At 40.1% G+C, this 288,358-nt stretch overlaps 2 protein-coding genes across 4 annotated transcripts; both read left to right on the top strand.

Moving 5' to 3' along the window:
- The first annotated feature begins 48,729 nt into the window (after positions 1 to 48,729).
- LOC149228209 (uncharacterized) lies at positions 48,730 to 49,221 on the top strand. The gene has a single exon (XM_089380704.1). The coding sequence runs from the start codon at positions 48,730 to 48,732 to the stop codon at positions 49,219 to 49,221; it is 492 nt and encodes a 163-aa protein (XP_089236830.1).
- Positions 49,222 to 89,103: 39,882 nt separating this feature from the next.
- On the top strand, positions 89,104 to 267,875 carry LOC149228208 (S-adenosyl-L-methionine-dependent methyltransferases superfamily protein). Of its 3 annotated transcripts, XR_016247847.1 has the most exons (10): positions 89,104 to 89,403; positions 89,554 to 89,698; positions 101,121 to 101,211; positions 128,066 to 128,356; positions 128,478 to 128,722; positions 213,671 to 213,802; positions 215,416 to 215,483; positions 215,615 to 215,676; positions 265,945 to 266,463; positions 266,560 to 267,507. XR_016247847.1 is itself a non-coding variant. In XM_089378101.1 (9 exons), the coding sequence occupies exons 1-9, from the start codon at positions 89,216 to 89,218 to the stop codon at positions 267,613 to 267,615; spliced, it is 1,356 nt and encodes a 451-aa protein (XP_089234227.1). In that variant the 5' UTR covers positions 89,104 to 89,215; the 3' UTR covers positions 267,616 to 267,875. The 3 variants fall into 3 exon arrangements, 2 of the variants coding, with proteins under 2 accessions (XP_089234227.1, XP_089234226.1); XM_089378101.1 differs by lacking the exon at positions 265,945 to 266,463 and having other exon boundaries at positions 128,066 to 128,361; positions 128,483 to 128,722; positions 267,482 to 267,875; XM_089378100.1 differs by lacking the exon at positions 265,945 to 266,463 and having other exon boundaries at positions 89,108 to 89,403; positions 267,482 to 267,875.
- The last annotated feature ends 20,483 nt before the right edge of the window (positions 267,876 to 288,358 follow it).

Here is a 288,358-nt window from a genome sequence, read left to right as displayed (position 1 = left end):
AATCTGCATCTGTGAAGCCACACAGCTTCACTCCCTTTATTCATATGTACCATAATCCATACTGGGTAGTGCCTCTTAGGTACCGTAAAACATGTGTAGCTTCCTTCCAATATAATTTCGTTGGCCTAAACATAGCTTAGCCCACCTAGTTTACTACATAGCACATATATGGTCATGTGTTCACAAGATACATCAATGAAGCCACTAATTGCAGGTAAATGGTAGCATCCACCTCTTCACCTGAAGTGGCAGTATCCTTCCTCTAGTTGGTCGCTAGAGGAGTCTCCATGGATTTACAACTCTCCATGCATAATATCTATAGTATAATTTTGGCATACTTGCGTTGAGGCACAAACAATTCCCCATTGCCTTGCCATGCTTCCAGTCAGATAAAGTAGTGCATGAGACCCATGTCCTTCATTTCAAATTCCCTTGCAAAAGTTAATCAAATGCTCATCACTTGTTAATATTAAATCATCAACATATAAAACAATGATAAGAAATTTACCTTCTACCAAAATATGATAGACTTTCACATATGCTTCACTTTTGGTGAAGCCCAAACCAGTGAGGTAACTATCAATCCTGGTGTACCAAGCACGGGGTGCCTGTTTGAGACTGTACAACACTAGCTTGAGTCTGCACACATGAGATTCCCGACCAAATGTCTCAAAACCTTCTGGTTGCTTGATGTACACCTCATCCTCAATAACACCATTGAGAAATGTTGTTTTTACATCCCTCTGGTAGAACTTCCACCCCATCTGTGCAGTCAGTGCAAGAATTGATCTAATGGATGAATACCTTGCTATAGGAGCGAAGGTTTCCTCATCGTAAATTCCCTTAGCTTGAGAGAATCCTTTGGCCACACATTTGGCCTTGTACTTCTCTATGTTTTTGTCTATTGCATGCTTAACCATGAAGATCCATCTCCAACCCACTATTGATTTATCCGGAGGTCTTGGGACCACTTCCCAAACATTTTTCTTCATGATGGATTCATATTCTTCCACCATTGCATCAACCCAAATAGGTTTCTCTACTAATTCCTTAAAAGAGGATGGCTCAGTCATTATATCCATGTAACTAGTGTACCTCTTAGGTAACCTCCTTTTCTTGCACAAATTTGAAGGAGCTCCCACATTCTCCCTCACATGCTGCACTAATCTATCAAATTCCATGGTTATTTTTCTCCCTTTTTTGGATGGCTTTGCTTGAGTGGATGTCTCCACTCTCTTCTCCTCTATTTGCGGTTTCTATGCAACTTCTTGAGGCTCCTCCTTTGGATATAAAATCTCCTCATCAAACTTTACATCCCTTCGCACAACTGTCATTATGAGGGAAGGTAAGTACACATGGTAATTGTGTGGAGTTTCGGTGCAACCAACAAAAACTCCCAACTATATTGTTAGCTCAAGCTTCTTCCTCGAATCTTTGGAGACATGGCAGTAAATAGAGGCTCCAAAAATCTTGAAGTGAGACACATCCGACTTTCTCCCCGAGAAAGCCTTCTCTGGTGTAATCATACCAAGAATTCTATGAGGAATCCAGTTCTGCAAGTAGATTGTTGTGTTACATGCCTCTGCCCACAAATGCAGTGGTAGGCCTTGGTCACATAGCATAACTCTCGCATCTCCAACAATGCTCTGGTTCTTTCTCTCAGCTACTCCATTCTACTATGGGTGGTGGGGTGTTGTAAGCTCTCTTTGAATGCCTTATTTCATACAATAATCCTTGGAGTCATTTGAAAGATACTCACCTCCATTATCGCTCCTTAGAGCCTTCACCTTCTTCTTGATCTCTTTCTCAACTATTGCCTTCAATTATACAAACTTTGAGAATGTCTCATCCTTCTTTCGCATGAAGAAGATATAACACTTCCTTGAGAAATCATATAATAATAACATATATATTTGTGTGTGTGTGTGTGGCAGTGGAGGTTGTCAATAAAGGCCCACAAACATAAGAGTGGACTATTTCCAAGATTTCATGTGCTTTTTTGTCTCGCTCATGGAATGTGGATTTCACATACTTCCCCAAGGTACAACCTTTGTATACATCATACTGCTCAAGTGCTCCTTTAGGGAGACTAGTGGTTATTTGTTGCATAATTTTTAGGGTGCCATGATGCAAATGGCCCAATATATTGTGCCAAAGTTCACCAACATCACGGCTCTACACTTTATTTGCCTTACTGCTTAATGCATCATAATCTTCGACATCCAACTTGTACAGTTTATTCACCCGATCCTCGATCTACTTCACCTGTCCAGTGGCTATGTGTCTCAGGAATGCTTTCCCTTTGTTGAATATCACATCATAACCACAGTCTTCCAAAACTGCTACGGAAATGAGATTCTTCTTTAGGCCTAGAATAAACATGACAACTTTGAGGCGAAGAGGAGATCCTGACTCCCTCTGAAAGGTTATTATACCAATCCCCTTTCGTCATCCCCGAGCTCAATATGTATCTGGAGATCTTTCTCCTCCAGGTTACTGATAAACTTTCTGCACCCTGTCATGTGGAACAAGGCACCAGAGTCCAAGTACCACACACTCCTCATCAATGTGTTGGTCATGCATGCGATAAGGGTGAAGTCTAGCTGAAACTGTGAAGCCAAAACTTCACCTGTTGCTCCTCCTAAGTTCTTCTTAACAGACTTTTTGTGTGGACACTTTGTAGCATAGTGCCTATATTCATGAAAATTGAAACATTTTATTTTGGACAAGTCTTTCTCCTTACCCCCTTGGCTGGATTCTGGTTTGGTTTAAGATTTCTTCCCTTTTCCCTTCTTTTCCTTTCCAACCAGTGAAAAATTTTCTTCATCCTCTCCCTCGGATGAAGTTTCTTCTCTAGTATTCCTCCCAATCTCTTCTTTTACCAAATCGAACCACAAGTGTTCCCAATTCAATAATTTCTCCCTCCCATTCACCTAACTCTAGTAGTTATGCCAACTTTTGGGAAGGCCTAGAAGAGCTAGGCTCGCCAGGTCATCTTCTGCAACCTTCACATCAAACTCTCAAATCTCATCATGAACTTGGGTAAATCTATTGAGATACTGCGGAATATTATCATTCTTTTGCATCTTGATATTTCAAAGTTTTTCCTTGAGGGCCAGTTTTCTATGGTCATTGATATTTTGGAATATATCTATCAACGCATGCGACATTGTGAAATGTGTTTCTTTCCCATGGATATTTGAGACAACATGGTCTCGCACTCCCTCCAAGATCATTCTCCTTGCCTAGTCTACATCTTTCTTCCATTGGGCTAGGTTCTGGGCATCCGTTGATGTTGGTTTTGCAATGTTTCTCTTGACATATTCTAGAAATTTGTTGTCATAAAGCATTGCCTCCATGTGATCCTTCCATGCAATGAAATTTGAGCTTCCTTCCAAGGCATAGTCTAATCTCAACTCGTTGAAGGTCATTTTCCCAACTCTAAAGAGATCCTGCTACACTGAAGCTCCAAATTCGAACCTCCTAAGGAACAACTTCAAAATTCTTGCTCTAATGTGAATCTCGCTCTGATACCATGTAGAATTTTAGTGATATAATTGCAATTTCTAGAGAATTTATAATCTAAATCAAGAGACACAATTCTATTCCACTGATCTGCAAAATTCAATTTACAATTTTGAACAACAATATTATACATGCAATAAGAAATAACACACATTCACAATAATTTTTCTAGATGAACCTAACTAAGAAAAACCCCTCAAGTCTTTTTGCATTAATCAGATGAATAAAGATGTATTACAATTGCTAGCTCAGCCTAAGCTCAACCTACAAGTGAATAACCTATCTCTTTGCTCAATGAGAAGATTTGACCCTGACTTAGTCAATTTTTGCCTCTACTTGAGCCCCTATTTCCTTGCATAATTCCTAGATAATTATCCCCAACTTTTTAGGATTTTTTATCCAATTGATTGCGCAATTTCCAAGGTTTGATCATCTGACTACATGTAACACATGTAAACTCAAACTAGTTTGCAACTGCTTGTTACACTACCTTGGAATCTCCACCACAGCTGGGAACTCAAATTCTCTGCATGCACTAGTTATTTTAGGTTGATTGATCAGCTAACTAGATGATCAATGAGTTAAACTATTGTCCCACTGCTCAACTGACCTTTCACTAGTTCCTCCAACTATTAGAACTAGTTTAACTAAACTCAACTAGATATAACTGAACTGGATTACTAAAATTTAGCAGTCATACATGTTTAACGGAACTGAAATCCCTCTAACTAGAATTTATTAAGTGAACTGAGTGATAAGAGCCATGTCACACAAGTTAATTGCATCCAAGTTGTCTATTGATGTGGAAATTTGAATTTTCTCAATTTGACCAAGGCAAAGTCAAATTGATACTTTCTTGCGCACTTTTCAACACCGAATTGCAAACACAAAGATAGAAACAGTTAAAATAAATATACAACATTGTGTGAAAGAAAATATAACAACTTGAGAAACTTGCGCAATGAACTGAAGGTCTTGTTTTTTTTAAATAGGATGTGCCATACCAACTAGTTTTAACCAGTTTTGAGTTTTACCTTGTTTATTAATATGTCGATCATACAAACCTAGGGGGTTTCTTGCAAATGTACCTCCATCTGTATTTTCTGTTTTTGCAAACATTAAGAAAGATCGAAACTTATTAGTTTCAACAGAGCTTGCCAGGTAAGATAGATCTAACCATTCAACGATTGGATCTCAATATTCAAAACAACTAAATTGATAACCCTTAAAATCATAGTCAAATGATTTTTCCATAAAAGTATTTGATTCACAAAGAGAATATTCTAAGGGTAATTCAACTTGATATTGCTCAGAAATTTTGTCAAGATAGTGAGGACCTGACATGACCATCAACTTTCACTGAAGTGCCTCAACTACTCAACAAACATTTGAACAATGACATGATGAATCATAGAAATCAATAGATTTAACAAAATCAACTGTTGTAAAACAATATCCTAATCGGTTCCCTTTATATCAAATTACATGCAAAATCAACAAAATCAAAGCTTAAGGGATTGGAATCCAGGAAACCAATTAGGATATTGAGTTGTACAAAGATTAGAAACATGTGTCAAATCAAACCCAGTATTCGTACCAACACAAGAGTTTTGGTCCTCTAAATGACTAAAGCATTTACAAACACTCCAAAAGAGGAAACGTGTGAGGAATATGATTAGCTTCATGACATACACAAGAGATCTGAGAAGGTAATCGATCTTGGAATAGTTAAACAAAGAGAAAGTTTCCAACCCATAATGACATTTATCTTTACAAGATTTAAGGCTATAAGGATCCTCGAAAAATGTGCCCTCCAATCCTTGGTCTAATGTAAGGGATTCACGTAAAAAGGGACTAACCAAACAAGAATCCTTTATCTGATCAGAATGTATGTCTTGAGGATCAAGAAGATTGACTTGAAAATATTGAAAGTGATTTAAGAATGAACTTGCATCGAGTGGATGAATATGAAGGAAATAATTATACGTTAAAATCCAAATACATCTTACTTCAGATATCTCAACAAGGTTGCAAGAACCTAACATAACCATCAGCAAGGGCTAAAGTGCCTCGACTTAATGATAATTCTTTGAAGTTTCTTATGGTGGATCATCAAATCTGGGTGGCTTGGAAAAAACAATAGGTAGACACACACCATTATCATCAAATTTATTAAAGAAAACACTGTTAGTGCCACTATTTTCGTCAAATAAAATATAAGGCATATTGGACTCTTGATGGATAAAGCATTTAAATGCATTAATCGGAGAATTCCCTCAATGATATAGAGTTGGAACATCTCCCTCCAAGCTTATAAAAGATTTACAGCTAAAAGTATCATGAATAATGGGATCAAGCTTTTCATCCTTTGATTGTAGGATCACACCATCATGTACCTGATTACAACCATGATTAGCCTAATAAAGATCCAAAGAATCAAAAAGGGCTACCGGTGTGACCAACTTATCAAACATATTTGGGTACAATGATTAATGTGTCGAAGATGAGGAAAGATGAAAAGCATAAGAGAAGAGGGGCCAATTGTAACTGAATTCGGCTAAAGACTAATTAAATCCTCATAATCTTCATTAGCATAATGATCAAATAAAGGCATATCATTATCTTCTCCAGATTGACCTAGCTTTACCAAAGGTTCAAAAACCTGACAACTTACCTCTTCCAATTTAGCATCTAAATATGTATGAATTAGAGGAGATTTGGGATCGTTTCGAATTGAAAGAGCATCCCCGTTCACAAACGAAGATTGTAAACTATGAGAAATATATTATGAATCAGTGCCTTGCAAACCCAAGCCTTCAAAAGAAGAAAATATATCATCTGATATACTCGGAAATTCACCACCATATTTGTTAACGGAAACAAAGATGTTGTGATGACGGCTATCCAAAGTCTCCACTTGAATGCGGGTTTCAGATTCTTTTGACATGTTATCAAGATTGTCCAGTTCATGTTTAGCTGATAGTATAGGATCAACATTCCAAAAGAGGGAAGAAATATGGAACATGTATACAACACTTTGTTCCTCTGCATGTGAAGTACAACTACCTTTTTCTTGTTTACCACTTGGAAAAATAGGTTGAACATCATTAAGAGTTGAAGTGAAACAAGTGGATCATGAAGTAGGGAATTATGAGAGATAAGTGGTAAAGGTTCTAAGGTATCCTTAAAGGAAACCAAATTTACATTTGGATCATATTCAAGATTGGAATCATGTACATTAATATGATCTTGAAAACCCAAGGGATCAAGTTTCACTTTAGGCTCCATGCAATTACTAAACCATTCCAAATTTTCCTCAATATGAAGTGGATCATGAGAAGTGGATGGAGGTTGAATGTATAGATCAACAATTTTATTTTCACATTTTCCAAGTTGATCATTAATACGTGTAGGCACACTAATTGGTACTAGAAAAAGAGGAGGAAAAGGGACAAAAGGAATAATAGGTTCCTCCTTGAAAGATTGATATGTCTTGTGGTTTGCAAAATTTGGGGAGGGAGAATCATCAAGGGGTTTGGATTAAAAAGATCTCAAGGTGAGTAGACTTAAACTCTGAAATTTAGCCATGATGAAATCTGAGTCAACCACTCCTTCAGAAACTTCATAACAAAGGTGAAGAAACTTATTAATAAAGTCCTCTACAAATTCAATAGGTTCCATTTTAAGCAAATAAATTATAGCACATACATCTTGATAATCATACCTGTCAAACGCTTCACGAAGCCCTTAACAAGTTGCTTGAGTGAATGAATGGAAGTATTTGGTAATGTATGATACAATTTCTTAACTCAACCTTCAAATGTGAGGGTGAACAACCTACTTTGAACATCTTTACAATGAATTCCATTAGAGAGACAAAAATGAATCAATTGAAAGAAGTATCCAAGGACAGTTAGTTTGCCCTGGCCATCAAACTTAATTTGAGACAAGTTATGAATAATTTCTATGGGGATGGTAAGATCAATATATTTTGAAAACCATCTCGATATTATGATTTGGGAAAGAGACATTTAAGATGAGAGATTCAAAAACAAACTCAATGGGCACAGCTTGTCATTTGGCCCTCCTTCTAGCGCCAAAATGTTGACAGTGTTGGATACCACCAACATACAAGGGGTCTCCCCAATGTGAAGTCAAAATTAGACCTCACATTTTTTTTAGTAGAATCCACATCTAGAGTATCGGCCCAACCACCATAATTTAAGGGTCACCTTGGTTTCAATTAATAACACAAGAGATTATATACATAACCCTTGAAAAATCAAGTAAGTTGACATTGTGGAACACCAATTGCAATGTTTAAAAGGATATCTTCACGAGTGGGAGACAAGAGTGAGTCTCTAGAATGAAAGAAATATTACTATCCTAAGAGAGACACACGAGAGCAAGGAAATATTCGTTGATTAACCTACAACTTAGTTGACAAGGTAACAATGATTCATGAAAGAAAATACAACATACATTCAACAAGATAAGTACCAAAGCCAACAAAGTAGTTCAATTTCCATAGTAAATTTGAATATAACATATACTGCAAACATCCAAAGAATAGTCTCAAAACATCCGAAATACATGCATGAAAGTATGTTGGCTCAATGAGCTTCAATATTAGGTGAAAGATCCAAGTACACAATTACAATGGTGAGGCACTAGTTCCAATAGTGGAATATTAATTCACTTCTTGCTTCTCGAAAGAATACTTTTTCTCTCCTATGCCAATTTAGAGAATCTAAGACTGGCTCTCCAAAACTTAAGCCTCCAAAAGAATTTTGCTTGAGTTATGAGGTTGATTTTATAACAAGAGGAATGGCCTTTCATCTCCCCTTGATTCTTAAATTACCCTCATGACTCTTGCACTTCTAATATGCCCTTTGGACTTCTCTAAATGACTTTTGGACTTCTAATGAAGACTCTTTTGTCCATATATGACTATGTGACTTTTCATATTCCACATATGACTCTTAGACTTCTACATATTACACTTTGTCCTTTTCCTTTAGAATACATCATTTAATTCCACATAATAATGTGGACACATATTGACCATTATGATGACATTTGTACAGGTCACAACTTGACAAAGATGACATGGACTTCATGATGAGGTGGCAATGTCAAGTTGTTCGTCTTGTTTCTTTGACTTCAATCTTCATGAAAAATAAACTTTGTTTCTCATATTCACCATCCAAAGGGTCTTGGATTAGCATTGGAATCTTATGAGTCATCATGTAATGTCTTATTTCTGTCTTGGTCTGATCTGCTCCATGTCTTCATGATAGTTCACTTTTGTGCTTCTTCTTTGTAAGTGTGTATTCGTGTTTTCCCTTTGATATATCCTTTGATCCTCACCTTGTCATGCTGAGAAGGTACTCCTACCACTGAATATCACTCATGACAAGGCAAAATTAGTCTTAAATTATTGGATTCTATCACTACCTAGCTCATGGAATGAACAATTCATGATAGGCCTATAGAGGGATTGAAAGAAGGAGGCTTGATAAGGAAAGCAGAGTTGAACCCATCAGTGGCGTGGAAGGCTCCATTGTTCATTTTTACTGCGTTATGCACTATAAATAGGAGTTCTCCTTGGTCCAAAGCAGTGGGGAAAAACAAGGAACAAGGTGGGGAGCTTGAGGCTTGAGATTGCGCTATGCGCCGGAAGGAAGAGGAGGCCTTAAGGAAAAAACATTTTTTCTTGAAAAAGGCTCAATGTCTCTTGAGACCACACCATGTAGTGAGGGAGGCTTAATAGTTAAATTCTTGAGCCTAGAGAGGGATAACAATGATCAAGGGAAGCAAGATTGAGCATTGTTACTCTGCCGTGTTTTGAGCTTGAAGAGAGGCCTTTATGAAAATGGAGTTTTCTTCAACAAGGGCTTACTATTTATCTGGAATGTGCTCTTCCTTCTATGCTAGCACATTTTTGACCCAACACTGGTTTCTTGTTCATCTGGAATGTGTTTTTTACTAAGGGAAGCCATAGAAAGGAGGTCACTTTACCTAAGAGGGTTTTCACTGCATTGTGAAGATAGGAGGGCCTTTTGCATTGCATAGTTTTCCTCTGCAAGAGGATGGAATAGGTCCTTGTGGCTAGCTATGAGTACTCTATGTTTCATCCACGGAATAGGTACTCAAACTGAATGTAGTGATTCACTACGAACAACAAGGGTTAGGTGACTGCTACTCGAAGTGTCTTAAGGTGCGTTTATTTAAGATGGCCTTGAGAAGAACTTAATGCACAAGTCTTGGTGAGAAAGGTTGCATCATTGAGGCTCATAAATATGCCAATATCGTCACCTATTAAGAGGGTTAATTCCTTCACAACTTGCACTGAGCATGAGGACCAAGAAGAGCTCCCAAAATGGCTAAGTGTGTGATCAGTAAAGTAAGTGAGGGAAATGCATCCAAACATGACTCAAACATGGATCATACAAATAAATGACATTGATGCAAGCCAAGAATATACACAAGACTGATGAGCATCAGTCACACCTTGAAACGATAGTAAAGCGACACTTATTTCTAAGTGTGACAGTTGAAACAACACATTATGACACGTAGAACACAAGTTGCAAAAGATGTGTTAACTATGACCAAAAGGTGCGCTAAGTTGTGGGAATGTGCCTAGAGTGTATTCTAATGATATCTAAGACCATTTAATGTATATGGGAGCAATAGAACCAACTATGGGGATGTGCGAAAGTGAAACTCATACAGGAGTGAAAACAACAAAAGCGACATCTGCGACAGGAAGAAAACATGAAAACAACACTTGAAAATGCAAACAACATTAAAAGAAACACATGCCAGAGAAAATATAACATGAAAATGACACTCGTTAAAGTGAAAAAAAAGAAAAAGTAGTTGTAAACATGAAAGCGAAGGTGTGCAAAAGAGATAGTTGGGAAAACTCACCAAAATGGAAGTACAAATGCGACCAAAGTGAGGGAAACTGGAAATGAAAGAGCACGCTGACTATCCATATGGTTTGAACGTTACATCGACACAATATTGATGGACTATGCTATGCTTGTTCAAACTCGCATAAAATAAAGTGTGTTCTTAATTTCATCATAGACTGAGCATGTGTGATCAAGTGACCGTAAAAATTATAACTTGAGAAGAAGACTTAAACACTTTGAAAAATATCAATCAACCATGAAAAGATTATGAATGATAGATCATAATATCCTTAGTAGGCTCCAAAATTCAAGTGCAGGATAAATTTTTGAGGGTATTGATCGTAGCGTCAACAGATTGGAAATCCAAGATAAGAATAGTCTTGGAAGGACATAACTAGTGAACATTCGGATGGGGTATGTGCCTAGAGGGGATGAGGTTTCCATATGTATGCCTCGAAGCATTGTTCTCTAATCTTGTGGAGAATTAGATATTATTAGTAAAAATGATTTACTATGTTGCTATTTGACAATGTTGGTTATGATTTTGATGCTTAAAGATGGCTTATCAATATGACTCTTCTTATGAGAATATTTCAATTTGAGAAGTATCCTTGTATCAGCTATGGAATTATGAATAACTCCCTAGTTAAGTGGGAGTGCTAGAAAATGTAACTAGGTTCAGTCTTCATAATGGTCTTCGTACTCATATCATTGTATATTTTATGTAGAAGAAAAAGAAGAAAAATATTTTTTATTATTATTTTATTAGATAAGAATGTTCTTCATGCTTCTAGGATTTGTTGAGTCAAAGATGCAAATTCCTATTTGGACCTATTGTAAAGAAAAAGGAAAATTAATTTTTGAATATGTAATTTCGGTTAAAAACCTCTCTAGATGCCAAATCAACCTACCTGTCAAGTCGGCCTTGCCCCGAAAGACATGTCTATTCTCACCCCTCTCGACAATATAAATAGAGGATGATTTGAGCTCATTTAGACACACGCAATTCACTTTATTGGTTCTGAAATTTCACAGAAGGAGGGTTGAAGTCTGATATTGAAGAAGCTCTTGAAGCCTGATTTGTGGAAGTTCTACCTTATCACATCCCATGTTGAAGTTTTGTTGTTCGTATCTTGCTATTGATGGATTCGCTATGAAGAACGAGGGTTTGACTTGGCATCTAGGGGGTTAGAGTATGTTTATGGTCATGGGTCTTGGACATCTCACTTTGATCTAATTCTATAAGAAGGTAATTTTTCAGGGTTTTCCCCTTGGAGGGGTTTTTCCCTAGCTTGGAGCCTATATCTTGTGTTCGTTGTTTTATTGTGATCTTGATGTTTATATTTTGGTAATTGTTTGATTAAAGAAGCATAACAAATATTAATAAGAAGCAAACAAAATTTCACAAGCAATTATCAAAGAAAGAGAAATTTAATTCAATATGAAAGCCTCCCAATTTCTCAACAGGAACTTGGGTCGAAGTAGTTCAAAAAATAATTCCTAATCTAGCTATAAATTGAAATCTTCTATGAAATGGAAGTGATCTTAGATGATGGTTTAAAGATGACCACAAAATGTTTTCAAGCAGAAGTTGTAAATATTCTATTAATTGGTGGTTTAAAGAAGATCACAAACAAAATGATGGGTTTGGGATGACCACAAACCAAATCATGCTCATGGAACATGTCTCTATCTCTAGCTAAATCACTGACTTTGGCTCTAGGATATGGTTATTGTATCTAGTTTTGACCGTGGATTAGGCTTGCTTGTTTCTATTTGATTGGTAAGAATTTGAAACTTTGAAGCCTAATTATTGATCATTAATATTTCACCCTACCACATACATGGTAAGAAGTTGAAAATATCTCCACTGTAAGATGTGTCAATTCTAAAAAAATGAATTATATGGTATGACCTAAACATATGCACGATTCTTTATGATTGTAATGCCATAGCCTTTAATCCCCCACTAATATTTTTATTGTAATTAATTATGTTAATGATGCTTGTGGGGGAAAGTAAATGTAAATGGGTTAAAATACCCAAAACAATTGTAATTATATTTTTAATAACAAATGATGAAGAGGTGAAGTCATTATATGAACCATGAGAAGAAATGTGAGGGAGGCAAGCTAGCAAGAGGGATTTGGTAAAATTTCCTATCTGACCCTGAATTAATTGTTATGATTTCCGATCTAGTGGTTGAGCTACTTAACCATCCATAGTTATGAGAAGAATGGGGGAAGTGGTACCAAAACTGCACCAGTTAATGAGCTACGTACCTATTATGCAGAATTCGAAATTAACGGTGTGGAAAAAGTGAAAGGACCAAAATTATCATGAATATATGTGTGTGATTGAGGGAAGCATCATGGCGATGTTAACAAAGAGAGGTGAGAAGAGCAGATCGATAAAAAGTGGCAGAATGTGTGTACAAGGAACGAGCACTAGCGAAAATAGAGAAAAGAGATAGAGAGGAGGCTCTCGTGTGGACAAGAAAGCCCGTGTGTAATGCATCAACCTGTGCACGATTTTATTTTTCTTATTCTTATAATTAAAGTCGGTAGTAGAATATTTAACCTAAGCTAGTGGGCTAGATGGAATTATTAATGAATTTGTTTGAATTGTGAACAAAATCATAGGAGGGAATCATCAATAAACTATTGACTTCGAGAAGGGCTCCCTTAGCATTGTGGAATCTCAATGTGGCTAATTACTAAGAAATCTTGTGAATTATGCACAAAAAGTACAAAAAGGGAAGCACTTAGGGACCCTTGAATTAAATAAGGGCTCCCTTTGTGCTATGCAGGCCCATTGTGGTCACACTATCAATGAGAAACAAACCCTAGCTCAATGGGTTTTAAGGCCTCATAATGATTTATTTTGGATGAAGGATAATGACCTTCATCCTTACAACAATAATAGCTTATCACATAAGCCACTCAAATCATTTGGGTAGGCTCCGAGATTAGTGGGAGTTTAAGAATGATGATGATTTTGACTTGCTAAAGGAGAATGGCCTTCATGAATCCACCCTGTAGTGATGATTAAGAAGTTCCCTCATTACCTCTTGGTATGGCTTGGGGGTGGCTAGCTAAAGAATATTGCAGTGTAGTTGAGCATATGGTGGGGTTGGACATGGTTACCCTTCATTAGTTTGATATTGATCATATAAGTATCGTTGTGCACTTCAAATTTACAATGTAAATCATGTTCAATAAAATAGAAATGACGTTGATTTGTTATATATATTTATGTATATGTTTGTTGATTGAATATCTCGACTTATGTGATGCCTATTAATCATATGAAGTGGTAAATTTGACAGTGACAAATGTGAAATGTTTAAATGGCTTCCTATTGATATTAATGTGGTTTTATGATGTGTTTTCAAGAGGGTAGGACTAATGGATTTTAGTCTTGGTTAATGTTAATGTTAATGTCTAAGCCTGTGCAGACCTTTATCAAATAAGACGTTATGGTTGAGAAGACAAGGGATCTTATCCCCTCAACCTCTTGGATCACCTTGATGGTGGGTTGGTTGAGTATGGATTTAGTGAGTATTGACTCAAGGATCTTAATCTACTTTGAATGGATTGGGAAATCTCTAATTATATTGTGGAGATCATAAGATCTTTTGATGGTAGCGAATTAGATGAAATATTAAAATCCTTGTTTGTAGAGTAGAGATTGAAAGGAAGGAGTCTTCATAGAATGTATGAGGCAAAGTGATTATAGATTTCCCCAAATAAATCTTGACCTAGTTGGTAAGAAAAGGTTTTGAAGGTCTTCGATGGGGTTAAAAAACAACTGTGAACAATGGCCTTTTTGACTCCTTGAAGAAATGCTTGGTAGGTGGTAGCGAGAAGGAGTGTTTTGGTTGTCTTTATGGTGAGTGAAAACTTTTGTAACTTCAGAAGTCTTATGGTAAATCCCTTTCCCTATCAAAGTATCTTTTGAATTCCTTAGGACAAGCTAAGAAATCCCATCTATAAAACTTTATTTTCCTTGATTTAGGCTATTTGGAAGTTTAGGGAGGGATTCACCTTCATTTCGACAATTTTGGAAACTTTGGGTTTGCGGGCATTAGCCATAACCCCTATTCATATGGGTTGGTAAGGGGGCCAGGACTAATAGTTTAGTTGAAAGGGGCTTAAGCCGCTAAGGTTAGAATATAGGTTGTCAGCATATTGGGATATCAGTATTAGGTAACACTTCAAATCGTGACGAGTGTGAAATTTTAATACAAATAGACCTTGAAAAGAAATTTTGACTAATGGAGATATGCTTTTCAATCAACCACATTGTATCGACCCATTGGCTATTAGTACATTGGTTATCAACTTCTTGGTGATTAGGGATCAAAGGTTCGAATGTTGGCTATCGGATGTAGCAAGCATCAAGCATTGGGGAACATTTTGAAACAGTGGCCAATGCTAAATTGTCAACACTAATGGACCCCAATACATTTATCAGCTAATGGAGATGGAAAGTGTAGAATCTAAAAAGTGACAGGATATCAATAATCATGTTATTGGCCCCCATGCTATTATGTATCAACTTATTGGTATGTTGGACATCAGTTATTGGGTTTTCCTCATGATATTGATAGAACTTGATAGATTCAAATTTTACATGTTGGGTGGTAGGTCAATTTAGCACGATGACATGTTTTGGGTGATTTGGCATGAAGGCAAATCTTTGATGATGTGGTGTTGACATGGAATTGCAACATACCAAGATGACAAGGAAAAAAAAGTGTGTAGAAGTGTGACGTGGCAATTGAGGTAGAGGTGACGTGGACTTCATGATATGAGGATATCATACTATTAAACATTGAGGCTTCAAATGGCCAGATGTCAAGTGTTGGGTAATTCTTAGACTAATTCCCATCAAAATCCCCCAATACCGAGGGACCCTGATGTTTATTGTTTAGTAGCTTGGGAGGTACTTCAATCCCTAGGGTTCATGGATTGGAGGACAAAGCACCACAAGAGTTACTTGTGGCCTTGGAACCCAAGGTAGGGGTTTTACAGCCATAGATATTTGGGTCAAAAACATGATGAAATTGAGCATGAGAAAATTTGAGGTGATAGAGCTTGGCGTGCCGAGTCCAATGCTCTAAAGATCACTCAAATCAGAGCTCTAGAAATGAAGTTATGAATTTTTGAAATTATCATTAATATTTGGACAAGACAAGTCATGTAAGCTTGAGGAATTCATCCAATAGACATGACCTTTCATCAATCCGTGGAACACTTATATTGGAGTATAAATATGAGGTGAGTGGAGGTCATTTAGACCACCCAAGAACTGCAACACACAACAAGTGACAAGCTCGTTAAGAAGGAAAAGATCTTTGTTTTGGGCTGCAGCAAAGGAGAACAGGACAATGTGGGCATTGAGGCCTATTTCAGTGCCTAATTCAGGAGGTCAAAGTGTTGATAGGAGGGTTGAGTACCTATTCTTGAAGGATGAGGCAGAGGAGCACGAGATTGGACTATTTGAGGGCCATTTGGAGGGCAGGAAGACCCTAAACAAGGTTGTTGCAAGCCTCTGAAGCCTTGCTATAGCAGGAAATTTAAGGTAGTCTGAGTTTGTGGTAAGGGCTAGTGACTGCCTAGAATTACAGCAAAGAGGGACAACCTCCTAAAAAATGGAAGCCGCACTCCTAGGGAATAAATCTGGGTAGAATTGAAGGTTGGAAAAAGAACTGTAATGAAGCCCTAACCAAGCCTATGTTGCAGCATAGTAGTAGAACTCAAACAATGAGCTGAAGGTACGAATTTTTGTGCATCTTGTAGATGTTGGATACATGTTTTAAGGATTAGTTTGAATCATATTGTTGAGCAGCCTGTGGGAGACAATTTGGAGGCTTGATTAGGTGGTCGAGACCCTTCATAGGTGTAGATCTTACGATGAAGAATTGGGTTCCATTGATCTGGTGGAGGGGAGTGTGTTGGCTACCTAAAGTAGCCTTAGACAAGCTATCTTGAAGTGACGAAGAAGAGCTGAAGGTTGAGTGAATATTGGTGTCGAAAGTGCAGCACTTTGATGGACAAGGGTGACTACTATCCTGGCAGATTGAAGCTCGGGAAGTGGCCAGCCTAGAGAGCAGATTGGATCAGCCCGTGTACATGCAGAAGAAGTGACTTGCAGCCCTCCTAGAGTCTCTTTGTGTTTTCCTTTGAAGTACTAAGGGGCAACTAGAGAGCAGTACATAAGTGAAGGACTGGCAGGACAAGATACGACATAGAAGTCGCAATGAAGTTTGTCATTGTATCTTGTATACCATATATTGTTATATTATTCATATTTGGTTTAATATAACAAAGATTGGGTTGTACATTATTGTACAAATTTGTTAAAAATTGTGTGTACTTGTGCATATGTGAATTGTTGCTTTATATTTTCTGATGTGAAAAGTAGTTCTGGTTGAGATTCTTATTTTGGTAGCATCAATGATTTTAAGATTCTAACCTAGACCAAAGATCGTGGAAATTTAACATCGTATCAGATCGTGTCTTAGCTACTTTAGAAGTCAGTGAATCAGAGTTATGCACAGCAAAGTACAGTTTAAGAGGGAGTTGGTAACATTGTAGGTGACAATGTCAAAGTTGCAGGCTGGTATCCGATATGAGGACAGGTTGGAGGGGTTTTCCAACTATAGTCCATGGAAAGAAAGGATCAAGTTGGCCTTGCAGGTCAACGGGATATGGGAGTTTGCCAAGAAAGCCATCAAGAAGCCAATTAACCTGAAGTAGCTGGAAGTGTATGAGGATTTGGATACGAGGGAGAGATTGATCATCCTTGATGGTGTGAAGGATGCCTAATAACTCTTATGTCCAGGAAGAACACCACACATGAGATGTGGATGGCTCTATAGAATTTGTTCCAGAAGAAGAACAAGAGTCGGGTATTGGTATTGGAGTATAAGTTGAAGTCCACCAAGATGATAAAGGGTGAAGGTGTGACTTTGTATATGATGAGATTGTCTCATGTCAAAGATGAGCTTATTGTTGTCAGTGTGACTATTTTAGATGGAGATGTGGTAAGGATTGTCTTGAAAGGGTTCACCAAGGAATAGAAGCCCTTCATTAAAGAAATCATTTCCAGAGAGAAGTTGCCAAAATGGAATAGGTTGTGGGATGACTTCATTCAGAAAGAGTTGTGAGACGAGGATCTTCATCCAAAGAAGAAAATTTTCAATGATGGCGTGGAACTTGCAGTGCAAATGAGAGGTTAACAGAAGAAGGACTTGAGTAAGGCCAAGTGTTTCAACTATGCCAAGATGGGTCATTTTTCATCTAGATGTCTGATGAGGAAGAAGAGATATGATGAGAAGAAGAAAGGAAAGCAGGTCACTAGTGTTGCCACTTCTGCTGAGATAGATGATCTCACCAGGATATTGGAGGAGGACTTTCCCATGATCTCTCATTTCTCACAGGGTATTGTCGATGAGGATGGATGGTACATTGATAGTGTTACGACGAAACATATGACAAGGTCACAGGAGTTTTTTGAGACTCTAGTTGAATGGGACTCGAAGTTGCACATGGTGTTGGGCGAAAAGAGTCAGAAGGAGATCTGAGGATCAAGAGTTTCTCCATTTAGGATGGAGACAGGACGAGTGATGTCAGTCGAGGATGTATTATTTGTAACAAGACTCAGATATAGCATAATTTATGTCTCGATGATCGAGAATAAGGGGTTTGAGGTCTTGTTCCAAGATGGGAAGGCAAGACTCAAGACCAAAGGCACTAGCTCCATTGGTATCGTGATTGGTGTTAGAGAGCATGCTCTATATAGGTTGACGGGCAAGCCTATGGATCATGAGAAGCAAGTGGAGTAGGTGCAGGTTCTAGAGAAGCAAGTGTAGGTGCAGGCTTCGAAGGAGCGGGTACAGGTTCCCGAGAAGAAGATCCAGGTTCTAGAGACTTAGAGGGAGTTCATTTTTAGAGGGATCTTGCAGATTCAGAGGGAGACGTTCCAATCCAAGAAGAGTGGGTGGTCGGTGGGGAGAAAGGGTGCTCCTAAAACTACCAGGAAGGAATCATGGAAGGATTGGAAAGCAATATAGGAAAAGAATAAGAAGCACGGTGCTTCCAATAGTCACAGTGACACTTCCGAGAGAGGCATTGTTCACAGAACAGGGATTACTACAATTATGAGCGCCAAGAGTTGGGTAAGTGTTGCGAGTAGTGATTATGATGATGAGTTACTTCATATTTTTGGAAGTACTTCCCTCGCTAAGAGGGAGTGTTGATTTTTGAGTAGCTTGGGAAGTACTCCAAGTCCTAGGGTTCAAGGATTGGAGGACAAAGCGCAACAAATGTTACTCGTGGGCTTGAAACCAAAGGTAGGGGTTTTGCACCCGTTGGGATTTGGGTCAAAACCATGATGAACTTGAGCATGAGAAAATTTGAGGTGATAGAACTTGGCGTTTCGATTCCAATGCTCCAAAGATCATTCAAATCAAAGCTCTAGAAATTAAGTTTTGAAATTTTGAAGTTGTCATTAACTTTTAGACAAGAAAAGTCATGTAGGCTTGAGGAATTCGTCCAATAGATATGACCCTTCATCAATTCGTGGAGCCCTTATATTGGTGTATAAATAGGAGGTGAGTGGAGTTCATTTATACCATCCAAGAAGTGCAACACACAATAATTAACAAGCTCGTTAAAGAGGAAAATATATTTGTTTTGGGCTGCAAAAAAGGAGAACACGATAACGTGGGCATTGAGGGCTATTTCAGTGCCTAATTTAGGAGTCCGAAGTGTTGACAGGAGGGTCGAGTACATGTTCTTGAAGGCCGGGGTAGAGGAGCATAGGATTGGGTTGTTTAAGGGCCATTTGGAGGGCAGGCAGACCCTAAACAAGGTTGTCGTAGGCCTATGGAACCTTGCTATAGCAGGCCGCATGAAATTTAAGGTAGGTCGAGTTTGTGGTAAGGGTTAGTGACTACCCAGAATTAGAGCAAAGAGGGACAACCTCCTAAAAAAGGGCAGTTGCACTATTAGGGAACAAATCTGGGTAGAATTGAAGGTTGGAAAAGGGACTGCAATGAATCCCTAACCAGGCTTAGGTTGTAGCATAGGAGTAGACCTTAAATAGTGAGTTGAAGGTGTGCATTTTGGTGCATCTTATAGGAGTTGGATCCATGTTTTAAGGATCAATTTGGATCATATTATTGAGCAGCCAGTGGGAGCCAAGTTGGAGGCTTGATTGGGTGATTGAGAGCCTTTGTAGGTGTAGATATTGCAGTGAATAATTTGGTGCCATTGATCTGGTGGAGGGAAGTGTTTTGGCTAACCAAAGTAGCCCTAGACAAGCTACCTTGAAGTGACGAAGAAGAGATGAAGTTTGGGTGAAGATTGGTACCGAAAGTGTAGCACTTTGATGGACAAAGGTGACTGCTAGAATGGCAGATTAGAGTTCGAAAAGTGGCCAACCTAGAGAGCATATTGGATCAGCCTTTGTACATGCAACATAAGTGACTTTCAACAATGTTAGGTGGTAGCCCTCCTGGAGTCTCTATGTGTTGTCCTTTGAAGGACTAAGGGGCAGCTAGAGAGTAGTACGGAAGCAAAGGACCGACAGGACAAGATATGACATAGAAGTTGCAATGAAGTTTGTCATTGTATCTTGTATGCCATAAACTGTTGTATTATTCAGATTTGGACTAATATAATGAAGATTGGGTTGTACATTTTTGTACAATTTTGTTAAAAATTGTGTATACTTGTGCATATGTGATTTGTTACTTTATATTTTCTGTTGTACAAAGTAGTTCTGGTTGAGATTCTTGGTTTGGTGTGATTTTAAGATTCTAACCTAGACCCAACATTGTGGAAATTCATGGTATCAGATCGTGTCTAAGCTACTTTGGAAGTCAATGAATCATATTTGTGTAGGGAGAAGTAAAACTGAAGAGGGAGTTGGTCACATTGTAGGTGAAAATGTTGAAGTTGCAGGCTGGTATCCGATATGAGGACGGGTTGGAGGGGTTGTCCAACTATAGTCCATGGAAGGAAAGGATCAAGTTGGTCTTACAGGTTAACAAGATCTGGGAGTTCACTGAAAAAGCCATCAAGAAGCCAACTGACCTAAAGAATCTTGAAGTGTACGAGGATTTGGATACTACGGTCAGATTGATCATCCTTGATGGTGTGAAGGATGCCCTAATACCTCATTTGTCCAAGAAGAACACCGCACATTAGATTTGGATGGTTCTTTAGATTTTTTTCCAAAATAAGAACGAGAACTGGGTATTGGTATTGGAGGATAATTTGAATTCCACGAAGATGATAATGGGTGAAGGTGTGACTTCGTATCTGATGAGATTGTCTCAGGTCAAAGATGAGCTTCATGTCATCGATGTGACTATTCAAATGGAAATATGGTAAGGATTGCCTCGAAAGGGTTCACCGAGGAATGGAAGCCCTTCATCAAAGGAATTATTTCCAGAGAGAAGTTGCTAGACTGGAATAGGTTATGGGATGACTTCATTCAGGAAGAGTTGTGAGACGAGGATCTTCATCTAAAGAAGAATACTTTTGAAGATGACGTTACACTTGCAACACGAATGAAGGGTAAGAAAAAGAAGGACTTGAGTAAGTTCAAGTGTTTCAACTGTGGTGAGATGGGTCATTTTTCATTTAGATGTCCAATGAAGAAGAAGAGAGATGATGAGAAGAATAATGGAAAGCAGGTCATTGATGTTGCCACTTCTATGAGGAGGAGGACTTTGCCATGATCTCTCATTTCTCAAAAGGTATTGTTAATGAGGATGGATGGTACATGGACAGTGGTGTGAAGGAAACATATGACAGGGTCACAGGAGGTTTTTGAGACTCTCGCTGAATGGGACTCGAAGTTGCACATGGTGTTGGGCGACAAGAGTCAGAAGGAGATCTAAGGATCAGGAGTTGTGCCATTCAGGATGGAGACAGGATGAGTGATGCGGGTCTAAGACGTACTGTTTGTACCAGGACTCAAATATAACGTAATTTATGTCTCAATGATCGATAAGAAGGGGTTTGAGGTCTTGTTCGAGGACGGGAAGGCAAGACTCAAGCTGAAAGGTTTCTCTGTTGGTATCGTCCTTAGAGTTAGAGAGAATGGTCTATATAGGCTAACAGAAAGCCTATGGATCATTAGAATTAGGTGGAGCAGGTGTAGGTGCAGGCTCCATAGGATCAGGTACAAGTTCCTGAGAAGAAGTTCCAGGTTCCAGAGACTCAGAGGGAGTAAAGTTCTAGAGGTAGCTTGCAGATTCAGAGGGAGACTTTGCAGTCCAAGAAGAGCACATGGTGAGTGGGGAGAAAGGGTGCTCCCATAACTGCCAAGAAGGAATCATGGAAGGATTGGAAAGTGATACAAGAAAATAATAAGAAGCAGGGTGCTTCCAGCAGTGACAGCGACACTTCCGAGAGAGTCGTAGTTCACAAAACAGGGATTGCTACAATTGTGAGCACTAAGAGTTGGGCAGAGTTGCGATTAGTGATGATGATGATGAGTTACTTCCTAGTCTTGGTAGTACCTCCCTCGCCAAGAAGGAGTGTTTATTTTTTAGTAGCTTGGGATGTACTCCAAGCCCCGAGCTTCGGGGATTGGAGGACAAATCACCACAAAAGTTACTTGTGGTCTTGGAACCCAAGGTAGGGGTTTTTCACCCATTGGGATTTGGGTCAAAACCATGATTAATTTGAGAATGAGAAAATTTGAGGTGATAGTGTTTGGCATGCCGATTCCAATGATCACTCAAATGAGAGCTCTAGAAAGGAAGTTATGAATTTTTTAAGTTTTCATTATTGTTATGACAAGATAAGTCCTGTAGGCTTGAGGAATTCATCTAATAGACATGAGCCTTCATCAATTTTTGGATCCCTTCTATTTTTGTATAAATAAGAGGTGAGTGGAATTCATTTATACCATCCAAGAAGTGCAACACACAACAAGTGACAAGCTCGTTAAGAAGGAAAAGATCTTTGTTTTGGGTCGCAGCAAAGGAGAATAGGGCAATGGGGGAATTAAGGGTTATTTCAGTGCCTAATTCAGGAGGTTGAAGTGTTGATAGGAGGGTCTACTACATGTTCTTGAAGGTCGTGTTGAGAATGCAACAAGATGATGGAGCTTAGTGGAAAGGAGTCGCCTTCACTAAGTGGGCCCACAGGCAAATTATGGCGCAAAGTCTATCTTTAGACTATGTCTATTTTTAGACATATGGATCATGGTCTATGAGTTGCAAGATGTTGTTTATGGATGATTGGTCATGTTGGGAAAAATTGATGGACTTCTATTTCTGGTTCACAGCAGGAGTGATCAAAGTCTATTTTTAGACTGCCAGGTTAAAAATAGAAAAGTCAAATATTATTGTCTCATAATAATATTTAGACTATAAACTTTATCTTATCCTCTTGGAGCACTTCAGTTTGAGCTACAGATGTGGCACATGCAGCTGTCAGAAAGAAATACGCTTTTCTTGTGAGTCAGTTAAGCTATTGCGTGCATGACATCAGTTAGAACTCATGCATGTGAGTTCTATGGAGTTGGATGTGGAGTTGATGGAGTTGTGTTCAGTTTGACTTTGTTAAACTAGTTGTAATTAGTCTAACTGCAAATAGACTAGTGATGAGTTGTGTGAATTAATTCACTAATTATTAACTCATAATGCAACTGAAGAGTACATCAGTTAACTCAGTGCATGTACAGTTCAGTGGAGACAGGTGTTAGAGGTTGAGATTGCTATCAGTTGTGACTATAGTTGTGCATGAGATCTTGCACAATCAAAGGATTGAGTATGCCCATGAAAATTGCTCAGTATATGCCCAGTTAAATAGCCTGTGCTCACGTGATTTCCAGTGTGAGTGATTTTCACGTGGTATTGTGCAATAGAGGCAGGCAAAGTAGTGGAGAAGATTTGAACCTGTGACTTGTTCGGATCTGAGCTAGTTTTGTGTGTAACGGGTGGAGATAGTGTTGGATACTTGAGAGGAGTATTGTACTATGTATTGTTACATGTTCTCAATCATTAATATACAGATAGTGTGGGGTTTTCAGCTGTAATCTTTCCCCGGGTTACATATTGTGTTAATGTGTGCATGCGATTGATGTTTCATTGTTTTTGATGCTGCTAAATTGATGATCAACATAAAGGAGGTTATGTATTATGCATGTATTCTGCAATAGTGTATAATCGGGATAATATCTATGAATAAGTGTTTATTATTCAAAATTTCTACATGGTAGTGGATCTGTTGATCATCAGATCTACTATTCAGAAAGTGTTTACATTTTATTTCCTCAGGCAGAGTCTGTAATCGGGCCAGGTAGCCTCTGGATTCATCCTTCCTTTGGAAGGTGAGATATCCAGTAAAATCCCATACAGTCAATCTATGTACGAGAAATACTTTGTTCTCACGAATCTTAGATCAGAGGCGGTTGAGTTTGGAGCTGGTGGAATTCGAATTTGCAGCAGTGTTTTCTTGGTATCAACGTGGCAATGTCTTTCAACGGATTGCGATTGAAGTATGCTCTTGAGGGCAGCTCAAACTATATTGCATGGAAGGACAAGATGGAGGCAGTGTTGGATGATAACAAACTGAAAGAGTTCATAGAGGCTGATGTCCCAAAGCCTACTGATGTTGCGCAGGTTGACGTTTGGCAAAAGAAGACAGCAAAGTGTCGAAGGATTCTGTTGGAGGGCATGAAGGATCACATTGTGTCCAGCCTGCATGGAAAGGCTTCTCCATACTTGATGTGGAAAGCATTGACAGATATATTCCAAAGAAGAGCGACCAGAGGAAGTTGGCGCTCAAGGATAAACTCAGAAACATTAAGTGTGAGAATGGAGACAGTATGCCCAAGTATCTCACGAAGTTCACTCAGTGTCGGGATGAGCTGGGAAGTGTGGGGGTGACTGACGATGATGAGGACTTGGTGAGCTTGGCTCTCCTTGGTCTTCCGAAGAGTTGGAATTCCTATTGTTAGCACCTAAATCTGCCTTAGGCTGAAGGAAGGAAAAAATTAGGGTAACGACAAACCACGCTCAGTCTGGTAGCTAGCCCTACCAGAACAGGAGAGGGCTCTCTCCGAGTCACACTCAGTGAATAGATAAGCAAAAAACAGTTTGAGATGACTTACAATGAAATATTGATCTTAGGCTAGTAAGTGAATATGGATACAAGAAACAATTTTCACAAATGACCGAGCTTCTGGGATGGTATGGGACCAACAGTCAGCAAGGAACAGAGAATTTAATACAAAGGCACAGATTATTCCGTGAGGCAAGGCAGGCGGAAAATGTAGCAATTTAGTTTGGAATAACGTGGAACGGAGAGATTGCTGAGGAGTGTGAAAAGGGCATAGGAACATGAATCCTTTTCAACAAAAGAAGAACACTGAACATGAAATTTTCCCACAGGCAGAGCAATAAAATTGAATTCTACCTAATCTCACTCAGAAAATTTCACTGGAAATGAACATGAATTGAATTATGAAACATAACGAAATACATATGAAAACATAAGAGACACATTTGCTACACTCACAACCACAAGAATCTCATGAAACAGTGCCGCTGCCTTTCATTAATTCTCTGTCAAAAATACACAGTGAAGAAACAAAGTTTCTTTCCCACAGTCTCCTAGAAGTTACAAACTAACCCACCCTTTGCAAATAGCTTACATACAATATATAGAATGTGTAAGGAAGAGATAGAACGCCCAAGGGTTGGGGAGTTACTTGAATCATTACAAAATGGAGATGAAGATCCAACCATCAGCTATAGGTGCAGCGCTACAAACATGACATTTGGCTTGGGTGACCATTTGCCTTCCTTCGCCACTTGGATAGAAGCCCATCTGGAGAAAAAATACTTTAAATTCTGCCTTTGGTGCCAAAAAACTGAAGTGTAGATGAGCGGGCCCACTTGGAGAAGTCGTGAACCGAAATTTCGCGAAACAGAAGCAAATTTGGCAATTTTTCCTCTGTGCGCCGCGCTACTTTGGGGCCTATTTTGGGGCACTTGCAGGTGTCCAAAATGTGCCCAAGTGGGCTTGTTGGAAATCCTGTCCTGTCTACTTTCTAACCCAACTGGAATTTCTGAATTTGGTGCTCATTTGCCCCTCCAAATCTCCATTCTCCCAAGACTGCTTCCTATGTGTCAAAAAAGGGGCAGAGAGGCCATTTTTTGGTGTTTTTTTACCTTTTGGAGACTCATATCTTGCCAAAATTTCTTGTCCGGGCACCAGTAGTCGTGATTTTCCATGCTGAATCCAAAAATGTAAACCATTCCTCATTTGGAGCTCTAGATTTTTAGCGTCGCGCCACAGGGAGAAAAACCTATGTTTTGCCCAAAAATTTGTCATGTGACCAAAATTTCCCCAAATTTCTTGAAATTTGGGCTGGAGGTCCTCTATGAAGTGCTATGTTGTGCCAAGGAAGCTTCAGTTAAGATTCGAAGCCGATCTTGCTCTTTTGCCTCTTTTGCCTCTTTTGTTGCTTTGTTCAATTTTGCTTTCAAGCTCCTTATCTGAGCCCTTGCATTCATGTTTTGTGCCCTGTAATGATAAACCATCCTCCTCAGTATGGTTTTGTCTTTGTCAGCCTTCTCCAACAGTCTCTCTAGGTGGATGTTGACTCTCTCGAGATTGGCCTCCCTGTCCTCATTGATCTCTTGCTCCAATGGCGTGAGCTCAACTCCTCTCCTTTGTGCAGCTTGGCGATGCTCACGAATGTTTTGTAGCTCCATGATCATTCGATGATCCTCAAGCTACTTGTTTCTCTGCTCCAGGTACTTCATGTTCCACTTGGCCCTCTCCAAGTCGAGGGACAAGTCCTCAATCTCTAACTGCTGCTCCTGGATGATCTCTCTAAGCTCTTCATTTGTTGGCTCTATGTTTGTCTCATCATCATGAAGGAGAACGAAATCAGTCTCTCGTTCACCTGATGGCCCTTCCTCCTGCATTGGCTCCTTGCCTCTGCCCTACTCCTGTGATGCTGATGTCGGAAGCGAGGCCCCTTCCACGCCGGGTGGAGATAACACTCGCTTTGTTGTTGCAAATAAGGGTATACTTCCTTTCTGATAGGTGATGAATACTGGCATAGTAGCAGTCTCATGGCACTCATACTAATGTGATGGACCACCTATCTCATGCTCTACCTCTAATATTAGCTGTGGAGAGCTGAAGAAGTCACGGGAGATGAAGTCCTCCCAAGCAATACCCTGCAATCCCAACTGATGATCCACCAAAATCCGGATAAGAGCAAAGTGATAAACACTGTTGAGCTGCTACTGAGGGGTCTTATGCTGCATGAAACTTTTCATCCTCTCTATGTTCCCGCAAATGAAAAATGGGAGGTTCATCATCCGCACCCTGGTAAAGTGCATGAGCAACCTGATGTGATAGGTATAAAGGCGAGAAAACCTCCCCTCACAACTGAAGTACTTCATGATCAATTTCATGAGTGGAGCATACTCATCTCTCAAAAATCTGAATGGGAAAACTCTCGTGAGTTGACTCAAACAACTGGCCTTAATGTAAGGCTCATAATGATGCCTCTCCACCTTCTTCTTCTTATGCCACTATTCTCCAACATTTGGTATGTCTGTTGCCACTGATACGGTTTCGGGTGTCAATGTGAAAGTGACCCCAACCAAGATAGACAGACCTCCATGTAGGTGAAGTGCAAAAAGACGGGCCAACTCATGATGAACTCTAACATTTGCCACCCTTTGACAAAATTCTAGACATGCTAAATGTTGGAAACATGACATAGCAAGAGGGCATGCCTGCAACTCAGTGAGGGTGTTTGGCTCATCTCTAACATGTTTGCCACTCCGGTGATATCTCCTGGGGGCCTGTTCTTCTGAAGCTATATCACTGTGGGTTTCCTCCTCATACTCTGATGAAACCTCGGATGCCATGATTGCTGCTTTATAAACTGAATTTAGGTTGCCCCTTTGATGATGATGAAAGCTAGGTTGTTTTGATAATCTTGCAAATAGATGAGCTCCACAAAAGATTTGAGGTGATTTGGTAAAGTTCTGGGCGTTTTGTCCCTGTGCGCCGTGCGCAAAGCCCAGTGCGCCACGTGCTCTGTGTGCGCCGCGCTAGTTATGATTTAACACTGCGGGCGGGCTTTGTGTGCGCTGCGCTCCTGCCTGTGTGCGCCGCGCACCCTGAAACTCCCTCCAATTGCTCCAAATCGCTCAATTGCTCACCTCACTACCTTGCAACGTTCTCCCAATGCCTTGATTGCACAATGAGTTTGTTTTGTGATGGAAACTTGTGTATATAGGCTTGGAGGTCATGTTTTAAATTTACTTTTTAAAAAACCCACTTTTCTAATGTCCTGTTTAACACCTTTTCACTGACTTTAATATAACCCTGATTTTCACTTTTTCTCTGAATTTTGGGCTCAAACGATGAAATTTTCGACACTTTTTGCAGGGATTGCATGACAGAGCATTTGGCCGTGGAAACCATGACTGCACCTGAAGAAATCAACTGTAGACCCCTTTTGAAAATTTTGTCACCAATAGCATTGTTTGACTTTTCTTCAAAACAGAGTTTTGAAGAACCGTCGAATTTTATCAATAAGATGATGGAAATCTGCGGATCATTACTTTGCAAGAGCATCACTCTGGCCTGCATGGCTTTACTGGACATATTTAAAGACCAAATTGATCAATCCCTAGACCTAATGACCAAAAATGACTTCTGTCCATTAAAGGACCAGACCTTGACTGTTATGGACCTTTTGATTATTTAACACAAAGACATAAGCCAGCAGGAGCGAGACATGAGGGGAAATGACTAGCATGACTTTCTCCGTCAGATCATGGCATGCCCTTAGCGGAATGCAGCTTAATGAATGGAGCAGGACACCTAAAAATGAAATTCATAAAGAGTTTCGATCTCTGACGAAGGACTGACCAGACTGACTCTAACACATATCAGGACTCTGTCAATGGTCGGGAGAAATTGCCAGGATGGGAGAGACTTTGGTCAGATCTTGTGCAGGAGGAGATCAGGCGGAATACCAGGGATGGATCTTCCTCAAAGGGACCTGATGAAGAAAATTGCGCTTTTACTGCCAAAGCAAAGAAGGGGAAGAGCAAGAAAGCTTCTCAGTCTAGTGCGAAAGGTAAGAACTAGGAAATGTCCAAGGTGAAGTGTTTTCACTGTCACCAGCACGGACACTATGCCACTAATTATCCGCAGAAGAAGAAGAACAAGCAAGTTGTTGGATCTGCAGCAGGAGAGGCTCTAGCCTCGCAGTTTGAGCTTGATTTTTCATTGATCGTATGCTTGGTTTCAAGTGTGATGGGATCAGTATGGTTCTTGGACAGTGGTGCGTCTTTTCACATGACAGGAGATTGAGATTTGTTTTCTAATCTGGAGGACAAAGATCTTGGAGTGCACATCAAGATGGGCGATGATGGTAGATACAGTGCGACCAGTATCGTTACCATTTCCTTTGAGAGGGAGTCTGGTAAACCCTTCGTATTGAAGGAAGTGATGCATATTCCAGGATTGAAGAAGAATCTTATCTCTATGGCGATGTTAGAAGACAAGGGATATGATGTTGTTTTCAGCGAGGGAAAGGCTTTCCTGCGCAGCAAGACAACTGGAGAAACCAGAAGATAGGGGTTCGAGTGAGGAACCTTTATCAGTTGCATGTAGATGGATGCACAACAATGGCATGCAAGGCAGAAGGATTGGTGAGCCGGGATGATGGCGAGTTGTGGCACAGGAGATTGGGTCACCTTCACCATGGAGACTTGAAGATACTGCAACAGATCACTACAGGGCTTCCTAAAGGCACTCTTGCGCAGTCAGATCAGTGCAAGGGGTGTACTTTGGGAAAGTTTGTTAAAGCCACCTTTCACGAGAAGGATAGTTGCACCACGACGATCCTTGAGAGAATTCACACAGACGTGTGTGGACCTTTCTTAGTAGCTTCGACAGCAAAACACAGGTATTATGTGATCTTTGTTGATGATTTCTCTCGTAAGTGTTGGATCTTCTTCATGCAGAAGAAGAGTGCGACATACTCAAAGTTCTGTGAGTTCAAAGCACTGGTCGAGAAGGAGTCGGGGAAGAAGGTGAAGGCTCTTAGGAGCGATAATGGTGGTTAATACATCTCTGGAGATTTCAAGGACTTTTGCAGTGCAGAAGGGATTCGAAGAGAGCTCATAGCTCCCCATAACCCACAGCAGAACGGGGTTGCTGAGCGGAAGAATAGAACAATCGTGGGTGCTGCATGGGCGATGTTGCATGATCAGGGCCTACCCCTTCACTTGTGGGCGGAAGCATGCAATACAGTAGTTTATGTGCAGAACCGTTGTCCTCACATGATACTTGGCATGAGTACACACGAGGAGGCTTATTCTGGTAAGAAGCCCGATCTTTCTCATTTAAGGATTTTTGGTGCTAACATTTACATGCATGTGACGAAGGATGCCAGGAAGAAGTTGGAGCCGACCGCAGAGGTTGGGATATTTGTGGGGTACACTGATATGCCCCACAACTATCGTGTGTATTTGCCAGACAGTGGCAAGATTGTTGTGCGACAGGATATAAAATTTCAGGAGAAGAAAGCCATGAAGTGTTCGCTTGAGAGGGAGCTACACTTGCATGCAGATGAGGAGCTATTAGTTCCTAAGGATGAGCTTCAGGACGTGGATTAGCCACAGGACGAAGTTCATGGAGTGGAAGAAACAACTCATGCAGCGCCAACCATCAGAGGGTGAAAGCACTTGACAAAAGCTGAGCGACTGGCTCAAGATGCAGAGAAAGTTGTAGCACCACCTACAGCCCAACGCAGGTAGAGACAGTCACCTAATCGGTACACTGGATACATGGCTCTTATGAGAAAATGTGTTGTGACTGAGCCATCATCTTTCGAGGAACCTGTGGAGGATCCTGCATGGGTAGACGCCATGGTGGAAGAGTATGATTCGATTGTCAGAAACAGTGCATGGGAGATTGTTCCTAGACCGAAAGGGAAATCAGTGGTGGGTTCGAGATGGATCTACAAAGTTAAGCAGGCAGCTGACGAGAGTGTGGAGAAGTACAAGGCAAGATTTGTTGCCCGAGGCTCTTTACAGATAGAGGGGATCGATTATGAGGAGACCTTTGCACCTGTCGCAAGGTATTCTTCCATACGAACGATTCTTGCTCTCTCAGCGCAGATGGGATGGCACATTCATCAAATGGATGTGAAGACTATGTTTCTCAACGGAGTCATTGAGGAGGAGGTGTACATTGAGCAGCCCGAAGGTTTTGAGATCTTCAGCAACGAGTCGCATGTGTGCAGGCTCAAGAGCGCACTGTATGGGTTGAAACAAGCATCACGTGCTTGGTACACACGGATAGACAGTTATTTCACCGGACTTGGATTCTCCAAGAGTGAGGCAGATCCTAACCTATACCAGATTGTGGTGGAGGGTAAGTTGCTTATCATTGTACTTTATGTAGATGATTTGATTCTAATGGGTGATGAGTTGTTGATACTTTCATTAAAAAATGATCTTGCTAAGGAGTTTGAGATGAAGGACTTGGGCCTCCTTCATTATTTCCTGGGATTGGAAATTTGGCAGCACAGTGATGGACTATTTGTTTCTCAAGGTAAGTATGCTCGGGAGATACTGGAGAAGTTCAACATGCATGGCTGCAAGCCTGTTGATACTCCTCTTCCTGGAGGTTGGAGGAAGGAGGATGCCACTTCAGCAGAAGAAGTGGATGCCACTGTTTATCGACAGTTGGTGGGGTCGCTTATGTATCTGGTCAATACATGACCCGATATATGCTATGTTGTTAACCAGCTTTCACAAGCTATGGTTAAGCCTACCAAGCTCTTCTGGAAGGCGGGAAAGCATGTATTGCATTATTTGAGAGGCACATCGGGATATGGTTTGTGGTACAGACAGGAGGATGAGGTGAAGCTATGTGGCTTCACGGATGCAGATTGGGCAGGGAGCCCAATGGACAGAAAGAGCACATCAGGAGGGGTCTTCAATATCGGGTCGATAGTAGTTTCTTGGTACAGCAGGAAGCAGAGATCCATGGCACTCAATTCAGCAGAGGCCGAGTATATGGCAGCAAGTTTGGCTGCATGCGAGGCTATATGGATGAGGAAGATCCTGGTCGATTTGTTCGGTTCTTACTTGGAGCCTACTGTGATTTATTGTGATAACCAGAGTTGCATTAAACTCTTGGCTAATCCAGTATTTCATGATAGATCTAAGCACATTGACATCAGGTACCATCATATCAAAGATTGTGTGCAGCGGAGAATCATGTTACTTTCATACATTCCAACGGAGGATCAGGATGTTGATATCTTGACGAAGGCGCTCACCAGGAGCAAATTCGAATACCACCGAGGCAGGATAGCGGTTGCTAATAATCCATATCTTGTTGAGAGGGAGTGTTGAGAATGCAACAAGATGATGGAGCTTAGTGGAAAGGAGTCGCCTTCACTAAGTGGGCCCGAAGGAAAATTATGGCGCAAAGTCTATTTTTAGACTATGTCTATTTTTAGACATATGGATCATGGTCTATGAGTTGCAGGATGTTGTTTATGGATGATTGGTCATGTTGGGAAAAATAGATGGACTTCTATTTCTGGTTCACAGCAGGAGTGATCAAAGTCTATTTTTAGACTGCCAGGTTAAAAATAGAAAAGTCAAATATTATTGTCTCATAATAATATTTAGACTATAAACTTTATCTTATCCTCTTGGAGCACTTCAGTTTGAGCTACAGATGTGGCACATGCAGCTGTCAGAAAGAAATACACTTTTCTTGTGAGTCAGTTGAGCTATTGCATGCATGACATCAGTTAGAACTCATGCATGTGAGTTCTGTGGAGTTGGATGTGGAGTTGATGGAGTTGTGTTCAGTTTGACTTTGTTAAAATAGTTGTAATTAGTCTAACTGCAAATAGACTAGTGATGAGTTGTGTGAATTAATTGATTAAATTAATTCACTAATTATTAACTCATAATGCAACTGAAGAATACATCAATTAACTCAGTGCATGTACAGTTCAGTGGAGACAGGTGTTAGAGGTTGAGATTGCTATCAGTTTTGACTATAGTTGTGCATGAGATCTTGCACAATCAAAGGATTGAGTATGCCCATGAGAATTGCTCAGTATATGCCCAGTGAAATAGCCTATGCTCACGTGATTTCCAGTGTGAGTGATTTTCACATGGTATTGTGCAATAGAGGCAGGCAAAGCAGTGGAGAAGATTTGAACCTGTGACTTATTCGGATCTAAGCTAGTTTTGTGTGTAACAGGTGGAGATATTGCTGGATACTTGAGAGGAGTATTGTACTATGTATTGTTACATGTTCTCAATCATTAATATACAGATAGTGTGGGGTTTTCAGCTGTAAGCTTTCCCCAGGTTACATATTGTGTTGATGTGTGCATGCGATTGATGTTTCATTGTTTTTGATGCTGCTAAATTGATGATCAACGTAAAGGAGGTTATGTATTATGCATGTATTCCACAATAGTGTATAATCAGGATAATCTCTGTGTTATTATTCAAAATTTCTACAGGTTGAGGCAGAGGAGCACATGATTGGGTTGTTTGAGGGCCATTTGAAGGGCAGGGATACCCTAAACAAGGTTATCGCAAGCCTGTGGAGCCTTGTTGTAGCAGGCCACAGGAAATTTAAGGTAAGTCGAGTTTGTGGTAAGGGCCAATGACTGCCAAGAATTAGAGCAAAGAGGGACAACCTCCTAACAAATGGCACCAACACTGCTAGGGAACAAATCTAGGCAGAATTGAAGGTTGGAAAGGGAGCTATAATGAAGCCCTAACCAGGCCTAGGTTGTAGCATAACAGTAAACCTCAAACAGTGAGCTGAAGGTATGCATTTTGGTACATCTTGTAGGTGTTAGATCCATGTTTTAAGGAAAATTTTGGATCAGATTGTTGAGTAGCCTCTAGGAGCCAAGTTAGAGGCTTGATTGGGTGATCGAGAACCTTCATAGGTGCAGATCTTGTAGTGAAGAATTGGGTGTAATTGATCTGGTGGAGAGCAATGTGTTGGCTACCCAAAGTAGCCTAGACAATCTATCTTTAAGTGACGAAGAAGAGTTGAATGTTGTGTGAAGATTGGTTTTTAAAGTGCAACACTTTGATGGAAAAAGGTGACTGCTATCCTGTCATATTGGAGCTCGGGAAGTGGCCAACCTAGAGAGCAAATTGGATCAGCCTGTGTACATGTAACAGAAGTGACTTGTAGCAGTGTTCGGTGGCATCCTTCTTGGAGCCTTTATGTGTTGTCTTTTGAAGGATTAAGGGGCAACGAGAGAGCAGTACCGAAACAAAGGACCAGGAGGACAAGATACTACATAGAAGCTACAACGAAGTTTGTCATTGTAACTTGTATACCGTAGACAATTATATTATTCATATTTGGTTTAAAATAACGAATATGGGGTTGTAAATTATTGTACAATTTTGTTAAAAATTGTGTATACTTATGCATATGTGATTTGTTGCTTTATATTTTCCGTTATGCAAAGTAGTTCTGGTTGAGATTCTTGGTTTGGTAGCATTAATGATTTTAAGATTCTAACTTGGACCTAAGATCATGGAAATTTAACACCTCATAAATTTACAATGAATATTTCTTGCCTTATTTTTCCCTTCACTTTGATTTAGCATTTGACGGATCTTGCTATCAAGCTTATTTTCAATCTTTCTTTGTGGGGGCTTCGTGTCAGTGCCTTCGTTGCATGGAGCTTCACTTGCTTCTTTTGTTTTCATCTTCAAGCAAGTAGTTTCTTGATGATTCTTCCTTTCAACATCTTGCAATTGTTCATTTTACCATTCCTTGAGCCTGCTTATTTCATCTAGAGCTGGATCAAGTTCCTTTTTCTTTTGACTAAATTTTGCCTCCTATTTCTGAATAGGTTCCTCTAATTAACTTGTCAAGTTTTTATCTTTGTCTTTTGCTTCCTACACTTGAAGTCTTAAGAGATAAATTTCTTCTTCAAGTATACAATTTTCCTTCTTTATTTTTCTAAATCACGTAAGGCACTGATCAATTTTCTCTCTCTGTCCACTACTACTCCTTCTTCATCATTGTTAGATTCTTTGACCTGGAAATATACTTTACTTGAATCATGATCATGATCATCTTCTTCTTGAGTTGCATGCTTCTTTGAGTAGAGACTGTGAAGCTTCTTCCAAATCCCTTTGCATGATGAGCATTGATCTACTTTGGCTTTCATATAGTCTAGCAGAGCTCTTAGAATGACATTCATTGCTTTTGTATTATACCTTATAGATTCATCAGTAGATGTGTCTCTAGAAACAACATAGTGTTATACATCATATCCATGAGCTTTCAAATAGCCTTCCATTCTGGATTCCCATATATCATATTTGGTTTCATCGAACTTAGGAGTTGAACCAACTTTATTCTCTTCATTAGTTGTAACATATTTTGAGACTATTGTAATACATGAGACTTCCTTCGATTGTTTGGATGTGTACCTCTTTGACTTTCCCATATCTGCAATTCTGCTTTCCATCTATTAGGCTGCAAATGAAGGAAACCGCTCTAATTCCAATTGTTGGAAATATGAGAGGGTGGTGAATCAATATTTCACTTCAATTAGTTAATTTTAGCTTCATGGAACATTAATTATCACTAACATTAGATTAAAAATAAATCAACAACATCATTCACCAATGCACAACATCAAAGGCAATACACAACAGATTTTTAGGTGGAAACCCTTTCAAGATAAAAACCATTAAACACTTTTAATATAGGTCTTTAATGAGTACATCAATAGGAAGCTTCAACTTCCAAGATTTTTAGCACCAATTAAAGGAGGATCCAACCCACTAGTTTATAGGCTTTAACCCAAAGGAAGCTCCAACTTCCTCATTTACTAGCTCCAAATGGAAAGACACTCCAACACCCCAGTTTTATCAACACTAGCTGAAAGTATACTCCAACACCCTGCAAACTCCAACTTGCGCTAGCATCCCCTTGCCACCTTGAAGTGTTTTCAGGATCCAACCAGAAGGAGACTCCACTCTCCGCCTTGTACCACCCTATCACCTTGCTCAACAAGACACCACTTTCCCTGAAGGCTCTGACTTTCAATTTACCACAGTGGACAACGTTTCATAGATTTTTAGACTATATTTTCCTGTGCTCAATATCAATATAAATAAATCAAAACCATATATTAATTGATTTTCAATATCGGTACGAGGTCATTAACAACAACAACAATTTCCTTTGCTCAGAAGATCAAACCTCGGCTTCAATAATTAGATCCACTACTGCTTAACATGTATATTTGTTGAAAAAACATACCAGTAGAGAATCAAACTCATTGACACAATAACTTGCTCATCAAACCATTCTACCCTATCATCAAAGTGTCATTAATTGATATGAAAACCTTAGCTTATCAATTTCATCATATTCTCACTGGAAATCATCATAGACCTCAACAACGCTACAAGCAACAATGTATCTAGGGACAATGCATACTTGAAGTAGCACAACATTGATCAACCATACTCTCTCTCTTTTATCAATGACAGGACCCTGGAAACAATGTATCAAATTTTTTCAAGCTTATAACATGAAACCCTAGCTCGCCAGTTCAATATCAAGATCAATAGAACATACTCTTACTACTTGACGGTGCATCAAACTCTAGCTAAACAATTCCCACTTGGAAATATGTCAACATGCAGATTCGGCCATAAATAGTAGAACTGACACAATTATGCTTGTCACAATAAGAGTTGAAGTGGTGCTCTCCTCAATTACACTTGTTATTGATCAATTCCTTCTGAATAGGCTAGATCATAACATATTTTCTCAGAACTTCTTCCCCTCCAAATTTTGGTTTCAACAATAACATAACAAAACAACTTACCAATCTTGTTTCATACCTCAAGTATGTTTGTAGATGTGAAGTGTACACTTTTTTCTCTTGAATTTCAAAAGATAGTTGTCTCGGTCTTTCCTTCTGCAAAGGATGTGCATCATATTTAGACAGGATTGATCATATTGATCCTAGATTGATTGCCATAGTTATGCAATACTTCTTTGAAAATAGCCTCAAAGACCAAAAATCAATCTTCAACTCATATTTTAGTTTGACCTTGATTTTGATAATGAGAAAGACATGATTTGACACAATATAAACACCTTTTTATATGCTCAGATACAAGCCATTGAAGTTGACTTTAGACTGGCCAAATATGCCCAAGAAAATTTCGTAAAGAATCCCAAATCATATTTGAAGAACAATAATATCGTCAAAAGAACATAGGCCTTATACTTGAACAAGGATTGAATAAGGCTTAGATCAAATGAGACTTGGAATTAGGCCACAACCAAATCTGTAAATTACCTCAGAGAGCACAGCTTCATCACTTCTCAACCACCGTCCACAAAGAGCTTCAGACTAGTGTGAATGGTTCATAGATGGATAGCACTTATTCTACATGAATTAGGTCACAAATCTTCCCCAAAAGATGGATAAAAATTGTCTCAAAAGGATGCATGAACTTTCTTTACAATGTGCCCAACCAATAATAGTCCAGAACTTAGATAACCCTATTAACATTAGAAAATATAAGCCACATATATCTGCACCTAGGAAATGAATATAGGCCTGAGGCGTCTGCATAAAAACGTGCTCATAATTTCTGGGAATATACCTCAAAATTGCCACTAAAATTGCTCTTGTTCAAGGTTGAAAGAAGACTTCAGGACCTCCGCATCTGTTCTAGCATTATAGCCTTAGATATGTGGCTTTGGAGGGTTGAAAAGGCCTCACACAAGGGTTGGTCTATGTTTCAAACAAGCCCTAACCAGAGCTATGATAATGCTCCAGAAATCATGAGAAAAAGTTACTTCAAAACCATACTAGGATATGCCTTAGAACATTCTTGCAATTTTCCATATATTCGTCCACAAAGATGTCGCAAGAGACTCCCAAAAAGGTTCTAGATTAGGGCTCAGTCCATTCAAGTGACAAGAGGAAAAACTTAGCTCAAAAATGTGTGAATTGTTGCAACAAAATAGGTCACAAATAGTCTTAAAAATTATGCAAAATAACCCACAAATGTCTACTTTGGAGGTTGTGAGGGTTTCCCAAACAGGTTCAAGTAGATCTTGTAATATTTCCATAGGGATATCTAAGATTAGGCTTGAGATATGGCCTCAAAAGATACTCAGATACATAGCGAAGAACCAATAGAAAAGATAAAACTTTTAAATGCCTAAACTAACACAAAATCTTGTCCTATTGCTTCAATTAGGCATGACGAAACGAGGACTAGGGAAAATCATAGAGATGTGTTACTTAAAGTGCATTTGATATGGATGAAATGAATTGCAGGTGAGCCCTATTTATATAGGTTGAATGTACATCAAGGGGGGGAGGCCGACCTGATACAAGAGGTAGCCAACCCTCCAAAATTTAAATTTGAAATTCAAATTTTGGAGTCATAACACTCTACTTTGGAGGTTGACTCAAATTCCAAATATTAATAAAATTTCCCTTAACAAAATTCTCTTATGAAAGTGAATTTAACTATAATAGGCCCATAAAAGTTTAATTTATTTTCCTTGAGAATAAAACCCACTAATAAACCAATCAATAAGTTGTTTGTAGTAGGCTCCAACTTTAACGAGGCATATCTCCTCAACCATGAGGATTTATGGAGCGTTCCAAATATTGTTGGAATCAATGTGACAAAGGCTATCAATTGATAATGGTCTCACTTTCAATTTAACTAATATTCTTATCCAAAATATTCATCTAAAGTGGGGTATCATGACCACACCACAAGAGCTTATCATCCTTCCAGAGATTACTGACATGTGGAGCTTCCAATCAATTCAATCCATAGATGACTATTAAGAGCATTCAAATATGGTGTTGGCATCAATGACAACATCATTCAAAAATCTCAGGCCTTCGTCATTGATGGAAACACACATGATCCCCCTGTGATTACTGCTCCCCCTGTCTTCATGCTTCTAATATTATTTTCTAAGTTATCTCTCCCTTTGACATCAGTGGCAAAGGGTTACTCCCATTGACTAAATATCTCCTTTTATCTTCCTCTAATGTGTGTTTCTTGCTTTGACTACTTCTCCCACCCCACCCCCGACATTTTATGCCTCCCATGGCTTGCCATTGTTGATTCTACCAGTCAATATGCATTACTAAAAATATCTACCTTTATGAAAAAGGCAATGAGTCCTACAATTTATCAACCTTGAAAACTTTCCTTGCTTTCTAAATCTACTACTCCACTGAACACAAAACTGACTAATCTGCCACAAGTTGATTACTACTCTGACAACTTCTTCAAATCTGCCATTTGTCAAATTGTTGAAGGATAGAACTTCAAATTTGTAATCGTTGCTACTTATACTCCCCCTCTTCAACATTCACAGGAAAAGGAGTCATTAAGTTGGATTCTTTAGAATAATGTATGAATCAGTTATGTAGCCAAATCATCCTAAACCTTGACATCCTCCATTGTAGATTCATCATGACCTTTCGACTTTACAAAACTTGAGATCATAACCATTGTGAATTCTCCATTCACCTTATCTTCTTGCTTTTGGTTTCTTCTCCAAATGTTCTTGTACATAATATTAGAGTTCTCCTTCATGGAATATCCCATACTTTATCTGCAATCACGAGCTATATGTCCATATTTATGGCATTTGAAGAATACTACATGACACCTAGATGATGAAGCAAGTAACATATACTTTTTGTTGTCAAAGCCATTTGGATATCTATCTCATGTTTTGGAAACCTTTCTTCTAGGGTGTTGATAATGACTTTGATAATCATACTTGTCATAATCTTTACAATCATTGGCCTTATGCCCATATTTACTACATGACAAACAATAACCATTGAACATACTAGGATACCTGAATGGAATGGCTTGCCTTTATGATCTCCTAAAGACATTCTTTCTTAGAGGAACATCAATGCTTTGTTGTTCCTTGGCTTTTATTACCTCAACATGACTTCTGGGAGCAACACCACCTTCAGTCTTCTTTTTTCCTTCACTTTGATTTGGCCTTTAAGGGATCTTGCTATCATGTTTATTTTCAATCTTGCTTTGCGGGGGCTTGGTGCCAATGTCTTCATTGCATGGAGCTTCACTTGCTTCTTTTGATTTCACCTTCAAGTCAATAAATTTTTTATGATTATTCCTTTCAACATCTTGCAATGCTACTTTTTCCATTCCTTGAGCATGTTTATTTCATCTAGAGCTGCAACAAGTTCCTTTTGCTTTTGACTAACTTTTGCCTAGTATTTATGAAAAAATTCCTCTAATTGACTTCTCAAGTTTTTCTCTTTCTTTTATGCTTCCTAAACTTTAAGTCTTAAGAGAGAAATTTCTTCTTCAAGTATATGGTTTTCCTTCTTTATTTTTCTAAGGTCACTTAAGGCACTGCTCAATTGTCTCTATAAGTGCTCTACTTGTAGACACAAGAATTCATAGTGGCCCCATCTATATGAAAATGATCCAAATTTCACTCCTACATAATAGAAACTAGTTGCAAGTAAAAAAGTTTCAAAGTTTCTCCTTTAAGGTGGACTTATATTCCATTTAGGCCATCTCCATGTTCCATCAGGTGAACATGATAAGATGATTTTGGAGGAACTCTACAGTTTGGTCAAAATGTAATGACCCATCAAATTACAAGGAACATTGGAATATTAGCAAGCATACGAGGCATGCATATGATAGCTACATATGCATGAACCGCATGTATTGCACTAGTATACATACTGGCTAATATGGAAAATGTCTAAGTTTAGGTTGATGAATCGATTATCGAAATAAATTCCTAACTCACCAGAATATAATAAATATATCAAGTAGGACCTTGATATGTGTACCACTCTTATATATATATATATATATATATATATATATATATATATATATATATATATCCTTTAAATCAAAAACATATATATAACAAATATAATGAAATATAAATAAAAACTAAATTAAATTTATGTAATATATATATATATATATATATATATTAAAGTATAAAATTAGATAAAACTATGAAATAAGAATTAAATAAAAAAAAATTATAAATATGAATTAAAATCTCAGGATACATTACAAAAGTTTGTTTATAGTCAATATAATGAGAATGCCTCTTCAGAACCGTGGAGAAGACAAATGACTAAGTTACACCTCTACGTGTTGGAAGATAAAGGTGACAGAAGACCTGGTGGGAGATGGAGACAGTGGTGTGGGAAGGTCTAAGGAGAAGGGTAATGCACAGAGAATGGGAGAGCAGAGACAGGAGAGAAAATTCCAACATAGCCATAGAGAGAGAGAGATTGAGGCTAATTGTTCTTGGAGATTTTGGCACAGGGGCTAGAGTGCTTCAAATTTGAAGTACCTTGGAACTGGATACCAAGATTATGCCCATTTTGGCAAGGAATTTTGGTCATTTTGGTAACAAAACCAAATTGGTGCTACAACAACTTGGAATCGACTTCAAACATAGAAGCATGTATGTATCTATGAATTAAATTAATAAATTATGTTTAAATTGTGGCTGGTTAATTTTGTAGAATTTAGAAATTTAATTTGATATGCTCGTTAAATCATTCTAGTGGAATTTTGGAAATAAATCTTAGAATGATCGTTAAACAAAGGTATTTCAACTTTTAGCATGGAGAAGATAATAGCTGTGATACAGGAGTAACTTTTTTTATCTGTGCTCTGGTAAGATTTCAACAAATACATTATATGATTCACTATTTGTGTGTAGTAAACCTTGGTAGATAAAAGATAAAAGATAAGTTTTAACTTCAAAATAATGAATATTATTCAACATCATAAACAACATAAGGATATAAAGGGAACCCTTAAGGCAAGGTAACACTATTCAAGAGAAAACTCTTGCATGGGGGATCAAGAGGAAGGTTATAAGGAGCTTTAATGTTTTCGTAGCTAGGATTTGACAAACGTAAAGTTAGCATTATGGATTTAAACCTAGATTTAGTGGATGAGGGACCAATCACCTATTCCATATTCCATAATCACAAAGAACTAGTTGAGATATTGGAATGTAAGGAATCATATAATGAAAGCCTAATAGTAGAGGTTTTGGTACGTTGTGGTCAATTAGATTGAACCGTGGGAGGAATCCTTGTTCAAGTGGCGCCTTTGATAGAGTTGATAATTAAGGAGGGATCAAATGCATATCTTCAAGATTTATAAGTGAAAATTTTAGTTACAAATCCTAGTGAGGAAGGAGGCATGAGTAATTTACTTCCAAATCTTGAATCTACTATGAGTATTCATGAATTTTCTTAGATACCTCTCTCCACATGTCAGTCTCCTTGTAACAATGGATTGAAGGACCAAAGGGTTTTCACAAAAAAAAAAATTATCAGCTTTGAATTACAAAACCTTTGCCCATGATTCTCTAGCTTTTGAAGTCAATGAGAATAGAGACTTGTAAGCTTCAAAGGGTAATACTTGCTCACCTCAAACTTGCAAAAGGAAAAGCATTAGGATTTGCCTAGATAAGGCACATATGGTAGTTGGTATGCATGTCTTCTTGGAGGGAGTTATAGGTTGTACTACTACTACTATATTAGGTAATTTCATGGGTAAATTGGTTAAAGGGGAAATTTTGAAACACTTCTCACATGAACACTAGTTTCTATTACTTGGTTATTCCCTAAAATTTCACATTCTAGTAAGAGAATGGCTATGTTTTAGTTTAGCTAGGGAGGAACATTTGAAGAAAGTGACGGTAAAGGATTGGATGTGGGATCCATTAGGAGATTAAAACAATGTATTCTAGTATTTGACCCATAGAGGGAACGATATTTCATTAAGAAAATTTGGGTCCTCATCTTGAGGCTTCCTTTGGAACTTTGGCATGGGTTACTATTGGAAGAGGTAGGCAACTCCATTGGTCATTTCATCACTATCGTGGATGGGTAGGAGGAAAATTTGATAGGCAAATGGCAAAAATACTTGTGGATTTGAACCTTAATTAGGATTCTTGGAAAATATCATGATTAAATGGGGTAGTTATATTCATACCAAAAAATCGAATTATTGGTGACTTCCTTTTAGATGAGGGTTTTGTCACTATGTGGGTCACTTGGTTGCATATTTCTTGGTGATAAATGAGATCCACTTTGACAAAAGAAGTAATGTATAAACATGAGGCACTAGAGGTAGAGATAAGTTCAAAAGAAATAGTATTAAAAGTAAAAGAGGTCCTTAAGGAAAACTAACGTAATGTAACTGGTAACAATAGTGACTAGTGTCTAAATCTAGTGGCTCATTCATTAGTTGAAGAACTTGTAAAAAAAATTGTAATAGAGGCTTTACCATGAAATGATGGCTTTCTAGATGATGGGGGGATATGTCCTGTAGATAAATCTACTCTCATGACTCAAATGATGTTAGATCCTAAAAAAGTGATGAGGCGAGAGGCCACTAAGAAGATAACATCTCCAATTATAACAAATAGTCGATGGATCGTCTAGAACATACATCTAGACCTTGATCCACCTATTTCTAATGATGACATGGGTGAGGTTATAGTTGTGTTGATGACTAAGATAAAAGGAGCAGAGGATCCTAGGGCATTTCCCTTTAGTAACACACATGGTAGAACTAACAATACACTATATTAGATGAAATCTACTTACCAATTGAGATCCAAAACCAAACAAGAGATGACACATGGGTGGTGGAAGTTGGTTTGGTCACGAATAAAAATTTGAATGCTTCGATGGAAATGAAATCATACAAGTCACTAGCTAAATCCAAGGCCAATAACAAAGTGCAGGAAGGAAAGTTGTGAACTATTAATGAGGCATGTTGCCACAAAATATATCAAGCTTGGTGCAAATCCTCACTAGGGTAGGCTAGACACTATAGAAACAAGAGAAAGGGTTGTCACTATCACCTCAACAACCTCTCTTTGGCTCTTTAGTGGAATTAAACCACATGGGAGGCTTCCCTAAATCACCTCAAAAGATATTATAATACTATAGGTGAAGGTGATCAATAACTGGTCTATTATATTGGATAGAGTATCAAGTAGGGCTAAGCTAACGTGAGTGTTCTATACTAGGGTTCAAATACTCTATTCCTAGACCAAGAATAAGACTGTTATAAGTTAGGGTTTCAAATATATGCAATGATGAGGCATTTAATGTCATACAACAACCCAAAAAATTATCTTACAATGATATCAACAACAAAGGACCAAGATCTTCAAATAAATATTAGGTTTATATTAGGGAAATTAATACTAGGGTTTTTAGATATAAAAACAGTTAGAAAGAGAGTGACATTAGCCCTATTTGGGGGGTATATACCATGCAATATGTTATATTTTCCTATAAATAATTTATAGGTGTAAGTCCCAAATTGTGAGCCACAAATATTCACTCAAGCTTCACTTTATGCACAAATATGCCTTGGAAATTCTAACAATTGCCCCAATCGTCTAGGACACACACACTAAATATCAGTGCCTTGTCTCGCTAGGGTTTGATGGAGTCTTTAAGGCAAAATTTCAAGGGAAGGAAATTGATGGAGTAAAGGGGAATGCCTAGGGCAGCCACTTTTAAAACCATAGTTATTACTGTTGTGTGGGGAGAAATTAAATATAGGGTTTGTGCGTTAAGAGTTGACCTATTTGCCTTAGAGAGAACAATTTCACATGCAATTATGAAGAAAAATTTAAGCAATAACTAAGCATTTAGTCATGGCATAATAGAAACCCTTTTTTAGACATTCAACGTGCTGAATATCAATAATAAGACAATAAAATTCCAAATTCTCCACAAAAGACAGTTCTTTCAAACCCAAAATGATATCTCCATGCAAAAATCACATCCATAAGAAATTCACACCAAGAAAGCTCACATATTTCCTGAAGTAGCAAAAAAGACTAGCTCACAATCTCTTAGAGGGGAAAAGAATTCAGTGTGCTATCATGAACTGAAATGAGTTTAGGAGTCTTTATCTATATAAGATTTAACTCCCTCTTTTTCATAATAATACAAATAATGAAGCCCTATTGAAATTTTTTCTTTAAGTGTTCCACAAGATAGAGGTTACAAGCCAACCTCATAGCTCAAAAACATAACAAAAATGCAAAAAATGTCCACATGTGTGGGAGAAAATCCTGCTAAAGTATGAAATCATCCTCCAAATGAATTATAAATGCCACAAATAGGTATCATATAGGCTAATGAGTGATACATACTCCAACATGTAGCTCCTAGATCATGGTCATGCCTCCAAAGTGCATCTATGCCAAGACGTCATCTCTAAGGTGCCCAACGTCACCCTCCAAAGGGAAAGAGGGATGACGTAGTACTCTCTAGCTCAATTGCTGGGGCTCCAAAGTGATTTTTAAGCCCTCCCTTGTCATCACAAAGATGACCATCACGATTCTGGTTCTGAAACCAGTGATGCCCATCAAACAATGTCAAGGCCAACTCAGGGGCATCGTGGCTCCACTGGGCACACCATCAAAATATCTAATACCAAGCTTCATGGGCTCAATATTTCATCATCTAAGGGGTACCTCAGAGTGTCAACCATCATTTACAATCATCAAATATTCCAACTCTCTCCTTTGGATAGGTAACATTGCATTAACAAGGTCATACTCTCTCTCCATAATGGATAAAACAATCTCTACAATGTTATTGGAAATGTAGGGCAATCATCTCAAGAGGACTTACTACTGTTATGAAAAGCACCTGACAAAACCCTCTCAAGATCAATTGAAAATCAACAACCATTAGGTTCAATAACCATATATGCATCATAATGGTCCATACTTAATGCTAGGGGCACAATAATACTTCACATAAAGCTCACCTTTAAATATCTAACTAGATTGTGTCCCATAAACAAGTTAACTCCTTATGTTATGGATGGTTAATCTTATTAGGTGTTTTCGTCCCAAAGGTGAAGTGACAGGTCCCAAGTTAGCCCATCAATCCATAGGTGTATGTGAAATGGTGGCAATAGAATGGGAATGACTTCAAGGTAGGAAGCCATAGCCAAATGACCAGTTAATGGTGGTCCAAAAGCTTGAGTGTATAGATGTAAGGATAGAGCAATCATGGAAGCATGAATTTCCCCTTCCCTTAACCTATATTTTCCAACCCTTTGGTGCACCTTTTACTTTTTTATGATTTGCTTTGATTTGGGTGCATATCTTAGGAGCCCAATCTTGTTTCTTGAGATTTAACATTTAATACCCCTTAATGATGAGTCACTTTATCGCTCATCAGGGTTGGGACAATACATGGGTTCCTTTTCCATATGGAGCATGATGTGCTCGGGGAATCGATCGATGGTTAATAAGGCCGATAGAGCTCATGCTAGTATTTTAACCATGTGTTAATCAAATGTCCCAACCATCTTTTGAAATTTGTATTTTTCTTTCATTGTGGCTTTATTGTGCTTTTACTTTCTCTTAGAAGAATCAACCTCTAGGGAAAAGGTTTCTGGCCCACACTCAAGGATGAGGATGAGAGGGTGTCAATCCCCATGACCAATGACCACCATCCCAAAGAATGGATATGAAATTATGGGAAGGATGGAAAGTGGTAAGTATGGAATACCATGGACACATCACTTCAATCAAAGCCTCCCTAGTAGTGTCCTTCCTAAAACCCTGAGGCCTTAGAGGAGGTCACACTAGACTAGATTCAAAAACTAATCTCCCAAATGAAGTGAGGGAATAACAATACAATTAAGACCAGTAAATCATTTAGATCACCCCCTTGATTCATATTAGTATTCTCAAAACATTAAGCGAAAGCACGCGCTTACAAAATGGTTAAAGTACTTACGAATTAATGAATCACCTTCCTTCAAGAAGGAATGTCGGTTGAGAGAGAGAAATACGACCAGAGCGAGAAGTGGAGGATCTTAGCATCGTGTCATGTGATGATCATATAGGGTTGTTGGCTTGCTAGTTGTCCAAGGAGGAGAAAAGTTTTCTCATGTGGGTTACCAACTTTTTGGTGGGTAACAAGGCCCTTAGAGCGTGGAAATCCCAAATCAAAGTTTCTAAATGATTATTTTATCCTTTAATACTAAAGGGGTAGGGGGCACCCACAAATAGCTATTATAGGCTATATGTGATAATGATCCAAGAAATCATGTGTTTAGGTAAAAAATATTTATACTTCTTTTCTACTTGTTTATTACACTAGAATTTTAAATTGTTCTATTTATGTAGTGGGCCAGTTTAGGGGATTGATTATTGGGTGGAATAACATGTTTCAAACTACTTATTTGGAAGTGTTGGATTCAGGAATTGTAGTGGATTTTTTTGCTAAATAATTAAAAAGAATATTGAGATTCATTAACATTTATGGGCCATATGAGTAGCGAAAGTCACACTAGGATTTTTTAGCATAATTAGGGTTTTTAGCTAGAGGCAATGCTATTATAGCCGAGGACATGAATCTCACATTAAACTCAAGGAAATTTGGAGGTAACATGCCAAAAGGGATCTTCTAGGTGACTGCTTTTCCCAGCTGTTTGAAGACCATCACCTGGTATAAGTGGAAGTGGTGAAGATTATTCCAACTTCGAACAATGCTAGACGTGGTTATTATAGTATTTCTAAAGGGTTGGATTTCTTTCTCGTACTCGAGACTTTGTACAATGACATTATAAGGATTAAATCATGGGTCAAGATGGGGGACTCATAGAACCATTTATCCTTTCTTCTCAACATTGATATCGATAAAAGGAATCCTACTAACCCACGAAAGTTTAATCATACTTGGCTTGTCAAACAATGTTTAATGATCTACTCATAAAAAAATGAGTTCACTATGAAAATCAACCAACAACATTGGCAATGAAACATTTTGTAGACAATATTAAACGAATCAAATCATTAATAAAAGGATGGCTAGTAAATTACAAGGCCAAGTCATAGAAGGACATGTTGGAGGTGGAAGTAGGACTCATAATCTATTTGAGAATAATGAAGATGGAATTTTTTCCAAGGAAGAGAGATTACTACTCATGAATTTTGAATTAAAAAACAAACCTTGCTGGTATCATGGCCTTGCTAGGGCATGGTCAACTATAGAAAGAGAATGACACAACTAGGCCTATGGTGGGGTGGAAAAGAGCTTACACTTCTTTAGTTGCAGACAATTAATTTTACATAAGTATCTCCACCTATTTTGATTATGTTTATCATTCGTAATTTGCTTGATGCTTATTAACCAAATGAATGTTACCTATTGGGTATGACTTTATAACATGTCATGGTTGGGTATTCTAATTAAATGGGAGATGGTATTGATGATGTCAATGGGAATTGAGACACCTTTCCCTATTAACATGCTTCATAAGTGGCTAAACCAAATAACGATAAACCAAATACGACCAAGCAAATATTAGGTGAAGTAAGTGAGGATGGCTCTGATGTGGCCGCAGGTAGGCAGGTGGCGTGCGCGCATCACCGCACTTGCAAAAGGTTAGGGTAAAACATTTATTTGCAGCTAATCACGGCATTTGCTACATTTGATTCAACCTTCCCAACCTGTCGCCATCCGGCTCTACCACTCGCGGTTAACTATCTTTCCCGCGGTCTCGGTGGCGGTTTTCGATATCATGGATAGTATGAATTTCGAGGAGGAAGTAGACTACTCCCAAGACCCATATTATGGGCAGTCTATGTTCCGTAGCCCTAACCCTAACCGCACCAGCTTTGAACTGCTATCGCTCTCGGATCTGGTTTACCCTTCCTCTGTGTCAGTTGTCTCGATGCCTGTTTATTCCACATCCCCGCTTCAATTTGGATCGCTCTCCCTTGAATCTTCGAGTCATGATTGCCCTCCACTCTTCCCCGGGACCCTTAATCTGCTCCCAACTATTTCACCTCCATCGCCTGCTTTTGATCCGATACCTCTGATCTTCCCCCAGCCCCCATCTTGTTCGGATTCCCAAATTCCGCCAAACCCTAGCTCCCTCCCCTCGGGCTGCTTCGAAATGCCCGTGATTAGGGTCAAAGCATCGGCACCGCAGATGCAAGAAGGCTCAGATCCACTGCAATGACACCCATCGGCTTCGTGAACTGGGAAGAGAAAAGTCAAGTGTGTGAAATCTACCTCAAAAGACCTCACTATCATATTTGGAGAGGACATTCCGATGGGAGAGGTAATGGACAAGGGCAATACGGTACTGGTTGGGCATGTTAGAGGAAGGGCATACTCAGCGGCAAGATTAACAGTTTGGGTCAAGGAAATTTGGGGCAGCACTCTACAAGAGTTACTAGAGGTTTATAACTTAGCAAGGGGATGGTTTGCGCTGCATTTCTTCAAGGCGGACTACACAAAGCTAGTACTTGTGAAATATTGGCATATTGAGATGGTGCCAGTCCTTCTCAAAAACTGGAATCCACTATTTGATCCTGAACGGGAGCAAATAGGTGTCGGCCCCATTTGGGTTCGATTACCAGGTTTACCTCTTCAGTATTGGTCTGAAGCAGTCTTTGTAAGGATTGGGAACGCCCTTGGAACATATCTGGATTACGACAAGACCTATGTGCAGACCAAGAATAGATCGATGGCTAGAATTCTGATATATTTGCATACGAGGGAGGGATTGGAAGAGAAAATTACTCTTAAATGGAGGCATTATACCAGAGTCTAGATCCTAGACTATGAGGGGGTTCCTTTTCGATGTAGGAGGTGCCACAAGGTAGGACATATCTTCAAGGATTGTCCTCTACTCATGAAATCGACTGAACCCCATAACTCACCAACTCCATAAAAAAGAAAAGCAACAGCCAATCAGGTCAGCACCTCGATATCGGCTCACAAAGCTCATGATCAAGGCGAATCCTCCAAGCCCACAGATGAGCATTAGAGAATTCCATCGCCTCCACTGACACGGGCCAGAGCTGCTGCTACTACAGAGGTCACAAGAAATGTGGGTACATCTCTCTCTTCATCCCCTATCTCTAATTTTACTTCTGTCACATATGCTTGCTGTGCATCTTTAGATTCGTCATCAGCATTGTTTAAGTCACCTGCTATTTCATGTGAGATTTCCTTGCCTCCGCCCCTCATCTCCACCACCTCCCCATCCCTTCCCTCCCCCCCCCATCTCCCATGCCATCGGATTTGAACCATCCTGCTTTACCCCACACATACAACCTTCGCTCCCGTCTCATCCTAGACACTAGCCACCAGACTAGTCTAGGTCTCACCTTCCCTGGGCCGATCTCACAAGCGACCCGAGGCTGAAAATCTTATCTCTCAAAAGCTATTCTGAGGGTCGAGGAAGAAGTAGTCTCTGGTAAACAATCCACTATGGAAGGGGTTCTTAGAGCAATGAACACCCCTGGGAGGGTTCCACCATGAAATGCCTCTCCTTCAATTGCAGAGGCATGGCTAGTGCCTCCAAAAAACTAGCCCTGCAGAGGTTATTTGAGATTGAACTTATCGATATTATCATGCTGCAAGAAACCCTGGGAATCGCTGAGTCCATCAATCAAACCCTAGCAGCCATTAAACCAGGTTGGCATTTCCTCTCTCTGGATGTTGTGGGTAGATCAGGGGGAATCGCCATCGGATATGATCCTCGCTCCATAAATGTATCAGCCTCTTGGGGAGGAGTGGGATTCATTGGATTGGACTTATTCTCAGCCGACCTTGGTTTGACCATCAGAGTAATCAATGTATATGGTCCCTATCAGCGAAGAGATGAATTTTGGCAGCACTTCCTAAATATTGAAATCACATCGGAGGAGCAGGTGATTATAAGGAGTGATCTCAACTTCTCCTTAGGCTTTGGGGAATCCTAGGGATCACAAGCCCAAGTTGACCCTATGTCAGATTTTTTCAGGGACATTCTGGATCAGCACAACCTCACTAATGTCCCCATGATCAAGCCCCTGCCCACCTAGAGAAATCGAAGAGTTGGGGATGCAGCTCTGGCTAGAAGGCTTGATTGTTTCCTGATTAAAGTGTCTTTGCTCCAGCAGCTAAATAGATACAGACAATGGGTTGGGTTTGGAGGGATATCAGACCATTCACCTATCTATTTGAAATTCTAGGACTTGAAGCCAAGCCAAAGTCTCCTCTCAAATTTAATCATGTTTGGCTCCAAGCTCCGGGATATACCAAGTTGGTCTCGGGCTATTGGACATCGCATCCCATCTCTAGTCACAGATCTGCGGCCGAAGGATTCTGCCACAACCTATCTCAGCTAAAACATTTATCCATTACTTTGGCAAAGGAGAAAAAAATTAAAGGACGATCAGACCATATCAGCTATTGAAGCTGAGCTGAACGAGCTTTTGGATGACAACAACAAAGGTTTTGCTTCTGCAGATGAGAAATCTCATCTGATTGAGCTCGAAAAACAGAGAGATAAGATACTGAAGGAAAGAGAAGAAACATGGAGACTGAAGAGTAGAGAAATTTGGTTACAGGCTGGAGATGATAACACAAAGTTCTATCAGAATTTTGCAAAAGGAAGGAAGATAGCAAATACAATATGGAAAATGCCTCTCCCAGATGGAGGTGTGGCTGACACTTTCAAAAAGCTATCTCTTTTAGGCACCTCTCACTTTCAGAATCTTTTCAAATCTCCACAAGAAGCCAATCTTGCTGATATCATTCAAGTGGCAGGCTATTTCCCTAGATTTGTAGGGGAGGAGGAAGCGCAAGATCTCAATTCACCTGTAACGCTTGCGGAACTTGAGGGGACCTTAAAGTGGTTCAAAAAAGACAAAATCTCGGGACTAGATGGGTGGACGATTGAGTTCTACCTGGCTTTCTATGATCTTTTGGCACATGACCTTCTCCAGGTTGTGGAGGAATGCCGGACTACAGGAAAATTGTACAATGCCATCAATTCTACCTTCATCGCCCTCATCCCCAAATCTGATTCCCCCTCATCCTTCAATGACTTCCATCCCATCTCACTCTGCAACTGCCTCTATAAAATTATTTCCAAGATCATCGCAAATCGTATTAGACCTATCCTATCTCATCACATCTTACCTGAACAGTTTGCCTTCCTGGAAGACTGTCAAATCCATGAAGCCATAGGCACTGCTCAAGAAGCTATTCACTCAATTCGATCTAGGAGACTCAAAGGGATCATCCTCAAGATCGATCTGGCAAAATCTTTTGACTGGGTTAGTTGGCTTTACATCAAAATGCTTCTTATCCACCTGGGTTTCCCGCACCTATTCACCACCTAGATCATGGCCTGCATATCCACGCCAACCTTCAGTATCCTTATTAATGGCTCTGCCTCTCCTTTTTTCCATGCTGAAAGAGGACTCAGGCAAGGATGCCCTCTTTCCCCACTCCTCTTTCTGATTATCATGGAAAGTCTCAGTCGGCTAATCTATCATGAAAAGAAAAGTGGCAGATTATTTGGGCTGAAGATCAATGAACAGTGCTACCTCACTCATCTCCTTTTCGTGGATGATGTTCTGATATTTCTAGATGGAAGCATTCGTGACTCGATAGCTTTCGATAAGATCCTTGCCATCTTCTCTAGGGCCACTGGTATGTTGGCAAATCATGCAAAATCCACAATCACTCTGGCTCACACCTCCGCACAGGAATCCACCTTCGCATCACAACATTTCCCTTATAGCACTCGTCCTCTTGAACAGGGCTTCAAATACTTAGGTTTCTGGATCAAGCCCCTGAGCCAAAAGATTGCAGATTGGAACTGGTTGGTCATCAAATTAGAGAAAATAATTACAAACTGGTGCCACCGCTTCTTGTCCAGAGCTGGAAGACTTGTGCTTATCAAATCAGTCTTGGAAGCCACTCCGGTATTCTAGATGGCATTGGCATGGATCCCCATATGTATACTGGCTCGTCTCAAACAGATTTGTTGCAGATATCTGTGGAACGACTGTCAGGACAAAAGAGTATTTGCATGGGTAAGTTGGAACAAGATTGCTTTGCCCAAAAAATGGGGAGGATGGGGACTCAAAGATCTAACCCTATTTGCACAAGCTTTGGCTGCAAAAATGGGCTGGACCCTCCTAACCAAACATAATCTATGGACTTCCATCTCTTATCACAAATATATTTGGCCACACCAAATTATGGACTGGATAAGGATGCCACAATGGAAAAGGACAGGCATATCCTCGGTTTGGAAAGCACTTCTTCACTCTCTCCCTCTCATTCGCAATCACCTGGCATGGAGGATATATGCAGGCACTAGAGTGCGCATTGGCCAGGATCCCTGGACTGGGGGGGGAGGCAGATGCCAACTCCCAAGAGAGCTCATTCTACACTTAAATCAACAAGATATCAGGGTAATTGCTCAAATCGTAGATCAGGAAAATACTTCTATTTTCGCTCAAGCATGGAAATCTGCATCTCAGCTAAACCTTCCTCCTCAATGGCACCTTTCCTGGAACAATTATACTTCCGCATTGATTGAGTCACACATCCGTATTAAGGATGGACCAGATGAACTCATGTGGTGCATGGCAGAATCCAGAATCTACTCACCAAAGGAAGGTTATCTGTGTCTGCTACAAGATAAAAAACCTGATCACATGCAAAGCTGGTGGCAAAGCATATGGAAACTGAAAACTCCTCCCTGAACTAGACTTTTCTTCTGGTGCATTCTCCGTAACAAAGTACCCACCGGGGACTCTCTCACTCACAGATCCATTTATGGACCTCATTGGTGCATTCTATGTAAACAAAACTCAGAATCGACTGAGCACCTATTCCTAAATTGCGATACAACTAAACATATATGGAGAACTGTAGCTGCTGAGATTCGATTCACTAGCGAATGGAAAGGAGACAGTATATTAGCAGCGTGGGAAACCTGGAACAACTCGCATGCAGGAACAAATCTTCCATGTCTACCCCTGATTATCTGTTGGGCTATATGGCTGGCAAGAAATAAAATGACATTTGAGGACAGCATGATCAGGTGGCAGAGCATCACAGCAAAAATTGTATCCTCTTACCTTGAGCTACCAGAATATACTCCGCCTCGACCGCGCAGATCTATTGCTCCTGAACCAATAGACCACTCCACTCCATGGGCTTTTTTTGACGGAGCAGCCCAACAACATGGGTGTGGGGGGGGGGGGTTTCCTTCTTTACCTCACTGATCATCATTTCTTCAGAGTCAAGCTGGGCTTGGGTGAAGGAACGAATAATTTTGTTGAACTGATCACTCTTCGTCATCTATTACATTTTGCTCTTAGCCATGAATGCAGAGATATTCAGATTTTTGGAGACTCCAAAACTATTATAAATTGGTTCAACAATATCACAAGATGCCATGCACACACACTTATAAACATTTTGGATGAAGTGAAGCATTTCAAATCTCTTTTTAACTCCATTATTTGTCATCATATTTACAGGGAACATAACGACAGTGCTGACGGCCTTTCCAAGGAGGCCACGCACCTGCCAAGAGGATAGTGGATAATTCATGAATAGAGGGGTACTACACAGTACCAGTACTATCATAGACCATACATAGATCAGACATATCATCAGGTGGATGGCACCTAATTTTTTGATGACTTTCGGCTACATATGATGATGTATATATCTTAGTTTTATTTATGCACATCACCCTGCGAGGTGTATATATTATAGAACTCTAGTTTCACCCTGCGTGGTGAATTTTTGTTTTTTGTTACAGCAATTCTCAAGAATGGGATTGTGGATATTCTGGACATACTCCAAAATGACAAGTAATGCATATGTTGTCAAGCATTTACTATATGTAATTTTTCAATATTAATGAAAGATTATGATTTTCCCTTGGGAAAAAAACATGCTTCATAAGTGGAATCATGAATTTTTATAATAGACTAAGCCTTTTTCTTGAGAAAACATCTGAAGATGAGTTTTCAAATGTTCACCATTGTACCCATATTCCTTGTAAATTTGGCCCAAGGGTCAGCCTGGATTCTTGGGTATTATGAGAGTGTTACAATAATCATCGAATCCACCAAGTGCTGCCATTAATTAATCCTCCTCAATTCCCTTTAAGTAGTCAAGTTTTAGTCTAAGATTGAAGGGCAATGACCTTGCTTTGAGGTTGGTCAATAGAGAGAGAGTTATGGCTACAACCTCAATATTCATTCACTCCTTGGCATATCGGATTTTTGAGGGTTTTTGTTCTACCATGGATTCTGTATTATGGGCATAGCCTCTAGGATGCCAAATGTGATCACTTGTTTACACACACATACATATCCACTTTATACTCTTAAGTGACATGTTGTGGGAAAAAGTGGAACAAGGTGCCATCATAAATATAGATATTAGCACTAAGAGCTTCCCTCATGGTATGAATGTACATATTATTGTTGGTCACATAGCATGAGCAAGCATTAATGAGGAAAGGAGTAACACAATATGATTAGATATTCTTGTCCCAATTGACTAATTTGTAAGAATCCATGATATTTTGTAAGTACTTTTAATCGCCTTACTAGTGGCCAGTAGCTTATGTGTATCTACATAAGTAAATAAGTAGTCCTATTAGGGGTCTTTCTCACTCAAAAAGAACAAATATTATATTAGACCTTTTATTTTATCCAGGACAACTAATGGAGAATGGATGAAAATTGTGTGCAGGATTTTATTTTGATTAAAAATTGGGCCTCGACGGACTTTGACATTACAATGAAAAATGGAATGTGGGAGGCTTCTACCAAGAATTTTATGCCATGTACCTTGAGTATCATACCACTTGGACAGTAAGACAGTATTGGCTCTTTGTAGAAAGGCTCATAATATTTTGTGACTTTTGGATATCATACTTATGGTATAATTTATTTGTTGATGAGGTAAGGTGAGTTGTAAGCCTTTTGTTCTAGGAATCTACCTTTTTAACCAACTCAAAAACCCGTCTTGATTCTTCAAGGGAGATGTCACAAATTTAGTAAGTCATGACCCTTATGTGCTGGTACCTAATTCATGAATTTATCTCTCCATAGATGATGCTAGAATTATCTTTCACATGCTCCAATTCAGGATATCCCCAACTAAGTTATAATTATAGTTGCTTTTGTCAAGGAATCTTGATCATGTTGGATATTTATGCATAATATTTCACATATTAAGTTAAGTTTATCTTAAGGAGTGCTTGGTTTCCATTAAGGTTGAGCAAAACTGAGACGCTAAATTTAGCATCTATAAAAAATATGTTTATGTTAGCTTTGAGAAATTACATTTTTTTTTAAATGGCCTTCTCCTTGAGACCATATACAATTCTCCAATCTTTGGGGCCTTTGAAAGTCTCCATAATATACTTTGTACCAATTTTTTTCTCATATCCTAATGTCTTAACCATTTGATTAAAGGTTAAATCAAGAAGACTTGTAGAAGGTTTTAGATTAATGGAAAATATGTATGTCTACTATGCAATGGATTAGATAACAAGGGTTATCCTCACCCAATAGAATCATTAATTGTTTCTTGGCATAGTCCTAATGCCATCTTCCTTTGACTTCATTCTATGAGGATATTAGTTAAGGGCCTTGAATTTCAAGGAACAAATTCATAATTTATCATGTTCTACAAGCTTCCAAAAGTGAATCATCTCTATTGATAACAAAGTTATAGGCTTGTTGTGTGTTTACACTACCATCTATGAAATTTAAAGACCATTTTTTACAATGGAAAATCTAAGTTTAAAACAAAATTAATAGCTACAAAGCAGCATAGTCCCTGCCTATACCGTTAATTAATTGATTAAGGCAGTGTGAGGTTTTTGTTTTGTCAATATTTGAGAATGCTCCATTTCTACAACCATTTATGTAATATGTCTTTATTCCCACCTTCGCACCTCGACACTCTGCATAATAAAAACCACCTCTACACTCTACACAACAAAATCTTCCTCCACACCTCTGAAGAAACATGGTAGCACAACTAAGAAAATGCAGCATAACGATAAACTGGGACCTTTTACAGATGGCTTCAGTGGGTGGTGGAAAGCTTGCACATTAGGCTCTTAGAACAATTGTAGTCATGCGGTGAATTTATCAACTATGGACTTTAGCATCCCAGACTCCTTAGGAAATTTCATATCACTTTCATTTCTTCACCTATAGGAAAATGAATTAAGTGGAGTTCTTCCATCTTCTATTCTACAATGCATATTCTACAATGCATTTCGCTAAGCAATAACAATTCCAAGGGTCCCTTTCCGCCTTCGTGGTTTGAATTCTCGTAAGCTCTACCTAAACAATAACAAGCTATTAGATATTATTCCAAGGATGTATCACTATTGTAATAATTTGTTGGCTTTCATTGTGCGGAGGTCACTTTCATTGTGTCGAGTGTGAAACCACCTCTGCACTCCCCACAATGAAAGCTAGATATACTACCACGCTAAGAAGAAACAATATGGTTGAATCAATGCTTGCTATCAAGGCATTATGCCAAAAAAATCACTATTGTGATTTGTTACAACTCAAGTTGACTGCACTGAACTTGACTTCAAATCGAGATAACGATTGCAAACTATGGAAGGTGGGAATATGTTTAGTAGTTAAATTTAATGTCTATTAGATAGAAAATTGATTGTATCACTTATCAAAACATATTGTTAGATTATATATCGATTTCCAATGGATGTCAAGTGGTAGATTTACATTGCATACCTTATTCCATGTTACGAAAGTGTGTAAATAAAATAAATGTCTAAATTTTCGTCTAGTATACCTATATGCATTAGTGAGGAAATTTATAGTCCCATATTTGTCATGTATATAGGGTGTTGTGTTTTAAGAGAAGGTAACAAGATCAAACTTAAACAAAAATAGTAATAATTTAATTGGGTCCTCATTGTCTCGAAAGAGTGTATCATAAACTAAATTACAGTGGTTAATATCTCTCCATCTAACAATTCAATATCATTCATTCATTAACCATGTTCAATTGGAATTTCATTAAACTTGAGTACTTGATATAGATAAGCAATTAATGTAGTTCTTCTATAAGTCACTACAACAGGAATGCATACCCCTACTTTAATGCTTGAATCTGATATAGTAAAAATTTGTGTCCCTAATAAGTGTTAATGCTCGTATTAAGCCTTTATCGATATCGAGGTGCATAATACTACCATCCTTCCTGTTAGTAAATGTCATGTTACATCAATCTCATCGTGGTAGTTGATGTGATGTTACATTATCATAATAATATAACAGGACATGCAATGTGGAGGTGTGGAGGAAGCACAATGAAAGATTCCTCCACACTCTGCACATCGGAATGTATCCATGTCATTTGTTTGAAAACCATTGGTTCTTCATTGCAAACCTTTTCCCTCTGAGATCTTCTAATCTGTTCTTCCTCTTATTATTTTCTAATTTGATATGCATAGTTATAAACAAAGTAAATCTTTTATTCCACATTAAAGTAATTAAAGTGTAGCACATTAAGAAGGTTGTTGAAGTCAGAAAAATAACAATATTATTGGTTACTATGATATGAATATAATAACTCAATGAGATTCAATAACTACGTTTCCAGTGAATTTATAGTCACATTTTACCAACAGGTGCGTCTGCAGCCGCAAGATTCTTATGTGAAATGCCAAGAAATGTTGCCCTGAGGATCCAATTAGTTGAAAATTGAAATGAAAGTGGTTGGAAATTATTTAAATATGTTTGTGTTTTCATTAATGTCATATTGTGGAGGTTATAAAGTGAGGTTTTCAACTAAAACAAACTCATAATTAGCGTATGCATACTATAAAAACTAATTTTGACAATCTAGTTTGCAATTTCTATATCTTTTTGTGAAGATGCATGCTTTTCTATCTGCATCCAAAACGAAGTAAATATTTTCATGAAAAAAATGGTATGCTCCAACGTATGCTTATTTTCATGAAGTCCTTCGGAATTTGCATAGATGAAACATATTCATTTTCTTACTATAAATCCTTATAAAATCGGTTAGGTCATTCGCTCTAAGTAGAAGAAGTGTTGTATGTGGGTGCAAAATATGCGGGAGGGACACATTCCCCCTCTGTACACTTTTTCCACACACCTTCATAGAGTGATAAAGAATAATAAATAATAATGCAGTTAGTATCTTATACTTTTGAACAGAGAAACAAAATGATTTTGGACTATTATTCTTCAATAAAATTACACTAACTTTAGACTTGTATCAATATGAGCCTTGACAATTACCAGGTACACAAAGCTCTACTCCTTACTTTATTTGAATTTAAAATTGATTTTTTTAGAGTATTCACTGATGTATTTTAGGTTTGGTTCATGTTGTTGGGGAGCAAAAATGGTTTTTCTTGGTTCCAAGATATCATAAGAAATGCTCTCAGCCTAACCAAATGACTAGGTGTGGTTACTAGATAGCCACTGGCGCAGACAAAGCAATTTGCAATGAGTTGCTTCACTACATAGGTCTCAAGAAAATTTTAGTTTTTTTATGAAGGAAATTCCCCACATGGGTTGAAGATGGACTAGATCATGAACGAGCATATGATACCATATCAGAGCTCGTCCACCCCAGTGGCGTATAGTTCCTCTATGTTTGGTCATTATTTTTGTTTAATTTAACCATACTCTATTAAACACTAGAAAAATAGATATTGTAACAACATGTATCTTCACCTTCACATGAAATTTAATAAACATTGATAACTCAGTCTAGCACACCATTTACTATTTATAATGATTTATAAATGATCGTCAATACTCTTTATTAAATCTCCCTTAAATGTAGTTTAATATCGAATAGTACATAATAATATAACAAGACACACAATTCAAAGGTGTGGAGGAAGTACAATGAAAGCTTCCTTCGCACTTTGCACAATGTATCTGATGTGCGGAGCAAGGGACACAAACTATCCCGCACAAAATTTCTCTGTGTACCTTTTCTCCCACACTTCTCGCACATCCTTTCCCCACACAGAAAAATAGTTGCTATTTGATATTAAATTAATATACATATATAAGCTTCTTGTGCATATTTGTTCACCATCCCACCATCACCCTCTCGTTTATGTAAGGACCTGTAACCCCATCAGTTATGGCATCATTGGGCAAAGAAGCAACAATTTCGAGCATAACAACATTAGTGTCAGAGTCAGAGCACTCACCGACGGAACAACCACTCACAAAATTAGGCTTTTTTTAATTTTAAAATAGTTTGTGAGGCACTAACAAAAACCGAAAATAATTCATCCTCCACCAAAGGAATAATGTCACATCAAGGCTTGCTCAGCCAATGGAAAATTAGAAACAAGATTTTTAGAAATTAGAAAATTACTTTTTGAGTTTATGGAAAAATAGAAATATTCAGCATTTTCTCGAAACTTTGGTTAAAATTGCTAGAAAACCACAAACTAATCAAAAGTCAACAGAATTTGACCGTGAGGTGAGCGTTATAGTATCTGGTGAGGCATGGACTAAAAGGGGAGTGAAATATGGTGATTATTGGTTTAGGTGATAGAGCCATCGTGGGCTCTTTTCAGGTTGGGCATGGATCAATTTGAGGATTAAACTAATGAGAGACCCTTCGTTAAGGGAAAAATACTCAGTCATCACAATTTGCTTATGGAATGTTCTTATGCCTACAAGCATTCATAGGTTCTAGTTATCTAAATGTTAAATGATTACATGCATGAATTAGACATGGGAACAAGGTCCAACGTGGTGGTGCCATGTTTCACGGTTTTGGAGGTTAAGGCATGCTCAACTTAAGTGTTGGAGCAATAAATTCGACCAAGCAAGAGCCCTTGCGTTTTACTAGCCAAGCCTTGCCTTGGTAAACCTTGTGTGTTGCCTTAAGAACCTTTGGCCTTGTATTCGTTCAAAACCTTGAGCAATATGTCTTAGTGCTTACCATTGAGTAATCCTCACTCTTAGTGATAAATTTCAACTCATAACCACAATCTAAGTAATATATATATATATATTGACCTTTTTCTTTTTGAATGCATAGATGGGTTCATCACCCTAAAAAAACCACAAGGCACTTGAACTTTGCAAATTGAACAACTTAAACTTATAATTTTTAAAATCTCTACTGGACTTTGGGAAAATTGACCCAAAAAAATACCCTGGAAAAAGCTATTTTATCTATTATTTAAACCAAGCTCAACTCTTATTATTGAACAATTTACATTTTGAAGCAATGAAGTTAGGGCTCGATTTCTCTTTATTGCAGGCTAATAAATAATTTGGAGTGATAAAGCAACCGCTTAATTTCTTTATATCGCTAAAGAATAAAAAAATTGGCACAATAAAACAAGGGTTAATGGCCGATTTCTTATCACTAGAGTATAAACATTTTGGATCAATGAAGCAAGCTTGTTATTTCTTTCTATTGCACGAGGACATGAAAAATTTATTGTAATAATCTATCAAGCACCCATGAACATTTTTAGATGTAAGTTGACGATGTCAATGGAAATCTTATTATACATTCATAAACAAGGTTTAACTCGCAAGAAAGAACATTCAACTAAGTTTACAATTGATTTTATTTTTTTTAAACTCACCTTCTCGACAATATTTAGGAGATTGAGTTTATCACATATTAACCTTGGAACATGTACATAAGCATTATAACAAAAAAGTATTAGATGTTTAATAGAGGTTTTTTCACTAGTCCATGCTTAATGTAGAGTCTTGTCAACAAACAATGATGAGGGTGATTGCTCTATCACGTAACATGCACTATCCATTACCTCTACCCAAAATTCTTGTCTTAAACTCGCACCATTGAGCATGCTCCTTGCTTTTTCCATTAATATCATGTTCATCCTTTCTATAACCCCATTTGAGGTGTGTATGGAGTAGTATTATGCTTGGCTATACAACACTTCTTAGAGAAATTCTTGAACTCATTCCTATATAACTCTTCATCATTAGATGTCCTCAACACCCAAATTTTATTTTCTAACTAATTATTCGCATAAGCCTTAAACTCTTTACATTCACCAAAGACATCAAAATTATTTAGAAGAAAATAAATCCATTTTTCTCTAGAAATTATCTATGAATGAAACATAGTAGATATATTTACCTAATGATGGAACTAATATAGGTCAACACATCACTATGTACTAACTTTATGAATCTTACCTAATTTTGCTTACCATTTATGTAATGTTCATAGATATAAAAATATAATATGTGATCAAACATATCTTCCATTGTACCTTTACCATGCAATGCTTCAAGTCCCTTCTCTCCCACATGTCTTAGTATTTCATGCAACAACATTATATTTTATTGAGATACAATAGAGGTTCTTTCTCCTTCATTTCCACCCTCAAAACAATATAATTGTCACATCTATCAATGATGTTGCTTCCCAACAACCACCCAACAACTTGCATAGAGTTCTATAGTGAAATCCCCTAAACAACACCATTGCTCCTTGAACCATCTTGCCAGTTTATCTTTCAAACACAACATTTACATCTGAATCACTCATCTTGCTTATGGATATCAAGTTTATAGTCAGCTCAAGAATGTTAAACCCCCAATAAGTGTTCTAATACTTCCATCCTTGAGCGACAATTTGACTTTTCTTTATCTTATGATTCTAGTTGTCAAATCATCTCTTAGGAAAACCTCACCTCCATCTTAGTTTTAGTCTGCACAAAACCTTTCCTTGTGAGGGGTCATATAAAAGAAGCACCCAAGTTGATCAACCATACATCATGATCTACATGTGTGCTCGGAGAAGCCAAGAAGACATCCCCTCCTTCCTCTGAGGAGGCATTCCCTTTTGTAGAAGAAACATCATCAAATCCTTCCCTTTTTCAACACTTTTAGATATACAACACTTCATGTAATGCTCAATTTTACCACATTTTTATGGTTTCCTTAAAGATTCTCCCATAGACTTGGATATACTCTAGATTTAGATCTTCCACTTAACGATATATTTTTATCTATATCTAGGGTGTAACAACCCTAGTGAAAATTCCATGTAATAAAAGTTAATAAAGGCAAAAATAATAACCATGGTTGATGGGACACTTATTCCAAGCTAAATGTTGAGAAAGACATCCTAGTGGGTGTTCATTTGATCGTTTATGGCTAAGGAAATTGGCAAAGGCAATGGCTAAGGCTTCGGAAAGGAAAAATGGCATCTTTGGTACATTTATTTATGAAAATAACGGAAATTAGGAGAAAAAGGAGGTGAAAGGTCACAAGTTTCATGTGAGGAGGAAAATGAAGAAAATAGAGGCCTCATTCATAAAAATCTTATGAGGATAAGTTGGTAACCTTTTGTCAGTTGAGTTGTGGAGCTCTCTCATTATTCTCTCTCATTCTTGGACATTTAGAGTTTTCTTGGATCATTTTGGCATTGGAACAAGGAAGGCAAAGAAGGCAAGAGGAAGCAAAGATCAAGCAGGGAAAGGCAGGATCAAGCAACTACAACCGACTTCATTGCAGGTATAGACTTGCATGTGTATATTCCTTCCTAGATATGGCATGCATGTGGTTATTTTCTATCATGGCATGGTTTTTTCCTAGTGTAACAATGTTTTCAGCCTAGCCGTGCCATTTGCGGATAGCTATGGTGTGATGGGGTTCTCATGTTTTGGTTGAGTTGGATTTTCATATGGATTTGAAGCTAAGTGGGGTGGATCTCCGAATGATAGAGAACATGCCTTGGTGGTCCCTGAACCTAACTGTGGATCATAGTAAAGCCACTGGCCTAGTGACCCCTGAGCTAGACAATTACTTACAGTAAAGCCAAGATTGTGTTTCCTCGGTGGGCCTAGGAATCCTTGTCGGTGAATGGCAGGATATATGGTAAAGCGAATAGGTGGTTTGCTCCCTGTTGGGCCTAGTAATCCTGAGTTTGGGATATGTGGTAAAGACTGGAAAGTGGGTCTCGATTTAGGGCCTAGTGATCCGGGTTTTGATTGTGGTAAAACATGAGAGAATAGGAGAAAGAAAAATTCCTCACAGTGTAGGTGGAGAAATCTGGTGGCATCTGTTATCACTCAGGTTGTCCTTTAAACTCCTGAAAGGATACGGCCGAGGTAACCACAAACCAATCTTTGGACTGCAGGTTCTAGCCCACCTGCAATCAGAGAGGGCTCTCTCTTTTTGATTTAGCTTTGTTGAAGATGATTTTAGGCTAGTTATTGAGTTCAAGGGGTTTTGTTTTGATTTTGGTGGGAAGATTGATGCTTTCAAGTAGAGAGGCAGAGATAGCATGAAGGTTTTAGAACCATTGGGCGTGGAGTCATGGAGTAAGACTGCTGGTGCATTTTCTTGGTCACAAGAAGGAATATGGAGCAAGCTAGCTACATATGAAACAATCATTCAAGGAAAAAGAGATGGATTAAAGGCTAAGGAATGAGGGGCAATTAAGAATCTCTCATTCAGGTTAGCAGAAGGAAGATAAATGAGCCCTATCTAGGAGCAGCTAAGAATTCCTAGATAACAGTCATTCATATGTGAAATAGATCAAACATGAGCCATAACAGAATTCATATTTATGCCTAAATCAAGAGGAAAACATTAAGAAGCCACAGAAACTGAGCATAGAGTGCAGCTAAGCAAATTCTAAACCAATCCTTTGTTCTGTGACTTGAGCATATGTGAAATTGAAATAACAGAGGTAGGGAACACTTATTGATTCATATTGCAGCACAAGAATTCCACATTCAATTCTTCAAACCATTAGACACAGAGCAGACAGTCATTTCTCCAAAGCTTTTCAGCAATCTTTGATTAGGTAAAACATCTCAGATCTCCAGTGCGAGTCTCTAATGAATATTATCAACCAACCAACCCCTTAAACAGTGAATTAGGGTTGTTTATATAAGCAAAATATCTACCCTAATCAGATCTCAGACAGATCTGTTGTAATAAATGTTTTAAACCTAACACATGTCTGAATTAAATGCGGGAAAATATCCTCGAGCTGCGCTGGGTGCAGCTGTAACAAAAATGAATTAATGTGTTGTCTTTATGGCTATGTGCTAATCACTTAGCCATAACTATGATTTGGGTTTTGATCCACCGATCTCATGTGGCTTTAAATGCTTTAATCACTGGTCTGAGAGCTTTAAATGGCTTAGCGCCGTTTCGTTGACTTTGCTGGGGGGCTCTTTAATGTTTTCCTGCTTCGGGCCGCTGACATATCTTCACTGATACACTTTACCGCTTCCTGATACTCTTTGGCATTGAACCTAGCCTCTTTAATGTGTTCTAAGTGCTTTAGACTGTCTCATCGACCTTTCATGGCAGCTGTTCGGCCCTTTGTTTCTTTAAAAACTGTGTTTGCCCCTTTCTGAATGCTTCGCAAAGAAATTCTGGTCATTTTGCGCATTTCGGGCTTGCTGGAGGCCGAGTCGCGAAGGGGCTTTCCATTTTGGCCTATTTCCTGTAGCCATGCGCCGCTAATCGTGCATGAAAAATTGCCTCAAATTTTGATTCCGGGCTTCCTAGGCTGCAATTTGTGCCTTTCGCACTTTTTGACGGTGATGTCAGCGGTGGGTCCCAGTATGGCGGTGATGTGGCAGGATGACGTCAGCGGTACGGTGGATGACGTGGCAGTGACACGGTGGCAGGAGGCCGACGCAGTTTCATGACGTGGCAGGATGACATCACTCGGCGGAGGCGGTATCCGGTTTCATGGCACACCGCCTTTCCGCATAGGTGGTATTGGAGGAGGGGGCTCCGCCACAGCCGAGAGGGTGACGCGTGGCGGGAGTACGACGGGAAAACCGCCGATCTCCCGGGCGCTAACCCTCGGCATGTCGGGGCATGAAAACACCCGCCCACCGTAGATCTGCGGCGTGCCAGATCTGACGGTCGGCGGCACAGATGAGGCGGCGGAGGGATAATGGACGGGGCCCGCGGCGCATTTGAATAATTTATTAAATGGCAGGGGGGTTTAAACATTAGAAAAGTGGGTTTACGGGGTTATAAGCGGGCGGGGTAGATATTTACATGTAAAACTTTAGGATAAGGGCGGGATATGGGTGTTGTAGGGTTGGGGTTAAGGGGGAATGGTTGTTAGCATGACCAGGTGTCAGACTAACTCCAGTTAGGACACGGATGGGTTAGTAGGAGCCCCAGAATGACTACTGCCTTCCGGACTTAGAAAAATATGGCTATAGTGCCAAGGGGGGGATTATTTAATATTTTTGGGATTTTATATATTTTTGCATAGTAGGGGATAGGAAAATGATTTAGGGAGCTAAATAATAGAGTTAGTAGTTAATATGGAGATGACAAAAAGTGCTATGTATGTGGATCTTAGGCTATCAAGGGGGGAAAAGTGACTCATAGAGGAAGAATGGAAATCCTTGAGTGAAGCAGATCTTCACCCAGGCAAATGATATGGAAAATCATGAAACTAAGAGGAATCAAGCAGATCTTGACCTCTTTAGGAAATTAGTGAGTGATTTGGGGAATAAGAAGAAAGGGGAGTTAGCCATGCCTCGCTTGAGCTCTTCCAAATGAAAACCGCCTTGTACCTATGATCTGAAGTACAATATCACTTTGAAACGCAAAATTGACCACAATTCAACATTCTGCAACCTCGAAACTACCTACCCAGCCTACTTACCTAACATTTTTTCTTCTTTTTGGTTTCGGTGCACTTAGACTTGCAGACCCTGCTTTACAATTTTTCTTTTGAGTGCCCTCCTATCTAAATCTATCCTTATTTCTGCCAAGGGCCCGGATTAAGCAATTGGGCTCCTTTGTTTCTCTACCTATCTACAAATCTGCCAAGATTAAGCTGTTTGGACAGATATTCATTCTCTATATTCTAAAGCAAGAAATTGAAACCTAGGGAAGCCAAGATTAGGCTGTTTGGACTTCCCTTAACAGAACATTCTTCAAAAATGGTTAAGTCATCAAAATTGGAATACAGTAGTGGCATTTAGACTGGCACACTTTCATGGCCCCTTCTTTGGCCTCTTTAGGAAATATGGAGCATTGCAGTATGCAAAGTAAGACATTTTTGGCATGTAAAAATGTCAATCATGAAAGATGAACACCTGTTGCAACAGGGGGCTAACAGTATCCATGCTTTTTTGGCCTAGTGATCGGGTGGAGATCACGGTAAAGCCTGTTATGATGTGTTCGTTGTGTTTACCTAGTGATTCGGGATGGATTACGGTAAAGCCTAGTTTTTATTGATGAGGCTGAGGTGGTTTAGCCTTGATATACCCTGGTTGGTTCTTTTGGTTTGAGTCCCACATTCATGCTTGGAATATGGCACGGGGGTGAATGGCTGAAGAGATATTTGGCTTAGCCATTCTATGGTCAGGTGGAACGTGGTAGTCCCATCTCTGGTTGGTTTATTGCATTCATTAATGAGCAATTCATTCCCTTGATTGTCATGTGTAAATGTACTAATGTATATGTGGATTCCATCGATGATATGCTTATGATATTTTTGTCCCTATTATGTTGGTTATATGTATTTTTATGACAACAATTATGTATGGCTCTCATCATGTTTTTACATGTGAATGAATGGATAATTATCTATGGCCTAATAGATGATAATGCGACAAATGACATGAGGGAACAATGGTTCATAGTGATTCTCAGATAAGTATGGGATCCCTAAACTTAATTTTGTTGTTTACACCTATAGGTTACATGTTGATGACATGTTTGACAAAATGCCCGGCATGGCTAGTAGGGGTCTGATTAAGGTATTGTTCAACTTAATGATTTTGCATCATTTTTTCCCTATTCTTTTGTTGTTCTTGAGCTATAATTCCATTCTAAGCAGTGACCTGGGCTCTGGGCCTGAAAAAGTGGCTCAAATCCTGGAGTCGCTGGCAGAGCACTGACAAATTTAGTCTCTGGTCGCTAGCAGGCAAGCCTGTGAGAGCGAATTTGGGTTTTTAGACACCCTCTTGCATATAGAATGGGAGCAAGTGAGGCCTAAGATGTCCAGAGCATCAGTGGGACCCAGGGACATGACATCTGAGTGGCTGACATGTCTCCTAAGGGTTCTGTTGTTGATATGGATAGGTTGGTTGATAACTTATGTCAATTCCACTTCCTTAAGGTCACATAGGAGGTCGAATCCAATCATAGTAGCCTCTCATCGCATGTCTACCCGGTTGGCATGGTTACTTAGGTAGATGTGGGAGGAGGGTGTTATAGAGTGGTATTAGAGCATGGTTGCGCTTTCTTTGGCTCTGGTTTTGTTCTCTTTGTGCCATATATGATACCACAGAGTGGTAACAGAGCAAGGTTCAACCCTCAAACTGGATGTGTGGTGTGTGTTGGTCATGCATGCGTGTCAGTTGCATGTGTGTCTCTTACACTTGCATTTCATGTGCTTTCTGCATTTGCTTGATGATTGATTATGGTTGTAGTAATGTTGCCATGGAAAATTCAATATTGATTTTGTGGAACGCATTTGTCATGAGTATATGATTGGTTACATATTGTTACATGTCACTTACATGTTGATTTTATGTCACCTACTTACACCTTTGCATGTTAGGTTGAATTCTTGTAGGCTTGATTACATGTACCAGTCTTGTAGGTTGATTACAAGAATTGATCACTTATGTTCGACTACATGCGTTTATGCATAGGTGTTGTTGATTAGGCATTATTTATGCATGTTGTTGGTTGCATGTGGCAATGTGTACAATGCAGCAATGGTTATTGTCATGCATGGGGTCATAACATGCATTGTTGATATGGCCTTGCATTGATGACTGGAACCTAGCAAGAATGATGTTTATGCGTTGACGCACTTACTTGTTATATCTCTATATGTTGTTATGATTATTTTATACATGTATCACACTGATTGGTGATCTTACAGACAAGGTATCCTCCACAAGATATGCTAAGGTATATTGATTTATTGTGATTTGGTTTATCTAGCATATTATGCATTGTAGGAAAGAGATCAAATGGATAGCAAGGTGGTAGGCTAAATAGAATCTCCCTATGCATCAGATGAGCAGCATGGTGTGGGGCACTCTTCTGATTTGGCAGACACATTGAGAAGCTTGAAGGAAGATATAAGGAGTTGTAAGGCAGACAATGACCATATCATATAGGAACAAGAGAAACAAGCAAAGGTTAATGTTATACTTCTTTAGAGTTTGTCAGATTTGTTGCAATAAGGGTTACTTTGGATCAGCCATGGACATGAGGATAAACTAATGGGCCATATGGCAATAGGTCTCTTGGCAGACACAGGTCGGATAGATCTGATTCGGTGAGAGATGGCAGGTTGTTGGATACTCCAGATAAGAGAGGCAATGGATACAGGTACTATTGTAGTTCTGGTTCTGATAGACATCATGGTCGTCATCGCTATCATCCTTAAAGGAGGAATGATAGGGGATACTTGCCAGATGAGTTTAAGAAAGCAAAGCCACCTACGTTTGATGGAGATGTGAAGAAGACAAAAGATGCAGAGGCTTGGATACGTGGGATGAACAAATTCTTTGAGTTGCATGATTACACAGATAACATGAAGGCCAGAGTAGCGATCTTCAGCTTAAAAGGTAAAACAGACATTTGGTGGGAAGATGTTAAGTGGGTCAAAGACATCAGGATGGATTATTTGAGTTGGCGAGAGTTCAAGAGGCTTTCCAAGAAGAAGTGCTTGTCACAAAGGTACTACGACAGTAAGGCTAAAGAGTTCTATGAGCTAAAGATGGGATTGATGACAAACGAAGAGTACACGACCAAGCTTCTGGAGCTATTTAGGTATGCACCATATCTTATTGATGAGAAGGCTAAATTTCAACAGTATTTCAATGGTTTGCCATTAGCATTTAGAGATAGGGTTGAGTATGATGAGCCTCGGTCACTTGAGGAAGTTATTGGGAAATTGAAGCATTGTTATGAACAATCAAAGTGTAAGAATGAAAATCAGCAATGATGGAAGGGAAAAGACAAAGGTAAAGGTAAATGGCACTCTAAGAGGACAAGGCCTCAAAATGCAGATGAAAAGAGAATGTGGCACCACAAAAGAAGTTTAATGCAGCTAGACAGGGACATGAGTCGCAGCAATAGCATAGAGGTGTTGGTACTGGTCAGTTGGAGTGTTGGACATGTGGCAAGGAACGTCTTAAGAGATATTGTCCACAAAATCATGGTGGCGGGCCTCAGATATACAATGCACATGAGGGGTAGACTGTTGGGGATGTTGGGTAGAGCATTCCTTGTATCTATGCAACAGTGCACAATAGACAAGTAAAACACCAAGCATCTATCATTGAGATGGACAGTAAGCTTTATGATCAAGTTATTTCTATTTTGATTGACCCTGGATCTAATTATAGCTATGTTAGTCCCAAGTTGGTGGACAAGTGTGGTTTGAGTAAGGAATTGCATGTAGAGTCTTAGTTGGTGTAGTTGGTTATGAGTGCAAAGAAGTGAGTTCATCATTGGGTATGAGCTTGTGCATTTGATTTAAATGGTATGCCTATCGCAACCCATTTGAATATATTACCGTTGGGATCATACAATATGTTGTTGGGCATGGATTGGTTGTATCTTCATAGAACCAAGGTAGATTGTCATGACAAAGCTATTGAGTGTGTTGCTAACAATGGGGAACCAAGAGTATTGTAAGGTAAGAAGAAAGCCACATCATTTAGGATGGTGACAGCAATTCAAGCAAAGCATAGTCACAGGAAAGGGTGTATGTTATTTGCGTACACGTTTCTAGTGATAAGGGTATGGAGGTTGAGTATGCATATGTGTTGAGCAGGTACACAATTTTGTAGCAGTTTCAGGTTGTATTTCCTGAGGACATTACAGAGTTGCCACCTCATAGAGAGGTAGAATTTTCTATAGATTTAGTGTCAGGGGCAGCTCCAACATCAAAAGCACTTTACAGGATGAGCACACCTGTGTTGGTTGAGTAAAAGTTGTAGTTGAAGGAAATGTCTGACAAGGGATACATTAAGGCAAGTGTATCACCATGGGGCACACTGGTATTGTTTGTGAGGAAGAAAGATGGTAGTCTCAGATTATGCATCGACTACAGGCAGTTGAAAAAAGTGACTATCAAGAACAGGTACCCTTTGCTGAGGATTGATGACTTGTTAGATCAGTTGAAGGGAGCAACAATGTTATCGAAGATTGACTTGAGATCCGAATACTGTCACGTACGCATCAAAGAAGAGGACATTTACAAGACTGCATTCAGGACCAGGTATAGGCATTATGAGTTTTTTGTTGTTCCATTTGGATTAACTAATGCTCCAGCTACATTTATGTGCTTGATGAATAGTGTGTTGTGCCCATACTTGGATAAATTGTTATTGTGTTCATTGATAATATACTGGTATATTCTAAAAATGAGGAAGAGCATGCCGAGCATTTATTAGCAGTGTTGAGGTTGTTGAGAGAGCATTAGTTGTACACTAAACTCAACAAGTGTAGTTTCTTTCAAACTGAGGTACATTACTTGGGGCATGTTGTCTCCAAGGACAGCATTGCAGTAGATCTAGAAAAGATAAGGGCCATCATGGAGTGGGTAGCTCCTAAGAATGTAGATGAGGTGAGATCTTTCATGGATCTAGAAGGCTATTATGGGAGGCTCATCAGGAACTTCTCGCAGATTGCTTATCTAATCACATCATTGTAGACGAAAGGTAATAAGTTCAAATGGGCAGAGGAGTGTGAGACTAGTTTTGAGCAGCTTAAGCAGTTGTTGACACATGCACCAATGCTACAAATTGCAGATCCAGACAAAGAGTTTGTAGTATGCACAGATGCTTGCAAGAGAGGACTTGGTGGAGTCCTTATGCAGGATGGATAGGTGGTATGTTATGAGTTGCAGAAACTAAATGAGCATGAACAGAACTACCCCACACATGATCTTGAGTTAGCAACGATCATACATGCATTGAAGATGTGGAGACATTATCTTCTTGGCAGGAGGTTTGTACTGATAAGTGATCATATTAGGTTGAGATATTTGTTTGCTTAGTTGAATCTGAATGTCAGGCAGGTTAGATGGTTGGCCACGATCAGTGAGTTTGATTTCAAGATCATGTACATCAAAGGTAAAGAGAACAGGGTGCCAGATGCTCTCAGTAGATGGGTACAACTAAATCACTTGGCAGTTATGAGCTCCTATGGGACAGATCTACATAATAGGATCTTGCAGGTAGGTCAACAGGATATCAGATATATGGAGATTGTGCACAGGTTGTAGCAGGGTACTGGTATCGGTACAAGTGTAGGTACATGTACATGTGGTAATACAGGTACATGCACATGTACAGGTGCAGGTGAACAGGGTATGGATTAATGTCTTACAACGGATGGATTGGTTAGATCCAGAGACAGGATATATGTGTTGGATAACAGTGAGCTCAAGAAGGTGATATTGAGAGAGTTTCACGTGAAACCTTATTTAGGTCACCCATGCTACCAGAAAACACTGACAAAAGTGAAGAGATATCATTCTTGGCCGAATCTGAAGAGGGATGTAGCAGAGTTTGTGGCTAGATGTTTTGATTGTCAGTGTGTGAAGGCAGAGTATAAGCATCCAGGTGGACTGCTATAGCCAATCATGATTCCAGAGTGGAAATGGGAGGTTATTTCCGTGGATTTCATCACAGGGTTGCCTAATACAACGAAGCAGCATGATTCCATCTTGGTTGTTGTGGACAGGATAACAAAGGTTGCACATTTCATTCCGATGAATTCTACATTCTTAGTTAGCAATGTGGAACAGGTATTCATCAGAGATGTGGTTAGATTGCATCGTGTCCCAAAGAAGATTGTGTCAGACAGGGATGCGAAGTTTACTTCCAAGTTTTGGAAGGAGTTATTTGTTGTTTGGGCACAGAGTTGGCCTTAAGCACAACTTATCATCTGTAGACAGATGGACAAACAAAAAGGGTCAACAAGATACTTGAGGACATGTTGAGGATGTATGTGATTCATCAGCAGCATAAGTGGGAAGAGTATCTCCCGTTGGTAGAGTTTGCATACAAAAATGGTTACCAAGAGTCACTGAGGATGAGTCCTTTTGAGGCATTATCTAGGTGAAGTTGTACCACTCCCATCAACTAGAGTCATTCGGTTAATTGGGTGTTGATTGGACCAGAGATGTTAGCAGACATCGAACAGGAAATGCAGGTTATAAAGAAAAATCTAAAGGCAACACAAGATAGGAAGAAAATCTATGCCGATAGAAATGGGTTATTTAAGGAGTTTTAGGTTGGGGAATAGGTGTACTTGTGCATCAAACCGAAGAAAAGCTCATTACAGATTGGATCATATGCCAAGATGGCACCACGGTTTTGTGGACCTTTCAATATCATTGAGAGGATTGGGCCAGTAGCCTATTGACTTGCACTGCTTTTGACAATGAAAGTGCCTGATGTTTTCCATGTATCTTTGCTTAAGAAGTATGTTAAGGATGTTGATCATGTGATTAACTGGTTTGTATTGCAGGAGGAACAAGATGGAGAACTCGAGCCGGAGCCTTAGTGTATATTGCATAAAAGGTGCTCACACTCTAGAACTGAGCAATCGAACAAGTTAAAGTGCAATGGAGGAACTTTGGGCCCATTGAAACTACATGGGAGATGGCGGATTAGATGCGGGCTATGTATCCTTCCTTGTTTTCCAGTTGAGGCAAAGCAGTTTTGGCTTGATGTTTTGGTGTGATTTTGGTATATCCTTTGGTATATGTTTTGGTGATGTTGTTACATGTACATATGTATATTGGTGTAGACACTTATTCCAAGTTGAAAGTAAGGAAAAACATCGTAGTGGGTGTTCATTTGATTGTTTATGGCTAAGGAAATTGGCAAAGGAAATGACTAAGGCTTCAGAAAGGCAAAATGGCATTTTTGACACATTTATTTATGAAAATAATGGAAAGTAGGAGAAAAAGGAGGTGAAAGGTCACAAGTTGCATGTGAGCAGGAAAATGAAGGAAAATAATGGAAAATGAAGAAAATAGAGGCCTCATTCATAAAAAGGCTTATGAGGATCAGTTGGTAACCTTTTGTCAGTTGAGTTTTGGACCTCTCTCATTATTCTCTCTCTCACACACACTCTTAGACACTTAGAGATTCCTTGGAGTATTTTGGCATTAGAGCAAGAAAGGAAAAAAAGTCAAAAGGAAGAAAAGATCAAGCAGGGAAGGGCAGGATCAAGCAGCTACAACATGCTTCATTGCAGGTATCTACTTGCATGTGTATTTTCCTTGTTATATTTGGCATTCATGGCATTGCATGTGGTTATTTTTTGTCATGGCATGGGTTTTTCTAGGTGTAACATTGCTTTTAGCCTAGCCTTTCCATTTCCAAATAGCCATGGTGTGATGGGGTTCTATTATGAAACCTGATGGGGTTCTATTATGAAACCAGCTCACAAAAAGACAGAAAAGAAAGATCAACGCCTTAGAAATCAACCTCTTCGAGGGGGCAACCTCCTTTACATTACACAAATGAACAATTCTTGGATGATACAAATGACAAGACCTCCTGTCTATATATAGGAGACTAAGGGGTCATAATATAATCAGAACTGACATAACAATAATAATGTAAGGGCACAAAAATAACAATAGTGGGCTTCTATGGGGCACACTAATAACAATATTGGGACTACATGGGCACAACAATATAATAAGGGGGTTGCACTAATAACAATAAGGGGTTACACTAGTAATATAGGGACCTAACATGTCCCTCTCCTTCAAAAAGTGTTGTCCTCAACGCTTGAGTAGTTATGGATGCTTCTGTATAAAATTCTGGTCCTCCCATGTGGAATCTTCAACGGGTAAGTTCTTCCACTTGATGATATACTCTGAAATTGATTGATTTCGTAGTTGTCGGTTTCTTATTTCTGTGACTGCTTTAGTTTCCAATATGATTTTTCCTTCCTCGTCAAGTTCCAACAATATTGTTTGAACTGGGAACTTGTCACCTATAACCTTCCTTAAGCATGAAACATGGAAAATTGGGGGCACTCGGGAAGATGCAGGAAGCTCCAATCTGTATGCCATAGTACCAATATTTTGTAACACCTTGTATGGACCATAATAATTTGGTGATAATTTATTATCCTTCTTAACTTGCTCGAGGGACATTTGTTTGTATGGTTGTAGTTGTAGAAATACCCATTCAGCTACATCAAAACTTCTTTCACTGCGATGTTGATCTGCCTGTTGTTTCATTCTATTTTTCGCCAAAGTGGGGTTATCCTTTAAAAGTTGGAGAACTTGTTGTTGATGCTCGATGTGATCTTTCACTACTTGAACCTTTTTCTTCTTGATATGTCCTTCTATCTTGAGAGTTTGAGGAGTGGTAATTCCTGCCAATGCATTACAAGATATGGTCGGATTCATTTCTTGATGCTCGATGTGATCTTTCACTTCTTGAACCTTTTTCTTCTTAATATGTCCTTCTATGTTAAGAGTTTGAGGAGTGGTAATTCTTTCCAATGCTTTACAAGATATGATCAGATTCATTTCTTCTTTCTCTGGGGTTGGTTCCTCATGTATATCCTCTTCTTTTGACGTTTCTTGATCCTTTTCTTCCTCCTATTCACAATCTATGTAAAATAATTTATTCTTGGTACACTTTTGACCTTCAGTGTATTTGCTATCGCAACCGTAACAAAGCCCTTTTTCTCTTTTTTCTTCCAATTGTTGTGGTGTAAACTTTGTAGATTGTGGAAGGCTAGGAGCAAAAACACTTCCATATTTATAATTGTGAGTGGTAGGATTCCTTGTTTCCATAGTTCTGCTTTCAATTTTTCTTGCCAACCTGAATGCCTTCTCCAAAGAATCGGGTTCCCAAAGATGAACCTCATGTTGAATGTTATCCTTAAAAGTCCCTATGAAGACATCAATCCTTTGCTTCTCTGGAATATCATTTACCCTTTTATTCAATTTTTGGAAGTCCTCAATGTTCTCTGCCATTGAACCTTTTTGTTTGAGATTTACCAATTAAGGTGTTGTTCTTTCTATCCTCACAATGCGCTATCATTTCCTCCATGAAAATTGACCATGTGACGAGTGGTTTACGAGAACAAATCCCTTTATACCATCAAAATTGATTCGGTTCTAAATATAAAGATGCAATATGTACCTTTTGTAACAATTGTACACCATGTAGATCAAAATATTTCTCCATCTGTAGTATCCAATTTACCAGATCCTTGCCATCAAACTTCCTCATATCACTTTTTCTTGATTTTAGGAGCTCGATCTTGAATCTGTTATATCTATGAAATTTCAAATCTCCAAGGTCTGAAATTGTGTTCTGCAGTACCCCTCTGTGTTCTCTTTCCAATGCCACAAGTCTGATTGAAATTGGATTCTCCAAGAAAGAGTTATGCCCAATCTCCCAAGCTGACCTGATTATATACTTTTTCTATAGAGCAAACTTGTACGAAGTGACATGTATCACTGTTTTGACCTTTGGATCTGAAAACAATACACAAAAACTTGCAACCCATCCTCTTTCTGTAACTTCTTACGAAATTTCAATCTGATGCTTAGAGAGAAAGTTATGACAATTTTCCCAAGGTCACCTGTTTGAGATGTAATTAAGGAGCCTGCAAAAACCCTAAATGTATTGGACCATATCTACGAAAATATAGCGAAACAAGATCTGAAATTTGGGTGTGAGCTTCACCAAGATTTCTTCTCAAATGGGTTTTAATTTGGGACTCTGAACCTTTGTATAAAAACAATTATAGCGAAAATTCCATGATGACCTGTTTGAGATGGAATTATGGAGCTTGCAAAAACCCTAACTTCCTCAGATCATATCTCCGAAAATATAGTGATACAAGATCTGAAATTTGGACTCGAGGTTCAGAACGATTTTGGATCAAATGGGTTTTTTTATTAGCTTCTTAAACTTCGTAGTAAAAAAGTTATAGCGACAATGCCACGATGGCCTGTTTGGAGCAGCGAAACCCTAGAATCCAAAGCTCTGATACCAAATGTTATGAAACCAACTCACAGAAAGATAGAAAAAGAAAGATCAACGCCTTAGAAATCAGCCTCTTTGAGGGGGAAACCTCCTTTACATTACACAAATGAACAATTCTTGGATGATACAAATGACAAGACCTCCTTTCTATATATAGGAGTCTAAGGGGTCATAATATAATCAGAGTCGACATAACAATAATATTGTAAGGGCACAACAATTACAATAGTGGGCTTCTATGGGGCACAATAATAACAATATGGGGACTACATGGGCACAACAATATAATAAGGGGGTTGCACTAATAACAATAACGGGTTACACTAGTAGTATAGGGACCTAACATGTTCTCATGTTTTGGTTGAGCTGGATTGTCGATGGATTCAAAGCTGAGTGGGGTGGATCTCTGAATGATAGAGAACATGGCCTAGTGGTCCCTGAACCGAACTGTGGATCACGGTAAAACCACTGGCCTATTGACCCTTGAGCCAGACTGCGGGTTGTGGTAAAGCCAGGATTGTGTTGCCTCGGTGGAGCTAGGAATCCTTGTCGGTGAATGGTGTGATATACGGTAAAGCCAAGAGGTGGTTTTCTCTCTATTGGGCTTAATAATCCCGGGTTTGGGAGATGTGGTAAAGCCTGAAGAGTGGGTCTCGGTTTAGGGCCTAATGATCTACGTTTGGATTGCAGTAAATCCCAAGAGATTAGGAGATAGGAAAATTCCTCACGGTGTAGGTGGAGAAATCTGATGGCATCCATGCTTGTTTGTCCCAATGATTGGGTAGAGATCACGGTAAAGCCTGTTAGATGTGTTCATTGTGTTGGCCTAGTGATCCAGGATGGATTACGGTAAAACCTGGTTTCTATTGATGACAGTGAGGTGGTTTAGCCTTGGTACACCCCGGTTGGTTATTTTGGTTTGAGCCCCACCTTCATGTTTGGAATATGGCACGAGGGTGAATGGCTGAAGAGAGATTTGGCTCAGCCATTCTATGGTCGTATGGAAAGTGGTAGTCTCGTCTTCGGTTGTTTTTTTGCATTCATTAATGAGAAATTCATTCCCTTGATTTTCATGTGTAAATGTATCGATGTATATGTGGATTTCATGGCTGATATGCTTATGACATTTCTGTCCCTATTATGCTGGTTATATGTATGTTTTATGACAACAACTATGTATGGCTTTCAGCATGTTTTTACTTGTGAATGAATGGATAATGTATCTATGGCCTAATAGATGATAATGTAGCAAATGACATGAAGGAACAATGGTTCATAATGATTCTCATATAAGTATGAGATCCCTACACTTATTCTGTTATTTACACTTGTAGGTTACATGTTGATGATATATTTGACAAAATGCATGGCATGGCTAGTAGGGGTCTGATCAAGGTCTTGTTCAACTTATTTCTTTTGCATCATTGTTTCCCTATTCTTTTGTTGTTCTTGAGCTATCAATCCATTCTAAGCGATGACCTGGGCTCTGGGCCTGAAAAAGTGGCTCAAATCCTAGAGTCGCTGGTTGAGCACTAACAAATTTAGTCTCTTATCATTGGCAGGCAAGCATGTGAGAGTATCTTTGGGTTTTAGAACGCTCTCTTTCCTATATCATGGGAGCGAGTGAGGCCTAAGATGTCCATAACATCAGTGGGACGCGGGGACAAGACGTCTGAGTGGCTTACATGTCTCTTGAGGGTTCTTTTGAGATTGGTTAATGAGTTCCGTCAATTCCACTTCCTTACTGTCACATAGGAGGTAGAATCCAATCATAGTAGCCTCTCATCACATGTTTACCCGATTGGCATGGTTACTTAGGTAGATGTGGGAGGAGGGTGTTACAGAGTGGTATTAGGGCATGGTTGCGCTCTCTTTAGGTCTGGTTTTGTTCTCTTTGTGTCATATCTGAGACCACAGAGTGGTAACAGAGCATAGTTTAACCCTCAGACTGGATGGGCTGTGTGTGTTGGTCATGCATGCATGTCAGTTGCATGTGTGTCTCTTACACTTGCATTTCATGTGCTTGTTGCATTTGCTTGATGATTGATTATGGTTGTAGTAATGTTGCCATGGAAAATTTGATATTGATTTTGTGGAATGCATTTGTCATGAGTATATGACTAGTTACATATTGTTACATGTCGCTTACATGTTGATTTTATGTCGCCTACTTACACCTTGTATGTTAGGTTGCATTCTTGTAGGTTTGATTACATGTATCAATCTTGTAGGTTGATTACAAGAATTGATCGCTTATGTTCGACTACATGCATTTATGCGTAGGTGTAGTTGATTAGGCATTGCTTATGCATGTTGTTGGTTGCATGTGGCAGTGTGTACAATGGAGTAATGTTTGTTGTCATGCATGAGGTCATAACATGCATTGTTGATATGGCCTTGCATTAATGATTGGACCCTAGCTAAAATGATGTTTATGCGTTGATGCACTTACTTGTTATATGTCTATATGTTGTTATGATTATGTTATACATGTGTCATGTTGATTTGGTGATCTTGCAGACAAGGTATCCTCCCCAAGCTATACTGAGTTACATTGATTTATTGTGATTTGGTTTATTTGACATATTATGCATTGTAAGAAATAAATCAAATGGCTAGCAAGGTGGTAGACTACATAGAATCTCCCGATGCATTAGATGAGTAGCATGGTGTGGGGCACTCTTCTGATTTGGCAGACACACTGAGAAGCTTGAAGGAAGAGATAAGGAGTTGTAAGGCAGATAATGACCAGATCATACAGGAAAAAGAGAAACAAACAAAGGTTAATGTTATATTTCTTCAGAGTTTGTCATATTTGCAATGATAAGGGCCACTTTGGATCAACCATGGACATGAGGATAGAACTAATGGGGCATATCGAAGTAGGTATCCTAGTAGACACAGGTTGGATAGATCTGATTCAGTGAGATATGGTAGGTTGTTGGATACTCTGAATAGGAGAGGTGATGAATACAAGTACTATTCTAGTTCTAGTTTTGATAGACATCATGGTCGTCATCGCTATCATCCTTACATGAGGAATGATAGGGGATACTTGCTAAATGATTTTAAGAAAGCGAAGCCACCTACTTTTTGTGGAGATGTGAAGAAGCTGGAAGATGCAGAGGCTTGGATACTTGGGATGAATAAATTCTTTGAGTTCCATGATTACACAGATAACATGAAGGCCAAAGTAGTGATCTTCAACTTGAAAGGTAAAGCAGACATTTGGTGGGAAGATGTTAAGTAGGTCAGAGACATCGAGACAGATGATTTGAGCTAGCGAGAGTTCAAAAGGCTTTTCAGGAAGAAGTAATTGTCATAAAGGTACTATGACGTTAAGGCTAAAGAGTTGTATGAGCTAAAGATGGTATCAATGACAGACGAAGAGTACACGACCAAGTTTCTGGAGCTATTGAGGTATGCACCATATCTTACTCATGAGAGGGCTAAAGTTCAATGGTTTTCCATTAGCATTAGAGATCGGATTGAGTATGATGAGCCTCGCTCACTTGAGGAAGTTATTGGGAAATTGAAGAATTGTTATGAACAATCAAAGCATAAGAATGAATCTCAACAAGCATGGAAGTGAAAAGACAAAGGTAAAGGTAAATGGAAACCTCAGAGGACAAGGCCTCAAAATGTAGATGAAAAGAGAATGTGGCACCTCAAAATAAGTTTAATATAGCTAGACAGGGACATCAGTCACAGCAGAAACATAGAGGTATTGATACTGGTCGGTTGGAGTGTTGGACATGTGGTAAGGAACACCTTAAGAGAGATTTTCCACAAAAAACAAGGTGGTAGGCCTCAAATATATAGTGCACAAGAGGTGCAAATTGTTGGGGATGTTGGGCATAACATTCATCGTATCTATGCAGTAGTAGACAACAGACAGGCAGAACACCAGGCATCTATCATTGAGTTGGATGGTAAGCCTTGTAATCAAGTTATTTCTATTTTGATTGAACTTGGACCTAGTTATAGCTATGTTAGTCCTGACTTGGTGGACAATTGTGGTTTGAGTAAGGAATTGCCTTAAGAGTCTTGGTTAGTGTAGTTGGCTACAGGTACAAAGAAGTGAGTTCATCATTGGGTAAGAGCTTGTGCATTTGATTTAAATGGTATGTCTACCGCAACACATTTGAATGTATTACTATTGGGATCCAACAATACGTTGTTGGGCATGGATTGGTTGTATATTCATTGAACCAATGTAGATTGTTATGACAAATCTATTGATTGTGTTGATGACAATGGGGAACCAAGAGTCTTGAAAGGTAAGAAGAGAGCCACATCAGTTAGGATGGTGACAACTATGCAAGCAAAGTGTAGTCATGGGAAAGGGTGTATGTTAGTTGCAGTATACATTTCTAGTGATAATGGTAAGGAGGTTTAGGTTGCATATGTGTTGAGCAGGTACCCAGTTTTGCAGCAATTTCAGGATGTATTTGCTGAGGACATTACAAAGTTACGACCTCACAAGGAGGTAGACTTTTTTATCGAGTTAGTGCCAGGAGCAACTCTAGCATCAAAAGCATCTTATAGGGTGAGCACACCTGAGTTGGTTGAGTAAAAGTTGTAGTTGAAGGAAATGTTAGGCAAGGGATACATTAGGCCAAGTGTATCACCATGGTGTGCACTAGTATTGTTTGTGAGGAAGAAAGATGGTACTCTCATATTATGCATTGACTACAAATAGTTGAATAGAGTGACTATCAAGAATAGGTACCCTTTGTTGTGGATTGATGACTTGTTTGATCAGCTAAAGGGAACAACAATGTTCTCAAAGATTGACTTGAGATCTGGATACCATCAGGTACGCATCAAAGAAGAGGACATTTACAAGACTGCATTCAGGATCAGGCATGGGCGTTATGAGTTTGTTGACGTTCCATTTGGCTTAACTAATGCTCCAACTACATTTATGTGTTTGATGGATAGTGTGTTGCATCCATATTTGGATAAGTTTGTTATTGTGTTCATTGATGATGTACTGGTATATTCTAAAAATGAGGAAGCATGCTAAGCATTTAACAACAGTTTTGAGGCTCCTGAGAGAGCATCAGTGGTATGCTAAACTCGGTAAGTGTAGTTTCTTTCAGACTGAGGTACACTACTTGGGGCATGTTGTCTCAAGGGAAGGCATTGCAGTATATCCAGAAAAGATAAGGGCCATCATGGAGTGGGTAGCTCCTAAGAATGTAGATGAGGTGAGATCTTTCATGGGTCTGGTAGGTTATCATTGGAGGTTCATTAGGAACTTATCGCAGATTGCTTATCCTATCACATCATTGCAGAGGAAAGGTAAGAAGTTTGAATGGACAGAGGAGTGCGAGTCTAGTTTTGAGCAGCTTAAGCGGTTGTTGACACATGCACCAATGGTACAGATTGTAAATCTGGAGAAAGAGTTTGTAGTATGAACAGATGCTTGCAAGAGATCACTTGGTGGAGTCCTTATGCAGGATGGACGTGTGGTATGTTATGAGTGACGGAAACTAAATGAGCACGAACAAAACTACCCCACGCATGATGTTCAGTTAGCAACAATCATACATTCATTGAAGATGTGGAGACACTATCTTCTTCGCAGGAGGTTTGTATTGACGAGTGATCATATTAGGTTGAGGTATTTGTTTGATTAGCTGAATCTGAACGCCATGCTGGCTAGATGGTTGACGACAATCAATGAGTTTGATTTTGAGATTAGGTACATCAAAGGTAAAGAGAACAGGGTGGCATATGCTCTCAACAAACGGGTAAAAGTAAATCACTTGGGAACTATGAGCTCCCATGGGACGGATCTACATAATAGGATCATGCAGGCAGGTCAGCAAGATGTCGAGTATATGGAGATTGTGCATAGGTTGTAATAGGGTACTAGTACAGGACATGTGGTAGTACAGGTACAAGTTCAGGTACATGTATAGGTAGTGGTACAAGTACATGCACAGGCATAAGTGCAGGGGCAATATGGATTATTGTCTTACAATGGATGGATTGGTTAGATTCAGAGACAAGATATATGTGTTGGTTAACAATGCGCTCAAGAAGTGATCTTAAGAGAGTTTCATGCAAAACCTTATTTAGGTCACCCAGGCTACCATAAGACACTGACAACAGTGAAGAGATATTATTATTGGTTGAATATTAAGATGGATGTAGGAGAGTTTGTGGTTAGATGTTTTGATTGTCAGTGTGTGAAGGCAGAGTGTAAGCATCTAGGTGGACTGCTACAGCTGAACATGATTCTAGAGTGGAAATGGGAGTTTATTTCCATGGATTTCATCACAGGGTTGCCTGAGACAGTGAAGCAACATGATTCCATCATGGTTGTTGTGGACAGGTTGACAAAGGTTGCACATTTCATTCTGATGAAGTCTACATTCTCAACTAGCAATGTGGCACAGGTATTCATCAGAGACATGGTTAGATTGCATGGTGCCCCAAAGAAGACTGTGTCAAACATGGATGCAAAATTAACTTCCAAGTTTTGGAAGGAGTTATTTGTAGGTTTGGGCACAGAGTTGGCCTTCAACACAACTTATCATTCACAGATAGATGGACAAACAGAAGAGGTCAATAAGATATTGGAGGACATGTTGAGGATGTATATGACGCATCAACGATAGAAGTGGGAAGAGTATCTCTTCTTGGTAGAGTTCCCATACAACAACGGTTATCAGGAGTCATTGAGGATGAGTCCTTTTGAGGCACTGTATGGGCGGAGTTGTAACACTCCCATCAATTGGAGTGATCTGGTTAATAGGATGTTGATTGGACCAGAGATGTTGGCATACATGGAACAAGAAATGTAGGTTATAAAGAAAAATCTAAAGGCAAAACAACATAGGCAAAAAAACTATACCGATAGGAACAAGTTGTTCAAGGAGTTCCAGGTCGAGGAACAGTTGTACTTCCGCATCAAACTCAAGAAAAGCTCATCGCAGATTGGATCATGTGCCAAGCTGGCACCACCGTTTTTTGGAACCTTTAGTATCATTGAGATTTTTGGGCCAGTAGCCTATTGATTTGCACTGCCTCCGAAAGTGAATTTCCATGATGCTTTCCATATATATTTTCTTAATAAGTATGCTAAGGATGTTGATCATGTGATTGAATGGTTTGTATTGTAGGTGGAACCAGATGGAGAATTCCATTTGGAGCCTCAGTGTATGTTGCAGAAAAAGGTGCTCATGCTCCATAACTGAGCAATCGAGCAAGTTAAAGTGAAATGGAAGAACTTTGGGCCCGATGAAGCTACATGGGAGATGGCAGATCAGATGTGGGCTTTGTATCCTTCCTTGTTTACCGGTTTAGGCAAAGCAGTCTTGATGTTTTGGTGTGATTTTGTTATATGCTTTTGTATATGTTTTGGTGATGTTGTTATATGCACATATGTATATGGATGTAAATACCACCATGAGCTAAGTTATAAAGCTCTAATAAGTGGTATGGGTATCATGTTGTTATGATGTCATGTTAATATGTTGTCATGATGGTTTTCTTTGAGCAGGGTGATCATTGTAAATACTACATCGAGCTATGTTATAAAGCTCCATGGGAAGTATGTTTACTTTTATGTGGTTTTGTTGAGGTCTTCATGTGGTCTAACACTGAGGATGATGTTCCCCAAGAGGAGGTTTCTGTAACAGCCCTGGTGAAAATTCCATGTAATAAAAGTTAATAAGGGCAAAAATAATAACCACGGTAGATGGGACACTTATTCTAAGATGAATGTTGGGCAAGACTTCATAGTGGGTGTTCATTTGATTGTTTATGGCTAACCAAATTGGTAAAGGAAATGGTTAAGGCTTCGGAAAGGAAAAATGGCATTTTTTGACACATTTATTTATGAAAATAATAAAAATTAGGAGAAAAAGGAGGTGAAAGGTCACAGGTTGCATGTGAGGATGAAAATGAAGGAAAATAATGGAAAATGAAGAAAATAGAGGCCTCATCCATAAAAAGGCTTCTGAGGATCAGTTGGTAACCTTTTGTCAGTTGAGTTTTGCATCTCTCTCATTATTCTCTCTCTCTCTCTCTCACTCTTGGACACTTAGAGTTTTCTTGGAGCATTTTTGCATTGGAGCAAGAAAGGCAAAGAAGGCAAGAGGAAGCAAAGATCAAGTAAGCAACATGCTTCATTGTAGGTATTGACTTGCATGTGTATTTCCCTTGCTAGATTTGGCATGCATGTGGTTATTTTCTATCATGGCATGGGTTTTTCTAGGTGTAACAATGTTTTCATCCTAGCCTTGCCACCTCCAGATAACCATGGTGTGATGGGGTTCTCATGTTTTGGTTGAGCTGGATTGTCGGATTGATTAGAAACTGAGTGGGGTGGATCTCCGAATGATAGAGCACATGGCCTAGTGGCCCCTGAACTGGGTTGTGGATCACGATAAAGCCACTGGCCTAGTGACCCCTAAGCCAGACTATGGGTTGCAGTAAAGCCAGGATTTTGTTGCCTTGGTGGGCCTGGGAATCCTTGCTGGTGAATGGTAGGATATATGATAAAGCCAATAGGTGGTTTTCTCTCAGTTGGGCCTAGTAATCTTGGGTTTGGTATATGCAGTAAAGCCTTGAGAGTGGGTCTCAGTTTAGGGCCTAGTGATCTGAGTTTGGATTGCGGTAAAGCTTGAGAGATTAGGAGACATGAAAATTCCTCATGGTGTAGGTGGAGAAATCCGGTGGCATCCATACTTGTTTGGCCTAGTGATCGGGTGGAGATCACGATAAAGCTTTTTATGATGTGTTCATTGTGTTGGCCTGATGATCCAGGATGGATTACGGTAAAGCCTGGTTCCTATTGATGAGGGTGAGGTGGTTTAGCCTCGGTATACCCTGGTTGGTTCTTTTGGTTTGAGTCCCACATTCATGCTTGGAATATGGAATGAGGGTGAATGGTTGAAGAGAGATTTGGCTTAACCATTCTATGATCGGGTGGAACGTGGTAATCCCATCTCTGGTTGGTTTATTGCATTCATTAATGAGAAATTCATTCCCTTGATTTTCATGTGCAAATGTACTAATGTATATGTGGATTTCATGGCTGATATGCTTATGATATTTCTATCCCTATTATGCTGGTTATATGTATGTTTTATGGCAACAACTATGTATGGCTCTCAACATGTTTTTACTTGTGAATGAATGGATAATATATCTATGGCCTAATAGAGAGTAATTTAGCAAATGACATGAGGGAACAATGGTTCATAGTGATTCTCAGATAAGTATGAGATCCCTACACTTAATTTTGTTGTTTACACCTGTGGGTTACATGTTGATGATATGTTTGACAAAATGCTTGGCATGGCTAGTAGGGGTCTGATTAAGGTCTTATTCAGCTTATTCCTTTTGCTTCATTGTTTCCCTGTTTTTTTACTGTTCATAAGTTATCATTCCATTCGGCGTAGTGACCTGGGCTCTGGGTCTGAAAAAGTGGCTCAAACCCCTGAGTTGCTAGCATAACACTAACAAATTTAGTCTCTGGTCATTGGCAAGCAAGCCTGTGAGAGCGACTTTGGGTTTCTGAACTCTCTCTTGCCTATATCACGGGAGCAACTGATGCCTAAGATGTCCAAAACATCAATGGGACCCAGGGACAAGATGTCTGAGTGGTTGACATGTCTCCTGAGGGTTCTATTGTTGATGTGGATAGGTTGATTGATGAGTTCGTCGATTCCACTTCCTTAAGGTCACATAGGAGGTCGAATCCAATCATAGTAGCCCCTCGTCGCATGTTTACCTAGTTGGCATGGTTACTTGGATAGATGTGGGAGGAGGGTGTTACACAGGGAATTCCCTCTTACAAATAAGGCATGTTTGCTTTGAATATCCATGGTTTTGCTCCTCATTTCCTCCAATAACAAGGATGAAACTACATCATCAAATTTTAATGTTATCGCATTACTACCAATGGTGACAACCAAACTATCCAAGAATTTGGCAACTAAAGCAGTAGACTAATGCTCATATGTTCATCATAAATTTTAATATCAACAAACAATAACTAACTTACCATACCATTGAAAGCATTTAGATGCTCTGTCATTGAGTCTCCATTGTTCATCCTTAGGATGTATAACTTGTTTCAAAGGAAACGCTTATTTATTGAGGATTTAGATTGACACAAAGCCCCTAGCTTATCCCAAAATGTCTTTGTTGCAACTTTGTCCAAAACATTTAGCAAAACTTTATTTTAAAAGATACAACCATATTGTGTTCTTTTCCTTATTATCCAACTTTGTCTTCTATTAACATACCCATAGGTGCATTACATGGATCCACACTATCCACTATTTTGTGTCCAACAAAAGGTCTTCCATCTTGGAGTTTCCATAGCTAAAAAAATTTCACATTAAATTTTTTAATATCAATTGTGAATTTCTTGTCATTCACTTTCACTGCACAAATCATCATTGAAAAGCTCCAATCGAAATCATGTTTATCATAAACTCAAGTTAATGAAGCCCTTAGTAACAAAGGAAACCCCTTGAAGCCAATAATTACTCTGATATCAAATGGAAGTTTTAAACCTTTATAGTGAGCAATGCGAACATAGTGTCTTTCTAAAATAGAAAAATAAACAATGTCATTCACACATAATACTCAAAGATTTACCCTAGAAACTCTTAATTAGAAAACCAACAAAAAATTTAGATGTGCACCTCCAACCCTTATTACATTAACTCCACCATTTACAATACAATATATAGAATATCGTGGCATCTAAAACCCTAATCTATTGATTTATATGAGATTACAACCTTAATTCCTTAACCAGAATTAGAAAATCGCTTGCTTGAAACCATGAAAAATGTAGCAAAAAAATTCCTTAAAAAATATTGCAAGGGCTCTGCCCTTTAGGCCATGTGACCCCCTCAAATAAGGGGTCCTTTTGACCCCGTTGGCACATTGATACATCATGTGCAACTAGCCTGGTAAAGAATATAATACATAGCCAACATCTATGAGAGTTAATGTGCTTAACTTACAAATAACCCTAAGGGAATCAATGGGTTTTGATCATGATACCTCCTTCAACTTTTATAGAGAGCATCTACCAATCAAGCTAACCTTGAGTTTCTAGACTCTCTTTGTAAGAGGCATTTGTGGCCTTGAACAATCGGTTTAGTAGTTGCTACATCATATACTTGCATGCTATAACAATTTTCTAGCTTGTTTCCTTGTGTGAAAGAAGTAGGGATAACTCCCAATGTTATTCCAAACATGCACGAGTCCATGGATGGTTCAGACTAGAGCTTTTTGAATGTCTAGGAGACCAAGTATGCTTGACATAACCTTATGTTTTCATAGGTGGCTCCAACAGACCCAATGGGATTGGATCCCAAGACACCTTTGAAATTTTGTACAAGAGCATCTACTGATCGAGCTAACCCTTGGGGTTACATATATATAAACAATCACGTGAATGAAAGTGAAATAACAAGATACAACATCATTCAACCCCTCCAATAGGGATTAAGTCATTGGAAATGCAAAGCCCTTTCTGGAGTAGAAATTTGGAAGAAGTGGCTTCACTCAAAGGATCAAACCACCCTCGATGCGTGAGAGATTTGGGGTTAAGATGAGTCTAAAGTGGCTTAAGCAACATCCAACAATTATATGCGTCATTATTTAACATCATGAAGGTAACAAATAAATATGCATATTCACTAATTGCAAATAACTAAGAATGTTGCAACCACACTAATAAATTTGACTATCATGCCTTATCTTGTAACATTTTAACATTATTGTTACTTCCTCAAAATCACCAACACACCTTGCGTTCCTTGTAAGGAAGCAATAATCACAACAAAACAAGAACATTGTCCAAACACTATAATGCAACACTTCCAAAGGGTAACATAATTTATCTTGCGACATCTCCATAAGATGTAGAGGGGTCCACAATTCGAATGGTGAGGAGGTAAGTTTTACAGTCTCCCCACTCGGTTTCAAGTCCCAAATGAGACATTGACCTAATGTGATAAGGCTAGAAGGGAAAATGTCTCCTTGGATAGGGATCCCCATAAATGTGCTTCAACATGTCTTGACCCTTGCTAAGTCATGAACTATAAGTATATCTAACTTATAGGTTATTAGAAATACTTTTAAATTATAGAAGCATCCTTTAGATTTGATCTTGATCCTAACCTAAACCAATTACAAAGACTACTGGCTAGAAAGAAAACATCTCTAGAGTTGAGATAAGCCATGCACTCTCCCCACTCACGTATAAATCCCATTGAAATTCCAATCTATTGTAATACAACTAAAATGGTAGACACCATCACATAATAGTCCCCTAAAATGGTAGACACCATGAGATAATAGTCCCCTTATATGGGCTTAATAATACCTCAACACTTGCTAAATTACAAGTTACTGATATATTTAACTTTTACACTTTTAAATATATTCTTGGGTAATAATCGTAACTATTTAATTTGATTCCAAACCTACCCATATCAGTTTTATGAATTTCATTCCAATTATTTAAGGGTAAAAAAAACCCACGAAAATCATTCATATAGTAAAATTGCAAGTAAGCTGTGAAATTAAAGTCCGTGCGAAATGGCAAAACGACCATCTCAGCGCCATATGTCCGAAAACGAAACTCGCTTAAGCAGATTAACCGATGATTTTTAGTTGAACTGGTGCTGGTGGTCGTTGACATGGTTAGCATAAGAACCAACTTGGGAGGGTGGGTGTTATGGAAATAATGGGAGGCGATGAAAGTGAAGATGGTCCTCTACATTTAGAGGAAATAGATGAAGAGGCAGAATCTGCCAATACAGAGTTGCCTTTACCCGCTGCATTTTTAGATTTTCTGAAGACAAACGGGATTGATCCTTCCATTTATTCTGCTGCAACTGCCAAGAACATACCTCGCTACGTAAGGTATGCCTCAATACTGCATATATATTTATATCCCCTGCATATTTTTAGTAATCGGGGCATATCAAGTTCCCCTCTTTATTTTGATTGATCAGTCTGCGCAAAATCATCCTTGAACGAATTTGTTGTTTACATTTCATCAGTTGTTGTCAGGTTAAAACGTGGAGTCGAATCCGAGATATGTGAGATTGAGAATGAGATTGGGTTCAAACTCAAGCCTGTACCATGGTTGTCTGGGTTCTTTAGTATTCCTCAACAAGCAAAAATTGCCAGTTCCGAGGCCTATCGAGAGGGAAAGGTTTGAAATTTGAATTAAACTTAAAATTGGAGGGAGCTTACTGTAATAGATACTATCTAGAGAGCGAATAGGTCAATATACCTTTTCTACAATATATTGATCCTTTTACTTGAATGGTTTGTACTTCGATTCGATTAGTTTCAAATAGAACTTGTTCGAACAAAATTTAACATTATATTCTCTCTTGAATCTGATTTGGCTGCCTACCTCTTGCAACAAAACGTTAAAGTAGTAGGGCAGGTGATTTCTGTCTTGCTTTCCAATTGTTTTCCTCCAGCCTGTTTATGCTTTCCATCTATCAGTTCCTAGTGGATTTTATTTTGATCGATTAATAATGTAGTTAATGCAAACCCCCATCCCTAACGCCTTTTCTTCTTGCTTTCACTCATGGTCAAATTATTACATTTGCTTTCAGATTCATAACTTAACTATCTTCATAATGGTCAGTTAGCAGGACATGTGGAGGCCTTTAACTCAGATTGGACGGGTCTCTCGCAGAGTAGTCTGAAACTAAATGTTGATCGTGTTTCAAAAAAAAAGTCCTCGTTGGTTGGGGTAGGAGTGTTTCTAGGCCCATTTGGAACTGTGGTCCTCACTTTTAGTATTGGACTTTGCAAGCTTGCAAAAGGTCAAGTTCCCAGCTCTCATCATGGGACTGAAATTGGGCACAAGCATGGGACTTAAAAATATAATAGTAGAAGGAGATTCTCTCTTTGTAATGATCTCGTTTAAAAACAAAGAAATTCAAGGACTTTGCAGAGGAGACAGGTTTTCCTCAAACCAGTTTGTGGTTATTGGATTAAACCAATTTAGAAATAAGAGTAAAGTTTATTGATAAATTGGCAAATGATGAATTCTCATGGCTAGTGTAATGACACAAGAACAAGCTTGTGCACTTCCGCGAGGAGAAATGACTCATTATATCAAGGAAAGAAGGATGTCAAGGCACATATTGGACCACAAAATGGGGTTGCGTGGATCGTGCAAGGCTTTTCTTGGTGTAGAGCTTCCCTTGCCTAGGAGGCGCTTCGTGATTCATAACCTTCATGCAGTTCTAACTCCTCCTTGCCCTCTACTCTATTAAATAGTTGCTTCCTCCTTGCTCCCTTTGCTCTATTTCTTGGTCTTGTGGTTGTTATGACTCACCACCCCTTGGCCTCTTTCTCCTCTAGAATGCCCTCATCACCAGTGTTATTTTTCCAACTTCCATCTCATCTTGACATACAATGTAAGTTGTTCCCAATTTCCCATGATTAAGAGTTCAGTCACTTGTTTATCATCACCACTGTTGTTATTCTGACTTCCATCTCATCTTGACCTACAAGTGAGGTGTTCCCATTGGCTGTGATTAGAGTTCGATCACTTGTTTATTCTGGTAATGTGATCCACTCGATTGTTCTTGCCATTTAATTCTTAGCGACAATGGGGTCCATTGTCAGTGACAATCAAGGGATGCTCTCAAATATGTCATCAATAGAGTGTCACATCTCCACCAAGCTAGTGCCAAGTTCTATTGAGGAAACTACAGGGATTCCTATGCAAAAAGCTTGTGTAGTTGTAGTGAACTCCTTGAGATGCTTGATATATCACTCTTTATCAGTTGAGCGAAAGATCTCTCATGTATTAGTTGTTGCTAATGTTGAGATTTGTAGCTTGGTAGGTACTCCAAACCCTAGGCTAGAAGGTTTTGGAAGAATGGGCACACAATATGGTTTGTGGGCTTAAAACCCTAGCTGGGGGTTTTGTACCAAAAGATGTGGGGCCAAAACCATGAAGAGATTTTGGCACTTAGCACATGGAGAATGTAGGGTTTCCTTAAAGGAGTAAGGAGCCATTTTAAGCACCATGAGATGCCTTGTAAAAATGAAGATATTAATTTATTATATATTTGTATGGGAAAAGGAGCTCAAAAGAAGGGTTGGCTTAACTTAAGGAAGACCTTAGGTTGGGCTAGACGTTGCCATAAGGAAAGATATAAATATAGATGAGGAGGAGCCTCATTCTCACATCCAAGAGCTCAACATCATAGAAGGAGGTATGAGGCAGCCACAGCCTAAGATCCTCTCTAGATTTGAGGGCCGCAGAGGTCCGTTGTTGTGCAGGGAGCCGAGCTCTATGACAACACCTTGAAGAGGGGTGAAGATCCTTATTTTTGGAGGTCACGAGTTCAGGTTGCTAGTTCAGCGAGGGCTGCATGTAATGAAGGACCAACACGAATCTTTGGAGAGGCTTTAGCCCTGTTTTGAGGATTATCAGTCACCCTAATCAAAGAATTGTTGCTCAGTTCCAAGGCAGAGAAGAGGGTTGCAAGCATGTGAAGTTTGATAAGGGGGTTTGATAGGTTGGAGGGTTGTTTTAGAGGACCTAAAACAACAATTATAGTGGACAACAGTGGTACATTCTAAGGGCAAATTCATCATCAACAGTTGCACATATGCCAAAGTCAAGAGAAGCAACAAAAGGTTGCAGGACAAGGCATGTCATATTCTTGAGTTGATGTGATTTGCTAGTCGATGTTGTCCTAGTTTAGGACAACTGGTGGAGCAGCCAAAAGAACAGGTGTTAGGAGGGTTGTAGTGGCTTGCTCCAAGCCCTAAGTACAACTTCTTGAAGGACTAAGAAGATTGTTAGAAGAGACAGAATTGGGTGAGCTCAGGATTGATTTTTGAAGGGCAAAGAGAGGAGGTCAAGGGAGCAGATCACATCGAGCCAAGTTCATTGTTGGAGAAGGACATTTTGCAGTGATAGGTGGCAACCCTCCGTGCCGTAAGTGTGTCTTCATCGGGCAGTACAGGAAGGCACTAGTGGGAAGTTGTCCCTAAGAAGTTGTGTCAGTGGGCAACTGAGAGTTGTTCACAGACGAAGTTGTGAACAACTCAACAGGAGTCTCGAAACGGACTTTCAACCATACCCATTTGCTCTTTGAACTGAGTAAACTTAGCTCTTCCGAGAACCTTTGTGAGTATATACTATATAGGCCACCTGCTCTCTTGTGGGGACATAGTGTAGCTATACTGCCCCACACTGAACACAATCTCTGATAAAGTGACAACGAATACCTATATGTTTCGACCAATCATGAAATACTGGATTTTCAAAGAGTTTGATATAACTTTGATTATCGTAGTAAACCTTGGTCGCTTCCATCCTTTTTCTGAATAAGCTCACAAGCAATTTTCTGAGCCATATGGCTTCACACGTAGCTGTGTTGGCTACCATATATTCTGCTTCTGCTGAGCTCAGTGCTATTGATTTATGCTTCCTGCTGCACCAAGATATCATCATTGATCCAACACTAAAGCAATACCCTGAGGTACTTTTCCGGTCTATTGAATTACCGGCCCAATTTGCATCAGTGAACCCATTCAAACTGACATCCTCCCCTCGGGAGTACTTCAACCCATATCCGACTGTTCCGTGTACATACCTAAGAATGTGTCTTGCTGCTGCCCATTGCACCCTTTTTGGTTCCACCATGAACTGACTAAGAGTGTTAACAACAAAACAAATGTCTGGCCTACTGTTGATTAGATACATAAGCAACCCAATGAGCTGCCTGTACAAGGTGGGATCTACTTCCTTGGCTTCTGATGCATCTATTTTCTTCCAGTTGGTGATCATGGGAGTAGCCATGGGTCGGCAATCCTACATTCTGAATCTCTTCAGAATTTCTATAGCATACCTTCCTTGTCCAAGGAAGATCTCCCCATTCTTCTGCCAAACTTCCAACCTATGTCACAAGGTTCGTCGAACTTTAACCTTGAGGTTCAAATTTCGGCGAACCTTAAAAAATGTTGAAGTTCGGCGAACCTCATAGCCATTGACCAAGTCCATAGATCAAAACTCATAACTTCATGTTACAACTCAAGCTTCTAATTCATCCTTGCAGTTTCCATGTCTGTGATAGCATTTTTGATGTTTAATGTTGATTTCTTAATATTTTATCCTATATTTCATTTTAAATTAATATATGTAGACGAACCTAATGGCGAACCCCATCAAAAAATTCGAACTCAAACCGAACCTAATCATTGTGGAACTCGAACTCGAACCCGAACTATGTGACATTGCTTCCAACCCCAGAAAATAATGCATCAATCCCAAGTCCTTCATGTCGAATTCAGCTTCAAGATTCTTCTTGCAATCCTGGATGAGCCTGGATGACCCAGTTAGGAACAGGTCATCTACATACAATACCAAAATAAGTGGCTCATTCTCTACCAACAAATAGTAGAGATTGGGATCAACATCACTCTTGACAAATCCCAACTGCTGCAAGTAACTATCAATCCGACCATACCATGCTCTGGATGTCTGCTTGAGCCCGTACATGGCTTTCTTTAACCTGCAAACATGAGTCTTCTTCTCATGAGTTTCGAAGCCTTCAGGTTGTTTTATATACACCTCCTCTTCTATCACTCCGTTCAAGAATGTTGTCTTGACATCCATCTGGTGAATCTCCCATCCCATTTGAGCTGCTAGGGATATAACAGATCTGATAGAGGTGTATCGAGCAACTGGGGTGAAGGTTTCTTCATAGTCTATTGTTTCTTTCTGAGCATACCCCTTTGCCATGAACCTTGCCTTGTACTTCTCTATACCGCCGTCTGCAGCATACTTGATCTTGTAGATCCATCGTGATTCTACAACTAATCTATCTTCTGGTCTAGGTACTACTTCCCAAACATCATTCGTCATGATGGAGTTGTATTCTTCCACCATGGCATCCACCCATATTTGGTGTTGAACAACTTCCTGAAAGCTAGAGGGTTCTTCAACCTGAGCTACCAAAGCCTGGTATTCATCTGGTTGTCTATGCTGCCTCTTCTCGGCTCTGGGAGCTCCAACAAATGCCTCTACGTCCCTCAGTGTGTGCCGTACTTCTCTGCTGGTTCTACCACTGGTGGTGGGAGGCTCAACCAACTCTTCCTCCTGATCCCGAAGTTCCATCTGTTGAGAATCATCTCCTTCTGAGGAGATACTGGTGTTGGTCACTATACTCAATCCAGGTGTATGCCCTCCTGCCTGTTCTCCTTGCTGTCTCTACTGCTCTTGGACTAACGAAACATCTCCTGACCTAAGTCACATGACACGAGGACACGAGACACGGAGGACACGTAAATACGAGTATTCAATACGAAACGCAGCGACCTGGGAACAGGACACGGGGGACACGTTTTATATATATTTAATAATATATACACACACCAAAATATAGTTTTTTTATCCATATTAAATTGCAGGCTGCAGCTTATCTAATCAAATTAAAATATAATTACTTCTCAAAGTTCATAGTTCACTTTAAAAAAATAAATAGAATCAGAATTTACTATTTAGAAATTAGAATGTGATATGCTTGGTCTTGATTCTTGAATATTCAATGTTCATTGTTCATGTACAACTTACAAGCACATAAATAGTTTATTAGTACACCAATCATATATAATGATTAATCAAATAATATATAAAACGTGAAGTTTGAACACAATTTATGGGTTTACGGGTCGAATGGTTTTCTTGAATGCTGAATGCTGCACAACACAATCAACTCCACACTCTGCTCCAAACTCAGTTCAAACAACAGCTCCACACGACAGCACACGAAGAAAAGAACCCGGAAAAATCCATTCCGTGGGCTTTAAACTACACAATTTAGTGGGGTACGTATTCAACCGGAGGAAAAAGGTTAGGGCAACGTTTTCGATCAACAAAATACGCGTTTTCCAGATGAAGGACACGACGAAAACCTGAGAATACGTTTTACGTTTTACAGGACACAATGAAAAACGTTTTCGACGCATTTTAGGGCCGTTTTCGTGTCTGGCACATTAAATACGGGACGCAGGACCTTGGAGGACGTGTCCTGTGACTTAGCTCCTGACTGATCTTCTGCCGGCATCTCACGAGATTTCTTGAAATCTCTGTCCTCCATGAACTTTTCATCCCATCTTACTACACTCTTCTTGTTGTCATGAATGTAGATTCTATATGCCTTTGAGGTCTCGCTTTATCCTACGAGATACCCCTTTTCTGCAGTTTAATCTAGTTTACTGCGCTTCTCGTCTGCAACGTGACAATAAGCCACGCTTCCGAATATCCTGAGATGACTGACTTCTGACTTCTTCCCTTTGAAAACTCCTTCGGGCGTTCTCTTCCCTAATGCTCTATGAGGAGTTCTATTCTGGATATATACTACCGCGTTGCAAGCGTCTGCCCATAGATACCTAGGTAGATCCTGACCATACAACATAGCTTTGGCTGCCCCAACAAGGGTTCTGTTTTTTCATTCTGCTACTCCATTCTGCTCCGGATTTTATGGAGATCTCCACTCTCTTTTGATGCCCTCCTTTGTGCAGAAACCTGTGAAGTCTTGTCTGTATATTCTCCACCATTATCTGAACACAGTACCTTTATCTTTTTCCCTGTCATATTTTCAACAAGAGCTTCAAACTCTTGAAAACGATCAAAGACCTCATCCTTAGTCTTTAAGAAATGGATCCAGGTTTTTCTGGAGTGATCATCGATAAAGGCGGCAAAGTATTTGCCACCACTAAGAGCCCTTGTGGACATAGGACCGCAAATATCTGAATGTATTAATCCTAATACACATTATGCTCTATTGGTACTTCTGGAAAAAGCTGCTTTAGCGTACTTCCCTAGCACACATCCTCTACATAGGTCATCATGTTCACTACGAAGGGATGGTGCCCCTAAAATAGTCTCTCTAAGCACCTTCAATGCTCCATGGTGTAAGTGCCCCATTCGCCTGTGCCATAATTCATTTTGCTCCTTCTTACCATTACAGTTGCTGCCTATCAGTGCCATTGGTGATTCGAGCTGCAACACATACAACTTGTTGCTTCGAAACCCAATTTGCTTTTTCTTCTTCTAGCTTGGATGCTTGATGTATACTTTCTTTCCCATGAAGTATACATCATATCCCTTGTCCTGTAACTGGGACATTGAAATCAAGTTCATTCTTAATCTTGGCAGATGTAGAACATTGGTGGCTCGGATGTTGGTCCCTGCTTTTGTCTGAAATGCTATGGTGCCTCTCCCTATTGGATTACATTTCGTTTTGTTTCCTATAGTTATTTGGAAGTCCATTTGTTCTTCTTGATAACTCGAGAAATGTTCTCGTACTCCAGTCATATGAGCTGAAGCCCCGCTATCAATGTACCAAACATCCGCTAACGCTGAATTTGCTAGGCATGCGAATTCTTCATCTAATCTGGTAGATAAATCTAAGACACTTTGAGTATCCATGTTGTGCCAATTTCTAACGCTAACCTGTCCCAAGAATTGTTGTAGGAAAAACTGCGTCCCACTTGAGACAACCCTCCTTGCTGAATCTTCTGTTGCGCTGTTCCTTCTACCACTGAAAAATTTCAATTGGAAGGACTTACCTCTCTGTCGACTCACTCAGAGAAAGTTTTCCCACGAAATCCAATCTCCTTGGCTTGAACTGCACAATCCTTTGGGAGATTCGAATTTCTGCCCCTGCAGGAATTTCAAATTCCCTTCTCCTTTCAACGCTGGGTCCTCCGACTTCTTTCTTCTGCTTCCCTTTAGCTCCGATACCATGTGAAAATTTCTAAAGAGAAATCCTACTGCAGTGATTAATATTATTTCCTGTACTTACTATCTCAGAAATAAGTTATCCACAATATTCTTATGGCAAATATCGAAATATATTCTACTGCAGTCTTCACAATTAAAACATCACAGAAAGTAAATGTAAGGAAAAATACTGGCACAAATACAATCACAATGACACAATTAGTTTTGGACAATCGTCCTTGGAAAAAACCCAATGTGGGAAAACCGGTGTAGTAGATGAGGGTTTTATTATTCTTCAGAAAATTCTCATGTACAAATTACAACCAGCAAAATAGGAATGAGAAATGTTATAGACACTTCTTGACTAAGTTCTACCCCAGGTGAAGCACTTCTTCTTCCCCAGAATCCTTCTGATCCTCTTTGCGTCAAACTGCCCTCCTTGGCTCAGCGTCAAGTTGCCCATGCAAGCTTTGTGTCAAACTGCTTCTGTGCTGCCTCTTTCTGCATCACCCTGTTCCTGCTCTACATCTTGCTGCCTTGCACTCTCTGAATATGCTAATGCCCTCTCTCTCTTTCTCACCTGCAACTCTCCCTCTGATTCAATTTTCTCTTTCCGAACTTCGACCAGTGAGAAAATTGATCTTACTCGGGTAACTGAGTATCTGCCTCTAGTGAGTTCTCCGAGTGCCCATCAAGTCTCCTCTTATAATCCTCTCATTGATCAATCAACGGCCCAGATTAGATTCTAATCAATGGTTAGGATCATTTGACTTGATCTCTGCCTTCTTCTAGAAGTTCCACCCATAGTTTAGATTAATATCCATTAATTATTTTAATTTCCTAAGTTTAGACTTAGGGTCCCATTAAAAATAATTAATTCTTTTAATAAAACTATTTCCAGTTGGAATTTCCCAAAACGATTTTTGGGTATTGGAGAATGCACATTTCTAAGCCTTCCTGCAAATTTTGAGGCCTAGAGCACATCCGATGCTATCCCAAATCAACAGATGAGACCCCTTGTGAATAAAGGGATCAAAATCAAGAGAAAAAGAATTCCCTTGTGAATAAATGGACAAAAAATGATTGATGGAGTTACAAATGAAATCCCTTATAAATGTTGGGATTATTTTGGCTCTTTGAGAGGTTTCATTGGTCAAAATTGATGGTTTTGCAAGGTAGAAGATTATAGGTCTTCTTTGGGTGCTCCGAATCTTCAATGTTAACAAAAATTCGCCAACATTTCCCCTTGTAAGCATGGACCTGCTAAAAACCAGTAAGCTATTAACTTCAAATATGATGGAAATGAGTCTAAAATACTTTATAAATATTTGCATGTGTTAGCCAAAATAAACTCAGTAAAATTCTACAGCTAAACTACTAAATTCTTACACTAATTAGCTAAGAAAAGGTCAATAGAACTTGGTCTTTTCTCAGCTAATAGCCTAATACAACTGCTGTCAGGACAATTGTGATTTTAGAGGCTCTAAATTCCAGATATAACAATGTAGCTCCAAGAAATTTGAATAGGATTTTAGAATTTTATGAGGAAGGAAGAAATAAATTTTGGGGCCTTTGAAGTTCTCTTGAAATCCTTTTGATGTCCTTTGGAGTCACTTGATGTGAGTAAGATTAGTGCTTCTTAGTAGGCTTGAAGATGGGTGGTTCACCCAAAAGATTCCCCAACTAAAAGCTTGAGGCAACCTTGTAACACACTTACAAAATCTTGCAAGACAATATTAGTAGCATAGGTGGTGACTTACACAATGACAAGATTAAACATGCTATTCAACCGAGAAATGCATGTACTAATCAAATCTAGAATGTAAGCCAACAAAAAGGTAGTAAACACTTACTAGCCTTCTCCTTGGACAACCATGCCCCTACTAGGGCCTAGGTTACAAAATTGAAAGCAATTCAAAATATGAACATATACAAAGTTACCTCAAATAGCTCAAGCACACCACACAATTCTTGACGCCATTTGACCTCCAAAGTCTTTCTTTATTGATAGATATGAAACAATTGCAAAGTAATACCAACAACAATTCCCCAAGCTCAAGCTTCCAACATTAGCTTGCAATGAGAGAGGGGGTTATAATATAGAAGAATGAGAGCAAATCCCAATGAGGAAATGGTTTGCAAGTGTCCAAGTTGACGATGATCCCAAGGCTAGATCGAATTCTCCAAGTGGCCAAGTGACAATCCCAATGCCAAGTTGAGCTGACCAAGTGGCTGAGACATCTGTGCGTGTGGGCTGCTAAGTGGCAGTGCAAATTTTCAAAAGACTGCATGAATCTCCTTGAGGAAAACAGGTGTAATGGAGGGGGAGTCTTGTCCACCTAACTTGCAGATAAACTCCACATGGATCAGCCCTCAACCGTGTGCACAAACAACTGTCCAAAGAGGCCTACGTGGACTGTCAAATCTGGGCAGCGTATGATCTTGTAGAGGCTGTGTGTAAACAGGTGGAGAGAGGCGAGACAACCCCCAATAAACTCTGTGCTAACTCAGCTCTCCAATCAGTTGACTGATCATGTATTAAAGGCTGAACTCATCCGTCAAATCCGTGCCCACTAAAGGAAGATACCTCGGCCTCCACATGTGCAATTCGACCTTCTTAACTGGCTGGTAATGGGCAGCAAACTTGATCCCCTTAGGTGGTCTCCAAGTCACCATTCAACTCATTCTTATTCGACAAATCACTGCACTTGACTAGTGGTGACCTTTAGTCAACTCAAAACATGCTTCTGGGCTGTCCATAGTTATTTAATTTTGAATTTTCTTGTCTTTTTCCTCACTTTTCTAGTAAAAGTGAATTTTGGTGAGGAAAAATCAATTATTTGCACCCCAAAGTGGGTACTAGAATAATGTTGGTACTCTGAGTATGAATTTTGAGTACTCACATGCCATACAACATTTCCTAGTGCCACTTTTTAACTTATTACATACAAATTAATTAAAAATTCCCATTTTGCGGGAAATTTTTAATTATTAAAAAATCCTAAAAATACCTAATGCAATTCCATAAGACTCTAGATAATGCCTAGCATGGTAATATACATTGACCCTAGACTTAGAAACACACTCAAGGCCCAATTATTAAGATGCACTCCAACTTTGGAGGTTATGAGTGAAAAAAACTCAGTTATTTATCGCTCAAAAGCGAAAATAATTTATCAAGCGAAAAAAAACACTCTAGAGCAACTTCCTTAGTAATCAGGTCCCAAGGGTCTAAGCCTGTTACATAAGTTCATCATGCTAGTGTCATTTTATACAATTCCCCCTTCGGGGTATGAATTTGCATAGAAGAAGAGAGAGAAGATAGAGAGAAAGGGGCAAAATTGCCCTGATGCCATTTGAACTTCAAAAAAATTTATTGGTGCCCTATCCATTGGGCAATGAAGTCTAGTTCCTTGCTATGTACATCTGACCAGATAACACAGAGTAACCCCTACATCTAAGAATCACGAGATACATGAATAATTGTTCTATGAGAGGGATGTAAGCTGGTGGCGACCAAGATTATGTAACTAAAGAAAAAACACATGACTTAAATAATGACTGAAGATACTTTATTTAACTCCTAACACAAAATTACTATGGGATGTAAAAGACATTATGATATGGCCTTTAACTATGTATACACTTACATATTGTAGTTGCCTTACCTAACATGTTTGCCCTTCTTATAATTGTAAATTGTCTTTCTTCTATACTTAAATTTCAAACTTCCTAGGAATGTCGACATCATGAATCTCTATCTAAAGCTTTGCTCTTTTATATGTTATATTTCATTTTTTTTTTTTCTTATTTTTCAAATGTCAGTGGAAATAAATTTTCTCTGCTTTGACTGTTTTTTCAGATTTATGGAATGGATGCAGCATCTGGAGCTGCTGTTTTGGCTTTGGATGTCTCTCCTGGAGAACATGTCCTTGATCTGTGTGCTGCTCCGGGTAAAAATTTCACTATTATAAATAGACTTTCTAACGTTCTACCCTTCGATAGCGTTAGGGGGTTTCCACCTATGAACTTGGGATTTTGTTCCTTGGTTTCCTTCCGATTTTCTCTGCTTTTGTCTTGACATCGGAGAGGAGTTGTCCAAGTCCTATAGCTATATCTATGCAGGTTGAGTTGCATCTATTAAGCTCCAAGATCAAATGCAACATTTGCTTTCTTTAGGGACATCTTATATACAGGCTTTGATAACAGCTTTTATTGTTGTAATGATGAGCCTTTTCATGTCAGATCTTATTTTGGCTTTCCTTCCCTTTTTCTTTACTTCAAAAGTTCAAAACCCTTTGAAGAGGACTTAGCCGATGGTCCTGTTGTCTACTCCTTCCTGTAAGAATCATCTAGATTAAAATAGCCATGGGGCAGAATACCCCTTCATGCTCTTTAACCACAGTAAGATCAGGAATCCAATTATTGACTATCTAATGGCGTTCTCTGATGACCTTATCTTATAGATGGCCAATTCTAATGGTCAGAAGCTTTGTGGCGGTGTCACAATTTGGTTGTAGCTCCATTCTACCTTTGGCCCACTCACCAGTCGCTTTAAATGTGTTTTATTTTTCAATTTTTTTTTTTTCAAGGTTTAAAGCCTCAATATGTAATCAGCTGTGCTAAAAGTTAAAACTTTTGTCTGCCACTTGTTGTTTACAAGTATGCACATCGGTTGAGAGTGTCTTCTTATCTGGATGTATTTTTGCTTTTCCTCTGATGCCTAATGTACACCTCCGAGTACTGTTGCAAATTTGGCCACCTTACTCGAAAGATAGCTGGCTCCCTTTAAATGTATTACAAATACAAACTGTTCTTGGCTAAAGATCAGCATTCAGACCTTTTGTGCCTATCTTTATTGAATTTTTCATACTGTCTACGTTACAACTTTAGTTTTGATGCAATAACAGAAGGAAGAGCAATAAATTAATGGACATAATGCATGTACAGTATTTAGAATTATTACTGACAATATATCTGGGGAGGGAAAAAAATATTAAGGTGGCAAGTGCATACTTGTAATGGAAATTGGTCTTCATCTGGACTCAGGGCTGGTGGGGACCATGTTTGGGGACAAGATGAAGTCATTTGTGCCACAATTGGTGAAATCGCAAATAACAGTGTAGAAAATCCATGAAATTCTGATCTGCTAATATGAGCAATCTGAAATAATTTTTTTCTCACAAAAACACAGAATTTCTCTACTAGACACAGTGGAATAGGAACAGAAATAAAAGAACAGTCACCCAATTCAAAAACACAGAATTGTCTAGGGAATCTAACTGGGAAAACCCTCTGCTTGTTTAAGAAATTTATTGATAGAGAAACTGAGCAATTGATCCCTACAAAATACAACTGTTTCAATCTGAAAGACACACTTGTCTTTCCTGCTTGATCTAAGCTTGAAACCGTTGTAAGACTGCTGATCTCTGCTGCCCTTCATCAACCTGTGCACAAGCTTCTTTTGCACACTTTTCCTCTTACAAGATCCACGTACAAACTCGTGCTTTCTGTTGCTTGGTTTCACCAACTCATGCTCACCAAAAGAATGATTAAACTTGTGCCTTCGTTCCTCCTTTTAAAGGCAATTCAAATGGCTAAAATTAGTGAGTTTTTTTAATTAAGGAATGATTTTGTGATTGATTGAGTTAGCATGAGTTAATTGCTCATGCAACTCGTCCTATTTCAAGTCAACCACTTGAAACTCAATCACTTGTGTTTTTCCTCAATCAATTCACACTAGAAAATCAAGAACTTGACTTTCAATTTCAACACATCAGTTAACTGCATCCTAACTCGTCCTAATTTTTAGGGACTGATTCCTAAATTATAGGAACTCGAGTCATGCACAAGAAGGAACTCGTTCTGGTTCCTATGATTAAGGCACCAATCAAGGAACCCTTTGCTCCTTAATATTTTTAACAAACAGCATATAGGCTGACCTAGGCATATAGTAATGCTGAAATACTAGTATATAGATAGTAGATACCCTATAAATTCACCTTTTTTGTCATAATTTTCTAATTTTCATGTCAGTACTCTACAAATGCATGTAGTTATTATATGACTATCACAAGTAAAACAACATCTTACATAAGGAGTCTGATAGTGTGATTAATTTCCATAATTTTATTTCTTTTAAACATAGTCTGGATGAACTTTCGCTCCATAAAGGATTTGTCCTCCTTTTTGGCTGTAGCAAGTTAACAACCTCTTGTGTGGAGGAATTTGGACTCTGTAATTGGGAAACCTGCATATTTTTGGCTTTTTGGGCAGTGACTTAAGTCAAACGTGCAATGAATTACATCCTCATTTTGTTGGCAACACCTGCATAATTTTTGGACTTAGTGAAGTCTCATCTTTCTATTGGATTTTGGCAGATAGGTGGTGTTGTTTATGGCTACTTCTCCATAACCTTGTTGGTCCTTTTGCATGTAGCAGGCCCATTTCTGGTTCTCCTGCACACATTAGTCCCAAGATTTGCTCCTACAACAATTTCCCAGCGTTTACAGATATTGGGAATGTTCCTGCAAAGTCTAGTAGGCCTTGTGGAGGGGTACTCTATAGGGCAATCACTAGACCAAGTGACAACAATGAGGTAGTAGCCCACTATCACCACAACTACTACCCCCTGCTCTTTATAGATTTTCAACATTGGGAGGAGTCCCGGTAGGTAGGTCACCTAAGAAGTTTTCTATGCTTAAAGGTGTAAGGTGACTAAAAGGCTTCTAGAGGAAGGGCACAATTTAGGTACAAGGCTCCAACTATGAAGAGGAGGCAGTTCATTTTCCTTAGAGAGGCGAAATTGGGGCAACACAAGACATAGGGTTTGATTGATATGTTGTGAATCGGGATGGTCAAAGGTCGAGGTGCCAAGAAAGGGTTTACCACAATGAATTTCAACAACGTTATGGCACATGAAACCCTCAAGTTAAAGCTATAGCCAAATTACTAAATTAGTGTTTTATCCTATGGCAAGGGAAATTATGGATGAAAATGGAATGAATGCCCACGAAGGGGAACGATTTTGAGGAAACCACTACAACCCTCGATGTTTAGACCTTCCGAGACCAATAATTCTCCCTTCCTAGTCAATTCGCACTAAGCCCTAGTTGGCTGCTTGGCCTTAAGAGGGCTGAATATGTGAGAGAGAGAGAGTTAAAATTTATGGATAAAATTTGATTTGATCACCAACAATGGATGGCCAGTGCCTAGTCCTAGGGTTGATGGAGTCTATGGATTTTTTAGGTTGGCTAAAATTGTAAAGGAGTAAGGATTTTTTGATGACTTAGCATCAAAACCCGAACTATTACCTTTGTGAGGGATCAAAATTCACTTGGGAGAGCTACTGTAAGATCACCAATGGAATTGTAATTTACATATCATATAATGAGTAATGCATGCAATAATATGACCTAGCTTCCATAAAATTGATATTCAACAAAATTAGGTCACAATATTTAGCCTAGATCACCAATTTATTCCATACATTAGAGTCTAGAGATGAAATCAGAAATTTCCAATAAAAAGGCACTTACAAGACAATATGCATGTACAATCCAATCATTGATCCAAGGCAACTTCTCCAAAGACAAGAATATAGCTCCAAGACAAAATATGCTCCATAGATCACATCTCTCCAATAGGTACAAGAGGCCGAAATTCTCAAGTAGAGAGGCCGAATTCACAAGTGATGATGATGAAAATGAAACAATCCTCTCCTCTATTTATATGAGGACGATAAGTCTTTTATTAGCCTAAGAGCCCCTAATAACAAGTTAAAATCACAATAGAACCTTGGGTTACAGGCCAACCCAACTAGCTTAGACATAAATGCAAATGAAAGCCCACATGTGTGAGTCGCGAGGCTTCATAAGGCTGATGTCATCCATGAAAGGAGCACCAAGTGTCGGGCGTTGAGGCTTTTGAGTGACAATTGTGGTGTAGAATCCTCTAAAAATCATCATTTGAGGGTTGGCCCTCAAATCTCCATCAATATCCCTCTGTGGTCCCAAAATCCACTCAGGGTACAATAAGGTGGTCTCCTAGGTCTCCAACTACCCATAATGTCCATCTTTGCTCCAACATTGAGGGCTTTCCAAGTGCTACTAGCCCTCCCAAGTCTCTGAAGGCAAGACCATCCTCATCTGGGCCATGAATCAACTGCCACTCTTCAGAAGGTGCTAAGGCTAGCCTGGGGGCATGCTGGTCCAGGTGTATCATCCCGAAGAATCGTCAAATGTAGCGCAAAGTGGCAGAAAGTCCTCGGTGAAGGAGGTGCCCAATGGTAGGTATGATGTGCTGCTATTGCTCGGAAACCCAAGGTTCTCAATGGTTCACCTGTGGGTGCCAATATACATCTCTGGGGCCTGGGTACTTGTGGGTAAAGTGCCCAGATCATGGGCTGCTGAACCACCTGACAACTGGTTGACACGGTGAATTTTCGCTAGGCCAACAAAGGGAACCAACCCAATCGCAGACCCCAATTAGATCCGCTTTCGTTTGGAGTGGCTAGTTCCAACGGGTTTTAAAGGATCCCGTAAACTGTTATAGGTGTTGAAAGATTGCTTCTTGGAGGAAGACTTCAATTAAATCAACAAAATAAACAACTAACCTATATGTATTAAGTCCTATCTACACTGATTCTACCTACTTATGCTAGTTCTAACTATTCTAATCTATCCTGCAGGAGCGTAATAAAAGAGATTAAACATCATATATAGATTCCAAGTCCAAATGAATCAATTACTGAATTCACCGATGAACAAGACTGTATTTAAGCTTGATTGCAATCTAATTATTCATACAAGAATACACATTCCTGTTCCTACAAATAAAAATTGCAACTAATGTTTAATATAGCTTCGAATCGGAGGCCGCTCATGAGTTAACCATGATAACGAATTATATTCGAATAACGAAGACTAGTCATAAGCTGTTTGTTCTCACTGTGCACAAAAACAAAACATATATATCCTCATGCTAGTCACAACACCCTGATTCCAAACATAAAAAAGGAAGATGAATCTGAAAAAAGGCTTCTTCTTGACTGAAACAGTCTTCCTTATTAGCATAATAAAATCGACCCCTCTTCTGCCAAAAAAAAGTCCATTACCGATATCCAGAGGTAATACTTATGCAGCAAGACAATTGACCCATGGCCTTCCGTGACTTTCCACCTTCCTATTCTTTTCAATATACGAATTACAATATACAAACATAGAACGGTTAATGAAACCGCTGACACGTTGAGGCCACATTTGCTGGAGTGTTTTATTTCCTAGAGGAAATGAATGGATCCGACGGAAAGAAGAATGACTGCAAGCCATCTTTTCGCACTTGTATCGACTGAACGTTATTCCCTATTATTTCTTGAAGGAAAATGAAGACACTGCGCTCATCATCGAACATCTGGCATGATTTAAGGCGTATCTGGAGGTAACAACAGCTTGATGGATCTGCGCTCTCAGGAGTACCTCCACTTAACATAGAGTATGCCTCCATTATGCACTGTGGCGGTTTCATATCCCTTTCTTGCGGAGTATGTCTTTGCATCTCGAAGAATTCTTTAGAGTTTAGCTATATGTTGTCCATGTGTATTTACCTCTCTATGACTATGATTTCATTTTTCAAATCAACCGAGTATTCCGGCCAATGATCAACAATGACTTCGTACTCATTCAGAGTTTCTTCGATGTGTTCATACGTGTCTTCGACAGATTGCGAGGTAGAGTGCTGTGTGGTTTTTTCCGTCCATCGAGCCTTATCAAACTTGCACATATCCAATAGACGAAGGCATTTTTCTAGGATCCACAGAACACTGTACATATGAAACAAATCTCTGAGCCCGTTCCTCCTTTTCTTCTCTTGGTCCTCGCCTGTAGAAATAATTAACATTAGCTATGATTATGAGAGATATGATAGAAACGCCCAAAAACAAACCTTGCCTTCATTAAAACTTTCATAAAGAGACAGACTCTGTAACTGGGAACTCTGTGAGTCCTTCGGGCTCTAAATCTCAAGAGGGCGTGGTGATCTTTATTTGGTCACGGCACAATGATGGCTCTAAACTTGCTAGGCGATGGGGAATTGATGATTAAAGCAAAATGGATAGCCATGCGATGAAATGGTTAAAGTCTTTCAGCGCGGTGGTGATGCATCTCTTTCGAATTTTACTTTCACTTATTCACATTCGGTACTGTGAACTGAGAGCCCTCAAGGCATTTCCCCGAAATCTAGAGTTCAGGCATCAGGGGAGGCATTAGGGGAAGCGATCACACGACGATCTTGGACTCTTACTATCTTAGGCGAGTTTTCAACGCCGGACATGATTCAACCTTCAGGAACCTTTAGGTTGATTCCACGAATTATAGTATCAAGCATTTCATGACACTCTTCAGACATGCACAGTCACAGTTTCCATTTTAATCTCAAAATGTATTGCAACCATAATTATTAAACCATTGAATGATTCAGCTTTGAAGACATAATGCCATCTGACAACTCCAGTTATTATTCAGAGAAATGAAAGATCAAACTTCTTAGGGGACCCATTCAAAGTTGCCCCCAGAGCAGATTTTGAAAGGGTGGTGGTTGCGGTCATAACAAACTCTAAAAGTGGCTGTTCCTTGGAGGGAACAGCAAAAAACACTCCAAAAAGGTGCTGTTCCCTGGAGGGAACAACAAAAAACACTCGAAAAAATGTTCTTCTTAGGGAACAACAATAGTTACTTGTGGCCACAACACAACCACAACATAAAGTCTAGTGAAAGCAACCAGTCATCAGGGACAATAACCATTTCTGCATCTAAGTGAACCAAGTTTGAATGTAAAAGGCTATTTAATACTTCAAATAAGGCTTCCCTTCCAAAGTTGGGGCCTTGAACTCGCAACGGTGTTTCCTCCCTAGTTAGGAGTTGCTAAAGGACAACCCTATTCAGTGTTTCCAACCCCTAAAGGGAAGTAATATTTCCTCAGTCCACCCTTCAATCGATAAGTGTTAGTGAATAATGATGGTACGAAGGGGAGAAGACTTCATGGCCAAGTGCCATGGTTAAAGGGACCAACATGATGGGGATCCACATCCTGAGTGTATAGATGTGAAGAGGGAGAAATCGTGGATGCATGAGTTACTAACTCAGCCTTTGTTTTTCCACCCCTGTTGTGCACCTTTTACTTTTGCTTGATTTTTTCCTTGTATTATTGCTCGTAGCTCAAAGGGTTAGAGCTTGCTTTGAATGATGTATAGCAGTTGTATTATCCCTTAAGGATGAGTCATTTCATTGCTCATCAGGGTTGGGACATGCAAGGGTTCCTTTTATTATGTAATGGAGCAACATGTGCTTAGGAACCAGGGGATGGCCATTACGAGTGAGGTAGAGCTCATGCTAGACTTTTGGCCATGTGCTAATGTGTATGTCTTGACCATCTTTTGCATTTTGATATTCTTTTATTTTATTTTGTGGCCAGAATATGATTTTTCCTTTTATTTTAGCCACATCAACCTCGCAGGGCAAAGTTTTGGGCCCTACCCAAGTATGTGGATATACAGGTGCCAAATCCTAGAGAACCAATGGTCAGTTGAACCTAAAGAATGGAGGGAGAATATGGTCTTATAATGTAAGATGGAAAGTGGTATGGAAGAGGAATAGACGGAACTATGCTATCTCAATTGGGGCTTCCCAAGTAGTGCCCCTCCTTTACCCATTGGGTCATTAGCGAAGGTGCCACTAGACTAGGGTTGAAGTTTAACCCCCCATTTAAGGTGAGAACAAGATGACAATCAAAACCCCTCTTTCTTCCAGGTCACCCCATAATCCATATCAAATGCCCAAATACAAACAAATATAAGCACTTGATTGCAAAATGAACAAAGTAACTTTTGATCAAAATCCCACCTTTGTCCATGTGTTCTTGCTGAATCAGTGAGAAGCATTTGACTGATGCAGGTGGTGGAGATAAAATGACACTTCGTCAGCCAATGGTGGTTGTCAGTGGTTGCATGGCTAGCTGGCTAGATGGGAGAATTTTTTTCTCCTATAGGGTTACTCATTTTGACAAGTAACAGGGAAAATGACAACTTATTTTTATTTTTTTAATCATTCTAGGTTTATGCACCCTTTTTGGGGACTAGTATGATAAAATTGTGATACATGTTGGATAGATTCTCCTTTCATGATGTTGTGATACTAGCGTAGATCCATCTTAACCCCAAATCTATTAAGCAGTAGAAGGATAAAAAAGAAACCCAACTAACTGCTCGATGCTTACATTGGGTCCAAATGGATCTATGCTAGTTATTTTTTTCTTAAATAAGTACTGATGCTTTTATAGAGTATGGATGCTAGTTTTTTTCCAAGGAAAAAAACCGTAATTTTATTCAACTTGAAACAAGTAACAAAATTACATTTTGTATATGCCTTAAGGCATTTAGAAAGATAAGCCTCTCAACTTACGAGCAATAAGAAGGGAGGATAATAAAATTACATATAAAAATCGAAGTTAAGTGTGATGATAATCATTTAAACTCTCCTTTTTGCCTTTCTTTTTCTAGACCTTTTGCCAACCCCCAGGGTTGGGGTCAATTGGTACCAATGCCAATTCATTAGCAGATGTCAGTGGGGGAGTTTCTTTGTTTGAATTTGAACTTTCAGAGATATGTGCTCTCTTAGGACTCCAAGTGCATGAGGTAGAAAAGAAAAAGAAAAACTTGGCAATTCAATTAGAAGAATCTATTCAAAAGTACAAGGGTGAAGTCAGTGGAAAGCAAAATAAACTTGATGCAGCTCTAATTGGAATCAACAGGCTTAAGGAATGGCAAAAGGAACATTTGCAGGATGTTGAAAAGAAGGATCATATTATTGAAATTGACTTCAGTCATCTGGTAAGAAAACTAGAAGAAGAGAACATCTATCTGGAGACCAAGGTTGAAGAAGCCAAAAGCACTGAAGACGAATAGAAATGTCAAATTCAGAAGAAAGAAGAAGATTGCATGGAACAAGAAGAAAAAATTGTTTCATTAAAGGTTGAAATTTACAAGTTGAATAAAGGGTTCAAGAGTACACAGACTTTAGATGAGATTCTTAGTTGCCAAAGGTCTCCATGCATCAAAACAGGTATTGGTTATATGGGTAAAACTTCATGCAAGGGAGACACAATCTCCAAAACTTTGCAGAGCAAAAAGCTTGATTGCAAGATCCCTGAGAGGCCAAATCGAAATCCAAGAAGTAATGCTGAAGTAATCAAGGAAAAGGAACAACAAAACGCTGTACCTCCTCCAAGAAAGAATGTCTACAAAAGATCATCAAGACAAGACATCTCATCCAGGTACCCTAGCATGTTTAATGGTTATTGTTTTTCATGTTCTAACTTTGGGCATATGGCTAGGGATTGTAGAATGTATGATAGGGATGATTATCAAGGACATTATCAAAACCCTAGAAGTAGGGTTACAGGAACTCAAGGCAGATATTCCAATGGCTTTGTCAGCAAAAAGTATATGTCAGTAGCTCTATCATTCAAGCTCAACATTGAATGTTACAAATGCCATAACTATGGGCATATAGCTCACGATTGTAGGTACAATATGGAATCTTCCATGAAAGACAACCCTAATATCAGGTATAAGAAGGTTTGGAGAAGAAAGCAAAAGCAAGAAGATTAAGTGATTGAAAAAGTCTCTGTAGTCATGCTTTCGGGTTTTGTCAAGTCAAAAGGTCACGATGAATCTCCAATGGAAGATGTCAAGGTTCAGGATGATATGGTCGAAGAGCTAGCTCATACGTTATTCTGAACAATCCAGCTTGTTGATTCACTGTGAATGTTGAAGAGGGGGAGTCTATGTGGCAGTGGTTGCACTTTTGAAGATCTATTCTTTTGACAGGTTGACAATTGGTAGATGTGAAGAAGTCATTAGAGCAGTGATCAACATGGTGGATAGATTAGTCAACTTTTTGGAGAAACATGTTTGAAAAGCAAAGTCATGGACACAATTTCAGATGGACTCATGTGGACTCATTTGGAATCATCTGTGCCAACCCGTGTGAAGCATAGCATGTTAGGGGGAGTGAAGCAATTACAAGAAGACATGCATTTTGCAGGAACTTAGAGGAAGATTTTTCATTAGGGGAGTAACCCTTTGCCATTGATGTCAAAGGGGGAGAGGCATGGAGTTAGGAGGAGCAGTGATCGTAGAGGGAGCATGTGTTGCCATTAATGACTAAGGGGGAAATTGTTGAATGGTGTTGTTATTGACGCCAACGTTGGCTCTAGAACTCTCTTAATATTTGTCTATATTGCATTGATTGAAGCTCCAAATGACAAGAAGCCTTGGAAAACCCTAGAAGCCCCGCTTTTGTTGACAATATGACATGGTAAATTATGATATTTGGATTCAAGGTCACCTTCGTTGGATTCTCCTCGTCGTGCCGATTCCAATGATATATGGCTCGTCACAAGATTCCTCACAGTTTGAAAGATATGCCAAAATTAAAGTTAATGCCCCCATCTTGTGGTCAATGTTCCCAAAAGGAGGTGATGTGGCAGTGTATCATTAGCTAGCAAATCATGAAGTCATGTGGGATTTTCATTGAAAAATTTAATCAAGGCTAAATTATTTTATGGAGCGGTTTAAAAATTTAAATTCAAATCAAAATGTATTAAATATGGGGTTTTGCCTCCAACAAAATTTGAAATTTAAAAATCTTCCTCCAAAAGCAAGTAGGCATGCCTCCTAAAAGGCCTCCAAACTTCTTTATATAAAGTTCAATATAAACCTCCAAGTGTGAGTCTAAGAAGTAATTCACATTCTTGAAATCTCAAGTATTTGCGGCCTTGAAAAGTCTTGAAATCTGAATTGAAGGTCGACTTTTGAAGACATTTTTGGGATTATGGTTTATATCTTAGGCATGGTTTTCGCTGGTGTTTTTGAATGTTTTTTGCAAGTGTTTTTGAAGTAATTCACATGCTAAACAAGGGATCATGCTATGCTTTTTTGCCCCTTCTTGAAGATGATCTAGTGAGAGTCCATTGAAGGCCCTATTCGGCCTATACTTGTGATGCAAATTTGAAGCGGTGATTAAGGAAGACCTAGAGCAATGCCTGAGGGTTTCGTTTTGCCTGTGACTTTCGATCCTTTTGTTTATGAGCATTTTCTGAGGCTGAATTTTGTGAGCATTATTATGGTGTTATCTTCATTGGACAGGAATTGGTTTTAGTGGACTATTCTTACAAAAGTATGTGCTTGTCTTCAAGTTAAACTCACATTGATCTGGAGTGAAGTTGTCTTGCAGCTAGTGTAATCGCATATATCTAAATCCATGTGGATCTTTGTCGCTATCCTATAGCATGTGATGAACCGGGTTCATTGAATGAGAGCGATTGGGAATGCCACCTATAAAGTGTGTGGTAGCAGATATGGTGTATGCACGATTTGAATTGTGAAGTGTATAGTGCGCATTGTGTGAGTATATTAGAGCAATAAGCTAATGCATAGAACAAGCACTGAGGGATCTTAGAAACTAGCAGATGCTTTTGAGAGAACCTATGGATCTCCATGGACAGATAAGCGTAGAGTCAAAGAATGGAGGAAGCATCGAGGGTGGGCACTATCTAAACCCGATGGTGCCGAGCAGCGTAAAAGTCACAAGGACGCAGTGCGTAAGGACCCATCTATGAATGTTAAAACAAAAGACCAAATAATTCTCGATGTACAGGTGTAGTTTAATGACCCCGAGGGTTTGGCTGTCTTCACCTTCAATATGCAACGACAACTTGTGAATGTGGCTTTTAGAGCAGAAGGATTTGACCCCATGCTTTCCTCCTCGTGCGTGTCTTCTTCCTCAATTTTATTTTTGAGTATGCTCTCTTATATCATGTGGGGTTAAACAAAGTGAAGGTGCTGCAAATCTTTGTGCAAGAGTAAGGGTAGTAAAAAACCATAGATTTCAAGGTGATTGGTCGTTTTGCTATGGGCCAATTTTTCCTAGGTTTTTTTCTTCGAAGAGTCTGATCGTTTCTTCCTAGTAGTCAACAACATTATGGCATGAGAGTTTGTATGCCAGTATTTGATGAACGACTACTACACTCGACGCTGATGAAAATATTTATGGGTCAAATGTTCTAAGAAATGTCTATACAACATTAAGTGTGAGGGCATTATTGTAAGGGTATTTGTTTTGAGAATATTCTTGCGATTGATATTAAGTCAATAGAGGGTTGAGAGCAGAGATAACATATACAATTTGAGCAGAACTAATTATGCAGATTGCACATGATAGTATAGCAATGACATCAGTTTTATGATAATGTATATGACTTAAGCAAAGCTATTGTGAGCAGTAAGATAGAGTGAATCCAGTGGTTGACAATATTTGGAAAGTTAGGGTTTGACATGTTGTTTCTTTTGTGTGGCTGAAGTTGTGATTGAATATTGATGATGTTGCCAAGGGTTTATTGCAAAAGTAAATTTGGCCAGGTAACTAGATGTTATTGTTCCAGTGATGATGAGCAAAGAATTAATTACTTCATATATGCTACTAGGGTTTGATTGATAATGATATATGTTGCAACATGTTTTCTACCAAAATATGTTAGGGTTTGACCAAGACATATATGTCCTAAGCAGAGTTATTAAATATGTATGTTGTTAATCATTGACGGTAAGAGCATTGTTGAATTAGGGCTTGACTAAAATCGTTGTGTAGTATGAGCAAATGATGTGTGCTAGGGTCGACAATGGTTGTTGAACTAGGGTTATGTCAGAATTTATATGGTTGGAGGATTGATGACAGGTTGATGACTTGAGTAGAGGATTACTTAGTAATTGAACATCATTGGCATTGAAGCAGATTTGTTTGGGAATAGGTTGTATTGCAGATTGATTTTGTATTGTTATTGAGCACAGGTGGATCTGGTTTGAAAATTGTAAAATGTGGTCTGCCAATGTGAGTTGAAGGTTGGAGCCTTCAGGGCAAGTTGCAACTTGTTGAGCAGGGTGGCATGGTGGTGCAAGGGCAGGTTGGAACCTGCACAGGGTGTTGGAGCGTTCTTCCAGTAGGAGATGGTAAAGCCAGGGAGTTGGAGCGTCCTTACAATTGGGCCTGGTAAACCAGGGCATTGGAGCGTCCTTCCTGTTGGAGCTGGTAAATTTGGTGTTGGAGCATCCTTTTAGTTGGAGCTAATAAATTTGGAACTTGGAGCTTCATATTGATGTAAATCATTGAAGACAAATATTAAGAAGAATTGGGTGGTTTTTCTCCCGGAAGGGTTTCTGTAATATCCCAATTTTGATTTCCGCATTAGAGGCAATTTTGGAAAGAGGGGACATTTTTGATTTTGGAACTTAAGAGAAAAAGGGAAAACTACAGCTCTAGTGGAATGTGGGGGCCACAAGAAAGAGAAATTCGACCCAAGGAGGGAACTCACACTCTTGGAGGAGAGAGAAAAGAAAAGGAAGTGTGAGTTAGGAGAGAGAGAGAGGGTGGGGACCACAAGGGGAGAAGAGGCAAGAAAATTATAAATAGAGCTTGAGGGCCTCACTTTTGGCATCTTGGATCATTTTAACTTTAATCACTCGTTCTCTTGAGTTGCTAAGCCAGGACAACCCGTGTTGTTTAGGGATTTCCCAAGCGGGAATTCCATCCTCATTTCGGAAAACTTCGAGTGTCTCCCTAGTGAAGCAATTTGGGGAGCTCAATTCAGAATTTCCATTAGGCATATTTACAGTCATTTCCTTTAGTTGGAGTGAGTCTCACTTGGGCATAGGAGAGAAATTTATGGCTCTTGAAAGGGCCATCCAAAAAGGGAATTTGGGCCAGCCAATTAGTAAATAATTCTTCCACAAAGAAGGCTGAAGTTTCTTGTCAACTTGTAGGTCTGTTAGTGAGGCATTTGGGAGAGTTGAGCTGCTCCACTTCTTGGCCTTCGCAGGGGCTAATTGGGCATTGTTATGTAGTCACTTGGGCAAGGAGAATCTGTGGTGTGGCTACGAAGGAATAAGGGAACTTTGGGAGGAAGCAACCTGGTGGGAAGGAGATTTTATAGAGAGATTTGGAGCATTTTGTAGTAGATTTCATCTACAGTGAGTTTGCCAGCTAGTTTGAGGTCCACGCACAAATTGGGGTCACTGGGGCGCGTTGGATTCATCCCAAACCCTTTCTGGGTTTTTGTGGGTTTGGTTAGAGGAGGCTAGGATTAATTTTGCTGAATTTCCTGAGCACTTTTGAGGGCAGAATTCCTAGTTCCATCCAACAGCCATTAACAAAAAATATTGGGGGAGGGTGCAATTCACCCTCGAACCATTTTTGCCACTTGGGTTCACGAGATATTTATGGGTTTTGTTGAGCTGGTGGAGTAGTGCCCGTGGCTAATTTCTTAGAATTTTTGGAGCAATTTGGAAGGCTAAATCAACAGTTCCTTTCAAACGACAAGAACAAATTTTCTAGGTGGACGCAGATTTGGTAGTAGAGCCATTTCTAGCATTTGGGTACCGCCAAATTCACCTGGGATCTTGCCTTGCTTGCTGTAGCAAGCCCAAATTCCTCTGATCTCATTTATTGTACTCATATTTATCAGAATTAATACAATGAATAAAAAATTTTGCCCATATTTTTGTGTTCAAATGTGTGTGGTTGTGCATTTTTGAATTTAGTGGTTGTAGCTAATTCATTGCTTATGTTATCTACAGTATTTTTCCATTTGGAATATTACGGTGGCATTAGAGCATGATCTTGGCCAGCTGTGGGGTAGCTAGCAAGATCATGGAAGATTTGGGCATGTATGCACATTATGGGTGAAACCACAGAAAAACCCATGGCTCAAGGAAGATTCAGTATGCAGGAATTCTAGGGTGGAATACGCTAGAACGATGAGAGGTTTGCCCAATTGAGGAAGGTGATGAACTAGATCCATCCTCATCCTTACAACAGAGACACTAAAGGTGTGTAGGCCGTGGGGGTGCATCCATTTACACTATGTGGGGAAAGTCGACAAAATCAGGTCTCGAAATCTCCTCAAAAGGAGCAGACAGGACAAGGACAGTTAAAGGGTGAGACCAGGAGGCGCTTTTGCTGGTGGAGACTTGGTTTTAGATATTAGGAGCCTGAGTAGGAGGTTGAGCATGAGGCTGAGGGCGCACAAAGTTGTGAGGGGCACATAGATACACCCAACGTGGCACAAGAGTCACCTTTGTTGGAGATTCCTTTGATAGTTACGACTAACACCTCAGGGGAGAGAGTAGAGCATACACCCATAGAGCCATCCATTGACGAGGTGCTAGGAGACATAGAGGTGCCCATAGTTGAGGAGGTGCCATCCATTGTTAAGGTATGCATTGATGAGGTATTCGGGGTCGTGACCGAGTTTTCAGGTGATAACAGCGCACAACAGGTTGATGAGGTGTCAAGAGACATTTCCATTGTTGATGAGGAGTCGATAGGTATAGAGGCATCTGGATCTATGACAGAGTTGTCAGATGATAGTCACCTACAGTTGACCGATGAGGGTGTTTTATATGATGGGTCGTTGATGGAGGAGCAGTTGGAGGCTTAAGTTGAGGTTGTGATGGAGGAGTATGCGTAGTTGTCCCTTGGGCTAGACATTGACAAGGGGCAACAAGAAGAGCACACGTTGGGATTTCAGCATAGTTTGCTTCAGAGGCACACTGGCTGGGCCTACAACATTATTATCTCACCATTATGCATTCGACTGAGAGAGGAAAAGTTGTCTAGATAGATCATAGGGGATGATCAAATCAGTAGGGGCTAACGACTTGAGTTGAGTATGGCACAACGTCAACATGGAGGGCTTGTTTCATACACAGGAGATTGTACATTCAATCCATCCTTTGGGATTGGATGGTGAGAGGTACTGAGCTAGTACACGATGGAGCAGGTTAGGCGGTTGGGTACATCCATGGCCGCATTTTAGCAGAGTTCGTGGATTACCAGAGGGGATTGAGGACCAAACTGTTGTTGGGATCTAGGTGGGATTTCCTGTCACATATTATAACCGACAGGTGACAGTAGTAGTTGCGTGATGGATCCAATGATTAGGCACACACACTTCCAGATCTGCATCAACAATAGTGACAGGATGGGTTGACATGAGAGCAGACAAATTTGACAAGTTATATTGGCATATTGATCGTGCTTGGGATCACAGGGTGATTAGCCTACTCTGGCAAGAGTTGGTAGGAAGAGGTGGCATCGGCAGGCCACCAGAGAGGGCATCATATGGAGACAATGCTCTCTCATTGATGTATTGGGTACCGAAGCTACTGAGGTTCAACATAGTAGTGTTATTCCTGGTTGCATGTGAGTTGGGCCACTCAAGTGTACATGGGTAGATGAGGAGGTGTAGATCACATCGTGGGGGTGTACTAGCACAGTGGAAATTTCATCTATCACAGCAATTGGAAATTATTTTCGAATTGTTAATTTATTTTAACAATTTATCTGGTGTCTGCTGCTGCAAATATCAAATAATTCAGACTGTGATTTTCACAAATAAAGTGCGGAAGAAAATAGCGCTGGAAACTAACAAAATCTAGCACACACACATAAAATTTACATAGTTATTTTTGGACAAATGTCCCTGGAAAAACCCAACTTGGGAAAACCGGTGCAGCAACTGAGGGTTTTATTATTATGCAGCAGTGAGAAATTACGAGTACAATAATCTAGATCTTGAAATCTGGCTATCCTGTAGAGAAAATACTGGTAAAAATATCTAGAGGGAAATTACCCTCACTCCAGGCAATTCCGGCACTGGATTGCCTTTGAAAAGAAAGCTGTCTAACTAGGTTTGCGCAGGGTCGGCGTCAACCTGAAGCTACTTGCTGCAACTGCTGTTCGAATCGTTTGCTAATCAAGCTGTCCTACCTGCTATTGGCTGGGAAAATGCTTCTTCGACACTCTGGGACTCCTTGCCGACCTCTGGAATTGAAGACGTCTTCCCCTCTCAGCAAATCAAACTATCTTTTGAGGCTTTTGTGCTAGGACTGCACCACCTATTGGAGAAACTTCAGCCTCTCTGCAAATGCACTCACTGGATTTGGAAAACTTTCTCAAGCCTCATTGTCCCTGTTCCTCACTGTTTCTACTTTGATCTCTGGCTTTCCGGCAACTGTTGTTGCTCTTTGGAAATTGAACTTCCAAGGAAATTGAACTTCTCAAGTGTTCAAGTGTTTTCTCCAAGTGCCCATCTACTCTCTTATAATCCTCTATTGGGGCTCCAACGACCAAGATTAAAACTTAATCAAGGGTTAGCATCATATCGGAGTCGATCCGTGTGAGTTTCTAGATAACTCTCACCTTGACTTAATTAATTCTGATTGATTAACCAGTTTTCCTAAGTTTAGACTTAGGAAACATTAAAAAAATAGGTTAATAATTTAGTTAAGCCATCTCTAGGTGGAATTTATAGAAACGATTTATGGGTTATGGAGATCTCATGTATTCTAGCCTCTCCACCAAGTTTCCTGACTAGAACACATCCGATGCTACAAAATCTAACACTCCCTCTTAGCGAGCACTGTGTTCTAGTGCTGCACACCCTATCACAACGCTCTGTCTTTGTATCATCCTCTGTCACATTGCGGATGTTTGATTGCTACTGCCCACCAACCACTACGCAACGCTGATGCTGCATTCGTGCTGCTGCTGACACTGCCATACTGCTGCCAGCTCTGCATCTGCACTGCAACTCCCTCTAATCTATTGCTGTTGTAGCTGCAACAATTGGAACTGAGAGGCATCCAAAATACTGAATCAACTGTGTTCAGTATGATGCATCTGTCTTCTGAATCCCGACTGCTACTAGCCTCTGCAATGTCATTGAAGAATCTGCACTACTACTGACTCTACACTGTGCTACTCTGCACTACTGCCAACTTTACATTGCGCTCCCAGCACCTGACTGCTACTAGTCTGCAACTGTGACTCTGGAATCTGATTGTATCCTTAATACTGATCCATCCTGCTGTTGAAAACTGTGGGCCCCCGTAGCTAGGTAATGATCCTATAAGGTGGACTCCTCAATGGACCCTTCCCAAACTTTGCAATCTCTGGGACTACAACTCCAAGTTGGCCCACCTCTCTCCTGGAGGTATGGCCGCAAACATGGCAAACTCTTCTTCCAACCTGGAAGACAACTTGTCAATCTCTGCTGACGTTGCTGCTTGTTCCTGCTTCTCCTACTTGTCCTTCTTCCTGAGAGGACACTGCATGCTGTAGTGACCGAACTCACCACATCTGAAGCATTTGACCTTTGATAGGTTCTTCTTCTTCTTCTGCTCCCCCTGCCCCTGACTGGGACCCTTAGATGCTAGGGCCACATTCTCCTCCTCACTCTTCACGCCCTTGTTGCTCTTGCCGCTGATGGTACTATTTAACGAAGCCTGTTTCAATTCCTCCTGCCGCACATCGGCCACATCTAGTCCCACCTTGGCAAGGTATCTTTGCCCAAGATTCTCTGGACAAATACTCGCCAGTCCTCCGAGACACTATTTAGTGCCAATCGTACAAATTTTGTGGGTTGAGGCTCATATGGTATACCCAACAGCTGCACGCTAGTCTCAGACTTCCTAAATTTGAGTGAGAAAGGCATCTATGCTCTTGCCCTTCTGAATTCTGGTGTTCCTCAACTTCTCCTGGAGGTACATCTTCTACTGCTCGGAAGAACTCTGAAATAGATCAGACAAAGCATCCCACATCTCCTTGGCTGTCCCTTTTTCTGCCACATGTGAGACTAGATGATCTCGGACACCATCCAAAATCATCCTCTTGGCCTTTGCCATTTCCTTCTTGTACTCCTTCTGCTGATCAGGGTCTTGGGGAACTGCTACCACACTCTTTGCATAGGTCTTCAGACCATATTCATCTAGAAGGAATAACATCCTAGCCTTCCAGATGACATAGTTGGAGGCTCCCTCCAATCTATCTTGGTCTCTGAGCCTTGCTATGGCCATCTCTGATTCTGTTGAAAACTCCATCTTTCCCTCTGCTTGGTTGCTAGATTTGCTATACACACTCCCTTTTGGAGTGAGGAAATCTGCACTCAGCTATTGCCAATCTACTCGGAAAAATCAAACTTCTGAAAAATGAAGTCCCTAGAGAGATTTTCCGTGTGTGTGTGCAATTTCTCTTCCAGCTGACGCTGATTCTGCTACTGCAAAACCCTCTACGTCCAACCAGAAATCTCTTAACCAAAAAATTGAGTTGTTGCTGCTCGCTCTGACTATTGGAATCACTATCTCGGACAACTTTGAGTTTTCTTTAGGCCCGCAACTGAAAAATCGAACTCCTGCCTAGCAATTCGTACTACCTATCTGGGTATTGCACAACCACTGAGAATTTCGACCTGCTGATCCCACTGAACAACGAAATTCCCTTCTTCGCTTCCGAGCTTCTCGGTTGATCACTCATGCTGTGATACCATGTAAGAATTTCATCTATCACAGAAATTGGAAATTATTTTTCTAATTGTTAATTTGTTTTAACAATTTATCTGTTGTTTGCTACGACAAATATCAAATAATTCATACTATGATTTTCACAAATAAACTGCGGAAGGAAATAGTGCTTGAAATTGAGAAAATTTAGCTCACACACACACATAAAATTTACACAGTTATTTTTGGACAAATTTCCTTGAAAAAACCCAACTTGGGAAAACCAGTGCAACAACTGAGGGTTTTATTATTATGCAACAATGAGAAATTCCGAGTACAATAATATGGACACTGAAATTTGGCTATCCTATAGAGAAAATACTGGCAAAAATATCTAGAGGAAAATTACCCTGACTCCGGGCAATTTCTGCATTGGACTGCCTCTGAAAAGCAAGCCATCCAACTGGGTCTGCGTAGGGCCTATGTGAACTTGAAGCTGCCTGTTGCAACTGCTGCCCAAATTGTTTGTTAATCAAGCCGTCCCGCCTGCTGTTGGCTGGGAAAATGCTTCTTCGACACTCTGGGATTCCTTCCTGACCTCTAGAACTGAAGACGTCTTCCCCTCTCAACAAATCGAACTGCCTTTTGAGGCTTCTGTGCTAGGACTGCGCAGCCTCCTGGAGAAACATCGACCTCTCTGCAAATGCACTCATTGGATCTAGAAAACTTCCTCCAACCTCACTGTCCTTGCCCCTCATTGTCATTGCTTCGATCTCTGATGTTTCGGCAAATGCTGCTGCTCTCTGGAAATCGAATTGCCAAGGAAATCGAACTTGTCAAGTGTTCAAGTGTTTTCTCCAAGTGCCCATCAACTTCTTTTTATAATCCTCTGTTGGGGCTCCAACGACCAAGATAAAAACATAATCAAGGGCTAGGATCATATCAAAGTCCATCCATGTGAGTTTCTAGAGAATTCTCACCTTAAATTAATTAATTTTGATTAATTAACCAATTTTCCTAAGTTTAGACTTAGGAAACATTAAAAAATAGGTTAATAATCTAATTAAGCCATCTCTAGGTGGAATTTCCAGAAACGATTTCTGGGTTATGGAGATCTCATGTATTCTCTCCTCTCCACCAAGTTTCGTGACTAGAACACATCCGATGCTACAAAAAGTAACAGAGTAGAGGATGCATGGCACATATGGTATGCCCTATGGTACATGGTGGCATGGCATTGAGCGTTGGTATCCAGTGGTGCATGGAGTTGTGCCACAGAGTTTAGTGCTATGTGGAGTGTAGGGGTACATATTTGTGTGTAGGAGAGCATGATGATGCACAATAGATTGTTGGAGTGTTTCTGCCAGAGAGATCTCCTGATGAGGGCATTAGGCACACCATGGGGTTTGGCACACTCAGATTTGGAGAGTGAGTTGATCGCAAGGCTGACCGTGAACTTCCATTTATCTCTCTCCAGCATTGCACACTGACACGGGGGACTTGAATATCGTCTCTTGATGTTGTCATCACGAGCAACAAGACCTAGGAGGTTCATTGGAGACATTTGGGACACGGTGCATCAGGAGAGAGGATTTCTAGTTGTGGCATATGGTCAGGACGCGAGTTGGTGGATGTAGGATTGGGGGTAGTCCGATCTTCTATATAGGTAGCACTTGCACCACCCTTGAGCCCACACTCAGGGAGATGCATGACCCCCCTTTGGCTAGACATTTCGAGTTGTCTCAGGAACATCTACAACAGTTGGTGGACCTTACTTGCAGGCGGATGTTTAGACTCCAGGCAATATTGGGGAGCGCTTTCAGGAGGCAGGACGACAGATTCACTATGTGGTATGGCCGGCGCAAGGTTATTCCGCATGCACCAGATTGGTTTGTGATGTATGGACTCTGGAGTCAATATATTGATTGCACGCAGGGACTTGAGATGTGGTACAGGTTGGTGCCAGCAGCTGTCAGGACTATGTCGCCACTGTTCTGGCTGTGGGATCCAGGGATTTGGTTGGTTGATTAGACACTCTGTTTTGTGATGAGTGGGATCAGGATAGAGGATGACCCAGCTCACACTTGGTTTGACATGCGAGGGAGCATTGAGGTCTTTGTCGCATGACAAAGCTGGTTTTCCTCGTTGCTACTTCGGATTAGGGTGAGTGTTTGATGGGTAGGCTATGACATCGTGGATATACTTGGGCCAAATGCGTTGGGGCTCTATAAATATTTTGCCATCAAGTCTCAGGAGAGGAGGATACAACTTGCGCATGATGGGCAGACCGTCATGGTCAGAGTTGCGCAATGACAACATGGTGGCACCCTTTTTAGACTAGCATGGGATCCGAGCATCACAGGACTTGGCAGTACAACTACCCTTGGGGATGAGCTGATTTCTATAGGGGAAGATCATTCAGATCTTCCATTGGGCTTTTGTGACTCGCTGATGGCATGGGGGAACTTCATCAACATGGTAGGTTGGTCAGCAGGAGGATATCAGGGGAAGCCCATGCGGGAGAGACTTCATTCCCATGGGGATTGGGTTGTATCTTCAGGAATTTACCCTTGGAGTGTAGGAGGTGGACTACTCAGTAGGGCAACTTCATGGGGAGTTGGACAAAGTCCTACATTATGATGATGCTCTACTTATTGATAGTATGCAGAGGGTTTCTAGTACTTGTACCTGGTTGGATAGTGAGTAGAGGAAGGGGTTCTTCACAATGATTAGGGTGGCTTGGGATCCGAGTATCGAGGGATTCCTTCATGACCAGACAATGCAGACATTGAGGATGACTCAGTGGCACATTTGGGACCCCAGTATCACTGGTAGTGATAGTGGCAATTAACAGTCAGAGGGGGCACTTGTTCAGGCATTGCGTGAGGACAAGCAATTTTTGGCGGGGAGGACTGTAATATCCCCAATTTTGATTTTCCACATTAGAGGCAATTTTGGAAAGAGGGTATATTTCTGGTTTTGGAACTTGGGAGAAAAAGCGAAAATTGTAGCTCTAGTGGAATGTGGGGGCCACAAGAAAGAGAAATTCTACTTAAGGAGGGAACTCACACTCTTGGAGGAGAGAGAAAAGAAAAGGAAGTGCGAATTAGGGGAGAGAGAGAGAGAGAGTGGGGACCACAAGGGGAGAAGAGGCAAGTAGATTATAGATAGAGCTTGAGGGCCTCACTTTTGGCATCTTGGATCATTTTAACTTCAGCCACTCGTTCTCTTAAGCTGCTAAGCCAAGACAACTTGTGCTGTTTAGCATAAAGATTTCCCAAGTGGGAATTCCACCCTCATTTAGGAGAACTTTGAGTGTCTCCCTAGTGAGGCAATTTGGGGAGCTCAATTCAAAATTTTCATTGGGCATATTTACAGTCGTTTCCTTCAATTGGAGCGAGTCTCCCTCGGGTGCAGGAGAGAAATTCGTGGCTCTTGGAAGGGACAACAAAAAGAGGAATTTGGGCCAGCCAATTAGCAGAGAATTCTTCCACAAAGAGGGCTGGAGTTTCTTGTCAACTTGTAGGTCTGTTGGTGAGGCATTTGGGAGAGCTGAGTTGCTCCACTTCTTGGTGTGGGCATGGGCTCATCGGGCATTGTTGTGCAATCACTTGGGCAAGGAGACTATGTGGTGTGGCTATGGAGGAATAAGGGAAATTTTGGGAGGAAGTAACCTGGTTCGAAGGAGATTTTGTAGAGAGATTTGGAGCATTTTGTAGCAGATTTCGTCTACAACCAGTTTGCCAGCCAGTTAGAGGTCCATGTGCAAATTGGGGTCACCGGGGCACGTTGGATTTAGCCCAAACCCATTCTTGGTTTTTGTGGGTTTGATGAGAGGAGGCTAGGATTAATTTTGCTGAAATTTTTGAGCACTTCTGAGGGCAAAATTCCTAGTTCCAGTCAACAACATAAATTGTTGGAGGACGACGCAGTTCACCCTGGGACCATTTCTGCCACTTGGGTTTGCAAGATATTTTTGCGTTTTGTTGAGTTGGTGGAGTAGTGCTTGTGGCTAATTTCTCTGAATTTTGGAGCAGTTTGGAAGGCTAAATCAACAGTTCCTTTCCAGCGGCAGCGACATTTTTTTTTGTGTGGACGCAGAGTTGGTAGTAGAGCCATTTCCAGCATTTGGGTACCACCATATTCACCTGGGATCTTGCCTTGCTTGTTGTAGCAAGCCCAGGTTCCTCTAATCTCATTTATTGTACTCATATTTATCGGAATTAATACAATGAATCAGAGTTTTTGCCCATATTTTTATGTTCAAATGTGTTTGGTTGTGCATTTTTGAATTTAGTAGTTGTAGGCTGTAGCTAGTTCATTGCTTCTGTTGTCTACAATATTTTTCCATTAGGAATATTATAGTTTCCACCTAAAAATCTTGTGTCTACTTTGTCTGATATTGTGCATTGTTGAATGGTGTTGATTTATGTTTTTAATACGATGCTAATGTTAAGTAATGCTTTGTGAAGTTCAAAATTAACTAATTGAAAGGAAATATTGGTTCACTGCCCTCTTAATATTTCCAACAGCGGAAAGCTCCTGAAGCAATTCGACCTTCAAGGGGATTATCTCTGACAAACAAATATCAATCTCAACACTTGAAGAACTTCTCCCAAATCACTTGCAATGAAGTATAAATGAGAAATATGAATGATTACTCCGTAAGCCAACTAGGGTGGCACTCGAAGTCCATCGAAATTAGCTATACCAGCTAGGGTAGCACTCGAAGCCCATCGAAATTAGTTGTACCAACTAGGGTGGCAATAGATGTCCACCGAAACCAGTTAGAAAGCTTCACCTAAAACCCTTGAGCTAAACTCACTTGAGCACCAATCATCCAACAAAAAATAATCATAAACCAGAATGATTGAGAAATGGCCTTTTCCCCCATTTATAAGATTTTGTCGGATCTTCTCCAATCTTCTAGAAATCTCTTTTTATCATTTTATTAATAAATCACTTGGTGCATTTTCCTCCTTTTCTCCAAGTGACTTTTGCCCCTTTTTATTTACCCATTATATAAAAACATATTTTCTCCTTTTATTTAATAAGTGACTTTTTATTGCTAATCAAAGTCACTTTTATCTTCAAATAATGCTTAAATTGCCACCATGATCACACTGGCCTCCCAAAGCCTCTTCTCATCATCCTGTCTTGTAGATCTTTTCATCCCGATTCCAATGAGCTATTACACTAAGGTTTTTCTCCAAGTAATCAGCCCAAGGCAACACCTTAAGCATAATTAATTAAAATATGCCTGTTAATAGCTCCGTTTTACGGAAATCGTTTAAATGCCACAAAACCAAGATTGAATTGTAACAACCCATCTCGAATCACGAGTAGCATGGCAATATTAGCATGCATGTGAGGCTACTAGTATATTGCACTAGTATATATATTATTTACTCATGAAGAATGTCTAAGTATAGGATAAATAAATTAATTATCAAAGGTGCTAATTAAATACCTAACCCTCGTAAATAGAATGAATATATATTAAGTAAGAGATATAGTGAATATATTGAGTTTCTCCATAAGTTTACCACCCCATATATATAACTATACTCCAGTACACAAATACACTTATAACCCTAAATATATTTTAAATGATTTCATAAGCTAAATCCAAAATTTTATTATTAAATCTTATATGTTATAAAAATAAATATTATTTAAATCATTGTAATATTATATGACTATATACTATTTTACCAAATCAAAATAAACCAACCATCTAAATTAAAAGAAAGGTGATGTCACCCTATGTTATAGTGTCATCCAACTCAATTGAATGCAGAAACATGACAAGGCAGCCACCGTTTAACAAAAATAATATCCTTTTATAAGACGGTGAACGAATGTGTAGAGGGGAAGGAACCTCCGCTATTTAAGAGAGGAAAGGGGGGTTTTGTGAGGGGAGTCTACAACGGTGTTAATATTTTCTCTGGAGTTGAAGGAAGGAATTTCAAAGAGAGTTACTGATAGAAGGAAACTGAGCCTTGGTTGTTCTTGAAGCTTTTGGGCACGGGGGCCAGAGTGCTGAATTTTTGAAGTATTCTAGAGTTGGGTACTGAGGTTGTGCCTAGTTTGGCAGGGAGGATTTGGTCATTTTGGTAACGCGAGCAGATTTGGAATTGGAGCTACAACATCTCATGATCGAATTCATACACGGCAACCAAGTAGGTGGCATTGTATTAGATTGATAAATTCTTGCTTAAACTGTAGTTGGTAAATTTTGGATGAATTTAGTAATTTAAATACGAAATTATACTTTGGTTTGAACTCTGCATTTTGGTATCAGAATTCTGCATTTTAGTATCAGAGAAATTTCATTGGGTATCAGAGTACTACACGAACTGTGTGGAACTGGTCCTGATGATGAAAGATGGCAATCGGTCCCGTTTGACCCCATAAAACTTCTCAAAGCCCTCTGGGCCCACCAATAATGTGATCCTGCTCCAGTGACCTGGCTGACATAAGCTCTGGAAATCTCCCCTAATCACGTCACAATATAATCCAAAAATTGGGGACATTACAAGTGGTCTCAATATCCCTTATTTTTTATATTTTCATTCTCTTTTGAGGGGTTGTCTGGATTCAAGGAATTGACTTTCCATCAACCTGTAGATGTCCTGCACTCCTATATTCTTATACGTTTATTGCAGTATTATAGAAAGCATTGTTTTACTGTTACAGTTTTAAAGTAGATGTTGTGGTCCCTTTTTCATTTGCAGGGTGGTTATTTGTGCAGATTTGGTTTGATTGGCCAGCCAGCAATCTTTTTCCTGTGAATTCGATACTTGTTAACTTCGGCCTTTTGTCCTTATATGTCTTATGCACCCACAATGGAAACGGTCACTACTGAATTTTATAATTAAATATTGGGGCTACATTTATCATTTAATGGTTGAAGTGTCAAATAGATGTTCAAGGTTATATTGAAGTCTGAAGATGGTATTGTGACTTGTTGCTTTATTAAATTGTGAATGATATTTTTAAATTTTAAGCTTTCTATGTTTATGTTATTAAGTTTTATAATATATAATTTAAATTTATCAATTGCAAATTAACATTATGTTTATGTTATCAAGTATTATAATATTATAATTTAAATTTATTAATTAAAAATTAATATTTCAAATATATATATATATATATGCTTATTTATTTTTTTAAATTTTCATTAATATATAATATTGTCACTTTTAACTTCTTGTTTCCTGCAAATTTAAGAGAAGCTCCTAGCCGTATTGAATACTCGTACTCACGTTCCCAGCATACCCCTGTTCCCCAGCATATCCATGATACTGGAATAACTGGTGACTCATAATATTAAAATGCTACTTTGTTTTTCCATGGGACTTTTTAGCTCTATGCATGACCTTGATTTGAATTTATTCTGGGTTGTTCTGCAGGTGCCAAACTCTGTATGCTCGCTGAACTTTTGAGGTCTGGGACATTGACTGGCATTGATATTGCTAAGCATCGTCTAGCAGCATGTCGCACTATGTTACAGAAATATGGACTAGAAGACTGTTGCCGGCTTTTTGTTGCTGATGGGACTTCATTTTGTCTTTTACCTAAAAGAAAACCTATTGGGCTATTAGGCAACAATGAACAAGAGATTACTGGAAAATACCTTCATTCTACCCAATCAGCAGTAATTAATGGATCAAATCCAGCAAATCTTCAGGCTATCTCCTGTGGTGAAGTGTATACTGACTTTTCACAACTGTGAAGTTCTGCTGTCCGTTTGTTGCATTCATTCTAATCATGCTTTCTGTGTTTTCTGTCTAAGTGAATTTTTTCTTGCTGGGAAATACATAGGTGAGTTTGGTTCACCTCAAGACGAATCAATTGATATATATCATGAATGGACCTCCAAAAGGACATGGAGAGAGAGGCGTGATTCAAGAAAGGGAAAATCCTTAAACAATTCAAATAAAAGTTTGGAACACAAAGAGCCAGAGTTAATATTCTATGGTAAATGCTCTGGAATTGTTGGCCTTGGAAGATCAGTTGTATTTCAGACTGGAGATGGGATCAAGGCTTTAAAGGAAGGATATGATAAGGTAAATCTAGCCATAGACTAAGGAAAAGGGATGGTATTGCAATACCATGGACTTAGTATGCTAAATTTCTATGGTTTCCTCTTACAGGGATGTAGAATTAAACAATATCTGTTTGTAATAGAAACATTATATCACTAAATCACACTAAAATTTTATATTAATCATCTGAATAATATTGATGAACAAGAATAGAAGCTTGTACCTTTTCAGGAACATACCATTTAGCTTGTGCGTATGGGCCACAATTTATTTATATATTATCATATTTCATATAATTCTTTCCTTGTACATAAAAAATCACTATCTCCCATTTCTTCCTTATTCAGTATCAATGTACATTCTGGTGTATAATGAATAAATCCAGATACGGATGATGGCCATGATGAATCAACCTGATAGTGGTTATCGTGCCTTCCCATTGACAATGATTCTAACCCTATGTATCCTAGAAAATTCATTTAGCTAATAGTTCTCATATTTACGCAGCATCAAATTAACAAGCAACTGCAAGAATTACCTTTTCAACTCCAATTGTGGTTCATGTAAGCATCAGTTTTGATATATTTAACTAGACAAAAGTGAAAACATACATATAACTGCTAAATTTGTTTCGTCAATACTAATCACTGAAATATTACTCTCTCTCTTTCCTAGTATACTCCCCTTTTTGAAACCAAGGAGAAAAGACAACCTTCCATGCTTGATAGCACCATTATTTATAAATTCTAGAGGTATGCAAGATATGAGGACAGAAAAATATGAGAAACTACAGCCCAAATGTTTTCATATGAAAAATATACAAGGAGCGATACTAGCAAATGTTTCAAAATTTTAGAAACTTGTGAAGCAAAGCTGTTAGTTGTCATGATCAAACATTTTAGTGCCTATTGTCGCACAGAATGTCTAGGCACCATGACAACGGCTCAGATCGGGGGCTGTCACCTCGATCCCCAATCTGTCCGGTTAAGCTGTCTCCCTACAACAGGCTAAGGGGGGTAGACCCTACGAAAATGGAATGCAGGAGAACTAGTTGGAAACCAACCAATTCGGGAGACACAGTGAAGCGACCAAGTACTTGATTTAGATTTAACAAGGTTTATAGGATTTGATTAGATTTTAAGCAATTGATGCCAGCGCCTTATGGAGTCAACTATCCTGCTAGGAAATTTAGGACCAAGTAATTGATTTGCAACTGCTGCTTGGATGAATGTGTATCTTATATGAAGTGCAGATCCTAAAGCTAATATGAGATGTAAGAATCTTGGTTAATTTTAGATAAATACCTATCTAAGTTTTAACCCTTCGGTCCTTTCTATATTGAGCCTGATTTCGTAGTAATTGGAAGAAAGAAGATAAGGTGAAGCACACTAAGGTGTGATTAACGATACCTCTCCTGAAGGCGCTGCAAAGAGCTGTGGCTCTGACGATTGCAAGGTCACCGTTTTAAGTACTATTAAAAGTAGGCTTCTCAAGCAAAGATGGATGGATACCTATCTCTCTATCAACCAAGCTTATGCTTGGAAGTAAATTTATTTATGCAAAACTAACTTATATGCAAATGCACCAAATGATGAGAAGAAGTTAGACCCGAGGATTAGAAACACTTGTGTCGCAAAAGCCCTTAATCACCGAAATAAAATGCTTGCTTTATTGGATGGAGACTTAAAAATAAACCCCTGAAAATATTACAATTAAACCACACGCTTATTTCAAATCATTTTTGATACAATTATAGCTCAAAGACAAGAAAAACTTCTTTGTAATCAATGTCAACAGATGCTCAAAAAAAATACTCAGTTTATGAAACAAAAGATATGCATTTTATCACAATTCCATGACAGAGTACTTAATTTTCAGAAATTAGTTTTTAGGACAGTAGCAAGAAAAACTTTATCACTGCAGCAATATGACAATGAAAACAATAAGCTATCAATGATATTTTTATGCCAAAAATTTACCAAAAAGTTTCTAAACTTGCCCACATGAATTATAAAAAATTTTCAGCCTGTTATGATGTAATTTCCAGAATTATATCAGATTTGATATACTTATTACAACCAGCAATTAAAACATGAGATAAATCTAATGATGAATGCCCAACTCAAGAAATTAATTTCTTAATGTATTAGACAACTTAGGAACTGATTTTAGGCTAACCCACATGAAATTTTGCCACTGTTGCATTTCAGACTTAAGAAATAGAATTATTCAGAGATAACAATCACCCAAAATGTAGATCTAGGCCAAATTTTTGATACACATCAAACATGAATGACTTATTAATGTATTTAGCAATTCTTTTAGTTAATTTCAAACCACTTAGATGTATTTTTCACCACTATTAGCAAATAGTGAGGAAAAAGATAGTTTAAAGATCAAATCCTTAGGCCCTAGGCCTTGAAGATCACTTGTCCAAGTTGCCAAAAATTTTTTCAATATTTGAAACACAAATTTTTACCAAATTTTGTGCAAAAACCCACCAATGATTAGCTTTAGAAAATTAAATATTCAGATCAAAAATGGAGCAAGGGGAATCTAGGGCCAATGAGAGATAGCACTTGGGCTAGGAGAAGGCAGATCTGGGCTTAGGAGCCCTAAAACTTGAAACCCTTGCTCTAAAAAAATTATTTTGCTTCAAATCTTCAGATTTATTGCAAAATCTTTAATGTCTGGCCTTGCAAAAATATTTGGGACAAGATATTGCCCTGCAAAGCCTAGATTTGTTTCAAAACCCCAGATCTGTTTGAAAAAATCTCAGATCTGAAGATTTACTTGGCTGATTTCCCAAATCTATTCGTGCAAACAATCCTTGAGTCCAGATCTTGCCCTCCAGGGTCTAGATCTAGCTCAGATTTCAAAATTTTCTTGGCTGATTTCTCAGATCTATTCTTGCACACAATTTTTGAGCCAAAATCCTGCCCTCCAGGGTCTAGATCTAGCTTAGATCTGAAGATTTTCTTGACTGATTTCTCAGATCTATTCCTGCACAAGTGAAAAGAGAAAAACCCAATACCCGATATGTACAAAAATAGAGAAAATCCCAAAAACCCAAGTGTTAAAATTCAAAATTATGTTACAAAATTTCAGATCTACACAAATAAATAACAAATCTATACAAATAATTTACAGATCTATACAAATAATTTACAGATCTATCAGATTTGAATGGCATAAGTCCAACTCCGCTCCCAGATTTGATAATCTAAGGCTCTTAATAGTCAGATTTATCAAAATTTCCACAAAATATTTAAAAGATTTTGAAATTTTAGAGAGTTACTAGCCCAAAAATACCCTGTAGAAAAAACATTATCGTTAGATAAATCATGAGGCTTATATGAAATAGGCTCTTCAGAAAATATGTGTTGAGAGTTAGCTAGTCCAATCGAGGACTATCCCCAAATGCTCAATGAGAACTTGAGAGATCTTCTGCAAACACTAAATCAACCATCAAATAAAGTAGATAAATAGAACAACAATAAAATTCTGAAGAAATAGAGATATCTGCTACTTCAATCAAAATTAAAAATATTACCGTAGATCCAACAAACTAAATAAGATACCTGTATTCAGATTATTTTAAGAGAGCTATTGATTGATAGTTTTCACATAATATTAAACAGAAATTAAAGCAATGTTACCATAAATTCATGAAGAGGAACACTACAGCACATTGAAACCCCAAAGATTTTTGCATAAATTAATAAAGTATACAAGAGAGCTTTAGAGCTTAGTACACGATTCAGAGATTGGATGAATTGACTGACAAATGACTTCCTATTTAAAGATGAATCCTTCAACAGCTAGTTCGAGTGATCCTCGTCAAAGCAATTTCGACCGTTGATGAGGATTATAATTTCTTTTAATTTCATCGTCGAAATTTTAAATTCTTGAGGAAATTCGAATTTTTCAATTAAATGCATTTTAATTAATTCAAAAATTTAATTTTTGAATTAATTTCCTCAAAATTTTGACTTTGACTTAACCCTAGGGACCAAAGGCTTAAAATTTAGCAAAATAATTAATTTACCTTAGTCCCGGGACCTTTTAAAATTTGAATTTTAAGGATCGACAAATTTTTCCTTTGGAGAATTTAAATTTACTTAAGACCTAGAATTAATTAAATTTCTGGCTTAGGATTTTAATTAATTTTTTGGCCAGAAAATTTAATTAATTAACCTATGAGGGGATAAATTATTTTTTCCAACTCTCAAGACACTTTACATCATAATTTTCATATTTTTACATCATAAGGGGGAAAACCCATTTGAAAAAGACCCTCACGGACTACCCATTTCTGCGACACAAATCTAATGCAGTAGACCAAGCAATTTGTAATAAAATAACATAACTAAATAGTTAGGATTATTCCCAAAACACTTTTACATAGACTCGATCTAGAACACTAGGAATTGCCTAAGATCCCAGTGACGAAATCCATTCGGCTTTGGGGTAAGACTGAAGGAAAACTTTGCTGACCATCCGAGAATGAATCGGTGAGACAAAAAACCTCCCGGAATGTAGATCGTCACTAGAAAAAGTAGGTTTACCTAGGTAATTACATACACGACACGGATCTGCTGAGATTATTTACATCATATACATGCAAAACGGGTTTAAATTATAACATGATCCTCAGGCTGATGATGATAGCTGGACGGCCACAAACACATCGATCAGGCGCTATCCCTTTTGTGAAAAAAGGGCGTGTACTACTATGGGTTGTTGACACGTAGTGATCAACAATACCTATAGATCCAAGTTCCACTAGAATTTACAAGTCAAAGTAGAAGGGATGAAGCCTGTAGATTGCAGTACGAATTCAAGAAGGCCGAGAATCTCAGGTTTGCCTTAGAGAGATTGATCAAAAACTGTGATCCATTCTTAAGGCCGAAATATACTTGGAAAGGGTCGAAGTCTTAATCTATAGGCCGAAAGGCCTTTGTGCATTTCAGTAGACCGAAAAAGTCTCAGTGTCTGTTATAGAGATCTGAAAAGGCCTCAGGATCAGTTGCAGTAAGCCGAGAAATCTTAGAAGAGTCTCAGAAAGTGAATCTGAAATGACTCTGATTGATGAAAAACCAGCTAAGTTGTCTCTTGTGCATACTAAAGTTTGTTTAAATTCCTGGTTTGTGGAAGACACTGTAGATAGGAGAAAGGGTTGATGCTTTAACATCAATGGCAAGGTTGAAGTATTTTATGCAACTCATGATTAGTTCTTGTGAAACTAAGATGCACGAAACGCTGAAACATCTAGAAGTTTCCAAAATGGGTAAGGCCCGAAATGTGACCCTTGGAAAAAATAGAAACGCTGGCCGAAATGTCATATATATATATATAAGTATGAGTCAATAACACATTAACTTGCAAGAAAAGAAAACATGAGACATATAAATGACATTTTAGAAGAAAATCCAAATTTATATTAACTCCAATAGAGGATTACATGATGCAAATATCTGAAATTAGCCTTTATAGATGAGGCTTTACATTGAAGACTCCAAAATCATCCTTTATATGTGAGGCTATATGTGCTAAAACTGAAATAAAACATGAGCTAAAGACAATTATGACTAAATTAACATATCATTACTAATAAAAATCCTCATCCTAATCAACAAATATAGAACAAGATGCCTGTTCAGCAGTAGAGGCAACTCTACTAATACTTCCACTTGCACTTGCATCAACACTGACACTAATATCAAAAGTAGAAAGGGAGAGCTCTAAATTTGGACACTCTGCATCTACATCCCAATCTTTATGAGGTCCACTTGTATATTCTTTAGCCATACGAGACACAAGGCGTAGGTTTGACTGCACATATACAAGGTCCTCTGCCTTCTGTGATACCAACCTATTGCGCTTCACACTATGAATGAAACTGTAGGTACTCCAATTCCCTTTTGCTGATGAAGAGCTTGCCACTTGTGATAGAATACGAGTGGTAAGACTTTGCAAATAAACTCCACTTTCCCCATGACAAGTCCACCACTTAACCGGGTCCGTGGTCCTCCTCTCTTCCAAAGCTAATATGTCTGTAAAATCCTCCAATCCAACAACAACAAAATTGGCAAATTCCTGCCTTACATCAGTTTGTAAAGAAGTTGGAAACAATATCTGAAAGGCTTTCTTCACTCTATTGGCCACTTCCTTGCCCTTATGTGGATCCTTCCTCTTCCCATTGCTTTCAGCAATGAATTCTTCATCATAAAATTTTGGATTCAAAGCATGTGCCAAAGTATGCAATGGAGTGTTGAAGCCATTCCACCTCGTAACAATAATGGACCTCACTTGTTCCAAAAAATTAAAATCCTCAAAAGGAAGAGTGGGAGCCTCTTGTGTAATAATTTCCACTGTTTTTTCAACCATGGTATCCAAGCCATTTTAAACCTCTCCTAGGAAAGGTTTCTCTGTGTCTGCATCTCGGAGAAGATCAAATGCAGGAATGTGAACTTGAGCAAGAAATCAATCTTGCTCCGCCAATTTTCACAAATCAATACCCTCCTCACCATACTGCCCTTCTCTGAATCCGCTTGCCTTCACTTAGCCCAAGTTGGACCCACCATCATACTCATTAATGCATTTTTAACTTCAACAAGGCAATGCAACATGATGAAGTTTGAGCCTTTAGGCATACCTTGTTTCAACAACTTTCAACTACTCCAATTTGGAGTATTCTCGATATATTGCTTGAGATTGGTGGTGGTTGGTGATGAATTTTATAATCTCCCTAGCCTGCCCTATGACCTCCTTAATCCATTCTGTTTTTGTCTCAATCTCTTCTAAAATCAGATTCAAATTGTGGACAATGCAAGGAGTCCAAAATATGTGATTGTATCTACTCTCAACAATTAAGCCTGCAACTTTGCAAACAAGTGCATTTTCTATGATAACTTGCACCACATTTTGTGGCCCTACTTGTTCATCAACAGAAATTAAAATATCAACAATGAACTTACTATACTTTACCTCGCCCGAACAATCTTCTACTTTGATGAACATGGCTCCTTTTGGTGATGATGCAATGACATTAATCAAAGGCCTGTGTCTTGTATCAGTCCAACCATCTAAGATAATGGAAAGCCCTGTACTACCCCATGAGTTACGAATTGGTTTTAGAATATCATCAAGAAGTTGCCTCTCTTTCTTCAGCAAAATTGTTGTGATTTTTTCATAGTTTGGCCCCTTGTAACCTTGACGGGCTTTGTTATTCGCTCTCACCAAATGTTGCCAATATCGAACCACAATAAAAGGGATGCCACAAGCAAAGATGTCCCTTGCCACTCTTGAAGGGCCGAAGCCTGTAGATTGCAGTACAAATTCAAGAAGGCCGAGAATCTCAGGTTTGCCTTAGAGAGATTGATAAAAAACTGTGATCCATTCTTAAGGCCGAAATATACTTGGAAAGGGTCGAAGTCTTAATCTATAGGCTGAAAGGCCTTTATGCATTTCAGTAGACCGAAAAAGTCTCAGTGTCTGTTATAGAGATCCGAAAAGGCCTCAGGATCAATTGCAGTAAGCCGAGAAATCTTAGAAGAGTCTCAGAAAGTGAATCTAAAATGACTCTCATTGATGAAAAACCAGCTAAGTTGTCTCTTGTGCATACTAAAGTTTGTTTAAATTCCTGGTTTGTGGAAGACGCTGTAGATAGGAGAAAGGGTTGATGATTTAACATCAATGGCAAGGTTGAAGTATTTTATGCAACTCATGATTAGTTCTTGTGAAACTAAGTTGCAAGAAATGCCGAAACGTCTAGAAGTTTCCAAAATGGGTAAGGCTCGAAATGCGACCCTTGGAAAAAATAGAAACGTTGGCCAAAACGTCATATATATATAAATATGAGTCAATAACACATTAACTTGCAAGAAAAGAAAACTTGAGACATATAAATGACAATTTAGAAGGAAATCCAAATTTATATTAACTCCAACAGAGGATTACATGATGCAAATATCTGAAATTAGCCTTTATAGATGAGGCTTTACATTGAAGACTCCAAAATCATCCTTTATATGTGAGGCTATATGTGCTAAAACTGAAATAAAACATGAGCTAAAGACAATTATGACTAAATTAACATATCATTACTAATAAAAATCCTCATCCTAATCAACAAATATAGAACAAGATGCTTGTTCAGCAGCAGAGGCAACTCTACTGGTACTTCCACTTGCACTTGCATCAACACTGACACTAATATCAAAAGTAGAAAGGGAGAGCTCTAAATTTGGACACTTTGCATCTACATCCCAATCTTTATGAGGTCCACTTGTATATTCTTCACCCCTATTAGACACAAGGCGTAGGTTTGACTGCACATATACAAGGTCCTCTGCCTTCTGTGATACCAACCTATTGCGCTTCACACTATGAATGAAACTGTAGGTGCTCCAATTCCGTTTTGCTGATGAAGAACTTGCCACTTGTGATAGAATACGAGTGGTAAGACTTTGCAAATAAACTCTACTTTCCCCATGACAAGTCAACCACTTAATCGGGTCTGTGGTCCTCCTCTCTTCCAAAGCTGATATGTCTGTAAAATCCTCCAATCCAACAACAACAAAATTGGCAAATTCCTGCCTTACTTCAGTTTGTAAAGAAGTTGGAAACAATATCTGAAAGGCTTTCTTCACTCCATTGGCCACCTCCTTGCCCTTATGTGGATCCTTCCTCTTCCCATTGCTTTCAACAATGAATTCTTCATCATAAAATTTTGGATTCAAAGCATGTGCCAAAGTGTGCAATGGAGTGTTGAAGCCATTCCACCTCGTAACAATAATGGACCTCACTTGTTCAACAAAATCAAAATCCTCAAAAGGAAGAGTGGGAGCCTCTTGTGTAATAATTTCCACAGTTTTTTCAACCATGGTATCCAAGCCATTTTAAACCTCTCCTAGGAAAGGTTTCTCTGTGTCTGCATCTCGGAGAAGATCAAATGCAGGTAATGTGAACTCGAGCAAGAAATCAATCTTGCTCCGCCAATTTTCACAAATCAATACCCTCCTCACCATACTGCCCTTCTCTGAATCCGCTTGCCTTCACTAAGCCCAAGTTGGACCCACCACCATACTCATTAATGCATTTTTAACTTCAACAAGGCAACACAACATGATGAAGTTTGAGCCTTTAGGCATACCTTGTTTCAACAACTTTCAACTACTCCAATTTGGAGTATTCTCGATATATTGCTTGATATTGGTGGTGGTTGGCGATGAATTTTATAATTTCCCTTGCCTGCCCTATGACCTCCTTAATCCATTCTGTTTTTGTCGCAATCTCTTCTAAAATCAGATTCAAATTGTGGACAATGCAAGGAGTCCAAAATATGTGATTGTATCTACTCTCAACAATTAAGCCCGCAACTTTGCAAACAAGTGCATTTTCTATGATAACTTGCACCACATTTTCTGGCCCTACTTGTTCATCAGCAGAAATTAAAATATCAACAATGAACTTACTATACTTTACCTCGCCCGAACAATCTTCTACTTTGATGAACATGGCTCCTTTTGGTGATGATGCAATGACATTAATCAAAGGCCTGTGTCTTGTATCAGTCCAACCATCTGAGATAATGGAAAGCCCTGTACTACCCCATGAGTTACGAATTGGTTTTAGCATATCATCAAGAAGTTGCCTCTCTTTCTTCAGTAAAATTGTTGTGATTTTTTCATAGTTTGGCCCCTTGTAACCTTGAGGGGCTTTGTTAATCGCTCTCACCAAATGTTGCCAATAGCAAACCACAGTAAAAGGGATGCCACAAGCAAAGATGTCCCTTGCCACTCTTGCGTCAACTTCTTCTCTCCCTTGACTATCAACCATTTTCAACAATCTGCTGTCTTGAATTGGATTTGATGGCTTGGATAACTTTGCTTCTACTTCTAGCGCTTTCCTCTTTCTTGCTTCGTAAACAATCCTTGGTTCAATTTTATCAGTCATGGGAAGATTGGTAGTGTGCTGATTTTGCTTCTTTGATCCTTCAACCTTTGAGCATTGTCGCTTTATTTCTTGAATTTAGCCCTCACCTCTGGATTTCTGGTATGTGCACACACATTAATACCCTTTATCTCTTCATGCAAAATGTGAGCCTTCACTCTTGTGTAAGAGCCCTTGAAGGTCTTATCATTTTTGCATAAATTGCACTTCCATTCCCATGTACCACTGGAACCCATCTGCTTCACTTTGGTAACATACTTCATAGAGGATAACATTCTTGCTTCCTGGTTACTTGAGTGGATTTAGGGGTGCTAGAAACACAACTTTGAGAAGCCATGAATGCTGCAAAATTAGAAAATGAAAAACTCACCCAAATAGCTGCTGCCCATGCCCTTTCTCTTGCTTCCCATGCTCCAAAACACAAATAAACTCCTTGCTACTGCTATAGGAAACTCCTCTTGCAGAAGAATGTGTCAGGTATGAGTGAATGAATTGTCTTTTTAAACAAGAGAAGAGGCTCATAGGGTTTTTAGAGAGTTTTTATTTTTATTTTTAGAGAATTCTGTTCTTAATTTTTTATTATTTTAAATCTTGTTAACAACCACATAAAAAGTATTTAATTAGTGTCTTTGGGTGATAGAAGGGGTCCACGCCCTTCTTGACCTGTTGAGCTAGCCGAAAAATGCGAGAAAAATTGACTTTTTCGCCAAAAATGTGGCCTGTAGCGGCCGAAACCGACTTGAAACACTTTCGACCGTCTTAAACAACGTTTCAAAATCGCGAAACGCCGTCTAGGATGGTCGGAAGCGTTTCGGGTCGTTTTCGATACTGGGACAACTCCTCCTTAGGTGTTTCTTGCAACATAGCTATGAAGAGTTGTTCCAGGACTGACATCAGGGCATGTTATTTAATGCATAGTTTGAAAGACTTCGTTGCATAAGTACATTACAACAGTGTGATGTTCAAAGAAGTCTATAGATCTACAGAAAGGACCAACAAGCTAAGAAGAATTGAGAGAAAGGACAAAACTCTAGCGAAATAGTCCTTTTACGTGAAGTTTGATATAAGGAGGATTAAGTATACAAGTCACTCTTGATCATTATTCATTCATTTGAATGACATCTTTGATAAGGCATAGCACATTCGTATCCTCTTATGGTGTCCTATCCATATCGGTTTCAGAAAGGAGAAAGTTGTACAAAATTTGGTAATCTTATCTTGAGGTAAGACGAGGTAATATTGTGTTGAAGTCTGTGTACAAGCCTATGTAGAAGGATAATATCTTTTCTAATTGCAGAAAGTAATATGTTACCTTGGAAATATTTAAGACTAAGTATGAGACTATTTGAAACCAAATTAAGGCCTAGACAAGGACTTTCGTTTAGACTTGGTTGAACAACATCCAAGGACTATGTTGAATCTGGTTCAAGAAGCCATCTAGAGGCAAAACATTGAATGGTGTCAAGACATTTCCTAAAAGAAAGACTGATATGAAAATGTTGTTGTAAGCCAGAAGGAACTCTCATGGTTCACCTTGGGTTTAGAAGATCTGAAAGAGATGGACCAAGTACTTAGAATGCTTGAAGTATGATGTAGGATATTTCCCTTGGTTACAAGAGAGTACTGCTTCAAAGTTGAGTCTCCTGTGTGACTAAGGATTCTTGTTGATAATCCAAAGGATGATTATGATTGTTTTGGCTGAGATGAGTTGCTAGTATTAATGATTAACTCTGGCTGTTGCTAAGCATCTGAGATGTGATCAACTTGATTTTAAATAAGAAAGCTACTCTAAATCAAAGAAGGACATTGGAGTGCTTTCATAAACTATTTTTTACATGACAATTGAAGAGCACTCATAAGCTTACAATGAAGAAAAGGCTGGGTTCCCTTTTCAAGTTTGGAGTCCAAAATCCTCTCAAGAAAGATTAGTCATGTGCATAGCAAGATGTGAAGACTACTTTAGTGGAAAGGGTCAAAATCAAAGTTTCACTGAAAACACAATATCACTACTAGAGCAGTATCCAAGTACCTTATGGCTCTGTCATATTCTCTCTTAATGAAGACATCTCTGTAATATTCCTAATGGAAATTTTACAATGATAGCAAAGACATGCAAAGACAACAACGCAAAAATTTTCAGAAATGCATACACATAAACTAGAAATTTCTCCAAATCCACAAACTAGCCAAGATTTTATTAATAATAATTGTTGTGGTAGAAATGAGTTGGAGAAAATGCACATGGGCTTGCACAAGGCAATATACAAGCACCAGGTGATGAGTACAAGAAAGCCCAACAACTACACTAGCAATCTCCTCCAGAAAACTGCGCTGTTGCTCCGAAACTGCATTGTTGCCTGACTTTCCTCCTGATTTTCCCACTCTAGAGTGCCCAGAAAAGTCTTGGAAATTGGGAATGTGATCCTTGCCCAAAACCCAAAAAACCTAGAAAGGGTTTCCCTTGGTTCAAACTTTCAAAATTTGACCCTTCACAGCTTGGCCCTCCGATTTCGAATTCTGTTACTGTGACTGATCCTGTAAATCTCTGCTCTCCCAACTCCAAAAATCCTCCTCAAATGGCCCTCCAAATGATTTCCCAGCACCGAAACTCCAAACTCCCCAGGATGATGTTGCCCCAAAAGAGCCTCACTCTAATGACTACGCAGTCATGGAGGAGATGATGCAGTCCTGTGTATGAGGAAGTGAGAACTGCGTGTAGGTTGGTCCTCTTGGCTGTAGCTTCCCTCCACACTCCTGAAAATGATGAAAGAACACTCCTGTAGCTTCTTCGGTCAATTCCCTGACAACACTGCTCCACAAACAAGTGACTTCTCCCTCTGCGTAGTGGTGGCTCCCAGACTGCGTGCTCTACCTCCAGAAATGCGTGGGACCTATAGCTAATGCTTCTTCCAGACTCAGTGATGAAGGAAAGCCTTCCTTGGGTGGCACTCGAAGTCCACCGAAGAAAGGTTGAGCTTCTCTCCTTGGGAAGCTCTTGTGCTAAACAACACAATATTGGCTCAGCTGAACAACTAAGGCAAATTCGATTTTCAAATAGACAAAAGACCCCCATTTCTCCCTCATTCCTTCCTTTTATAATTGTTGGCCATGCATTCCTTGTGGGTCCCTCCACCAATTCGATTTGCCTCAAGGAATTTGAATTCCTTCTTCCCCAAGTGTGTACTTCATGTGGGCCCCATATTCCACTAGCATACAAATAAAGTATTTCTCCTATCTTTTCCACCAAAATTTGCCTTGAGCTAGTATTAATCAAAATTGTCAAAAATTTATTTTCCAAACATTAGGAAAGTTTAGGAAGGAACATTACAGTCCTCCCATCTCGGATGTTGCTTGACCCCAAGCAACTGTAAAACTGGAGGCTGTAAATTGTGCTCATTCTCTCATGTAGCGTCCTCCTGTGGTAAATCTTTCCACTTGAACAAAAGCTCCCTAACCACCCTGTTTCTCAACTTCCTCTCCCGGGTCTCTAGTATGAGTTCTGGTGTCAAAATAAAATGCCCCTCATCATTCGATGGAGGCAAATCGGTTGCTGCTACGACTTGCTATCGCAACGCCTTTTTCAGGCATGAGACATGGAACATGTTGTGAATCCGGCTCTCTGAAGGCATCTTCAACTCATAGGCCACCTCACCTACCCTCCTGACCACTCGGTAAGGCCCCATAGAAGCTTGGCCGCAGTTTTTGTGCACTCTTTTGCTTGAATGAAGACTGTCTGTATTGCTGTAAGCGTAGGTAGACCATGTCCCCTACTTCGAACTATCTCTCCACCCTGGGCTTATCAACATATATCTTTTGCTAATTTTGGGCCACCTGCAAATTGTTCTTGAGAGCCCGGGGAATCTCTTAGCTCTCTTGAATCCAGTCCTTGGCCCTCGGGGCCTTGCTATCTCCAAACACCATGTCAGAAAAAGTAAGAGCATCGTACCCATAAAGAGCTCGGAAAGGGGACATACCAATGGACATATGATAAGTTGTGTTGTAGCAGAACTCCCCGAGATGTAGCCACTTGACCCACACTCTCTGCTGCCCAGTCACGTAGTTGCGCAAGTACCCTTCCAACCATTTGTTCACAATCTTTGTCTGCCCATCAGTTTGGGGGTGATAGCTAGTGCTGGGTGTAAGCTCTGTCCCCACTAGTCGGAACAAATCCTACTAAAAAGCCCCCATAAATCTGCTGTCCCTGTCACTCACAATGGTCTTGGGAAGACCATGCAACTGGAAAACCCGAAAGAACAACTGCCACCTGAGAGGCTGAAGATCTTGATGAAATAGCAAAGAAGTGGGCAAACTTGTTCAATTTGTCGACCACCGCATAGATGCAGTGCTGCCCCTATGCAACTGGAAGCCCAGTGATGAAGTCCATGGATACGCTCTCCCACTTCCTCTTCAGAATGGGAAGCGGCTGTAGCAAACTGACCGGGTGGGTCAGCTCCACCTTGTTTCGCTGGCAATCCACGCACTCCCTCACGTGCTTTAAAACATCTCCCTTGAGCCCTCGCTAAGAGATTCTCTCCCAGACAGCATAATATGTCTTGAGGAAGCCTGGGTGCCCTTCTAGTGGAGAAGCACCCAGGCTAGTAGAGAATCATGGGCTGCCTGCATGATCCTCTCCTTTAGCTGAGATCTTAGTTGAGATCCTAGCACCAGATAGATCCGGTCCTTGTAGTAAATCACATCGTCCATCACCCGGAATCGGTCATCCCAGTGTGTGTCATCCAAAATATCACAAGCCTGCCTGTCCTTGGAGTACTCAACCAATAGTTGAGCCTTCCAAGCTTGCATGACATCCAGCAAAGACAGCGCTGCTGGTCTCCTAGAGAGGACATTTGTTACCACATTGTGTTTGCCCTGCCTGTCCTTGGAGTACTCATCCAATAGTTGAGCCTTCCAATCTTGCATGACATCCAGTAAAGACAACGCTGCTGGTCTCCTAGAGAGGGCATTTGCTACCACATTGTGTTTGCCCTTCACACACTCAATCTCAAAATCGTAAGCCTGGAGCTTGCTCACCCTTTTTTGCTGCCTCTCCTCTAATGACTGTTGCCCAAGGAGGAATCGAAGACTATTGTGATCAATCTTCACTTGGAACCGACTGCCCACTAGATACTGTCTGAATTTGGCCAGTGCATGCATCACTGCCAACATCTCCTTGTTGTACACGGAGTACAACCGCTCATGAGGCAGCGGTTTCCTGCTCTCAAACGTAATAAGATGGCCCCACTGTGTCAAAATGGCCCCAACCCCTTCATAGGAGGCATCAAATTCCAACACAAAGTGCCGTGTGAAATCCGGCAAGGCTAAGACTGGGCTCATGACCCTCTTGAGGCGCTCAAAAGCCTCCTCTGCCACCTGTGTCCACTCAAAGCTCCCCTCTTTGTCAAATTCGTAAGAGGTGCTGCAAGCTGTGAGAACCCTCTCACAGATCTCCTGTAATATGTACAAATGCCTAGGAACCCCCTCAACTCTGTCACGTTCCTGGGTGTGGGCCAATCTAGTATAGCCCGAATCTTCTCCTGATGCACCTTCACTCCATCTTCCCCAATCACATGCCCTCGGTACAACATCTCTATTAGTCCAAACTCACATTTGGACATCTTCGCATACAACTGCTGCTCCTCAAGTATGCAAAGCACTTCCTCCAGATGCTGAAGGTGCTCCTCCCATGTCCTGCTGTAAATGAGTATGTCATCAAAGAAAACCATGACAAAGCATCTCAACTGCCCACGGAATATGTGGTTCATACAAGACTGGAATGTAGCTAGAGCGTTGGTTAGCCCAAAGGGCATCACCAAGAACTCAGAATGTCCATAATGGCAGCGAAAAGTAGTCTTCGGGACATCCCGCTCGCTCATGCGGGTCTGGTGATACCCTGAATGCAAATCTATCTTAGAGAAGTATTTAGCTCCTCTAAGCTCGCCCATCAACTCATCTATGTGTGGAATGGGGTATCTGTTCTTCAAGGTCTTCTTATTGAGAGCTCGATAGTCGATACATATGCACAACGTCCCATCTTTCTTCTTCACCAACACCATGGAAGAAGCAAATGGGCTCGAGCTAGGCCTAATGTGTCCTAATATCAACAACTCCTCAATGTCCCGCTCTATCTCATCCTTATAGGCCTTTGGGTGCCTACAAGGGGTGGTGATGACTGCGTTCACCCCCTCCAACTCAATGCTGTGCTCAAATCCACGGTCTAGTGGTCTACCTGGTGGAACATCCACAAAAACACCTTGGTGCCTCTCCAATAAGGCTAGTATATCTAGGTGTGTAGCCTGCGCCCATGTCCCTGACTCAGAAATTTGCAACTCAACTGCCCACTCCACATCTCCATATCGTAAATCTGCCTCCATCCAGTGGGATGAAACTGTTTAAAGGGGATAAGAGTGCATTCCCCTCAGCAATACATTGTTCCCATCTGGCCCCTTGAACTCCATCTCTAGCTTCTGCCAATCAGTAGTGACCTTCCCCAATGTGTACAACTATTATACACCCAACACCACATTGGTGTTTGGGACATCAATCACAAAGAAATGATCAGTGAGTGAGTAGTTCCCCATCTTCAAGGTCAACCTGGTGACATACTTAGTACACTGCATGGTTCGGTCTCCAGGTACCAAAACTGAGAATCCCTCAAATGTAGCTGTCTGGATGCCCCTACGTTCCACCATCTGGGCATCAATGAAATTGTGGGTGGCCCCACTGTCAACCAGCACTGACACACACTGCCCCTGTATGGTCCCTCTGATCCTGAGTGTCAAATACTTTGGCACACCCCGAAGTGAAGCAAGGACTCTCGGTTGGGGCAAACAGTCCTCCTGTAGGTGGTGGTGGTGGTCCTCGTAATGATGGTCCTCCCTCATCTTCTGACTCCTCTACATTCTCGGCCTCCTCCTCCGTAGGTTCACTATCTGAGAACACCTCAATGAAATGGGCCTTCCCCTTGGTGCACTTGTGCCCCGTGCCTAAGGCTCCTGGCATGTGAAACGCAACCTCCTCCTCACGAGGTCCCTCTGTGTGTCATCATCCAATTGGCCACGTCCTCCATCTCTCTGTGGTGGCCTCGCATCTTTGTTCCCCTGTGGGGCTGTGGGTCTCGTGGGAACAAAGGCCCGGTTCTTGGGCACTGCATCAATCATGTCCCGGGTCCTGGAAATGGCATCCTGAAGTGATGTGGGCTTGTAAGCCCTCACCCAGCCACGCAGAGGCTCAACAAGCCCCTCCACAAACAACATGATCAGCTGTGCCTCCGAAATATCTGTCACCATCACTGCGAGTCTTTGGAACTCCGTAATGTAGACCTCTGCGCTGCCAGTCTGTCTCAAGTGGGCCAACTCTTTGAAATGCAGCTCTAGATCCTTCCTCTCAAATCTCTCCAACAACCTCCTAGTGAACTTCGTGTAAGTGGTGATGTGAATGTGCCCCAACGTGATCAGTCCGTGATACCACCACTCCTGTGCATCCCCTTCCAAGTGAAGGGTGGTGAAACGTATGGCATCAACTTCCCTCATGGGATTCAAGTGGAAGTATGTATCAAATTTTTGGATCCATGCCCTAGTTGAGCTCTTCGCTGACCCATCAAAGTTTGGAAGTGTGACCTTCCCTGCTATCTTTTGCACATCTTGGTTGGATGCTCCTCCCCTATAGTGGCCTCTAGCCCCAGTAGTGCACCTCTCCTTGAGGTGAATATACTCTCCAAACGACATCACCTACTTGATCCAGGCATCCAACCCCTCATACTCATCAATGCCTGAGGCAAAAGAATGTACCAAGTTCGCAACCGGGTACGACTCGCTCTCTGGCTCGGCCTCCTCCACGAAATGAGGCATAGTGGGATGACCAGCTTGCCCATGTTGTGGGGTGTGTGGAAGCTGATAGGTACGACTGCCTCCTCCAGCTTTGGAACCCCCATCACCTTGAGGTTCTCCCTCCGACCTTCCACACATTTGCAGGCCCATCACCTGCTGCATCATGTCCATCATCAGTTGCCCTTGCCTCATCATTTGTTGGTTTGTCCTTAGCAACTCTTCTAAGACTTGGTCCGTGTTCCTCTCCCTGGGCTGCTCATTTTCTTCTTGGTTGTCCATCCTGCCTTTGATATTCTCCACTTTAGTGTCTAAGAATGGGTTTGGGTTGTCTTCTCTAACTCTACCCCTGCCTCTGCCTCTACCACGACCTCTATGGAAAACTAGTCCTTGGTATCTCGATGGCATCACCTTCTCTTGTTCCCCAACCTGGCCAAGAACATGCTTTGATACCACTGTAATATTCCTAATGGAAATTTTACAATGATAACAAAGACATGCAAATATAGCAACATAGAAAATTTCAGAAATGCATACACATAAACTAGAAATTTCTCCAAATCCACAAACTGGCCGTGGTACAAATGAGTTGGAGAAAATGCACCTGGGCTTGCACAAGGCAAGCTACAAGCACCAGGTGATGAGTACAAGAAAGCCCAATAGCTACAATAGCAAGCTCCTCCAGAAAACTGCCTTGCTGCTCCAAAACTACATTGCTGCTTGACTTCCCCCCTGATTTGCCCACTCTAGAGTGCCTAGAAAATTCTCGGAAATTGGGAATGTGATCTTTGCCCAAAACCCAGAAAAACCCATAATGGGTTTCCCTGGTTTCCAACCTTCAAAATTTGACCTTTCATTGCTTGACCCTCCTCCAATTTCGAATTCTATTCCTGTGACTGATCCTGTCAATCTCTGCTCTGCCAACTCCAAAAATCCTCTGCAAATGGCCCTCCAAATGATTTCCCAACACCCCAGCTCCAAACTCCCCTAGATGATGCTGCCCCAAAGAGCCTCATTCCAATCACTGCACAGTCATGGAGGAGATGATGCAGTCCTGTGTATGAGGAAGTGAGAACTGCGTGTAGGATGTTTCTCTTGGCTGTAGTTGCCCTACACATTCCTGAAAATGATGAAAGAACACTCTTGTAGCTTCTCCGATCAATCCCTTGACAACACTGCTCCACAAACAAGTGACTTCTCCCTGTGAGCAGTGGTGGCTCCCACACTGTGTGCTCTACCTCTAGAATTGCGTGGGACCTGTAGCTAATGCTTCTTCCAAACTCAGTGATGAAGGAAAGCCTTCCTTGGGTGGCACTCAAAGTCCACCAAAGAAAGGTTGAGCTTCTCTCCTTGGGAATCTCTTGTGCTAAACAACACAGTATTGGCTCAACTGAACAACTAAGGGAAATTCGATTTTCAAATAGACAAAAGACCCCTTTTGCTCCCTCATTCCTTCCTTTTATAATCGCTAGCCAGGCATTCCTTGTGGGTCCCTCCACCAATTTGATTTGCCTCAAAGAATTCAAATTCCTTCTTCCCCAAGTGCGTACTTCATGTGGGCCCCATATTCCACTATCATACAAATAAAGTATTTCTCCTATGTTTTCCCACCAAAATTTGCCTTGAGCTAGTATTAATTAAAATTGTCAAAAAATTATGTTCCAAACATTATGAAAATTTTGGAAGGAACATTACAATCTCATTGGAAGATCCTTGATCTTGAGACATCTACTTAGTCTAATATCAAGATAAAATATATTTGATTGTTTGTCAAGGCATTGGGACTCTATGGTTTTTGGTCATTTGGATATGGAAACAAGAACTTGCACATTACAACGTCTACTGAATAAGTTTTGAAGAACTAGGGTTTGTATATACTAGAAGAGTGGAAGTTTTTGATGTGAAAATCCTAGGGTTTGTGGATAAAACCCTAGATTTGACCTAGATTAATGTTTCCACTTAAAGAAGAAACCTAACTCATGCAAGGAAGGAATGACATCATGTTGATGATGATGATGAGATTGATGATAAATTTGCAAGATGGATGCAAGAAGGCTAAGATCAAGAGGGAATTGACATTTCCTATAATTCTCAAAAGACAAGTACTTTATATCTCTCTCCTCCTTGATTATTATTGTTATTTTACTATTAGTTAGCTTCTTGTTTTTGTTTCTTTTGTAGAGTTGTAATCGTTCTAACTTGGCCTCTTAGTGAGGATTGCAGGTGCATAGTGTGTTGAAATTATGAAGTTCTATGCTGTAACAATTACTTATTTTAAAAAATTCTTTCTGCTACAATATTAGTTAAACAATTGTAGATAGAACATAAACCCAATGCACACTTGAAGACAACCAAGAACAAGATAAGACACTGAAAATTTAGGTCCAATGACTAGGGAAAAACCCACAAGGGGAAAACCCAACTAGATTCTTCTTCTATTAGATATCAATTGTTCAACAAAGATACAAAGTACAATGAAAGATCAAGAGAATGAGTGAGTTCACCCAAATTTGAACAAGCTATAGCATGAAGATCACTAGCAACAACAATTGATGCAAACATTGAATCAACCTTCAAGTTTTGCTCTTACTCTCCAAGTCTCCCTCTTTCACAATCTTCTTCAAGTCTCTCCAACCCTCTCAAGTTCAAATCATTCTTTCACAATTCACAAGTAGTGAGAATGAGATGATATGGGATACATATATTGGACGAGCAACAAATTGGTCATAAAGAAGGAGCAATACACATGCCTTGAGGAGGAGTTACATATGCCATTTAGGGAGGTACACATGCCTTTGTAACTTACGCCATTAAGGAGGTACACATGCCTTTGTAACTCATGCCATTAAGGAGGGAATGTAACATATGCATTAAAGAGTGCGTAAGAGGAATCTTTTATGACATGCTTTTATGAGTGTGTAAGAGGAATATGCCATGCTTTTAATGAGTGTGTAAGAGAGAGTGTAACATATCCATTAAGTGAGAGAGAGTAACATATGCATTAATTGAGGGAAGTTACATATAACATGATTGAGTGCCATAATTGAGAGACATGAATTTCCTCTTCATAATAATATAAGAGTATCATAAAGGATAAATGTAATAATAATAATAATAGTGATGATTAAGTTGAGAAGGAACTATTAGGATTGATTAATGATAATTTAAGTGATTTTCCATCAATTATACTTGACTACCAATTGATGCAAGGTGATTTACTATTTTTGGAAAGTCATACTTGAGATGCTAGACATGACTTTCTATTTTTAGAAAGTCACTCTAGAATTGTCAAAAATGAGATTTTAGTTAAGGAAATTCATCCTTGAGCTGCGAATTTTCAACATAGTGAAGGCTACCAAGGCTCTGGTAGTAGTTGGAAGTAGTGGAAGAACGAAGTAATGCTTGTGACAAGAGGATTGTCCCAGAATCGATGATTTGTGTTGAAAGATATTGTACAAGATGAGATCCGATCTTCGAGGGAGTAGGTAGATCAACAAGTTGAAGTATACGTTGATTGTGTCGAAGAAAAGTCAATGGTGACTTGCAAATGGCTCTACAAGATCTAGTGTGCAGTAGATGGCAACATAGACATGTACAAAGCAAGATTTGAGAATAGAAGGTGCTTCCAGAAAGAGGGAGAGGATCATGACAAGATGTTTGCACCAGTTGTGAGGTACACTTCTATTAGAACTATTATTATTGCTTTGGAAATTGCACTAGGTGGATGCGGAGATTGTCTTTCTCAATGGAGTAATTGAGGAGGTAGAAGTGTACATAGAGCTACCTCATGACTTTGGGGTACATGAGAAGAAGTCTCATAATTGAAGAAGGCTTTGTACGATCACAAGCAGACACATTGAACTTTGTATTTGTGGATTGATGGATCAAGGCTGATCCTATATGATTTGTCTCTGACGGAAGCAAAAGGACTCATGTGTCAGAGGAAGCAACTGTGGTAGAAATAATTACTTTTGTAAGAGAGGGAGTAGTTAGAGAGCTTTCTTTTAGCTTTAGAGGAAGTTGACCTTTGAGTTCGAGATGATGGACTGCCATTGACATTGTCAGGCTAGATAGGTGATATGCTAGAAAGCAATAGTGGCAGAGGGAGCAACCAAGATTGGCACAAGAAAGGTTGTTTCAGAAAGAGCACCCAGTTAGGGGAGCCAAAAAATAGCCGATCAACTTATGGTTGAGCCAAGGTATGAAGCTCAATATTTGTTGAAGTACCGGCATGGTACAATTGGTTATGGCACAACCAATTATGGTTTGAGATATGTCTAAAATAGTGAAGTACAATTGCAGAGATTTGCAAATTCTAATTGGGTAGAGAGTGTAGAAGTAAAAAAGAGTTAATCAAGATGTTGCTTCAGTTTAGACTCTTGGATGAGAGGGAAATAAACATCTGTCACACTTAATTTTGCAGAGGTCAAGTATATTGTGGCTTGGTAGCCAAGTTGAGAAGCAACATGGATTCATAGGCTACTTGCAATATTGTCTTGGTCAGGTGCACGTGACAACCATGATGATAGGTCGAAGCACAATGTGATCTATATCAAGACATGGTACAAAAGGAAGTAGTGTGGCTTTCTCAGTTAAGTAGATTATTGATAAAGCTTTTGTCCCAAGATGAAGTCTATATACTTCTAGGACAAGCTTGGATGATTGAGCATGTCTCTCTCAGCAAGAGGGATTGATGAAATTGTAGCATCAAGGACAGTCATTCCCCTTGGGTCAGGTTGACCAAGATCAGGGAAAATGGTCCAGAGTGTTAATGAGATAGCATCAGGGACAAACATTTTCCCTGTGTTAAGTATGTTGACCAAAATTAGGGAGAATGATCCAGCAGAGGACAATATTCTTCTTGTGTCAAGTTTGTTGACCAGAATTAGGAAGAATTGTCCTAGAGGCCCAGGATCACTCAGTTGAGTGGGTTCCTTTTAGCATCAAGCTCAGAACTCTCCAGATAGGTTTAGGGAGCTTACTTAGCATCAAGCCCAAAATTACTCAAGTATAGTGTGGCCTTTGGAGATTCACCATGTGTCAAAGATATTGACCAGAATGATGGTGAACCAAGACTACTCAGTATACCATGTGTTAGATGGACCGAAATTATGGTGACTAGTTGATGCTAATGATGTACCATGTGTCAGGAGTACCGACCAGGATTATGGTGAGGATATACCATAGGTCAGAGGTACCGACTGAAATTATGGTAACTTGTTGATATTATTGATTTACCATGTGTCAAAATTGTTGACCAAAATTATGGTAGTTGAATGATGTTGATGTTGATGATGAATTGTTATAACCTTTTCTTAGAGAAATTTGTCAACAAAAGAACATCTGGATAGTCATTATGAATACCTCCCTAGCTAAGAGGGAGCGTTGAATTTTGTAGCTATGGTCGGTTTTCATAATTAATATTTTAGCCCTTGAAATATATTATTATGAGTAAAATATATAATAATAATAATAATAATAATAATAGTTAATTAAATAATAATTAGTTATTGAAGAGGCATGTCTCTACGGACATGATATAAGCAGGCCCTCATTTGTAACAATCTCATCATATCTCATAACAATTCTCTCTCTCTCTCTCTCTCTCTCTCTCTATATATATATATATAACCTCAATGGATGTTTTTGTATTCCAAGTGTTGTGAAGATTATTGCAAACTACGAACTTTGTTCATTACATTGGTATTAAAGTTGTTCGAGCCTCTAGTCGCTCAACCGCTGCATAGAGTCAGTTTGATTTGGCTTTTGGCTATCAACTCTTTGTCAACTTTGTTGCCATTGTAATTGTTTCGCTACACATTTTTGGAGATTCTCCATTTTGCAGTCAGGACTTTGGCTATTAAGAAAACAAAAAAATATTATTGCTTTTTTTTTTTTTTGAAGAGAAAACATATATTATATATCCCCTAAAAAATGTATTAAAAAATAAAAGATATATCTATATATCTATATATATATATATATATAAAGGAAATAAATAAATAAATAAATTTATAAAAAATAAAATAAAAAAACAAAAAACAAAAAGTAAAATTAAAAAAAGACAATTGCAACCACAGTGACAATAGTCGCCTTGTAAGCAACCACAACCTCAGTGACCACATTGTCACCACTGCCAGGTTTCTCACCGCAACTTTTAGTTTTCTTGTCCAACCATTGTGGCTGCTATCTACCCTTGACACACCTGCGTGTATTTTGCTTTGCGGGCGACTACTCAAACTTTCACTGATTGCTATTTGTATTAAACCTCATCCATATAAGCACCGATGTCGACTAGTAGTTGCCACAATACAAAATTATAGTCAGTTGTAGCCATAAAAGTCAACTGCGATTTGAATAATCTTTCTGTGTCGTACAACATCATATGTGCATTGTCAAGCCATACAAAAAAAATTCGTGCTCCAAGTTAAAATTTCCAAACGACCATTTATACAATCATGTCTTCTCACCACAGTTTGAAAGGGTATCCTTCAAAGAGATTTTTAATTTAGGTAAAAGGTAAAAAAATTGGAAAAAAAGACTTAAAAATATTATAAAATCATACATTATAAAATTGAAGGTTTCTAAAATCAAATAAATTTCAAGGATAAAATAATATATAAATATTTTAGGGAGTATAGTAATACACAATTAAAACTAGCAAAATTCAATTAGCAAAGAAAAAACCTAAGTTCCACATCAAAGTTAAAAAAAGGCAAAGTCTTATGGTTCCATTACTAAGTCAAAAAAGGGGGTGGGGGGGGGGGTTTGCAAATTTGTTAATTTCATTTAAGGAAGGTTATATAGTTAAAAGTGTATTATAATTAAAAAAGGGGTATCGTTTTTATTGATGAACACAAATGGAGTCAATCAATGAAGAGAAACGAATGGAGTCTATAACAGAAGAGAAAAGAAGATTTTCAGAAACTTCATATAACTTTAGTGCTATTCAAAATTAAAGCGACTCTTTTAGGAAAAAATGTTACTATTTCTATCTCACTTGTCGAAGATAAAAATTATATAAACCCTAAAATCGCTAACCAATCGGTAATTCGAGTCAAATATAATTGAAAAAATACACCTTTAGAACACAAAGCAATATGACATAACCTATTTACAATTAAACATTGGGGACTATACATTTATATCGCAGTTCTCATTTCAATTCCTATGAAGCGATTGAGGTGACATAATTTTGGGTTCACCTTGGATGGAATCATTAGGGTCATTCATCTTAAATACAAAAACAAAAGTTTACGACATTCTCCTACAAGAAGAAAAAAATAATGCTACAAGACGTTACATTGAAACCACATTCAATAACACCAGGAGACATAAAAGATATCTCAAAAGTAATCTTTCAAGAAAGTCAAAAGTCAATGCAAAATATGCAAAAAGAAGTTGACAAGATTATCACAGACAAAAATGAAGAAGTTTCTCGCTTCAAGGACTGTTGGAAAATGTAACTATGTTCGATCTTTATTAATGTACTTGAGTCATCATGTAATGTACTTGTCAAAAGAATAAAGAAAATAATTTTTGTCATTGTAACAATGACTTATTAAAGCATGGGTTTCATGCTTGGGTCATCATTATATTAGTCAAAGTTCCCATTGTGGACTCCGAGGATTAATATTGAGTTTATAGAATCGTTGTACATTCAAAGAGACCCTTCTTGGGCTTTTGAATCATGTAAAAAGGTTTAGTATTGAGTCAAATATGATTTGTGTATCCTCCACATCAAGTCGGCAGGAGGACCCTAATTCGACCCTCAAGAAGCTTACAAATACAAGTTAGTTGAAGTCATTTGAAGCATCATCTCTCAAGCTAGTTTGATATCTCAAGAGTAGCTAGAGAAGTGCGAAGTCTGTTGCCAGGAATCTGAAAGAAGTGCTAGTTTGGGGAAGTCTAAGGAGAGGAAGAAAATCAAACTTTTGGTGCCTCTCTCTCTCTATTTCGTGTTCTGGATTGGGAGATCGAAGTCTCCTAAGTTTCGTTGTTGCCGGAAGCTGCTGCTTAGTCGAAGTTGCTGGAAGGGGTCGAAGATCTGGGAGGCTGACTTAGTGTGGAGGGAAAGTCTGGTCTTGGTTTAGGGTGAAGAGTCTCAAAGAATACTATTGAAAGGAAGAATTATCTTGACTGGGTTTTCCCCTCGAAGGGGGTTTTGCCCTGGCATAGTGCCTATATCTTATGTCTCTTGTTTTGTGATCTTCATACACACATAATATGGTAATTGCTTGATGAAAGATAAGATAATAAAGAAGTAGAAGAAGGCAACACTCACAAGTAATTATCAAGAAAGGAGAAGCAAACCCTAATATAACTACTTTGATTTTCCAACATGGTATCGAAGCTAAGGTCAAGAAGAGTCAAACATCACTTTGTTGGCATGGATTCTCCCTCGTTGATGAATTATATGAGAACGGGTTTCAACAGTGCTGGAAGATGGATCAAGAAGGTCATCTACTACTTATTCAACAAGGTCAATAGTCAAGGATTCTTGGTTACCCTTACAGGTTCTCTTTCTGATGACAATGCATGGATCATTGATAGTGGAGCATCGAGACACATGACAGGTGAAAGTAAGCAACTTCATACACTATCAAAGGAGCCATCTTCTCATGCAGTGGAATTGGGTGACAATAAAAACTATGTTGTTAGAGGCTTGGGATCAACATCATTGAAGCTGGATAATGGATTGAACCTGCATCTCAACGACATTCTATATGTTCCAGGTTTGAAAAAGAATTTGATTTCTATTTCTTGTTTAGAAGATAAAGGGGAAAGGGTTGCTTTTGTTGATGGAAAAGTACTGGTTTGGGGAAAAGACTCTAGCATTGATAAAGCTAGGGTTATTGGAGTTTGTGAAAGAAGTCTTTATAGGGTCATTACACCAACTCCTCAAGCTTTGGTTCATATGGAAACAAGTCCCATTGAGCTATGGCGTAGGAGGTATGGTCATCTACATTATAAGGTCATCCCTACTCTTAGTAAATTGGTTCATGGTATTCCAAATATGAAGTTAGATCATGAAGGTGTGTGCAAGGGATGCCCTTTGGGAAAACATACTAGAAAGCTATTTCACAATAGTGAAACTAGGTCTAAAGAGATATTAGACCTCATCCATTCCGATGTGTGTGGGCCCATGTATGATAAATCACTTGTAGGTCATCTTACTATGTGACATTCATTGATGACCACTCTAGAAAGACATGGCTCTACCTCCTTAAAACTAAATATGAAGTATTTGATAAGTTCAAGGAGTTTAGGGCTGAAGTGGAAACCCTAACTGAAAGAAAGATAAAAACTCTGAGGTCTGACAATGGTGGGGAATACACTTCTAAGGTATTGATTGCATATTGTAAGGAAGCGGGTATTAAGAGGGAGCTCATTGTTCCCTATTATCCTGAACAAAATAGATTGGTCGAAAGGAAGAATAGGTCAATTGAAGAAGGCATTCGAACTATGCTTCTTGATGAAGATCTACCGAAATTCTTATGGGGAGAAGCAGCGATGATTGCCGTATACATTCAAAATAGAAATCCGCATAAGAGTCTTGATAATACAACACCTGAAAAAGTATTCACAGGAAAGAAGCCGAGTGTGGATCACCTCCAAATCTTTGGAATTCCAACATATATCCATGTTCCGAAAGACAAGCGAAAGAAGTTGGACTCTACAAGTATCAAGGGAATATTAGTTGGTTATAGTCTTTCCACAAAAGCATATTGAATCTACACAGAGGAAGGAAGACACATTGAAGTAAGCAGGGATGTCATATTCGATGAAAATCAAGCATACAAGAAATCAAAGGATATTCCCATTGATTCTAATGACGAAGAAGTTCCCATATTTGAAGAAGAAGAAGTTCATCATGAAAACTCTACTACAAATCTCGAAGAAGGACCGAATGAGCATATTCAATTGGTGGTTATCCCAACCACAAGGAAGAGGCCAAATTGGTTGAAAGCTACATTAGAAGATGCTGAAGGACATGAAGCTGTGAAAGGTTCCTTCAGGGAAAGTAAGAAACCAAAGAGATATTCTAGCTATGCTGCATATATGACAAAGTTAATTGAAGCCAAACCATCTACATTCAAGGAAGCTGCGCATGAAGAGGTTTGGAAGAAAGCAATGCAGGAAGAATATCAATCCATCATGAAGAATGGGGTTTGGGAGATCGTTCCTAGACCTAGTGACAAATCGGTTGTCACATCTAAGTGGATCTATAAGATCAAACATGTTGTTGATGGAAGTGTAGAAAAGTACAAAGCAAGATTTGTTGTAAGGGGTTTCTCTCAAAAGGAATACATTGATTATTAAGAAACCTTTGCACTACAACACGGTACACTACCATTAGATCGTTGGTTTCATTGGCTACTACAATGGGGTGGAATATCCATCAAATGGATGTTAAGACCACGTTTTTGAATGGGACCATTGATGAGGAAGTGTACATCGAACAACTCGAGGGCTTTGAAGTGAATAGCAGGGACTCCCATGTTTGCAGACTTAAGAAGGCCCTATATGATTTGAAGCAAGCACCTAGGGCGTGGTATGCAAGGATGGATGCATATCTACTTACAATTGGGTTCGTGAAGAGTTCTATTGATCTGAATCTCTACAAGGTTGTGAATAATGAGCTCATCATTATTCTACTATATGTGGATAATCTATTCATCACAGGTGTAGAGCGAAGAATTCAAGAATGCAAGAAGATGTTGGCCGTTGAGGTTGAAATGAAGGATCTAGGACTGATGCACTATTACCTAGGTCTAGAAGTATGGCAGAGACCTGGAGATATATTTGGGGCAAGGAAAGTACATCATTAGGTTATTGCAGAAATTCAAGATGATGGATTCTAAGCTGATGACTACTCCTATGATCACCAACCTCAAGAAGTTGAGGGGCTCTGACTCTAGTCTCGTGGATCCTATCTCATACCGATAGTTGGTGGGTTCTCTGATGTATCTGGTAAATACTAGGCCAGATATATGTTTTGCAGTGAAAATTCTTAGTCAGTTTCAGTTGGAGCCTTGTCATGATCACTGGATAGCTACCAAACATATATTGAGGTATCTTCGTGGCACTATACGTCACTGCCTAAAGTATGATAGTAAGGAAATCAAGCTAATTGGCTTCATAGACTCTGATTGGCGTGGCAGTGAGACTGATGGAAGGAGGACCACTGGAGGATGCTTTAGTCTGGGAGTTGCTATGATCTCATGGATGAGTAGGAAGTAAGATTCTGTTGCATTGAGTAGTGCCGAGGCAGAATATGTGGCTGCATGTGAAGTAGGAAAAGAGGTTATTTGGTTAAGGAAGCTTTTGACAGATTTGTTTGAGAAGTCTCTGGGTCCTACTGTGATTAATTGTGACAATTAAAGTTGTATCAAGATGTCTGGAGATCCCGTGTTTCATTCGAGGACGAAACATATAAAAAATAAGTTCCACTTTATTAGAAACTTGGTGCAGAATGGGATCGTGAAGTTGGAGTATGTCTCAACAGATGAACAGGTTGCAGACATACTAACAAAGGCTCTTTGTAATAAGAAGTTTGAATATCTAAGGAACCTGCTTGGTTTGGTTATATTGCTGATTGTATTGATGATAAGAATATGGAAGAGATTTGTTTAGGCTTTGCGAGTGAAGCATTGCCTGGGAAGACATCTGGCCGACACTTTGTGTTGATGTCTGGGTCCCGAAGTTGGAAAGGTGGTGTTGATTATTAAGCTTTATTTTGGATACACACTTCGATATTTGGGTTGGTGGTTAGCAAATAAGCCTGATGGTACTTAGAGGGGCTGAAAGCTTGAGTCCACCTTATTCACACTTGGATAGATTGCCTTAGTAAAAAATCTAGTCCATGGCATTGCGATACCTAAATTGTTGAGAGACCAATGGATAGATTGTCCTGGTCAAGAATCTAGTCCATGGCATTGCAGTGCCTAAATTGTTGAGAGACCAATGGATAGATTGCCCTGGTTAGGAGTCTAGTTCGTGACATTGTGGTGCCTAAATTGTTGAGAGACCAATGGATAGATTGCCTTGGTCAGGAATCTAGTCCATGGCATTGCGGTGCTTAAAGTTCTTCATGGTTCATATAGTTTGAGATCTTCCATTGTATTTGTACATTATGAATACCTCCCTAGTTAAGAGGGAGTGTTGGAAAATGTAACTATGTTAGGTCTTCATTAATGTACTTGAGTCATCATGTAATGTATTTGTTGAAAGAATAAAGAAAAGAATTTTTATTATTGTACCAATGACTTATTAAAGCATGGATCATCATTATATTAGTCAAAGTTCCCATTGTGGACTCCTAGGATTAATATTGAGTTTATAGAGCCATTGTACATTCAAAGAGACCCTTCTTGGGCTTTTGAATCATGTAAAAAGGTTTAGTATTGAGTCAAATATGATTTATGTATCCTCCACATCAAGTCGGCCTAAGAGAGATCAAGTCGGCCTAAGGACCCTAATTTGACCCACAAGAAGCCTATAAATACAAGCTAGTCGAAGTCACTTGAAGCATCATCTCTCAAGCTAGTTCGATATCTCAAAAGTAGCTGGAGAAGTGTGAAATTTGTTGCCGAGAAAGCCGAAAGAAGTGCGAGTTTGGGGAAGTCTAAGGAGAGGAAGAAAATCGAACTTTTGGTGCCTCTCTCTCTCTGTTTTGTGTTCTGGATTGGGAGATCGAAGTCTCGTAAGTTTTGCTATTGCCGGAAGCTGCCTATTACTGGAAGTTGCTGCCTAGTCGAAGTTGCTGGAAGGGGTCGAAGATCTGGGAGGCTGACTTTGTGTGGAGGGAAAGTTTGGTCTTGGTCTAGGGTGAAGAGTCTCAAAGAATACTATTGAAAGGAAAAATTATTTTGACTGGGTTTTCCACTCGAAGGGTGTTTTGCGCTGGCATAGTGCCTATATCTTGCATCTCTGGTTTTGTGATCTCCATACACACATAATATGGTAATTGCTTGATGAAAGATAAGATAATAAAGAAGTAAAAGAAGGTAACACATTCACAAGTAATTATCAAGAAAGGAGAATCAAACCCTAATATAATTACTTTGATTTTCCAACAAGGACCACAACGAAAAGTTGCTAACGCAAATTAAAAAGCTTAAGAAGGATAAGAAGTCATTGGAAAACAAGGTACAACAATTTATTGAAAAGGAAGCATTGAAATCTTCAAATATGGAAATTCAAGTTGAAGAAAAGGGAACAATTATAGATCCCATTAACACCATAGTTCAGACAAGTCCAAATTTGATTGAAGCCAAAGCATACTCGGATGTTGTAGTTCAAACGACAGAAATTTCAAGTGAAGATTCAACAATTAGACAAGTAACTTCTGTACGTCGAGGAAATAAGATACTTCAAGTAAATGAAGCAATTGCCACAAGCATGATAAAGGAAAATTAGAACATAAGAACTCCTTATCGACACCCAAATCATAAAAGCAAACATCTCAAATAGTGTGCAAATACATATCACTCAAACCATAGACAAGTGACTTATATTCCAAAGAATATCAATGTCACCATAGTCCAGTCTTGTGATAAGTCATCTCAAGCTTCTAGTAACCGCAAGATTCCATAGAAGATTGATTTAGGATGGTCGGACCCTTTCTTAGTTCGATAATTTTGTTTATCACGTAGAGGATCCTATCATCTTTTATCATCAAAGATGACAACTCAGAGAATTTTGAAAAATGTGGATAGATTAGAAGACAAAGAACAAATGACATGCCTTGTCAACAATAAGCTTTGAGGACAAAGTTTTTTCGAAGAGGAAGGTAATGTTATGAATAAAATATACAAAAATAATATAAATAATATAAATAATATAAATAAATTATAATTATAATAATAGTTAATTAAATAATAATTAGTTACCGAAGAGGCATGTCTCTAGGGACATGATTGTTTATAAAGGGGCACCTACCTAGGTATATAAGCGGACCCTCATTTGTAACAATATCATCATATTTCATATCAATTCTTTTATACTCTATTCAATATATATATTTCTATCATCAATGGATGTTTTTGTATTCCAAGTGTTCTGAAGCTTATTGCAAAGTACAAACTTTGTTTGTTACATATATAATGAAAATGTAAGACGTGTTCTTCATGTCATTTTTATTGATTAGGCCATGAAATGATTAATATGAGACATGTTCTTCATGTCGGTTTCAAAAGAGAAATTTTGAATTTTCAAAATTGAATTTTTGGCACCAAATAAGGTCAAGTCGGTTCCAAGTAGAGAGACACCCATTCGGCCAACCAAAATCACTATATATATGCCATTCAACCTCTTTCTCTTGTGCAATTCTGGTCACACATATAACAAAGTATCCTCTTTGATAGGGACAAGGAATAGAAGGCCGAATTCGTCTTGAAGAAGAAGAAAATCGAGCTCTCTCTCTCCTTTAGACCTTACACATGTCGCATTCCTCACTGCAGCTGACTTCGCACATGTGACAAGAAAGATGATTTTCTTTCCATCTTTAAGCAGCAGGTTCGAGTTTCTCTAGTGTAGAAGTAGGCCGAAATTCGGCTCTAACAGATCAGACCAGGTCGAGTTTATTGGGCAAAAATTTGACTTGACTTAAGGGAAGTTTGACCTTAGTGATTTTGCTAGTTAGTTTGACCTTGTTCTTGGCTAGAAGAATTAGATGTATCTTTGTTGACTTGAATAATTTCTCTAAGGAAAAGGTTGTTGGGTTTTCCCATGCTAAACTCTTGCATCTTGTGTTTAGTTGTCTCTTTATGATCCTAATGGCATTTTATTTCTACTGTTGATATCTTCCTTGTAATTGCTTAATGATGAATTTGAATGCAAGAAAAGATTAACACAAGAAATCATAAGAAGTAATTATCAGTTAGAAGATCCTATGAAAATCAACACAATGTTGGGTAGAATGATAGATGCATTATGCTAAAAATGATCAGTAGAATGAGAGGAACAATAGCCAAGTGTTAGATTTCTCAAATTTTCAAGGTGTTATGGAACAATATGGGGGCATATAACATGGAAATGACATAATGATGTAGCAATGCTAGGAAAGATATGGAGATTCTGAGAGAAACCCAGTTTTGATCATGGTCAATTTAGTCATATCTAGGTGTCAGAATTGTTGAAAATAAGGGTGCCAAGGAGGTGTTTCCTAGTGCATTTATCCTTTTGGCTGAGGAAGACACATTAATGACCCTTTTGTCATGTGACATTATGAGTAGCAAAGTTACTTTTTATGGGTTATGTTCTATGTACTTTAATTTAATAATGTCACTAGTGTTATAAAGTGATTTTATCTAAAAAGTACAAAGTACACTTTTTAATGTTAAACAGTTAAAGTGACTTTCATGTTTTAAAAAGTGACGTTATGAGAGAAAAAATGCACATGGTACAAAAACATTAAAGGGTGTCTGGGAGGCTCATTAATTGAAGGGGACCACATGAGTGAAGGGGTCAAGAAAGGGAATGATCTCCACCCTTGATCTAATGAGCTGAGATTTAATCTCAGCCATTAGATATCAAGGGTTAGGGTTCTCTTCTAATGAGAAGACAAAAAGGGAAAATGGACTTTATTCTTCATTCATTCTCATGAGCATTTGGGAGGAGGTGAGAAGAAGAGCTTGAGAGGAGGTATTGTTTGCAGATCTGAGGGAGAAACAACGTACAACAAGGAGTTTAAGTCTGAGTTTCCAGATGAGGGAAATAGGCATGCATGCTGAGATTTTCAAACCAGGAAAGCAGGCCGAGATTTCAGGGGTTGTAGGCCGAGAATCAAGGAGAGGGTCTGCACTAATAGGTGGATGCTGAGAATGATTCTCAGCGTAATTCTCATGGAGAATCAGAGCAGTTCGAAGCCCTCATTTTTGGTCTTATAATAGTTTTCTGGGCTGCATTTCTAGGAGGATTGTCACATAATTTAACACGCAGTTCGAGGTAGATAGAAGGGACTGTTTGGCACTAGATTCAAGGCTATTGGCCAAGGAATATTCTTCAGAACCTAAGTCAAATTCTGAGCATTGATTTGTACAGTGGTTGTAATGTAAGAGAACTGAAATAGTGGCTCGAACTTTCAGATTTGTAGCTGAAGCCTAGACTCAAATTTCAAGGAAGTTGGAACTACATTTAAGGGGAGATAAGTACCTTAAACGTTATTTGCTATGTAATTTTCTCAGAAGATTAGAAGCAATATAATCCTCCTTTCTTTGGTTTTCCCCTTGTGGGTTATTCTAGGGTCATTAGACCAAAATCACTATGTAAAAAATTGTGTGTGTATATGTGCTTGTCTTATCTTTCATATCAGCTGAAAAGAAATGGTAGAGCCAGAGGTAGCTTGTAAATGTTTCAAATGAATTTATATTAAATGTTTCACACTAGCTAACCTTTTGGGGTGAGGGCATTAAACATATATGCAAAAAATTTGAAATTGGGAGGGATACCAGATTGCAAAATTTTCTACATGGTAACAGAACCTATGAACCTACAATGAACTTTTCATCAGCTGATTGAAGAGACCAACAAGCATATTTGCTGTATCAGTGAACATCAAGCCTAAAACCTTAGTTAGAAACCTAAAGAATTGTTGGTTGAGAGGGAGGAAGGTTGCTTAGTAATGGATCTCCTCATTTTGTGTTGGTTGTGAGGGTCATGGCGACTGGTTTGAGGATGGAGGATAGATTGAGTGGAGTTAATAATTTTGGCCCCTGGAAGGAGAGGATGATGCTTTTGCTAGAAGTAGTTGAAGTGTGGGACATTGTGGATAGTCCTGTGCAACTTACTACTGATGCAACTTAGTTGGTGGAATTCAACAAGAAGAATGCGAAGGCAAGGAGAATCGTTCTTGATGCCATCAAAAACCACCTATTCCCTCGTGTGACAGGAATGAAGTTTGCCTACAAGATGTGGGATTCCCTTGTCACACTACACCAAAGTTCTAATGAGAACAGGAAGATGGTGTTGAGGCAGAAGCTAAGAAACACCAGGATGATCAAGACTGACAATGTGACCTCATACCTCACCAAGATCACATAGGTGAGAGATGAGTTGGCTGTCGTGGGAGAGGTTATCCCTAAGGATCAGTTAGTCAGGATTGCACTAGATGGTTTCACCAAACAATGGGATGGATTCATATATGGCATTGTGGCCACAAAGCAATTTCCTCATTGGAGGAGGATGTGGGATGATTTCATCTAGGAGGAGACCAGGAGTTCCAAGAGTGGCAGTCAGCGTGGTGGGGGAAATGAAGAGGAGAATGTTTCCCTTGCAGCTAAGGGCAAGAAGAAGGCTAAGAAGGGGTCTTCTAATGGAAGTTAAACAAGGGGAAGCAAAAGGTGAAGGAGACGAATATGAGCAAAGTGAAATGCTTTGCTTGTGGGAAGATGGGTCAGTATGTTGTTCAATGTCCCAACAAGAAGGGTAAGAAGAAGGGAGTTGCGGTTTCGACAAAGGTGGATGAGTTCACTTCTAGATTTGACACAGATTTTGCCTTAATGGTGAGTCTAGCCACTCATGTCACATCTTTCAGTGTATGGTTTGTAGATAGTGGAGCATCTTGCGATATGAATAGAGTGAGAGAGCACTTCACAAATCTGACAAAGGAGGATATTGACTTGGAGGTTGTAGGTGCTCATATATCCCAAGGGATCTAGTGTCGAGTTGGCTAGAGTGATTGGAGTCCGTAGTGGGAGACTATACAAGTTTATGTTTCAGCCTACTAGAGCCTTGGTGGCACAAACCAACATTAGTGAGTTGTGTGAGATATGGCACAGGAGGATGGCCCACTTGCACCATGGAGCATTTAGGACACTGAGGGAGATGGTTACAAGTTTTCTTGAGTTCATCATTGAGCATCATGATGTGTGTAGGGGGTGTGCTTTGGGAAAGTACACCAAAACACCTTTCCTGAGCAGTGACAATATAACTGCAAGTATCTTAGATTTGGTATGCTCTGATGTCTATGGTCCTATGTTTCATGTATCATTGAGCGGATGCGAGTACTATGTGACCTTCATTGATGACTACTTTGAGGTAGCCTGTAAATGTTTCAAATGAATTTGTATTAAATGTTTCACATTAGCTAACCTTTTAGGGTGAGGGCATTAAACATATATGCAAAAACTTTGAAACTGGTGGTTCTACCAGATTGCAAAATTTTCTACAAGAATTGTCAAAAATTCAAGGGCGTTGGAGAATTTAATGAGCAGGTGGCCAAGTCGAGTTCTTAAAGGGAGAAAAGTAAAGTCAAGCTAGCTATTGGTGAAGTCAACTGGTCGTTGGGTGGTCAAGCTTTCCATTGGAGACTTCATGGATTGAGAAGTTATGCTATGGACTAGGAAAGTAACCATTACAAAGTAAATTATTCTTCCTAAGGACCAAGTAAAATTCCTCTAGGCTAGTCGAACCTTCCAGGGAGCAAGTCAAATTCTTCCCAGGACAAATGAGTGGGATGTTGAGCTACTAAAGTTTACTATTCTTCGTTGTTGACTATTTCTGGCCATTAACAAAGTAAATTGTGGACCAGATTGGGAATTGTGAGTTAATTTGACCCCCTAGTTGTCAAATTATTCCTTATAATGTAGTATCTTATCAAATTACTAAGTCTCCAACTTGTGGATGATTGGTTAAAAAAATATTTTTGGAGGAGTCCAACTAGTTGTTAAAAATGTCTTATAAAAGGGTAGCCTCCCCTCTTGTTATAGTTGTTGTTGTCATATGAAATTAGTGCCATCGAATAATAAAGCTTTATTTTGCAAACCCTTGTTAATATTTTATTGTTCATTGTGTGGGATGGCTTTTACTTCCAATTATTTTTTGATTAATTGTATTATCATGGATATAATATAATATTACTTTTTTAAAAGTAAAACAACACAAAGTCAATAGGTTGAGCCACCGAGGGACTACAAGTCACGTGCAGAAAGCAAACTAGGGGGCGACCCCATTTTGTTTTTTTGTTTTGCAAGTGGATCGCTTCGAACAATTGAACCATTCCAAATGGGAGCTTCAATTTGGGGAAAAGTCATATTCATCGCTTACTCAACTCGAAGATCAGAGAACACAACTAGAAGGGGTTACTGTTGATTTCTGGTAGCATTGAATGTGCTCTAAGTCTCAAATTTTGCAAGGAGGCTTGGGCACATGTATTCCAAAGAACCCTGAAAGCATTTTGAGAAATTCCACCCAGAGATAGTTTTATTAAAATAATTAATTATTTTAATGGGACCGTAAGTCTAAACTTAGGAAATTAAAATAATTAATGGGTATTAATCTAATTGTGGGTGTAACTTCTAGAAGAAGACAAGGATCAAGCAAAAATGATCTTAGCCATTGATTAGCTTCTAATCTAGGCCGTTGAATGTCAACGAGAAGATTATTTAAGGAGGCTTGAGGGTCATTTGGAAGAAACATAGAGAGTTGATTAGTCAGATCGAATTGCTGAAGCTAGAGGCAGCGCAATGATTTGTAGTGATCACGCAGAGAGGGGCAGAGGGAGTTTTGGCTGGAGGATCTTCTCCGGAGCCAAGAATACTCAGTAGAGAGGCAGAGAGACACACAGAAGAGGCAGTGCAGAGGCCAGAGAGGGTGACGCAGAGCCAGGAAGGGCTCACACAGGCCCCACATAGAGCAACGCAAAAGCCTTCACGCAGAAGTCCGAATTTGCTGAGGAGGCTGACGTTTCTGAGCCGGGAGGGCTGGAATCAGCTCCAGAAGGCAAATTGATTCCCAGCAGAGGTGATGCAGTGCCTTAGATGCTAACGTAGGCCTACGCAGAAGTAGTCGGGGACCTCGTTGGTTCAGCTGCTGGATCAGCCGGGACTTGCAGTGTAGAGTGAGGTAATCTCACTCATAGTTTTAAAATTCGGCTGATTCGAAACGAAAACGGCCGAGTTGATCCGTTTCATTGCCCAAAAATATGACTCGGTGGAGGAAACGGTTCGGGAGGCCGAGTCAGCCACCGTTTCCACATCTACTCGGCCGAGTCATTAAATCCGGCCAGTCACCCAAAAAAACAGGGAATTTTCTAATTTCTTTTTAACTTTTTAACATTTAGCTGATTGTTGGGGACTCCAAGGTGTTTTCTAAATTGGTTAAGTGCTATTTGGGGTCCATTCCCCTCTCCTAGTATTGATATGCTATTCAAATTTCATGGTAATGTTAAATTCTTAAAGTAAAAGTGACATTCTCCTTAATCTTCATTTTCATCCTTTTACTTAAATTTTTAACATTACCATGAAATGACTGAGGATGTTTGAGAGTGGTTCCGGCCTCATTGGATTTCATATGGAGAAAGTAGAATTTTAGATTTCATCCAAAATCTAGCAGACTTATAAGTTTTTCAGGATTTCAGGATTGGAGGATTGCAATGTTTCCATTGAATTTTGTCATGTATTAGGGTGTGGAACTCGTATTTAATCAAGAACACCAATCCCTCTATGTACCTTGATGTTAGTGACATTGGTTGTCGAACTCCTCCGGGATTCGCTCCCAAACTAGGAGCTTCTGAAAATGTCGCTCCCACTCCCGTTTTCGCTCTCGCTCCCCACTTTTGCTCCCCACTTTCGCTCCCGCTCCCAAGTAACACTGAGCCAGATGATGTTGGCAACTCTAGCAGTTGCCAGTAGTACTGGTCACAGACTTTTGTTGTAGAGGCCATTTATAGCCTCCTTGGTTATGTGTTTTTGTTTTGATCTCTATATCAACATCGTGTATGTATTGGACAGTGCACTGGGTGCCATTTTGATATAATGGATATATTCATGAGCCTACTTTGATCATATGTTGTCTTCTATCTATATTCTAATGCTGTGTGTTTGGAAACATGAATGAAAATCTTTAAAATTATGTGTTTTTATAAAAAATAAACATTTAATGTATTTTTTACAACGACCGAGTCATTGAAATTGAGCCGGCCGAGTCGATACCGAGTCGGAGTCGGAGTCGGAGTTTTAAAACATTGATCTCACTAATTTCTTCTGCCGAGTGATATTCTCTGTAATGGATTGCCAGCAAGGCATCCAAATATTTTATTCAGAAATAACTTCAACTTAATAATAAAAACCCTCAGATCTGTTGCACCGGTTTTCCCGCATTGGGTTTTTTCGGGGACGTTTGTCCAAAAACAACTGTGTCATTTGTGTTGTATCTTTCTCTATTGTTCAATTTCTTGTTTCGGCATATTATTTTAATGGTGTAGGTTGCAGTGTATGTATTTCGATGTTTGCCGTAGGAAACTGCAAATAACTTGTTCATCTAAATCTAACAAGTAGGAGAAATATCATTAGTTGTTGCAGTAGGGATTCCCGGGTTGAGGAATTTCCACATGGTATCAGAGCAGTGCAAGTGAGACAAGAAGAACCGTGCTCAACGCTCAGCAGAAAAGGAGATCGAAATCGCTGTAGGAGGCAGTAGTTCGAATCCCCAGAGGGATTTGCGCAGTCCAAGCCAGGAGGGCTGAATTTTCGAGGCAGTCTCTCTCTAAGTGAGTCGACAGAGAGGAAGGGCTTTTAGATTGAAATTTTGCTGTGGCAGAGGGAGCAACGTTGAGCCTTAGCGTGAGGAAGAGCTGGTGGGATGCAATTTTATTTTGCACGCCATTTTGCTGGGCAGAAAGACATTAGAAGAGAGAAGAGAAGCACAGTGAGGGAATTTTCCTTAGTAGACTTCTCGCTAAGAAGTCCATTTTCTTATTGGTTGAGCAGCAATAGTAAGAGCAGAGAGGACAAGTTCGACATTTTCGTGGCAGAGATGGCAACCAGTGGGCTGAGAGATCAGGACAGGTTGGATGGAGCATCCAACTACGTCATCTGGAAGGCAAGGATGCCATTCATTCTAGATGAACATTCTCTCGAGACCTATGTCGACAACGTGGTGGTTGTGCCTGCAGATCAAGATCTGTTGAAGAAGTACCGAGCAGAAATGGTGAAGACTAAGAGGATGAGCCTGGATGGAGTAAAGGGTCATGGAGTCTGTCACATCGCTAGCAGAGGAACTACTAGGGAGATGTGGGATGCCTTGGCAACGCTATATCAAGGATCTTCTGGGTAGCAGAAGATGTACTTAGAACAGAAACTAAGATATGCATAGATGCCGAAGGGGGAGTGCGTAGATCTGTTCCTCACGAAGCTTCAGGAGACTTGGGACGAGTTAGCAGCTGTGGGGTCTACACCTCAAAGGTCCAAGTTGGTTAGACTGGCCCTCAATTCAGTCTCAGATGAGTGGCAAGTCTTTGTCCATTGTGTCCTGGGCAGGGTGACTTTGCCAAATTGGGACGAGATGTGGGCAACTCTTAAGCAAGAGGAGCTGAGGAGAGACTTGGTCAAGTGTAATCTTGATGGAAGTAGCAGTAGTGGGTCAAAGCCCAAGGAGGAGGAAGAAAATGCAGTCCTTGCATCTAAGGGGCAGCAGGAGCATCAAATGTGCTCTAAGTCTCAAATTTTGCAAGGAGGCTTGGGCACATGTATTCCAAGCGATTTGGGAAGTTCCACTCAGAGACATTTTTATTAAAATAATTAATTATTTTTAATGGGTTCCTAAGTCTAAACTTAGGAAATTAAAATAATTAATGGATATTAATCTAATTGTGGGTGTAACTTCTAGAAGAAGACGAGGATCAAACATAAATGACTTTAGCCATTGATTAACTTCTAATCTAGGCCGTTGAATGTCAACGAGAAGATTATTTAAGGAGGCTTGAGGGTCATTTGGAAAACACACAGAGAGTTGATCAGTCAGATTGAATTGTTGAGCTAGAGAGCAGCGTAGTGATTTTGTGGTGATCACGCAGAGAGGGGCAAAGATAGTTTTGGCTGGAGCATCTTCTCTGGAGCCAAGAATACGTAGCAGAGAGGCTGAGAAAGACGCAGAGGAGGCAGTGCAGTGCCCAGTGAGGGTGACGCAGCGCCAGGAAGGGCTCATGCAGAGCAACGTAGTGCCTTCCAAGGTGAAGTCCGAGATTTTGCTAGGGTTTTGACGTTCTGAGCTGGGAGGGCTAAAGTCGAAGCTCCTGAGAGAAAATTGATCCAACAGAAAGGTGACGCAGTGTTGAAGAAAATGTAACTAGGTTCGGTTTTCATGACATAATAATTATGATTTTTGTAAAACAAGAAAATAAATTTATTATTCCTTGTTGCATGGGTTTCATGAGCAAGAAGTTTATTTTTATAGATGGTTGCCACTGAGAGCCTTAGGATTTAGATTTAAGATCAAAGAGTCAAAGTCATGAATAAGGAGCTCTTCATGAGCCTATGTAAAATGTATACAAGTCTAGAACAACCCTCTAAGACAAGCACAATCCTTCAAAGACGAGCACGAAGAAGTCTGCCTGCAAAACGATGAAGAGAACAACTAATTCGGCCTCAAAATGAATATTAATGTTATATCGGCTCAATAAAGAGACGCAACAATTCAGGGTGACATGTCGGCTTATTTACAGAGACCTAACTACTATAAATAGCCCACTGAGGTCACCACAGAAAAAAAGAATCTCAGATGTCTCTAGATTTTAGGTGAAGGTATAGAAGCTTTGAAATCTCGGGAAAAGGTGCAGTAAGAAATCTCAGATAAGTGACTTCGGATAAGGACAAAGGTACATGAATTAGATGTGTACAAGATCTCGGACATATCTGTGATCTCAGTGATAATGACAGTAAACAACTACAGGTTCTCCTTGGCACAAATCACAAGGCAAGGTAATTACAGTCTCCATAAATCACAGTGTCCTCCTCGGTACTAATCTAAATGAAGGCTGAAATCACAGTCATGAAGGTGAACTTGGATCACACTGTAGCACGTACATTCACGTCATTCTAGATAGTCACAACCTCGTTGACATAATGATGAAGCAGGCAATGGTGAAGGTCATGATAAAGTTCTTAGTGTAGCTCACCTCGTTGACATAATTATGAAGCAAGCAATGGTGAAGGTCATGATCAAGTTCTCAGTGCAGCTCACCTTGTTGACATGATGAAGAAGCAGACAATGGTGCAACTAAGAACCTCTGTGGTATAATGATGATTATCTCGGTGAAGCAGTAATGATGATGATGATCTCAACAATAAGAAGAGGATTGGTGTCTTGGTCTTGGAGTGGCCTAGTAGGTCAAGGTTTATGGTCTTGGTATTCGTCAATTGAAATCTCTATAAGAAGATTTTTGTGCGGGTTTTCCTCTCCAAGAGGGAGAGGTTTTGGCCTTGGCAGAATGCCAACATCTTGTGTTCTTGTCTCTTTGTTTTGGTAGCTATTTGATGAACTAACGAAGACACACTATAATAATAATAAGTGAATATTGGAATAAGAAGGAAAATTGAAAAACACCTCACAAATAGTTATCATGAAAAGAAGAATCACATTAACTACATTTTCCCTAGATTCTTCAACATGGTATCAAAGCTAAGGTGCTGAAGTCAAAGGAAGGGAAACAAAAGAGACAGATAAGGACTAGTCTTCAAGAAGGGCATTAAAACAAGTTTAAGGGTTTTGTCAAGATTAAAGGATCAAGTCTACAATAGCAAAGGATTTTTGTCTATGCAATCTAGAAGAGAGTTGTTATGAAACCAACTCAGAAAAAGATAGAAAAATAGAACAATGCCTTAGAAATAAGCCTCTTCGAGGGGGCAACCTCCTTTACATTACACAAATGAACAATTCTTAGATGATTCAAATGACAAAACCTCCTTTCTATATATAGGAGTCTAAGGGGTCACAATATAACCAAATCCGACCTAACAATAATAATATAAAGGCACAATAATAACAATATGGGGACAATAGGGGCACAACAATAACAATAAGGGATACAACGACAATAGTAATGGGGGAATCACTAGTATTATAAGGACCTAACATGCCCCTCTCCTTCAAAAAAGTGTTGTCCTCAACGCTTGAGTAGTTATGGATGCTTCTGTATAAAATTCTCATCCTCCCATGTGGAATTTTCAATGGGTAAGTTCTTCCACTTGATGAGATACTCTGAAATTGATCGATTTCGTAGCTGTCGAGTTCTTGTTTCTTTGACTGCTTCAGGTTCCAATATGATTTTTCCTTCCTCATCAAGTTCTGGAAATATTGTTTGAACTGGAAGCTTGTCACCTATAACCTTCTTTAAGCATGAAACATGGAAAACTGGGTGCACTCGAGAAGCTGCAAGAAGCTCCAATTTGTATGCCATAGTACCTATCTTTTGCAACACCTTGTACGGACCATAATACTTTGGTGATAATTTATTATCCTTCTTAGCTTACTTGAGGGATATTTGTTTATATGGTTGTAGCTGTAGGAATACCCAATCACCTACATCAAAACTTCTTTCGCTGCGATGTTGATCTGCCCGCTGTTTCATTCTATTCTGCGCCAAGGTGAGGTTATCCTTTAAGAGTTGGAAAACTTGTTGCTGATGCTCGATGTGATCTTCCACTGCTTGAACCTTAGAATTTTCTCTTAAATATGATGTGATGGATGGTGGATGATATCCATAAAGTGCCATAAATGGGGTCATTTTTGTTGGAGTATGGAAGGAAGTGTTATATCACCATTCAGCTAGAGGCAACCATTTTACCCATTGTGTCTATTTATCAGAGACAAAGCAATGAAGATATCTTCCCAAACATTTGTTTACTATCTCAGTTTGCCCATCAGATTGAGGATGATAAGATGAGCTATGAGCTGAGTACCAAGACAAGAAAATAATTCTGTCCAAAAATTTCCAGTGAAAATGGGATCTCTGTCGCTTACAATAATCTTTGGGTTTCCATGTAGCTTTTGAATTGTTTCCATAAATGTAGTAGAAACTGTACTCGCTTTAAATGGATGAGATAATGAACAAAAGTGTGCATACTTGGTAAGTCTGTCAACTACCACCATGATAACACTCTTTCCTTCGGACTTGGGTAAACCTGTGATAAAATCCATTGAAACCTCCTCCCAACGTTGGCTTGGAATGGATAAAGGTTGTAATAGTCCTGGGGTCTTAATTGTTTCAACTTTATTTTGTTGGCAAACCAAACATTCCGCCACAAACTTTTGAATATCCAATTTAAGGCCATCCCAAAAAAAATCCTTCTTAACCCTATGGTAGGTTTTTAGAAATCCTAAGTGCCCTCCTAAGGGAGAGGTGTGCAATTCCCTAAGAATCTTTTGTTTGAGTTGTGAATTCTTACATAGGTATAACCGATCCTTGTACCATAACGAATCATTTTTCCAGCTAAATGTATCAGATGTACTGGGATCTTGTTGTATCTTTTGAATGAGTGCCCACACTTCCTCGTCATTCTTCCATTCATCCCTTGCTTCGTTTATCCAATCTGGTTGGATAATAGAAATGACGCAAAGAAATGCTTCCACATCCTCATCCTTTCTTGAGAGTGCATCTGCCACAACATTTTGCTTCCCTTTTTTGTAGATGATTTCAAAGTCATAACCCAACATCTTTGTGACCCATTTTTGCTGCTCTTCTGAAGATAATCTTTGTTCTAAAAAGTATTTAAGACTATCATGATCTGTTTTTACCTTGAAGTGTTTTCCCATTAGGTAGGGTCTCCATTTCTTAAGTGCATGTAGTATTGCCAACATTTCCTTCTCATAAATAGCTTTATGTAAATACTTTCCTTTGATTGGATGACTTTTGAAAGCAATGGGTCTTTCTTCTTGCATTAAAACAACACCAATTCCATTTCTTGAGGCATCACATTCCACAATAAAGGTTTTTGTGAAGTCCGGTGTAGCTAAGACTGGTGCTTGGCACATTGCCTCTTTAAGATGTTCAAAGGCTTTCGTTGCTTCTGGAGTCCATGAAAATTCATCTTTCTTCAATAATGTTGTTAGAGCTACTATTCTCCCATAATTCTTAACAAACTTGCGATAATACCTTGTCAACCTGAGAAATCCTCATAGATGCTTTATGGATGTGGGAATTTTCCATATGGTTTTAATTTTGCTAGGGTCTACCTTAACACCTTCATGAGATGCAATATGACCCAGATATTCCACCTCTTGTACTCCAAAGAAACATTTGGAGATTTTTGCATATAATTGTTTCTCCTCCAATAGTTTGAGCACCATGTCAACATGTTAGACATGATCCTTCCAAGATTGCTGTAGATTAGTATATCGTCAAAAAATACTAACACAAATTTTCTAAGGAAGGGTTTGAAAATGGAATTCATCAAACCTTGAAATGTAGAAGGTGCATTAGTAAGGCCAAAAAGCATGACCAAAAATTTATAATGACCCTCATGAGTTCTAAAAGCTGTTTTTGGAATGTCTTCAGTTTTCATTATGATTTGATGATATCCTGAACAAAGATCCAACTTGGTGAAGTAAATTGATCCATGCAATTCATCCAATAATTCATCAATAACAGAATGGAAAATTTATCTTTAATAGTGAGCTTGTTGAGCTCCCTATAATCTGGACACATGTACCATGATCCATTCTTCTTATGAATCAATACTACTGGAGCAGAGAAAGAACTTTGACTAGGTTGAATTATACCAGCCTCTAGCATTTCTGCAACCATATGTTCAATTTCACTCTTTTGGACATAGGAATATCTGTAAGGCCTGATGTTTGGAGGAACACTTCCTGGAATCAAATTAATAGCATGATCATGACCATGAATAGGTGGGAGGCCTTTGGGAGTCTCAAATACCTTGGAATGATTGTCCAAGACTTTTTGGAGATCTGGAGAAATGGATAATTTCTATGTGGGAACCTCTATTGAACATAATTGTGCAATTATGCCTCGTTGTTCTTTCTTTAGAAGCTTTGTCATTCCGTTAGAGTTGATTATCTTTCCCGGTTTCCCTGTGATACCCTTTAATTCAACTTCCTTTCCTTCTGAAGAGAGTTTCATGAAAAGTTCTTGAAAATTAAAAGCTATTGTACCCAAGGATTGTAGCCATTGGACTCCTAGTACAACATCAACACCACCCATTGGAATGGAAAGCATTGGGTTATTCAATACATATTCTCCCATGGATAGCTTGATATTATGGCGCTTTTCCTCAGTAATTTATGGTTCCTCCACTTGCAACCATCACTTGACACTCTGGTGCTGGATATAGGAAGCAATTCAATTCGTTGGCTATCTTACAATGAATAAAATCATGGGTACTTCCTGAATCAATCAACACTATTACCTTTTTCTTTTTGATATGCCCTTCTAACTTGATAGTTTGAGGAGTGGTAATTCCAACGAATGCATTATAAGATATGGTTGGATTCATTTATTCTTTTTCTAGGGTTTGTTCCTGGTGTATATCCTCTTCTTTTGACATTTCTTGTTCCTTGTCTTCCTTCTCTTCACAATCTATGTAAAATAATTTCTTCTCGACACACTTACGACTTTTAGTGTATTTGTTATCACAACTGTAACAAAGCCCTTTTGCTCTTTTTTCTTCCAATTGTTGTGGTGTCAACCTTGTAGGTTGTGGATGGCTAGGGGCAGCAACACTTCCATCTTTATGATTGTGAGTGGTAGGCTTCCTTGTTGCCATAATTTTGCTTTCCATTTTTCTTGCCAACTTGAATGCCTTCTCCAATGAATCTGGTTCCCAAAGGCGAATCTCATGTTGGATGTTATCTTTTAAAGTCCCTATGAACACATCAATCCTATGCTCCTCTGGAATATCTTTTACCTTTATATTAAATTTTTGGAAGTCCTCAATGTGCTCCATCATTGAACCCTTTTGTTTGAGATTTATCAATTGGCTAAAAACAATGTTGCTTTTTATATCCTCATAATGTGCTATCATTTCCTCCGTAAAAATAGTCCAAGTGACAATTTGTTTACGAGAGAAAAGCCATCAATACCATACAAATTGATTTGGTTCTAAATATAAAGTTGCAATGCATACCTTTTGTGTGTTTTGCACATTATGGAGATCGAAAAATTGCTCCATCTGTAGTATCCATGTTCCAGGATCCTTGCCATCAAACTTCCTCATATTGATCTTTGGAACATGGTGGTTCTTCAATCCAATGTTAGAGTATATGAAATCATGATTAACATTTATTTTGTTCTCATCATGAGTTTTCTTTACTACCCTTTCACCATTAGTAAGCATTTCTTGTAGAAACTTTGTCAAATCTGTCTTCAAATCTTCCATGCCTTTCTTTAAATCATCCATCTTAGCTTCCACGCCGTCCATCTTAGCTTCCACGCTATACATCTTAGCTTCTATGTCTTTCTTTAAACCATCCATCTTAACTTCTGTTACTTTCTGTGTGAGTGAAATTTGTTGCACTTGGTCTCGTAATTTTGATATATTATGTTGCATTTCTTCTTCTTCTTCATGAGTCATGCTAGAGCTTTCAGGTTGCTTACTAGGTGTTTCCATTTTCTTTCTTCGGGGCATCAATTACCGATAATAATGCTTCACTATGCCCTTTGAATTCCTTCAAACTAATTTTTCAAACCAAGCTTATGCAAAAATTAAAAAAAAACTACACACCTTTTTTTACTTTGTAGGAGCTCAATATTGAATTTGATGTATCTCTATAATTTTGGATCTCCAAGGTCTGAAATTTCTTCCTGTGGTAACCCTTTGAGTAATCTTTCTAACCTCGCAAGTCTGATCAAGATTGGATTCTCCAATGAAGAGTTATGCCAAATCTCCCACAATGACCTGAGTATAGACTGGTTCAGTAGAGCGAACTTGTACGACGTGTCGCGGGTCACTGTTTCAACCTTAGGTTCTGAAAATAATACCCAAAAAACTACAGTCTGTCCTCTTTTTGTAACTTCTTACAAAACTTCAATCTGATACTCAGAGCGAAAGTTATGACGATTTTCCCAAGGTCACCTGTTTGGAATGTAATTTAGGGGTCTGCAAAAACCCTAACTTCCTCAGATTATATCTACGAAAATAAGGCGAGTCAAGATCTGAAATTTGGGCCCGAGGTTCAGCGAGATTTCGTCCCAAATGGGTTTTTTTAAGCTTCTGAAACGTCACAAAAAAAAGTTATAGTGCAAATTCCACGATGATTTTTTTGGAGCAGCGAAACTTTAGAATCCAAAGCTCTGATACCAAATGTAATGAAACCGGCTCACAAAAAGATAGAAAAGATAGATCAATGCCTTAGAAATAAGCCTGTTCGAGGGGGCAACCTCCTTTACATTACACAAATGAACAATTCTTAGATGATTCAAATGACAAAACTTCCTTTCTATATATAGGAGTCTAAGGGGTCACAATATAACCAAAGCCGACCTAACAATAATAATATAAAGACACAATAATAACAATATGGGGACAATAGGGGAACAACAGTAACAATAAGGGACATAACGATAATAGTAATGGGGGAATTGCTAGTATTATAGGGACCTAACAAGAGTCTACGACAACAATAACTTTTATGCTCACAAGTGTTAATTTTAGGTATGTTCTATGCTGATAGCAAATTTACTTCAATTTTCATAAAGACACAATAATAACAATATGGCGACAATAGGGGCACAACAATAACAATAAGGGATACAACGATAATAGTAATGGGGGAATTGCTAGTATTATAGGGACCTAACAAGAGTCTACGACAACAAGAACTTTTATGCTCACAAGTGTTAATTTTAGGTATGTTCTATGCTGATAGCAAATTTACTTCAATTTTACATATTAGTTCAATGTCAATTCGAGATTAGCAATCACATTTAGCATGATAGTAAAATGTAGATAGAACATAAACATCAGAAGACAAGCCAAGACAAGAGGACACAAGATGTGGCGCCAGCGAGGGACAAACCCCAATGTGGGGAAACCCTTGATCAATTCTTCTTATATGTTCTTCAATAGTTCAACAGAGAGGGAGATAGTACATGTACATCAAAAGTCAACATTTTGACTTATCTAAATAAGAGCAGAGATCTTCTCTAAGAAGATGGCACATGAGGCAACTGATCTAAACACAGGTGATTCCATCACCTTGCCATACCTATCACTGTGTTGCACCGTGCTGCACCATCACTAAGCTGTACCTCATCATGTTGTACCCAACATGCTGCTCTTCATCGTCATGCTGCACTATTCATCATGCTGCACTGTGCATCACTGTCCTGCACCACTGTCATTGTACACTGTGCTACACCATTCACTGTTGTACCCATCATATGCCTTTATTGTTGTAGCTTCCTATTACTGGTTAGGGCACATAACACAATGTGATAGCCCTCCAAAACTGCTACAATTCATTGTGGCTCCCTTTCCCAACTAGGTTGCTTGTCCTCGCTGTCCTTCTAGGCATCACTATACATATCTGTTGGCATTGGAACCTCCATAAGCCACCCAACAACACACAGTCATGTTCCAACAATACAAACGAGCCTTCTAACAAAGGTAACCACCATTGTTTGGGTTGCGGTCTCCTTTACATGTCTGTGACTAGGAGAGAGCGTCTCACTAGCCCTCTCGGCTCTCACAAACGGTCTCCAGAACTCGCTGATGTAGTTTCCTATCTCTGCGGCCCAAACAAAGACAAAATACACACATAAAATATGCACAAAAGCCCTCTTACATTTCCTTTGATCTGCGACATGGTCTGTAAGGCAATTCGTCTCAAATCTGCCAGGAATCTTCCTCGCTGACTACCTTAGAGTTGCGACCCAATCTAAGAGAGCCCCTCGTTTGCTACACTACTACCTAAGGGCATATGCCAACCCTTGACTGCCCTACGCAAGCCCAACTATGGTGCGATGGCTTGCGGCCTAGCACAACAACAACTAGTAGCTTTCAGTCCCTTAAAACATGCCCAAAGATCTGTCAAAATCAACAACGTTTAGTCCTCAAAAACTCGGCCTAACAGCTAGCACCCTCGGCCTCCATGACATCAACTCGAACCCTTGTTTTGACCCTAAAACCCTTTATCTCCTCACTATTTCTTCCTTCTATGTTGCGGCTAGGACACTGTGGTTAGGGCTAGGGCAGTGGCCAAATAGACTTCTTTTGGACAACGTTGATTTCACTTAAGCATATAGGCCTCCTTGCTATGTATTCACCTTCTTGACAGCGTTATAGGGCATCTCCTTCCATGGATGTAATATGATCTTCCTTAGGGCAGCATTAGGGCATCATTAGGCCAGCGGTTAGGGCTTCTTCATGATAGCGTAGAGCCTTCTCCATTAGGGCAGCGTTGTGTCGTAGGATCTCTCCTCCCACCAAAACCCAAAGACAAGTGGAGAGGAAGAGATCACAAGAAGAGTGTGTCCAAATGACTAGCAAGCCACCTTTTTTTACACTAAAACGTTGAGCACATGTGGGGGAAATTTGGTTGTTGGCCGACCTTGATGAATTGTCCCATAACACAAATAAATTCATATCTCGATGAACACGTGTTGGAATCGGATGATCTTTAGATCAATCCTACACTTCTCGATGAGAGGAATCCAACAAAAATATCAGTTGCCATAGATAAGATTACCCACATGGAGTTTGGCCCTAGTTGCCAATTTTAACACTCCCTCTCAACTAGGGAGAATTCCATCTGCTGATCCATCTGGCAGACTGTACTATCTCTGCCATCAGTGCCCTGCACTGCTATGCTCTGCTCTGTTGAACTATGAAGAAGAAGAAATGATCGAGAATGAATCATACCATCATCTATTGACTCGAAGTCAGTCCCATATAAAAGAAAGTGTCTCATACCACTGTTACTGATCTGAAATCAGTTCCAAATAAAGAGAGTGTATCATACCACTCTTACTGATGCGAGATCAGCTCCAAAAGAGAGTGAGTTATATCACTCTTACTGACCCGAAGTCAGTTCCAATTGATCCCAGATCAATATCATCCTAGCATAGCGAGTACGGTAGTAACACGATGCGTCCATTGGTACTACTATGGTCCCTATCCTCATTTCCTTGCTCATTGGCCAGATGAGAGGTACTTCCCATGAGTCCCAGATTGCATTGGTAGGATGTTTCGGCAGAAGGATGAACCACTCATCCTCCCTACATGTTGCCAAGGGTATCCCAGGGGAACGCTGAACCACTCACCCTGTACACAACAAATCACTAGGGGAAGGTTGAACCACTCACCCTATGACTATGTCTCGGCAGGAGAAGGATGAACCACTCATCCTACCTACATAGTAGACCACTAGGGGAAGGTTGAACCACTCACCCTATGGTTGCTCATCGCTCCAAGATGTACCCCCAAGCCCCCAAAGCTCCCAGAGCTCAATGTCCATATCATACAAGACCCTTAGGAGAGAGTCTCTCCACGACTCCTAGTCGTTCTCGGAAAGTCACAAATTTGACCTTTCCCAGGGGCTTTGACAGAATGTTGGCGACCTGCACATCAGTCCCAATGCGATGGAGCCTTCTTGCTCCTCGATGTACCATATCCTAGATAAAGTGGTACCTGATGTCTATATGCTTGGAGTGATCATAGAATATGGGATTCCTCAACAACTGAATCCCCTCTGGTTGTCACAGAAGATCACGGTGGTATCTAGCATGTGTCCAAACAGCTCACTGAAGAGCTTCCTCAACTAGGCAGCTTCACGCGAGGTCATACTCGTAGCTGTATATTCGGTCTCAACGGTGCTCAAAGAAACCGACTTCTGATTCCAACTCATCCAGAATATCGTAGCAGAACCCAAAGAGAACCAGCACCTAGAAGTGCTCTTGCAATCCTCCACACTACCTGCCCAGTCAACATTCGAATAATCATGCAGCTTGACATTTTTGACAATGTATTTCAATCCATGAGAGATTGTGCCCCGAAGATATCTCAAAAGATTCTTGGCACCAATCCAGTGAGGCTCATTGATTTATGAGCTCAACCTGCTAACTGCAAAACATATATCCGGACGGGAGTTCACCAACAACATCAATGCTAGAATGAGTTTATGAAACTGAGAGGCACTTCCCAAATCAGGTCTGGCATCACTACCAAATAACTTCTGAATGTTAGGCTTCATCGAGGTAGTCATGGGCTTGTAGTTCACCATTCCAAATCTGAAATCCAACTTCCTCTTACTTTTGCAAATGAGAGGGTCTGCACCTGTCAAAAGGAGGTCTTTCTCATAAGGTACCAGTATGAGAGGTTTATCATCCACAACCTTCAAGTAATGGTTTGGATCGGCTTCACTCCTAGTGAATCTCAGCTTCATTAGACAACTATCATTCCTCTCATATCAAGCCCGGTGTGTTAGCTGTAAATCATAGAGAGCTTTGTTCAACCTGCATACATGAGATTCCTGATCATGAATCTCAAACTCCTCGGGTTGTTCCAAACCTGTGGACTTGCTACATGAGCGGAATGGTCCCCTTTTAAGATTTTCTTTCGGTACATCTCGGACATGTACCTTCATGCTCTTCTTGAATTCATGCATCCCTGTCACCATCTGACTCACATTGGGTAGGGTCCCATAATAAGTAGACCTTCAGTGCTATAGAAGAGATGTGTCAACTGACATGGTCCCCAATGGACTTCCTGCAACTTGATACAAATTGCCAACCCTGAACTCAAGAATAAAAGCATCTTTGAAAAATTCATTTTTCAAACACGTACCTTTCCATCGATGAATGCCACCTTGAAACCTTTGACTTCCATTGCTGGAATGGACACCAGGTTCTACATAAAGAACTTCTTGTAAATGAATTGTGTTACCCTCATTCTATTGAGGGGTAACATTCCCTACACCCTTTCCAGGATATGTGGCATTGACTCCAAATATAATCCCCACGATTGTTTCCATCTCTACCAAATTAGAGAGAGCTTCCTTCTATCCGATGAAGTGCCTTGTAGCACTATTATCAATAAGACAGAGTCCTAAAGAGTCTGGAGGAGAAGTAGTGGAGAGGGCCAATATAAGATAATACTTCTTTAGCTTATCAGAAACAACATTTGGTTCTTCATACCTACAGTTCCTTGCTTTCTTTGAAGAGTCGGCCATTTCCTTGATGACCTGCATTACCTGTCATTCCTCCGATCATTGAAGATGTCCCAGGAATGATTGTTATCATCATCAAGTGATGTGTCCCTACCATTCAGACACTCCTTCGCATAATGGCCGAACTTATTGCAAGCAAGGCATCTTCCTTTCCTTCCACCCTTAGATCCAGACTTCCCATTGAAGTGATCTTTAGATAAGCCATCATATGCTTCCGCTGCGCCACTCAGATAATATTCTTTGCTTCGACTTCATCCTTGACGAATTTGAAGAGGGATGAGGAACCCATTGAGCCTTTTTGTCCTTTCCAACTGTCTTCAGTGATTGCTCTTTCACTCTTGCTTGGGTTTTGTCTTAACCTCGCTCTGATTCCATGTTAATTTTAGGTATGTTCTATGCTGATAGCAAATTTACTTCAATTTTCCATATTAGCTCAATATCAATTCTAGATTAGCAATGACTTTTAGCATGATAGTAAAATGCAGATAGAGCATAAACATAAATCGCAGAAGACAAGAGGACGCAAGATGTGGTGTCAGCTAGGGACAAACCCCAATGTGGGGAAACCCTTGATCAAGTCTTCTTATATGTTCTTCAATAGTTCCACAGAGAGAGAGATAGTACATATACCTCAGAAGTCAACATTTTGACTTATCTAAATAAGAGCAGACATCTTCTCTAAGAAGATGGCACATGAGGCAGCTGCTCTGAACACAGGGGATTCCATCACCTTGCTTTATCTATCACTGTGTTGCACCATGCTGCACCATCACTGAGCTGTACCTCATCATGTTGTACCCAACATGCTGCTCTTCATTGTCATGCTGCACTATTCATCATGCTGCACTGTGCATCACTGTGTTGCACCACTGTCACTGTCCACTATGCTGCACCATTCAATGTTGTACCCATCATTTGCCTTGATTTCTGTGCTTTACTGCTGTAGCTTCCTATCACTGGTTAGGGCACATAACATAATGTGATAGCACTCCAAAACTACCACAATTCACTGCGACTCCCTTTCCCAACTAGGTTGCTTGTCCTTCTAGGCATCACTATACATTTCTGTTGGCCTTGGAACCTCCACATGCCACCCAACAACACATAGTCATGTTCCAACAATACAAACCAGCCTTCTAACAAAGGTAACCACCACTGTTTGGGTTGCGGTCTCCTTTACATGTCTGTGATTAGGAAAGAGCGTCTCACTAGCCCTCTCGGCTCTCACAAACAATCTCTAGAACTCGCTGTTGTAGCTTCCTATCTTTGCGGCCAAAACAAAGACAAAATACACACATAAAATATGCACAAAATCCCTCTTACATTTCCTCTGATCTGCGGCATGGTCTATAAGGCAATTCGTCTCAAATCTGCCCAGGAATCTTCCTTGCTGACTGCCTTAGAGCTGCGGTCCAATCTAAGAGAGCCCCTCGCTTGCTACGCTGCTACCTAAGGGCATATGCCAACCCTTGACTGCCCTACGCAAGTCCAACTATGGTGCTATGGCCTATGGCCTAGCACAACAACCACTGGTAGCTTTCAGTCCCTTAAAACATGCCCAAAGAATTGTCAAAATCAACAACATTTAGCCCTCAAGAACTCGGCCTAATAGTTAGCACCCTCGGCCTCCAGGACATCAACTTGAACCCTTGTTTTGACCCTAAAACAACGCTTTATCTCCTCACTGTTTCTTCCTTCTGTGCTACGGCTAGGAGATTGCGATTAGGGTTAGGGCAGTCGCCAAATAGACTTCCTTTGGACAATGTTGATTTCACTTAAGCATATAGGCCTCCTTGTTGCGTATTCACCTTCTTGACAACGTTATAGGGCATCTCCTTCCATGGCTGTCATATGTCTTCCTTAGGGCAACATTAGGCCAACGATTAGGGCTTCTTCATGGTAGTGTAGAGCCTTCTCCATTAGGGCAGCGTTGTCTCTTAGGATCTCTCTTCCCACCAAAACCCAAAGACAAGTGGAGAGGAAGAGATCACAAGAAGAGTGTGTCCAAATGACTAGCAAGCCACCCCTTTTTATACTAAAACGTTGAGCACATGTGGGGGCAATTTGGTTGCTGGCCGACCTTGCCGAATTGTGCCATAACACAAATAAATTCATATCTCTATGAATACGTGTCGGAATCGGATGATCTTTAGATCAATCCTACTCCTCTCGACGAGTGGAATCCAACAAAAATATCAACTGCCATAGATAAGATGACCCACATGGAGTTTGGCCCTAGTTTCCAATTTTAACAAGTGATCTTGAAAAGGCCACCAAGACCCTCATAAAAGTTGTCTACAAAGCAAGACCTCATCTTGGAACAGATTGACACCATGGAAGCAACCTTGATCCACACTACAAATGAAGGCATATTGAAAGCAAGAAGGCACTGTCATCTCCAAGGTTATGAAATCAAGCAAGGATCATCTCCTTGCCCTAGAAGAAGACCATCCAAGGAAGCAACAAATCATCAAAAGGGAGCAACCTTTTCTATTAAGGAAAGGCTTTCTCACTTGAAAGAAGATCATCCAAGAAGAAGCCCTCATACATCTTCTTCAACCATCATCAACATGATCAAGGTGAAGATTTCATCTTCACATGACAAGTATCTTTTCAATTTATAAATTTGGTTAAATGACTTCATGAATTGCAAGGACATCTATAATTTGATGGGTCATCAAGATTCCTTGCATGAAGAAGGAGGATAGTCATAGTCCTCTAAGAAGCTGAAGTCATTAAACATATCAATAGGTCTCCTCTGAATTTATGGAAAGGGATGCTTATGAAAGATCCCCTCACATAGCAATATTGGAGACATCAAAGTGATGTAGATGATAAACTCATTCTCTAAAGATGCAATGAAGAAGGTCACATGAAATCTGATCTACATGAAAGTAAAGGATATCCAAGGATGTAGGATATCTTCCATCAACAAGACCTAGAAAGGAAGATAACCATAATACACTAACAAATAATCAAGGTAACAAATATCCATAAGATAAGAAGGTTACCTCATTCGACAACTTATGGTCTCTATGCTAAATAGAGAAAGACAAGTTGATGGCAAAAGTATTGAAGGGTAAAGGACTAAATCATGTGTAGAAAGGAAAGGGAAGTTTGGTCCTCAAACAAGGCATAATAGGTATAGCTAAAATTATGGAAGCTCATATCACCGGACATATGGAGGAAGTTGAAGAAAAGGGCCATGGAAAGAGGGAGTAACAAATCTCTCATGAGTAAGATGGTATCCCTCACAAAAGGGTCCTATCATAAGCTTTTGCTATAAGATATGACAATGATGATAAGATGCATCGTGGCATCATGGAAGCATTAGAAACAAGAACTCGTGACATCTCCATGGGAATCATGAAGGACAAAGTCCATGATAGACAAAACATGAAGGATATAGCTCTTAGAAACCCCAGTGGACATTGAAGATGTTGAAGGAAATGTAACTAGGTTCGGTTTTCATAAATGTACTTTTGATATTTGTATTTTTTCAAGAAAAGAAATATTATTTTTATAATATATGTCAATGAGTTTCTTGCTCATTGAAATAGGTCTAGCACATGTTGAAGTGCTATAAGCGAGTCAAAGAGTCAAAAGAAATTATGGAAGACCTGAAGGGCATGTTACACCATGTATATTTATGTATTAGAGTCAAAAGAATACCTCCAAGCAAAGTCAACAAGTCTCCTCCATGCAACGACACCTACAAAAGAAGCAATCCGAATTATATATGTCAAGTTGGCCTGCAGTCTTCTAGTCGGCCTAAAGGAGGGACAATCCTCTATATATAGAGGGTGTCCACTCCATCATAACGTCAAACATTCCTCTCTGAAATCAGCGAAGGTAGAAGACAAGATAAAGGGTATTTGAAGGACAAAGGAAGAGTCTCCAAGGGCAGCGAAGAAGGAGAAGTCATCACCGAAGGGTTAAGGTCTGTTTCTAGGGTAAAAACGCAGTCACATGTGCGAGAAAGGAAGGATCTTCTTGCGGTTAGAACAACAACAACTCACAATCAACATATCTCATCATTTGGGCTAGAAACCTAGGCCTAAAGGGCCTTCCACTCAAGCAAAGATACAAGGAATACAAGCGAAGTTAATAGGGCTATTCTAAAGCCTACTACAGTCACACGTGCAAAGAGAAGGACGTTGTCTCTACTGTCATAACAACCCTCCCACTACAGTCATACAAGTTCGTTGGTTGGTGAAGAGAAGGAAGGGATCATCATAAGGAAAGGTTCTCATCAAAGGGATATCTTCTATGGCAAGTGTAACAAGGTTTACCAACAGTTACAAGAAGAATGAAGTGTCAGAAGAAGGAGGACGAAGTGCCGAAAGAAGGAAGTGTCAGGCAACAAAGTGCAGAAAGGAGAAATGACTTGACTTGTGCTTGGAGGATATTCTAGTCAAGGGTGTAGGGTTTGGCATTGATCAATAAGAAGCTTCAATAAGAGAAATTTATCGAAGGGTTTTCCTCTCAAGAGAAGAGAGGTTTTAGCCCTGGTAGAGAGCCAACATCTTGTGTTCTTGTTCTTATGTTTTTGATAGCAGTTTGATGAAGTACACACACATACATTAATAATAATAATAAGAAGATTAAGCTAACAAGAAAAAGTAAAAAGACTCCACAAATTGTTATCAAGTCAAGAAGAATCACACTACACCTAATTGCCCTTGATTCTTCAACATGGTATCAGAGCTAAGGTGACACATCAAGGAAAGGGCATCTCAAGAACACTCATCAAGGAAGGACATCTACAAAAGTTGAAGCATCAAGCCAAGAAGTCTCAATCACTTCAAGAACAAGAAGGTCTACCATCTATCATTCATCAAGGAAGACTACAAAGCAAGAAGAAGAGCCTTATATAAAGGCACCTACAAGAGGAACAAATCAAAGAAGGACCTACATCATCTACAAGCCCTCACACACATCTCATCATCAAGCAAGTCCACTTGGAGAAAGCAACTTGAAAAACATCAAGATCTAAGGAAGGCAAGCCATCAAGTCTTCAAGAAGAAAGCAAGTCCACCACATCTCAAAATCTATCAAGTAAGTATATGTCCCCTGTTGAATATACATGTATGTCTTTTTGCATGGAAAGCAACAAATTGGTAGGTACCAATAACTTTCGTGCATGGAAGAAGAGGACTGATTTACTTCTCAAGGAGAATGAACTTCTAGAACACATCAAAGTGAATATCGCTATCCTTGCTAAGGAACAAACTCAAGTCTTAGCCAAATACAATAAGGATGAGACAAGAGCTCAAAGGATTCTAATAGAATCTATCAAAGACTCTCTCATTCCTTATGTCTCCAAACTTGAAACATTAAAAGAAATCTATGATAAACTAGTAGAGCTCTTCTCAGTTAGCACAGCTGGAGAAGTGATATCTCTACAAAATGAACTGTACAAGATGAAGATATCAAAGAAAGGAATAACTTCCTACTTCATGAAGATCTCTGAGATGAGGGATCAACTTCAAGAGCTAGGGGAAGTCATATTTGACAGAGAAATGACAACTGTAGTACTCAATGCTCTACCTGAGGATTGGTGCAACTCCTCATCAAGCATAAATGCCAAGAAGGAATCCATCCCACTAAATGAAATGTGGTCTCTATGCAAGATAGAGGAAACAAGACTCAAAGCAAAGGAAGATGTGGGATCAAAGGAGCAAGCATTTGCTACCATGGCCAAGAGAAAGGGAAAATTTGGCAAATTTGGTCCACGAAGAACAAACAACAAAGATATGTCCAAAATCCAATGCTATGGATGCCAAGAATATGGACACTACAAAAGGAATTGTCCTAAACTGAAGAAGGACAACAACAACAAAAGAAAAAGGGAAGAAGCTCATGTGACTCAAGAAATGAAAGAAGAAGACAAGAAGCAAAAGAAGGAAGATCCTCCGGATCTCTACTATGACTAAGTCTACTTCTTTACTTAAAGTATTCTTTCAAAGTTTTGAGTAGTATAGGAGCATGTAGGAATAGAATAAAATTGCATGGCTAGAAACATATTCTAGAATCTAGAAGCATGATGTACATAGAGTTCAAAATACTCATGTAGAAGGAGCATTTATAAATAGAACAAAATGCATGGTTAGAAATATCTTCTAGAATATAGGAGCATGGTAGATATAGCTCAAGATATTCATGTAGAAGGAGCATATCTAGTATAGAACCTCAACCACAATGAAAGAAAATTGATCATGATTAAGAATCTTAGAAGACCTCCATCATAAAAAAAAAGAAACATTTGTAGGGTAAGGGTCCTCAAGATCCTCTGATGAAATCTTCAAAAGAAGATTCATAAACAAAAGCAGATGTCTCATTGGAAGTCCCATTCATGGGATTCAAGAAAAGGATGATATGCAGGCAAGCTAATATGAAGCAAGAAGGGCCACACCAAGGACAACCAAATGAAGCGAGGAGGGTCAAAGGAGAATCGAGATGAGGTATGTATGCATCAAAGTTTAGTCATGTTATCATATGTATATTATTGAGTCATGGGAATAGTTCTATAACTTGATCAAGTAGGAAAGAATCTCTTTCACCAATGACATGCTTGAAGGCATGTACTACAATGCTATGAAGGTCAACAAAAAGAAATACTCACATTAGGAGTATGAGATCGCTGACTAAGAAGTAAGTGAAGAAGGAATGCTGACTAGTCCTAGAAGCAAACAATGAAGAAGTGCTCCCACAAGGAGCATAAGGTGGTTGACTAATCTATCCACGGAGAAGCAAATGCAGAAAGAGATCAAGCATGTGAAGAACACCATGATCACAAAGAATCTCTATCTGACAAAGACACTTTGAAGACATCTTCCGAAAAAGGCATGACAACTCTGACAAAGGAAGAAAAAGATCAAAGGACCCTTGACACCTGTGAAGGCCTTGGAGATATGAAGGATGCAAATAACTGATTCTACTCCACGAAGATGTCATGATGAAGAAACCATCCAACAAAAGCACCCTTTAATGTTGAAGCAATATTAGGATGAAGTCATGAAGGGCTACTAGATCGAAGCATGTAAACAAGCAAGTACAACGAAGCATCCATGAGAAGAGTATTCCAAAGCATGGATAGATGACAAAGGAGTAGCCAGATGACAAGAGAACCTGATATATGACAAGAAGGCCACTTTCCACGAAGGAATCAATGACATGACAAATCAGGAAGGAAAGTGATCGATAGATGGTGCCCTACCAAGAAGAAGTTCAAACAAAGACTTCATGACATCAAAGGAAAGAAGGAGATCAAGTAGTTGGAGGACCCACTAAAAAGAAGTCGCTGATGAATGGACATGTCCCTAGCTAAGAGGGAGTTATTACAAGTTCCCAATTACAAAGGAACTTGGACAAGTACCTTGTCAGTGGATACTTGGGCATGTCTTTCTCAATTGAGAGAGAGAGATAGATACACCATTCTTGTCTTCACTTAGGAAGAAAGAATGGGAGGATTGGGTAATCATCTGGCATCCGATACTCTAAGGATGTGTAGGGTATCCAAGACAAGAGTAGGCAAGAGGACCGATATTCTTTGAGGGTTGGGAACCCAAGATAAGAATAGTCCTAGAAGGTCTTACTCAGTGAACACCCGATTGGGTATGTACCTTGAGAGACAATGACTAAGGTGTCTATAAGTCATTGGTCTCGCCAACATTGTGCTCTGATCTATTGAGAGATAGAGCTGTCAATCAAGGCCTTGTTATGGAACCAATGTTAGTTACTATGATGCTGTAACAGATGGATTGGCAATCTAGTTTCTCTTATGTGAATTCTTCAAGATTGAAACATAGCCGAACACCTTGTAATGTTGTATGAATACCTCCCTGGTTAAGAGGGAGTGTTGAAGGAAATGTAACTAGGTTCGGTCTTCATAAATGTACTTTTGATATTTGTATTTATTCAAGAAAAGAAATATTATTTTTAAAATATATGTCAATGAGTTTCCTGCTCATTGAAATAGGTCTAACACATGTTAAAGTGCTATAGGTGAGTCAAAGAGTCAAAAGAAATTATGGAAGACCTTAAGGGCATGTTACACCATGTATATTTATGTATTAGAGTCAAAAGAATACCTCCAAGCAAAGTCAACAAGTCTCTTCCATGCAACGACATGTACAAAAGAAGCAATAAGAATTATATATGTCAAGTCGGCCTGCAGTCTTCTAGTCAGCGTAAAGGATGGACAATCCTCTATATATAGAGGTTGCCCACTCCATCATAACGTCAAACATTCCTCTCTGAAATCAGCGAAGGTAGAAGACAAAGGGTAGTTGAAGGACGAAGGAAGAGTCTCCAAGGGCAGCGAAGAAGGAGAAGTCATCACCGAAGGGTTAAGGTCTGTTTCTAGGTTAAAAACGCAATCACACATTCGAGAAAGGAAGGGTCTTCCTGCGGTCAGAACAACAACAACTCACAGTCAACATATCTCATCATTTGGGCTAGAAACCTAGGCCTAAAGGGCCTCCCACTCAAGTGAAGATACAAGGAAGAAAAGAGAAGTTAATAGGGCTGTTCTAAAGCCTATTACAGTGACACGTGCGAAGAGAAGGAGGTTGTCTCTACTGTCATAACAGCCCTCCCATTACATTCATACAAGTTTGTTGGTTGGTGAAGAGAAGGAAGGGATCATCATAAGGAAAAGGGTCTCATCAAAGGTATATCTTCTAGAGCAAGTGTAACAAGGTTTACCAACAGTTGAAAGAAGAACGAAGTGTCAAAATAAGGAGGCCAAAGTCTCGGGGAACGAAGTGCCGAAAGAAGGTAGTGTCGGGGAACAAAGTGCAGAAAGGAGAAAGGAATGACTTGTGCTTGGAGGATATTCTGGTCAAGGGTCTAGGGTTTGGCATTGATCAATAAGAAGCTTCAATAAGAGAAATTTACCGAAGGGTTTTCCTCTCAAAAGAAGAGAGGAATTGGCCCTGGCAGAGAGCCAACATCTTGTGTTCTTGTTCTTATGTTTTTGGTAGCAGTTTGATGAAGTACACACACATACATTAATAATAAGAAGAAGAAGATTAAGCTAACAAGAAAAAGTAAAAAGGCTCCACAAATTGTTATCAAGTCAAGAAGAATCACACTACACCTAATTGCCCTTGATTCTTCAACAGAGGGAAAGGAAGAAGTCATCTAGGACAAGGCTCATCATACATCAAGTCAAAAAGGAAACATTTGCCAGTTGGGGATATACCAGATCCTCAAAATTCTTTGAAGGAATCCTCATCGTAGGATTCACTAATCTAGAGAGGAAGCAAGTGTTTCAATAGGAACTCCAACTTATGGAATCCATAAGATGATGACGTGATGACGTGAAGCAAATCAAGGGATTGAAGATCTCTTCAATCAAGGATTCTGCTGGAAGAAGTCTCGATAACCTGAAGGTAAAAATAAGGTATGTATGCTTGTGTTTAATATTATAATGACATGTCATATGGTTAAAGGTAACATAGATCATTACTTCTATCTTGAGAAGCATGATGAAGAGAAAAAGATCTCCTCCTCTGAAAGGATGCAAGAAGACATAAGACACACTAGATGAAATCAACATAATATGTCCTCATATAAAGTATGAGATGGCTGATCACAACTAAGAAACTCTGATGGAATGTGTAAGGAAGGAAGAGATCTTGAGATATGCAACCTTGATGAAGGCAATCAACATCCAAAATATCAAGAAGATTTGACTAGAAAATCTTCCGGAAAGATATGAAGACTCTGATGGAAAAAAATATAGACCCTTGACAATGGATATCGTTGGGAGATGTGTCAACTTGAATGTAGGATGATGATTTCTACAAAAAGATGTCATGATGAAGAGCCACCTAGTAAGGTACGATTTGATTTAATGATATATTTGATTTCTTGAATAATATCTGGATAAGTTCATGCAGGGCTACTTACAAGTACAACTAGCATTCATGTGATGAATGGAAGAAGCATGATGAGAAAGAAGTAGTCATATGACGAAGGTTCCAGATATGAAGAAGGCCACTTTCCATGAAGAAAGGAATGACATGACGAACTAAGGAGGAAAGTGATCGATGACTGTTGCCCTACAAGAAAGAAGCTCAACTAACTTTCATGACATCAAGGAGAGAAGTTGATCAAGCAGCTGAAGGACCCACAAAGAAGAAGTTGCTGATGTATAGAAGAGTCCCTAGCTAAGAGGGAGCTCTGACAGGTCCCTGATCAAGAGGGAGCTTGGATTAGATCACCCTTGATTAAAAAGGAGTGACAATTGTGTTTTTCTATCTCATGTGTCATGCACTAGACTAGGACTAACAATTGTAAGTCTAGGTGAAGGCCATGAATGGAAATGTAGACACATGATAGACACAACATTCTTGTCTTCACCTGGGAAGAAAGAATGGAGGATTAGGTAATCATCTGACATCCGATGCTCTTTGAGGATGTGTAGGGCATCCAAGGTAAGAGTAGGCAAGACGACCGATATTCTTTGAGGGTTGGGAACCCAAGATAAGAATACTCCTAGAAGGTCATACTTAGTGAACCCCCGGGTGGGTATGCACCTTAAGAGACAATGATAAAGGTGTCTATAAATCATTGGTCTCGCCAACAATTTGCTCTGATCTTATGTGAGATAGCGTTGTTAGTCAAGGGTTTGCTATAAACAATGTTGGTTACTATGATGCTATAACAGATGGGTTACCAATCCGATTCTTCTTATGAGAAATTCTTCAGATTGAGAATGACCAAGTACCATCATGAATACCTCCCTAGTTAAGAGGGAGTGTTGAAGAAAATGTAACTAGGTTCCGTTTTCATGACATTGTAGTTATGATTTTTGTAAAACATGAAAGGAAATTTATTATTCCTTGCTGCATGGGTTTCATGAGCAAGAAGTTTATTTTTGTAGATGGCTCCCATTGAGAGCCTTGGGATTTAGATTTAAGGTCAAAGAGTCAAAGTCATGAATAAGGAGCTCTTCATGAGCCTATGTAAAATGTATACAAGTCTAGAACAACCCTCCAAGACAAGCACAATCCTCCAAAGACAAGCACGAAGAAGTTTGTCTGCAAAACGATGAAGAGAACAACTAAGTTGGCCTCAAAATGAATATTAATGTTATGTTGGCTCAATAAAGAGACACAACAATTCAAGGTGACATGTTGGCTTATTTACAGAGACCTAACTACTATAAATAGCCCACTAAGGTCACCACAGAAAAAAGAATCTCAGATGAATCTAGATTTCAGATGAAGGTACAAGAGCTCTGAAATCTTGGAAAAAGTGCAGTAATAAATCTCGGATAAGTGACTTTGGATAAGGACAGAGGTACATGAATTAGATGGGTATAGGATCTCGGACATATCTGTGATCTCAGTGATAATGACAGTAAATAACTACAAGTTTTCCTCCTCGGCACAAATCACAGTGCAAGGTAATTACAGTCTCCATAAATCACAGTCTCCTCCTTGGTATTGATCTAAATGAAGGATGAAATCACAGTCATGAAGGTGAACTCGGATCACACTGTAGCACATACATTCTCGACATTCTAGACAGTCACAACCTCATTGACATAATGATGAAGTAGGCAATGGTGAAGGTCATGATCAAGTTCTCAGTGCAGCTCACCTCATTGACATAATGATGAAGCAGGCAATGGTGAAGGTCATGATCAAGTTCTTAGTGCAGCTCACCTCGTTGACATGATGATGAAGCAGGCAATGGTGCAACTAAGGACCTCTGTGGTATTATGATGATTATCTCGGTGAAGCAGTAATGATGATGATGATCTCAACAATAAGAAGAGGATTGGTGTCTTGGTCTTGGAGTGGCCTAGTAGGTCAAGGGTTATGGTTTTGGTATTCGTCAATTAGAATCTCTATAAGAAGAATTTTGTGCAAGTTTTCCTCTCCAAGAGGGAGAGGTTTTGGCCTTGGCAGAATGCCAACATCTTGTGTCCTTGTGTCTTTTTTTGGTAGCTATTTGATGAACTAACAGAGACACACTATAATAATAATAATAATAAGTGAATATTGGAATAAGAAGGAAAATTGAAAAACACCTCACAAATAGTTATCATGAAAAGAAGAATCACATTAACTACATTTGCCCTAGATTCTTCAACACGCAGTGCCTCAAAGGCCACTGCAGGGCCACGCAGTGACTGTGCAAGGGCAGTGCAGAGGTAGCCAGGGACTCGTTGGTTCAACTGCCGGATCAGCCGGGACTTGTAGTGTAGTGTGAGGTAATCTCACTAATTTCTTCTGTCGAGTGATATTCTTTGTATTGGATTTCCAGCAAGGCATCTAGTGTTTGTATTTAGAAATAACTTTTGCTTAGTAATAAAAACCCTTAGATCCGTTGCACTGGTTTTCCCACATTGGGTTTTTTCGGGGACATTTGTCCAAAAATAACCGTGTCACTTGTGTTGTATCTTTTCTTGTTCAGTTTCTTGTTTCAGCATATTATTTTTAATTAAGTGAAGGCTGCAGTAGTATTTACTTTGATATTTACCATGGAACACAATAAATAACTTGTATGGATTAACAAGTAGAAGTAACATCAATTTGCTGCAGTAGGGATTTCGGTTTAGGAATTTTCACAAGAAGGAGGGAGATCGAAGTGCTGCGTAGGCAGTAGATCGAATCCCTAGAGGGATTGCACAATCCAAGCCAGGAGGGCAAGATTTTCGTGGAAGATCTCTCTGAGTGAGTCGACAGAGAGGTAATATTTCCAGATCGAGATTTTTCAGCAGCAACAGTGCAACAAAAGTTTCAGCGTAGAGCAGTTTCTGGTGAGATGCAGTTTTCTGCAGCAGTTGCTGGGTAGAAAAACATCAGAAGAGAGAAGGAGACACTATTTTGAGGGAATTCTTCCTCAGAAGACTTCCAACCAAGAAGTCTGAATTCTCATTTGTTGAGTAGCAATAGAGAGGAGCAGATCTACTAACTCCAGTAGGGAGTGCATAGGCCAGCGCAGTAGCAACGCAGAGGAGAGAGGAGGCAATTCGACATTTTGTTGGCAGAGATGGCAACTAATGGGCTGAGAGATCAAGTTCGATTGGATGGAGCATCCAACTATGTGATCTGGAAGGCTAGGATCTAATGCCTTCTGGATGAGAATGATCTCAAGATGTACATCGATAGTGTGGTAGCTGTACCCGGTGATGTAGATCCACTCAAAAAGTACAAGGCCGAGATGGCGGAGGCCAAGCGGTTGATCCTCGATGGAGTGAGGGATCGCATTGTATGTCACATTGCTGGCAAAGGGACAACCAAAGAGAAGTGGAATGCCTTGGCTACGCTATATCAAGGTTCTTCTGAGCAGTGGAAGATGTACTTGGAGGAGAAGCTGAGATCAGCTAAGATGGAGAAAGGGGAACGCATTGATCTGTTCCTATCAAAGCTTCAGGAAGATCAATTGGCAGCTGTAGGATCAACACCTCAAACTACAGGGATGGTGAGGTCGGCCCTAAATTCAGTTTTAGAAGAATGGCAGGTGTTTGTCCAGAGTATCCTGGGTAGAGAGAAATTGTTGGATTGGGAAGGAATGTGGGCCTCTCTTCAGCAGGAAGAGATGAGGCGAGACTTAGTCAAGTGCAAATTTGATGGCAACAACAATAGTGGGACGAAGCCCAAGGAGGAGGAAGAGAATGCAACCCTTGCATCAAAGGGGCAGCAGGAGCAACAAAAGAAGAAGAAAGATGTTTCAAAGATCAAATGTTTCCGTTGTGGTGAATTTAGTCACTACGCTACGCAATGTCCTCTCAAGAAGAAAGACAAGGACGAGAAACATGATCCACAGGCTGCAGCCGCAAAGATCGAGGAAGAGGAGTTCGCCATGATTGCCCAAATACCTCCAGGGGAGAGGTGGGGTGATCTAGTACTATAGTTCGAAAGAAATGCAAATGGGCAAGATCCTTGAGGAGTCCACCTCTTGGATCAATACCTTGCTACAGGAGCTCATATCAGAAGTAGCAGGATGGACCGGGTCAGTTGGTGCAGAGGAGTGCTGGAGTGACAGTTGCAGTGGCTAGGAGCGCCAGAGACTGAGTAGAGTAGAGCAGAGTTGCTAGCAGTGCAGTTGGCACAGTGCAGAGTTAGCAACAACGTGGAAGCTTCAGAGGGTCAGCGCAGAGACTAGCAACAATCAAAACTCTTGCAACATATACATCATGCTGAACACTTGTTCAATAATTTTGGATGCTTTTCTGTTGCTGTTGCAGTAGTAGCAACGATTGGAGAAGGTTGCAGTGTCAGCAGTGGCAAGGCCAACAACAACACAGATGCAACATTTGCGAGGGTTGCAGTGCAGATGTAGTGTTGGCAGTGGCAAGGCCAACAACAGCATGAATGGAACATTTGTGCAGTAGTTGGTGGGCAGTGATGTCAGACATCAGCAGCGTAGAGGGAGATGTTACAGAGAAGGGTGATGTTTCAGCACATTCCTTGCTAAGAGGGAGTGTTGAGTTCTGGTAGCATCGGATGTGCTCTAAGCATCAAAATTTGCAGGGAGTCTAGGACACATGTATTTCAGAATACCCATGAATCGTTTTGGGAAATTCCTCCTGGAGAAGGTTTTATTAAAATAATTTATTTTTAATGGATGACTAAGTCTAAACTTAGGAAATTAAAATAATTAAAGGGTATTAATCATTGTTTTACGAAACGGCCGGGTTGACTCCGAAACGGCCGTTTCGATCCGGGTCAACCAAAAAAATTTCAAAACGGCCCTATGCCCCGGCTCGGTGACCGGGTCAGCTATGACCCGGTCAACCCGGCCGGGTCACGTCAAAAAACGGCCGTACCGATTGGAAACGGCTGGGCAGCGTTTTCACTTAAAAAAAATTAATTTTTTGCTGATTTGGAGCTGATTTGGTTAGGGTTTGTGGACATGAAAAGGTTTATGTGATTAGTTAAATGCATTTGGGGTCCATTTCCCCCTCCCAAACTCTATTTAAGACAGCTAAATGCTCTCATTTCACTCACAGCAGTCTTATGCATTTGAGTGAGAGTCTTCTTTGAGAGTTAGTGAGCAGTTCTTGAGCTTGTTTTGGAGCAGCAGTGAGGAGTCTTGGAGGAGCATTGTAGCTGGAGTGAGGAGCTTCTTGGGCAGCCATTTGGAGCAGCATTGAGGAGCTGATTTTTGGAGCAAGTTTGAGGAGGCAGTTTGTGCCTGGAGGTATTTTTTTCCACCTCTATAAATCTGTTTTTACTTATTAAATTTTAGGTGCATATAAAGATAGCTTAGAGAGTGTTTTTAGTCAAATAAATGAACATTGAATCAATTTTTTTTTTTTTTTTTCATTTTCAGATTGTTTTCCTAGTCAAAAAATGGCACCTAGAGCAAAAGATGCTGCTTGGGCATATGTTGAAATGGTTGATGATGAGATGTGTTGCAAGTTTTGCCATAGGAAAATTAAGTCAGGTCCTGGGGGGATTCATAGGCTGAAACAACACTTGGCAGGGATTAAAGGCAATATTACTGCATGTAAATCCCCCGAAATTGGGGAGATTAGAAAGACTTTGTTGGAAAGCTTTGAAAAATTTGAAGCAGATAAGACTAGGCAAAAAGAGATACAGGCTGAAATTGGGAGGAAGAGGGAGATACAAAGAATGATGGCTGCCAACCCCCACTATGAGTTTGAGGGTTCTTCCTCTATCCCTCAAACTGATGCATCAAACCCTTTCCGTTATGTTCCTCCCTCTTTTGCTTCTGTTCAAGATAAGGGAAAGGGTAGAATGAAGGGTGATGGGACTATCAAAAGTTTTTTCACTCACTCAGGCTCCTCTCCATCAGATGCACATGGTCCTGAAGTTAGTAAAGGTCTTTCTCAGCCCACTTTAGATGACCATTGGAAGAAAGAATTGAGGGAGACTGCTTGTGACTACATAGCTAGATGGTGGTATGATGCTGATATCCCCTTTAATGCTGCTCGTTCACCATATTATGAGCCTATGTTTGAGGCCATACATGCTGCTGGAAAAGGCTTCAAAGGCCCTACTATGCAAGAGCTAAGGGGGGTTCGTTTGCAGAAAGAAATTACATCAATTAATGAGTATTTGCAAGATTTCAAGGAATCATGGGCAAGAACAGGGTGTACCATCATGTCAGATGGATGGACTGATCAAAGAAACCGTACCATCATAAACTTTCTTGTCTTCTGCCCACAGGGAACCATGTTTTTAAAATCAGTTGATGCATCTGATAAGGTAAAAGATGGCCACTTGTTGTTTCAGCTATTGGATGAGGTTATTCAGGGTGTGGGGGTGGCTAATGTTGTTCAAATCATCACAGACAATGCCTCTAACTATGTTCTTGCTGGTAGACTGTTAGAGGAAAAACACAAGACCATCTTTTGGACCCCATGCGCTGCACATTGCATAGACCTCATGCTTGAGGATATTGGGAAATTAGATTGGGTCAGAAACACTGTAGATAATGCCAAAAGCATAACAAAATTTATCTACAATCATACACTGGTTTTGAGTATCATGAGGAAACACACTGGAGGCAAGGATATTATTAGGCCTGCCATCACTAGATTTGCTACACATTTTTTGACATTGCAATCTATGCTTTCCCAACATAGAAACTTGCAAAAGATGTTTTCCAGTGATGATTGGAATAATAGCAGTTGGTCTAACAAACCAGAAGGCAGAGAATTGAGAAGGAAAGTCCATGATGAAACTTTTTGGAGAAAGGCAACAGAGATTGTGAAGGTTGCTGAGCCACTAGTTAAGGTGTTGCGGTTGGTGGATGGGGAAAGGTTGGCTATGGGCTTCATTTATGAGGCTATGGATCAAGCAAAGGAGCAAATAAAGGCAGCATACAAGGATAGAGTGGCAAAGTATGGGCCCATTTGGGCAATCATTGATGAAAGATGGAACAATCAACTCCATCGCCCTATACATGCAGCTGGGTATTTTTTGAACCCACGGTATCATTATAAAGCTAAGGAGTCAGGAGCTTTGAGGGGGGAGGTCAGAGATGGACTGGTTGATTGCATTGAGCGCATGGTCCCATCGGAGTCTGATCAGCTACTGATACATCAGCAGGTCGCATCCTTCACCAATGCAACAGGTACCTTTGGGAAGAACCTAGCAAAGATTGCAAGAGAAGCAGATGAGCCAGGTAAACAAAAATTTCAATTTTCAATTTCTCAATTTCAAGTTAGATATAATTTGTAATTTTGTTGAGCTTCAGCCTTCATCTAACTCATAATTCATTACACTCCTATGTTTTTTGCAGAACAATGGTGGGAGGCCTTTGGTGGCCAGTGCCCTGAATTGCAAAGGTTTGCAATTCGTATTTTGAGTCAAACTTGCAGTGCATCTGGGTGTGAGCGCAATTGGTCTGTCTTTGAGAGGATTCACACAAAGAAGAGAAACCGTTTGGAGCAAAAACGGTTGAATGATCTAGTTTTTGTCCAATACAACCTTCGGCTCAGACGGAACCAATTGCTGAACAAAAGACCTGATTCAGATCCCATTGTGTTGGAAGACATTGATCCAACATCAGATTGGGTAGTGGAGAGTCGTCTACCAGAGTTTGATCCTGATGAGGATCTTGATGAACTTGATGTTGGAGATCCACTGCAGCGTGTTCAGTTGAATGCAGATCCCAATCCACCAGCCTCAGTCTCACAGCCAGCTAGTAGGACTCCAGTTGTAGGTGCTTCGCCTTCCTCTGCTCAGCCACGACAGAAGCGCAGCCGCATTTGTACTCTATCTCAGCTTGCATCTGCTTCACAGCCTAGTGGTACTGGTACTGGCACCACTTCTACAGTTGCAGTTGGAGACGATGATGATGAGGAGGAGCCATGGGGCCCCTTGTCTGGCTCTGCCTCTGATGATGATGATCCAGAGATTGGTCGAGATGATCTTGGCTCCTCTGGCAGTAGCCAGTAGCTACTAGCCTCCTTGGTTATTTGTATTTTGTTTTGACTCTTGAGTCTTTGATCATGTATGACAGACTACAGTTGACTATGTATTTACTATTGCCATTGGGTACACCGTACCATTTTGATATAATGGATTGGTTCATGAGCCTACTTTGATCATATGTTGTCTTCCATGTATATTATAATGTTGTGTGTTTGGAAACTTGAATGAAAATATTTAAAATTATGTTTAAACTATTTAAAATTATGTTTTTTTATAAAAAAAATAAATATTTAATGTATTTTTTACAACGACCGAGTCATTGAAATCGAGCCGGCCGAGTCATTGCCGTTTCCGTTTCCGTTTCCGAGTCGATCCTCGGCCGAGTCCGAATCCGAGTCCGTTTTGTAAAACATTGGTATTAATTAAACTGGGGGTGAAACTTCTAGAAGAAAACGAGGATCAAGCCAAAATGATTTGAGCCATTGATTAGAATCTAATCTGGGTCGTTGGTTACTCAACGAAAAGATTATAAGAAGAGGCTTGGTGGGCATTTGGAAGACACATCGGGTGAGAGATCAAAGATCGATTTTCTCAAGAGAGCAGCGCAACAGTTGTCGGAGAAGTGATCAAGGTGATTTCTTGCAATGAGGGGCAGGGATAGTTTCGGGAGGAAGATTTCTTGATTCGGGGATACATTGCAGAGAAGGCAGAGAGAGATCTAGAAGAGGCAACGTAGAGCCACATTGGGCAGTGTAGGGTCACGCTGAGGCAATGCAGAGCCTGAGAGGAGATCCGAAATTTGCTAGAGATTCGAGTTCCAAAGCCAGAAGTTGGGGTGTGACACCAGAAGGGCAGAAAGTCGAAGTTATAGAGGCAAATCGATCAACCTAAAGGAGTGGCGCAGTTCCCAGAAACTGTGATGCAGATCAATGCATGCAGTGATTGCGCAGAGGCAGCTAGGAGCTAGTCATTCAGTGGCTGGATCAATACTAGATCGCCAATGATAGTGTGATGTATATCTCACTCATCTCTCTGTCAGTTAGATTCTCTGTATTGGATAGCCAGTAAGGCATCCAAAGATTGTATTCATAAACTATTGCATAATAATACAAACCCTCAACTTCTGCACCGGTTTAACCACATTGGGTTTTTCCAGGGACATTGGTCCAAAAACAATGGTGTCACTTGTGTGTGTTATTTATTTCTTGCTAAGATTCTTGTTTCCGCATATTATTTAAAGTTGTGAAGGCTACAGTTGTATTTACTTCGATATTTATAGTAGAACATAGTAAATAACTTGCATGGATTAACAAGTAGGAGAAGTAATATCAGTTTTTTGCAGTGATTCAGGGTTTCTCAAATTTTCACACCGACATGATAGCTTGAACATCTGTATCTCCATTTTAGGTGAGGCCGACATGAGTTCTGTTAAATGAAGCTGACTTGATGATGATCTATTTGAAGGCGTCTTGAAGGAGACTTGCTGGAGGAGTCTTGGACCATTGAACAAATTGACATTGAACCGAATAAATAATCCTAAAGCCTACAATGGAGGCTTGACCTCTAACAATTGACCCAAGCATGAAACCCATGCTTTAACAAGTCAATTAAATCAGTAAAAATTCGTTTTGCTTTCTTTTGACAAATATATGACATTTTGACTTCAAGTACAATTATGAAGATCGAACCTAGTTACATTCTTCAACTCTAGCTACTGCTCTGTCTACAGAAGACTCTGCATTGCTGCTGACTTTGCACTGTGCCAACTGCACTGCTGCCAACTCTGCATTGTGCTCCCCAACATCTGATTGCTACTAGTCTGCAACTGTCACACAGCCTCTGACTGCATCTATTGCCACTGATCCATCTTGCTACTGAATACTGTGGGCCCCTGTAGCAAGGTATTGAACCATGAGGTGGAATTCTCAAGGATCGTGCCCATCTGTATTGCTCTGGGGCTACAACACCAAGTCACCCCACCTCACTCTTGGAGGTATATCAGCGAACATGACGAAGTCTTCCTCCAACTTGTAGGAAAGCCTATTGATCTCTGTTGAAGCTACTTGTTGGTCCTGCTTCTCCTCCTTGTCCTTCTTCTGGAGAGGACACTGGGTACTGTAGTGATCGAGCTCACCACATCTGAAGCATTTGACCTTCAACAGGTCCTCCTTATTCTTTCTCTGCTCCCCCCGTCCCTGACTGGGGCCCGTTGATGCGAGGGCCACATTCTTTTCCTCCTTCACCTGCTTTGATCTGCTGCTGCCACTGATGGAGCTCTTTAATAAAGCTCGACTCAACTTCTCCAGCTGCAAATCAGCCCACATCCTGTCCCACCTTGGCAAGGTATCTCTGCCCAAAATACTTTGGACGAATACCTTCCACTCCTCAGAGAGACTATTTAGTGCGAATCGCACTAGCTCTGTGGGTTGAGGCGCTGCCCCAACAACTGACAACTGTTTCAAGATTTCTTGAATCCTGGTGAGGAAGTAGTCTATGCCTCCCCCCTTCTGCATCCGGATGAGCCTCAACTTCTCCTCTAAGTTTTTCCGGTGCTCGGAAGTTCCCTGGTATAGCGTAGAGAGGGTATCCCACATCTCTTTGGCTGTTCCCTTGGTCGCTATATGTGATACAACATGATCCTTGACTCCGTCTAGGATCAGCCTCTTTGCCTGCGCCATCTTTCTATACTCCTTCAGCTGATCTGCATCTTGGGGTACTGCTACCACTACATCAATATATGGCTTCAGGCCATACTCATCTAGAAGGAAGGACATCCTTGCCTTCCAAATGACATAGTTGGAAGCTCCATCCAAACTGTCTTGACTACGAAGCCCAGTAGTGGCCATCTCAACAAATGTTAAAAATCTCCTCTTCTCTTCTCCTCAGCTGTTGTTCAGCTATTCGCACTCTAGAAACCCACAATGATTGCTGATCTGCAAGTAAAATCAAATTTCTTGAGACTAGAAGTTCCGTGAGGAAATTTTTCGCTCAGTGTGTGCTCTTCTTCCTTCCACTCGACGCTAGCTCTGCTCTAGCAAACTGCTGCAAAACTATTGCATCTAGCCAGAGATTTGCTTTGCGAAAATACTGGGTTTCTCCCTTTGCCTCTGGAATCACTCAATCTGGAGAGATCGAATTTTTCTGTCCCTCTCTAAAAAAAAAACGAATTCCTTAAGTAACTCGGCCTCTTGGCAAAGTGACTGCACTGCCCCTGGGAGTTTCGATCTGCTGCCCACACTGAACGATGAAATTCCTTCTCTCTTCGCCTCTGAGCTCTTCGGCTGATCGACTGCACACTGATACCATGTGAAAATTCCGAAACCCATAATCCTATTGCAGCAAGTAGAAATTATTCTCCAGTTAATCAAATTTAACAATTTATTTACTGTCTGCTACAACAAATACTGAATAAATCACACTGCAACCTACACAAATAAAACTACGGAGGAATAAATGCTAGCACACACACATAAAATAACACAGTTATTTTTGGACAAATGTCCCCGGAAAAACCCAACTTGGGAAAACCGGTGCAACAATTGGGAGTTTTAATATTAAGCAACAGTGAAATAATCTGAGTACAATTGCATGCCGAAACAGACATTCCTATAGAGAAATATTGGCAAGAAAAATTTAGTGAGGAAATCTCTTCACTCCACAGGCAAATTCAGGCTCTGACCTCAGCTCAAATTGAGCCGTCCAAGCTAGCTCTGCGTCACCTCTAGTCCCTTCTGCACTCAGTTCGAACCAACTTCTCCTCAAGCTGTCTGGTCTGCTATTGTCTCGGAAAATGCCTCTCGTGGCCTTCGAAACCTCTGTCCAGCTTCTAGCACTAAAACTCGGCTTTCCCCAACAAATTCAAAATTGCCTCTAGAGCCAGCGTTGCTTTGCGTCAGCCTTATCACCCACCATTTTGTGGGTGATATCCCTAGGAGAATTTTTTTCTCCATAATGGTCCTCAGCTGGCAGCCAACAACCTCTCGCAGCCACCAACTAGATCGATGTGCCATTTCTTCGCCACCTGAGCCAGCTGTGTGGTCCCTCACCCATCTGTCATGATCGAATGTTTGAAGGTGGGCCTCCCAAACCTAAAGGTATGCCTTGTTATTTGGTAATTGAGTATTCTAGTTTATTGATCATTGGAACTTTGGGTGTGGATTAATGGGAGGGGGTTCGGCAGAAAGAGTAGTCTAGGTCTGCGCTCTTGTCCCCTAGGTTACTTTGGGATGTTAACCTTGCACCCTAGTCCCGTGGGATCTCTTTTACTGACCTATTGGTTTTAGGGATGTTACTACATGGGAAACCCTAATTTTGGTTGTGTGGTCCTGCTCCCCGATTCGCATATATTACTCCCCTTCTGCTCATTACACCCCCAATCATCCCTCCTCGCACCTGGGTCCACCTTCCTCCAATCGGTCCACATAGGGTCAACCGCCCCCTCCCCTAGCCCCACATCTTGGGTCGGGCCTAGAATGATGCCCGAAGGTTGATGTAGCTAAAAGAAAAAGAAAAACATAATTGGCCACATTCAATCGGAAATTGTACCACAAAATGCAAAAGATGGTCGGGACAAAAGCATTTAGCATGTGGGCAAAAGCCATGAGATGAGCTCTACCCCATTCCATGGCCATCACCGTGGTTCCTACATGGCCCTTGAGGAGGCTCCTTTATCATTCAGGAACCCATGATTGTCCCAACTTTCGGTGTGCGATGAGCTGCCCCACCTTATAAAGGGTTAGCCGCTGCTATACTTTACACATCGTGCTCTCATTACCTAGAGCCCCGAGTAGTTAACCAAAGAAAAATCATAAAAAGACAAAAGGCATATGAAGAAGGGTGGAAAAATCAAGGTCGGGGTAACTCATGCATCACGATTGCTCCCTCCTGCACATTATTTATCCAAGTGTGGGCTTCCCTTTTATTAGCTACCCTTGTACCATGGCATGTGATCCAGGTTGCCCCCTTTCATTTCCTACTCCATTCCATGATTATGCCACATGCCACCACCATTTGAAGGATGTACCACGAACATACCACCCCCTTTAGAGGTAGAAACCACCTAATAGGATGCTTGGTTAACCCTATTTCCTACTCCATTCCATGATTATGCCACATTCCACCACCATTTGAAGGATGTACCACGAACATACCACCCCCTTTAGAGGTAGAAACCACCTAATAGGATGCCTGGTTAACCCTATTGCCAAAGCCCACTATGGAAGGGCATGCCATTATGAAGTGCTCACTTGTTATCCATGTTTTATAAACTCTTTTACTTGATTTCTATAATGAATTGGTGTGCTGGAAGGCACGAGGACACATTGGGCCTTATGCAGGATTGCAGGCGGTTTCCATTTGGGTTTGGTCTACCTATACGGGGTCCTGACCCTAGAGGGCTACATTGGCACATGTAGGGTGTGTTTATATAGGCCTCCACAGCAACAAACAACACTCCATGGATCCCCACAACCATTCAGAGATTGCTTATGGTTCACTTATTGGACGAGGAAGATGCATCTGATCCATTATGCCCAGCTGGCCTTAGAGTTGCACCATATACTTGGCTGATGATCCAGGACTTGCATGATGATGTGGCATCACCTACACCATCATCCTAGCCCTTGCAGGCGATCTACAGGCATCTTCAATTTGTTTGGAAACCCATGAGGACACTTGTGTGCCCCCAACTGTCATTTGGAGCACCACAGGTTATTACAAGGGGCCAACCCCTTGGTCCATTGCTTTTGGGAGTTCAACTACACATTATGGCACATATGGACTCCATTAGGTCTTCTCCAAGGCCCAACGAATGCACTATTCATTATTCGACCCCTTGAGAGGCTTATTTTTTTTGTTTATGAGATAATTTGGCGGGCTTGTCACCACAAGTTAGTTATTTTGCACATTATTTTATTGTAGGGGCTTATGTAGGCCTAATTATCTAAATCAAACTCATTAGAAGTTTATAAATACAAGCAATGTGAATTCATTTTAGCATCATCACTTGGTTGGACTTGTATCTCTTTAGAGAACTTCGCACTTTTTCTTGGAGGATGAATTGGAGCATGGAATGAATTTTGATGTTTGGATCATTTTCTCATCTTGGAGCTTCTTGTTTGGCAAATTTTTGATGGTTGGATATACTCTAATACAGTGTCGTTAAAATCGTGATATTATCGTTTTTTCGCGATTTTTTCAGCAAAAAGATAAAATCGCGAGTAGTACATGTATTAAAATTGCAAATTTTTGATGGTTGGTTCTATGTAAGTGCAATTTTAATGCTATTATTTGCCCTATCTTTGTCGCATAGATTGTTGCTAGGATTTCGCTATTCTAGGGCTAATTTGCTACATCTATTATTGCGAAGTTGTGGGAATTTTCTTTCTAGACAGTGATGCTTCATGTATGGGCCATGTATGATGAGTGAATGTTCCTAGGGATATTTCATTGTTGAAATTTATCTTGATAAGCCATCTATTTTGCAAAACGAAGTATAAAGTCTTTGAAGTTGCTCTCCTTTGCCCTAGTGCTAAGTGAAGTTGCCTTTAAGGCCTCCTTGACCAAGAAAATCAAATTCGAATTCATAATCATTCTTGACTCCAATCTCCCCAAAGGATTAGGCATTGGTCTACCATAGGTGATCACCCTAAAACTTATTTTTCTTCACCTTCTCCTCTTCTTTCTAGGTCTAGCCCCATAGGTCACCTAGGGCATCAAATATCTCACAATCTAGCCATCCAAATACTTCGATTTTTGGTCCACAACTGCGCTGGTGTGTCCTCAAGAAGCCCTCCAAATTTCATGAGATTCTGACGGTGGGATCTTGAGATATCGCAAGCCCTAGCTCAAAGACCAATTCTTGCCCTTGGTTTTCCTTAAGCTAGTTACCTCATAGGGATCATTGTGCCACCTTTCATTGATTTTTTTTTTTTTGATTCCCTTCCCTTCCTTGATTAGGTCAAGCTCATCATTGGTTGCTAAACCCTCCCCCCTTGAGCTAACTTGGGTCCATTTGGTCCTGTGTGGACCTGTTTCCTATCAAAGCTAACTTTTCAAGGATCACTTAGGAATCCAATTTCCATAAGGATTTTAAGGAATAGGAAGCTCCATTTCATGACATACTCCCTAAACCTAAATTGCAAATCCTCATCAACCTTCCTAGAAAAACCCTACACCTTTCTTATAAAGCAAGCAAGCCCTAATTTTTAGTTTCTCCTTGGATATGGTGATTGGAATCACTTCTTATCCATTGCATTGATATATTATTTGTAAGTGAGTCCTCATATCGGGTCTCCTCCTATTGGTGAAAGTTCTTAAAAAGTAGGGAACCTTAGCTGAGCTGATAGTGGCTAAGTCTCCACTGTTGCCCCTTTAGGATTCCCTTTAGGACCTCTGCTAGTTTGAGAAGTAACATTTTGGCGCCGTTGTCGGGGACACGAAACATGTGTTTTGTTCCCTGTACGACACATTTACATATCATTATTGGCAACTCCATTGGAAGAACGAAGCCCTAGTTCTTCATTGAACTTTAAGGTCGATGCTTGTAGGGTGAAGCAAGCATTTTTCTAGGCATCTTTAAAATCACCCTGGTGACTCCTACAAAATTTACATGTATACCCAAAGTAGGGTGTCTTTCTTTGATGATTTTCCCGCTTTGGACATTGCTAGCATCCCTGGGCACCCCAATCATGTCACAGGAAGGATGGTACGTGGGGTACCTGTGTTTGATGGTGACCCAAGCTCCGCAATTGACCATGTGGAAAGATTTAATGCACATACTTCAAAGGAGAAAGTGGTCCATTGGGATGTCCTTATGTTGTTATTCTTTATTTCTCTATATGGTCATAACTCATGGTTGCAAAATCACAAACCTAGGAGCATCTCATTTATTGAGGAGTTCATTGATGGCTTTCTTAGGCATTTTCAAGTATGCCCCGCATTGAGCATTCAAGAGCAAGGCTTCATCGAGCATCATTAAGACCTTGAGAATCTAAGTGATGAATGGGAAGAAGAGTTCTCCTTGGGTCCACATGATGAAAAGAATGATTTTGAGAACACGTGTTGGGAAGCATGAGTCCATGGAAAGTGAAGTTGAGCCTAACCTTACCTTTCTCAAGGATATTGCTCTCGATGAATCTCCTTTTGAGAACCTAGAAGAAGGTGACCCCATTAGCCCCTTGGAAGATGACATTGAAGGTTACTTCCTCATTGAAAAGGAGAAATGGGAAATTGTTGGTCCTAAATTTGACTGTGCTCCCATTTATGACATCGACAAGGAAGATGAGGTTGAGAGTGGTCTCCCATTTCTCTCGGGCATTATTTATGATGACATATCCATCGATACCCTTGAGAAGAAGGGTCATTATTTTCCCTTACATGAAAATGATGATTTTGAGGAGGAAAACCCGTTGAATATAATACTTCACCCTCCCCTTTGCCTTATCCTTTTGTTCATCACTTCAAGTCTTCCACAAGTGATTCCCTCGCCCCTTTTCAAATGATCCTAAGTGACCATGAGCCCTTTCCCCCTTCTGAGTATGGTGTCAAGGAAGAACCCCTCATTGACTATACTTTATCTCCTTTGACACACCCTCAAGATCATGATCAATTTATAATCCCCCCTTTTCGGTATGATCATCATGGGCAACCTACTTGTGTTTTTCCATCTCATCAGTCTCCCTTGCCTACTAATCATAATCCTATAGAGGCCATAAAATATGACATAAATGATAAGGACCATAATGGAAATAATATGCCCGAGGTTGCCATCTATCAAAAGTTTATGAGCCTAATCATTGACATCTCTATATTTTGGCTAGAAGAGAGGATCTCATGGACTAGATTACATCCTTTTCTTTCCTCTTCTCACGTGATCATCCATGTGTGGGCATTCTATTTTCCTACCTCCCACCAACCTTATCATCCATGTGATTCTGTCCACATTCGCTTTGGCATTTGCTACATGAGTAATCATATAGGCTGACATATTTATATTGATTTGATGATATGTTGGTTGCACTGGCTTTATGATTACACTTAGTATTAGTTTTGTACCATATGCATGTTAGGGTAGGATGCATTGCATGCTGATTTTCACATTAGAACTAATGACATATGATATTTATCATGGTAGATTAGCTACATTTAGATTAAAATTTGCATATTTTTATTTTCTTCTGTTGATTTTACAACCTAGCACTAAGCATGGGTTATCATAAGACACCATAAAAACATGTTGCCCTGTGGGTTTAGTCTATGGTATGTGTAGGTAATAGGTCTATAGTAACCAAGAGATTGCTGGTGTTCTCATGATCTCCAGTTCGAGTAGCTTTGCCCACTTTTCCTAGAGATCATGTCCCAGTTGGAGCCAGATGTTACCCACCATTTTGTGGGTGATATCCCTAGGAGATATTTTTTTCTCCATAATGGTCCTCAACCGATAGCTAACAACCCCTCACAACCACCAACTAGCTTGATGTGCCATTTCTCCGCCACCTGAGCCAACCATGTGGTCTCTCACCCATCTGTCATGATCGTATGTTTGAAGGTGGGCCTCCCAAACCTAAAGGTATGCCTTGTTATTTGGTAATTGAGTATTCTAGTTTATTTATCATGGAAACTTTGGGCATGGATTAATGGGGGGAATTCGGCAGAAAGAGTGGTCTAGGTCTGTGCTCTTGTCCCCTAGGTCTCTTTTGGGATGTTAACCTTGCACCCTAGTCCTGTGGGATCTCTTTTACTGACATATTGGTTTTAGGGATGGTACTACATGGAAAACCCTAATTTTGGTTGCGTGGTCCCGCTCCCCAATTCACATATATTACTTCCCTTGCGCTCATTACACCTCCAATCATTTCTCCTCCCACCTGGGTCCACATAGGGTCAACCACCCCTCCCCGAGACCCACATCTTGGGTCGGGCCTGGAATGATGCCTAGAGGTTGATGCAGCTAAAAGAAAAAGAAAAAGAAAAAGAATAATTGGCCACATTCAACAGGAAATTGTATCACAAAATGCAAAAGATAACCAGGACAAAAGCATTTAGCAGGTGGGCAAAAGCAATGACATGAGCTCTACCCCATTCCATGGCCATCACCCTGGTTCCTACATGGCCCTTGATGAGCCTCCTTTATCATTCAAGAACCCATGATTGTCCCAACGCTCGGTGGACGGTGATCTGCCCCGTATAAGGGGGTATCCACTGCTATACTTTACGCATCATGCTCCCATTACCTAGAGCCTCGAGCAGTTAACCAAAGAAAATCATAAAAAGGCAAAAGGCATATGAAGAAGGGTGGAAAAATCAAGGTTGGGGTAACTCATGCACCACGATTTCTCCCTCCTACACATTATTTACCCAAGTGTGGGCTTCCCTTTTATTAGCTACCCTTGTACCATGGCATGTGATCTAGGTTGCCCCCTTTCATTCCCTACTCCATTCCATCATTATGCCATGTGCCACCACCATTTGAAGGATGTACCATGGACATACCACCCCCTTTAGAGGTAGAAACTACCTAATAGGATGCCTGGTTAACCCAATTTGGAGCTGGGAGACATTAGCATATGCCAAAGGACACTATGGAAGGACATGTCATTATGAAGTGCTCACTTGTTATCCATGGTTTATAAACTCTTTTACTTGATTTCTTTAATGACTTGGTGTGCTGGAAGGCACGGAGATGCATTGGATCTTATGCAGGATTGCAGGTGGTTTCCATTTGGGTTTGGTCTCCCTATACGGGGTCCTAACCCTAGAGGGCTACATTGGCACATGTAGGGTGTGTATATAGAGCCATGGGCCTCCACAACAACATGCAACACTCCATGGATCCCCACAACCATTCAGAGATTACCCGTGGTTCACTTATTGGATGAGGAAGATGCCCCTGATCCATCATGCCCAACTGGCCCTAGAGTTGAATGATACACTTGTAAGATGATCCAGGATTTGCACGATTATGTGGCATTACCTACACCATCATCCTAGCCCTTGTAGACGATCTACAAGCATCTTCAATTTGTTTGGAGACCAATGTGGACACTTCTGTGCCCCCCCATGTCATTTGGAATACCACAGGTTATTACATGGGGCCAACCCCTTGTCCACTGCTTTTGGGTGTTCAACTACACATTATGGCACTTATGGACTCCATTAGGCCTCCTCCAAGGCCCAACGACATGCACTATTCATTATTCGACATCTTGAGAGGATTATTCTGTTTATCAACTAATTTGGTGGGATTGTCACCAAAAGTTAGTTATTCTACACATTATTTTATTGTAGGGGCTAATGTAGGCCTAATTAGCTAAATCAAACTCATTAGAAGTGTATAAATACAAGTGATGTGAATTCATTTTAGCATCATCCCTTGGTTGGACTTGAATATCTTTAGAGAACTTCACACTTTTTCTTGGAGGATGAATTGGAGCATGGAATGAATTTTGATGTTTGGATCATTTTCTCGTCTTGGAGGTTCTTGTTTCACAAATTTTTGATGGTTGGATGTACTCTAATACATCTAAGTGCAATTTTAATGCTATTCTTTGCTCTATTTTTGTCACATACATTGTTGCTGGTATTTCGATATTATAGAGCTAATGTGCTGCATCTATTATTGCAAAGTTGTGGAAATTTTGTTTCTAGATAGTGATGCTTCATGTACGGGCCATGTATTATGAGTGAATGTACCTAGGGATATTTCATGCTTGAAATTTATCTTGATAAGCCATCTATTTTGCAAAACGAAGTATAAAGTCTTTGAAGTTGCTCTCCTTTGCCCTAGTGCTAAGTGAAGCTGCCTATAAGGCCTCCTTGACCAAGAAAATCAAATCCGAATTCATAATCATTCTTGACTACAATCTCCCCAAAGGATTAGGCATTGATCTACCATAGGTGATCACCCTAAAACTTATTTTTCTTCACCTCCTCTTTTTTCTAGGTCTAGCCCCATAGGTCACTTAGGGCATCGAATATCTCACAATTAGCCATCTAAATACTTTGTTTTTGGTCCACAATTGCGTTGGTGTGTCCTCAGGAAGCTCTCCAAATTTCATGAGATTCCGACGGTGGGATCTTCAGATATAGCAAGCCCTAGCTCAAAGAGCAATTCTTGCCCTTGGTTTTCCTTAAGTTAGTTACCTCATAGCGATCATTGTGCCACCTTTCTTTGAATTTGTTTTTCTTTGATCCACTTCTCTTCCTTGATTAGGTCAAGCTCATCATTGGTTACTAAACCCTCCCCCCTTGACCTAACTTGGGGTCCATTTGGTCCTGTGTGGTCTTGTTTCCTATCAAAGTTAACTTTTCAAGGATCACTTAGGAATCCAAATTCCATAATGATTTTGAGGAATAGGAAGCTCCATTGCATGACATGCTCCCAAAACCTAACCCTCAAATCCTCTTCAACCTTTCCTAGAAAAACCCTACACCTTGCTTACAAATCAAGCAAGCTCTAATTTTTAGTTTCTCCTTGGAAATGGTGATTGGAATCACTTCTTATCCATTGCATTGATATATTATTTGTAAGTGAGTCTTCATACCGGGTCTCCTCCCATCGGTGAAAGTCCGTAGAGAGTAGGGAGCCTTAGCTGAGGTGGCAGTGGGCTAAGTCTCCATTGTTGCCCTTGTCCTAGAAGTTGGCCCTTTAGGACTTCTGCTAGTTTTAGCGATAACAAGCCTCACTGTGGCTCTTCTGCCTCTCTGCAAATGCACTCACCGGATTTGGAATCCTTCCTTCGGCTTCACTGTGTCTGCCCCTCTCTCACTGCTTCGATCTCACTAGCTCTCTCTCTGACAACTGACTGTTGCGACTTTGGAAATCAATCTACTCATGAAATCAAACTTCTGAAGTGTCTTCTCCAAGTGCCCATCGACTTCTTATAATCCGTTGTTGGGACTCCAATGACAAAGATTAAATCTTAATTGATGGCTAGGTTTAACTTGAAGTCGATCCATGTGAGTTTCTAGATCATTCATGCCTTGACTTAATTAATTTTGATTAACTAACCATATTCCCTAAGTTTAGACTTAGGAATATTTAAAAACTGACTATTAATCTTCTTAAGTAATTTCTAGGTGGAATTTCCATAAACAATTTCTAGGTTTTGGAGATCTCCTGTATTCTAGCCTATCCACAAAATTTCGTGGCTAGAACACATCTGGTGCTACAAAAACTAACATAGGGATGCCTCCTTGGTAGGGATCCCTTTTCCTTAGTCTACAGTGAGGGGCAAGGCCACCAAGGTGACAATGGGTGGCTTACCTTGTTGTTGCCTTTTGGCTCTCATGCTTCATGGTTAGACTTTCCCATGTAGTGAGAGTTTAAGTGGTAACATGACCAAGTCTGCCATGGATATTTCAGATGAACAATAATACCATCAATTATCTGTATGAAATGTTCTGTAAAGAAGACTGTCTTGGGGCTAAGATGTTGAGAAGGAGAGGCCCAAGTAACCTAGATGAACTGTCATTAGGTGTCTTCCCTAATCATCCTTTTAATCTCCCCCCTTAGGGGAGAGGGTGAGGAGGGCATATAAAGAGTACTTGAAGGGGGGTATATAGTCAATGGGAGAAAAGATAAAGATTCTGTAGGTCTGGGGATTCTACATTTTACGAGAACTATATGAAGCTCACATGTTAAGGAAAAAATGTGTTTACTTCCTGGCAAGCATTAATGGGGCATAGGCATTGAACACACGTGAAAACATGCTAATGCACGAGGTCTACTATAATTGAGTATCACAAGAACATGAAGATGTTTCTGCATAAGTGTACCATCAACGGTTATCACATATTCCTTAAAATGGTCCTTAAATAATTTTGTAGTAAAGCTGAAGTGCCATCCAAATGTATATTCGGTATGTGGGACATTTTCACAGATGTTTCTTTCCCTTAGCTTATGTAAATCACGCCTTTGTTATTTATGACGATCCTATTCAAAACCATATTTTTGCAAAATTCTTTCTTTTCCTGATTCAGTTTGTCTAAGCAACTGTATATTTGCTTGATTACTTCAGTCCTAAGATATTTTATAGCTGTAAATATTCTGTTGTCTGAACTTGAGACTGAGTATTGTTTTTCCATGGTTGCTGTAATCTAAGATATGTGATTTTCGTGTTTCCAGTCATGCTGCACTATATGATATGTTTCCTTTGTTTTTTAGTCATCTTTTCATATATAGCTTTTGTTTAAAGACCTTTTAATATTTGGATGATAACATCATGGTTATTTCCAATCTCAGTTTCAATTTCATACTTTTTTTAATTGAAATGCTGTTACTGGTTTTAGTGGGAAGAATACAAATATTGTTTCTTAGTGTTCAATGCCTTATCTTCAAACAATATATCTGCAAGTTAGAAAAGCTAACCATGATCCTGGATTTAAACTATGTTGGATTATTTGTGAAGCAGGTTCTTGTGGATGCTGAATGTACCCATGATGGATCTATAAAACATGTCTGTAAATTCGAGCAGTGGGGTTGGGACACACTTGAGCGGCGTTTATTGGATGCTGAACGTATCACCTCTATTACTTGTCTCCAGGTAAGTGACTAAGACTATACTATAATTTCACGTCTCTTTTCAAAGTCTTCAGTGATGTGTGCCAAGCTATGATGATTAGTCAGACAGTCAGACTCAAAGTCATCTGAATACCAGTACAATGTCTTCATTTCTAGTTCTTTGTCAGCTTTCGGCCATCAATTTTTGGCAAAGGCATCTATGCAGATCAAAGCTGCCCAATATTTGGATCCCACTGAGTATTCTGCTTTTATTTCTTCTTTAGTAGCTCTCAGAAAGATGTTATGAAGTTCATTGTATATACCCTTCCACTTTTTGCATTTCAAATTGTGAATATTTTTCTGTAAATATAAGATGTATTTTTCAAAAAAAAGTCATTTCATAATGTAAATCTCTACTTCAATGATAACATACTACATTTGTTGAAAGATTTTGCTTCTAGCATTGAATGTTAGCAGCTTTTTTCGGCAGAAAAGAATGTACAGCGCTTTAACTGTATTCCTGTTAATGACACTCTTCATACCTATTTAGCTTTTTTTACCTTGATCATTCGTTCGTGGTATACATAGCCAGATGAAAATTTTCCGTGGAAATAGAAACGATTTTTTAGAATGGTTATGGATGGGGTCTGCTGGATTCTACTCATCAGTGTCTTCGTATGGTGAGGGTTGTGATAGGAGCTGTTCATTCTACTTTATAGTGGAAAAAATCCATGGAGTCTTTCTCAGTGGCAAATTTTCCTATTCAATTCTTCTCCTCTCATTTCCTCCATCACAACCCTGTGTCTCAAAGTACATTGTGAAGATTTTTTAACTTTAAGATCATGGAAAAATAATACGTTGCTGCTGTTTTAAAGTGATATTTTGTATTCCATTTCTCTGATTTGTGGTTAGAAACCTGGACTCATCACTTTTATTTTCATTAGCAGTCTAGGTATGTTTATGTATATCTTGGCCTGGCATTTATCACGAATTACATTTGACAGCTTCCTTAAGCTGCAGCAGTAATGTAATCTAGCCATGGAATTTTGTTACTTTCCTGGCTGTATATGCAATAGTCCTCTCTGAAATATGATAGCTGACCAGGATTCTTGTTTAAATCCTGCGCTACTACTACCTTCATGCTCGAAGTCATTTTCTGTCATAATTATTTTAAAATGGTAGTTACCTTATATTGGGGAAGTATCCCGTTTGGGCATTGTCATACTATTCTCATATTGGTTCCTGATGTACATCAGTATCTAAAATGTTTTTGTTTGAGTTAGCCATCAATCTGTTGTCATACTCTTCATCAAACTTGCAGGAATGCATCGCCTAGCTTCTATTGTAGAACAGAGGAGAAATTGCATTCATCCCATGATTATCATTATCCAATATACCTGAAATAAAGGCTTTGTATCTGCATCGTTTCTCATCTTTGCCACACTTTTGGCATGTTGAAATGTCTGTTTTCATCATGAAAGAATTACACATCTACACCATTCCTTACTGCAGGCCCGTGTACCTGAATTGATGGTTTGGCTGGACTCTAAATTGTTTGAATGAGTGTGATTTAATAGCTTTCATTTCATCATTCAAGGAGAATACATATGTCTAAGGTGCAGTGGTTCACTGTTGTTTTCATTTCCTTAAATGCAGCTGCAGCTTTTGAATAATGGGTTCAGATTGTTGAAGACTGGTGGTACCCTTGTTTACAGCACTTGCAGGCAATATTGCATACTATTGTATTCTTCTTTAAATGCATCAGATTGCAATTTTTTGCTTTCATGCAATCCCATATGCTAGTATTCAAATCGGTTGATAATTGTAGGTATTCTTTGGTTTCTTATCCATGCAGCTTGACAACTGCGCAAAATGAAGGTGTTGTAGAACGATTCCTTGCAGTAACTCCCAATGCTGGTAAGAAAGCTAAGTCAAGCCTCAGATGACATTCACTGTTCTCATTCTTATAGATGTTTGTGATAGCCATCATTTACTTGAGATTGCATTATAGAATATTTTTTATTCCATTTATGTGTGGGGAAAAATGCATGACATGTAGTAAGATAAGATAATTTTATTAATATCCAACTAATGACTACATGGTACAAACATAGGTCAATGGGACTTTTACCTCCCAAGCCTGCACTTTAAGTTATAAAACCCTGAAAACAAGTGCAAACCTATGATCCAGGAGGATCTCCCTCTTGGACAAATTTTGCAAAAGGTGTCCATTGTTGGCACTTGATGAGCTCAAAACAGCTATGCACACCACTGAAAGCTCACAGAAACTTTGGGAAAATGTGGACGAGTTTGAAGTGTAAATGATTAATACTTTATGGATTTCAATTTGTACATGTATTTTTCATTTAATTTAGAAAATTGAAATTGAATTAAGTGGAGAATCCACCTCACAAACAATTTCCTAATCTCAAGTTGGAAGTTTAGATTTTCATGGGATTGTTTCCCTTAAAAATGTGGATGAGATCCTTGATATGTGGATCTGAGAGATTTTCTCCTTAAGAATCTCATAAGCTCCTCTTTTTATGGATCAAGAGAGTTATTCTCTCCTTGGAATGGGGATCTAAGGAGATATTTTCTCCTTTGTTTATGGATCTCAAAAAGTTGTAAATTCTCTTATGTACTCCTTGTTTAAAAAAAGTCTTTTAGGAGGAGGAAGGGAGAGGTTGCTAGAGAGAGCTTGTTGAAAGTTTTTGGAGAGCTTGTTTGAGAGAGTCTTGTTTAGAGGGCTTGTTGAAGAAGCTTTTGTTTTGAGAGCCTTGAGAGCTCAAGAGAGGATGTCTTTCTGAGAAATGTATGCATTGTATTGGCCTTGAAAGCTCTTTGGTAGTAGAAGGCAGTTTTGGGATTCAGTCCTTTTTGTAAACATTGTATACATTCAACCTCTTTTGAAGAAAGACAATAAAGCGATTCGACCTTTGGAGGCGAATCCAGAGATGTAGCCCAGTGGAGGGGGTGAACTCCGTTATCATCTTTGTCTTGATGCTTCATGTTCATGCTTGACTAAGTTCTTTTCTATGCAAGTTTATGTTGATATTTGCATATTTATGTGACAAATATATAGCATACTTTCTCAATCCCTTACAGTCAAGTTATAAAGACTTTATTGCAAGTTTTATGCTCTCTGGTTTTTAGATCACCCTAGGGGAACTTGGGAAGGTTACTCAGTGTCTTCTTAATAACACTTTCTCTCATGTTAAGGCAGCTCTCCTCCAGCACAAGTGGGAGACCCTATGAAAGATTATGATATTCTTTGATATAAATTAGTGAACAAATAGATCAGTGTCAACCTTGTTGGGCAATGGAGTGAGGGTAAGATTGAAGAGGGTTCGATTGAAATTGAATGGAGGCATAACTAAGTTGTTAACCACATATATTGATTAACCAAGTAGCCTTCATCAATATGCAGGATTGAAGAAAGGACATTTCCGAAGGTACACTTTGTCAAGCCATTTAAATCATGTGTGATCATTAACAAATAAAGATAGCAGCAGGTCTCTGAGAGAGTAGAAATGAAACCAGCAAAACAATATAATGATCAGTAACCAACAACAAGAGATAAGGAGGGTCTAAAGTCAACTTTGACCCTTTTTTATGGAGCAAAACAGCACTTTTACCAAAGTTCTTTACTGCATATTTATAAAGGCAACTTCAGCAACAGAATTCAGCCATCAAAGATGAAAAGAACAGGATGAACCTCACATAGAGTAAACCCTTAACTTGCCTTGCTTCGGTTAGATATTCAACTAAGCCTTTGAATCTTCTTCACACTCCTTCCACACCTTTTTTACCTTCAGCATCTAGTATTTATAGCCTTCAACGACCAATAAGTTTGTTTCCTTGATTAGTCCCTCCTCTTTCCTGATCCCTCTTTAGATGAAACTTGGCAGCCTTTTATAATATAAACTAGGCTGCACTTTCCACAATACATATTTCAGCTCCAACACACCTTTTCTTTGTCATGAATGCCTTATTAATGACCTTTTCCCTTTTCGCTTTTGACGTGTGACTTGTAGTTTGTTTTGCTCATTGGGTCAGGGCTGACCATCAAGCAACTTAAAAGTCATATTTCAAAAAGCTCTTTTTACATAAAGTTGGGGCTCCCTTTAATTAGGGCTGACCTCATCAACATCAAACATAATGCTTTTAATTTGATACTTTGCTCCTTAAGCTCAGGTAGTGTTTTTAAACTTGAACTCGGACTCAGAATTAGTTGAGGTCAACTTGGACTTGGACTGATCTGATTTCAATGATTCAATTTACTAAAAAAATAGTTAAAATATTTAAATTTTAATGAAAAATTATATTTTAAATATTCCAACCATGATTCCAAAAGATTATTGTGACTTTGAAAGAAAGCATTATGGATAAATGAGCAATGACAAACATAAATGATAAGCAATGTTCCGTCATTGCTTATATTGGGATCCTCATCATTAGTATTACCCTTTGCCTCTTGTCTAGCCTTTGCCTCTATCTTGATAAAGTAGGGAGTCTACGCCACCCAATTTTGATGGAACTATGTAATTTAAACAAGTTATATTATTGTAGAAAATCTTAACATATGTAATCAATGATTTTGGTTTGAGTGAAGGGTACATTTTCGCTGTGGCCATGATAGAAGAGTTCAACAATCAATACCACCAACATCATGTTGAAATATGTAACTAGGTTTGGTCTTCATAATGACATATGTAATCATTATTTTATGTATTTAATGAAAAGAGAAAAATAAATTTATTGTTGTTATCCTCGAGGCATGGGTTTCATGCTCAAGGAAAATGTATTTTTAGGTCAAGCACCTATTGAGTGCTTCTAGGTTTGTCATAAAGTCAATTGAGTTATTGTCATGTATTGAAGACCCATTTGGGCAGGTTACATATTGTAAAGAGAATTTATTTGAGTCAAAATAGAGTCAAAAGACCCTCCAAGACCTCGTCATGGTGCAAAGATCAAGTCGGCCTAAAGATAGCAATTCGTACCCCTCACAAGCCTATAAATAAGAAGGAACTCGACCTCATTTGGAGACTCACTCGAGCAATTTCGATCTTTTCAAGATAGAAGTTGGAAAAGGATGAAATAGAAGGAGAAGAACTAGATCGAAGTTTTTGGGCCCCTCTCTCTCTCGTGTTAGGGTTTCTACATTTGCTGGGCAGAAGAGAAGAATTTGCTAGGCAGGTCGAAGTTGCAGAAGAATTTGTTGGGTAGGTCGAAGTTGTAGAAGAATTTGTTGGGCAGGTCGAAGTTGCAAAAGAATTTGCTGGGCAAGTCGAAATGTGAGAAGAATCTGCTGTGTAAGTTGAAATTGCAGAAGTTGTTGGAAGCCTGGATTGACTTGGTCTTGGAGGGTCTTGGTCAAGGGTCATAGGTTTTGGAATTCATCAATTGAAGTTCTGTAAGAGGAGAAGAATTCTTGTGGGTTTTCTGTGAGAATTCTGAAACCCAGAATCCTACTACAACAACTAATTTAGTTTCTTCTATTTGTTAAATGAATTGAACAAATTATTTACTGTGTTCTACGGTAATTATCGAAACTTATACACTTCAGCCTTCACAAATAAAATACTGCAGAAGAAAAATAACAATGGAAGAATAAATGCACAGATACAAACCATTTTTGGACTAAGTCCCTGGAAAAACCCAACTCGGGAAAACCGGTGTAGCCGCTGAGGGTTTTAATATTATGTAGTAGTAAATCTTAGTACAAAACTATGGATGCTCAAATCTAGCAATCCATACAAAGAAATGACTGACGCTAAGTCTAGTGAGAAAAATATCACTCCCACTGGCAATTTGACACTAACCTTGGCTTAAGATGAGTTGCTCTTTGTTGCATCTGCGCAATCCCTATGTTAGCCTACGCAGTACTTGGTGGGCTCCAGTATTGTAGCAATAATGCTACAACTCCTGGAACTCCCTTCTTTAATTTTATCAACCCAGTAGTTCGTAACAAACTTGGAAGCGACGGTGCTGTATGCACAAGTACTAGCTCTTGCCGCAGCTGTCACTTGGTCAGCTGGCACAAGTCCACTAGGAGCTTAAGCCAACTTCTATGAGCTCTTAGAAGAAGCTTTTTAACTGATGGACGAAAGCTAACTCAAAGGAAGCTAATCTACTTGTGGAAAGAAACTGAAAGCCAAAAAGAAATACAAACCCTAGCAAACCCTAGCAAACCCTAATTCCACCAACTAGCCCTACTGATGCAAAAATGAGAATGCAAACTACGAGAAGAGATGCCATTACTTCTAGGAAGGTAAAATGCATGTGTCTAAGTTATCACTATCTGAAGAAAACATCTTTTTGTATTTTTGATTAAGTTATTAGAATTATCATGCATGTGCTTTTAACTAGCTTTTCACTGTGCAGAGGTGGATCAAGGAGGAGAAATGCTTGGGAAAGGTTGGGAAGGTTCAGAGAGGGTCTAAGGGGTCCCTAACACCCTTCCAGAGAGTCTCACAAAGTTTGGCTGCCAAGAAACCGTGTTTATGAGCTTCTACAGGAAGTCTGCAGGGGTTCTACAGGATGTTCAGAGATTTCTATAGGATGTTCTGAAAAGAGGATTTTGGAGAGTGGATGGAGGGAAAAGGTGGAGGAACGAGTATGGAGGTGAAATAGGGGTGTAGGGGAGTTCAAGACTTGGAGGATGGAGTTGAGGAGAAGGTGTAGATGGTGAGATTTGTTCAAGGAGGGATGAAACGATGTTGCACAAGAAGATGAGAATCATGGCAAAGTAAGCGAATGAGGCAAATGTAAGGTAAGGGTTCTAAGTGAAGGATGAAATAGGTAGGTTGGATGGAGTATGTGCAGGTAAGGATGGGTAATAGGTACTCTGCAAGTGGTTTTCCAAACTGAACGAACACACACTTATAAATCCTATGACCTAGTTACTTTACTCTATTATGACCTAAGTAACAATAGAAGGAAATGAACAACAGTTTATTCGAAATGGAATGCATGAACTAACTTATGCCACTAAGAAATCATCAACTGAAGCATTTAAACACTACTAATATCAGCATCTACAAAAGAGGATTACAACACTAAGAATTGCATGGCAAAGCAAAACAGTGTTTTTGTTGGCAGCAAAGTCACATTGGTCCCAGCTCATGATTCCACTGAGGGGGACGTGAGATCCAAGGTGTTTGGTAGCCTTTTTCTTGAAGCTTTTTCTGTTAACAACCTATCAACTAAATCTGAGCATGAAAAGCTATTTTACACATAAAAAACAAACTAAATAACAAAACAAGAGTTAGATCTAAATAGCAGATTTTATTCTAAGAATGCAGCAAAACACATAAAGATAACACAAAGGAGGTACTGGGCGCTTGAGATGGGCCCAACCCCAAGAGCTACAGCCTCCAAAGAGAGATTTATAGTTGGTGCAAGGCTGGATTCATCTTTATTGATCAAGAAATGAAGAGTTACATCAAAACTGTCCACAAGAAGGACTTGAAAATGAGCTGAAAGCAAAGCTAATCTATTGCCTACAAATTGAATTACAAAATGACTACAACAAGGCTATGAAATGGCTAACTATTAGCTACTATCTACTGGCTAACTAGCTAACATCCACTGGCTAACAAAATGACTAACTGGCTAACCCCCAAATGAGGCCCTAAGCCTTCTTATTTATACAATTTGGAGGACCCAACAGTCCTCCTAAAATTTAGGGACTCGGCTGCCCAAAACTTGGAGTTAACAGCAGTCCTACTTGACTTGCTTGGCTGCCCTTGTGCTGATTGATTTGGTGGCCCTTGAACTCCGAGCTGATGGTGGAGAATTCGAGGTAAGGGCCCATAAATGAAGGGGACACCTTCCTACAAATCCTCTAGCTTGTTCTCCCACGAATTTGGCTGCCAAGTGCTCATTAAGACCTTCAATTTTGTCTCCAAGTTGACCAAAAAGGCTACACAAAGCACCCATTAGACTTGTTGGCATAATGACTAACCAAATTCACTCTATTAACATAAATATAATCAAAAACATGCAATAAACTAATGAGAATGGTGGATTAAGTCAAATTAGGAGGTTGAATGAACCCAAATAATTGTCCATTTTTGGGGCTCATCATCACCCCCCTACTGAAAGTGTTGCTCATCCTCTGAGCAACCAATCTCTCTTTCCTCGTCTTTGATAGCCCTGGTGGCTTCTTTGGCTAACATCTCGGCCGATTCCTCCTTTGGCTTCCCTCTTTTCAAACTTCCTGTAGAAACAGTTCGCTGGCTTCCTGTAGAAACAATCCTCTGTCTTCCTGTAGAAACAGTCTGCTAACTTCCTGTAGAACCAATCTGATTTTGCTTGCTTGGCTGGGGGTGCCTTCTCCTTGAACTGTGCTGTGGCTGCCTTGGGTGTGTCCCTACTTGTTTGGCCTTTTTCAGTCTTCTCTGCTCGTGCTTGCAACCGCTTCTCCCTTGGCATTTGTGTTATTTTACCACCCCCTGCTTTGGCCTCAACAGCTTGTCCTTTTTCTGCTGTTCATCAGATGTTTCCTTGTCTGCTGGAGGCCCTTCTTGCTGCTGTTGTTCTCCCAAAATGGAGGGCCTATCTTCGTTATGACTTCCCTATAGCTGTAACTACTGTTTCAGCAGCTCATTCTCCTCCTATACTTTGTCTCTTTCAGCTTAGCCAGAGTTTCCTGTAGAACCATCTCAGCTTCCTGTAGAGCTGTCTTTGAGTCCATCCTTTCAATCCTTTCTCTCCAGGTGGATGTTTTCGGGCTCCGTCGTTCATAGGTGATGGATATCGTTGGGGGAGACTCCTCCTTTTGTTTAGTTGTGGCGTCCTCAATGATAATTGGCTCTTTTGACTGTGGTTGGGGTCTACCCACTTTTATCCGTGTGCTCCTTCTTGCTTTAAAGTACATGGATGTTCCCCTTTTTCGCCTCCCTTTTTGCTTTGGAGATGTGCTTAGGGCAGCAAGCACAGTTGCTGCCTCCCTAGCCAATATCTCGGGTGATTTCTCCTCTTGCTGCTCTTTTTCCCCGCTTCCTGTAGAAATCCCTGTGCCTGTCTCTGCCTGTTTTGCTGACTGTGTTTTCTCCTTTTGTTTTTGTGTGGTTTCTTTGGCTGTGACACTCTTCAGTTGGACTTTCTCGGCCTTCTTTGTTTTGCGCTGCATCCTCTTTTCCCTTGGTGTTTTTGCTGTTGTTTCTTCCCCTGTTTTAGGCTTAGCAATCTGGCCCATTTCTCCTTTTCCTCTTTGTTCTTGCTGTGCCTGGATGTCTTGCGGTTTTTTACCATCGATTTTCTCACCTTTTTCAATGTGTTCTTCTTCCTCACTGCTGGATGGGGTGATATCTTTGGCCAAAACTCTGATATTGTCATCCCTAGACATGTTTTGGAAGATTTCCCATGATATGGGGACAATGTAGGTGTGCAGGGCATCTTCTACTAATAATTTGATGAGCCCATGATGGGCCATCTAGTCTGGAATCCCTTCATTCATTTTTGTCCCACATTCAACCAGTGACTGAAGAAGAAAATAGGGAATGCTAGTTTCAAGACTGCTGTGACTCAGCTCTCAGCGATCTGGTTATGAAAGGAAGAGTTTTTCTTCTACAGACAGAGGACAGAGACCAAGTTTTCTTCTCAGGGCACATTCAGATATGCAAATTTTAAAATTTTCATCCACAGGCTGGCTCTCACAGCTGCATATGCCTTCCTTATAAGAGAATTTTAGAAACAGGAAACGTGGAGAAGAATCTTGATGCAGACACAACTGAGAAACTCAGTGCAACACACAGACAAACTTTCTATTTCCAATACACAGGTAGATTTTCACTGATTGTCCAATCCGATGCCATGTTTAATTCACCACCTTGCACAAACAAACCATGCATAGAGGAGTTTTTTTCGAGCCTACCTCGTCTGGAGCTCCAAATTCAACGAAAATTCTGGGTTTTCCTTCCGCAGAGCTGTTCTTTGCCTTTCCTGTAGACGCCTTCCTGTAGGCGGCTCTCGTTTCCTGTAGAACGAAACAGTGCTCCCTGTAGAATGCCGATAAGCAGGAGGGTTCTGAAAAATGGCCGAGAAAGATTGGTTTGCTACTATGGAGGTGGTATGGAGCTTGTTGCAGCTGCAAGGACGATGATAAACTGGAAACAACGGAGGTGAGAGTTTGATTGGCTGTTTATGGAGACTTCCGTTGATGGAGGGTGAGCTGGCCAAGTGCACGTTGGCCCCATGCAGACCGTTTAAACAACCACCACTAATCACGTCCATCACGTTCACCAGACTGTTTGTTCTCTGCCTGTAATCACGTCCATCAATCACGCTGGAGTTTTACTACCTGTTTCCAGTTTTCTTCCTGAGATGGCTGAGCACACGTGTCGTATTCACCCACCGAGCGCTGTTTGAACTGGATGAGGGTGGCCAGTTAGCTGGCCACCGATTTTTTTAATCACAACCATCTCATTGTTCACGCAGTTCTCAAATTACATTCATGCAACAAAGGAATTAGTTTCAGTCACGTACCTGGAAGTCGAACGGCTGCTTGTGAAGCTTTTTGCTGCTGCATGCTCTGATTCTGCTGCTGCATGCTTGGATCCTTTGATTGCATGAGGGCTTGGCTGATGATTTTTGATTGCTTTTCCTTGTGCAGGTGTCCTCTGGCCGGATCTGAGCTGCATGCCATTGTTTCCACGTTCAGATCTGCACCTTCAAGCTGCTGCTGCTGCATGGTCACAAAACCAGAACTTGTTTTCGCCATTTCTCCCAAACGGCAAAGCGGATCGATCTGAAACTTGCTGAGCATGTTTCTATCATCATTATGCATCTCCCATAGCAAAATCGTGATCAATGGATGCACGGATTTCGAGAAAAATGGAAAATGGCTGAAGATTTCAGAGATCGATTTCTCGGAAACCGTGCATCGGAATCGGCTGAAACTGCTTGGGTAGGTTACCATCACTCATATGCATATCCCCATGAAACAGGTTTTGAAACGGATGCACGGTTATGGAGAAAATGCAAAAATGGCTGATGGTGATGGAGGCTGATTTCTTGGAAACCGTGCACCGGAATTGGCTGAAACTGCTCAAGCATGTTGCCATCACCCTTGTACAATTCCCCATAAAACGGTTTGTCAAATGGATGCATGGTTTTCAAGTTATGGCAAAAACAAATTTTGTTCCATGTGTTTTTTCTTCAAGGCATTTTGCAAGTGTTTGCATGGAAGGGAAAACTGAGCTTGGGCTGTGATGCAGGTATGGAGATGATGGAGGAGGAGTTGGAAGATTGCATGAGGGCTTCTGAACCCTTGAGGAAGCTACCATGTTCGCCAAACCACTTTTTGAAATCCATGTCTAGTTTCCCACAATTTCTACAGGAAGTTCCTGTAGAAGCACAATGAGAAGCACAAAAAAAAATGATGGAGAAAGGCAAGGGATGGACACACGAGTGCTTATAGGCCTAATCAACAGATTCCCACCATCAGATTCACTTTTGAAATTGGATTTGGCTTGTCCAAAGGTTCTACAGGATGTTTCCTGTAGAAATACAGAGCTTCCTGTAGAAGGCACAAGAAAAATTCCTTTAACCTTGATTTGAGTGCTCCTCCTGTCATGAAACGTCCTTCTTGCAACCTGCAATTAGCCAATGGAATTAGTTTTTTTTTTTTTTTTTTTGAAAAACAACTAAGGCGCCTCATGGAGGTTTTCACCCTAATTGCCTGCCCTGGGCGCCTCCAAGGGAGGTTTCACCCAGAGATCTTATTCTCTTTTCTCTTTTTTTCCAACCCATTGACCGCCTCATGGAGGTTTTCAATCAATGAGCCAATCTAAGGCGCCTCCGAGGAGGTTTTCACCTTAGATTTTTATTTTCCTTTTTCATTTTTTTTTTTTCTTTTTTCTCTTTTTTCTTTTTTCTTTTTTCTACCCTACCCTACTTGAAAAACAAAATCGTTCTCAAGTATAAGAATACTTCCAATGGAGCCATGTGCACATCGAGATTAGAGACAAAATGATGTGGAGGCTCGAAATGCATGCTTGGATAGGTATCCAGATCTCAGGGACCAAATGATCTGACTTTGAAGGGATCAAACATAGTTGAGGAAGAGAGTATTGCTGCAACTTAGTGACTGTCTGGAACCATGTCTCAATATAGCTTTGATATCCTTGGTCCTTTTGCTGATCTGGATCATTCTTCATGTCACTTTCTATCATGACTTTCTCATCTTCCTCCTTTTGCTGATCTTTCTCTTGAATACATGGAAGATTTGATGGTAACCATGAGGAAACTCTCTCGATCTCTGATTCTGATCTCTTCTCTTCATCAAGTGCAGCCCATGGTTCTTTGATCTCCTCTTTTGACTCTTCTTTTTCCTTTGGTCCTTCAATGTTGTCAATATAATCTCTGTTTTGCAACACTCTTCCTGAGCTTTGGTGAACATCATTGAGCTCAAAAGGAGTCATTTGCACCTGTTGTGCCTCAGCTTTGCAATTGTGTTGAGCTGCTCCATTGTATGGCTTTGGAAATGGTACGGGTAGTTGAGCGGAGGTGTGAAATTGAGATGGAGATGGATGGCATTGTGGTTGGGTAGGCATTTGGGGTTGCCTTGGTGGAGGAGGAGGCGATGGTTGTGGATGAGCATGTGGTGGAGGAAACGAAGTGGGAGGAGTGTTGTACGGGGGCCTCCACTCCTGATAAGGTGCATTCCACTGAGGTTGTGGCTGAGCATAAGAGTGAAATGAATGAGCAACTGGTTGGGCATAATATGGATCTGTGAAGGAACAAGGAGGAGGTGTGAACCAGGAAGGATGAGCAGGGGACCCCAAGAAGGCATGAAAGTGGCTTGATAGGGGTCATAATAGGTCTCGGGTGTCCCTTGCAGTTCTTGCTGGTAAGATCTAGGTCCATGCGGCCAACTTTGGTTCATGTAATAGAGTGATTCAGTGGCTCCTTTGGCTCTCTGATATGCAGCTTTGATTCTGGGTAAGGAAGGGCACTGATCTGTGGGATGGTATTCTTCACATACAAAACACACTTCTATGGAGTACAATGGACATTTGTTCCTAGGATGCTTTCTAGTGCACCTAGGACAAAAAATGGCCAAAGCCCTCTTGGCTTCTTCTTGCTTCTTTTGGATCCGCAAGGTATCCAGTTGCATGGCAAGAAACTGCCTCATATCACTCTTGAAATCTTCTATCTGATCTTCAAATTCGTCTTTGGACAAGGGACTGCTCCCAACATTTCTGCTTGTAGCCATTTGCTCCAAAGGAATGGTTTCTTCTTCTTCTCCCCTTGAGGTTCTTCAAATATGTCTTGCTATCCACCTAAGGGTTCTTTAATCACAGCCATCGAAGAAGAGAGAGAAGGTTGGCTGTGTGAAGCAATGGGGGGTGTTGTGAAATCATTTTTCTAACTTATCTCTACTCCTACAAGGCATGAAAAGAAATCTTTTTGGTTGATTTTTGTTTTTTCCTACTTCTACTTGCAAAACTGAAATAGATTGAACTGCAACTAACTATCTTGCTAAAATGAAAATGCGGAATTGAAATGAAAGCAGGAAATGACTAATCTATTTTGCTCAAATGAAATTGCAGGAATGAAATGCTAGTCTACGCTTGCGGAATTGAAATGCTAATCTACGCTTGCAGAAATGAAATTGCGAAATTGAAATGCTAATCTATGAAAGCGAGAAATGCTAATCTACTTTTGCATAAACGAAATTGTATAATGGAAATGAAATAAACTACTTAGCAGAAGATTGTAGTGGAAAATAGAAGAAAAGCGGCAATCACCAATACTCTGACGCTTCCCCAGCAACGATGCCAAAAAGATGGTGGGCTCCAGTATTGTAGCAATAATGCTACAACTCCTGGAACTCCCTTCTTTAATTTTATCAACCCGGTAGTTCGTAACAAACTTGGAAGCGACGGTGCTGTATGCACAAGTACTAGCTCTTGCCGCAGCTGTCACTTGGTTAGCTGGCACAAGTCCACTAGGAGCATAAGCCAACTTCTATGAGCTCTTAGAAGAAGCTTTTTAACTGATGGACGAAAGCTAACTCAAAGGAAGCTAATCTACTTGCGGAAAGAAACTGAAAGCCAAAAAGAAATACAAACCCTAGCAAACCCTAGCAAACCCTAATTCCACCAACTAGCCCTACTGATGCAAAAATGAGAATGCAAACTACGAGAAGAGATGCCATTACTTCTAGGAAGGTAAAATGCATGTGTCTAAGTTATCACTATCTGAAGAAAACATCTTTTTGTATTTTTGATTGAGTTATTAGAATTATCATGCATGTGCTTTTAACTAGCTTTTCACTGTGCAGAGGTGGATCAAGGAGGAGAAATGCTTGGGAAAGGTTGGGAAGGTTCAGAGAGGGTCTAAGGGGTCCCTAACACCCTTCCAGAGAGTCTCACAAAGTCTGGCTGCCAAGAAACCGTGTTTATGAGCTTCTACAGGAAGTCTGCAGGGGTTTTACAGGATGTTCAGAGATTTCTACAGGATGTTCTGAAAAGAGGATTTTGGAGAATGGATGGAGGGAAAAAGGTGGAGGAACGAGTATGGAGGTGAAATAGGGGTGTAGGGGAGTTCAAGACTTGGAGGATGGAGTTGAGGAGAAGGTGTAGATGGTGAGATTTGTTCAAGGAGGGATGAAACGATGTTGCACAAGAAGATGAGAATCATGGCAAAGTAAGCGAATGAGGCAAATGTAAGGTAAGGGTTCTAAGTGAAGGATGAAATAGGTAGGTTGGATGGAGTATGTGCAGGTAAGGATGGGTAATAGGTACTCTGCAAGTGGTTTTCCAAACTGAACAAACACACACATATAAAACCTATGACCTAGTTACTTTACTCTATTCTGACCTAAGTAACAATAGAAGGAAATGAACAACAGTTTATTCGAAATGGAATGCATGAACTAACTTATGCCACTAAGAAATCATCAACTGAAGCATTTAAACACTACTAATATCAGCATCTACAAAAGAGGATTACAACACTAAGAATTGCATGGCAAAGCAAAACAGTGTTTTTGTTGGCAGCAAAGTCACATTGGTCCCAGCTCATGATTCCACTGAGGGGGACGTGAGATCCAAGGTGTTTGGTAGCCTTTTTCTTGAAGCTTTTTCTGTTAACAACCTATCAACTAAATCTGAGCATGAAAAGCTATTTTACACATAAAAAACAAACTAAATAACAAAACAAGAGTTAGATCTAAATAGCAGATTTTATTCTAAGAATGCAGCAAAACACATAAAGATAACACAAAGGAGGTACTGGGCGCTTGAGATGGGCCCAACCCCAAGAGCTACAGCCTCCAAAGAGAGATTTATAGTTGGTGCAAGGCTGGATTCATCTTTATTGATCAAGAAATGAAGAGTTACATCAAAACTGTCCACAAGAAGGACTTGAAAATGAGCTGAAAGCAAAGCTAATCTATTGCCTACAAATTGAATTACAAAATGACTACAACAAGGCTATGAAATGGCTAACTATTAGCTACTATCTACTGGCTAACTAGCTAACATCCACTGGCTAACAAAATGACTAACTGGCTAACCCCCAAATGAGGCCCTAAGCCTTCTTATTTATACAATTTGGAGGACCCAACAGTCCTCCTAAAATTTAGGGACTCGGCTGCCTAAAACTTGGAGTTAACAGCAGTCCTACTTGACTTGCTTGGCTGCCCTTGTGTTGATTGATTCGGTGGCCCTTGAACTCCGAGCTGATGGTGGAGAATTCGAGGTAAGGGCCCATAAATGAAGGGGACACCTTCCTACAAATCCTCTAGCTTGTTCTCCCACGAATTTGGCTGCCAAGTGCTCATTAAGACCTTCAATTTTGTCTCCAAGTTGACCAAAAAGGCTACACAAAGCACCCATTAGACTTGTTGGCATAATGACTAACCAAATTCACTCTATTAACATAAATATAATCAAAAACATGCAATAAACTAATGAGAATGGTGGATTAAGTCAAATTAGGAGGTTGAATGAGCCCAAATAATTGTCCATTTTTGGGGCTCATCAGTACTGCGTCCCACAACTCGGCACTGCTTCTCTCTCGCTATTTGATTAGCTGTTGTCTGGAAGATGGACCCTTCTGGCCTCTAGACTCTCTCTCCGACTTCTGGCACTGAATCACTGCTTCTCCCCAGCAGAATACGAAGTCCCCTCTTAAGCATTGCGCTGGCTCTCTGTGGCACTCACTGCCTCTCTGCAATGCACTCACCAAAACAAGAAAAATCTTCCTCCGACCTTACTATCCCTCCCCCTCTCTCACTGCTTCGAGCTCACTAGCTCTCTCACCGACAACTCAACACTGCTACTCTGGAGTTCGATCTACCAGTGAAATCGAACTGCTGGTGGCTCATGTAAAGGATTGTTAGTGGGTTGCTTATTGTGCCCTAGTTTAGTGATTTACTGTGGGTGAAATTTGAGATAAGTGGGAAGCCTTGAAACCCTAAGTCTAGCCATCTTTGGAGTAGTAGAGAGACTAGTAGTGGTAAGCTTGTTGAAGACCTTAAGAGGAGTGTTCTTTGAAGTGGCAAAGCAGTGCTAGAAGGCGTCCTATGTTCAGTCATCTTGGGGTAGCCAAGAGTGATTGATAGAGGTGTTTGAGCAATTGGAGATGGAAGTCTTCTGAGGGTGCAAAAGTTGCAGTGATCAATAGAAGAGGAGGCAAAGTACCTACCAGATGTGTTCAGGGTACGTCAACTGAAAGGATAGTGGAGCGCTACATCAACAAGTAAAGTGTACTTTGTTCAGGGAAAGATTAGTCATCATAGTTGTTGGTACCAACAGCTAGTTGTGTCTTGTATCAGGGTTGATTCCATGATCCTTGGTAAGGGAGCCCTAAGATTGTTGTATTAAAGTTTGTAATATAACAAGTTGTGGGTTAAAATTTGTCTTGTGCACTAGTTGATTCATTGTTGTAAGTTATTTCGTGGTGAAAAGTGCTTGTGTTGTGACATTTGATTGTGTTTCTGATCATGACCTTAGACTCAAACCTAATTCTTAAGTGTCGTGGAAAAATCAACATGGTATCAAAGCTACTTTGAAGGGCCAGTGAATCAGAGTGTGCACAACGTACAACTCAAGAGGGCGTTGGTTCCATTGTTATTGAAGCACTAATAGTAAGGGCGAAGTTGGTTGTTGGTTTGTGGTATGAGGATAGGTTGGATGGGTTGTCCAACTATAGTCCTTGGAAGGCAGGAGATCAAGAAACTGACTGACCCTAACTGACCCTAAGGAGTTAGAAGTGTATGAGGAGTTGGATACGAAGGCAAAGTTGATCATCCTAGTGTTAATTTGGCAGCTTAGGGACAAATTCTCTCCATTTGACAACCTTCCTCATCAAGAAAGATCCCTCCTAGCCCTTGGAAGAATTTAATTTGGTCAAGGAAAAATTTAATTTTTAAGGTGAAACCCACATGTGTGCAAAAGTACAAGTCAACTTGGGCAAGCTAAATTGACCCCCCTGAGACACATAAATATAGCACATGTCACATCACTTTGGAGCATCATCATCACATTCATTTCTTCTCTTCTATGGTTTGCATAGCTCTGAAATTGCAAGTTCTTTTCATACGTGCGAAGGAGAGAGAGTTTTTTTGATTGGCTGAATTCATCTTCTTTTTTGGGACATTGACCAGCGTTTGATCAATGTTGGCTTGGCTCATTTTGACTTGGTTTGACTAGATTTGGATTTGTTTTGGAAGGTCGAGGTCAAAGGCAGTTTGACCAAACTTTTTTGGGTTGTTTGACCAGTGTTGACTGCAAACCTACAACTAGTGTTTCCGCAGGTCAAAGTTTGGCTTTGACTGAATTTGTGAGTGCATAATTTTTACTATTTTTGTTGAAGTTTGACCAGCAAGGAATACCGCATATATTGGCAGGTTGACCGAACTTTTTGGAGTAGCTTTGACTGTTGAGTTTTGGACTGGTTAGGGCATCTTTGACTACTGTTTACTTTGACAAAAAATTGCAGACTTTGACTTTGGATCATATTGACTTTTGGGCACATCTCTCATTGGATATTGGTCAATTGAACTGGATAGTCAAAGTTGTTGAGCATTAACTCATTGTCGATGAATTGGAACATTGTATCTCTCTGCTGAACATTTGATGACAATCTAATAGAAGAAGATTTTTGAAAGGGTTTTCCCTCTTGTGGAGTTTTTCCTTGGTCTTTGACCAAATCTTGTGTCTCTGTCTTAGCTATCTTCTATTGCATTTGACTTATTGTTCTATCTACAATTGCTTATTGTCATTGGAAGATTGATTGCTAATTGAACAATAGTTGGATTAAGTGATTGTGCTAAGCATAGAACATAGGAAAATTAACATGGTATCAGAGCTGAGGTGAAAACAAGCCCAAGGGGACAAGAGACAAAAGAAATCACCTTTGAAGGAATCTATTTGCAAGAAGCTACTTGGTCAAGATGTCTACCTCCTACTTCAAGGATGCAAAGAAGCTGGGTGACTCATCTAATTTTGTTGCTTGGAAGATCAGGTTGGAAGTGACATTGGATGATTGGAATATGTGGAAGGAAAAGTACTTGAGCCACCAGAAAATGCTCTCGTTGTTGCCAAGGCCAAGTATAAGAAAGGTGAGATCAAAGCCAAGAAAATTTGTATTGAGTCTTTGAAAGATCATTTACTTACTTACATTGGAAATTTGAAGAAGTTCAAGGATATGTATGACAAGCTAGTTGGGATGTATGACGTCAACAATTTGAATCACATTGTCTCCTTAAAAATAAAATCAAGGACATCAAGATGAACAAAGGAGAGACCGTACAATCATACTTCATGAGATTATCACAACTTAGGGATCAATTGCCGACTGTTGGAGAATCTATGTCTAATAGAGAACTAGTCCTTGTTGCACTTCAAGTTCTTCCTCCAATTTGGGAGACATTCATTACAACTATTAGCAACAATGATAAGTTTCTAACAATTGATGAGTTGGTTGGCAAATCTACTCGAGAAGAAACCAGGATGATTTCTAGAGGGAGAATTCAAAAGCACGAAGAAGGAGATCCCTTGGCATTTGCTACACGGGACAAGAAGAGGAAAGGAAGAGGAAGACCATCTAGTTCAAGAAAGCCTGCCTCTAAATCAAAGAACTCCAATAGAAGAGGAAGGAGGATTGAATGCTTCAATTGCCACAGGCATGGTCACTATGCCCGAGATTATTTAGAAAAGAGAGATGCTGCAAGGTCCAACTACAACAACTATCATGGCTTCAACAACAACAAGTTTAAAGATAGAAGAAGAAGAGATGCTCCTAATGATTGTGAAGAAGGCCATTGTTCTCAAAAGATATCAAGGTACTCAAGGTATGGAAATAATGCAGTTGCTACTCGATCTGAATATATTCTTATTTATGCTCTTTCTAGTTCCTCTCCTTCAGATTCGTGTGATGGTTGGTAGATAGTGGGGCCTCTAGAAATTTCTTTGGGTATCATGAAGTCCTCTCAAATATGGTTGAGAGGGAGACTAATCGAAAGATCATTTTTGGGGATGAATCTACATATCTTATGAAGGGTTTTGGTTCTGTCACATTTCATTTGGATTATGGGGAAACCGTACTTCATGATGTTATGTATATACCGGGATTAAAGAAGAACCTTGTATCTATATTTACCTTGGAAGATAAAGGGATGAGAGTTTCCTTCATAAAAGGAAAGGTCCTCACCTAGCCAATGGAATCTCGCATGAGGGATGCATTCACCTTGGGATCTAGAATTGAAGGACTCTATAGAGTCAATGGAAGACCGTTGCGAGCAATGGTACATGATAGCAATCATCAAAGTGAGCTATGACACCAAAGGTTTGCTCATATACTCTATGAAGCCCTGCCTAAAGTAAGAAGGATGGTTTTTGGCATGCCTGAAGTTCAAACTAAACATGATGGGGTATGTCTGGGATCTTCCGTGGAAAGAAGTCGAGGGGACCATTCCCTTCTAGCAAAAGCAGGACAATGATATTCTACAACTCATACATTCTGATTTATGTGGACCCATGCCGGTAAAATCTTTGGGTGGCTATCTATATTACATAATCTTTGTGGATGACTTCTCTCAGAAGACATGGATATTCTACTTGAATCAAAAGGACGAAGCATTTGATATGTTCCAGGATTTCAAGGCACTGATAGAGAATCAAACAGGGAAAAGAATCAAGGTCTTTAGGTTTAATAATGGTGGAGAATACACTTCTAATGAGTTCGTTGACTTTTGCAAGAAGGTTGGAATGAAGGAGACCATTGTACCTTATAATCTTGAGCAGAATGGTGTGGCTGAAAGAAAGAATAGGACCATCATGGAAGTTGCCCGAGCCATGTTGCATGATCAAAAGTTGTTGAAGTTCCTTTGGGGAGAAGCCACTAATACAACAATCTATGTTCAAAACAAGATTCCTCATCAAGCCCTGGGTGACAAGACTCTCGAAGAAGTGTTCACATGTATCAAGCCCGAGCTGGTCATCTGAGAATCTTTGGCTGCCTCATGTATGTCCCAAAGGACAGAGGAACAAGCTAGAAGCCACTGGAAAGAAAGGTACGTTTGTTGGGTATTGTGATAATTCTAAAGCTTTTAGAATATGTGTCTAGTCAAAGGAATATTGAATTTAGCAAGGATGTGACTTTCAATGAAAATGTTGCTCTTGGAAAAGCAAGGGACATTCCTCCTCCTCTTATTGAGAAGAAGGATGATGACATGGACCTACTAGGATGTCCTTTTGTGCCCAAGTTGGAAAAAGATGTTGTTGATGATCCCATGGAACCTATGGACCCCCTGGATCCTCCTCCATGTGATCCCCTTGCCAGGAAGAGACCACTTTGGCTTCGTGATACTTTACAAGATGTTGAAAGACATATCACTTGCAGAGTAACCTTCAGAGAAAGCAAGAAGCCATGCTGATACTAGGGATATGTTGTAGCTATGAGCACCATCATACAAGCTGAGCCTCCCACCTTTGAAGAAGCAGTGAAAGAGCAAGTTTGGAAAGATGTTATGGCCGAAGAATATGAATCTATTATAAAGAATTATGTGGGGGAAGTTGTTCTGAGACCCAAAGAGAAGTTTGTTGTGACCTCTAAATGGTTGTACAAGATCAAACATGGAGCTGATGGGAGCATTGAGAAATATAAGGCGAGGTTTGTGGATAGAGGTTTCTCCAAGAAAGAGGGAGAAGATTATGATGACATATTTTCACCTATTTCCCGCTATACCACTAATAGATCTATTGTTTCCCTCGCTACTAGCTAGGGATGGACACTTCAACGGATGGATGTGAAGATTACATTTCTTCATGGCATACTACAGGAAGAAGTATATGTTGAGCAACCACAGGGCTTTGAAGTACATGACGTGAAAACTCATGTTTGCAGACTAAAGAAGGCACTTTATGGATTGAAGCAAGCCCCCAAAGTCTGGTATGCTCGTATTGATAGCTACCTGGTGAAGCTTCGATTCACAAGAAGCAATGTTGACCTGAACCTCTACTTCAAAGTGGTGCAAGGTATGCCCTTTATTTTGGTTTTATATGTTGATGATTTATTCTTCACAAGTAGTGAGCCTCTAGTGCTCAAATGTAAGAGGGAGCTGACCTCTGAGTTCAAAATGAAAGACCTTGGATTGATGCATTATTTCTGGTGCTTAGAGGTGTGGCAAAGCCCTGGTGAAAATTTTCCTTTCTCAAGGAAAATATGTTGTGAAATTGTTAGAAAGATTTGGAATGGTAGAATGCAAGTCCATGGCCACAACGATGGTGATGAAATTCAAGAATTTATGTGGAGATGCTGCAGGACCCGACTTTGGCTATGAGTATTGACAATTGATTGGGACATTGATGTTCCTTGTGAACACCCGTCCGTACATATGTTTTGCAATTAACACTTTGAGTTAATTCATGACTGAGCCTCTTCATGCACATTGGGTTGTTGCCAAGCATGTTCTGAGATATTTGCATGGGACGATTAATCTTGGTTTGAGATATATTGTCAGAGATGTGAGACTTCATGGGTACACTGATGTTCACTGGGTCAAAAATGTTATTGACAGGAAGAGCACATCAGGTCGCTTCTTTAGTTTGGGTTCTACCATGATATCTTGGATGAGCAGGAAGCAAAAGTCCATATGCTAGCATGGCTAGCTATGCAACAGTATGGTTGAGGAAGCTCTTTGGAGAGCTATTTGAGCAGGTTTTGATTACAAAAGTGATATATTACGACAACAAGAGTGGGATTTGATTGGCAGAGAATCTTGTGTTTTATGACAAGTCCAAGCATATTGAGATCAGGTATCACTATATACGAGACATGGTGCAGAGAGGAGTTGTGAGACTCAATCATATTTTGACTGATGAGCAGATAGTAGACATTCTCACCAAGGTTTTGCTGAAATGGAAGTTCTTGGTCTTCAAAGAGAAGCTTGGACTGATGGATGTGACCCTCCTGGGTAAGGGGCCCACTTGATCAAGGACATTGAGCTATGCTCTTCCCCCTTGTCTGAGCTCATAGGGTGAGGAATTGAGCCTTAGAGCTCCTAGGGTTGAAGGAACTCTGGACAATAGGATAGGGTGTGATCCTTACCCTTGTGGTAAGTAGATCTCACCTATTGTCACTGTAGGGTGTGTGTGATCCTTGTCATTTATGACAAGTGGGTATCTCCCCCTACCATCAAGTTTGGGACTTGGCAGAGTATACCCCAGTTGGCATCCTACCCACAAGCTGGGCTTGTTGGGATTGTTCCTCCCCATCTGGCTAATGGGTTGAGGTGACTTGAGATAGGGTGTGATCCTTACCATTTATGGTAAGTAGTATCTTGCTCAAGTGATGGGATGCAGGTGTTCGACCACTTGATTCTTAAGGGTCCATATGGGAAAGATCAATTGACAATAGGACAAATTGTGATCCTTACCTTTCATGGTATCATATCTCGCCTATTGTCACAGGTCAATAGGATACAGTGTGATCCTTACCCTTGTGGTAAGTGAATCTCGCCTATTGTCCTTGGATATAGGGTGGTAGCTTGAGCTCCCCTATGATGATTATTCTTCTCTAGATTTGAGAGTGTTCAGCAGATGAGCAGAGATGAGTAGAGACGAAATATGACTTGGTTTAGTAATGACGATGACAAGATTTTTGAGATGAGATTCATGATGCAGTTGGAAATTTCTCCCTAGCTGAGAAGGAGTGTTAATTTGGTAGCTTAGGGACAAATTCCCTCCATTCGACAACCTTCCTCATCAAGAAAGATCCCTCCTTAGCCCTTGGAAGAGTTTAATTTGGTCAAGGAAAATTTTAATTTCTAAGGTGAAATCCACATGTGTGCAAAAGTACAAGTCGGCCTAGGGAAGCTGAATCGACACCCCTAAGACACATAAATAGAGCACATTTCACATCACTTTGGAGCATCATCATCACATTCATTTCTTCTCTTCTATGGTTCATATAGCTCTGAAATTGCAGGTTCTTTTCACACATGCAAAGGAGAGAGAGTCTTTTCTGATTGGTCGAATTCATCTTTTGTTTTGGGACTTTGACCAACCTTTGGTCAACGTTCACTTGGTTTGACTAGATTTGGAACTTTTTTGGAAGGTCGAGGTCAAAGGAAGTTTGACCAAACTCTTTTTGTGTTGTTTGACCAGTGTTGACCACAAACCTACAGCTAGGGTTTCCATAGATCAGAGGTTGACTTTGACCAAATTTGAGAGCACAAATTTTTTATTGTTTTAATTGAAGTTTGACTAGCAAGTAAGGCCGCATTTATTGGCAGGTTGACCGAACTTTTTGGACTAGATTTAACCATTGACTTTTGGATTGGTTAGGGCATCTTTGACTATTGTTGACTTTGGCCTAAAATTGCAGATTTTGACTTTGGATCAGATTTGACTTTTGGGCTCATCTCTCTTTAGATATTGGTTAGTTGAATTGAATAGTCAAAGTTGTTGACCTTTGAATCATTATTGATTAATTGGAACATTGTATCTCTTTGTTGAACATTTGATGACAATCTAATCGAAGAAGAATTTTGAAAGGGTTTTCCCACTTGTGGGGTTTTTCCCTGGTCTTTGACCAAATCTTGTGTTTCTCTTGTTCTTCTTCTTGATTTTCTTCTATTGCATTTAAATTACTGTTCTATCTACAATTGCTTACTGTCATTGCAAGATTGAATTTATTAGAAAAGTGATTGCTGATTGAAGAAGAATTAGATTAACTGATTGTGCTAAGCATAGAACACTAGAAAATTGACACCTAGATGGTGTCAAAGATCACTTGATACCTCGTATGTCTAGGAAGAACACTGCCCACGAGATGTGGAAATCTCTTCAAATCTATTCCAAAATAAGAATGAGAACCAACCATTGGTATTGAGGGATAAGTTGAACACCAAGATGATGGATGGTGAAGAAGTGGCCCTGTATCTAACGAGACTTTATCAAGTTCAAGATGAGCTTGCTACCATTAGTGAAACTATTTCAGATTTTGAGTTGGTGATGACTGCTTTGAAAGGGTTTATCGAGGAGTAGAAGCCCTTCATCAAAGGGATCGCCGCTCGAGAGATGTTGTCAAAGTGGAACAGGTTGTGGGATGATTTCATTTAAGAGGAATTGCGAGACTAGGACCTTCACAAGAAAAAGAAGCCTTCTAATGATAATGTGGCTCTTGCAGGGAGGATGAGGGGCAAGGAAAAGGAGGATTTGGGTAAGCTAAATTGTTATAATTGTGGCGTATATGGCCATTATTTGAGCAAGTGTCCATGGAAGAAGGGAGACAATGAGAAGGAGGAGGTAGATGGTGCTGCTACAGCTTCTGAGTTGGATGACCTCTCAAGAAGGTTAAAGGGACAAGAATTTTGCTTTGGTTTCTCATTTCTCCAAGAGTATCGTCGATGAGACTGCATGGTACGTGGACAGTGGTGCATCAAAGCATATGATAGGTTCGCGTGATGTTTTTGGGACTCTAACTGAATGGTACTTGAAGTTGGAAATGGTGGTTGGCGACGAGAGTCAGAAAGAAATAAGAGGATCAAGTGTTGTTGTGCCATTTAGGATGGAATTAGGTTGGTTGTTGCGAGTTTAAGATGTACTATGGGTACTGGAGCTCAAATACAACATGTTGTTTGTCTCAATGATCGAGGAAAAGGGGTTTGAGACGATTTTCCAAGATGGGAAAGTGAAACCTAGGCCCAGAGGCTCTAACTCTGTTGGAGTTGTCATTGGAGTTAGAGAGCACGGTCTATACCGGCTGGCGGGCAAGCCTATAGATCATGAGTAGAAGTAGGAGGTTCCTGAGGCTCAGAGGGAGCCAAGTTCGAGTGGGAGTATGCAGGTCCAGAAGGAGAATTTGCAACCCAAGAAGAGCGCATGGTCAATTGGGAGTAAGGGGACTTCTATAGCTAGCAAGAAGGAACCATGGGATGGCATGAAGGCCTATTAGGAAAGGAAGAAGCAACAAGAAGCTTCTGGTGGCAAAGACACTACCGAGACAAGTGTGGTTCATTCTACAGGGTATGCTGCAATGGTGAACGCCAGAAGTGGGCTAGTGTTGCCAATGATGATGATGACGAAATACTTCCAAGTGGTGGAAGTACCTCCCTCGCTAAGAGGGAGTGTTGATTTTTGTAGGTTGGGTGGTACTCCCACACCCTAGGGTATAGGGTTTGGGAGATGTTTGACCCACATGAGCTTTGTGGGCAAGTGTACCCAAGTAGTAGGTTTTGCACCCAAAGTTGTGGGCATGAAACCAAGTGGAGATTTTGATGGTTTGATCATTGAGAGCATGTGGGACACCTTTAATGGGCTTAGCGGCACCAAAGGATTCAATGATGTGGCATTAGTTGGATGAAAATAATTTTTGTTTTATGTTTGTATGGAGTTTAAATGAATTGTTTAGGTCGGCTTCGAGTCATGCGATGACCCTTGGTGGCTAAGGGAAACCCACCAAGAACTCTCTATAAAAGGAAGGCAAGCATGAGCTCATTCAATCACATCACAAGTGCACATCATCAAGAAGAAGATTGATCTGAGGTAACCGCAGACCGTAGGAGCTCATCCAAAGTGAAGAAAGGAGTTCGTTGATCTGGCTTTCTTGTGTCTTGGATAGGCCGTGTTGGAGATCTGTTGGCCGAGTTGCCTTGAGCAGAATTTTGGGCATGCGAAGGAGCAGAACACTCTGAGATTAGGCCAAGCTGTCACCTGTGCATTGAGGAAGGGCCGAACCCCTGTTGTGTTCCTGGGGGTGCTCTTGTAACCTGTGTTAGGGCTGTGAATGGAGGCCGTGTTACTTCAAGGATAAGCGCAAGAGATCAAGGTCTGGTGGAGAGCTGCTGCACTGGTTTTGTGCAGTCTGTGGATGCTGAATTAGGGCTGGCTTGAGGTATTGCAGGAGCCCTAACAGAGTGCCAAAAAACTTTAGCAGTTCTTTCCACGGAGTCAAGTATTTCAGGGCTGTGAAGACATCTTGAAAAGGTAAGTTGATTGGTCTTCTTGTGGATGATTGCTAGCTGATGTAGAGTCTGGTTTTGGACAGTGTTTGGAACAACCTATGTTCAGTACATTGGAGTGATAAGGAATGCTAACTGGCTTAGTTTTGGATGCCCTAAGGAGAGTGACAAAGGGGCTGATTTGTCAGTGTGTGTGGGCAGTCCTTTGGCGCCCTAAGATCAGACTTTTACAGTGAGGTAAAGCACTGTTAGTGGGCTGGTTATTGTGCCCTAGTTCATTGATTTACTATGGGTGAAATCAGAGATAAGAGGGCAGCCTTGAAGCCCTAAGTCTGGCCATCTTTGAAGCAGCAGAGAGACTAGTAGTGGGCAGCTTGCTGAAGACCTTATGAGCAGTGTTCTTTGAAATGGCAAAGCAGCGCTAGAAGGCAACCTATGTTCAGTCATCTTGGAGTAGCCGAGAGTGATTGATAGAGGTGTTTGAGCAACTGGAGATGCAAGTCTTCTGAGGGTGCAGAAGTTGCAGTGGTCAGCAGAAGAGGAGGCGAAGTACCTGCCAGATGTATTCAGTATATGTGGACTGAAAGGACTGTGGAGCACTACATCAGAAAGTAAGTCAAGTGTACTTCGTTCAGGGAAATATTGGTCATCATAGTTGTTGATACCAAGTGCTAGTTGTGTCTTGTATCAGGACTGATTTTAAGGGCCATGATCCCTGGAACGGTAGCCCTAAGATTGGTGTATTAAAGTTTGTAATATAACAAGTTGTGGGTTAAAAATTGTCTTGTGTACTCGTTGATTTACTGTTGTACATTATTCCGCTATGCAAAAGTGCTTTTTAGTGGCATTTGAGTGTGTTTGTGATTGTGATCTTAGACTCAAACCTGATTCTTAAGTGCTGTGGAGAAATCCACACCACTAAGCTTGATTTGAGCTATGTTGTGAGCTTCATTTCCAAATTGATGATAGAACCAAAAGTAGAAAATTGGCTTGCAACAAAGAGGGTGTTGATATGTGTAAGGGACATTGGACTTTAGCATTTTGTATAGCATAAGCAAGGACCCTAGCTTATGTGGATATACATATTCAGATTGGGTCAGTTTTGTTGATGATAGAAAATCAACTTTTGGATATGTTTTCAGCCTTGGCAGGGGTGCAGTCACATGGACCAATAAGAAGCAACATCCAATAGCTTTTTCATCTGTTGAAGCATAATGTCGAGGAGTATTGAAAGGAGCTTGTGAGGAAATTTGGCTTATGATGATGCTTTTAGACATGAATATGTAATAGACAAAGCCAACACCCATGTATTGTGACAATCAAAGGGTGCTCAAACTAGCCAAGAATCTAGTCTTCCAAGAGTGTACAAAGCATGTTGAAATACATTTCACTTCATTAGACAACTTGTAGGAGATGGATCTACTGAGTTGTAGTGTTGTCCCACAGAGGACCAAAATGTAGATGTGTTTACCAAGACTTGGGTCCTGAAAAATATTTAGAATTTCGAGATAAGCTTGGTGTAGTTAGGATATTGGTCATTAAGGGAGGGTGTTAAAGTAAATATCAGACTATAATAATGGTCAAGACATAGTCATTACTAAAGTCATATTGGATTTAGGCTATATTACACTTTTATGTTTTATTTCATTTTAGTGTGTTTCTTTGTCCATCCCACATTCATAGAACATATTGACTCTACCAGTATGTAACCATTTATAAGGTGTTCACTTCTCATTTAAGGAATGCAATATGGAAAACTCTCTTGAGTTATCTTGGTTTTCTTTATGTGTTTGAATTTTATTTATCATGTTACTCTATAGATTGACTGCAGGAAAAGATTGTGGGGTGTGGAGCATGTCCAAGGAGAGTTAGCAAAAAATAGACAAACATTATGGATTAGACAAAAAAGAGCTAGTAGCCTTTCTTGTTTCTTAGACAAGAGACACCTTAGATGCTTGGTGTTTTGATTTGAAAGCATCATAACACATGACTAATAGATCTGATTGGTTTATTGAGTTTTGTTGAGGACAAGTCTAGATCAGATACAATTACTGGGTGATGATGAAATAGATGGTGCTGAAGGAATAGGTAGTGTTTAGATCGATTTAGAAGGTAAGATATCCATGTTTAAGAATGTCCTTCATAGCCTAGGCTTGAAAACGTATCTTCTTTCTATTAGTGAATGAACTAGTGAAAGTGCATGTTTGGATGTAATCATCAAAAAGGAGGGGATAATTGTTTTGTGGTGGAAAAGAAGACATGGAAAACACTTGCATTGAGAGCAAAGGATGCAACCTTTATACATTTGACACAAGTGATTGAGCAAGTCACATGCTTTGATGACTAGTAATGGAATTAGCAACAACAGTTCATAATGGCACTTGAGGTATGGGCATGCCAATTTTCTGTATCTTTCCTCATGAATGAAGAGCAAAATGGTGTTTGGATTATGAGATGTACAAGTAAGAACCAATGATAAAAGTGAAGCATGTCTAGCAGGCAAGGAACACAAAGTGACTTTTGAAGGAAAAGCTTGGGGAGCTAAAATAATATTGGAGTTGATGCATTGTGACATTTGCAGGCCTATGGAAACATACATAATTTCAGGTGTGTGGGACTACTCACTTTTCTTAAATGACTTCTCTGGGAAGATGGTTTATTTCTTGAATAATAAATTTATTACATTTATTGAAGTTAGAGTATTTAAGGAAACGTTCAAAGAGGTGTATGGATGGAGTATAAAGGTTCTTCGGTTTAACAATGGATGGGAATTTTTGGTAATAAATTTGTTGGATTTCATAAGAAGGAAGGTGGTATCAAATGACGATTTTGTACACCATATACACCACAACAAAATGGGGTTGTGGTACATAGCAATCATTGAGATGGCAAGATGCATCTTGTAGTGTACTTGGCGGCATTGAACAAATATTGGGGAGAGACAACACACATTGAGCATAAATAGAATGTCTAGCACTAAGTTGAAGAAATTTTGTAACACACTTTAGATAAGATAAGATAAGATAGTTTCATTAATGTCCGACGAATGACCATAAATAGGTCAATGGGATTGAATGATACAATCAGTACAGGTACAAAGTGGGAGTGCAAGCGCAACTCCATGCAACTCCTAGAAAATGCCAAAGGCAAATCTAGGATAAAATGAAGGAAAAAAGGATACAATAATATGACAGACTCATAAACATGTATATAACTAGATCATGTAGAAGGCCAAGTGAATAAGTCCAGGGCTAGAGGTCAATGATGTCAAGAATGCCTGAGTCTGATAGTCGACGGCAAGGTGGCAACAATGGCATTGACTCACTATCAAACTTCTCTGGGAAGATGGTTTATTTCTTGAAGAATAAATTTAATACATTTATTGAAGTTAGAGTATTTAAGGAAACGTTCAAAAATATGGATGGAGTATAAAGGTTCTTTGGTTTAACAATGGATGTGAATTTTTGGTAATAAATTTGTTGGATTTCATAGGAAGGAAGGTGGTATCAAATGACAATTTTGTGCACCATATACACCACAACAAAATGGGGTTGTGGTACATAGCAATTGTTGAGATGGCAAGATGCATCTTGTAATGTACTTGGAGGCATTGAACAAATGTTGGGGAGAGACAACACACATTGAGCATAAATAGAATGTCTAGCACTAAGTTGAAGAAATTTTGTGACACACTTTAGATAAGATAATTTCATTAATGTCTGACGAATGACCATAAATAGGTCAATGGGATTGAATGATACAATCAGTACAAGTACAAAGTGGGAGTGCAAATCAACTCCTAGAAAATGTCAGCCAAATCTAGGATAAAATGAAGGAAAAAAAGGATACAATAATATGACAGACTCATAAACATGTATATAACCGGATCATGTAGAAGGCTAAGTGAATAAGTCCAGGGTTAGAGGTCAATGATGTCAAGAATTCCTGAGTCTGATAGTTGACAGAAAGGGGGCAACAATGGCATTGACTTGCTATCAAAGTTCCCTAGATCCAACGAGGAGTCTGGTTACATGATCATGGGGGGGAATGTAGGAGCAATGGATACTCCTAACATTCAACGCCAAAGGAAAGAAGCTCTGGATAAGTCTTTGACTACTCCACTGGGGTTGGGGAGGAACTCATCAGGGGAGGGGGTGGCCTTGTTTGGGAACCATCTAGTACTAAACTCTCTAACGCTCTGGGCATCAGTGAACTGATGTGATGTTCAGCACCTCCACAATGGTCTCGAGGGTACTTGTTGGCCTCCCAAAAAGGGAGGTTGAGGGGAGACCTGAGGTCTCACTGCTCTACTATTTGAGAAGCAAAGAATACAGTGAATACAATGAGAAACATCACATCCCTCACAACTTCTCTATTGGGCATAGAGTTTGGCTTTGCATTCGAAAAGACAAATTCAAAGTTCATATCAAAATCTCATGCCACTTTCATATAGCTACGATGTCGCATACTAACATTGAGTAATGTGGCAACAATGCTTTTAAGCTTGACTTGCCACCTTCTGTCGGTGTGCATCCAATTTTCAATGTGGAGGTCCTTTGACCCTATAATGCTTTGTCACTTGAGCAAGGTACAACACAACCAGATATTCTAGTTGATATTGATCTTGAATTCAACATGTTGTCTCCATCTAGCCAAATGATTGATTGAAAAACTTAACATGCATGAAACAAGGACGCAAAACTCTACAACATTGATGAAGAAAACTAGTTTCCTTCACGTGCCATGTACTTCACACTTGAGTAGTTATGTCATAAGTTTTTTCATTTGCTAGAGATTGCCGAGTTTTGATTTTCCTACATCACCATGCAAGTATGTCATTACAACAAGCCCCCATTCCTCACCACATTCAATGCAACCACAACCCATGCCTAATATTCAATGTGCCATTGATGCTTCATTAGCAAATCCTCCACATGACACCTCCAACAATTCATTATACATCCAAGTACATTTCTTCAACTATAGATTCTCTAGCCCACTCAACAAAATCTTATTTTAAAGACCCTCAGTGCACTCTCCATTCAAGGTGATTGAAATTGACCATGTCAGCACCAGCTTCAATGGTTGACTTACAAACAATCGATTGTTTCTGGGATTCATAAGGAGTTTGTTACAACTTATGCCAACTTTGTCACTACTTTATCAATGGCAACATTGTCTTGTATCTTGTATAAATATGTAAGCATATTGTATGTAGAGAAAGGTGGTAGATTACACAATTTTATTCTGATTACTCAATGAGACCAATCATTGTCTCAACTGTTCTCAGAGAGCGATAGAAGTCCTACATCTCTTTGATTTGTGCCGTTCATTGTAGCTTATTCTTTTGTAGTAGAAATAGATGTATAGTTGAGCGGCAATCCAATCCTGGTGTGATTATTATCTGTTTGGGTGATTGTCTCTTTGTTATTTCTTGTTCCTACTTCTCATATGTTAATGTTAGACAATCACTACATAACATTCAACCCACGAACTCTGACAGTATGCTTCCACATTCTCATAGCATATCACTTCTACTAACTGTGTTGTTGTTCACAATGTGAAAATTTCTAAATAGAAATCCAACTGCAGTGACTGATATTATTTCTTCTACTTATTATTTCAGAAATAAGTTTGTTGACCACTACGTGTCAACGACCCATAGCAGTACACCCCCTTTTGCATAAAAGGGATAGCGCCTGATCGACGTGTTTGTGCCGTTCAACTATCATCATCAGCCTTATCATCATGTTATGTTGTAAACCCTTTCTGCATGTGTAAATTGTAAATAATCTCAGCAAGTCCGTGTCGTGTATGTAATCACCTAGGTAAACCTACTTTTCTGGTGATGATCTACATTTTGGGAGGTTTTTTGTCTCACCGATCCATTCTCGAATGGTCGGCAGAGTTTTCCTTCAGCCTTACTGTTGAGTTATGGTATGTTCTCTGCTTATAACAATTTACTTCTTTTCTTTATTATATTCCATAGATACATAAAGTAAAGTGCAGATAGAACATTAAACGATCGACAGAAAACAAGCCAAGACAAGAGACACAAGATGTGGCTGCTAGCCAGGGACAAACCCCACAATGTGTGGGGAAACCCTTTGATCAAATCTTCTTTTATCTTCAATAATTCAACAGAGAGAAATAGTACAATAAATCTTATTCATATCAGCAGTAGCAAACCCTAGATCAGCAACATCAGTATTAGCGGCTTCATCGTCAAACTAGGGCAGACGATATCTCTCAAACCGACCGTCGGATTGACTTGATTCCACCACCAAAAGTTGCGGCTTCCAGAGGAGGTTTAGATGAACCTACAACGCAGTTCAAATGAGGATACCTTCTAGTCCACGCTAGTCAAACTTTACTTCTGCAGTTGCAGCTTCAATTTCGGCAACTTCCGGCTTCAAACTAGGGCAGTCAATATCTTGCAAACCATCCGTCGTATTGACTTGATTCCACCACCAAAAGTTGCGGCGTTCAGATGAACCTACAACACATTTTAGATGAGGAGATCTTCTAGTCCACGCAGGTCAATCTTTACTTCTGCAGTTGCAGCTTCCAGCGTCACATGTGTGAGGGAGAGACCCTTTTCGACGCAGTAGAGAAGAGACTTTTTTCTGCACAGTAGAGAGAGAGAGATGTGATGAGATGAGTGAGTCCAAATGAGGAAAAGTCCTCCTGTATTTATACACAATGTTAGTGTTTGAATAGATGCAACTGTTGGGCTTCTGAGCCTACATGAGTTGTAGGTCGGCTTGATAATAATTCCATAATCAAAATAAATTCATATCTCCATGAATACTTATCGGAATTGGATGATCTTTATATCAATCTTACACCTCTCGACGAGAGGAATCTAATAAAAATATTATCAGCCATGAATAAGATGACCCACATGAAGTTTTGCCCTAGTTGCCAATTTTAACACTCCCTCTCAACTAGGGAGAACTTCATCTGCAATCTCTCTATCGGTCGTTACTATTCATCCATCAAATGCACTACCTTGTACAACCTGCCCCATGCCCTGCTCTGCTCTATTCTGCCTATTCTACTTTGCCTTGTTCTGCCCTGTACTGATTTGTATTGTTCTGCTCTGTTCTGCTCTGCTTTTGCATTGTTTTGTTCTGCTCTGCTCTGCTTTGCTTTTGTCCGAATTATGAAGAAGAAGAAATGATCGAGGATGTATCATACTGACAAAAAGTCAGTCTCAGAGTATGTACCACTGGTCCCAGATCAGTCTCAACCAACCCAAAGTCAGTGTCATAGTGAGTACAACTCCACTGGTCCCAGACCAGTATCATCCTCCACTGACTCAAAGTCAGTCTCAGAGTGCGTACCACTGGTCCCAGACCAGTCTCAACCGACCCAAAGTCAGCTTCATAGTAAGTACCACTCCTACCACTGGTCCCAGACCAGTATCGCAGTCTCAGAGAGTGTACCACTGGTCCCAGACCAGTCTCAACCGACCCGAAGTCAGCGTCATAGTATGTACCACTCTCACTGGTCCCAGACCAGTACTGCACTGACACGAAGTTAGTCTCAGAGTATGTACCACTGGTCCCAGACCAGTCTCAACCGACCCGAAGTCAGTGTCATAGTATGGTACAACTCCTACCACTGGTTCCAGACCAGTATCATTGATCCCAGATCAATGGAGGTCATCCTAGTGTAGGGAGTATGATAGATACAACGATGCGTCCATCGGTACTACTATGGTCCCTAACTTCATTTCCATGCTCATTGATCAGATGAGAGGTACTTCCCATGAGTCCCAGACTGCATGGGTAGGATGCCTCGACAGGAGAACTAATCAATCCTGTCCTCACAGGAGAACACATCAATCCTGCTACAATCGCCATGGAGAACACATCAATCCAATCCTCACAGGAGAACTAATCATTCTGCTACATAGGAGAGCGAATCATCCTATTCCACAAGAGAGCGAATCATCTTGTCCCACAAGAGAGCGAATCATCTTGTTCCAGTGCGCACCACTAGGGGAGGGTGAGTCACCCTGTGCTCGTATGTTGCTCCAGTAAGAACCGCAAGCCCTCAGAGCTCCCAAAGCTCAATGTATGCAACATGCAGGACCCTTGTACAAGGGTTGCTTGACGACTCCAAATCGTTTGGGAAAATCACAAATTAGATCTTTCCTCGGGGCTTTGACAAGGTGTATTGACCTGTACATCATCTTAATGCGATGGAGCCTCCTTGCTCATCGACTTACCATATCCCAGATGATGTCTATTTGCTGGAGCAATCGACGAATACGGGATTCTTTAATAATCGAATCCCACCTCTGGCTGTTACAGAGAATCATAGTGGTATGAAGAAATGATCAAACAGCTCACTGAAGAGCTTCCCCAACCAGGCAGCTTCATACGAGATCATACTCGTAGATATGTATCCGATCTCGGCGGTGCTTATGGCAACCGACTTTTGCTTCCTGCTCATCCATTATATCGAAGCAGAATCTAAAGAGAAACAACACTAAAAGTGCTCCAGTGATTCTCCACACTACCTGCCTAATCAGCGTTCGAATAATCATGCGGTTTCATATTTCCGGCAGTGTATCTCAATCGAGAGATTGTGTCCTGAAGACATCTCAAAAGATTCTTGGCACCAATCTAGTGAGGCTCAACCAAATATGAGCTCACAATGCTAACTGCAAAACATATGTTCGGACGGAGGTTCACCAAGAACATCAATGCGAGTGAGTTTATGAAACTCAGAGGCATTTCCCAAATCTGGTCTGACATCACTACTACCATATAACTTCTAAAAGTTAAGATCCTCGAGGTAGTCACAGGCTTGCAGTCCATCATACCGAACCTTTCCAATATCTTTACCACATATTTTCCTTGAGATAGGAAAATTTCCCTTGGCTTTTGCCACACTTCAAGCCCTTGGTCCTTCATTTCAAATTCAGAAGCGAACTCCCTCTTACATCTGTGAATGAGAGGGTCTGCACCTGTTAGAAAGAGGTCATCCACATACAGCGCCAATATGAGAGGCTTGTCATCTTCAACCTTAAAGTAAAGGTTAGGATCGGCTTCACTCCTAGTGAATCCCAGCTTCATCAAGTAGCTATTGATCCTCTCATACCATGCTCGGGGTGCTTGCTTCAGCCCATAGAGAGCCTTCTTCAACCTGCATACATGAGATTTTCGATCATAAATCTCAAATCCTTCGGGTTGCTCCACGTAGACCTTTTCTTTGATCGAACTGTGCAAGAACGCAGTCTTGACATCCATCTGATGTAGGTTCCATCCTTGTGAAGCCACAAGGGCTATGATCAAGCGGATGGTCGTATATCTGGCAACAAGTGCAAATATCACATCATAGTTTATACCTTCCTTCTGGGAGAAACCACGAGCAACAAAACGAGCCTTATACTTTTCCATACTTTCATTTGCTGCAAGCTTTATCTTGTAAAGCCATTTAGAAGTGACAATTGTCTTGTCCTGGGGTCTGGGAATTACTTCCTAGACATCATTCTCCATAATAGACTCATATTCTTTGGTCATAGCATCCTTCCATACTTGATGCTTGACGGCATCTGAGAATGATGGAGGCTCATTTTGTATGATCATGCTCATGATGGTCAGGTATCCCTGATACCTGTTAGGTTTCTTACTTTCACGGAAGGTTCCTCGGGGTGCAGCATGTCCTTCAGCGTCATCAAGTATCCCCGTAAGCCATGAAGGCCTCTTCCTGGAAGAGGAAGGCTCAGGTGGATAAATAGGATCCATCGATTCTTCTACATCAGGCATTGTTACATCATCTACCCATAGAGATAGCTTCCACAATCGTATGGTGCCACACCATTCTGCTCTGGAGTATGTGGTGTAGTAGTCTTCGTCTTAATGCCAACCTCAGGTATGTCTGAGTGAACCAACTGTAATATATTGGAGGTCTTTCTTAGGCTTGAGGGGAATGGTCTCCTTTTGAGCTTTCCTTCAACACATCCCGAACATACACCTTCTTTTTCTACTCGGAATTCAAGCATTCCTGTTACCATATGTCTTACATGGGGTAGATCTTTGTAATGAAGGTGGGCAAACCTCCAATGCCAAAGTTCGGACTGAAGAGATGTGTCATAAGACATGACACCTACCTGACTTTCATCGACCTGATATAATGAATCAACACGAAACCCAAGAGTAAAGGCATCTTTAGCATTATTTTTCAATACACATACCTTGCCATTGCTGAAGGTTACCTTGTAGCCTTTGTCTTACATTTCCGAGATGGACACCAGGTTCTTTTGGAGGTCAGGTGCATTTAATACATCCTAGAATTTCTAGCCTTCTTGAATGGTTGTCCTCTTCCTTGATTTCTAGCATTCCTTTTACCTTTGCTTATTGAATTTTCCATCCCTTCGATTACCATGAGAGGTATTTTGATCATCGTCACGGTGATAGTCCTTTCTATCGGGGCATTCCCTTGCATAGTGACCTGCTTTATTGCAAATGTAACATCGTCCTTTTCTTCCACCCTTAGGTCTAGCCTATCCTTTTGATGTAGTCCCATAATTATTTATTTTCTTAGCATGAGAAGAAAAGGCAGCAGGAGGACCTTTAAGCAAGGGCATTTCTTGCTCTTCTACCCTTGTTTCTTCTTGAATGCATCTAGCCATTAATTCCTCGAAACCAGGAATTACATTATTGTTCAGAAGAGTAGTCCTGAACACGTACCATTCGGATGGTAATCCTCCAAGAGTCGTGAGTGCCATTTCTCTGTCAGTAATAGTCTCCCCAATAGATAGGAGATCGTTCTTGATCTCGGTGATTCTTAAGAAGTATGCTTGCATACTCTCATCTTTACCCTTCTTGATTTCCCTCAGCTTATTTCTAAGAAACAAAACTTGATTTGCATCATTAACTTTAAATAAACTCAGCAATCTATCATAAATTTCCTTGGAAGTGTTCAGGTCAGAGATGTAGGCCACCAAGTGCTTGTCGATAGAGTCTCGGATGATCTTCTTTGTTTTGACTTCTCCGGTTTTCCATTTGTACCTGGCAGTAGCGGATGCATTTGATGGAGGTTCATCCTCAAGGGTTAGATCGATAGACATCTTCCATCCGTGATAGTCAGCTTTCTCACGGAGCTTGTCTTCGGCAGAAAAGAGTGTTGAGGACCCCATCGTTCTTTTAGGATGGCCTTGCCAATCTTCTCTTCGGTGATTGCTCTTGCTCTTGCTCGGGCTTTGTCTTCACCTCAGCTCTGATACCATGTTAAGTTATGGTATGTTCTATGCTTATAACAATTTACTTCTTTTCTTTATTATATTCCACAGATTAGCAATCACATGTACATAAAGTAAAGTGCAGATAGAACATTAAACGATCGACAAAAAACAAGCCAAGACAAGAGACACAAGATGTGGCGCTAGCCAGGGACAAACCCCACGATGTGTGGGGAAACCCTTTGATCAAATCTTTTTTTATCTTCAATAATTCAACAGAGAGAAATAGTACAATAAATCTTATTCATATTAGCAGTAGCAAACCCTAGATCAGCAACATCAGTATTAGCGGCTTCATCATCAAACTAGGGCAGACGATATCTCACAAACCGACCCTCGGGTCTGCTTGATTCCACCACCAAAAGTTGCGGCTTCCAGAGGAGGTTCAGATGAACCTATAACGCAGTTCAGATGAGGAGATCTTCTAGTCCACGCAGGTCAAACTTTACTTCTGCAGTTGCAGCGTTAGTTTCGACAGCTTCCGGCTTCAAATTAGGGCAGTCAATATCTTGCAAACCGTCTGTCGTATTGACTTGATTCCACCACCAAAAATTGCGGCTTTCAGAGGAGGTTCAAATGAACCTACAACACAGTTCAGATGAGGAGATCTTCTAGTCCACGCAAATCAATCTTTACTTCTGCAGTTGCAGCTTCAGTTTCAGCAGCTTCCGGCTTCACATGTGTGAGGGAGAGATCCTTTTCTGCGCAGTAGAGAAGAGACTCTTTTCTGCACAGTAGAGAGAGAGAGAGATGTGATGAGATGAGTGAGTCCAAATGAGGAAAAGTCCTCCTGTATTTATACACAATGTTGGTGTTTGAATAGATGCGACTGTTGGGCTTCTGAACCTACATGAGTTTTAGGTCGGCTTGATAATAATTCCATAATCAAAATAAATTCATATCTCCATGAATACTTATCGGAATTGGATGATCTTTATATCAATCCTACAGCTCTCGACGAGAGGAATCTAATAAAAATATTATCAGCTATGAATAAGATGACCCACATGAAGTTTTGCCCTAGTTGCCAATTTTAACACTTACCCCAAAGCCGAAATGGATTTTGTCACTAGGATCTTAGGGGAGTCCTAGTGTTCTAGATCAAGTCTATGTAAAAGTGATTTGGGAATAATCTTAACTATTTGGTTAGGTTATTTTATTACAAATTGTTTGATCTGCTAGATTATATTTGTGTCGCAGAACTGGGTAGTCTGTGAGGGTCTTTTGTAAATGGGTTTTTCCCCTTGAGATGTAAAAAATGTAAAAAGCATGATGTAAAGTGCCTTGAGGGTTAGAAAAATAATTTATCCCCTCATAGGTTAACTAATTAAATTTTCTGGCCAAAATTAATTAAAACCCTAAGCCATAAATTTGATTAATTCTAGGTCCTAAGTGAATTTAAATTTTCCAAAGGCAAAATTCGTGGGTCCTTTAAAAAATTAAATTTGAAGAGGTCCAAGGACTAAGGTTAATCGATTATTTTGCTAAATTTTATGCCTTTGGTCCTTGGGGTTAAGTCAAAGTCAATTTTAAGGAAATTAATTCAAAATTTTAATTTTTGAATTAATTAAAATGCATTTAATTGAAAAATTCGAAATTTCCTCAATATTTAAAATTTCGACGGATGAGATTAAAAGAAATTTTGATCCTCATCAACGGTCGAAATTGCTTTGACAAGGATCACTCGAACTAGCCGTTGGAGGATTTATCTTTAAATAGGAGGTCATTTGTCAGTCAGTAGGATCCGATCTCTGGATCGTGTACTAAGTGAAAAGCTCTCTTGTAATCTTTTTATGAGCAATAAAGAAAGACTTTGGAGTTAATTTCTGCTGGTGTTACTCTTCGTGGAAATACTGTAAGATGTGTTATTTTCATGTATAGATTTCTTTTTAGCCATTGATGTAGCTTTCTAATGAGTGATTTGAGTGCAGGTATCTTGCTCAATCACTGGGGTTTGAATGATAATTTAAGTTTTGAATATAATAGCGGGTACCTCTATTGAATTTGAATTTTATTATCGTTTTCTCGCTCTATGTTGATGGTTAAATTGAGTTTTGCAAGAAAGTCTTGATTTTTAGATCATCAGGCATTCAGGGAAGTTCTCGGCTGAACCAGCGAGCTCCTGATCCGTGTTTTCTGAAGAGCCCAGCTTAAATTTGATCCCGGGCTTATCATAAGATATTTTTTATGGGTGATGCATGAAGGGTTTTGAGCTCAGTACCTCTTCTAAAATTCAAAAAATTTAATTTTTCTATCCTAAATCGATAGATTTGGCTGTTGAGAGCCTCAGATTATCAGATCTGGGAGTGGAGTTGGACTCACAGTCCCTAGATCCAATAGATCTGCAACTCATGTACATAGATCTGTAATTATTTTCAGTTTTCTAACTTGGGTTTTAGTTTTTTTGGGTCATTGTATATATCGTCTGGGTGTTTCTTGTTGTCCTGTAGCTGCAGATCTGAAGCTGAAAACTGTGCAGAGTCCAGATCTAGGCCCTGGAGGTTAAGATTTGGATCTCTGGAGGTCCATCAGCATCATTTTTGGCAGGGTTTTGTCTAAAGATTTTGCAATCCAAGAGTTTTAATTTTTTTTTAAATCTAGAAATTTTATAAGGGTTTCATTGATAAATTTTAAGCTGAAGCATAAGAACTTAATCTGGAAATTTCTCTTCGGTTCTTGGGCTGCAGTTTCTTTGCTGCCTGGGGTTTCCTAAGAACAAGATTTCAAATTTGTTTTCACTGTTCTTTTTTGGAAAATTTCGAAATTATTTTTTGAGTTTGGGCTTTGAAATTTTTTTAAAAGATCTGGAGAAATTTGAGTTTCTACCTGAGTTCTTTCTTTTGTCTATCCTACTCGCAGTCCCTCCATACCCTCCAGATCCGCGCCATACATCATCGCTGCTCCATCTGCTTGCGTCCCTCACTACTGCCTTCTCTCCAAAACCTCAAAACCCCTGCCATCTCTCCCTTGCATCCTTCTCGCTCACGCAGTTGCCCATAGCTGCTCCAACCTGCAAAAAATCTCCTCCTTCATACGCTGCGTCTTTGTTGCTCTAGCGTCCTTCTCCTTTTCCATCTGCCTTCTTACGTCCCTCATTACCGCTCTCCCTCTGCCCATACGCTGCCTGCAAAGCCTGTGTATTTTCTCCAAACCTCAGACTTTCGTCCCTCATTCGTTGCCTTTCCCTCTGTCGCTCCTTCAAACCTGCGTTAGTCCAACAACCCGTAGCTTATCCCTCATTGTTTCGTCTTCCCTCACGCAACTCCATTTTTGCATTTCTTCCCTTGCTGCTATTTCCGTCTAGCCTCCTCGACCTATCTCTTTTGCTATCGTCAAGTTATCTTCCATCCCTGTCTGCGTATTCTCTCTCAGTGTCATCTCTCCACGCTGTCTCTTCGCAGTCCTTTGACCCGCCTATCGAACCTCTCTGCCTGCGCGTAGCCTTTCTCTCGACCTTCATTTGCTGCTCACCCTGCCGTCGGAGCAAGCACACATTCCGATTTAATTTCTCTTGAAGCATTAGTTAGTTAGGTTCACATTTTTTTTTATTTGCTATTCTGACTTTTATTTTTAACTTTTGATTTTCATTTAAAAACATTAAAAAGCCTAAAAATAAAAATAAAAAAATCTAAAATATTCAAATTCATTTAAAAAATTAATAAATCTAAAAATCCTAAAAAATTTAAAACATTTAAAAACCCTTTAAATTTTTTAAAAAAATCATAAAAAAAGAAGAAAAATTTAAAAATTCTAAAAATTAAAAACTTTGAAAAGTCATAAAAACATTTAAAATCTTTTAAAAAATTCTAAAAAAAATAAATTTATAACTAAGGATTTAAAATGAAATTAATTAAGGGGTTTTTCGCTTAAACATTAAAATTTTTAATGTGGCCTATGGCCCATTAAAAATTTCGATTTTTTTTAAACCCGTTGATTTGTTTTACTTCCTAAATTAAAGTCCTTTGTTGTTTCTGATATTTTATGATTCTTCTATGGTCAAGGTGCGATAAATCATATTGACTGTTGGAAAGGGTTAATTAATTCTAGATCTTGGTCAGTAACAATAATCATCTTAAATCTGGAATATCTTGTGTGATACAGTCTTGGGCATTCATATTGATTATTCATGATTGTCATTATTCGTCACATATTGAAGATTGTTCTGGATAACTTGTTTTATTTAGTTAAGGGTTAATTCAAATTAAAGGCACTGGTCTATAATTGTTTCTATCTTGTGGTCGTGTCTTGTTTACGTTAGCGCTTGATCTATTCATCAAAGTTAATCGAGATTCGTTTACATTCATCAAGTTGTCCATCATTAAAATCTCCAAGAGCCCGTGTTCCACAGGCTTTCTCGTCCATTTACCTCATGGACTACCCCCTTTGACTTGCCTAGGAGAGAGTCTAAACAGAGTAAGGATCGAGAGTGACAGCCCTTACTCTGAGCGTTGTCGTGGTGCCTAGACACTCTGTGTGACAACAAAGTTATTCACAGTGTTTCTGCAACAAATATCGAAATAAATTCTACTGTAGCCTTCACAATTAAAATATTGCGAAAAGTAAATGCAAGGAAAAATACTAGCACAAGTATAATCACAATGACACAGTTATTTTTGGACAATTGTTCCCGGAAAAACCCGATGTGGGAAAACTGGTGCAACAAATGAGGGCTTCTTTATTGATCTTCAGCAAAAATCTCATGTACAAGACACAACTAGTAGAATGGAAGAGGAATTTCTGTGAGAAATATTACAAACGATATTCTCATGCTTCTCAGCGAAATTCTGACTCTGGAGAGGACCTACTGCCCCCTCTGTGTCTCACTATGTCAGCGTCTACATAGGGACTGCGCATTCCTAGCATCACAACCTCAACGTTGTCCCTCCTATGCTCTGCGTCTTCTTTCTGCTCTTGCACCCCTAACAGATGTTGATGTCCTCACTCCTTCTCACCTGCAACTCTCCCTCTGATTCGATTTCCTCTTGCCGAACTTCGACCAGTGAGAAAATCGATCTTACTTGGGTAACTGAGTATCTGCCCAATGTGTTTTCCAAATGCCCATCGAACTTCTTCTTATTATCCTCCAGTTGAGTAATCAACGACCCAAGTTAGATTCTAATCAATGGCTCAGATCATGTTGACTTGATCCTCATCTTCTTCTGGAAGTTTCACCCACAGTTTGATTAATACACTTACATTATTTTAATTTCCTAAGTTTAGACTTAGGCACCCATTAAAAATAATTAATTATATTTAATAAAATTGTCTTTGGGTGGAATTTCCCAAAACAATTTCTAGGTATTGTGGAATACATGTGTCCAAGCCTCCCTGCAAATTTTGAGGCTTAGAGCACATCCGATGCTACCATAAATCAACACTCCCTCTTAGCAAAGAATGTGCTCTAGTAATGCAACCTGCTGAAGCATCACTTTGATTTTGTGACATCTCCCTCTATGATGCCGATGTCTAACACCACTGTCTATCAACTACTGCACAAATGTTGCATTTGTACTGCTACTGGCCCTACCGCCGCCAACACTGCATCTGTACTGCAACTCCCTCTCATTTCCTACCACTGCAACTAAGAACCCAGCTGATTCTGTTACTGAAACGGATTCTCTACCATGCCCATTTGCTCCCTAAACTGAATGAACTTAGCTCTTCCTAGAGCTTTTGTGAGTATGTCTGCTATATGATTTCCTGTGGAGACATACTGCAACTGTACTGCCCCATGTTGAACACAATCTCTGATAAAGTGACATCTAATATCAATGTGTTTCGATCGATCATGAAATACTAGATTCTCAGAGAGTTTAATACAACTCTGATTATCACAAAAAATATTGGTCGCTTCCATCCTCTTCCTGAACAAACTCACAAGCAATTTTCTAAGCCATATAGCTTCGCACATAGTTGTGTTGGCTACCATATATTCTGCTTCTGCTGAGCTCAGAGCTATCGACTTCTACTTCTTACTGCACCAAGAGATCATTCCTGATCCAACATTGAAGCAATACCCAGAGGTACTTTTCTGGTCTACTGAACTACCTGCCCAATCTGCATCTGTGAATCCATTCAATCTAACGTCATCTCCTCGGGTGTATTTCAACCCATATCCGACTGTTCCACGCACATATCTAAGAATGTGCCTAGCTGCTGGTTGCTGCCTAATGCACCTTTTTCGGTTCCACCATGAACTGACTAAGGGTGTTGATAGCGAAGCAAATCTCTGGCCTAGTGTTGACTAGATACATGAGTGACCCAATGAGTTGTTTGTACAAGGTGGGGTCCACTTCCTTGTCTCCTGATGCATCTATTTTCTTCCAGTTGGTGATCATGGGCATAGCCATGGGTCGACAATCCTGCATTTTGAATCTCTTCAAAATCTCTGTAGCATATCTTCTTTGCCTAAGGAAGATCTCCCCATTCTTCTGCCAAACTTCCAACCCTAGAAAATAATGCATCAACCCCATATCCTTCATGTCAAATTTTGCTTCAAGATTCTTCTTGCAGTCCTTTATGAGCCTAGATGACCCTGTTAGAAACAAGTCATCCACATATAATACCAAAATAAGTGGCTCATTCTCCACCATTAGATAGTAGAGATTGGGATTAGCATCACTCTTGACGAATCCCAACTGCTGCAAGTAACTATCAATCCGACCATACCATGCTCTGGGTGCCTACTTGAGCCCATGCATGGCTTTCTTTAACTTGCATACATGAGTTCTCTTTTCATCAGTTTCAAAGCCTTTAGGTTGTTTTGTATACACCTCTTCTTCTATCACCTCGTTCAAGAATGTTGTCTTGACATCCATCTGGTGAATCTCCCATCCCATTTGAGCTGCTAGGGATATAACGGATTTGATAGAGGTATATTTGGCTACTGGGGCGAAGGTCTCCTCATAGTATATTCCTTCCTTTTGTGTGTACCCCTTAGCCACGAACCTAGCCTTGTACTTCTCTATGTTGCCATTTGCAACATACTTGATCTTGTAGATCCACCTTGATCCTACAACTGATCTATCCTCTGGTCTAGGTACCACTTCCCAGACATCATTCGTCATGATAGAACTATACTCTTCTACCATGGCATCCACCCAAACTTGGTGTTGTACGGCTTCCTGAAAGCTGGAGGGTTCTTCAACCTGTGCTACCAAGGCTTGGTACCTGTCAGGTTGTCTACACTACCTCTTCTCGGTTCTAGGAGCTTCGATAAACTCCTCTGTCTCCCTCAGCGTCTGCCATATTTCTCTGCTAGTTCTACCACTGGTGGTGGGAGGCTCAATCAAATCCCCCTCTCATTCCTGCTGTTCCATCTACTGAGAACTACCTGGATTTCCTCCTTCTGAGGAAATAATGGTGTTGGTCACTGTACTTGATCCAGGTGTCTGTCTGTCCTCCTTGCTGCCCCTGTTATTGTTGGACTAAGGAACATCTACTGACTGACTTTCTACTGGCATCTCTCGAGATTTCCTAAAAGTTCTATCCTCCATGAACTTTGCATCTTGTCTTACTACAATCTTCTTGTTGCTGGGAATGTAGATTATGTATGCCTTCGAAGTCTCGCTATATCCTACAAGGTACCCCTTTTCTGCAGTCTGATCCAGTTTACTACACTTCTCGTCTGGAATGTGACAATATTCCACACTTCTGAATATCCTGAGATGACTCACCTCCAATTTCTTCCCTGTGAAGACACCTTTAGGCTTTTTCTTTCCCAATGCTCTATGAGGATTTCTATTCTAGATATACACTACTATGTTGCAAGCCTCTTCCCATAAGAATCTAGGCAAGTCTTGGTCATACAACATAGCCTTTGCCGCCCCAACAATAGTTCTATTCTTTCGCTCTGCTACTCCATTATGCTTTGGATTATATGGAGTTTTCCATTCTCTTTTGATGCCCTTCTTTGCACATAAATCTGTGAAGTCTTTGTTTGTATACTCTCCACCATTATCTGAACGCAATACCTTTATCTTTTTCCCTGTCATGTTCTCTACGAGAGCCTTGAACTCTTTGAACCGATCAAAGACCTCATCCTTGGTCTTTAAGAAATAGATCTAGGTTTTTCTAGAGTGATCATCAATAAAGGTGACGAATTATTCGCCACCACAAAGAGCTCTTGTGGACATTGGGCCACAAATATTTGAGTGTATCAATCCTAATACGCCTTTCACTTTGTTGTTACTTCTGGAAAAAGCTGCTTTAGCGTACTTCCCTAGTACGCATCCCTAGTACGCATCCTCTCATACATCATCATGCTTAGTACTAAGGATTGGAACTCCTGTAACAGTGTCTTTGAGCATCCTCAGTGCTCCATGGTGTAAGTGTCCCATTCGTCTGTGCCACAGTTCATTCAGTTCCTTTTCACTATTATGATTGTTGCCTATCTGTGCCATTGGAGATTCGAGCTGCAATCTATATAGTCTGTTGTTTTGAGCTTCAATTTTTTGTTCTTCTTCCAGCTTGGATGTTTGACGTATACATCGTATCCCTTGGATGTTTCCTTCCAATGAAGTATACATAGTATCCCTTGTCCTGTAACTGGAACACTGAAATCAGATTCATTCCTAACCCGGCCACATGCAGAACATTAGTGGCTCGGATGTTGGTTCCTGCTTCCGTCTGAAATGCTATGGTGCCTTTCCCTACTGGAGTACACTTCGTTTTGTTTCCCATAGTAATCTGGAAGTCCATTTGCTCTTCTTGATAGCTCGAGAAATATTCTCGTACTCCATGTTAGTGTCAGTTAGTTCTGCCTGTCACTAGTGATCAAATATGCTTTTACCAAGTTTTGTTAGGAGTCTCAAGTCAAATTTTATCATGTCACTAGGTTTTTAGAATAAAATTTGGCCACTGGCTAGTGTGTCTAGGTCTACTGTTGCTCCTTCAAGATTTCCATGTCCGGTCACTGCCATCACTCAGTTGGATGTGCCATCATTGAACAAATCATCATCATCATTTCATTCATGTCACCATGGTCTTCATTCAGCTCAGTGTCCCCATTAGGTCATTAGGGTTAGAGTCATCAACGTTGTCATTTCATTCAATACACCGGGAAATGAAGGAGTAGTGGTAGGGTTTGATCAAAAAGTTCTATTTCTAAGTGCTATTCACTTCAGAATGATGTAATAAGTTATGTTTCAAAGTTGCATGAAAAAGTTCCAAGCTACATAGTTTATATCAAAAAGCAAAATGAAAATTATGGTGGGCCACCCTACCATTACAAAGTTGAGTTCTATGGCCTATAAAGACCATTTTTCTCTCATTCCTCTCATTCATCACATTTTCAAGGGAGCTCTCATCCATCATAACTCATTTCCTCACTCATTTCATTGCTAAAGAGATCTCATTCATCATCAACCACTTCCTCAACATTTTTATGGCCAAAGACATTCCAAAAAATTGGTCTCAAGCTACCTCGCTACGTTTTCTGTGGGAAGCCATCCTTTTCATGTTTGCAAGCCTACAAACCCTATTCCTATACATTTTATCCTCCCTCACACTCAAACACACCCCTAAAACCCTCACACCCCCTCACTCTCAATCCTAAAACCTTCTATACCTAAAACCTAGCCCTACGTTGTGTTTTTGGCAGCCTTCATAGCTGGGATTGTGTATAAATTCCCTAGCTCTATTCCCTCACTCTTTTCACTTCCCTCCACTTCCCTAAGTTCCCTTCCCCTGTTTTGGCCTCTAGGGTTTGCACTCACAAGTTTACTATGGAGAAGGAAAGGAGGCCTTACAACAAGGGTGGGCAAATGGCAAGGTATGAACTCCTCAATACACAGGATTTGATGTCCTCACCACTCTCCAAGCAATGTTTTCAGCATGTAGGGTGTCTTGAGTTTTGTGAGCAAGTTGAAAAAAGTCAAATGTCATGCTAAGTTGACTAGTTTGTTTGCCACACATCTTAAGAAGGATCAAGTCACAATTGCAGGGGTGACATTCACTATATCAACTGACATCATAGCAGCAGCCACAAGGATACCAAATATTGGTGAGAAATGGTTCAAAACTCAAGAGTTGGATGCCCAATTCTACCAACCCTACATCAAAGCTCATTGACAAAGAAATCAATGAAGACAAGGAATATTGGCTAGGCAAAGTCAATGATCATTTGGAGAAGCTTCTCAAGAGGGCTAACAGAGACAACAGGCTGCAAAGACACATGGCTTCCCATTATTACACAAGGAATCAGGTTGCCAAGGTCAAAATCAAGCAGTTGAAGGAAAAACTCAAGGAAACCCTAATCAGGCAAAAAGAGAATGTTAAGTTGGATTTTCTTGCTGATGCTTCCCTCATATCATAGCATACCACTTCAGAACTTCATGGAGCAACTCTGGACCCATTTTGAAGAAATTTGGAGAAATTTTGGTTTTGGTGAATTTTTGGAAATTTTTGAGACAGTTCTACTTCAAAATTGGTTTCTGAAGTAAGGAAGATGAATTTGACAAAAGTGAAAGAGGTTTTTGTCAATAATAGACCAAAGAACAAAAACCTCCTTCACTTTATACACAAGTGTTATTATTTGGGAGAAATTCCCAAAATATAATTGCTACAGGAGAGTTGTTGCACTTCTGGGAGTAGTCTTGGGAAAATGCATTTTTCTCTGTCATGGAGTGTCCAAATGACTTTCTTGATGAGTCAAATGATAACTAGACATCCACAAATTTCCAATGAGCTATCAAGAGCTGAATTTGGAGTAGGGGAAGGCTCTCAAATCACTCTCCAAATTTTCGCTGCGTTTTTGTTGTGAGCACGTTGCGCTTTTCCAATTTTAAGTGACCAACTTCAAAATTAGATTCTGAACAAATGGGAAACTATTTTGAAAACTGGAGGAGGTTTTTCTTCCTAGTATACCAAAGAACAAAAACCTCTCTCAGTTTTCCAAACATCGTTATGGCTAGAAATATATCGCTCCACCTTTCAGCCTTATTTTCGCAGAAATTTGGCAATTTTTGGCACAGTCACCCTGCCAAAAGCGTAGTGTGGGCCACGTTGCGCTTTTTCTGGAGAGCTCCAAATGGCAAAAAATCTACATGGTTGGATATATTTTGACCCCTACATCAACTTTGGACACTTGGCAACCCAAGTCATCAACTTTTACAAGGTGAAAATGGCCAAAAACCACCTAAAAACACCTTTCTGCCCTGTTTTTGGAGGCCACGCTATACTTTTTGACCAGTCTTGGGAGAATTGATTTTTGAGGGGCTATACTTGGTCTTTTTTAGTGCTTGAGGACTCCATTGTGTAGCAGACAGAAAGAGCTTTCCAATGAGCTATCATGAGCTCAATTTGGAGTTCAGGAAGGCCTCCAAAAGTGGCCTGCAAGTTCACGTTGCGCTTTTTGCAGCGCACGCTATGCTTTTCATAGAATTCGCTGTGCTTTTCCAGGAGACTAGTTTCTTTAGCAATTCGACCTAGTTTGACTTTTTCACTTACATAAATGATGTAATTGAGTAATCCTAGTGTAAATATGATGTAATAGTAGGTGATTAGTCTTTGTATGTGGTTTTGATGTAAATTTGGGCTCATTTATGAGAGTGGTTGGAGTCAAAGTTAATTAAAGAAGTTGTTTTTAACTTCCCTAGACAATAGGGTTTGGTTAGAACACCTCATGGAGTAGTTCCTAGAGTCATGGATTCGACCCTTGAGAGTGGGGAGATGTTGTTTTGGTCTTTATGTATCAGTTTTTCAGTCATAGAACAGGTTGGACATCAGAGGAGAGATCTATTGTAGCTTGTACTATTCTTTTTTGGAAATCAAAGTATACAATTTGCAGCTATTATCTAGGAATTCATGTGCAGTAAGTTTGTGATGTTGTTTTTTCTCTGTAATAGCTTTATATGAAAGATATTCATCTTCTCTTTCCATTCATCAGTTCTTCAGTGGTTTTCCTTAAAGTTTATAAACATAATTCTTTGCATAAAGCTCTGTTTTTATGGGAATATCATTATGTGTTAATTTCCTTCCTGTTTAATGAATTCATGTGCTCATGCTCATTAAAACCCTTTTGCATCTTCCAAACACTACACTACACCGACAAACCCTAAATCCATCACAGAATTATTGCTACCTTGCTCCTCCATATCTTTGTTGTTGTAACCCTTTGATCCTTTGACCTAGCTACCTGGTTTTTCTCCCTTATCCAACAACAAAACCCTAAATTTTCCAAAATCTACCTGAGGCTAGATATCTAGCCTAAAATCCTTTACATTCTAGTCCTCTCTTGGCTATGATTTGGTAGGGCTAGTTACCAAACTAAAAGCTTGGTTTGTGGTTACCTCTGTCGATCTCGTTATCAGCCTGGGACATTGTGGAGGATAACACTCCATTCATATGGGCTAAAGCCCCGCTATGAATATACCAAACATCTGCTGATGCTAAACTTGACAAGCATGCAAATTATTCTTCCAATATGGAAGATAATTCAGAGACATCTTGATTTTCCATCCTTCTTTGTGCTATTTTTCCTATTGATTTCTAACGCTTTTCTGTCCAAAAACTATTGCAGGAAAACTGCGTCTTCACCTGAAGACTGCTCTATGTTGAAGCTTCTGCACTACTCCCTCTGTCACTAGCAACCTTCGATGTGGAAATCTTCCTCTCTATCGACTCTCTTAGAGAGAGATTTTCCTATGAAAATTTTGCCCTCTTAGACTGGACTGCGCAATTCCTCTGGGGATTCAATTTTCTGCCTATGCAGCAATTTCAAATTCCCTTCTTCTCTTCAACGCTAGCTCTTCCGGTCTGCACTCCTGCTTAACTTAGCTCTAATACCATGTGAAAATTTCTAAATAGAAATCCAACTGCAGTGACTGATATTATTTCTTCTACTTATTATTTTAGAAATAAGTTATTCATAGTGTTTCTACAACAAATATCGAAATAATTTCTACTGCAGCGTTCACAACTAAAATACTGCGAAAAGTAAATGCAAGGAAAAAGACTAGCACAAATATAATCACAATGACAGTTATTTTTGGACAATTGTCCTCGGGAAAACCCAATGTGGGAAAATCGGTGCAGCAGATGAGGGTTTCTTTATTTATCTTCAACAAAAATCTCATGTACAAGATACAACCCGCAAAATAGAAGAGGAATTTCTGTGAGAAATATTACAAACGATATTCTCACGCTTCTCAGCTAAATTCCGACTCTAGAGAGGACTTGTTACCCCCTTTGCATCTCACTGCGTCAGCTTCTGCATAGGGACTGTGCAGTCCCAACGTCACAGCCTCAACGTTGTTCCTCTTCTGCTCTGCATCTTATTTCTGCTCCTGCACCCATGACTGACGTTGATGCCCTCACTCCTCACCTGCAACTCTCCCTTTGATTCGATTTCCTCTTGCCGAACCTCGGCCAGTGAGAAAACCTATCTTACTTGGGTAACTGAGTATCTGCCCAGTGTGTTTTCCAAATGCCCATCGAAGTCCTTATAATCCTCCAGTTGAGTAATCAACGGCCCAAATTAGATTCTAATCAATGGCTCAAATCATGTTGACTTGATCCTCATCTTCTTTTAGAAGTTTCATCCACAGTTTGATTAATACCTTTTAATTATTTTAATTTCCTAAGTTTAGACTTAGGCACCCATTAAAAATAACTAATTATTTTAATAAAACTGTCTCCGGGTGGAATTTCCCAAAACGATTTTTGGGTATTGTGGAATACATGTGTCCAAGCCTCCCTGCAAATTTTGAGGCTTAGAGCACATCCGATGCTACCATAATCAACACACAACAGTGTTTTCCCATTGCCACTGATGATTGTGACGATCTTGCTAGCAACTCCCTTCAGTTCAACATAAGCTGCTGGCTTGACCAACTTTACCAGAAGATGAAGGGACTGTGCCTCCAGGGCCTTGATCTTAACCCTGGAATGGATTAGCCAATGAATAACAATCCACTAGACTCCACTCTTCAATTTAAATCCAGAATATACAATGTTTGTCAGGTTTTGTTTCTTTCTTTTTGCACTCAGGAGATCTTGTGTTACTGCTAATACCTATGATAGGCTCAGTACCAATAAAAATGGTCAATGGTACTCTGGAAGGTCTCATCAACTATCATGGCTAGGGATGTGATTATTCCAAGGAAAAATATAAAATAAGTGTTTGGAATTGTCTTTCAAGTTTCAGAGTTATATTGTTTCTATGACCTGAGAAGCCTGTTTCTGTGCAACTAGATTGTGACTAGTCACTAAACATTCTCTCTAGATGATCCTTTGGCTATTGGCTTGGGGATGTTTTGCATGACAGTTCATCAGTTATGTTGAGGTACACAGTAAATTGCCTCCAAATCTGGATATGTTTTCAATTTCATGATAATTAGTGGTAGTTCTGAGTCTTGACATTTAATGAAACATACAAAGTAATGACAGTTAAGCTATTCTTGGAAGCATATCAACAAGCAGGAAAGCTGTATCATTGGAAAATTGATCTTGATAGCCTGCTTTCTTTTGTTGGTATGTTGTTTACTACTTTTCTTCTGCACAGCTAGTTGGGCCATTGTGCATACTGTCTCAAGACTTTCCTGATCAAATGAGATGGCCCGGTTTGTTGGTAGTCAAGAAATATAGTTTTCGATGCAACTGCAACTTGCTTTGGGTACAAGGCAGCATTGGACTTGCAGAGAGGCTGGAAATGTCTTTGAACATAATATTATGAGATGAAACCATACCAGCATCTGGAGATACTACTTGTATTGGAACGGGTGAGTTGAATATGGTTGGAACATATATTGTCTAAAGTTTTTCTACTAGGAATGGGAAGGGAGTGGCCACTGGCAACTATAAAATTGGGTTTGGTGAGTCTCCTAATGTGGTTGAGATAAGCCTCTGTTTTACTCAAAACATTAACACTAGCAAGATACTAAAAGGTGTACACTATTTATAGTCATATCTGGTAAGTGCAATTTGAAGAAGTTCTGCATGAAGGTGGGAAGAGGATGACAAGATGACCTTAGTTTCCTGAATGTCACCAACTGCCATGCCTTGGAGGGTCGTACTTGAGAAGGTAAACTCTGATCCTTTTGGAGTTCTTGTCCATTGAAGTTTTCTTAAGAGCAAGCTAGCCCAGGAAGGACTTTAATATTGAATTTTCATCTGTCAGATGTTCTCGCATGCAATGCTTGGAAAAAAGGCAAGAAACTGGAACAATAAATATGGCAGATATGAAGAACTGGAAAAAAGAGGGAATGACATAACTTTGCTGGAAACATTGTTTGAGGCAATGGCTGAACTGGAAAAAAGAGGGAATGACATAACTTTGCTGGAAACATTCTTTGAAGCAATGGCTGATTGGAAGATATAAGAGCAGGAGTCATGCAAAAAAATTGAAAATGGTATTTCTTGCAGGAAAACTGCGATGTATAATTTCTCTTGCAAAAGATGAGTGCTCTATTCCTGAGTGGATTCGTGACTTGCCTAAAGTGGCAGTTTCCATTTCCAGGATCAACGCATAGTGAAGTTTTTGTGTTGATATTCTGATAAACGATTTCTCTTTGTTTGAAAGAGTTTACCTAACCTTTCCTTTGTTTTGCATGAATTTAATCTCATGAGTCATGAAGTTTGAATTTACTAGTCTGCAACAAACACAGCATTCATTTGAACGTATTCTATTCCTGGCCATTCTGTTGCATGCATCTAAATTCCCTGCGAGTGCAATGTTCTGTAGGAGTGTAGCCAATTTCTGACAAAACTGTATGCACAATGAAATTGTGACTGCATTGAACTAAATTGCTTATGTGAAGTGGCATCTACCCTCTTTTTACTTTTTCCAGTTGGTAGAAAGTGTCAGAGGAATTATGCTTAGCGTTCTTTTCTTTTCATTGTTTCATTAGAGCTGAGCTGAGTGTTACTTTATGTTTTTTTCAACTACATTTCCTCCTGTTTAAGCAGGCAATGTATACAGAATTTCATCTTCCAGCTGAATCATTTCTTCCAATGTACATATTACTCTCTGTTTCTGTTTCAAATGTTTTGAGATACATATCTGCAAAATGAAGTATATTTGGTTCTTTGCTATGTAACAGAGCTTCAACAGATCAAAGCTGCAAAAGATTGGCCTTGTAGAAGTGGCTCAATTCAGTACACCTTACGTTTTGACCCGGTAACATCAAAAACAAGTGGTCTCTTCATAGCGAAGATTGCTAAATTGGAACCATAGATACAAGGATGCAACTCGGTTATTTATGATATCTAGTGTCAATTTTTAGTTTGTTTCTACAAAGAGCAGTTGAAGACCTTACAGTGTGCATTGAAAATGAGTGGGCTTGCTCATTGCTGATATTCTGTTACAAATAAGTTCTGTAATTTTTTTTTGTAAGGGTGGTTCTCTCATTTTAGTTTGAAGTTTGAACTACTAAAAAATCATAAGCTGGTTTCTCAAAATTTATTCCATCCTTCCTATTGGTTTATTCAACTTAATTTTCTAGTCAGTACTTATTTATTTGAACGTTGATAACATGAAAGAATGTTTTCTTATTTGTTCAAAGTTGTTCTATTTGTATTATTTTGTTGTTTTTTTGTTATTTATTTACTCCTTATCCCTTATTCCAGTCAATACTGATTTGTCACCTTGAACTTCTTCTTCTAAAGGCTGGACTGGTTTTCCATTGGTGTTATCTCATTTGTTATACAAAGATATTGTTAACAAAAAGTATATGCTTTGTGTTTCAGAAGTATTTCACATGAATCCATTTTGTTCACTCGACAATGTGATATGGTCAAGATACTAACGTTCAACCTTGAGTCAGCAATAGAAGTAAAATAATATGTCCATCTAGCTGAACAAGTTTACATGAAACTCTTTAGGAATTATTTTATTTTGTCCACAATTTTTCTTTTTTTGTACGGTAAATGCAAGCTTCTTAGCTCAAAGGTTATGCAATCTCCATTAGACAACCATTGCAAAGCATATTAGTAAGTTAATACATATGTGCAACCAGGCAAGTTCAAACTAGAAGGTAATGCATAATAGGATTTGGTATTAACAGTCACTATGGATGGCTTGCTTCGTGCCTCCTGCCTTCTATTGCATCCCCAAGTGTGGACTCCCCAGCAACCTCTGTCTGCAACTTGATCTAGTTGGCTCGATCACTTACCAACTACTTGTAATATGACTAATGTACCGAAGAAAACTCTCAAGATTTTGAATGTAACTCAATACGACAGCATAAATATATGGTTGAAAATTGATTTTATTGATATTTCAAAATAGATTTACAGCAGATTCATAACCCAACCTTTGAGTTGTTGACCTTGTTAAGTACCAACTACGGTTCAGTCTACCTTAGTATAAAACTTGTCTACAGAATGTGGATCTGACGCAGAGCTCAACGGCAATTCTCAGACCAACTCTCTCATGTGACATCTCAGCTTAAGGGACTCTCACACCTACGACAGAAAGACTTAGATCTCTGACAGAAGGGAGATCTCAGAGAGACTCTCTAAGACTCTAGGATCTTTTCTCCTTAATTTCCTGATGATCACAAATGAGGAGAGAGTTCACTTGCGTTAAGTAAGTCCAATAGATGCCAAGTGTCAGAAATCAGACGAGCTTCTAGACAGATTCCTTTTCAAGAAATTACTAAAACCAGCCAACTCTCTTCTTTTGAAAATATACATTGGCCCCATTACACTTCCAAAGATGTACACTCTCCTTCATCCATGCTTTCATAAGCATGATGGAGATCACAATCTTCAAACTATTCCATCATGTCATCGTTGAACATCTGATAAAGTGCTTGTAAGGCAGAGCAACAAATCCTTGTGAGATTGGCGACCCCTTCATTATTACTGGCCCATGCTTCTTCCTAAAGTAATTTAAAAAGTGTGAATGGAAGGAATGTCCAGGTGCTTCTTCGTAATCGTTAGATTCTGGAAGTACTTGAATTTATGTTGTGAGATATTCCACTTGAAACTTGAACCAGAAACCAAATAGACTAATAGTGTTCTTGCTCCTTAATTTGAGATAAAATAATTCAGAAAATGATATCTTGAAAGATGAGTCTCCGAGGTAGATGTTTTGCATCAGTGTGATGAAGCAAGCAACCAAGAGTATTGAGAGACTAGAGAATTACATTCAAATGCAAACTTCTTTAGAGTGCAAAATACAATGTGTAATTTTTCATTGTTTAAATTGTAGTTTTGAATGCTATATAGAGTATATATAGGACCAAATAAACATTTTAACCATAAGAACTTATTTTTTCATAATATATATATATTAAATGATATACAATGTATACATAATTGACATTAAAATATTTTACATAACATGTACAAGGAGACATTTTATCAGCATAAATTAGTTAGCTTAGATTTTAAATAGTTTATTTAAAGCCCACAGTTTATTATAGCTCCCATTGTATTATTTTTCTATTTAGAGCACGTGTCAATTCGATGGATGTACAGACAAACTTACACATCCCCTCATATTGGGCTGTAGAATGAGCCTCTCGGCTCAATAACTCATGGATCTCACACTAGTTTCTATAGGTTAAGTTTGTACATAAAAACTCTAAACTACTTTGACTTTGGTCTGGGCCTTCATCTTTTAACACTGACACACCTAAGTATGGGATTTGTTTAAAATACTCATAATTACTTACATTATTACAAGCATTTGCCCATAATTCAAGAATTCTGTATTCTTTAGTGTTGTGGAGGTAAATCCTCTCTGCGGACAGAGACGATCCCTACTAGCCTAGACCGGGTCTAGCAACAATCACACAATGCTATCACACAAGTTCCTAATTGCAAATAAAAAGTGGATGGTGAGAACCTACTTGGATTCCAACGCTAGTGTTCGTAGAAGAGATGTCGCCCTCGTTCCTTTGCCTTGGCCGGTCACGATCCTCACGATCTCCGTGATTGGACACCTGCACATGCAAAGAACAACACGAAAACAAGCATAAAATCTAGTAGATGCAATTATATATCAGTCAGAAAAGATATAACTCAACATCAAACATAGGACAATGAGAGTGGAACCATAATGATAGTCATCTATTATTAATAAATAACAAAGAAGAATACAACCATTGTTCTGACGTCAAATCCTCCTTTGGCTAGGTAGTCAGCTACACAAGTCTTGCAAAGCTTGTTGGGATAGGAACAAGCCTCTCTCTCTTTGGATGACAAGAATCTCCTTACTTAGATTTGGCCTTATGGGTGCAAAGAAGGCTCTTGCAGCTTCAAACTCTCTATCACTATACTAGAACTGGAACTATTGTAACTCTGACTAGCTTGCTCAAGGCATAGAGGCAAGCTTTTATAGATAGAGAAGAAAGAGATAGGATCAACCACATTATTCATGGGATTGGCTTTATCACTTGGAAACTTCCATGAAAGGTGGCAAACCACTTTCCTTTCTATGGAGATTTGAAGCCAAACCATCCTAGCTCAACATAGATTCAGTTGGTGAATGGGTTGAAGAGAACCTTCGGGAGTTTGTTGGTTAAAAACTTTACTCAATTCGGTTGGCGCGAGTGCGACTCTGAGACAGAGCGCCAATGGCGCGCCCTTTTTAGAGGATTTCCCTCATTGGCGCGGGCAGTGAACTGTGGACCCGCGCTAATGCAAAAAGAGCTGTTTTCATGGAGATTTTGCAGGAGATGTCTTCAGGGCAAATGAAGCTCATACTCAGAGGAATATAATGCAAGTGGTTTCAGGTCATGTCACTTCTCACAGGTCCCGGAATGAGTCCTCCAGTGTGCGGGTAACAGGGACAGTGACAAATTGCTGTGTAACAAATGCCCCCTAAAGCATGAGGCCCGAGAGAGAGAGGGGTGAAATGCTTTACAAGAACATGCGTGACTGAAAACACGGCCGCCGGAGAACCTGCGTAAAGAAGTACAACTGATATCTCAAGTACATGATATATACGGTATGGGCGCAGCCATCCAGAACAGAGTACATAATAATCTAGATCCAAGGTATGGACGCAGCCATCTAGTGAGGATCGATATAGAGACTCAGGCATGGTCGCAGCCATCCAGTGAATGAGTCATGTAATGAACATAATGATCCACAAATCGCAACCTGGATTCCAACAGACAAAATCCAGAGTCTTGCTCTCCATCTCGACCCGAACAGAGTACAAGTTCAGGCATGCGAATACATGAGTTGAAGTCGAACATGTATGAACATCGTCTGATTACCAGTCAATAATGAAAATTGTTAACAGACGCGAGAGGTACCACCAATAATGACAATGGCCCTCAAGGTACTATAGGTACAATCTACGGCGTGCGAATAAATGAGCTGGCGTCGAACACCCGCAGAATCATTCGATCGGAGGCCAATGATGAAAACCTCTCGTCGAACACGAAGAACCTGCCATTGAGGCATGCAAGCTCCAAGGCACCGAAAGGGAGTCTCTAGATCAGCTTCCTGGATAATGAGCTGAAGTCGACAGGAAGTGACCTTGATCAAAGGTGGGCCATAGTGTTTCCCACATCAGTGACACGAGACAGAGGAAGAATGTTGTGGTGAATCAAAATTATGTGAGGTATCAGAGGAGGTTGTACTGTTGTAGAGGTCAACTTCTCTTGAACATATTGGCGGCACGACAGTGGACTTGGCAGTATTTGACATCAAATGAGCAGAGGTCATGGTGACAAGGTAGTGAGCAGATGAGAGGTCAAATAGGATAACCCAAACCCACGGAGGCTAGTGTAAAACAAGATGAGATGTCCCCACCCAGACACGAATGCAGACAAGTGCCATGTTCAAGAGCGACATACTGCCGACACGACAATAATTATGGGTCCATTTTCCCCACCATTTCTGGCGAGTACCCCAGTTATTTTTAACAAGCTTGACGGGGATAGCATATGCTTGTAAGGCGTCATTATGACAGAATCCGATGTCATTAAGTTTTAACGAGTCTGACAAAGGAAGAACTCGGCGTCTTTTCCTGTTTAGAGAGTCTGAAAAGACAGCAGAAAAGAAAACTCCAGGGGTGTCCTTTTTCGTAAAGTTGTGTCTCGCGAGCCTGAAAAAGTATAAAACAATGCTCGAAAGAACCGCCCGACCATTACGATCGAGGAGTACTTTTCATTTATAGTGATATCGATCCGAAAAAGTAGAAAAGTGATCAACATCACGTCGTTTCGTAACCATTAATGAACCGGAAACGACAAGGGTCCGACGATGTTTTCGTTTTTACGCGGTCGGAAAAGGGTTTAAAGACGACCGCCTCTTATTTACTTTTAACGAGTCAAGAGGGGTAACTAGGCAATCTTTTCATTTTTAGCGAGTCAGAAAAGAGCTGAAAAATGACTCCATAGTGACTTTTTCGTGTATTTACCGAGTCCGAAAAAGTATAAAATACAACTCGTTTCACCATCGAAGTTGCAAAAAGGACCTGTCATAGCACCAGAAACAAGCGTAAAATCCATTTTCGACGAAAAGTATATTAAAATATTCAAAAAACAATTTTTTAAACCCAATTACAAGTCAAAAAGTCTATAAATATGGTGAAAATGTAAAAAATAAAATTACTTTTACTTTTTACCTCTTGCATAGTGGTAGTGGTCCATTTGGGGTGCAAACTTCGAGCAACAATTACCGCCAATTCGGGCAACCATTTGAGATTCCGCCAGTTCCAGGTAAGAGGCGCTTCCTTTAGCTCCATTTCCATACTTGTTTTATGCATTTTGTTCCTTAATTGAGCCTCCGCAAGGGGGATTTTAAAATTTAGGGTTGCACCCCATTGGCGCGGGTATCCGGCACAGGTCCGCGCCAATGGGGTGATTTGCCCAAAGGTGCCGCGCCATTGGCGCGACCTAATTTTTTACATAAATTTTCCCATCGTTTTCGAAATTTGTCTGGTTTGTAAGCCTACCAGGGTGTCGATAATGATCCATTCATCCTTGTGGGTGCAGGAAACAAGCAAAAATGGTGGTGGAATGGAAAGAACAGGAGCATGATGCCGTAGATGCCTTGGCCATAGCGGATGAGGGATGTATGAATGCTCTGAGAGATTGTGGTCTCAAGAAATTCTTCCTCACCTCTTATCTGCGAGCTCAACCAGAGCTATTACAGTTCATAGTGGATGCTTGGGATGTTGATGACCAAGTTTTTCGATTACGGGATCAGACCTTAGAGCTGGATGTATCTGATGTGTACTTCATTACTGGGCTGTCACGGAGAGGGGCGAGCCCCATTTTGACCGGAAGCAGGCCTTCCGGAGAGAAAATAGGTGAAGTGAAGGCCCGAGTGTGTCCAGAGGCACAATTTGGGAAAAACAGTGCCAAGGTGGATATCGCCACCATCCATGATTTGGTTCTTAAGGTGATACTGTTCACCATCACACGTGCAGCTGGGGTACAGGCGCCCCATGAGGCAAGCAAGAATCATTTGTTACTGGCGACAGAATGCCTCAGCGCCACCATTTTTGACTGGGCTACAGCGGTGACTACAAATATCAAAAGGCAGCTTACAAAGTGTAAGTGCGGGGGAGTGAAACAGTTCGGGTATGGCTCGATTGTGGTGTTGTTCTTCTTGGAACGATTACCCCTATTCTAGTACCAGGGAGCTGTAGTAGCGGATCCATTACCACGAGAGCCTAGGATGGCTCGTTGGGCAGCATTGATGCCCAGGAGGAGGGGGCCAACAGATGTCTTGGCGGCCCGAGTTCTTCATATGGCTTCACCGCCAGCTGATCGTGGTAGAGGACTGGCCATACGCGGGAACCAACTTCATGGGGGATCCAGACCTCCCACTGCCAGAGGGAGAGGAATGGGAAGAGGAGTTAGGTATGATCTTCTCTTTTTGATGTTTTTATGTATTTTCATTTTTTTTTTTGTCAATACATGCATGTTCTGATGACAGTTGTATATATATGCAGATGTGGGCCCAGAGCGACCAGTCGGCTTGTCTCCTATAGCACAGAGGGACCAACCTGCAGCTGATCCTCAGGCAAGGGGTGCCGTGGGGGAAGAGCTGGTGCAGAATCTCGAGGGACTTACCCAAGGGATTCCGGGTTATGCGAGATTGGCGGACGTGCCTTTTGCATACCAGAGGCACAAAGTGGGGGTGCCGACCCGCATCCATCGTCTGTTGAGACGCTTGGTGCGCGCAGTGACGTGCTACCATGAGCACCACCACGATTAGACTTCTAGGCTTCTTCATGCATATTTTTTGAGGGACATGTTGTCCGAGGATGTATCAGGATGAACATGTATTATTTTTTTGGACTTTTGTAATGCACGCGGTGCAAAACTTTGTGACACATATATATATATATATATACATATGCCTATGGTTTATTATTGTGCTTTTATGTGCTTGCTTGTATAATGTTTTGACTATAAATTACGCAAATGTCTATCTAATACATGATTAGCCAATGCATCAGATAATGTGTTTAATCGTCTTGGAATATGCTGATATGTGATAAAATCAAAATTCATTTCTAACAATTTAACACGTAAGTACAACCTTAAAATGTGACGGTCTCTGACGGAATATCGCCCATTGAGCTGATGGACGACAAGTTGAGAGTCTAGGTTAACAAGCAATGTACGAATACCGAGATAAATTGCCTCGGCTAATAATTCAATAACAGCGCTATATTCAGCAACATTGTTTGTAGTACAGCCTAAACAGACACCTTGAAGATCTATCAACTCACCGTGAGGATCGTAGATCACCCACGCCGCAGAGGACAAATTACGAGTGCTGCGGCAGGCACCATCAGCGAAACCAATGTAAGGTGCACCCGACATCTGCACAAGAAGCAAAAAGACACAATAAGGGGCGAGCACGCTTTCACACCAAACCGAAAACATGAAAACTCACACACACACACACGCATGTACAAATCGAAGCGCATGAATCATGCATAGTACTTTTTCAAGTACAGCCCATTGCGGGGCTTATCAAGAGGATTACCTTCGTAGTCAACTAGCTCGTATGCCCCTTTTTGCAACACTCTCTTTACAATGTAAGGGCCTAGCCACATGGGCTCGAGTTTGCCTGCCCCCAGCTTGTCATTTGCTTGGTCGTATAGTAGGACTAGATCTCCCTCAACAAAGGAACGAGGATGAATGGTATGGTCAAAATGAGTTTTGACTCTCTTCTTTTGAGCTTCGATGGCTAGAGAGGCTAAGCGACGGGTCTCGTCTAACCGTTCTAGATAAAGAGTCGTTCCTCTACCGGAGTCGTGTTGGGAAGAAACTCGACGGCTATTTTCAACGAAGAAATTTCACATTCTATAGGAAGGGTAGCCTCCAGTCCGTAAACTAGTTGAAATGGAGTGAAACCGGTGGCATCCTTCACAGAGGTTCGGTAGGCCCACAAGGCGGGAAACAACATCAGATGCCAATTAGACTTATGCATGTCAACAGTGCGTTGAAGCATCGTAACCAAAATCTTGTTAACGGCTTCAACCTAGCCGTTAGACTGAGGATAGTACGAGGTTGAACTATCATGCCGTAAGCCTAGTTGGGTTGTCAGCTCGGTCATCATGTGATTACGGAAATGCTTTCCGTGATCTGTGACGATGGTCTGTGGAACTCTGAACCGCAAAATAACATGATTGAACAGAAATTGCGCCGCTGTATGACCGTCTTCATTCAATGTGGGCATCGCCTCGGCCCATTTTGTAAAGTAATCGACGGCAACGATGATAAACCCATGCCCCCCGGCCAAGCGAGGCTTACAGGTTGTATAATCAATGCCCCATTTTGCAAAAGGGCCTACGGTCACTACAGGGTGCAACGGGGCCGGTGGTGCACGCATCTTCCACTGGTATATCTGGCATGCATGACATGAGCGGACATCAAGAATGCAATCCTTAAAAATGGAGGGCCAGAAATAACCAACGCGAAGAATTTTTTGAGCTGTGGCATATCCGGACATGTGGCCACCACAGGCGCCAGAGTGGCAGTCATTCAGGACTCTCTCAGCTTCCTCGAGGGTAAGACATCGGCGGAGAACGGAGTCAACGCTGATACGGTACAGGGTGTCCCCTATGATGCGATAGGGTTGAGATTGATGGCGGATCCGCCGCCGGGCATCTTTGGATACAGCGGGGCAGAAAGAGGATGTTTGTAAATAAACGACAATATCCCCGTACCAAGGATCGAGGGTGCTGATCAGAAAAAGAGTTTCATCCGGGATATGATCTTCTGAAAGAGAGGGTGCAGAAGGAGACGGCAATGAACAAAGTAACTCAGCAAAGACCAGAGACTTCTTAAACTTGGCAGCAGTAAATTCCAAGTCAAACTCTTGGAGGATTACGATCCATTTTGAATATTTGCCCCCCAGCAACTGACGTGACAAAATGTATGTCATCGGGTTGCAGTCAGAAATCACGGTCGTGGTGCACAACATGATATAATGCCGGAAACGTTGGACGGCACAAACAGCGGCGAATGCCAACTTCTCGACATAAGCGTATCGAGTTTCCATTTCCAGGAGGTTGCGACTGAGATAATATATGACATGCTCATTGCCATCATCATTGTCTTGCACGAGAACCATGCCGATAGTAGTATCGGCGGCGGCTAGATACAAAGTATAATCACGATGGTAGTTCGGAGGTCGCACTAATGGAGCAGATACAAGGAGGCCCTTGAGTCGCTCGAAAGACTCCTGAGCGATAGCATCCCAATGGAAGGGTGTGTCTCGCTTCAACAACCGTGTGAAACCCTTAGCCACCTCGGCATAGTTCGGAATGAATCGTCTTAAGAAATTTGCTTTACCCTGCAAACTCTGCAACTGCTGCAAAAAAGCAGGGGGAGGAAGGTTCAAAATAGCTTCGACTTTGAGGGGGTCCAGACAGATGCCCTCTTGGGAGACGATAAACCCGAGTAGTCAACCTGATTCAACGCAGAAGACACATTTATGAGGATTGAGCCTGATACGGTAGTGTCGACAGCGGAGAAAAATTTCACGAAGATGGGAAGGATGGTCTTGACGCTTAGCTGAATGAGCTAGAAGATCATCCAGATATGGCTGTACAATGTGACGAATGTCATGAAAGGCATAGGACATTGCACGTTGGAAGGTAGCGCCGGCATTCTTTAAACCGAAAGGGAGCTTCTTATAGGCAAAAGTGCCCCAAGGACAGATAAAAGCGGTCTTACGTTGATCAGCGGGCGCGATATTGATCTGGTTATATCCAGAAAAACCGCCCATAAACGAGTAGACTTCGCTTCCTGCACACTCATCAATAAGCTGATCGATGAAAGGTGTGGGGAAGTTATCCTTAGGACAGGCGTGGTTAATGTCACGATAATCAACACAGACTCAAATAGTACCTTGCTTTTTGTTCACAGGGACTATATTAGAAACCCAATCCGTGAGTGGAATGGGGTAAATGAAACCAGCCTTGAGAAGCTTTTCGACTTCTGCTTTAATGGTTGCAGCCTTTCGGGGGTGCACAGGGCGTAGGCATTGACGAACAGGCTTAGCACCTGGATACGTAGGTATCTCGTGCACCACTATGCTAGGGTCGATGCCGGGCATCTCTTCGTAGGACCAAGTGAAGACATCACGAAATTCGCGAAATAGATCGGTGTAAAGTTGAACTTCCTCTGGAGTGCAAGTGACTCCAATATGAATGTGCTCGACAATCCCTGGTTTCACAGAGATGTCGATGGGTTGGGTCTGTGTAATGTTTCCCATATTGCCCTCAGAAGACACTTGGTAAATCTGAATAGGTGCTTGAAGGGGTTGGAATGGGATACACGAAGCAAACCGTTCGAGACATGCGATCATTTCCTGATGGGCAGGGAGGAACGAGGAACGGTGGTGATGATCTGACCAAGGGGGCTCCTCAAGAGACATGGTCTCTATGATGGCTTCATCGGAAGGAAATATTTCCTTTAATGGATCCGAAGTAGCATCATCTCCAAGCCAAGGGAAATGAACATATGAGTCGGGAACACTGCTCGGAAGAGCAGGTTCGGGAGGGGGAGCCGATGCAGCAACGATTTCGACGTAGTTGAGCTCGGCAGGACTCAACGGCATCATATCGCCCCAGGATTCTATCTGATTAGCGGGAGGAAGGACCCACGGATCAGAACGTACGGAAATCATGTTAATAGGGGCGAGATTCGGAGGTGGGAGTGGAAAGACACCCATCAGGGCGGGATCCTTGAAGAGCCCAGCTCCCACACTCTCGAATGACTTGGAGGTATGCTCCATGAAAGGCACATTGCCTTCAGAAGAGGAAGCGAAGAAGGAGAGCTGGTCCACCGTGACAATCTTCCCCTGATGGGGGAAACGAATGACATGGAAGAGGGAGGAGGCCACGGCTTGCATGGCGTATGTCCAGCTACGTCCGAGGAGGAGGTTGTAGGTAAGATTAGCGTCGACAACTTCGACCTCCACTTCTACCGTCTTCCCTTCCAAGGAGATGGGCAAGCGTTGGAGGATACCGTAAGGACGGGACTCTCTTCCATCAAAGGCTTCTAACGTCGTAGGAGACTGGCTCAATGTTGGAGAACCAATAGCTTTCCAGCAAGCAACAGACATGATGCAAGTTGAGGCACCTTCATCAATGACTGTACGATGAATCGTTTTACCATTGATGATGACCTGTATAAGGAAAGCGATTTGGTGAGGCAGTCTCGGCGTATAGCCCTCGAGATCAAAAGAAATCAGATCCGAGTCAGCCGGGTCTATGCCACCGATGGCCGATAGCAAGGACTTCCTCTGGGAGGGGCAGCTCTGGAGGACTTCTAGAGCGGACATAGCAGACGGAGCCTGAGCTAAGTCCTCAACGATGCTGTAGTGCTGGGCAGCACGAGCATTAGGGTTGTAAGAAGACTTCCGGAGTACACCTTTTGGAGGGGGTCGGATAGTCGTCTCAGTGCTAGGTCGTTCGATGTGGAGTGGACCAGAACTGGACGAAGGAGCGCTGGAGGGGACCTCTGGCTCTTTCCCGGCGTGAGATGGATATTCTTTTGCTCGAGTAGTGACATGGATGGGAATTGTCCCAGCCATGAATACTTGAGAGCCAAATGAAGAAGAGGGTTGCGATGGATCTGCCACCATTTGAGTTTGCTGAGAAGGGAAAGGTTCTTTAAGCACAGCAGGAGTCCCAGGAGCACCTTTCAACAATCGACTAACTTCGGACCGCCTAGGGCAGTCTTTAGTGTAGTGATCCTCATCACATATAAGACAAGGATACTTAGGTTTACGTTTGGCTCCTTCCTCGGGTGGAAGTTTAGGGGAGTCCTGTTTGGGCTGTTCGGATTTATTCTTGGCTTTCCCTTTCTTTTTCCCTTTCGAGAATTTATCCGTCTTGGTGGACTGAACGGCGTTAACGTCGGAGGTACTTCCAGAATTAGATTGACCCTGAGGAGTGTTTCCATTAGAAGCATTCTGTTTTTGCTTCCCAGGGTTCGCGGATGACTTCCTTGAAGACGCGTTTTCAGAGCCAATAATTCCGTCAACAGATGGTTTCGGCGGAGCTTTGGATGTTCTGGGTCTCGGGGCGTCTGGCAAATAATCATATAAAGTACCTGAATGAGAGTATACTAAGTCGAGGTATTGAGCGCGCGCGATAGCTTGCTCTTCAGTTACACAAGCTCCCATGGCGATGTCTCGCGCGATCGCAAGGACAAAGGAAGTCGTGAACCAATCGGTCAGGAGCTGATCAGGAATCCAAAATTTGATCAAGCGACGACACCGTCTCCATTCATGTATATGATCGGATATATGCGTGGTCGTGTCCTGTTTGAGAGACATAAGGAGATGTGTCCCTGTCTCATACCGAATGGGTAACTGAAAATGAGTTAGGAATGCCATAGCCAGCGAGTTGAAATCTTGAAATGTTCCGCGATTCAACTCAATATACCATTTAGCGGCTGAGCCGGTGAGAGTCCTTTGGAAGAGGCGGAGCCGGATGGAGTCATCAAGCCACGAGTTGGATGAGCACCAAAGGTGATAGGTCATGACATGGGCTTGAGGATCTTCACCAGCTTTGCCATCGAATTTTGGGCAATCGCTGGGTATTTTAGTTGGAACTGGTGGCCAATATGGATTATGAAGAATGGGATCATTCGTCAACTTGGACACATCTGGAAGTTCCAACGTCGCTAAGAAAGGCAACTGAGGATTAAAGGACATTTGTGGCTATGGAAGAGAGGTAGTACCAGGGTTCCAACCAGGTGGTGGTTGCCCCCATGGACTTTGTCCGGATGGGCCTGGCCCATAAGGGTTCTGCCCATAGGGATTTTGCCCATAGGGGTTCTGTCCATAAGGATTCTGTCCATAAGCAGACAGTTGACCCTGGGTCTGCCCCCCAGCACCCCATGGATTAGCAACTTGACCTGCAGGTGCAACGTACTGTTGCTGATAATTTTGATAAGGAGTGAATTGAGTTTGCCCCTGGGGTTGCTGGTAGCCATACGTTTGCTGAGCTCCATACTGAGCCTGATAAGAAGGCTGCGCTTGGTAAGAAGGTTGGGGTCGTGGCCCACCTTGCATTTGATAACCAATTTGAGTCTGGGGCCCAGAAGGATGTCCTTGAACAGGTTGAGCTTGGACCATCTGGCCGGAAGGTTGGCCTGGTTGGGTTTGGGACGGACCTGTTTGCCCAGAAGGATGTGCTTGCTGGGTACCAGGTTGTCCTTGAGCAACCAAGGGTTGTCCTTGCGGAACAGATGGTTGAGCGGGCTGGACGGCCGGTTGACCTTGAGGTTGGCCAGCCTGTCCAGAAGGATGACTAAGCTGGGCAGTGGGTTGGCCTTGCTGTGCAGAAAGCTGACCCGCTTGCCCAGAAGGATGACTAGGCTGAGCAGTGGGTTGGCCCTGCTGTACGTAAGGCTGCCCCCCTTGCCCAGAAGGATACCCCTGTTGGACTGCCGGTTGACCTTGTGGAATATAAGTTTGTCCAGCTTGTCCAGAGGGATAACCCTGCTGAATACCAGGTTGGCCTTGTTGGATGTAAGGTTGTCCTGGTTGTCCAGACGGGTAACCTTGCTGGGTACCAGGTTGCCCCGGATAACCAGAAGGTTGAGTCAGATAAGTAAAAGATGGACCGCCAACGGCCGAAGGTTGTCCCTGATAGGGTTGTCCTTGTAGGCCCCCAGGTTGTCCTGGGTAAGACTGGCCATAATATTGCTGCCCTTGGGGGGTTTGCACATAAGATGGTTGGCCTTGGTTAGGTGGTCCCTGAAGCTGTGCAGGCATTGCTTGGCCCCCATGGAAAGTGGTGGCGTTCCAAGCAACGGATAATGGTACCGAAACCTCAACAATAGGTTGAGTAGGCAAGGGTCGAGAAAGCTGAAGGTATTGACCAGTAGAATCGTAATAATAGAATGGACCTTGCGCATTCGGATCCTGAACAACTTGTCCATAGGCATCATATGGCCCCCCTCCTGGGACGGGACCAGAAGAGGGTGGAGCACTTTGTGCAGGGTGGATGACTTTAGGTGAGTGTGCCGGTTGGCCGCTACTCACTTGACTGTGAGGGGAACCGGCACCAGTGTTCAAGGCTGAAGACGCTGTAACGGCACTAACAACCGGAGTTGAATGTGCTACACAAACAGTTGGATTTGTCGGAACTGAAGTGACAGGTGTAGTGTGGACTTGTGAAACAAAAGATCCCGTGGTGGGAGTGATATGGGGGTCCCACATAGTCGAAGCAGGGATCCTGGCACTTACCCTATCCCTCAACGACTGGTAGCGTGGGGGGAGCGGAGAAGTAGCTGGGATGGGAGTGTCGATATTCGACAAAACAGGTGTCTCACTCACTCTAGGAGATGTCTCATCCATGTGAGAGGTAGACATTGGAGACGAAACACCAGGGGGGGTAAAAGGAATATCGTCCTCTTCAGGCTCCCAGATGGGGTTCCAATGAATTTCGTAACCTTCGTCGTCCAGAGCGCGAGAGTTGATCGGTTGGATACTCGGGATAACAGGAAGAGTATCACTTACAACCGGTACCTCAGGAGCAGCGGAAGACGGAGACCCTTGATCACTTGGAACGGGAGTCGACGGTTCAGCCAGGATGACAAACTTCAAACAAAACCTAAGGGAATCTAACGATAAAGGACCCTACTCAAACTAACGCACACAAGATCTAACCAGGTAATGTTTATCGCGGCCAAATAAATTTTAAGACGCAAGGATACAACTTGACCTTTTCATGTTTTAAGAGTTGAGAAAAGGACAAAAAGGTGACTCTAGTCGCCTTCGAATGTTTTGTGAGCCCGAAGTGACAAACTGCTCAAGTGAGCCTTTTCTTTTAAGGAGTCTGAAAAGGATCAAAAGTGACTACTCTGGAGAACTAGGCAAAAGGGTTTACCAAACAAATCCGTAAAACTGCATATACACCTTGGCAGTCATATGAAAACCAAGGACTTCCCGTACAGCAGTCAATCTTCCCGAATGCTGTGTTCGATGCGTTACGGCTTGTAAGGCGGCAGACACGGCTTCCTGTAGATAAAGGATGATAACCTAGTGGGGTCTCCCCTATATACGCGACGGTACGTGGGAGCTCAAGTCCGTGCTAGACCACTATCGAGTCACAAAAGGAGGAATCACCCAACCGTAGTGTGAAACAACAGTGACTAGGTTTAACGATGCCGGAGCACGTCTCTAGCCTAGACCTCTAATCAGTGAGCGTTATGTTCCGATGCGTTTTTAAGTTCATTCAGTTCATTTTATGGTTGATCTTTGATTAAGTTTCAATTTCCAGGTCCTACCGTATGTAATCTCATACAATTCCCTAAATGCAAGCTATATGCCAGAGAATATCATTTCGTTCGATGAATACTAACTACGAGAGAGTTAAGAATTTTTCAAACAAACAAAATGACCACAAAAAAACAAGAACCACTCTAATGCAGCTAATGACAAATAAACGAAACTTTTGTTTTGTTTTAAATCACTAATCAATGAAAAGCTTCTAATTTCAATTTAACTAATTCAACGCAAAAGTGATTGTTCGTTTTCTTTTCAATGGCAAAGTGCACTAAACAAATTTTAAGAGATAGTAACACCGAGAAAAAAAACCAATTTCACTCAATGAAAACACAATCGAATCCCCAAAACACCAAAACAATCCTTCAAACCAAGAAGAAAGCACAAAGACCTCTATGAGCTATGTGGTCTAAGCCCAAATGAAACCAAGCGAAACCCAAGCGAAAAATAAGCAAATCACTTGAATATCAATAAAAAGCTTTGACAACTACAGAGCAAATGCAAAAGAATAATCACAAAGTTGAACGGACAATCAAAGAACACAAAACACCTACGGGAGGCTCGACGCACAAAGCCACTAGATGCCCTAGGGCTAAAATGTGAAATCGATAGAAAGAGGCAAACACCCGAAGGATGAAGGTCTAAAACCAGTCAAACAAGGATCAAACACACTCCAGTAATTGAAAAAGACACAGCAAGATACAAATCCAAGCTCAGAGGGCTTGAAGACAAGCGAACTGGAAAAGTTGACAGGCCTGGCGCGACTGTCAAGCTGCAACTCGCGCTTTTATAGGATTGGCGCGGGTTGTCTTTGAGCAACTTGCGCCAATAGCGCGACTGTAAGGCTAAAAAGCGCGCTAATCAAGTTTGCTAAATCAAAAACAAAAGCAAGCAACCCAGGGCTTGAGAACAGTATCTAGGCAAACTAGGAAGCAAGAAACAGCAAGAAGTCCAACCCAGAAAGCTATCTAAGCAATCAAACGAGAAACCAAAGAGACAAGACAAACTCCAAGTTGTTTAGTTCGTAAACCAAACTGGAGATTGACTGAAGTGGCGTTGATCTACTTCGTTAATGCAAAGCAATAGTGTTTCGAAGGCTATCTAGCTGTACTTTAGGCTCCGTCTAAAGTTTACAAATCAAACAACAAGTTAACTCCCCAGTGGAGTCACCAAATTGTTGTGGAGGTAAATCCTCTCTGCGGACAGAGACGATCCCTACTAGCCCAGACCGGGTCTAGCAACAATCGCACAATGCTATCACGCAAGTTCCTAATTGCAAATAAAAAGTGGATGGCGAGAACCTACTTGGATTCCAACGCTAGTGTTCGTAGAAGAGATGTCGCCCTCGTTCCTTTGCCTTGGCCGGTCACGATCCTCACGATCTCCGTGATTGGACACCTGCACATGCAAAGAACAACACGAAAACAAGCATAAAATCTAGTAGATGCAATTATATATCAGTCAGAAAAGATATAACTCAACATCAAACATAGGACAATGAGAGTGGAACCATAATGATAGTCATCTATTATTAATAAATAACAAAGAAGAATACAACCATTGTTCTGACGTCAAATCCTCCTTTGGCTGGGTAGTCAGCTACACAAGTCTTGCAAAGCTTGTTGGGATAGGAACAAGCCTCTCTCTCTTTGGATGACAAGAATCTCCTTACTTAGATTTGGCCTTATGGGTGCAAAGAAGGCTCTTGTAGCTTCAAACTCTCTATCACTATACTAGAACTGGAACTATTGTAACTCTGACTAGCTTGCTCAAGGCATAGAGGCAAGCTTTTATAGATAGAGAAGAAAGAGATAGGATCAACCACATTATTCATGGGATTGGCTTTATCACTTGGAAACTTCCATGAAAGGTGGCAAACCACTTTCCTTTCTATGGAGATTCGAAGCTAAACCATCCTAGCTCAACATAGATTCAGTTGGTGAATGGGTTGAAGAGAACCTTCGGGAGTTTGTTGGTTAAAAACTTTACTCAATTCGGTTGGCGCGAGTGCAACTCTGAGACAGAGCGCCAATGGCGCGCCCTTTTTAGAGGACTTCCCTCATTGGCGCGGGCAGTGAACTGTGGACCCACGCTAATGCAAAAAAAGCTGTTTTCATGGAGATTTTGCAGGAGATGTCTTCAGGGCAAATGAAGCTCATACGCAGAGGAATATAATGCAAGTGGTTTCATGTCATGTCACTTCTCACAGGTCTCGGAATGAGTCCTCCAGTGTGCGGGTAACAGGGACGGTGACAAACGGTGACAAATTGCTGTGTAACATTTAGGACAACATTTTATCGTTTCCACCAAAAGTTCTTGGAAGGTCTATCTGGTTCTAGGCTGCCTCCCTCTTTCTTCTTGTCAACATCTTCATCTATAAGCTTGCAATTTATTGAAAATCTTTCATAAAATTGGGACTTGCTTCCCAAGTTTGCATATGAGCGAGGCAATTATCCTTCACAGTTTTAAAGTTAAATTCAAAATCATAACCATCTAATCGTAGATTCCATCTAAGAATTCTATTGGTGCTTTGTTCAGGCTGCTTTTCATGGTGCACCATGTCGAAGATGTGCTTGAGGTCAGCCTTGAGTTCTGTGTCTTTAAAGACTTCTGAAGCATAAACACATATCTGCCCCGATGTACCTACTTTCTTGATTAAAACTCCTGACCATGTACCATTTGAAGCATCAATGTCGAGAGTGAAGCTGACTATTGTTGTTGGAAGAGTGAGAAAGGGCAGTGTATCGACTTTATTCTTTTGACTGCTTTGGTCATTTTGTTGGTCCATGGCTCTAGAGTTTTGTTCAATCTTCTATATAGAATAACCGTATCTTTGGATTAATGCTCATAGAATTTTCTAATCATTTAAACATCCTAAGAATCCGTGGAGCTGATTTTTATTTAACATCACATCTAGGAAATTCTTAAGTTTCTGTAAAACATTTGACTGAAGAGAAATTCTCCCACGTTTAACATACAAACACAGAAATTCAACTTCAGTTTTAGCTACTTCCATTTTGGCGGGAGAGAGATCTTTTTAATGCTCTTCAAATCTTTGGAGCTAATTAAGATGTCCTCAGTGTAAATAGTAAAAAACGGAAGATGCTCAAGTATGTCTTCCATGCCCTTTTGAAACTCAAAGGGGGCATTAGTCAAATCAAAAGGCATGACCTTACATAGATATTTGTCAAGTAAAAAAATGGAAGATGCTCAAGCATGTCTTCCAAGCCCTTTTGAAACTCAAAGGAGGCATTAGTCAAATCAAAAGGCATGACCTTCCATAGATATTTGTCATGCAAAACTACAAAGCTGATCTTAAAACTATCTCTAGGGCTAATAGCAATTTTCCAAATTACATATTTTAAATCAAACTTCTAAGTTTAAACACATTGCAATTTCTAATGTTAGATAAATTGCTTCCTTATTTGACAAGGGATACTTAATGGGTATTAAAGCTTTATTCATTTTTCTGTAGTTTGCCACTAATCTCATCTTCCCTATTTTCTTCTTTAAATGTTTATTGACATAAAATGTTGGATATGCTTGTGGACTTCTACTTTTCTTGATCAATGCTTTCTTCAAAATATCTTATGTCTTCTTTGCACATCCATTTCTCTTTGTGACTTCTTACTCAACCTTCAGGAGCGGTGGTCCAGAACTTTTGACCACACCATTCTCAAGTCCAAATGTGTGCAAGTAATAGCCCCATAAGGCCATGCAGGTGTATTTTGTGAAAGTGACTATTGGATCCTTGATGGTGGATGGTCAAGGGCAGTCCTTTGAGCTTCATTTTCATGTGCATGTTTTTATGGCATTGCCAACATTTCCTTGATAGGTGGTAGTGTTGCCACACAATCTAGTAAGGGTCCTAGGAGGGGTACCTAAGGGACAACTACTATACCAAATGACAAGAAGGGGACAAAGACCCACTGTCACCTCAATCAGTGTCCCCTGCTCTTTATGGAATTTCACTGATGGGAGGAGTCTCGGTATAAGGTAAATCACTCAAATGGTAGTGTCAGTGTCACGGTAGAAGGTGATTCCTTAGCCCATTCAAAGGAGAGACTCATATAATGGCTTGGTTGCTTCAAAGGCAAGATATTGGCTCTCCAAGACAGGCTTATGAGGAGGCCTAGACCTAGAAGGAAAGGATACTCAATACAAGGGATACTCCTAGAAATGAAGGCTTCCTAAGGGAATGGGAAAGACCTCTCTTAGGGTCATGTAAGATAACAACAATGTAAAGGTTTGGGAAAACAAGAGAGACCTAGGAAAATCGAAGCGAGGCCTCGGGCTTGCAAATTTAGAAGGGGAAAGATCTCCAATGAGACACCTAGGTCAAGCAAGGACGAGAGAGGTCAGAGTGATTAACTTCCAACGAATGTTTGAGAGCAAATGGCCTAAAGAAAATGTTGCTAACCCAAGAAGCTTAAGGGTAGAATTGATGTTGGAGCTAGGGCTCAATATTTCTTTTAATCTAGCCACGGCATTTGCTTCAAAATTTGAGGACACTTAGAGGTAAACCTGGCATAGTAGCCTACCAACTCGCTCTTCAAGATGACCTCCCTAATGCATTTTGCACTAGGCCCTGGTTGGCCTAGTGGGGTTAGGGCAAGAAATGGAAGAAGAAAGGAAGAATATATGCACACATACACAAATACACAGTTATTTTTGGAATAAGTCCCCAGAAAAACGTAACTCAGGAAAACCGGTGCAACAACTAAGGGTTTTATTATTATGCAGTAGTAAATCTGAGTACAAGACTATGAATGCTCAAATCTAACAATCCATACAAAGAAATGGCTGACAATAAATCTAGCGAGAAAATTTTCACTCCCATAGGCGATCCAACACTGACCTTGGCTCAAGTTGAGTTGCTTTCTGTTGCCTCTGCGCAGTAACTGCGTTAGCCTATGCAGTAAAGCATCCCATAACTCGGAACGACTTCCCTCTCGCTATCTGATCATTTGTTGTCTGGAAGATGGATCCTCCTAGCCTCCAGACTCTCACTCCGACTTCTAGCACTGAATCACTGCTTCTCCTCAGCAAAATACAGAATCCCCTCTGAAGCATTGTGTTGCCTCTGCGTGGCTCTAGGTTTCCTCTATGCAATGCACTCACCAGAATTAGAAAATCTCCCTTCGACCTCACTATCCTTGTCCCTCTCTCACTGTTGCGAGATCACTAGCTCTCTCTCCGGCAACTCAGCACCGCTACTCTGGAAATGAAGTTGCCGA

Source organism: Pinus tabuliformis, chromosome J (genome assembly GCF_031772625.1).
Source record: "Pinus tabuliformis cultivar Carrire ecotype Pingquan chromosome J, CPIR1, whole genome shotgun sequence".
NCBI lineage: Eukaryota > Viridiplantae > Streptophyta > Pinopsida > Pinales > Pinaceae > Pinus > Pinus tabuliformis.
The sequence above is the reverse complement of the archived record's forward strand: the minus strand, read 5'-3'. Positions and strand labels throughout refer to the sequence as shown.

Coding starts and splice junctions, on each gene's coding strand:
- LOC149228209 (XM_089380704.1), top strand. CDS start 48,730: ATGGACAAGGGCAATACGGTACTGGTTGGGCATGTTAGAGGAAGGGCA.
- LOC149228208 (XM_089378101.1), top strand. CDS start 89,216: ATGGAAATAATGGGAGGCGATGAAAGTGAAGATGGTCCTCTACATTTA. Junction 128,362..128,482: donor AGGCTATCTCCTGTGGTGAA/GTGTATACTGAC, acceptor TACATAGGTGAG/TTTGGTTCACCTCAAGACGA. Junction 215,484..215,614: donor CTTGTTTACAGCACTTGCAG/GCAATATTGCAT, acceptor TTATCCATGCAG/CTTGACAACTGCGCAAAATG.